Source organism: Nyctereutes procyonoides, unplaced genomic scaffold (genome assembly GCF_905146905.1).
Source record: "Nyctereutes procyonoides isolate TBG_1078 unplaced genomic scaffold, NYPRO_anot_genome, whole genome shotgun sequence".
Lineage (NCBI taxonomy): Eukaryota > Metazoa > Chordata > Mammalia > Carnivora > Canidae > Nyctereutes > Nyctereutes procyonoides.
Genome location: NW_026575146.1, coordinates 49,055,299 through 49,343,656, shown reverse-complemented (window position 1 = coordinate 49,343,656; position 288,358 = coordinate 49,055,299). Strand labels below are relative to the sequence as shown.

The 288,358-nt window shown below is 38.9% G+C and overlaps 1 pseudogene; it reads right to left on the bottom strand.

Annotated features, from left to right (window-relative positions):
* Nucleotides 1-171,387: 171,387 nt before the first annotated feature.
* LOC129500014 (glyceraldehyde-3-phosphate dehydrogenase-like) lies at nt 171,388-282,201 on the bottom strand (annotated as a pseudogene).
* Between the last annotated feature and the right edge of the window lie 6,157 nt (nt 282,202-288,358).

The following is a 288,358-nucleotide window of genomic DNA, read 5'->3' as shown; positions in this document are numbered from 1 at the left end:
TCACAAGGGAATATTAAAGTGTTGATACGTCCTAGTCAGAGGTCTGTGTGTATCAGGGGACCATTCTCTGGTGCGCTGGGTCCACTGTCCACCCTTCTTTGCCCTGCACTGGGCCCTGTGAGGCTGACCTGTCAGGATTGCATCACCTGACTTCCTTGCCCCATTGGCTTTGAGTTGGATGATCTAACGGGAGCCCCAGCAGGAGATCCATGGAGAAAGGAGAGTGAGGCAAAATGTTTCTCTGGTTGTCTCCCTGTGGGGTGGCCAGTGGGAGGCCACAGCTTCATTTGGTACCCCTTCCACACAGCCTTCTCTGTCTTTGGTTCCAGTAGCCCCATGGCTCCCTCATCCCCTTCAATCCTACCTAGGGAAGTGATGGTATACTGTCATCACCAGACATGGATGGCTACATTTTCTTTGTGGTTTTCTTATTCCTAATAAATAGGAAATAATCCCTTTATTAAATTTACTTCACATACCAATTTGAGAGTGCCATCTTTTTCCTGCCAAGATTCTGATAAAGCAGGCAAGCTTGGATTGCCACAGGCCTGCAAATGGGGGCAAACCTGAACTTCAGATGCCAGATAACTGTTGGGTAGAATGCCATTCAATTGCATTGACAACAGGGGTCCCTTTCTTTCATTACTTCCTTGATAGAGGTTGGTTTCTCTTAGTTCTGTCTTAAAATGTCGTATCACAAATGTCTGATTTTGTGGAGAAGTGCAAGTCATCTATTGAAAGGAGGTCACGAGTACTATTGCTTAATCTATAGGATGGTTTATTTGATGTATTTATGTGGAGATAAAAGATGAGGTACTACTTTTGTTATGATAAAAAATTAAATCCCTTTCTTTGTTTTTACACTCCTCTCCTTATTAATTTTCTATTGCTTAAACCTAAAGTAGGCGTCTATCATTCAGGGCACCAGATTTAGGTCAATATGCATACTCTAAAAAAAGTAAGAAGGGAAAGAAAAGTCCAGTCACTTTTCAACATTTATCAGTATGAAAACATTGTAATATTTTATAGTTTTTGGTGGCAGGGTCTTATGGATGAGCCTACACAAAGGCATATTGTTCTAGTTAAATGATCCATTTAAGTTGGCTTATTTTATTTCTTTGTATGATAATAACATATTTTAAAAGCCTCAGCATATGCTGTCATTTCTTTAAAAAGTAAAATATTGTGTGCCTCTGTGGTGCATTCATCTTAGACCTTTACTGCCACTCCACTCTTCCACATATGGTGTATATCTGGACATTAAAATATCAGAGAATGTTAGAATCAACATTACTGTGTTTTGAGAACACTGTGGGACACTGTGATCCTATGTGGTCTCTTCTGGTCTATACTCTTCCTTTGGGAATTGCTTCCTTCCCAGCTCTAACCAAATAGTTAATCAGGAGCCACTTTCTTCCATGACTTTGCCTCGCTCTGACCACAAGGCCAGACAGTGGCAATGACAAAAATCAGCCAATAGGAATTCTCCCCTGGAATGTTTGTGAAAGAGAGAGAGGAAGAGTTGGTTCCACTCTGCAGAGGGGAACCACAATTTGTAAAACTCAGGCTCCCTTTGTGACCACTTTCCCTCTGTGTGAGAAAAACCTGTTTTTGGCTGTTGAAACTAAAGTGGACACTCCAAGAGAGGATAAAGGGGCGTCCTCATCACATTCAAGTTCCTGGAAACCCAGCCACTTTATGCCTTGCTTAAGTTTTAGTTGTTCAAATATCTTTCAGTTCCATGAGGTGTATTCACAGTATTATTTGTATATGTTTCCCATTTGCCTAAATCAGTTTTATTATGGTCTCCATCAGTTATAATCAAAGGCAACCTCACTAAAACAAATGACTGCAAATATTCAATGTAAAGTCATTCAGCAAATAATTTCTGAGTGGTTATTTTGAGCCAAATCTTCCAAGAGAAGCAATACAGTATGAAATTTCATCCTTATTCTCTGTGAGTTTATGTCATAGTAGAAGAGATAAGAATGATAATAATAATAATGACCTTGATAATACAACCACCACAATGTTTTAAGCACTCACTGTGAGTCTACTAATTTTACATGCATGATTTCATTTAATGCTCAGCGTAACTCTATCAGTATGATATCACCTTTCACATTTTGGAGATGGTATAATTAAGGTTATGCAAGCTTGAGCCACATATGAAGCAATGAATATGAAGGCAGAATTTGAACTCAGGACTGTTGGACTTCCAGGTCTTTGCTCTTGCTTTTTATATCCTACTTCTTATATGTAGGTAAAAGTATGTGTGACTTAAAAAGAAGTTGAGAGAAGGCAGAGATGACATCCCTTTGTAAGGATCTAGAGCAGTTTGATGGAGAAGGTGTCTGGGTAGAAAACACAATCCTACACAGTCCTACATTCATGCTTAAATGTACTCACAATTGAGACTGGAGCAAGGATAAAAATAGGAAATGGTATCAATTCAAATCCATCTTGGGCTGTATCTTATACTTTCAGTGCTAGCTCTTTCCCTCCTTCAGGCTTGCCTTCCTAATGATTCTGCCAAGTTGTAAAGAATTAACCTGCAGTTCTAAAGATTTGCAGCTGGAAAGATTTCACTTCCCAAGAACCAAAGCCAAGAACATTTAGCAGTCTCAACTGAGCAAGTTCAGAAGTTAGTAAATTTGGAGTGAGTGTGTTCTTCCTGGACTGATGAGGTTTACGTGACTCATACTGGCTGTACCATGTTCCTATTAGACACTCTGTATGTTGGATCTCCTATTTCCTTTCCAGGCTCTTCCAAAGCAGGGCCTGATGACCCAGCACATTGGTGATCTTGATCTATCTGATGGAGACACATGTAGCCATTTTGATGTACAGTAAAGCTGATCACTGGAAATATCTCCAGGATTATAAACCCAGGAATAAAAATATTTTGGGTGCACTCTACCTCTCCCTTTCTAGGGTAGAAGCAACATAGTTATTAGTAACTCCACTCCTATTTACAAACTTTTTGGATAAAGATGGTCTACTGTGAATGCTCCATGATTCTTCCTTGTAGTTATATAGTACTCCTAGGCCAGTGAGTTCCCAGTGTTTTATAAAGAACCTCCTAAAGGACATTTGTTGAGTGCCTGCAGTGTGCCAGGCACAAAGTTAGTGACCTCATATATCACTCATTAAGTCCTAAAGTTCACAGTAACGCCATGTGAGACCAAAGATTCAGATAGGTCAAGTAGCGTGCTTAAGGCAACACATCCAGTAGATGGCAAAACTAAAATCTGAATTACTTTCATATGACACAAAGCCAGTGCCTTCACTGTGGCAAGCTGTTGGTAGGCAATACCATCTATTCTTTGGCTGGGGATACTCAAATCTGGAAGTTAAATTACTCGTAAGGTCACATTGCAAATCAGGGGTAGATCGTATCTATATCCAGTCAGAGTAGTGTGGTTGTACCAAAGCAGACTTCTAAATCGTATTGAATATCAAATTTTGGTCAGAAATAGAACGTGCTGAGGTGAGAAAAACATACCATTTGGGGAAAAATAAAGATAAACTTTTAAAAATGCCTGAGAGTTTTTATTTAAAATGAGGAGAGGGAGGAAGATTCACAGTTGGTCATCATCAAGCTGCTTCCAAATTAGCCATTTATTTTTGAAGGTATTAATGTTGAGCTCTAAAGTAAGTCAACACTGAGAGGCTTCAGAAATAACTGGTTGGGCAGATGATCTGTCGGCTGGCTTCTCAGATACTCTTTGGGACACAGACAATGACCTACCAGGAACTAGCAGAAGGGCAGTCTCCGACGCTATCTTTTTCTGAACCAGCCTGATGTGTTGAAAGACAAGAATCACCTACTGGTAATCACATAGTGGTGATCTGTCCATTTATGGCTTGTGGTTTTACTTTCCATTATTCTATGACTGAACTTAAAAGAACTGCATTTTTATATTCATTCGGTCAGGTGCCCAAGGCAAGCAATTAATGATATTTCCATTTCATAGCTAATGGTAGGAGAGTTCTCTCTTTGAAAGTAATGAAGAAGGAAAAAGCCCCAGCTAAGAAATGGCATGGGTAAGCAGCTTGAGACTGAGATGTAGTTAAAGATTCATGTAGTAAAAATTGTAAACATTTGAATATCACATCTAAGTTTTGTACTTTGCTTTGTGTCTCTGACTTTAGTCATGTGGGAGAATAACTTATTTGGCCTCAGATTTTCCTCATGTCAAGAAAACTTTATCTCTTTAGACTTAATAACCAAGAAATCAATGTCAGATCTTATCAGATCATGCTATGTGCCTCTGGGGTTAAAGCGACTCTTACAGTGTTCAGAGCAATATTGACAATCCCTTCCTAACCTGACTGCCACTGAAGTTTCCAGGGGAACCTTAGTGAACCTGGGGTTCTTTGTAACACTTTTAGGTAAGTAATTTGGTTCTAGTAAAGTCATGTGGATAAAAAAAAAAACCCATAGGATTGTAGACTTTGCTTTGGTAAAAATCTATAACAACTATTAGAGAACACAGTCTTTCTTTGCTCTATTAGTAAGTGTGGGTTCCTCAAGGTTGCAGTAACAAAGCAATTCCTAAATCTCTGTAGCTTCACCCAATAAAAGTTAATTTCTTGTCCAGATCTTTATCTGAGTCAGGTTGGATGGCTTCTCTCAAGTATTTGGCAACTAAGTATTGGTGACTCAAGTATTTGATCTTCTTCCATTAGGTGTCTGTAGTATCTGGAAATGTTCTGATTTCTGTTGTATGGATGGGAGGTGGTGCTTATGGTCATAAGGGAAATTTTGAAAGCCAAGCCTGAAAGTGGCATACCTCATTTCTATCACATCCCTCCGGCTGGAACTTAGTCACATACACAACCTAAATGCAAGAGAGCCAGGAAAATTAAAACACGCCAATAAGGGAAGTAGTTTTGTATTCCAGTGACTTCATTTTTTGAGAGCTGGGCTAAAAGAGGAGGGATAGAAGTAAACAGGAGAGGTCTTTTGCTTACATTGGTGAAGGATTATTATAGGAAGAAAGAAGGACAATGTTAAACTCAGTGATACCACAAATATTACTACTCAGAAAAAAATTCATGACTACTTTGGTCCATATTATGACCAGCTGGATTCTAAAATTAAAAAAAGAAAGTTTTCCATCTTGGCAAGTCAGTCAAAGTAAGGAATTATTGGATACTGTCACCATTAGTGTGTTTTTGAGGCTTTTGCATAGCAGATAATCCTCCCATCCTCCTGTCTGTTCATCCATCCATCAATCCATCCATCCATCCAATCATCTAATCAGTTAGAAAATCCCAGAAAACAAAACTTTGACAAATCTGTTATTTGCCATCCATACTGTATTTCCCCTTCATTATAGTAACAGAATCTCAAACATTTCTTTTCTGGAAGTATTTCTCTATCTTTTTCAGCTATGCTCCTTGCATTGCCCCACTCTTCTACTCGTGGCTGTAGTTAAATTAAGCCAGTTGTGGGGCTCATCACCTTTGCTACAGTGATTGATTTAGCAATGGCACATCATGTAATTTGATCAGTAAGAAATACTTGGAAACACTCATTCCTTTTTTTATTTCATGTTTTAAAATTCTAATTAGTTAATATACATGGTAAAATTGTTTTCAAATGTAGAATTTATAGATTCATCCCTGCATATAACACCCTGTGCTCATCACGTATAACCTCCTTAATGCCCATAAATGGAAAGACTCATTCTTAAAGTTGTTCCCTCTCATTTTTTGAAGGTGTGAACATATTGACAACTCATTCATCTCATGTTCTCCAACTTATTCCTGTTTAATTATTGGCAAACCCAGGAACTACAAGGTTAATTCATCTACTTCCCTGGACTCCAATTCCTTCATCTCTTCTCTTCTAGTCTATGTGAGATGCCACTTCCATGGTCTGATCCTAGACTTCGTCATTACCAATAAGTATAGCACTTCCATCATCTCTTTCAATCATTCCATTTTGCGATAACTCTTGCTATCATTCCAGCTTAATCCATCCTATAAACCCATTTCCAAAATTCATCAATTAAAGTCAGACCTAAAATTGAACATGCTATGTCACTGTTGCCCCTTACCATTGCCCTTGTGCACACATATAACTTTTCCCCAATGTCCATTTAAATTTCATGACATCACATTAAAATTTCTTCCTCACATATATTCTCATATACCTCTTTCCCCCTTCCCTTCCCTCCCTTGCATTTGCCTAGCAAGATCCCTAAGTGGATGAAGCCCAAGTTTGTCTACTTCCCGACTGCACTAAAGCAGCTGAGCATAGCTAAGGAAAAACACAACTGATTGATTTAGTTTCAAATCATGACCATAACCCCTTACTGGTGATCAGCTTTTTGGTAATTCCATCGGGTTTCCACTCTCTTAACTCTTCCATTCTCCTTGATAATTATTTCATACCTCCTCTTTATTGAAATTGCCAGAATTTTCTTGTCCTTATTTCTCTCTTCTCCACTATCACATCTACTCCCACCCCGCCTCGTTTGTTCATGTATGCTGCTTTCCTTCTCGTTGCTATGGATAAACCATCTATGGAAAACCAGCTCCTACACTGGATTATACCTCTCCCTCCAACCCCACCCCTGCCACTTGAAGATATCATTCCATTAATTCTCCTCTATCTCTTTTTGTTGTCAAATTTTCCCTCTCCTGAATCATTCACTAGCATAGAAACATCATGTTGTTATCTTATACCTTAAAAACAAACTTGCTTGACCCACATTTCTTTCCAGGGACTTCCCCATTTCTCTACTCCCCTTTTCACCAAAACCCCTAAAAGGGTTGTTTCTGTTTGCAATATCTCCTCTCCATGCTAGTTGTCGCCCAAAGGTCAATTCTCAGTCATCTTGCTTGACCCAATTTATCCCTCCTTATTCCTTAAAGAGCTTTATTTTTCTTTTAGGAAATTACTCATTTGGGATTTTTTTCCTCCCTTACTGGATATTCTTTCTTAGCTCCTTTGCTTATTTCACTTCATGCACCTGACCTCTATTAGAATATCCCTGAGTTTAGTCCCTGGACTTCTTTTTCCCATCCACACCATTCTGCTGGATGATCTCATCCAGTTTTGTGGCTTTAAATGGTATCTATTTGTTGAGGAATCTCAAACTTGTTTCAAGCCCCATATATCACTCTTGAGCTCTATACTTGACATCCTCCCTTGGATACCTATAAACATCTCAAACATTTATAAAGCCAAACCACTGGGTTGCATATCCATGAGCTTATCCACTGTAACCCTGCTCATTTAGGACTTACCCTAATTTCTGGAAGATAGAAACTCCCATCTTTCAATTCTTAAGGCCAAAAACCTTGGTGTCATTCTTAGCTATTCTCTTTCTTTTATACCCAGCATTCAATCTCTTATGAAATGCTGCCAACCCAACTACCAGTATATACGCAGAATCTGACCACTTCTCATCATCCCTACTTGACAGTGCTGGACCAAACCACCACTATTTCTCATGTGTAATCTCTTGACTGATCTCCTTGCTTGTACTCCCTCCCCTTCCTATGACTTATTCCCCACATGGAAACTAGAATGACTTTTACTACTGTAGTCAGACATTTCATCCTTCTACTTAAAACCTTTGAAATGGCCTCTTGTTTCACTCAAATAAAGCCAAAATTTGAAAATGGACTTTAAGAACCAATATGATCTTGCTCCTCATCAATTTCCTGACCTCATTTCCTGTCATTCTTCCTGTTGAACTTCTGCATGTATTATATGCCCTCTTTGCTATTCCTTGAACACAGCAATAATGCAGTTATCTCAGGACCTTTATACTTGTTGCTCCAGATCAACTGATTGATCTTTTTTTCTATTTGTCATTTATTCCTCCCACTTTCTCTCCATCCATTCATCTTTCTCCTTCCAACTTTTTTTCTCTCTCCATTTATCTATCAATCATTTTGTAGTCTTCTTTCAGTTCGATTGTCAAATATCTTATCAGAAAGGCCTTCCTTGGCAATCTCATTTGAAATAACAAACTGTATTTTTGTCTAAACTTTACTTTCTTCCTTCTTTTCCTGCCTTATTCTTCTCCATAGAAATTACCACTACTTGCTGTGTTGATTTTTAAATAGCAATTAACACTACTTGCTATGTTTTTTTCTTACCAGAATATAAACTCTTTGAGGGAAGGGACTTCGCTTCTTTGTTCTCTGCTGTTTTCTTTTCAGACACTAGAACATTAGCTGGAATGTAGTAAATGCTTAATACATATTTGTGGAATGAATGAATGAATGAATGAATAGATTCTTTCAAAAGAACTACATGGAGAGATATTGTTTCTTATCATTGGACATGAATAAAGAAGTTTATAGTCCTAGGAGATATGCCACTCTCTTGAGAATGCAAGGAAAGTTTTAGAAAATAAGCCTACAGCTTGAAAAGCAGAGAAGAAAGAAACTCTCTTTGGCCCCTTAAACACTAACTTATCCCTTCTTTCTTGATAAACTAATTCCAGTTTAATTGGGCATCCATTCCTATAGGAAAATAAACCAAACTGCAGCTCAGGAATAAATCCTAAATATACAGTACCTATTTTGGTATCCTCTTCCCCTTGCCAAATTATTAATATACAATGAACATGTTATCCAGTGTTTCCATGGAAGAGGAGGGGATGTTTGCATGGAAGAATTCTGGGAAAGGTTTTATCCATTCTTCAAAAAAGACACAAGGTGGTCACAAATACCCTTCATCAACTCTCTTGCAATATCTACATGTAATTGCTGGAAATTGTGGATGAGGATGACATGATGGAAAGACGAAAAAAAAACACTTTTTTTTTAGAGAAGTATGTTTATTTTTTAATTTTTCAAAAATTTTAATTAAATTGAATTCAGTTAACAAATACCATATTATTAGTTTTCAGGGTAGAATTTAATGATTCATCAATTGCATGTAACACCCAGTGCTCATTACATCAAGTGTCCTCCTTAATGTCCATCACCCATATATAATGCAATATTACTCAGACATCTAAAGGAATGGGATCTTGCAATTTGCAACATGGGTGGAACTAGAGTGTATTATGCTAAGCAAAATAAGTCAGTCAAATAAAGAGAAATACCATATGATTTCACTCATATGTGTAATTTAAGAAACAAAACAGATGAACATAGCAGAAAGGAAGGAAAAATAAAATGAAAACAGGGAGGGAGGCAAACCATAAGAACTACTATTTCTGATGATGGAATGAATCTACTGATTTAACCTATGCTAGAGATACCACCTCTTGAAATTTCTGGTTATGTAAAGTGATAATGGGGTTTTTTGGTATTGTTTTGGATCAGTTTGATTGGGGTTTTCATTACCTGTAGCCAAAAGTACCCTAATACATCAAACTATTTCTCAAATTATCAATTAGGTCAGCCAATAAATTCTTTTTACTATATAAGCTTATTTAAAATGGGTTTTCTTTCACTTGTGATCCACAGAGCAGCTGATGCTGTTATCCAAATGTCCCTTACTAAAACCATAACTGTCCCTAAAATTGTTTTTAGGTATATTTATTTCCCTGTACCATGATTTAGTGATAGGATGGTGAATCCATTTTTTAGTGATTTTGGCATATGTTCATGTAGTCACAGCCACCATGATATTACTTACCCTAGGGACACTCCAGTGATTATTTGAGTTTTATTTCTGTATAATTTGTGTTTGTTGTGTCAGGAATCAACATCCTTGCTCCTGGCCCTGTAGCTGCTGTGTTCAATAGGTAAAAAAATAGGCAGCAGTGGTAGACTCTACAAATGTCTCCCTTTAGACACAATTATTTTTTTTTGAAAGTTTTATTTATTTATTAGAGAGAAAGGAAGAGCAGGGGGAAGGGGAGGAAGAGAGGGAGAGGGAGAAGTAGACTCCCCACTGAGCAGGGAGCCCTACCTGGGGCTCGATTCCAGGACCCTGGGATCATGACCTGAGCTGAAGGCAGACTCTTTACCAACTGAACCACCTAGGCACCTCTAGACACAACTATTAAGATGGATCTAGAAATAAGGTTTTGTCCTGTGCTGAATTCTTATTTTGCATTGAGCTAGTGCATGGTATTGGCAGTCAGGACAGAATCAGATTATCACAAAAACCACAAAGGCACTTACCTAAGGAAGAAGACTGAACTGACTACCTTATTTTGGTTTTCTTTCTATATAGGTTAGAAAAATGTTCATCGGGTTTGACATTACAGGAGAGATTTGGGACCAGGAGATTTGGAACTTGAAATCTTAGCCTCTCTTCTTCACCTTACCAGAGTACTCTTGAAGTGGGACTGATGTTTCTAGATCTCTTAATCATTACCCAAACTGGACAGTTTTCACCAAACTGTGAAAAATGTAAATAATAAGGACAATACACTCTGTTTTCCCTAAATCTAACTTCTCCAATTTAAAATACTAATTTTTGTCTCTGAAACTACTTCCTTTTTCTTTTATGTATGCATGTTAAAAATATTTTTTTCTGTAGGAAACGATAATGATAATAAATGGGAGATAAGTTTCCACTTTTGCTTTTTGTTTACTTAGGTAAGTAAAGGGTTGGTGTGGTGGATTAAAAATGGTCAGAACTTCTTTGACATCTTGTCCACTGAGAAGTAGGGTTTGTTTACTTTCCCCTTGAACCTGGACAGGCCCACAACTCCTTGGCCAGTAGAACATCACAGACATGAAGTGATGCTAGTTTGGGGCCTACTTGAAGAGGACTGGAATCTTCCATCCTGGTCTCTTGCAGACCCGAACCATCATGTGAGAAGTTCAATTATCCTTCTAGGTAAACCATATGAAATGATTGTGAAAATACAGAGAGAAGGAGAAAGCCCAGCTGAGATCCATTAGATGGCCATCCTTGTCAAGAAGTTTGTGAGTAAAACCTTCATATGCTCTTTAAATCAGCCCTGTTTTCAGGTGAATATCATTGCATGATGCTAGTGGACACCACTAGAACAGGAGAATTGGCCAATTGAGCTCCTCCAGAATTTCTGACCCACAAAATCTTGAGATAAGATAGAATGGTACTTGATTTAAGCTATTACATTTTGAGATAATTTGGGACACAGTAATTGATAACCAGAACAGTTGACAAACCAGCTTTTGGGGAAAATTGTACTTATGCAGGGAATTGAAAATTCTTGGAAGTTTGTTTTTTGAGATCTTATTTACTTGAGAGAATGAGAAAGCACAAGCAAGGGAGCAGCAGGAGAAGAAGAAGCAGATTACCCTGTGAACAAGGAGCCTGATGTGGGGCTCAATCCCTGGGCTCCGGGATCATAAGCTGAGCTGAAGGCAGGCCCTTAACCAACTGAGGCACCCAGGTGCCCTGAAAATTCTTGGAAGTTTTTAATGATGATAACCTAGCTTTATAGAAAACAGATGCTATTTCTAAGTAAAAGAAATTTGTCAAAAACTATATGATCCCTAGATAAAAACTTAGCAAGAAAAGTACGAGGTCTAAATGAAGAAAGCTATAAAGTCTTACTGAAGGACTTAGACAAGATCTGGTAACTTGGAAAGAAATTTTATGTTCTTGCATAAGATAGCTTAATAAGACTTAACTATTTTTGTAAAATAAATAAGTTAGGTGAAATTTAATTAGGATACCTATGGATTTGTAGTTTTTGGAATTAGATAACAGCACCTTAAAAATTATTTGGGAGATTAAAAATGTTAGACTAGCCAAGAAAAGTATGAAAAAGAACGGTAAGGTAATACATGCCTCATTAAATTTCTGAATTTGGTTAAATTTGGTTAAAAGTAAAGTAAACACACATACTATAAATTCATAGAGTCAAAACATTGTAGTAATGGCGTAGATAAAAAAATCATTAAAACAGAGACCCTAAATATAGACCCTCATATACTTGAGAATTAGATTCATAACAATATCTACTGAAATGAAAAACACATACCAATCTTGGGAATAAAAGGACAAATATATGTAAGGCTATGTGTAGATATTATTTAGTGTTGCATTGTTTGCAGTGCTCAAGAAAATTGGAGAAAAAAATGAAATCCATTAGTAGAAGAAGAAATAAAATTTGCTGATCCATACCAGAGAATATTATATAGTCACTAAAAGGAGTGAGATTTTTAGTAGTCAACTTTCAAGGGATTTTCAGGATGTACCATCGACTAAGAAAAATAAGGGGAGGGAAACATATATATAATATGACCCAATTTTCGGGATCCCTGGGTGGCACAGCGGTTTGGCGCCTGCCTTTGGCCCAGGGCGCGATCCTGGAGACCCGGGATCGAATCCCACGTCGGGCTCCCGGTGCATGGAGCCTGCTTCTCCCTCTGCCTGTGTCTCTGCCTCTCTCTCTCTCTCTCTGTGACTATCATAAATAAATAAAAATAAAAAAAAATAAAAATAAACTCTTTTAAAAAAATAATATGACCCAGTTTTCATAAAACAACAACAATGAAAATGCCACTTCTCATTACCATCAGATTAATTATTTTATGAGCAAGAAGAAATATATGGAAAGTACATACAAATTGTTGATCTCATGTAGGAAATTAGGCAGTATGTCTGGGACTGTGAACTTTAATGGTAGCATTTCAGAAAACTTTTACTTTCTGTACTATTTGACCTTTTTAAAATTTAGTTATATTTATTCATTATCCATGTAATGTAAAAAACCAGAAAAGTCATGATTGTTTTATAAAGTCTTAAATTTTAATTCCAGTAGAGTTAACATGCAAGTGTTAGTTTCAGGTGTACAACATAGTGATTCAACAATTCTATACATTACTCAGCGCTCATCATGATAAGTGTATTCTTTAATCCCCTTCATCTATTTTACCCAACCCCCACCCACCTCCCTGCTGGTAACCATCTGTTTGTTCTCTGTGGTTAAGTTTGTTTCTTAGTTTGTCTCTCTTACTCTTTTTTTTCTCCTTCTTTTGTTTGTTTTGTTTCTTAAATTCCACATGAGTGAAATCATACAGTATTTGTCTTTCCCTGCCTGACTTGGTTCACTTAGCATTATGCTCTCTAGATCTATGTCATTGCAAAGGGCAAGATTTCATTTCTTCTTACGGCTGAATAATATTCCACTGTGTGTGTGTGTGTGTGTGTGTGTGTGTGTGTACACGCATCTTCTTTATCCATCCATCTATCAATGGACATGGGTTGCTTCCATAATTTGGCTATTGTAAGTGATGCTGCAGTAAAAATAGGGGTGCATGTACCCCTTCATATTAATGTTTTTGTATTTTGGGGGTAAATATCCACTAGTGAGATTATTGGATTGTAGGGTAGCAGAAAGATTATTTTAATACACTTAGTAAATACACATTTACTATCAACAGTACATGTGCATAACAAAAAAAATCTAGGAAATTTTCAGAAATAAAAAGTAATTTGACAAATAGGCTAATTTGTTTCAGAGGAATCAAATGAATCCTATTTTTAATTATTAAATATTCCCATTTGTCCCAAATAAAAACCAGTCCCCAAAGTTGATTAGATAAAACTTGGAATAGTGACTAGCATTTTAAATGTCACATGGACAATTTTGCGAGTGGCATGCCTTAACGGTTGTGCAATGCATCCTCATCTACCTACAGCAGCCTCGGCTCCAGGAATCTACACATCATTAGAAGTTTATAAATAATTCGATACTAAAACATCTCAAACGGGACTCTGCATGTTAAAAGCAAAAGAAATAAAAGAGAAAACTTAAATAAGCTTCTATAAGTGAATGGCAGGAAGAAATCATACTATTATATGATGAGCTAAGGAGTCTGTCCTAACCCGTAAGCATTAGTCACATGTGAATGACCCCTTGATCATTGTACTTGCTAAATAGATGATCCCAGAACTGCCAAGGAACTCACCTTTGGCTGCAAGGAAGGGAAGGCTCAGGTGTACGCACTGTCACAAAGATGTTCTCATTAAATGTGATTGATTGATTGATAGACTATCTCATTTCACAAACTTTATTTGAGAAAAGTTTGAGTTAAAAAGTCAGTAAAGTTGCTGTTAATAAGCATTGTACTGGGACCTTGGGAGGACAGGGTAAAGATAAATAGGACGTGGCCCCATAGCATAGAAAACAGAGTTACAAACAAGAATAATACAATTGTACTATTAAACCCAAATGGGTAACACTTTTTCTTTGAGAAGATGACTTTTGACATACTCCTGAAATCCTATAGAATAGCTTAAACATACCTCATCTTAACCATACACACTTGACTGATAATTAAATCAGTTTTATTTCTAGAGCTGGGCTTTCTTAGAGTCCATCCATTTGTCAGGTTCTATTACCTCCCAATAGGTGTTCAGTGATTTAAAGAAATGAATTGACAAGCTTCAGGCCACTTCTACGAGGACAAGCTGCCAGGACTTCCCGCACTGCAGCAAGAGCTTCAATGGACGGAAGAGAGTGAAGGGAGAATCGTCTCCACTGGAACATTCTGTCCTTGCAACTTTGTGTGTGTTGAGGGGGGAAGAAGTTATTTGTGTCTTTCCATTACAGGCATGGGAACAGGGAAAGCCTTCGGATTTTTGACCAATCTTCTATAAGAAGCCAAAATTTTCAGAGCAGGGTCAACATCTATCTGCAGCTTATATCCATTCCTATTTACTGTAACATATTCAGTTCCTCCTCACCTCCCACCCCGTATTAGTCAGGTGGGGCTGCAATAACAAAATACCACACTAGCTTTAACAACAGAAAATCCATTTTCTCACAATTCTGAGGCTAGAAAGTCCCAGATCAGGGTGCTGGCAGGGTCAGTTTCTCCTCGGGTCTCTTCCCTTGGCTTGTGGAGAGCCATCTGTTGCGGTGCCCATGTAACCTGTTCTCTGTGCAGCCGCATCACTGGTATTATCTTTCTTCTTAGAAGGACAAGGGTCTTATTGGATTAGAGCCCTACCTGTATGACTTCATTTCACCTTAATGACCTCCTTCGAGGCCCTGTATCAGATATAGTCAGATTCAGGGTTAAGGTTTCATCATATGAATTTGAGGGTGAGGGGAGACACAATTCAACCCATAACACCATCTGTCTCTGTATCTTTCCCTCTCAAGTCCTATCCTATTTCACTTCTTTTGTGGCTTGTGGTAATCCTCAATTTCTTTTTTCTGGGTGGAGAGGTGCTGGTTAGGTAAACACATTTTCTTGGAGTCCAAAATGGGTACATATATGGCCCCTAGTTGAGTTTTCCAGATTAATGCTGTGCATTAGGAAGGAAAACGAACTGAAACAGAGGGACAGCAGGAAGGTCCTCACTAGGGGGTGTTCAAAAGTTGCCTTTTTTTTCTTTTTACCCCCCTTTTTTATTGGAGGGGAAATTCCATTTTGACTTAAAGAGCTTTAATAGACTGTCATTGGCAAACAGTAATTGCTAACAAAATGTCTCTTTTTTGGCTTTTAATCAACGTTAATTCCTTTAGCTTTGCTTTCATTAACTTTGTTAAGATATTGTCATGGAAAAGAGATTTCTGAGAAGCAGTGCAAGTACATTAGAAAAAACTCGTAATACCCCCTAAAACAGAAATGGGCATTATAATTGTCAATGATGAGCCAAACATACTTCTAAACATTCTCAGTTATGTCGTGAATGCCACTGTCCTAAGAATTTCTTTTCTTTCTTTCTTTTTTATTTATGATAGTCAGAGAGAAAGAGAGAGAGAGAGAGAGAGAGAGAGGCAGAGACATAGGCAGAGGGAGAAGCAGGCTCCATGCACCGGGAGCCCGACGTGGGATTCGATCCCGGATCTCCAGGATTGCGCCCTGGGCCAAAGGCAGGCGCCAAACCGCTGTGCCACCCAGGGATCCCTGTCCTAACAATTTCTAAGAGCTGGACAGGGCAAGCAGATCTCCTAGTATTGCAGACAGCTAATGTTTGCTTTCACCAGGATTATATGAATTTATGATGATTCCATGTGCTTTTTTTTTGCTTACACATTTCCTGAAGGCTCAGATAAATATTTGCTCACTTATATCTTATTAGACTCATTGACATCTTTCCCTTCTTCTGATCTGTAGTTACATAGCAATTCAATATTTCTCCATCTCTCTCTCTTTTTTTTTTTTTTGCTTGTCCTTTACCATCACAAGCAGGAATTCAGAGATATGAAAAAACTGGATGTGTGCAGCATTGTTCCAACAACTGTTTCCCCCCAGAGCTCTCAGCTCAGCCGCCCGTAATTCCCTAGGAGTTCCATTGTTTTCAGTGTAAATCAGCTTGTTTGTATGTTTTGTTTTGTTTTAAACATAGAAACCTCGTTTATAGCTAGCTGGTTTTGCTAGATTGGAGAAATTACCCTCAGAAAGACTGGAGGGGACATAGGAAATTTATCTATTGGCTGAACTTTGTAAGTAGCAGTCCACAGCAGTAATTTACATTAAAGAAAAAGCAGCATGGGGCTGCCCTGGGATTTACAGGCACTTTTGTTAGAAAGGAAAATATCATACATCCAACCAAAATGGATTGAATGGTTCAGTGCACACAGCGTTCCTTTCATCGGTAAACACTTAGAAAAATCCAGCAAGTGAGAAATGAAACACTGATTTGGTTTAAAATTGAAACCTCTCGGATAAATTTAATACTTATCTCAAGTATCAAAGATTTTTATGTTCAAAATGTACTGCTTTGAGCTGGAGTAACAGGGGAGAATCCTGTACTACAGACTTGGCTAGCAGACATATCTGTGCTTCTAAAAGTTTGTAATTCAGTGGAAATAGGCAAGGAAATATTTGGAACATAAGAACTTGGAATTTATAAAGAACACATGTATTTGTATGTACTTACGTCTCTTCAGATAAGGCATGTTAGGGAGTCCCATAGCAGAGTGAAAGCTGTGTTACCTGATACTTGATACCCACAAAACTCTGGGAATTAGGTGTGCCTATTGAGGTGTTGAAACTCAGAATAAGCTAAAGAGAAAATTAAATGGAACAGAGTGGGTAGAGTTTGTAATAGCTAGGTGGTATTTAAAATTTGCTTTTTTTTTTTTTGTGGGGGGGGGATAATCAGTAGACTTTAGAACTCCAGGAGCCTTTGTAAACCATGGTGATTTACAAACAACAGTGTTAGCCATTGCCTGACTCTTAGTAGGTTTTTAACACTGTTAATTTCCTTCCCTACTTCCTTACATCTTAGAGGTCTTGATTTTGTTATTTATTTATTTATTTATTTATTTGTTTATTTATTTATTTATTTATTTAAAAGATTTTATTTTATTCATGAGGGACATAGAGAGAGAGGCAGAGACATAGGCAGAGGGAGAAGCAGGCTCCCTACAGGGAGCTTGATACAGGACTCTGCCTCAGGACCCCGGGATTATGACCTGAGCCAAAGGCAAACAGTCAACCACTGTGCCACCCAGGTGCCCCGAGGCCTTGATTTTAGAGAAGCTAGCAAGAAAGTAACACAAATTAGTGGAATTAACTTATCTTTTGTCTAATAGAACTTTTCTATTTGCCATATATTTTTGATATAAATGTATAATCACTGATTTTATACATACACGTATACACATACATAGGATGCTGTACATGTGTATATGTATGTGTTGATATGACATGAATGTGGGATTTTGATGACCTATATTTTTTATTGATGCCAAAGGAATTACATTTTAAAATAATGAATTCTAAATCTTCTAGGCGTGGGATCTAAGGAATTGGTTTAGCACGGGATATTACAGAGTCTCAGAATGTCATTCTAAAAGGGGACCTAGAGACCATCTGTCTAATCTCTCATCATTTTTCAGATAAAGAAACAAAGACTGATAAGGTGAATTGATTTACCTTAATTTGTCCATGTCAGTGTCCTCACTGGTGGCAAATCTTTACTGGAAACAATGAAAAGTCATTTAGAGCTAGTTCTAATGGATTTATCATTGATTATGTTAGGTAACAGTGTTGGAGGAAAAATTTTCATGCAGTCTGTAGCCACCACTGAGACAATGGCCTGCCTTGCCTTCTTTCTCTGTCTCAATCACCATGGAAGAAAGAGTGGCAAAAACCTTTAAAATAATATGTATGGATGACTAGAAGGAAATGTCCAATTTTCTAGGTTTATTTTGAAAGAGGACTCTCATTGGAATGTGCAAGTTCCAGTGTGTATGTGGATTTATTTTTTGTTTGCTTTAATTAGAGACCTCATTTGAGTTTCATCTCATGTAGGAAGATGGCCTCAGACCTTGGTCAAATACTCTATCAATGTTGACTTTTGTTGTGTGACAATTGTGCAACCAAGAACTCACAGATTAAAAACAAAACTTCTTTTTTTTTGAATTTGAGTAGTTGAGACACAATGTTACATTATTTTCAGGTGTAGAACATAGTGATTCAACTTCTCTACACGTTATGCCACGCTCAACAGGTGTAGATGCCATCTGTCACCATACAACATTATGACTATCTATGTCTCTATTTCCTATGCTGTGCCTTTTGTTCTTGTGACTTATTCATGCCATAACTGGAAGCCTGTACCTCCCACTCCTCTTCACCTATTTTGCATATCCCCTCCTCTGACAACCATCAGTTCTCTGCATTTATAGGTTTGAGTCTGTTTTTTAAAACTCTTTTCTTCTTTTGTAAAGGAGTAAAGAAATAAAATGTTGTTCTCTGATGATTTTTAACTATTTTTATAACATTCTTACCAAGCAACTCTGAGTTAGAGATCCAAAAATATGTTCAAATAATTTTCTCGGCTTATTTACAACAATTAGCTTTAAAAGTCTTCTTGGAATGTAATTTTCCAATTGCCTGCAAATCAAAACATATTTATAGGTAATTTGGAGAATGTGTAATACCTTCCTACAAATTTTATCTGGTAGGTCAGTAACATTAGTATTTCCACCTGTAAAAATCAATTCCACGAGTCTATCATAGTAAGTGTGTTTTGTCATTTGCCATTTCTAACTGAGCAGAGATAGATAACTGCATGCCCAATATTCATTTTCTCCTTCTCTTGGGCAATGTGCCCAGCTGGGGAAAACAATAAGAACAACCATGATATTTCCTTACCTGTGCCAATGAAACATAAGCTGAAGATTTCTAGAAAATGTCTTCAAAGGTTCATGTCCTTTTGTTCTTACTCTTTTCTTTCTTTCAGCTGCCTGGAATGTAGTTGTGATAACTGGAGTTCTGGCAGTTATCTTGGAACATGAGGTAACATTTAGGGTAGACGCCAGTGCCAAATACAGTAGATTAGCAAGAAAGGTGGAACTTAGGTCTCTGCTGTTAGCCCTAGAGAGCCTACTTTTAGGTTCCTTTTATATGAAAGAAAAATAAACCCATATGTTTCTACATCACCATCACCTTTGACTTCCTGTTCTATGGTATGGAATATAATCTCTTTTTATATTCTAAGCTCTATTTTGCCAGTTTTTTGCCAGCTTAAGAAAGTCTTATGGCTATCTGTTGCTTGTCATAAAAATATAATCATTTAACCCATTGTCTATTCTTCTATACTTTTGGCCTATTGTTGCAGCTGACTATTTTCAGTCTATTTGCCGTTTATTCATACTAAAGATGTTTTAATTCTCTATATTGGACATATTCAAATTTAGATGTGTTACAAAAAATTGACTTTGATGAAGAGGAAATATGGTGCCGGCTTATGGCTCACAAATATAGAACTTTCTAATTCTAAATTTTTCTTATGGCCGAGTATGTTGCACCTACCACAGGTGGGCCTCTGTTTTTGTATGTTTGTAGTCTGTTATTTCTATATGTAAAGATATAGTTAAAAATTTAAAAATAAGTGAGACAAAGTGGAAATAGTAATGGGAAAGAAAATTTAGGAAGGGCCTAGAAACCCCCACACTTTGGAAGGGTTAATTCATTTCAACAAAGGATGATGTAATGAGCATTTAAAAGCAATAGGAGTGAATTAATCTCTGAGAGAATAATGCATAACAGTGGCAATTCAATGTACTACCAGTCTCTAAGTCGCCAGAATTATGAAATCATACTGAGAACTTGGATTTAAATAAAGATAGATGGAGTGAGAGGACAGGGAGGAGCATGGGCTTCTCTTCAAGAGATGTTTCTATGACTTAAAAATGTTGTCACTATTCTCATTTATTTTCAATATATACAATATTCAGGAAGGTAATTCGTTCAATAAGAGTCACGTCTCCTATGTCCTTGTTTTTGATAAGAAAGATATTTTGTTATGAAATATAAGGGAAGTCCTCAAATCTTTATCTAACCTGCCCATGACCACAAGGAAGGCAATATTTCATCTGATACCCACATTGCAATGATGCGAAGAACTTACCTGCCAGTTTAGCTGGGAGTCCAGCATCTTTTCCCTCAGTTTCCTTTCCATGTTCTCAGGCCCCCTAGAGTGTTGTTGCTGTTGAATCAATTATTGTTGCATGCTAAGGATTTTAGTCACCAATATCGATTTGTGGGGATAGTAGGGGTTCCCACAGCAAACAATTTTCCAGCATGAGCTGGCTGTCCTAAAAGTTGTCAGAAATAACAGGAATAAAAGCAAAGGATCACCAAAGTAGTAATAAGTAAGATTTTATGGTGCACATGCCAAAAAGACAATTTGCGACTGAATGCACTCAAACCAAAACATAGAATATACTCTGGGGTATATTGTTATAAAGCAGCTTATATACTAAGAAGGCAGTTACTGTTTATTCTTTACAGTGATTGGTTATACCATTAGAATTTTCTTTAAAAACTTTTTTTTTATTAAGTTATCTCTGTACCCAACATGGGGCTCAAACTCATGACCCTGAGACCAAGAGTTGCATGGTCCACTGTGCCAGCCAGGTGCCCCTAAAATTTTCTTAAATCATATGGAATTGGTCTGTGGTTACTCCATATCAACCTTGGGAAACAGTTCAGGTTTTGCTTATGATTTCAAGACATAAGCAAGAAATGACCCAAGTCAATTTAGCCTTGCAAAGTGAGCTAAGTTAAACTTTGCTTGTATGACTAAACTGGTTTTGTCTGCTCAGGGGATGTTCAAGGGTGGTCTACATTTGCTTTTGCTTTTCACAGTTCCCCTTTTTGGTCATTCTCTCAGCAGGCTAGACCAATCATTATTCTTGGTCACCACTACTGATACAGGCAGGCTGAATAATCACGTATTTGCTGTTTCTCCTGTTGAGTCATCAAGCTGGAGGGCAGTGTAATCATCTTCATTATTGATGTGGTTATTGTTGATTTCGTTGGTTTCATCCAGTTGTCTGATCCTGATGGATACCATTTGGCATGCGAGTAGCTGCCAGCAGGCATTTAAAACCCTTGGGAGTATCCAGCACACTCCCGAGGCTCAGATGATGACTATGAGAAGAACAATAGCCAAGGACTGAAAAATGCTCCAGAGCAGAGATTCCCTGGAGCAAGATTTAACCAATTAAATAAATCAAATGGGTTCTGCTTTCTTAAAAAGTTATTTACATAGGCACAACATGATGTATTAATGATCACGTACCTTTGGGATTACTTGGGACAGAATGAATAGAAGGATGTTTTATTATAAGAGGTGATGTTGCAGGTGAGTTTTTACTATATGGTATCTCCATATGATGTGAACAGTCAGATAATTTAATGAGAGGCATTTCTATGGAAACGAAAGAACAACAGAAGTTAATAGTTGGAGCAAATTATAAATTTAGTTTCTGCGTTTGGAGAGCAGCCAGCTGAGAAGATTTGTGGATGTTAGGTTCTAAGCATCTTCAGATGGAGAGAGGGCAGGCAGCAGGAATTTGACAGATTGTCCTGGTTTGCAGAGTGAATGTCTCTGGTGATCTTACTGAGTGGCCACATAGTAACAGTCATGAACATTGTGGGCACTTGAGCTGTGGTGGTGATTTCTCCGCAATTTATGCTAAGTTGTCCAGCTTTAGTTGGCCTGACTTTGGGAAAACGGCAGTGTTGGTTTCCTTCCTAGTGGTTCCAAGTCAAAAGAGTGAGAAAAAATTGGGAATGTTAGTTTGGAGAGCTCTAGCCAAATATTGGAGAAATCTAGAAGAACTCAGGATGCAGTCCAGTTTTACAGGTATAAAACCAAACCTCAAAGACAATTGTGTCCTGTTGCAAGGAGAACAGATTTTTACTGAATTTATGCAAACACATATACTGTCAGGAAAAATAAAAATATTTAATAAGAGTTACTGAATTCCAGTAGGCTCAGGTAGAGAGAACCCGTAATTGTTTTATCTTTGTTCACAAAGGTATGTTTTTTCTTCAGGCTTTGTGAGCAAAAAAATTTTGCTTATCTCCTGGGGTGTTTACATTTCAAAAACATGATAAGATTTACAACTTCAAGGGACAGAAGGAAAAAAATGTGAATTTTCTCTTAGGCATTTTGTGGTGTTTGCTATTTAAAATTTTTCTTTGCATTGGGAGTTGTATGGTATGGCATGTTTCATCAATCACCGTAATATCCTCATCTTCATTTTCATTACTTAGAGATTTCAGCTCCTAGCATCCTAATCAGGCTTTGTCTTAAGCACCTGGGTTTTCATTCATAGTATCTTGGGCCCTCTTAGCCTTGCAAAATGGCAGAGTGAGGTCTCCAACATATTATTCTGTTCTCCCATCCTGTCTGCCAGCCACTAGGCTAGCAGAGTAGTGAACACCTGCATAACCTACTCTAATCCCTGCTCTTCTTCCTCATAGTAAATTTTTTAATGTGGCATAAAACATGCTTGTTCATAGGCCCACACATCTTTTGTCTCTCTGTAAAAAGTTAAAAAGCCAGAGGTAGACAAGCTGATACTTAGCATTTAATGCTTATCATATTTGGAAAATATTTAGATATTCAATGAGTATCTGTTATTTAGTTTAGCTTAGTATAAATCTTCATCTTATCTTTTATTTAAATTACTAGCTTTTAACAATTATGCTTGGATTAGACATCAAACAGCTAACCTTCATCTTATACTTTTCTTGACAAATTTTAAAGATACACCTGCTTTTATTAGAGCAACTAACTTAAACTAGATTTTATTTATCAAAGATTATCCCACAGTATGTGAACTTGAAAAAGATTTGAGTTAGTTTCTATATTCCTAAGAATATACTTGATATACGTAAATCCTTAATGTTCTTTAAGCCAGTTAAGTAGAGCTCTTTACAAATTAATCTTGGCAATACCATTTGGAGGTAGAAAAATATTACATATCTATAACATGCATGTGTACACATATATAAGCATACAGACAGACACAAATAGAGATCATCCAGCTTTTGTCTTAAACATTTTAGCTGTGTCTCAGGTACAATAATACAAAACTCAAAAGAATAGTTAGATCTAAATTGTGTTTCTGGCAGGTAGACTGAGATTACCTGCTCAGATGGCCAAAGATTTTTTACTAAAGATTTTATTTGCATGCTGTAAGAATCCTTTTAGAGCTGCATTTAGAGTCACTTTATCTTCTAGATGCTTCTGCATATCACAAAGATTGTATCCCATGGTCTTCAGAGATTTGGTATTCTCTCTTTTAAGGGTGCGCCTTAATGTGGGTTTATCAAGATTTTCTCAAAGTGGCTACTACAATTCCAAAAGGTGGCACATTTTCTTAAGCACAAGATCCTGGTCTACAGAGCAGGTGGGATGCATCTTTGCCTTTAGACTACCTAAGACGTTTTATTTTATTATTTTATTTTTTTAATTTTTTAAAAATTTTATTTATTTATTTATTTATTTATGATAGTCACACACAGAGAGAGAGAGAGAGAGAGAGAGAGAGAGAGAGAGAGAGGCAGAGACACAGGCAGAGGGAGAAGCAGGCTCCATGCACCGGGAGCCTGACGTGGGACTCGATCCCGGGTCTTCAGGATCATGCCCTGGGCCAAAGGCAGGCGCTAAACCACTGCGCCACCCAGGGTTCCCCTAAGACGTTTTAAACATGAGGGGCCTTGTTTCTTAACAGCTGTTTCAAAACATAGGAAATCATGTCTTCCCCTCCTTCAAACAGAATAGGTTGGCTTACAGAGAAGCTTCAACAATCAGAAACAGGATGCAAATGTGCACAATAAAATTGGCGAGCTCAGAACACAAGGACAGCAGAACTCCGATCTAAGAGAGACTTACCCTCAAACTCTAGGGTTAGCAAAAAGCAGTGAGCTCAGTAGGCTCTGTGGGTATCAGTACCTCATTGCTCACTACCCTGAGTCTTTGGTCATCTTTGTATCTCACTTCTGACAGTGAAATGTCAAACATTCAGAAATAGCAGAGGTAAAACCAATGAGTCACCAAAGTAGAAATGTCTTAAAGCTTATTGTGTAGACACCAGAACAACAGCAATAATAACAACAACATAATGGTTTATGAATATGTAAAACTCAAACCAAAACATGATGAAGCTCCAGGGTATATTGTTATAAGGCAGCCTATATAGTGATGAGGCAGTGACTGTTTATTTTCACAGTGATTGGTTATAATATTAGAATTTTCTTAAGTGATGGAAACTGGGTGGTGCAGTTGGTTGAACATCCGACTCTTGCTTTTGGCTGGGATCATGATGTCAGGGTCATGGGATCAAGCCCTGCATTGGGCTCACACTCAGCATGAAGTCTGTTTGAGACTCTCTCTCCCCATCTCCCTCTGCCCATCCCCCCCTAAAAATAAATGAATGAATCTTTTAAAAAAACAAATGAGAGGAAATTGATCAGTAGTTACCCTGTATCAACCTTGGGGATCAGTTCACGATTTGCTTATGATTTCCAGAGGCATGAACAAGAAATGACCAAGTCAAGTTGGCCTTGCAAGATAAACTTTGCTTATATGACTAAAGTAGCTTTGTCTTCTCAGGAAATTTTCAAGATTGATCTCTGTTTTCATTTTAACAAACTTAACACAATTATGACACTATTTTCTGGAGATAGTGTTAGATCCCACAGGTTAAGGGTTGAATCCTACAAGACTGCCCCCCTCACCCCTGGTTAAGATGCCAACACAAGTCCAGGTTGTCACTTGTGCTTCTGACTGATTAGCTAGAGAGAAGAGGTTCCAGCAGTTAGAATCCAGTTCCCCTGGGTTTGACCAATTTGCTAGAGTGGCTCACACAACTCAGAGAAACATTTTATTTCCTAAATTACTGGTTTATTATAAAAGGATATAAATCAGGAATAGGCAGATTGAAGTGTTTCATAGGGCAAGGTATGTGGGAAGGGACACAGATCTTTTATCCTGTCAAGATTTTCTATCTCCGTGCTCACCAACTTGAAAGTTCTCCAACCCCATCCTTTTGGTTTTTAATGGAGGTTTCATTAGGCACAACTGATTTAATTGTAGGCCATTGATAACTGGTACAACCAACAAGGCCCACTCCCCCCCTGATGGTTGGAGAGGGCTTTGAGGGTGAGTGGGGTGGGGGGGTGTGGGAGGTGGGGCAGAGGGGTGTGGAACTGAAAGCTCAAACCCTTTAATCACATAGCTGTTTCTTGTGGCAACCAATCCCCAGCCTTAATTGGGATCCAGAACTCACCTCTTTAGCATAACAAGACACTTTAATTGCTCTCATCACTTAGGAAATCCCAAGGGTTTTAGGAGCTATGTGCCAGGAACAGTGGAAGAAGACCAAATATAAACATATATATTTCTTATTATAAATCACAATATCACACATGCCAAATGACTCTTCCAGGTGTGAGAACTCACACCAGCCATTTGAGGTCAAACTTTGAAACCTTTGCAACTATGGAGAACTCCCTCTTTTGGTGGTTTCCATTTCTTCTAGAGCTGCTGCTTTAGTCCTCATAGCAGAGGCTAGTGTTGCTGACACTCATTCTGGAGTCTGGAAGGCCCCTGAAACGTTGATGTCATGTTGATTTTTAATTCATATAATGAGCATGCTCATAGTGATATAATATTATTTTCTGGATGTTAAAATTAAATGTAAAAAATAGTGATTTATAATTACATGTAAATTAAGACCTACTTTCAAAAACAGGTGAAAGAAAAGGAAGAAACAAGTGCTCATATGAAGATGTAGTAAACAAAAAACACAGGACTGAATCAAAGCTCAAGAGACTATGGAAACTAAAGAGTAGATCTAAAGCTTAGCCAAATGAAGCTGCATAGGTCTCTGGGTCTCAACCAATACACCTGCCTTCTAGTAACTTCCAGGAAGTTGAAAAATGCTTTTTTAAGTTGAGCAGAAGAAATAGAACAAAACCTTAATGATTACAAACTCTTGACAAACAAGTAGAGAGATGTGTAGGCAAGAATGGGTCCAACTTGCCCAACTTAGGTCACTCAGCAAAGGTTTCTAGAAATCAGATAATTTTAGGCAATCTTATTTCTACGAGGGGTATTAATAGATGATTGCTTTATTTGTGACTGCACATTGGATTGTATAGGTTTTCTTTGGCAAGTATTTATATCAACTGCCTACGATTCTAGATACTAGAAATAAGTGGTAATCATTCACATGAAATTCTTGCTCTCATTAAGCTGATATTCTAGTAAATGAGGGACAGAAAATAAAAATATAAAAATAATTTTAGATCATTATAAGTTTTGAAATCTATAAAACTAGGAGCATGAGCTTGAATAGAGCTTGAATAAAGGAGAATGAGCTTGAATAGAATCCATATGAAGAATACTTTATATGGCATGTTCAGGGAGAGCCTCCCTGAGGCAGTGATATTCAAGATGAGAGTAAAATTTAAGCAGGAGGCAACCATTCAGAGATTTAGCAGAGTAGCATTCCAGGTAGGAGGAGCAGCTAGTGCAGAGGACAGACATCAGAATAAACTTGACGTGATTGAAGGACAAGAAGGACAGTGTAATTAGATTATCATGAAGAGGGAGGAAGTTCTAGAAGAAGTTGGGGAGGTAGGCAGGGACCTGAGTTTTTAGGTATTTGTAGAGAGGACGTAAGTTTGAGTTTTATTGGAGTAAGGAGCCACTGGAGGGTTTTGTGCAGGAAAGTGATTTCTATTTCAAAATGATCACCCTGGCAACTATAAGAGGCATGGATGGTTGGAAGTATGGAAACAGAGAGATGAGTTTGAAGATTGTACTATTAACCCGAGTGAGAGAAGATGGTGGTTTGGAGTAGCGTTGCATCAGTGGAGATGTAGATCCTACCTGAACATGCTTGGTGTGAGTGAAATAAAACTGTACAAAAATGGCATTTAACCATACTAAGTGTGGTTCTGAGGTGGTGTTTACTGTCACAGTATATGAAAAATATAAGGATATTAAAAGAACTCCAAAGTTATAAACTATCAAAGAGGCACCAAACCTAGGAATAGTAGCATGAATATTGGCAATGAAGACTGAGAGCCTGGCATTTTGTCACCCAATTAATGTTTAGGGGAAAAACCCACATTTTTGTGTTTTTTTTCCTTGTCAGTCATGTACTTAATAGTCATAACTACTAAAGCTAAGAAAATTTCCTATGAATTTGCATAGGTCCAAAAAAGAAAAAGAACAAATAATTTAGCTGTCTTTCAGCTAAGAATTTTCTGGAAGAGTTTATTTGGTGTAGAAGAATTAATAAAGACTCACACATTCAGAATATATGAGCCATGTCAATCTGGTTGTAAACTTCTATCTTAGCTGAGGTTTTTCCTTTCTGGCTGATTTTGTCCACAGATCCTGTTCCACCTTCAAACAAAAGTGAACTTCTGCTGCGTCGTTTAATCTGAGGTCAAATAAGTTGGCATATTTAAAGGGAATAACATTGTCAACTCCCCCTAGATTTCCATAGAGAGAGGAAGATTGCCTAACTCAATTACCAACAACAGTCTCTTCCTGGTATTTCTCAGCATAAGGAAAACTTAGTTCTAATGCAGAGTATGTATTAGAAATGTAGATTAAATATTCTTTGGCATCAAAGTCATAGATTGTTCTAAAATGGCATTTACTTCTATTCACCTATCAATCCATCAGTCTTTACATTTTTTGAGTAATGCATTTATTCAGTACATTTATTTAAGAAACCACAAGCTTCCTTATTATATTTCCTTCCAAAGATTTCTAAGCTGGTAGCTACCAAGGTAAAAGAAGCCAATACAGGCATGATTTATGTTCCAAATCCTCAAATATTTATATTCCTTTCTTTGGGGAGAAACTGGGATATCAAATGTTTGTTTTCCTTACCTTCCAAATGTAGAAAAATTTGCCAGTCATATTCTCTTCAGTACAGTCACATTCTACAATGAATTTCAATTAATCAAATTAATAGCATAGGAGAAAAACCCACTAACATTTCTTGAATTCCTTCTTGTGTTAGGTATGTTCATATATATCTTTTCAAAAGTATTATTTTGACTTTCTATTTTAAAATAGTTTGAAGCCTAAAGAAAAGTTGCAAGAATAGTATAGAAAGCTCCCAAATACCTATCACCTGGATTCTAATTGATCAAATTGGCTTCATAATTTTCTTTCTCTATCATTCTTGTATTATTTTTTCATTCACTTTTATATAATTTTTCATGCAATCTTAATATAATTTTTCTCTCTTCATTCTTATATGTCTCTTTTGAACCTATTGAAAGTGAATTGCATGCCTAATATTTCTTAAGCCTTCAATTAGTTTAACCTCCAATAGATCTTTTCCGAAAACAAGTATATTAGCTTATATACCCATAGTATAGTTATCATATTTAAGAAACTTGACATTGATACATTTTGATCTAACCTATCATGCATATTCCCATTTTACCAACTGTCCCAATAATTTTTGTAGCATCTTTGTTTCTCCAGCCCAGGATCTAGTATTGATTTTGATGGCTGAGTCTCTTCTATCTTCGTTAGGCTTGTTTTTGTTCTTTGTCTGTTTTTGTTGATATTTGTTTTTGTTTTTCATTGCTGACATATTTTAAGAATATAAGCCAGCTATTTTAAAAAATGTTGGGTTTTGGGTTTTCTGTTTGTTTTTCAACACTACCCCCTGATTAGATTTGTCTATGTTCCTGGTCAGAATTCTGCAAAAGTACATGTGTCCTCATTAGGCTATCACATCTGAATGTATAGCATGTCCATCTGTCATCATTAGAGGTGCTTATTTGATCACCCAGCTGAGATACTGCTTGTTTATTTCCATTGTAAAGTTAATATTTTTCCACCTTGAAAATGATATGCAATCTCTGGGAAGACACTTGAGACCATGTAAATATAATGATCTTCATCAAACTACCCACCCCCTTGCCCTACCAATAGATTTAGCATCCAGTAATTATTATCATTTGATGCAATTTCAATTCCTATGGTTTACAGGATAATGACTTTCCATTTGGGGCACTCCTTCCACACTTTGTCCATTGGCATTTTATTGCAAGGAAGAGCCCTACCTTTGCCCCTAAGAATATTTATTCATTATCAGTTGGACTCATGGATTCCTGTTTTATTCAATGGATTCTAATCCATCACTATTCTTAATTTTTATGCTGAAATTTTTCTAGATTTGGCTTGTGGGAGCCTCTTGAGGCAAGCTCCTGTGTGTGTGTGTGTATGTGTGTGTGCAGGTGTGCACCAGGGAAGGGGAAGGAGTATCGTTGGTGGTGATTGTTTTTTTTGAAGTACATTTTTAAAAACTTTTAGTTTTAAAATAATTTTACACAAAAGCTGCAAAGATAACACAGATTTCTTGCCTACTCCTATCCATTTCCCACTGTTGTTAGCATCTTTTATCGCTATGATTCATTTGTAATGACTAAGGAACAAATGGTACGTTAATATGACCTAAACTCCACAAGGTATTCAAGTTGTACCACTTTTCCCTAATGTCCTTTTTGTATCCCCAAAATCCCATTAGGGGTACCACATTACACTGAGTCATCATGTCTCTCCTTAGCCTCTTTTGCTCTGTGACAACTTCTCAGACTTTCCTTGTTGTGATAAACTTGACAGTTTTGCAGAGTACTATCCTGTGCCCTTTTGTTTTTTCTTCCTGTGCCCTTTTGAAGTGACCAATTATTTATTTTGGAGGGGGGTACTTCTTAACTTTCTGGCACAAGATGTTTTGGGTTCATTTTATTACTCTCCTACTCCAATACTTCAATTTGCCATTTCTCCAAAAATTCCCTGTTCCCTTGAATAGAAGTGGTATTTAGAAACTAGTATGTGAGCACTGAGTAAGCTTGTTGAAACTGTGATGTCACTGATCCTAGGCCTTTACTGCAGTTAGGAGATATAGATTAGATATAATACAATCTTCCGTGTTGTTTTCTGAAAAATACTGAGCATATTTATAAGTTTTTGGTATTTCTCCTCCTTTACATTTTTCCCACTTCTCTATTTTTCACTTGATATGGCCTGAAAAAACTCTATAACAACTTGTAGAGACTTTCCTCATTCCCTTTTCTTCTTATAGCTGCATAATATATCAATATGTATAGGTATCATCATTTATTAATTCATTTCCTCTTTGGATATTTATGTACTTCCAATATTTTGCAATTACAAACAATGTTGCAATGAATATGTACATATGTATTTTCATACTTTTTGAGGTACATCTTCAGAGTAAATTCCAAGAAGTAGAATTATTGGTTCAAAAGGTAAACACATATGTAGTTTTATAGACATTGTGGAATATTCTCTATAGAAATTGTGCCATTTTTCATTTCTACCAACAGTGCATAAAAGTGCTTGTACCCATACCCTCGCCAATAGAATACATTGTCAGTATTCCTAAATTTTTGCCAATCTGGTAGGTGAGAAATGGCATCTAAGTATAGTATGAATTGAATATCTTTTCATATGTTTGAAAGCCATTTTAGTGTCTATGCATGTCTCTTACTCATAATTACATCATTTTTGGTCTTTTCCCCCTTAATTTTTATGTACTAGGGTATCATTTTTATGATACACATTTTAAATATCTTCTTTAAATTCATCTTTTTTCTTTTGACTCTGCTTGTAGTGTTTTTGTTGGTTTGTTTTGTTTGCCATGCATTAAAAAATTATGTAGTTAATTCATCAGTCTTTTATTCCATCTGCATTTTCAGTCATGGTTAGACTTTTTCTATACCAAAATTATAGACTCCATTTGCATTTTTTGCATTACTTATAGAGGTTTTTTTCATATAGATCTTAATTGATTCAGATTCTATTCTTGCATATGATGTGAAGAATGGATCTCATTTAAAATTTTATCTTTTTCAAATGGCTATCCTGTTGTCCCACCATAATTTTTTAAAGGTCTATGTTTGCCCCACAGCAAATGGTAATTTACCTTTATCCTGTGAGCTGTCATCTTTATTATATACTAGATTTCCATAAAATGTTAAGTCTACTTTCAGACCTTCTTTTCTAGTCTATTGGTTTGATCATCTCTCCATGCACCATTCCACTGTTTTAGTTATAGTGGCTTTATCACATTTTAGTATCTGGTGGGGCTAGTCCCCTCTCATAGCTCTTCTTTTTCAGCATTTTCATGATTATACTGTTGCATGCTTATTATTCAATATAAACTTAATTTAGTTGTTCAGCACTAAAAAGCAACTTCTTGGTATTTTAGCTCCAAAAAAACTGGAATCTTGATGATGTTGAGATGTACAAAAGAGAACAAAGTGGGAGGAAGGATATTTTATAATTTTCTTTACATAGATTTTGAACATTATTCAAGTTGATTTCTAAGTGTTTTGTTTATTTTTTAAGCTTATTTCCTTGCTAATGTAGATTGAGTTTCTCTTCCATCAGTTCTTGTATTTATATATTATTGGTGTATGTACAAGCTATTTTTTCATATTAATTTAAATCTTCAATCTTTTGAAGTAGTTTTATTATTGATTCTCTAGAGTTTTCCAGGTATATTATCATGCTGTCTGCAAATACACATAATTTATTTTCTGTCATAGCTCTAATTGTTTTTCTTTTCTGATTGCATTGACTAATAACACTAATATCACATTAAATCATCAAGGAATTAGTGTGCATTCTTGCCTTGTCCCTGACCTTGATAGAAATGCTTCCATTGTTTTGCCATTAAGTAAAATCCTTGATTTCCAATATATATGCATGTATGTAGGTGGATAGATAGATTTGTGTATGCATATATGTGTGTGTATGTATATAGAATTATTTTAAGAATAAGTTTATATCTGTTTTTATAACGTGAGGTTTTCTTCAGTTGTTTCTTGGAGCACAGCCTTCTCTCTCTGGCCTCAGTGTCCATATTTTCTTCCTTAGAATGTTGTAATTTAGGACTGCTGTTCAGTGTTTAATATAAATAGACAAAGGTGCAGAGTAGGAAACTTATAGATTTTTTTGAGTGTATGTCCCTAAGTATTCACCCTATTTATTGCTTTGGAATTTTCTCTAATTTCTTGTCTCCTTTTACTCTGGATTTGGATTACCCCCAAGCTTCTCTTACCCTCATATATTTTTTTTCCTCCTAAGCTATTTCTGTTTATCTTTATATCTGATCTTGGCTTTCTTCCAGGAGTTCCTTTCTCTTCCTCTTTTTTTTTGAAGAGTTATAGATTTATTTCATCATTTACAAATACTCTTTTGTTATTTCATGGGATTTAGGTGAAGAGGAAGGATCCACCTGTCATCTTGATTTGGTGTCCTGTTTACACCTCTGATGTGGGCTGATTAATTCATTCCTAATGCCCAGGAATTGCTGAGTATAGCACTGGAAGTCCTGTGTCCCAGTAAACCCCCTGTCCTTGGAAAACAAGAATAGTTGATCACCTTATTTCCATAAGACCATGAGAAAATTATTCTCACTTTCTATATCTGACTTACAGCTTTAACAGCATATTCTCCTATATACTCAGGAAGGGACAATTCAGATAACTAATGTGATGAGTGGTAAAACATTTTGGGTGTTGGTGGGGGAGGAGCAATGGAAAAATTCAGAAAATATAGATTTGCAAGAAGGATAATATAAGATTCAAAGCAGTTATATAAAATTATTGCCACTGGACACTTTAAGAAGGGCAATTTCACTTTTCATTCTCATCAAGTCACTGCAAAAGAAAAAAAGGTTCACTGGTGCCCCCACTCTATCCCCATACCTATCATACCCTCCACTTGAGTGTTTTGCTAGTTGGCAATGGGTCCACCATATTGCCATGTTATGTACCAAGGCACACATTTCTCTTACCAGTGTCAAATCAAGAGTCTTACAATCTTTTTGCACATATGAAACCTACAGCACCAAGAGAAAAACCTCATAATCATTTTTTGTGTCTTTAACTCACTAAAACTATGGAAAAGTTGTACTTACTAGGCAACTCAGAGTAATTAACGTAATTGTGGATCAAAACAGACAAAAGCAAGGAGAGCGTTACCACCAATATGCAAATCAGAAATTAACTCTTTTCCAGCCAGTATTTATTTTGCTCTACAGAATTAAGTAAATGGTCCGAATGTATGGCCGCCAGGTTTTCTAGACCAATCATGACTGAAAAATTCTGTTCTACTGTTGACATGACTTTCCTGTCCTATATTTTTTTATTTGAAAATATTGATACTGTGACTAATTGAAGGGCCAAAGGAGCACTGATGTGTGGTAATGGCACAAAGTGTGATGAGGGCAGGTTGCTACTTTGTGGAACATGTTGTCCCTCTTGACTCCCTATCTTCCTTTCTAGTTGCCTTGGCTATGTCACAATCATCCATCCCTTTTCTCCCTTCTACCATGACTTCTTATATGTGCAATTCAGATGATAAGACTTAAAACAACACAACAGTTCTTGCAGGTAATAATTGCTCTAAGAAGTAAAAAAACAAATGAACAAACAGAAATCATGATTTTAGGATTCCATAAGAAAGGACAGAATTGTATGTCTATTACAATATGCACTTTATACACTGCACCCAGGGCTGTCATATATGGTTGTATAGCTTGTAGATCATGGCAAGAATTTTGTCCTCATGAGGATTTGTAATAGTTTGATCATTTTGATCAGCTGAGTCAATTTTGGGTTGTTAGGAAAGTATTTCCAGGCTAAGGAGCCTGAAATGTGGCCAAGATGAAAGAGTGTATCAAATCAGAGAATGATGCCAGGAGAGACAGGAACTGCCCTGTGGAGGTGCAAACAGATATTGGAGGGTGGTTCAGGGTTTAGTATATGTAGGATGTTCATGAGGATGAAGTGTGCTGAGCTATAATGCTGGGAATGCAATTAATCAGATGTATACCTCTAGACTGGGATCATAGCTCAAATAACAATTTGTTAGCTCTTCTCATAATATTGGCTCTAAAATTAAATAGTTTGTGTGCCTTTTTCCTTGTGCTACTTAATATGAAGGAAATATTTGGTCCTGTGAAATCAGAGTCTAATAACAAAAAGATTACTTGGAATCTTTTTCCAGCTGCCTGTTTTGATTCATTATGTACTTTCGGTAAACTGCATATGCTGCATTCTTTCAATTTTTTTCAGTTGGTAATATTGCCTTTTCTACTTTTCACACCAACATATAAATGTAATCATTAAAATGATAAGTCATAATCAAAAGGTTTACAGTAGCTACTATACCAATAGGTTACAATAGAAACTAAGTGCTTAGGATACTACCAAGTTAGCAATTGAATTTATGCTTACACATCAAATCCTGAAGATATAAAAAGAGCTGATTAGAAGTGAAAATATATGGAAAAAGATATGTAAGGTCAAAGTTAATATAGAAGTGAAAAGATAATAATACTAAACACATAAGGAACTTACCATCTTCTAAACACTGAATACACATTGGCAAGTTTTCAAAATATCACTTAGTGAGGAGAATCTGGGTGGCTCAATTGGTTAAGGATCCCAACTCTTGGTTTTGTCTCAGGTCATGATCTCAGGGTCATGAGATCAAGCCCCACATTGTGCTCCTCACTGAGCGTGGAACTTGTTTAAGAGTCTCTCTCTCTCTCTCTTAAGATTCTACCCTTCCTTCCTCCCAACTTGTACTCTCCCTCTCTCCCTAAAATAATAAAAATACAAATATCACTTAATGAAAAAGAGTTAATTCAAAGAATGCCGATTAATAGAATCAATTTTTTTTAAATAAAATAAGATTACATAAGGGAGAAAAGAGAATCTCAGAGCACAACTACATGGAGAACAGACATGTCCTGGAATATTTCTGGAGTGCCTCCTCAAATAGGGACTAAGACAGAAGGCAAACAATTCAATACAATATGACCAATGCTGAGAAAAACTATAAGATGACAAAGTAGGGAGCAATTTCATACATGGGGGAGGAGGGAAAGCCTTACAGGGGAAATGACCCCTAGGAGGACAGTGAATGAACAGGGGACTTGGTCAGCCTGAATTTTATATAAAGAAACTAAGGAAATGGAATCTTTTGGGGCATTTCTTTGAAATGTAAATATTTTGAAACCATTTCCCTCTGAACTGCATTTCCAAATCAAACGACATTCTCCATTCTCCATTGTAAGACCTGCTGACTAGTGTCATGAAGGGCTGCTTGTTCATGTCTCTCCAGCTAATCTCTTGGAACTTGAGCACTTCCAAACTACCACCAGGTAAGTCACATGCTTATCAAAGTCAGTTCACTTTGTTCTTAAACTTCATATGGCAGTTATACTTAGCAAATGATATAATTTGATTAAATATTTATGCCAGTTGTACTTATGTAATTAGGACTTTAATTAAATATTAAATAAATCAATGAAATGTAAGTAAAAAAAGAAAAGTCATTATTCATTTTAAAACACAATTGAATGCTTTGGAAAGACTCCATAAAAGCCAGTCACAAAATAAAAGTATTCTGATGAATTAATTATGTATGGACAATAATTATATCATTTTGGGGAGAGGATTATAAAACTATAAAGATTCTGAATTCAGATTGTGCCAAAATTGTATGTAAATATCCATAGGTATTTCCAAAGTGTCTTATATTACTTTAAAGAAACTGATACAGGGACTCCTGGGTGGCTCAGTTGGTTAAGTGTCTGACTTTGGCTCAGGCCATGATCTTAGGGACCTGGGATCGAGCTCTGTGTTGGGCTTCCTCCTCAGCAGGGAGTCTGCTTGACCCTCCCCTTATCCTGCTACCCCTCCCCCTGCTCATGCTCTCTCTGTCTCTGTCTCTGTCTCTCTCTCTTTCTCTCAATTAAGTAAAATCTTAAAATAAAAAAGAAACTAATACAAAAGAGTAAGTAATTGATTGCTTATTGTAGACTATGAATCATGGCTGTGATTTATAGGAGAAATATTTGGAACTCCAAGCAGAGTTTTCATACTCAAAGTAAAGATCTTGATCCTATCAAAAGATTGCCAGTGATTGCAGATTTATATACTTTAAGTTCAAAGTAAGAAGTTTGTGGTATTTATGTATTTTTTGTTAATTTCCAATTTAAAACTCTTTTTGCCCCACTAACTAGTCCCAATGGTATTTGAAAAGAGACCTCATGTGGTACGATGAAAAAACACTTATTTCTCCTCCTTATCCATAAGTGTCACAGTTAGTGAATCACTGCACATAACAACTTGTAGAGGAGGGGTAGGTGTGTTTGCATCCGTGAGGAAAGATTTATAATTAAAAGTCTGCTGAAAATCTTAATTCTGTTTCTGTTGTTATCGTATTCAAGTCTTACTATTTTAACATGAACCTTCTAAAAGTTTCTTTTGGTTCAGTGATAATGCTGCCAGAATTCGAAAGGGCAAGGCCAGCTGCCTGGGTGTGTGAACTCTTCAGTTTCAGAAGCCGTGATATTTGGTTTAAAGTTTGCTATCACAATCTCAAAATTCTTGACACTTTTATCTTTGAATTTGTGTTCTGTGAGTAAAGTCTGGTGGGACAAGGAGCATGTGATCCAGATATATGTGATTCTCTCTCTCTCTCTCTCCCTCTCTCTGTCTATTTATCTATCTCAAAATTCCCTACTGTCCCATGCACATATAGTGTCTGCAATGCCCACGAGCACGGAATTTCAGTGGATCCATTATGCATGGGAGTTTAGCAAGCCTAAAAGTAAATACAAAATAAGTGCGCTATGTCTATGGCCAAGCGAGTACACTGGCAAACTTAGGAGGCCACTCTTTCCACTGGAACCAGAACTTGCTTTGAATATAGCAAGAAGGCAATGGCATTCTTAGGAACAAGAACTGCCAAGGAATCCTACGGTAGGTAGAATAATGCCTGTCCCCACACTATCCCCTCAACAAAGATGTCTATATCTTAATACCTGTAAGCTAGGATATCCTAGGTTACATGGAAAAGGGGGAATTAAGATTGCTAATCAGCTGACCTTAGATGGGACCATCACCCTGGATTATCCAATGATATCCAGAGTAATCACATGGGTCCTTATGAACAACAATAAAAGAGAAAAAAACCTGATAGGTGTCTGCAGGAGAAAGACTTACTCTGATCTTTCTGGCTTAGATGATGGAAGGAGGAGCCATGAGCCAAGGAATGAGGGGACCATTAAAACCTGGAAAAGGCAAAGGAAGCAATCCTTCCCTAGAGCCTCTGGAAGGAGTATGGTCCTGCTGACTGCTTGATTTTAGCCTAGTGAGACCCATTTCAGATTTCCGACCTCCAGAACTATAAGATACTAAATTTGTGTTGTTTAAAGTCAGTAAGTTTGTGGTAATTTAATAACAGTAGCTATAGAAAATGAATAAAACCCTATCATATCCCATCTCACTCATATTCCTTTCCTCTCTCAGACACCTGTTTGTGCTAAAAATGATGGCGCCAGAGGAGAGGGAGAGGCAGACACCCCCTAGTGCCCACTTCAGTCGTTCCTTACTTGACAGTAGCTGCTGGTACAGTGGTGATCAAAGGAACGTAAGCAAGTCAAGAAGCAAAATAAAAACGGTCGGGGGTAGGGGACGCCTGGGTGGCTCAGTCGTTGAGCATCTGCCTTCGCTGCCTTCGTCTCAGGTCGTGATCCTGGGGTCTTAGGATCGAGTCCTACATGGGGCTTCCCTCAGGGAGCCTGCTTCTCCCTCTGCCTGTCTCTACCTCTCTCTGTGTCTTTCATGAATAAATAAATAAAATCTAAAAAAAAAAAAAAAAAAAACGGGACATCTGTGAAGCATTGCCACTATTCTGGTAAGAACAAAATACATAGGCATATATAAGCTACCAAATACACGTGTGATTTCTGTGACTCCCTATGTGAGTTAAATGCTCATGGCCACACTTAAGACACAATCGCAAAATATAAAGACAAATGGCAAAATTCACACTAAAACAGCATTTTAAATATTTCTTTACTTAGAACAACGTGAAAAGCAAAGGTAAAGACACCACAAGAAGTTGACAGACCACAAAGAAAGGAAAATGTCTATATTTTTGTACCTTTGGTAACACTTTTTTCTGATGTTTGAATGAGGGTCTCCACATTCTCATTTTGCACAGGGCCCAGCAATTCATGCAGCTGGCCTTGGCCCCAGCAACAGGTGCAGTGCCTGGCATTCCATAAATACTCCACAAATATTTTATTTAAAAAACCAATGAGGAATAACACAATCATAAAGTACAAGCTGAATGAGTTTGGTCTTTCCAAAGCCAATCTGCTCAAGAGGCATTTTTACCCTAGACACACCCTCCACAGGAACATCAGGCTGACTCTGATGTGGCATCTAGCCTTTGGTAGATGTGTCTTTGTGTTTCTAGAAATGACCACCCTGTGACCCAATGCAATAACACCCCACCCTCCCAACTCCGATTCTATCACCTTCCTCTCAGGAGCACCCAGCTACCTCCCCTCCTATGACGGAGCCTGAGATAGGATGGATAGATAGGACGTTCCTAACAACTTGTTTAGGATCAGAAGAAAGAAAAACCCTGAATAAACCTTAAATCCAGAAGCCCAGAACTTTCTAGTAACCTTCATCCTCCTGAAGTCCCCTCTGCAGAGACTCAGGACAGCAATTTGTAGTCGTTTTTTTTTTTTTTTTTAAGATTTTATTTATTTATTCATGAAAGACACACAGAGAGAGGCAGAGACATAGGCAGAGGGATAAGTAGGCTCCCTGTGGGGAGTAGGATGCAGGACTCAATCCTAGGAGCCCGGGATCATGCCCTGAGCCCAAGGCAGATACTCAACCACTGAGCCACCCAGGCGTCCCTCCCTTTACCCATTAAGAATGTTTCCCCTCAGCCTCTTCTTGAGTGACTCATCCATTCACTTGTCTCCTTCTCAGGGACAGCCAGAGTCCTATCATGAGGTAGCATGAGAGGCCCTTATTATGTAATTTGTTACATTCTTTCCTAGGCCATGCCTAAGACTCTTCCATGTGTCTTCAGATGAAACTATTCTGGGCCCTTCCTGGGTAACAATTCAATCTCCCCAAGATCCTTGCTGCTCTGGCCTTCCTTTAAACTCAGATGGCCACAAGGACACATCTGCCCTTTGGCTGAGCTGTCCCTGATAATTCACCCCAGGGCCATACCTGGACCAGGGACACTTAAGCCCTATGGTCAGGCCCCATGGGTGTTGAACACAGCTTTTTAAAAAAGTGTTGTTCTGGTTGCTTGCCAGTCCTACTGGTTTTTACTGGTTGTAAAATGTTCAGGAAGATGGAAACTGGCAACAGGTCTGGGATGCAGGCAGGTCTTGGGAGAAGACCAAGGATCCCTGGGAATTTTAGATGATAGGCAATCAATTCCATGAACTCTATAACATCTTTTGCAATAAGAACTACTCAAGATGCTCACTTTCAGTGGGAGTGATGGACATAACTCATTCAGTGCTCCAGAGAAGTTTACTTCATGGGCCATAATCTGCAATGGAGAAGAAGGAGGATGAGTGAGAAGAGGATTGAAGCTGGTCTTGGACATTCCTGGCCTGGAGGTGGGTGTCAGCCAACCTGTAGAGTGGCTGTAGGGTGGGGCAAGCTCTGGGGAGGGACAGGGGAGGGATCCCTTAACCTGTATTAGGACTGAGGCTCATGAGAGGGGCCCTGAATAAGATAGGGGAGACTCTGCTGGGGAACGGCCACCACAGATGAGGACAGTGCTACACTCTGTGTAGATGAGGACACTCTGGAAGAGCTACTCTGTGTCTGAGGCACCTGGTGCCTATAGGCATGGGACACATGGCTGCTGTGGCCTGTGCACCTGCTCTTTTTTGCCTCCTTGTTCTTGAAGAGTGGGAAGACTGGTATCCTGTGTTTCAGTAAGTGACTCTAAGGCATTCCCAGACTTTGCTTGGTAGCCCGATTTCAGGAATTTTCGAGATGGTTCCTCCTGTTCTCTTCCCAAATCCCGAAGTCCCCTTTCTCGATGATTCTTATCTTCAGGTGCTCCTGGACCTCAAGGAGGAGGGAAAAGTCTAGTGGCCTCCACATGCTCCTTCGAAGGCCTCCCCTGTTAAGATCAGGTCAGGGACCAAGTGAGATTTGCTTGAGTAATGGGATCCAGAGTCTGAGTGTGCTTTTGGGCTAGAAAGGGAATGTCAGTTATTTCCTGGTTCATGTTATGTACTCAGAGCAGTGCAGGACATACAGTAGACACTTAGTCAGGAATGTCTCAACTCACCAGCAAAGGGACGAATCCTCAAACTCATAGAAATGATCTAGGACAGCAAATGATTAGTGGCTTAAGATACTTTTGTGGTGACCATCCCATTACCTGAGACTAAATTCTAGCTCCCCATATATACATTATTTTCAGAATAGTGCTATTCAAGTTTTCTTTATTTTTTTTATTTTTTAAAAGATTTTTACTTATTTATTTATGAGAGACACAGAGAAAGAGGCAGAGGGAGAACCAGGCTCCCTGCGGGGAGCCTCATGTGGGACTCAATCCCTGGACCTCGGGATCATATCCTGAGTAGAAGGCAGACCCTTAACCGCTGCCACCCAGGCATCCCCAAATTTCCTTTAAACGCTAATCCAGTCAAATTGTTTCTCCTCAGACACCTGTCGTTCAACTACTCAATTCTGCCTCTAGCCACATGAAGTAACAACTTTTTTTTAATTAGGTCCTTAAGTATTTTCTAGAATTTTTAATGTAAACATAAGCAAATTCAAATATATTTTCCAAGCCTCCCTCCTTTTATGGAAAGATTGTCACATTTATTGTTTTCATGCTGCTTTTTCCACTTGATAACATATATTAAAAATCTTTCCTTATTATTTTGTGTTCTCATTCCTTTTTACTAAGCTGCGTAGTGTTGATGGACATTTGTTTATCCCCCCATCTATTGTATGATAAACAATGCTGTGATGAATAACTTTGTATATACATCATGTCACAAGGGTGCAAGTTTCCTTGTAGCATAAATTCCCATAAATGGAATTACTGACTGAAAGGGTACATGCATTTATAATTTTTGTGGTTATTGCCAAAAGGCCTCCATATGGGTTGTACAAATTCATATTCACACCAGAAATATGTAAGTGCCCGGTTCCCCACAGCCTTGCCAACGGAGCAGAGCATCAAACTTTTTAGATTTTTGCCAGTGCAAGAGGTAAAATATTGTTTATTGTGTAATTGTTTATATATCAGTGTCATCCTCTCCCTTTCACTCCCCACTCCCCCCTGCGTCCCCCCACGTTCATTTTTAAAGATTTCTTCTAAGTGAATGAGAAGGAGGTTGCCTGCCTAAGAGTGCAGCGTCTCACTCTCTCAGGGGAAAAGACCAGCCGCATTGTGTGAGGCCCACTGTTCGGAGCCAAGGGGGTAAATGACACGATCCATCCAGACCTGAGCATTGTGTCCTACAAATCCAGGAAGAAATACAACACCCATCTGGTGGTGGGAACTGCAAGGAGAGTACCAGGTTGTAAATCGCTGGGAAAGGCCAGTCTCCCTCCTCAGTTCTGCAGCACTGTCCAGTAGCTTTGACGATAAATGTCTGATGTGAATCTGTTTCCATCAACAGAGCCATGCATTATAAAATGAGGTTAATCAATGTCATCCAAAAAGGCCATGTGTTATGGCAATTCGGGGTGCGGGCGGGGCGGGGGGTGGGGGGAGAAGCAGTGCGATAAGGCAAACCAGAACAGATTGGTGCCTTTTCAGACTGTGAGCATAATTTGCATCTGTAATTTTATTCAGCAACTCCCAGGTGGAGTATAAAGAGATTTCCGTTTTGTTTATCTTGTCATAGATCATGCTTTTGGTTAAATTAGCCTTGCAAAAAGTTTTCTTGACTATTTTGGTCCATCAACACCACCTTTTGGCTTACAAATGTGTAAGAAACTGCTGACATTTTACGAATGACACCTCCGTGTGATTACCCTCCACTTCCGACGGCATCCCACCATTCTGAAGGAAGGAGTGTTCATAATTTAAAATTAAATTAAGCGGCTTCCTATGGTAACCTTAGTCCCGAGTTCCCCCAGAGCATTCAAGCTCAAGCCCTATTGAAATTATAATAAAGGTTAGCCTGTATTAAGTGGTTAGTATCAGGCCATTTACTTGTGTAAAATTATGAATCTTCACAGTAATTTTATGAGACAGGAATGGATAGCATCTCCATTTTAAGGTGGGTAACTGAGGGCCCCAGGGTCAAATGACTTGCCCAGTGTTTCTACGAGAAGGGTAGAGTCTGGTTTTTAATGTAGATAGTCTTGTCCCAGAGGCTGGAAAGTTAGAGACAGAGAGAGAGAGAGAGAATTTCTTTAAGTAACTGCTGGACCTTATCCAAGGCTCATTTAGCGGACTCAAATCTCTTCCCTAACCCCCAAATTTTTAATAATTTTAGAATCACTAAAATAAGTGTAATGTTGAAAGTTATACCTTTAGTGTGACCACCACAAAACAGTTTTTAAAAGATTTTATTTATTAATTCATGAGAGACACAGAGGCAGAAAGACTAAGGCAGAGGGACAAGCAGGCTCCCCACAGGGAGCCTGATGCGGGACTCAATCCCAGGACCCCGGGTCATGACCTGAGCCAAAGGCAGACCCTTAACTGCTGAGCCACCCAGGTGCCCCAAAACATTTTTTTAAATCGTTTTTGCATGTCATCTTTCAGTCTTTGAACACATATTTTATGTAGTTGTAATTATAACAATCATAGTAACTTTATATGCTGCTTTTTTCAACTAATAGTACCTCATAAGTATTTTCCATGCTGTTACATAGTATTCATAATTTTTTTTAAATTTTTATTTATTTATGATAGTCACACACACAGAGAGAGAGGCAGAGACATAGGCAGAGGGAGAAGCAGGCTCCATGCACCGGGAGCCCGATGTGGGATTCGATCCCGGGTCTCCAGGACCGCGCCCTGGGCCAAAGGCAGGCGCCAAACCGCTGCGCCACCCAGGGATCCCTTCATAATTATTTTTAATGACTTTATAGTATTCTATTCAGTTAAACTACTAAATTGGATTAACTATTCTCCTATTGGATTCACAAGATCATTTAAATTCTACAGCCAGAGGTAATAATGGCAGTAAATATTTTAACATTTATAGCTTTATGCTACAATTTGAATTACTACCATAGGAGAAATTTCTAAAAGTGGATCAGAAAGCATAAATGGCCATCCATATTGCTGCTGCCATGGCTGTGAATGAGCCTTCCATTTTCCCTACAACCACACCAGCAATGGCAATTACCTACTTCAAAGTACGTGGGTTAATTTTGCAGATTTCAATACTATCTGAGTATGAGTTATTTATTTTTATTTCACTGATAATTAAAAGCATAGTTTATCTGAGAAATAATGAGGAATACATTAAACAAATAAACTTGTCTTCTACTTTACATCATTCAGGTTCCCCGCTCCCCATCCCCGACCTTAACATCTAAGTTAGGTCCTAAGAGTACTGCATGTGATCAGGGACAAAACAGTTTTCTTAGCTTTCTGCTGTCATTAGAAAGTAATGAAGCATGTTCTGACCTTGGCCCAATGCCCTTGAAGGACCTGGGTGATGTTTTTGTTGCCAAGATTTCAGTGCATCAGTGAGTGACATCTGCTGTTCAAAAAAATTGAGTAAGTGGGTAAGAACATGGTTCAAAGGTGAAACTAGAAACTCATTATATTTAACTCATTCTAATAAGAAAAGATGCAAACACAAGTCCAAATTGGCACTAAAGTGAATATCTACACTTTCCTCCATGAAAAACCATCTACATTGATTTTTTTTTTCCTTGTGCCATTAAAGGTCAGAATGAAAAATACTTCGCCCTTTAAGATTGTCCCATAAATAGGCTAGTTTTTGCTGAGAGTAAGAATTTTCCCATACAACCCTAATATCTTATTCATCTTCTCTCCTCTGCAAACACAAACAGCTTAAAGCTTTATGAACAAGCCCACTATAAAGAGAAGACCACACGGGGTGGGGGGGCCTTGACAATATAATTCACAGGGACAAAATGCCTTGATATATACTGTTTAGACTACGGGAATTATTGTATAAAGCTGATAGTTTTGTCATTTTGCTTAGCACACACATCACATTACCTGAATTCCCTTTTTTTTTTTTATAGGGCATAAATAAGATGTAAAGTGACACCACTGAACATTGCAAAGCCCATTCAGGGATTGCATTATATGAGAGGAAATGGACAGATGAGACCTGTATCAATGAACATTTTTCTTCTTCACACATCAAATAAAGACATCTCCAGAGCCGTTACTGTGGCATGCAATGCCATATTTTTTTGTAATTAATGAGTAAAGTGCAAGGTCCAGAGAGATTTCTTGGGAATCTGAGTGATTTGAGAACCCTTCTGTACCGTAACTCACCACCTTAAATTTTCATAAGCTTTTGACATTTCAAAAATAATATGTATGCTGGGGCCAAGAGTTGATTTTTTTCCTATATGAATTCTTGTGTTTGTGGGTTGTAGTTTGTTTTTTTTTAAGAGTAGAGTTAGCCTAGCCCAGAATTGCTTTTGCAGCAATAAAAGGCGATTTTATTGAAGATCAACTTTATTGCTACTGAACACAATGTATTTATTATCTACTTTTATTTTCTCTGAGGAAAATCTCAGAGAGAAAAGGAAATCTCTGCAAGTCTCTGCATTCCAAAAGTTTTCTTCAGCGCACTAATAGCACCACGGATATCACATCCACATCCATAAAGAATTTTGAGGGCAGCCCGGGTGGCTCAGTGGTTTAGCGCCGCCTTCAGCCCAGGGCGTGATCCTGGAGACCCAGGATCAAGTCCCACGTCCCAGCTCCCTGCATGGAGCCTGCTTCTCCCTCTGCCTGTTCTCTGCCTCTCTCTGTGTCTCTTATGAATAAATAAAAAAGCAATTAAAAAAAAGAATTTTGAGCTCTATAATTGCCCAGTTAGGGTGGGTAATATTAATTTCCTTTTCTAGATAAAGACAGTATCCTTCAGTGATGCAACAGGTTTGTCCAGTCACTAGATAGTAGAAGGACTTGAGATTCACTGTTGCCTATTCTTGGCACTACAGCACCATGGCTCCACTGGAAATAAAAGGGCTTCTGAGATCACAAACCAAATTTGGGATAGAGGGTTATGACCCATTTCTCTCCACATATCACTTGTTGCCTTGGAGTGGGTATGACTCCAGTGTCAGCTCTTCAAACTTCATTCTGTTCCTTTGTGGAAAGTTCCTGATCATTCTGAATCTTTCCGCTCTTTCTTCCCACATCGGGATAGCAGAAGGCTGATAAAAACTGTAGACTGAGTTCACGGGCAAGTTTTAATCACTGTTTTTGTATAACTGAAGGCAGGTGGCCAAGTGGGTAATACCATAATGGGTGAAAATCAGTAATTCCTAGGAAGAATTCCCAAGACAGAAGGGCCAAGAAAAATGGGAATTTGCTTATATCCTTGCTGGCTTAGGTCCATAGATTTGTATAAAATGAGCATACTTTAAAAGCTCCTTTTAATACTTTACCCACAGAACAGAATTCACCATAATCCAGCTCCCTTGTGGATCTGGTAAAGAGATTTATTTGCTGCATTGCCAAATGGAGTCCATTATAAGGCCACTTCATAGAATTTCACCCCTTTTCTATTTTCCCCACCCCCACTCACCTCTCACAATATCACAAGAAAATGTCTATGTGTAGAGGACAAGTAATTCAGGAAATTTCCCGAAGATATTTTTTGTTCATTATTCTTTGCATAAAATGTATCACAAAGGTCATGAGAAAATTGAAATGACAGTATCATATATTACCAACCTTCTGTGTACAATGTCTCACCTGTTTTCCGTGGGTCTCCTCTTTATTTTCTTCACACGGTTGAGTAAGGTGAAGGACAAAGGTGTGTCATTAGAGAAAACTTATCTTGGCAATTAGCAGTGGTAGAAAAGGAAATGTCAGGGAGAGAAGGAAAGTGCAGTAACATTTAACAACTAGCAGCAACTCTGGCAATATGATCCCAATTAAGCCCTTCAGGGTCTGTTATTCTTTGGTCCCACACAGCTAGTTCTGCCCAGGCAGAAAGAAGGGGGCAGGTTAGGTAATTATATGGATAATGTAAAAATTCTTTTCAGCTCCTGATTTCTTCCTTTTGGGAAAAAATAAAAAGAGAAAAGTTGGTCCTTAACTTTTCCTTTCCACTAACATCTGTATTGCTTGAGCGTGTGTGTGTGTGTATGTGTATATTCACATAAACTGGACATATCTTGTCCTATTGTTTCTATGATATTAGGTGTAGATGGATAGCGCATACATTTGTGATGACCAAGCTGAGCATATTATTATTATTATTATTATCATCATCATCATTTTTTTTTTAAGATGGAGAGGGAGAGCATGCACATGAGTCAGGGGAAGAGCAGAAGAAGGAGAGAATTGACCCAAGGCTCAATCCCACGACCCTGAGACAATGACCTGAGCTAAAATCAAGAGTCAGGGGCTTAATTGACTGAGCCATCCAGGGGCCCCAAGCTGAGCACATTATATACAAGTCCCCCTACTTATCATATGCATTTTCCTCCTAATAGTGGAAGGAGGGAGTCAGTGATGATACGTATCTATCAGTAGTTATCCAAGAGTCATAGCTAGAGCAGCTCCAGTTTTTTCTTTTTTTTCCCCCTTATGCTGTTAAGACAATAGCTCACCTTTCAAAGGTTGTGATTCTGAAGGTTTGATAAGATATATGATTAAAAGTCACTTGCCTTTTCCAATTGTTTTGAATAAATAAATGTTAACAGAGTTCATAGCTCCCTCACTACTTAAGCTTTCAGAGGCTTTGCACTATAACTGACAACCCTGGAACATTTTGAGAAGGGAAAAAACACCTTGTACTTTTTCAACAAAATAAAGGAGATGGACTCTATCTTCAGGCCATGGGAAATACATACAGTATTTAGAGTAATGAATTTACTTCACATGGGTGAAGGTATTATTTCCCTGTTCTTGTTTTTACTGATTTTTTAACCACTGAGATAAATGCATCTTTCAGCATTATCATTCAGCATGCCATAAATCATATTACATTATGTGTGACTGGTTGGAATTATTGAATAATAATCAAAGTAGACATGTCCAGAATGCCAGGTGGAAGTTTTCCAATCCTGCCTCCTATTTCCTGGAGCTTGTGTGGACTAGAAGAGGCAGCAGAAATGGAGGGAAAAAAGCAAGATAAGTAGGATCAATGAATAAATATCCAATGGGGTAGTGGCACATTCAAGGAATCATAATTTATATTTCTTATGAATTTTTTCAGTGTAGCAGAAATTAACCTAGAAATGGTCATATCCTTGAAAAGGTATAACCTTAGTCTATGAGGAAAACTGTCTTAGTTTCTCTCCTGTACATAGTCCATTATAATCTGCCACTAGGCATTGTGGTTGAGCTGAAAATTCAAATTAAACATCTATGAGAGATTTTCAGGTAATAGAACTTTTGAGGAGCCACTCTAAGTAGTGGTCTCTAATCTTTGACAGTTTGTTAAGTAACAATGGTAGTTGTTTAGGACAATTATGAATTTAGGCTACTTTGGTTTGATATAGGCTGTTGTCCAGACTGTTAAGCATTTGAGAAGACTTTCTGTGATTAACTCCTGACATGCCTTCTCTGGTGTGTACTAGAAGATGTGTGCTCACCATAAACAACAACCAAATAAGAAGCGTGGGGTTATTTTATTAGTAGCTGGATAAGTGTTCAGTATCCTCTCATTGCAGGGCTTTTCTGGCAAGCTGTGCCAGAACATGTGGCCCGTCCCAGGAGACTCACGGTCTGCTTTTCCAACCAGTGGTGTAGATAAGAATGGACAGTCTATCAAAGAACAGAATCTTCCATGCTTGCCTCATGGAAAACGAAAGCATATTATTGAGCACCTCCTCTGCTCTAGGGACTGGGGAGAAAGTGGCAAGCAAAAGAGGCATTGTACTTTACCTTTGTACACCTTATAATCTGGGCAGGGCACATAGAATGGAAGTATCCAGTAATGAGCAGGTTTTCTTCTGAGTATGCAAGATATCAGAGTTATATGGTAGTTTTCTGAAATTACCTGTGAGATATTTCATGCTCTCTTCTTTCTCTGGATTCGATATTAAGCATGATCTATGTCTGTGATTATCAAAATGATCCCTAGATCACAGCATCTGCATCACCTGCATCATCAACTCAATAGACATGCCAATTCTAGAGCCCTACTCAGAATCAGAAATGCTGGGTTGACATAAGGCAATCTGTCCTTAACAAGCCTTGCAGATGATTCTGAAGCATGCTAAAGCTTGAGAAACACTGTTTTAGCCTAGTGCTTTTCAAAATTAATGGGCACATGAAACTCCTGTGGATCCTGTTAAAATGAAGCCTGAGTCAGCAGAAGAGCCTAAAGTTTGGAGGATTTCTAACATGCTCTTAGGTGATGCCAATGTTGCAGGCCTTGGTGCCACACTTTGAATAGCAAGGGTTTGGGTGTCCTTGTTGCTATTGACGTGTAGTTTGGAGAGTTTTAGCCTGAAGAAGGAAATATTAATCTTCTTTCCTCTGGACACGTATAGACATTGAAATCTGTTTCTATTACATCATTTGTTATCTTCTACTGTAATTATTTGTTTGCATCTATTTTCCATTGGTCTTTCAGCTTGTTGAAGGCAGAAAGAATACCTTTGTTTGCTGCAATTCTAAGTGCCTAGCATATAGAAGACCCTTGATAATGGGTGATAGAGCAAGATTCTGATATCTATATCCATGTAGCCTGTCAACAAGAGATGTATTAAAACTCTTTGCAAGTAATTTCTATGTTATTTATTTGGCAACCTCCTGACAGTTGTTTACTGCCAGCTTATGATGGACTAGTTAAATCCAGAGGCTGAGATCCTTCAAGCACAGCTAAAGTAAGATGAACTTTTTGTCTTAAATGGCTATATGTCTAGTGGAGAGTGGGAGTGAAATAAAGCTGATTTTGGTCTGGCTTCTGGTGGACAGTAGCTAAGGGATTGTTATTAGCTTTACTTTTTGAGTTAAAGATTGTCAGTCCCCAGGGGAAAATCTGGTTCTAGTGTGGAAAGTTTAGCATTCTATCTTGAAAAGACTACTCTCATTTTACCCATGACAGAGGCTGGAATTCTTTTCTCCATCTGTTCAGAATAATATGGTGAATATCGTGGATTATCTCATTTGTGGCCTGTTTCTCCTTAGTCAATTATTGATAAGGATACTTTCTTTTTCTTTTTTTTTTTTTTTTTTTTTTTACTAGTCTGTGAAAATATCTACTATTATAGTCTAAAGAACTCTGGCTAGGGAGGTCACCTCTCCATTGTACCATCTTTCTCATGTGCTCAGAGGAATTCTAATAGTGTGAAGATGGACATCATTGAGGTGATGGCACTGGGACAAGGGTAGGGATATCTGGTAATATGCAGTTGAAGCAATTTTCTCTTCATCCAGTGGGAAACCTAGTGGAAGAATTAGATCACTTGTCTGGAGAAAGCAAGCTGCCCATTAAAAGGGGCCAGTTGGTAAGAATTTAGTGAAGAATATAAAGTAAAGCTAAGTGGTGTAAGCTTACCAATCCCGAGTTAAATGCAGGTTAAAGGCTTAAAAACACATCTTCACAGATACAGATAGATATTTACTGCAGTTACACATTTCAATATATCTAATAAAGATCTCTAACACTAAGAGCAGTACAAAGTACTATTTACCAAAAGACCTACATAAATGCATCTTTCTTCTACTTACTACAGAAAAACAGTAGGTCATATTGCATTTTCATTAGATGTTTAATTATCATAGACCCTCACAAAACATTTTATCTACAACTTCTAAATTCATTTCACTTGGGATCACAGGAGTTAGTCTACTGGAATGATTTTTAGTAAAGTCTGGCTTTAAATTAGGACCGTCTGGCTTTTACAGATCAAGTAGCAAGTAGGAAATCTATTGTGCCATCCAGACCACCAGGACTATAAATTGATTTGAAGCTCTGGTCCCATGGAATGTATTCCTTTCTGGGCAGCTATCCAGAGACAGCAGTTTTGTAGTCATTCTCTCTCATTCCCAAATATTTCTTTTTCAAGATTATATTTTAAAACAAAATTTTTCTATTAATGTAAAAGAATCATCGGACAAAACATTATTACAGTTGTCAAAGGATATCTTGCTCTTGGGGGAATTATCGGTCGGGATCTGAACCTGAAAAAAACATATCTAAAATCCCTCTTATCATCATTTTCCTATCTTTACCCTCAGAAAGGCAGCTGAGAACTGAAGGGGTAACCTTCCTTCTGGGGTTTCTAAGTAGGGTCTGGAGGCAGGAAGAATGATCTTCCTTGAAAAATGTGTTAATCATATGTCATCAGGAAATGGCAAATTAAAACAATAGATACCACTTCACCAGAGTGATCTAAATCTGAGACACTGACAGCGTCAATGCTGGCGAAGATGTGCTCTAAGAATAGTCTTTAAGGGGTGCCTGGGTGGCTCAACTGTTGAGCATCTGCCTTTGATTGAGTTTGTGATCCCTGGGTCCTGAGATCGAGTCCCCCACCGGGCTCCCCATAGAGAGCCAGCTTCTCCCTCTGCCTCTGTCTCTGCCTCTCTCTCTGTGTCTCTCATGAATAAATAAATAAAATTTTTAAAAATAGTCTTTAAAAAATAAATAAGCCCAGAATAAAAAGAAAATCTATGATAATTTGATTTATGGCCCAGAGAATTAAACACTTGTGTGATTATGAAACAAAAGAATAGTAACTGCAGATACTGGCTGGTCCTCACAGGGTCAGAGACCAGGGTGATTAAGTTTTAGCTCTTAAAAATGATGGATCATGAAGATTAATAGATAACTTGTTCTACCTTTTCCAGAACAGGGTACAGGCCAGCTTGCTAATTACTGGATGGGCAAAGAAATAGATGGCACTCAGTTCTGGAAAACATCATCCATCCAACCATTCACTCATTCTGAAAGTTTTTGTTGACTAAACAAGTGAAGGAATGCCAATTAGGTGGCAAAACCACATTCTGCAGCCGTTTAGAACACATCTCGAAGCAGCCTTTTCCATGTGAGAGCACCTTTGCAGAAAGCCTATCCAGCCATTAGGAAAAACCAGGAAAGCTAGCAGCTGCCTAAATTTGGGCAGGCTCTGATGATTTATTCTGATGCAATAAGCAATGGAATCTAAATGAGGTATGGGAGGCAAAGAAATAAGGAAAGTTTGGCATCTCTGCCTATCCGGAAGCCTCCTCTCATCGTTAGTGTGAGAAAAGGAAATGGTATTTTTATTTTCATTAAAATGCAACAAGCATCAAAGTCAGAAAATAGATCATTTTTCTCATGGCTAGAAGCATACGGAAGCAGATGAGTGGCTGCATTCTGCTGGGTGTTGCTGGGGGCTTTTCTAACACAGATCTACCACTCTGCTGTGAGCTCAAAGTTGCAGGGAAGAGGAGACGAGGTTGAAGACTAGGTTGGTCACTTTCCAAGCAGGACAAACACTCAGCTAGTTCTAAAAGATCCTCCCTCCCTTCCTTCTACAAATCTGTGCTGAATGTCTTCTATGTACCAGGGGCATTTATTAGCACTAGAGACAAGAAAGTGAGCAAAATGTGGCCACACTTAGGTTGCTCACAATCTAATGGAAGAGACAGATAGATACTCAAGCAACTGCACCAGTATTAGAGTACCACATGTAAGGGCTCTAAGAGCATTTTCAGAAAGGGCATTTATTCTGACTTGGGGAGTTCAGAGAAAGTTTTGTAGATGAGATGACACCTAGGTTGATATCCAAAGGGTGAATAACCCAGGTGACACCCCAGGAGTGTGGACAGAAGGGGGGGCAGGGGAGCAGGGTGGGAGCAGCAGATGATGGTATTGGAAGACCTCCCAGCATGTTCAGAAACCTAGAGGAAAAAGAGAACAGGGCACAATTGGGAAGCAGCAAGTAATGCAGTGAGGCTAATGCATGTTCTAGGATGAGGGGAATAAGGCTGAAGAGATAAGAAAATACCCTCATAAATCATACAAAAGTGTTTGAATTGCATCAAAGAGTCTCAAAGCCTCCACTCTGGACAAGTTTAGAACTTCTACATTATGTAGATTCTATGGGATAAAGACCACACCACACACACGGCACCTCTCAGTTACTTCAAGGCATTAAAGTGATCTGTTTATATTTCCGTTCACCCCGAATTGATTATCCATTTCTGAAGGGCAAAGAACAGCTTTTTAAATGTCTGTATTTCCCAATAGAAAATAACCTACTGGGGGCTGCTATGTCAAGGCTGGAACCCAGGCAAAGACGCATAGGCAAAAACTTTAGTCAACCCCAAAGAGGACAGCCACCCACCTTGCCACCATTCTGCAGTTCCCAAGCCTTTGGTAGATAATAACTACAGTAAGTGAACAGGCAGTAATTGGTTCTTTGGACAACACTGCACATTTTAAGGCATTTCTCTGCCCTTTTAATACATCAATTAAAATAATGATGCCAGTTACCAACACAATGTCAGTGCATCAATGCCAGCCTTTTTATGACAGGGTCAACATTTTCCACCAAATAGCAAAATTATGAATCAATCCCTTGCAAATGTTTTAAAAGGTAACTAGTTATGGTGACATGGTAGCTGCAAGTGGGGTGAACATCGCATACCATATAGAGAAGTTATCATTATGTTGTACACTTGAGGCTAATGTGATGTGTGTCAACTATACTCAAATTAAAAAAATTAAATTAATAAGGTAACTATGAGAGAACAATTATGATTTAGAGATATTTCAGTATCATAGAACAACCAGGTGGGGAAAGGAAGTAGGATACATAGCAACAGTCTTAAGAGAGCAGAAAGCTGTTTGTAGGAAGGGTCATTCATATGTTCATTCAGACAGTTATAAAACCTCCATTTGCACAGGTTATAGAGATTCAAAGATAAATAAGGCACTGATGCTGCCCACCAGGATCTCACAGGATTGAGAGGTGTGATGGTGGAGTGCGGAGGTGAGTCATAACAACACAATATGGTAAATACCATGATAAACACAGGCCAAAGGTGCTGAGAAGGTGTGGGGGAGGTAAGTGAAGGAGCCTGGAGTGTGTAGTGGGTGATGATGGCCCCTCCCAAAGGTATGTCCATCCAGGACTTGTAAATGTGATCTAATTTGGAAAAGAGGTCTTCACAGGTGTAATTGAGACTCTGGGATGAGATCATCTGGATTAGGGTAGGTCTTAATCCAATGACAGTCCCTAGAATGGACAGAAGACATGGACACAGGGAAAAAGGCCATGCGAAGATGGAGGCAGAGATTAGAGCTTTATTTCCAAAGCCAAAGAATGCCTACAGCCACCAGAAGCTAGAAGAGGCAAAGAAAGACTGTCCTCTGGAGCCTCCAGAGGAAGTGTGGCCATCTCTGTATCGTGATTTCAGATTTCTCGCCTCCAGAGCTCTAAGAGAATAAATTTCTGTTGCAATAAGCCACTCAGTTGTTGGTAATTTGCTACAGTTACCTAAGAAGCTAATACAGGGTGGAAACTGGGAGAAGTCAAGGAACACTTCTGGAAGAGATCATGCATGAATGACGTCCTAAAGGCAGAGCTAGAATGACCAGCTGGAGTGATCCAGGAGTGCAAATAGGAGGAAGATGGATGGGACTCCTTGGTGGCTCAGCAGTTGATCGTCTGCCTTTAGCTCAGGTCGTGATCCCGGGGGTCCTGGGATTGAGTCCCGTATCAGGCTCCCTAGCAAGGTGACTGCTTCTCCCTCTGTCTGTGTCTCTCATGAATAAATAAATAAATCTTAAAAAAAGGAGGAAGATGGGAAAGGGGTAGGAATGGAAGGGCAAGTGATAAGGTGTTCAAGGAAAGGTCTTGAAAAATTCAATGAGCCATCTTAAAAATGTACTTGTGTCTGATTATCTCATGGTTGAGTCGACATGGCCACAGCAGAAAGGGTTACACACAGACATATATCTCCAAAAAGTTTCTTTGGATAAATAGGTTTAGAAGAGAATGTAATGTATACCCTATCAGTAATTTAGAGATCCAAGGTCCACATAAGCATACTGACAACTCAGAGAAATTCTGCACTCTCTTTCCCCTAGAGTCTCAACCATCTTTGTCTTTGTGTGTCTGTGTGTGAAATACTAACAGCTCAAGCAAAACAGCACTTCCAGAGTACGTTTGGGAAACACTGATCATGTCTGGAGGAAGTTGGGAAAGACTCTCCACTCCTTCCTCACAGAAAACCATACTGACAGGGCTCTCTTTTCCTTTTCTTTCTTTCTTTCTTTCTTTATTTTTTATTTTTTGTAATTTAAAAATAGTTTTGTAATTATTTCTTTTTTTTGTAATTTAAAAATAGTTTTGTAATTATGTGATTTGGGGGGGTGGATAATCTTAATGCTGTAAGTTTTGGGGGGTGCCTGAATGGCTCAGTTGGTTAAGGATCTACCTTTGGCATAAGTCATGATCTCAGGGTCCTGAGATCAAACCCCACATGGGGCTGCCTGCTCAGCATGGGGAGGCACACGCAGGGGCCCCACATGGCGAGCCTGCTTCTCCTTTTCCCACTGCTGCTCCCCTGCTTCTGCTCTCTTTCTCTCTCTCTGTCAAATAAATATATAACATCTTTAAAAAATACTGTAAATTTTTGTAATTAACCTTATGATTTCAAGGGGATATTTCTGTGTAGTAGGCAAAACACTAATAATTTGCTTTTGGGAATTTACCCTTTAGGCTTGATTCTTCACTGACACCTTAGAAAGTGTGAAGAGCTGATCCTTTCTGCAAAATGGGTTTAGATCACGACTAGTATGTGTCCAGAGAAGAGGGAAAGGGTCAGCCTCAAGGTGATGATGCAGTGGATGGGCAGTGAGAATGCTGGTGAGAAGTCCTATGAGAATGACGCTTCTCCAAGTCTCCAGGATCTGGTGTGGCTCCCAAACACACAGGTATTTGCTCAGTGCAATTTGTCTTGTAGCTGTCTTTCCTCTGCCCTTTTATTTCTTCCTGTCCCTAAACTTCTGCTGCAGGCCCCTATAACATATCCGAGAGAACTATCTCCGTGATTAAGTCCTGGGAGCAAGACACATACCTGGGGCCTGGCCATCTGCCCTGGCTTTTCCTAAGATACTGCGTTTTTCCCTCAGGGTGGGCAGAGGAACATGAATGATTTACTTTCAGAGGATGACCTTTCCAGATAAGTTCTGTTTGGCCAAAGCAAATTGTAAGCATGCATTGATTAAGCTAGAGATAATTGAAAAAAAAAAAGTTTTATTTAAATAACAACAACAAGACCCCAACCCAATCAGTGCCTGAAACCTACACTTTATGATGGTAACTTAAGTGGAAATAAATGCTGCCTGGCACCTCAGAGCTACTCATGAGCACTCCCAGATTAGGGTCCCCAGTTTTGTTCACAATGGGGCTTCTGGAATCTTTTTTTTTTTTTTTTTAAGATTTTATTTAGTCATTTGAGACAGAGAGATACCGAGAAAAAGAAATAGAGAGCACAAGTAGGGGGAGCAGACTTCCTGCTGAGCAGTAAGCCTGACATTAGGGCTCCATCCCAGGACCCTGGGATCATGACTGGGGCTAAGGCAGACACTTAACCACCTGAGCCACCCAGGTGCCCTGAGCTTCTGGAATCTTAACCAAAAGCAATTTATGGAAAGAAATTTCTTCCGTGAGAAACATTCAAAGCTATTGCAATCTGATGTGTTCTCTCTCTTTCTCAATCTCTCTCTCTCTCTCTCTTTCTCTCTCTCTGGCACAGCTTTAGCTGTGTGCTTGTTTGTTTTATAGATTAGGCCTGATTTTAAAGTATCTGTAAATCTTTCCCTAAGTAAAGGACAGTTTGCTGATCTGTATGCAAATGATATACTTGCCTGCCTTAAAAATTTAAGATTGACTTTGAATTGACCCCATGCTTTATCCCTCAGTGGAGAAAAATGAAAGGATATTTATAATACCTATGGACATTGTGTACGATACCAATGGGAGTTTTCTTCAACAGTAGATGAATAACAGAAACATGGGCAGACTAAAATGGGGCAGATATACGCAAAAGGCCGATTGAAACTGATTTACATAGCTGGATATTAGTTACCAAAGCTCTCTGTGGCTTCTCCCTGGCAGATACCAAAAATACTATAATTTTCTACAAAAATAAAGAATATAAAACTGAAAGAAGCACACAGATAACAAACCAGTCGAGCCCACAAAAGTTTATAGTACAAATTTCATTTTCTTTCTTCTAAATATATCATAATTTTGAGGACACCATGAGCAATTTTTACAATGACATTTTTTTTCCCACCTGGGGGTAAGCCACAAAAATCTCACTCAGGTTAGAGGTGCACGTGCTTCAGAGTCCACACTGCACCGCACATCCATCTTTGCCATCAGTAGAGACTTTCTTTGTTTTGTTTTTTGCATCTTTTCCCCCCACATTGCCTTAAAAATTAAAATAGAGCAGAACATTGACCTGGGATGAAATATGGATTTTTTTACGCTTCCCTCAAACTCAAATTTTATTAAGCTTATTGAAAATAAGATCACTTCACTTAAAAATGCCAGAGAAACCCAAAGGATAAAATTGCAGATTAACATACCTATTCTTATCCTACAACAAACATATTTCATTCCAAACCTCAATGATTTCTTGGACACACTATTTCGGAGCTACATACTTTTAGTGTTTCGTTTGCATTTCCACAGTAGCATGGTAACTGTCCCATGCTCTCAAATGAGAGTGTTGAAATTCTCCCAAATGACTGCTGAAGTGGCCGGAGCCAGGGTCTTCATATCCTGAGGGTTGCATGTTAAATCTTTTCCCTAGAAGTTATGTATTCGTTGGCTCACAGTGGAGTGATAGAAAGTCTGAGGCTGAGCATCACAACAGGATGCAGACAGACTTCATTGAAGAACTGATGAAAGACAGTGCTCTCCTTTCTTTGCCCTTTGACTCCCTCCATGAGATCCTGCTAGCATCCCCTCCAGAGAGCTCTTTTCTGATCCTTCATTTGTCACGAAGCTCTGTGATGTCAGTTTCATTCACTGGTGGTGGGCTCTCAATGAGTGTGGTGTTATTGAATGAGTAAATGAATGAATGTATCATTTTTTATTCCAGTTTGGAGAGACTCATTGGAAAGAAAGATGAATGGGGGTAAAATGGGTTATTCGGTATGGACAGATCTTTTTGGCAATTTTTGGCAATTTTCTAAAAAAAAGAAAATGAATCATGCTTGCATCTCACAGGCCCAGTCTTTTCTTCATAGGGCAGGTGGGAAGAAAGTGGTGAAGTGAAGTTGACACTTGTGTTAGGAGAAGAATAATGATAGGTGGCAGGAGAGGGATAGATAGAACCTTCTGGTAGAAATCAAATACCTTCGTAATACCCTCCCACCTGTTCTGGCCTGATGTCATGATTGAGGGCAAAGGGTGATTCAGGAGGAAAATTTCTAGGGCATTATGGTGTATTCTATAGCAGGAAGGAAAGAAATCAAGGTGCCTAGTGGAAATTTTTTGCCATTCAGATCTAAGTCTTTCATCCCCACATCTTTGGTATTTTTTTATTGACTGTATACTCTGTGGCACATAAGCAATCTGAAAATGGTAGGCCATTCTGAACTGTGCACTTATTTTAAATTTGTATGTTTGTATCAAATTAAAAGGTTTATTTTTAGAGGGTTGTTAATAGAAATTGGGGAGCAACTTTTGAGTATCTTCAGTTTCCTGAAAGGACATTGGATTCTACATTAGATAAGCCACCAATATTGTCCACGCCATCTCTTTAACATTGCATGCTTCCTTTTGTACTTAAGTGTTTCTCACAATATATAGAACCAATGTAAATAAATTTTTGTGGGAGAAAAATTCTGGATTTGGCAAGCCTGTTGATTTCCTGCCAGCACTGCAGGGCAGGTCATAAAGCCACAGTCCTTGAGGTGGGAGCTCAGGCTTCCTGGTTCCTAGGTGAGCTAATTTGGACTAAAAATAGCCCTTCCTCTATCTTTCAGTGGGTTTTTCGGTGGTGAATGGGAGAGAATAGGAAATCAAAGGGGAACCAGGTTGCCCTCTGTGTAGGAAAGAACTTAGGATTCTTCTATCAATGCTGTGCTCAATAAAAGGAATAAAATTCCTTCATGCTTCCTTCTGGAATGATGATCACAATATGCTCTGTCTCATGGGTCACCATGTCCTTATTTGGAGAGGTGAAGAGCGAAATAATGTGTTCCCTTTCTTTGGGGAATTTCTACTGTATGGCATTTCTTTCATTAGGAAGTAAGAGACTTTGATCTCTATTAATGGAAATCTGGCATCATTATTCAGCTGCAGAAAAATTAAAAAGTTTTACCAAGGCTTTGTAGCTCTTCCTAAACAGAATCAGGCAGCCATCTTCTTACTCTGCCTGCATGGAGTGGCTGCAAGGAATGGAAATGCCAGGTTCAACCTAAGAGGGATCTAGAGCCTCTCACCGTGGTTCTACATCTCTTAACCTTCAAGAAAGAAAGGAAAAAGCACAACACAACAGCAGCCCCTGACATCCAGAAACTAGCTTGATGCTCACAGCCAGACCTCAGTATTGTTAGAAGTTGGCCCAGTGCTCACAGCTATACTGTGTCATTCTCCTGTTGGACATAAACAATCTCACTGAGTGCCAGTATCAGGCAAGATCACTTTCAGCCTATGATCAAATACAAACGCTCAGGACCTTGTAATTTTGTCAGGCACAGAGAAAAATATATTCACTGTGGAACCCACAAAATACCAAACATTCCCTCTCTTGGTTAATATGAGGAGCTACTACTTTTATACCAATTACAGCTTGATCTTCCTTCTAGTTTGCCCTCCCTATAGATAAGAGTTATTGAGAGAGCCGACTATACAATTGTCACCACTTTCAGACAGCCTTCAATCCTGAAAGAGCTCTTGCTTCCTTAGTCTCTCCTTTCAAATTATGAGTCCTTTCTAATAGTCTCTTATTGAGATACCCACAGTTCCACATGGTGTGTACTCTCCCTTGCTAATAACCCCCCTAGCTTACTCATCCCTAGGTGTGTTCTCGATGGACTTTGGCTGGAGTGAATTGACGTTCCACTGTTCCTGAAGTATGGTACTTCTGCATTTGTGGAATACTTCAGGACTTTGGGCAGAGCTTTTCACATAGCTAGTGCTCAAGACACGATTCAGATAGAAGATTGATGCAGGTCATATGTATATATATATATATATATATATATATATATATATATATATTTATATATATATCATTATATATATTATTATAATATTTTATATATACATCATATATATATAATTATAAATATTTATTTCCAGTGATATGTCTGGCTTCAAGAAAGTCTGTGTCAGGGGTGCCTAGGTGGTACAGTTGGTTGAGTGTCTAAGTCTTGGTTTGGTTCAGGAATTGATCTTGGAGTTGTGGGATTGAGCTCCACATTGGGCTCCATGCTCAACGTGAAGTCTGCTGGAGACCCTCTCTGCTCTAGGATCTCGTTTTCCCCTCCTGCTCATGCTCTCTCTCTTTATCTCTCTAAAATAGACAAATAAATCTTTAAAAAAGAAATAAAGAAAGAAAGAGTGTGTCAAAGGAGGGGATCCTGCTATTTGCAGCAACATGGATAGGCCTTGAGGATATTAGGCTAAATGAGATAAGTCAGACAAAGAAGGAAGGCACTGTATGATATCACTTATATGTGAAATCTAAAAGAGCTGAACTTGTAAAAACAGAGCGTAAAATAGTAATTACAAGCAGATGGGAGGGGGGATAGGAGAGATGTTGTTTAAGGGTATAATCATGCAGTGAATAGTAGATAAATCCTACAGATCTAATGTACAATGTAGTGCATATAAACAAATATACTCTATTATAACCATCAAACTTGCTAAGAAACTAAAATTTAATTATCCAACTACTAAAAAGAAATAATTATGTGACGTGATAGAGGTGCTAATGATTGCTACAATGGCAACCATACTGCCATTATATAAATGTATTTATTTTATATAAATTTATATAAACATGCTCTACAACTTAAATTTTCAGAATGCTATATGTCAAATATATATCAATACAAAAAAAGAAAGTCTGTATTGAGGATAGAAACAACATAATGAGAAATTGCTTATCTCTCTCATTCTTTTTTCTACTACATGGGAAATGTTTATCTTTTTTGTTGTTTCTCATAAGCTTATCACAATGGATTAGGAAAGTGCATTGCTTACTCAGCTGAGCCTTGGATGTATGGTCCACCTCTGTATCTAGGAATGATGGAGAAAGAGCTGAGAAGATGGCAACTGCCAGGCTAATGTTCATTTCACATTAACAACTTACTGAAGGGATTTGAGAGGCAGTGACTGAAAGCCTAGGCAAAGAGGGTTCATGGAAGCACAAGTCGTGGAAGCTGCATAGGTTAAAGGAATATGCCCATATTTGCTTGTATAGCACTGGTGGAGAGTAGAATTATAGAGCTGAATGGGCATTGATAAAATATATATATATATATATATATATATATATATATATATATATATATATATATATATGGCTTCACAGAAGATGTGGAATCTAAGAGCAAGGTTTTAATGATTACAGTATAATTAAATGGAGTTGGTGTTTGCCATTGAGAAATGACTACATACATAGTAAAACAGATTCTGTGGCAGCAAGAAGTGACCTAGTTTTCCTTTGCCGGATTGCTCACTCTGCTACTTTTCACTGCTTCTCTAGTTATCCTTGGGTCACAGCTAAAGAATGTATCCCCTGGGCAAGTCTTTCCTAATCCATTAAACTAGATTAGATTCCCTCTGTAATAAATTTCATATCCTTTCCCTTCCTTGCATAGCACTTATCACAGTTTTAATCTTAAATATATTTATGCAATTGCTTGCTTAGTATTGTCTTTCCTGTCAGACTGCAAGCTCCATGAGAGCAAGGTTTTCCCACCTAGCATCTTATCTGCTACATATAAATTGGATATTGATTGATAAATAAATTTATAAGCATAAATTCCCAATGGGGGGCTTTTAAACACTACTATACTCTCCTAATAAAGATTGTGCTGTCTTCTTAAAGGTAATGAAGGGTGAACAGGTATTCTTCGACATCAAAGGAGAGATATGAAGCCTACATCATACAACCTTACAATTTTGAGAATTGTTATTGAATAATTAGAGTTTCTGTTCTTGGCAACACCATAATGCCTCATGACACCTGAGTCCAAAGTTTGCATTTTCCATTTCAGGTCAGTTGAGCAAGAACCAAGTGAGTATCACTGACACAATAGCATACTCAGCTTCTCATGCACTAAAGGCTTTTTGTATTTGTTTGTAATCTCTATTCCTAGTGGCATAGTTCTTTGTAAAGAGTAAAAGTAAGGCATTTGTCCATGATGTGATTTTCAAACCATCTCTGGGGAAGTACAAGGTTTTGAATTTCCAAATTGTCAAAAAAATCTCTTTTAAAGCACAATAAACTACTAGAAAACTGAAATAAACAAAAAAAATACATAAAATAGATGCCTAAAATTTTTTAGGTGCAACAAACGAAATTACTTTGGTTGATAAAAAAAAGTTTCTAGACACTCTCAACTGTGTATTTTCTCTGTTTTTCAGGCAACTTTACTTGTTCTATAACTGATACCTTACTGTTTGTAATGGCAGACAAATCTCAAGACGTGTATGAAACTTCCAGAAAACTGATGTCTCTCTTGCCTGTAAAGGTAAGAAAATCATTTATATAAATATAAAAATATTTATACAATGCAATTTGAGAAGGTAACAGAATTGTTACAGTTTGGAGCTCCACATAGGTGTTTTTAAAATTTTCTATCAAATTATTAAATATTCAAAAATTCAATGAAAAATACTGAATAAACCTACAAAGGAGTGTGAAATGAATGGTCACATTTTATATTTGATCATGTTTTCAAAAGCCATATCCACTTTAAAAGGTAAAAGCATATTTCTTTTAAATCCAGGGCTTCCAGATCCACCGCCCTAGAATTTAAGTAAAAAGATATGCGTTGACCAAAGCACTATAACATATTGCTCTCTTATACTAAATATTAGATCATAAGGATCATAGATGTGATGGTATTGAATTGATTTTGTTAACTTGTGACCATTATGACAGGACACTTCATTTCATATCATTTGGTTTTACAGACAAAATATACCACTGGGATGAAATCAGATTTCCTCTGACAATCTATAGAGAAGGAAGGGTATGTTGGAGAACTACATTATCATAATTATGAGATTAAGAAAACCACACACACACAAACAGTGTCTAAGTTATCCAGCACTGGGAGACTGTAAAACTTGATTATTGCAAAGGTGGGTTGGCATATTAATTAAAAATAAGACTGACATTTGAAGCATATTTCAGATTTCATGGCAAATTTCATCATTCTAAATATAGTTTCAGATAATTATGACACATTTGGTGCTAAGCTATTTTAGAATTCAAAACACTTCCATCTTGGAATGGTTGCAGCAAATCAGGGTGTTTGATCAAGGCTGCAAGAAAAGAGAGCAGATTTAATATTCCAGGTCTCCTCATATTCTGCTTTTAGCTTTTATTTCCTGTGCAGGTTAAATTGGTAGAGTTATGCAAGGTGATGGCATTTTGAGTGCAAATGGATTTGACATTTTGAGTGTAAATAAGAATGGTTTGTCCTCTTGCAGTATAAGTCATTCCTCATCTGCAGTTAAAATAAAGTGAAAACGACAGAAATGTAGGGTTATTCATTTTCTTGCATACACACCAAGGGATTTTATATTCAGTTATTGCTATGAACATCATTTTACCCTTTTCTTTTCCGATGTATTGCTTCATTACAGGGATTGATAATGATATTTCTTCTGAATAACTATTATAGACATGTTTTCTCATCTATGGCTAGGAGCTAGGGATATATTTTACCTTTCCTTAAGGCAGTTCTTAGGTGGCACTCTTGTTCTTCTTAAGGTACATAAAGATTGGGAAACTTTATGATTTTTTTTTTTTTACTTTTTTTTTCTCATGGTCTTATCAGAGTAGAGAACAGAACCTGTGTCATACAACCCAATTTTCTCCTTAACCTTAAAATAAGACAGAAAGGTTGGGGGATAAAGCAGGAGCAAACTGAGAAAAGAAATTCTGGGCTGAGAAGAACCCTGAAATCTAGGAATGCTGCAATTATGCCACCGAGCCCTTCCCAAATCCTTGTACAGATATGGACAGTAAAGAGCAGAGAAGGTAATTGAGGTTTGCCATGCTAGCCAGTCATAGATCTGGTCCTACAAAATACGTCAAAACCAGATGAATTGAATGTGTCATTTTGCTATCCTGAACTTCATCTTCTCCATTTATAGAATTGAGATGTTAGATAAAATAATCCCCCAAGTCCCTTCCAGCACTAATGTTTCAAGAATTGAGTTGTGAGACATGCAGTCCTGGTTCTGCCTTTTTACTGCTGGAGTGATCAGGACAGGTTGCTCAACGTTGCTAAGCCTCAGTTTCCTTGGCTACAAGATAGGCATTGTAGAATTAAACATATTTGTTGAGTTTTTCTCTTGTGCTGGGCAATGAGAACACTGAGTAGACAAAGTAAAAATGGTTCCCTGCTCTTGTGGCATTTACATTCATCCATTATTTCATTCACTTATTTAAAAATTGTCACTGAGTTCTTATCATCTGCATCCAGTGTGGTTGTCTTGGGGGTACACCAGAAAATATGTATAGAGTGGGAGCAAGTGGTCAAAAAGTCCCAGCAAACAGCAATAAGTATTACATGTGAAACAAGCATGAAAATGAGAGATAACAAGTTAGGAGCTATGTCCCTTATAAGGAGCTCAGGGGAGGCTTTCTTATAAAAGTGATACTTGGGCAGCCCCTGTGGCACAGCAGTTTAGCGCCGCCTGCAGCCTGGGGTGTGATCCTGGAGACCCGGGATGGAGTCCCATGTCAGGCTTCCTGTATGGAGCCTGCTTCTTCTTCTGCCTGTGTCTCTGGCCCTCTCTCTGTCTCTATGAATAAATAAAATCTTTTAACAAATAAAATAAAATAAAAAATAAAAGTGATACTTATGCTAAATCTTAAGGACAAAAAGAAACTGTGGAGTAGAAAAGGAGGGCCTGAGTGCATTTGGATAATGTAAAGAAAGCCAATTGCTGTAGCGGTAGGATGAGATGACCACTGGAGAAATATTCAAAGGCCAGACATGCAAGGGCCTTAAGAGTTTAGTTATTCTGAGTTCAAGGAAAAGCTACTGAACTTGACGTGATTTATGTCTAGAACATCTCTCCAGCCATTTGATGAAGTATAGGTTGAGGGGGCAGGAGCAAAAGAGCCAACTGCAGTAATTAAGCCAAGAGATCATGACACATGACGTATAGTGGAAGCATGGAAAGTGGGGAGATCCAACTGACTGAGAAACATCTTTAAGGTAGAATAAACAGATTTTGCTAATGATCTGTATGTGGGAATTGAAGGAAATGGCAAAATTAAGGATAGCCCTTATGTTGGGGACATGGGTTTAGGGATGTGTATTGGTAGTTCCAGTTTGGACACACTATACTGAGATGTTAGTAAAGTGACAAAGAGGAGCTGTCAAGTTGTGAGTTTAGATCTTAAGGGAGGGGGCTGCTTGGAGAAAAGTAAATGTGGGCATCATTAGGAAAGGCCATAAGAACAAGTGAGATCATTAGAGACAGGTGAGGCAATAACATGGTGTAGTTTCAAGACCCAGGGAACTCCATGGCCGGGAAATCACAAGAGCAGGTCCCCCAGGAAAAGCCATCAGAACAAGTCAGATAGGGAAAAGGAAGTCGACACTGTGCTATTAAGTGGTACCAAAGTAGAGCAGTTCAAGAAGGACAGGAATCAATAGTGTTAGAGGTTGCCAAAGGAAGCGAGAGGGAAACATCATGAGAATAAGCAACAGGGTGTTTGCTGGTGATTGGAAACAAGCGAAGATTGACACTGGAGGAGAAAAACATTCTGGAATAGATGGAGTTATGCCATGGGAAATAAGGAAGTGGGAATAACACTTGTGAAAAGTTGAGCTAAGAAGAGAGCAAAAACTAGGCAATAACAGGATGGTGGGTGCTCAAGGGGGATTTCTTCTTCTTTTTAAAAGTGGAAGGTGTTATACAATGTTGGTATACTGATGTTAAATGGCCAGTGGGCATGCGGGAGAGTGTGCTGGTGTGGAAATTTATGTTATAAAACATGGAGGAGGGAACTGAGAGAAAGGAAGTCTGTGAGAAAGGGTGGGGTCTGGCGCACAGAACAGCTTACTTAGCACAGGTTGCGGCACACGGTGAATAGTAAATGGAGATGTCAATGGTGAAGGCTCTCAGGAGCTATTCGTCATTTCTGTGTTGGCTTAGCCTGGGAGGAATCTACAGTCCGAAAGAAGTCTCCTGGGAGTGGCCAACAGAGTTGGGATCACCAGTTTTGGGGTCTGGCCAACTGTAGCTTCCTGAAGGTAAAACAGCCAATTTAGGTGAAAACATTCTTGGCAAACGAGATTTAACCACAGAGCAAACCTGGACAGGGAAAAAGTTTGTAAAGGACTGCAAAAGAGTTCTCCTTCTATCTCCATCCCCATTCCACTCCTTCCCAAACACTCTGCCACTCAAAACCATTTCTTCTCTTGAGTGTGAAGGGGTGCAAACCCATGGTGAAAAATTTGGCAATACTTGACACAACTTCATATGCATTTTCCCTTTTTATAAAGCAACCCCTCCTTTGAGAATTTTAGCCAGCAGATACACTCCACAAACATGAAAAACCAAATCATATGAGGAAGATTAATCACTGTGGCATTATTTATATAAACAAAATATTGGAAACAACAAATGTCCATTCTTAAGAGATTAATTGAATAAATGATGGTACATTCACACCATTTGGTGCTCTGCAGCTGTGAGAAAGAATGAGGAAGATCTCTGTAAGCTGATAGAGTGATTTCCAGGATATATTGAAAAGTGAAATATACATATAGATTTTTTCTGGGTAAGAAGTTATACAAGAAATATAAACCAGAAACAAATGAAAATGATTATAAGAGGTGGGTGGGCATAGAGGATTAGAATTAGAATAGAAGTATGATCTTTTTGAGAATAACTTTTTATTTAGTTTTGACTTTTTAATTATGTAATTGTTTGAAATTTCTTAGAAATTAAGAAATGAAAGGAAGGAAGGAAGGGAAGGTTATTTGGGTATAGGACAGTATGAAGTTTGTAGAATATGACACAATGGTAATTTTCATCAATTCTGATTGTGGATTCTTTTTTCTTACAAATCATTCTCATAGCAAGTTCCCCAGGTCTGTCCCTAATTTTCTCAGTTTAAAAATACTGGATCAGTATTGTCCTGCAGTGTCCTAACCCCGTGAGCAATTTGGTTAGGTGCAAATTGCAGGCTGTCATTTATTGCCATATTTTACTATAAGTTAGTAGTGTCACTATCTTAAAACATACTATGTTAAGTAGCTCTCTTAAGTAGCATTTGGCATCCTAGGCCCAAGCCAAGCAATGAGATGATCCTTTCTGCCTCTGGTTTTCAGGGCAGCCTGAAGGAATGACCCTGGGAAAGGCTTCCAGCTATTACGGGGCATGTCATTCTCTTCATCTAGAAGACCAAACTATCTCCTTTTCGTGAGCACTGGAAATAGTCAGTCAACGTGACAGCCTCCTCGTTCATCCCAGAAGTAATTGTATCAACTTAACATAATGGCCTGGGAGGTGGGGGCCATGGGAGAGTAATAGGATTTAAACTCCAATTCTTCTCAGCAGCTGGCTAGGATTAGCAAATAGAGATAAATAGAAGCCCTTTGCTATTTTTATAAATCACAACTTTGATAAAGGTTTAGACTTGAAACATCTGAAATTTCTCCAGAGATGGCATATCAAAACTATTAGTAGAAAGGTACAGAAAACCTAGATTTGGTGAAGAAATCTGGCTCACTTTCTCTCTCAGACAGCATTTGGGGAAATGATCTTCATTAGGTTGTATTATTACTGATCACTCTGTCCTTCTTTTTGGGCATTTGTCAACAAATTGCTCTAATAAAAGTACTTGTAATAAATCCTATGTATCCTGTGGATTCATCACCTTATGAACACCATCCTTCTTGGAGATATGCAGTTTGGTAATTTATAATGACTGTAATTTAAACTGTAACCAGTAGAAGGAAGGAGACAGCCTCATTTTCTTAAAGTAATGACTTAAAGCTAGTATTCTGAAGACATGAGAGCTTCATGGCTCTGTGGTCTCTATCCTGTTTCTGTGTTTATTAGAGTATGCTCAAATTGGAGAGGGGATAGTTAAGTCTGAGAGCTATCTCAAATCAAGAACTGCTTAAGCAAATCTATTTATTCGTGTTGGAGAAGAAACAAAGGGGACACATGCTAAAAAAATACTCAAATATTGGAAGGGAATATCATTGAAGAGAAAGATCATATTCCAACAAGACTGAGCTGTAAGCATTGGTGTGGGAAGTTATACAGGGGCGGGCTTCAATTTAATAGAAAAATGGATTTTCTAACACTGTCCAACAATGAAACAGACTTCACAGAATTAAAACTATCCAAGTAGAGGCTAGAATACTTTCTGCTGAGGTTATAATTTGTTAATCTCCAGTATCTCTGATCAATTTTGAGCCAATTAATTCATTAATTTATTCCACATTCAATCAGGTATTAATGATTCTTAAGAAATTATTATATACTGCCCAGATAATTGTAGAAATGATGACAGTGGCAATAGATATGCTACCTAACCACACAGTCTGGTAGGGGGAGAGACGGTTACCAGATAATCATACAATGAATACATGGGACAAGTGTGGTAAAGGGAAGAATGTGGTCCTATGAGAGTATATGACAAAGGACACCTCCTAAACTTGGTGCTGGTGGGGTTGGGGGTTGTGAAGAAAAGCTTTCCTGCTGGTGTGCTGCCTGAGTATAAAGTTGGAAGGTGGGTAAGAGTAAGTCTGGTGTGATGGGAGGAGGGACAGGGGGAGAACAGGATGAAGAGATTCTCAGGATGAGGAAAAGCCTTTGAAAAACCCAGTGGAAGGAGAGATTATAGGTTGTGTTTTTAATCTTTCCTGTTGGGAAGAATGACCTAAAGCTCTTTTTAAGTGTACCACTCTTTAGTTTCTCTCCCTTGAGGTATTATCTAATGGGCTTGAAAATTTTAACTTATCAAATAACTTGAATGATTCTTGTCATCAGGGAAGTTCACATGACATTGGGGCCTAGAAGAAGGCCAGTGTGGCTGAAGCATGAAGGCTGACAGCTTTTGGGATGAGGGGCAGACTGTGTTGGTGTGTTGGTCATTATCCTGAGAACATTAAGGAAGTTTGTAGAGTTGGTAACTCAAAATTGAGGGGATCTTTTACAGCTTCTATTTTCTCCATGAAGGAACAAAGATGGCTGTTTATACATAGTAGGGTCAGGCTGTGCAGGCATCATCTTGATTTGGGGAAAAATTGTGGAGTGAGAGGGCCAGGCCAGTTGGCTAGGAGATATGGGTAGGGCTGATGGGCAGAGTTGAGGAATCATGTGAGGTTAGCGATTATGGATTTAGAGTGATAACAATTTGCTTTGTGGTGTTCTTCTCCAGCAATTCTCAGATGCTTAAGTGCGAAAGCCCAACAGCAGGGTTGATCCCAGGTTGGATGTGACAAAATGCAAAGGCTCAAAGGAGTCTGGGATATCAATGAGAGTGGTTTTGAAATAAGGGATTATAGAAATAAGGAATTATACAGAGGTTTTGAAATAAGGGATTATAGCATTATAATAAGGGATTATAAGGAAGGAAGTGAAGAAATTAACAGGCTGGAAAAATGCTCAGCAGAGAGGGGTCAATAGATCAGAGATTCTGATGAATCCAAAGTGGGAATCGTTGGGACTATGAGTTCATGGTCAAACTCATAGACCATGAGTCTATGCTCATGGTTATATGCTTAGATTCATGACATGAAGACAGATGGGTCTTACATAACATTGATATCCACAGTATGATGGGGTAGAGCTGGGTTTCTTAGGGTTGCGGGGAGGAAACGATTATTGGAGAAGAGGCAGTCAAATAAATGAGAGATAAAAATCTCCTTCCTGCCACTAGGTTACAAGAGAATTAAGAAAGGCGGAGGGGATTTTTGCTTCAAGACATGACTTGTTTGCTTTCATTCCACTAGGTAATGTGTGGGTAGCTATGGGTCAGGGAACTGGGTAGGTGATGAGGCTGGCTTAGGTCAAGACAGCAATATATCAGGCCTGGATGCCAACAGAAGCCAGGACGATGTAAATAGTAGACAACAAAACATGGCAAGTGGCCAGAAGTTGATAGAGATGGTAAGCAACTGGAAGATCCATAGACACTGAGAGAGAAAAATCAAAAGAAATATGGAAAAATAAGCCAAAAGCCAAGCAAGACTAGGGGAAAACAAGATGGCAGGAGGGCAGATGCAGCCCACCTACAGTGGAGGAATTACCCTGCTTTGGCTCTATCTGAGCTATGTTATTTCCTTGTGACCCTGAGACAAACCAATTCAGGACAAGTCTAGTCTGCAGATGATAGTAAATGAAAACACGCAGTTGATAGGAAAATGCCTGGTTGAAAGAAATGTTTGAAAACACATGGTCCTTGTCTTTGAAGATGGCCCTAGTATACTTTAGACTCTAAATCGGGATTTGCAGTCAAATGGAAGAATTTCTTCCTATTCTCTCTTCCCTGATGGTATCTTATTAGCCTCTATAGCCATTGGGAAATAGAATCCTAATGCTTCAAGAGTCCAGAAATAATATGTCTTCAAGGATCCACCAAGTGGGGACTAAAAATCAAATCAGCACACTTGTTCTATCCTTGCACAAAATGAGTGCATCCTAAACTGGAATGCTGCATGAATTTTAGGATGATTTCTCCTGAGAAAATGTGATGAAATAGTTAAGCAATATTTCATTTGACCAGTGAAGAGAGTAAAGCCTTCTGGTAGCCCTGATCTGGTTGTGCCTCGTACTATAGGCAAGAGTCCCTGGAGCCAATAGGGCAGGTCAGTCCAAAGATGCATCCCCCCTTCTAGACCATCCCCTGATATTTAGGGCTCTGGAATTTCTTTCTAAATGGCCTTGACCCTACTTTCAGAGCCTGGGTGGATCTATTCCTTTGGGCTTTGCTCCTAGGGACAAAATGGCACCCCTGGTGGGTGTAGCCTGACCTAAGTGGTGACTAAGGACAGCAGTTATGTGGAGGCTGAGGCTGGAACTTCTACACATGGCCTGGGTGTCCACATGCATGGGAGCAAGTATGAAAAGGAATTAGGGGAATAAGAAGGTGGGAAGAATGCCAAGGGCCTCAGATTGGGAGCCATGGTCTCAGAGCTCTAAGAATTCCAATCTCAGACCTTGCCCTTCAGGTTTTACAAAGTTCTATTTGTCACATTAGAAGAGCAGGGCATGTTTTATTTAGCAGTCTGTTAGCTGTATTTGTAGATCTTAAATATTGAGAGATTGGATGCATGGGCCTCCATTTGAACCCTTTCTAGGCTCCAAATATTTGGGGTAGATTTGGGCTAATGTGTACAATCACTCCAAGTTTTTATGGTGTTCCATTGTAACACTGTTGCCTCCCTATCTGTTTATGTATCTGTCTTTCCTCCTGGACATTTGCTTCTCAAATCATGTCTTATTTATCTTTGGATTCCCCAGCATGTAGCTGATTGCCTCTTAGAACATAGTAAGCACCCAATAAATATTTGTGGAATTAATCAACAAAGGATATGCAGTTATGGAAGTTCTCTGGCTAAGGCAATTTTCTGGTAAATCTTTTCTCTCTTCTCAGAATCCCAGGGTCTCTTTCTCTTGCTTAGTCCCTATGGACACTGTACAGTATATATTTCCTTCACATAGCTTAATATCCTGCCCTATGTTACATGTGAATCTGAGAGGTGCAGAAAATGTATTCCTAACCAATGTACTAGAACTCCTCCTACCAAGAGAAACTGTCTTCTTTTGGAAAGACAGCATGAAAATTGACTTTGTTCTACACAAGAAAGTGTAAGACCCATTGGCTAGAGCAAAAACATGATAAGGAAAGGAAATTATGTGGTACAAGAGAAATTGAAACATTTGAAGTTGTGGGGGGCAATCTGGTGAGGAGTGGGGAACAAGAGCCAGTAAGATGATGGACCCAAGATAATGTGACCCCTTTTGGCACCCACCTTCACCCATATGAGACGGTTAGTTCTCCAAAAGCATGTTTAGTGTGACACATACACACACACCCGCCCCTGAATCTGAAGAGAGAACTGCATTCTACGTTGGCATCAAATGGTATAGAAAAGAAGCAACATGCAAAAATGTAAAATTCCAGAGATCAGGATTACTCTGAGAATAAAATGTTAGCTCTCTTGAAAATTTACTGAACGCCCAGGGAGGGTTTTGAACTTCCATGGATTGTGGAAGGGGCAGGAGTTTGGGTCTTATCTAGACTGTGAAGTATATTAACCATGTCTTTTATTTTCTGAATTCTGATGCTTTGACATCCAAGGCCATGCTGATGCCTGAGGGACTGCCCCTCCAAGAGCTAGCCAATTCCTAAAGGTAGTGAACAATTTGCTCATAAGTGTAAACTACAATAAGGACTCTGGCCCACAATTCCCTCCTTCTCTCTGCCTCCTGTCCACCCTAGTTCTTTTCCATGTGCCCTCCCCATGTTATGATGTGTACACTGTTCTTGGGATCTATATAACAACTTCATTTTCAGTGTCAATTGTCTCTTGATCTGATGGCCTTTTCATACATAAATAATAATAAAGTATGGAGTAGCTGGTACTCTTAAACCTCCCCACTTCAGTCCTTCCCCCCCATCAATTCTGCTCCCCACTTCTCTCTGGTGCTTTGAGAGAGTTTGCTATGAATGCCACCCCTACCACCCCAGTCAAAACTGCTCCTAGCTTGCAAAGGGGATTCAAGAGAAATTTTTCTGTCTCAGAATACTCCTGGTTACCTAGGCTTCTTTTGAAATTATCAGTGCTTTTTACTTACAAAAACAATACACATTACAAGAAAATTTTAGTACAAAAATGTATAAGTGAATGAATTAAAATATACATATAAAAATGCAATATTTATTATTTTATCACTGTATTTTAGGGTCTCTTGTATGAGAGCCACTCTGGCTAACTTAAAAGGAAAAAAAATTGTTGGAAATAATTTTAAGGGATTAGACCTGTAAGTAGGGGACACAAAAGAAAGGCCATCAATGTACTAAAGCATAGCTCTTCCTTAGGGAAGAACTGAAGCAAAGGTTGAAGGTAAAGATCTTTGGAGAAGACAGGAATCAGTGATTCTGGGCATTGTGGTAACAGGAACCCAAGGAATCTCTTCAGGACTCCATCATAGGCATGCATCAGCTCTGTCCCTTTTCGGGCTTGTGTAAATATCATTTGAGATTGAAACTCTTAGGAAAGTATTCAGTTGCTTTAAGTTGAGCCATTAACCTGCCTCTTGACCAAGACACCTTGACTGAAAAAGGGGAAGGATGGTCTCCAGACAAAATATATTTCCACTACCAGAAGCAGAGAGAATGAATTTGTAAAAACAAAAAAACAAACAAACAAAAAACTCGAGACATGAAGTAACTCAATGTCAAAACCTTTCTTAACATGAAAAGTTATCCTGGATCATCCTCTCTGTTTAGCCTAAGCTGATTTTAAAGTATAGGGTTTTTAGTTGGCCTTTTGTTTTCTTTCTTTTTTTTTAAGATTTATTTATTTATGATAGACATAGAGAGAGAGAGAGGCAGAGACACAGGAGGAGGGAGAAGCAGGCTCCATGCCAGGAGCCTGACGTGGCACTCGATCCTGGGACTCCAGGATCCCGCCCTGGGCCAAAGGCAGGCGCTAAAACGCTGAGCCACCCAGGGATCCCCGGCCTTTTGTTTTTAATGCTTTGCTAACCTCAAAGTCTCTAATGTGGCCCACACTGCTTCAAAAGCATTGAAAATTGACATCTGCCCACAAAACCACATTCTAATTTTGAGCCAACCCCTTGAAATAAAAATAGGTTTGCATCTGGGCACAGGGCTGTTGATTTTGCATCCCAGGTACAGTTTGTTTGTTGTTTATTTATTTTTGTATATATTTTTAATTGGAGTTCAATTTGCCAACATATAGCATAACACCTAGTACTTATCCCATCAAGTGGTGCCCGTTACCCAGCCACCCCTCCCCACTGCCCACCTCACCTTCCACTACCCCTTGTTGGTTTCCCAGAGTTAGGAGTCTCTCAGGTTCTGTCTCCCTCTTTGATATTTCCCACTTATTTTCTCTCCTTTCCCCTTTAATCCCTTTCACTATTTTTTATATTCCCCAAATGAATGAGACCATATAATGTTTGTCCTTCTCCGATTGACTTACTTCACTCAGCATAATACCCTCCAGTTCCATCCACGTTGAAGCAAATGGTGGGTATTTGTCGTTTCTAATGGCTGAGTAATATTCCATTGTATACATAGACCACAGCTTCTTTATCCATTCATCTTTCGATGGACACCGAGGCTCCTTCCACAGTGTGGCTATTGTGGACATGGCTGCTAGAAACATCGGGGTGCAGGTGTCCCGGCGTTTCATTGCATCTGAATCTTTGGGGTAAATCCCCAGCAGTGCAATTGCTGTGTCATAGGGCAGGTATATTTTTAACTCTTTGAGGAACCTCCACACAGTTTTCCAGAGTGGCTGCACCAGTTCACATTCCCACCAACAGTGCAGGAGGGTTCCCCTTTCTCCACATTCTCTCCAACATTTGTGGTTTCCTGCTTTGTTAATTTTCCCCATTCTCACTGCTGTGAGGTGGTATCTCATTGTGGTTTTGATTTGTATTTCCCTGATGGCAAGTGATGCGAAACATTTTCTCATGTGCTTGTTGGCCATGTCTATGTCTTCTTTGGTGAAATTTCTGTTCATATCTTTTGCCCATTTCATGATTGGATTGTTTGTTTCTTTGCTGTTGAGTTTAATAAGTTCTTTCTAGATCTTGGATACTAGCCCTTTATCCGATATGTCATTTGTAAATATCTTCTCCCATTCTGTAGGTTGTCTTTTAGCTTTATTGACTGTTTCTTTTGCTGTGCAGAAGCTTTTTATCTTGATTAAGTCCCAATAGTTCATTTTTGCTTTTGTTTCCCTTGCCTTCATGTATGTATCTTGCAAGAAGTTGCTGTGGCTGAGTTCAAAAAGGGTGTTGCCTGTGTTCTCCTCTAGGATTTTGATGGATTCTTGCCTCACATTTAGATCTTTCATTCATTTTGAGTTTATCTTTGTGTATGGTGTAAGAGAATGGTCTAGTTTAATTCTTCTTCATGTGGATGTCCAATTTTCCCAGCACCATTTATTGGAGAGACTGTCCTTTTTCCAGTGGATAGTCTTCCCTGCTTTGTTGAATATTAGTTGACCATAGAGTTGAGGGCCCATTTCTGGGTTCTGTATTCTGTTCCATTGATCTATGTGTCTCTTTTTGTGCCAGTATCATACTGTCTTGATGACCACAGCTTTGTAGTACAACCTGAAATCTGGCATTGTGATGCCCCTGGCTCTGGTTTTCTTTTTAAACATTCCCCTGACTATTCGGGGTCTTTTCTGATTCCACACAAATCTTAAGATGATTTGTTCCAACTCTCTGAAGAAAGTCCATGGTATTTTGATAGGGATTGCATTAATTGTGTAAATTGCCCTGGGTAGTATTGACATTTTCACAATATTAATTCTTCCAATCCATGAGCATGGGATCTGTTTCCATCTCTTTGTGTCTTCCTCAATTTCTTTCAGAAGTGTTCTGTAGTTTTCAGGGTATAGAACCTTTACCTCTTTGGTTAGGTTTATTCCTAGGTACCTTATGCTTTTGGGTGCAATTGTAAATGGGACAGACTCCTTAATTTCTCTTTCTTCAGTTTCATTGTTAGTATATAGAAATGCCACTGATTTCTGGGCATTGATTTTTGTATCCTGCCACACTGCTGAATTGCTGTATGAGTTCTAGCAATCTTGGGGTGGAGTCTTCTGGGTTTTCTATGTACAGTATCATGTCATCTGCAAAGAGGGAGAATTTGACTTCTCTACCAATTTGAATGCCTTTTATTTCTTCTTGTTGCCTGATTGCCGAGGCTAGGACTTCCAGTACTATGTTGAATAGCAGTGGTGAGAGCGGACAATCCTGTCGTGTTCCTGATCTTAGGGGAAAGGCTCCCAGTGCTTCCCCACTGAGAATGGTATTTGCTGTGGGCTTTTTGTAGATGGCTTTTAAGATGCTGAGGAATGTTCCCTCTATCCCTACACTCTGAAGAGTTTTGATCAGGAATGGATGTTGTATTTTGTCAAATGCTTTCTCTGCATCTATTGAGAGGATCATATGGTTCTTGTTTTTTCTCTTATTGATATGATCTATCACGTTGATTGATTTACACGTGTTGAACCAGCCTTGCATCCCAGGGATAAATCAAATCCCACTTGGTCATGGTGAATAATCTTCTTAATGTGTTATTGGATCCTGTTGGCTAGTGTCTTGTTGAGAATTGTTGCATCTGTGTTCATCAGGGATATTGGTCTATAATTCTCCTTTTTGGTGGGGTCTTTGTCTGGTTTTGGAATCAAGGTGATGCCTAATAAAACGAGTTTGGAAGTATTCTGTCCCGTTCTATCTTTCATAATACGGCTTTAGTAGAATAGGTATTGTTTCTTCTTTAAACGTTTGATAGAATTCCCCTGGGAAGCCATCTGGCCCTGGACTTTTGTGTCTTTGGAGGTTTTTGATGACTGCTTCAATTTCATACCTGGCTACTGGCCTGTTCAGGTTTTCTATTTCTTCCTGTTCCAGTTTTGGTAGTTTGTGGTTTTCCAGAAATGCATCCATTTCTTCTAGATTGCCTAATTTATTGGCCTATAGCTGCTCATAATATGTTTTTAAAATCGTTTGTATTTCCTTGGTGTTGGTTGTGATCTCTCCTCTTTCATTCGTGATTTTATTAATTTGAGTCTTTTTTCTTTTTAATAAGGCTGGCTAATGGTTTACCTATCTTATTAATTCTTTCAAAGAACCAACTCCTGGTTTTGTAAATCTGTTCTATGATTCTTTTGGTCTTGATTCCATTGAGTTCTGCTCGAATCTTTATTAACTCTTTTCTTCTGCTTGGTGTAGGTTTTATTTGCTGTTCTTTCTCCAGTTCCTTTAGGTGCGAGGTTAGCTTGTGTATTTGAGTTTTTCCCAATTTTTTCAGGGATGCTTGTATTGTGATGTATTTCCCTCTTAGGACTGCTTTTGCTGTATCCCAAATATTTTGAACAGTTGTATCTTCATTTTTGTTTGTTTCTATGAATCTTTTTAATTCTTCTCTAATTTCCTGGTTGACCCCTTCATCTTTGAGCACGATGCTCTTTAACCTCCACATGTTTGAGTTTCTTCCAAATTTCTTCTTGTGATTGAGTTCATGTTTCAAAGAATTATGGTCTAAAAATATGCAGGGGACAATCCCAATCTTTTGGTACTGGTTGAACCTGATTTGTGACCCAGTATGTGGTCTATTGTGGAGAAAGTTCCATGTGCACTTGAGAAGAATGTGTATTCAGTTGCTTTCAGATGTAAAGTTCTATAAATATCTGTGAAATCCACCTGGTCCAGTGTATCATTTAAAGCTCTTGTTTCTTTGGAGATGTTATGCTTAGAATATCTGTCATTTGCAGAAAGTGTCATGTTGAAGTCTCCCAGTATTAGTGTACTATTATCTAAGTATGTCTTTACTTTGGTTATTAATTGATTGATGTACTTGGCAGCTCCTACATTAGGGGCATACATATCATGATTGTTAGGTCCTCTTGTTGGATAGATCCTTTTAGTATGATATAGTGTCCCTCTTCATCTTTTACTACAATCTTTGGGATAAACTTTAATTTATCTGATATGAGGATTGCTACCCCAGCTTTCTTTTGAGGATAATTTGAATGGTAAATGTTTCTCCAACCTTTTATTTTCAGGCTGTAGGTGTCTTTAGGTCTAAAATGTGTCTCTTTAGACAGCAAATAGGTGGGACTTGCTCTTTTTATCCAGTCTGAAACCCTGCATCTTTTGATGCAATCATTTAGCCCATTCATGTTCAGAATTACTATTGAAAGATATTGTCATCATAATACCTATTAAGTCCCTATTTTTTTGAGTATTTCTTTGAGCTTCCCCTTTCTTTTACAGAGTCCCCCTTAATATTTCTTGAAGAGCTGGTTTGGTGGTCACATATTCTTTTGGTTTCTGCCTATCTTGGAAGTTCTTTATCTCTCTTTCTATTCTGAATGAGAGCCTTGCTGGATAGAGTATTCTTGGCTGCATGTTCTTCTCATCTAGGACCCTGAATATATCCTGCCAGCCCTTTCTGGCCTGCCAGGTCTCTGTGGAGAGGTCTGCTGTTAATCTAGTATTTCTCCCCATAAAGGTTAGGGATCTCTTGTCTCTTGCTGCTTTAAGGATTTTCTCTTTATCTTTGGAATTTGCAAGTTTCACTATTAAATGTCGAGGTGTTGAATGGTTTTTATTGATTTTAGGGGGGGGTACATCTCTATCTCCTGGATCTGAATGCCTGTTTCCCTCCCCAAGTTAGGGAAGTTCTCAGCTATGATTTGTTCAAATATCCTTTCTGGCCCTCTGGCCCTCTAGGCACCCTCTGGGACCCCAATTATACATAGATTTTTCCTTCTGAGGCTGTCATTTATTTCCCTTAACCTTTCCTCATGGTCTTTTAATTGGTTTTCTCCTTTTTCCTCAGCTTCCTTCCTTGCCATCAACTTGTCTTCTGTGTCACTCACTCTTTCTTCTACCTCACTAACCCTCATCATTAGGACCCCCAGTTTGGATTGCATCTCATTTAATTGATTTTTGTTTTCAGCCAGATTAGATCTAAATTCTGCAGTCATGAAGTCTCTTGATTCCTTTATGCTTTTTTCCAGAGCCACCAGTAGCTTTATAATTGTGCTTCTGAATTGGCTTTCTGACATCGATTTGTAATCCAAATTCTGTAACTCTGTGGGAGACAGTACTGTTTCTGATTCTTTCTTTTGTGGTGAGTGCTTTCTAGTCATTTTGTTCAGTGCAGAGTGGCTGTATGAGCGGGCTGAGTCAAGAATATCAACCATGACCTAAGGAAATTTCACCCTAGATGATTCTGCTGAGGTCAGAGACCAGAAATTGAAAACAAAGATCAGAACGAAATAAAACAAAAGGACCACTAAGGTGAAAAACAAATTTTAAAACAAAGTAGTAAAAAATAAGAGGCCAGGAATCCTAAAGAAGAGGAAAAAAAAAAAAGAAAAGAAAAGAAAAGGAGAAGAAAAAAAAGAGGAGAGGGTTACTGGGAGATGGTAGTGGTGAAGAAGTTGTAGAGGGGGAGATTATAGTCTACCTGAGGGGTTCTAGAGGGTGATCCTCTTGTTTCTGAGTATATTAAGTTCTGTATGTTAGAAGATAATGAGTCCCAAATTTTTATAAACCAGAAATACTTGTAGATGGCCCCAACATTGACCACCAAAACATAAAGGAGATAAAAGAGGGCAGGGAGCAGAATGGGAATAAGAAATCTCACAGAAAGAACCAGCACAGTATACCATTTGGTTCTGGGTGCATACTGGTCATGTTTTAGAAGGTATTAACTTCCACCATTGTAGAACAAAATGAGGCAGAGAAAACAAAAAACACAAAACAAAACAAAACAAAAAAACATATCTTGTATATCTCCCAAAATAAAGTTGAGTATGTTGAAGGGAATCTAGAAGTGGAAAATATATCTAGGACCTGTAATTGTAGAACTATGACAGTCAAAAAGGAAGAAACTTATAAACGAAGAGGTGGTAAAATATTGTAGTTAAGGTGGGAAAGAGAAAAAAAAATCAGAAATTTTTAGTCTGATATAAAAATGAGTTGTACCTAAAAAGGGGGGAGGGAAGGAGGGGTGCCCTCTGGTTCTATATACTGTAAATCCCTCGACTTCCCCTGGAGCTTTCCAGAGCTGCTCGGTCAAGAACTTGCTCTTCCCCTGTCCTTCCAGCTGGTCTTCAGGGGAGGGGCCAGCTGTGCTGATTCTCAGGTGCGTGCACCTGGGGGAGCTGCCCCACCCCCTGCCAGGTGCCGGGCTCAGTGGGAGCTGTTTACCCCATGAGGCCCCCGCTCACCCGCGGGGTGCGGCACACTCTCCCCCCGGGGCGCCCCTCCTCTGTTAGTGACCCCGGGAACCTGGGGGCTCCACCCCCCCCTGCCGTCCTACCCGAGTTCCCTGCGGGCGCCTTTCTGTCCAGGAAGACTCCAGTGCAGATTTTTAAAATTCCTGCTTCTCCAGGGCTGGGCTTCCCTGTCCTGGGGGCTCTCACCGCCCCTCTTAGCCTGGCTCCTCGCCGGGCCCCTCCCCAACTGGAGCCTTTTTTTTTTTTTTTTTTTCCTCTGACTTCCTACCTTGTTAGAAGCAAAAATCCTCTCTGTAGTGTTCCAGCTGTTCTCTCTTTAAATCTCAGGTCGAATTCATAGGTTTTCAGAATGATTTGAAAGTAATCTAGGTAAGTTGTTGGGGACAGGTGACTTGGGGACCCTACTCCTCCGCCATCTTGCCCTCCCCCCCATCCCAGAGGTACAGTTGCCGAGAGCTTAATTTGCAAACTTTCACCTGCTGGCTATTTTTGTAATAATAACTCCTATTTGGGAAGCCCCTCCCATGCACTAGGCACATTACCTCCTTCCCTCTGTTCCTTATAGCCACCCCAGGAGCTAGGTGCTGCTGTCCTCTGGAGACAGAGAAACTGAGGATCAGCAAATGTTAACCAGTTTCCCAGAAAGTTCACAGAAAAGCTGAGCTGGGATGTGAAGTCAGGTGCATTTGCCCCTTAACCGGTGGCTCTTTCCATGTTTCTGTGCATGGGAAACCTAGACTCAGCAGTCACACTCAGGCTTCCTTTTATAAGCTTTCTCTTAGTGTTTATGGACATATCTGCCTCCAAATTTATATTGAAAACACCTCTGAAAGGACAGAGTGTTTTGTAATTATCGCTGTGTATCCCAAAGCAGTCATCATGTGCTTGACAAGAAGCAGATATTCTTTTTCTCTCTCGCTGTCATAGTCTCTCAGTCCTCTCTCTTTATAAACATGTGCATAGGCACACACATGCGCACACACACATGGAGATTGTTGGGGGGAAGTGAGCTGCTTTAGATAATATAAATGGCCATTGAGTCTTTCCACTTTATGATGAGCCAATTTCTAAAACTAGTTACTGTGCCATCTCTTCCTAGAGCAACTATCTAAATGAAAAGATTGAAAACCTGAATGGCTCCCCTAAAAAGCACAGAGAACCCAACTTAAAAATCTCTAAATTGACTGCAAATGTACCCTCAGTAGCTGATCTCCTTTGCTCAGGTTCAGGGGGAGAACAAATGAGACTACACAGTCTTGAAAGACAAACACTTATGAGTACAGAAAGTGCATTTCAAGGAGTTGGCAAAAAATTCTAATCTCTGCTAGTAGAATAGGTAGGTTTGTGCAAATTAAAAATGAGGTGAATGACCTTGGGCAGGAAGATAAGTGTTAGTAAGAGCCAAAAATTGAGAAAAAGCTGAAATGCTCATGACTACATTTGGTCTGGTACAGAGGTTGAAAAGAGCCAAGGAAGGCTGAGGAGGCAGGAGACAAAGAGGATCATTTGAGCAGTATTCAGGGGGGGAAATGCCTTAAATGTATTTGAATTCTGGGGCACCTGGGTGGCTCAGTCAATTGAGGCCCACCTCTTAATTTTGGCTCAGGTCATGATCTCAGGGTCATGAGGTTGAGCCTGTGTTGGGCTCTATGCTAAGGGGGGAGTCTGCTTGAGATTCTTTCTCCCTCTGCCCCTCCTCCCACTCGCAGGCTCTCTCTCTCCAATAAATAAATAAATCTTTTAAAAAATGTACTTGAATTCTAATTTACGATGCAACCTTTCACTTATCACCAAGGAGTCTGAAATAATTTTGTTCTTTTTTGATCCAAAGTTTACATAGGGAAATGGAAAATCAGAATTAAGGAATTTTTTTTGAATACTCAGACCCAAACCTTCTGATGGTAAGAATAAAGGTATTTGAATTTCGAATAGAGAAAGAGAGAGAGGGAGATTGAATTATCCAACTTTTTTTTCACGTTCCATTTAAATTTGCCCATAAAGATAGGTCATTGATAAATCCTATAGGAATAAGCTCACTTCAATACTTAAAAGAAAAATTGTTGAAGAGCCTTTATTTATCTAATGATAAGTTCATTAGATAAGTTGAGTTCGTGTATGGACTTAAATATATGAGCTTTTTAAAATCCATAATTTAAACACCCAGTTTTCCTGATTTATTGGGATGAGGATACTTTATCTAGATTTCTAAATATAGCTCCCAAACTGCCTTCTGTGTAAAAACTAACTGGGAGATTTTTTTAAAGTTGCAGATTATCAGGCCTTTCCCTCCTTCTCCGAGTCTAAATCATTTGGTTTGTGGTTTGATACTGGATGTTGCACTTTGAAAATAATCCCAGGTGCTTCAGATGTAGGATCCTCAAACTTTAAAAGAATATTGGAACTGGAGGGTATTATGCTGAGTGAAATAAGTCAATCGGAGAAAGACAAACATTATATGATCTCATTCATTTGGGGAATATAAATAATAGTGAAAGGGAATAGAGGGGAAAGGTGAAGAAATGGGTAGGAAATATCAGAAAGGGAGACAGAACATGGAAGACTCCTAACTCTGGGAAATGAACTAAGGGTGGTGGAGGGAGAGGAGGGCGGGAGGTGGGGGTGACTGGTTGGCGGGCACTGAGGGGGGCACTTGACGGGATGAGCACTGGGTGTTATTCTGTATGTTGGCAAATTGAACACCAATAAAAAATAAACTTATTATTAAAAAAAGAATATTGGTTTATGTCATAACACCAATAAAATAAGCAACAAAACATCCAGATGTTAAATATCTTTATAACGGATTGATATGTTTTCAAATTCATTTTTGACCTTTGTAATTTATGATTGTTGGATGGGCTGTTTTCATGGATATGGTATGATAAAGCAGAGGATGTCCTAGTATCTGGTTATGACTATCAGGGAGGGGTATTTGGATCTTATGACATAGTATTCATGGCTTGAATGGGTGTGAAGGACCCACAATTGGGATATTAAATATGGCCCACCTCAGTTGAAAGGAAGGAAAAGAAGATCCAACTATATCCCTCTCAATTGAGAACACATTTTCACTTAACAATGACATGGTCAAATGATTCTCAGTGTTGGTGGAAATATGTTTTCACTGGTTGACAGTGCTTCAATCTATTTGCAAACAAGTTCATCTAGTTATAAGGAAGGTATTTTTTTTTGCTTATATGAAGGTGATCACAAACATACAGGCTTATAGCTGAGAAACAATACCATCGGATGGACCAAATGAGTTCTCAGAAATGAGATAAAAGGTTTATAAGGTATAGTCTGAATAGAGTCTCTTTCATACTAAGAAAAATGGTTAAACCTTATAGGGATAAACCCAAACCACAGCACAATTTTCATATTTTGGAAGAGAAGAAAGCATTATGGATTTTCATTATTCTTACAATGGATTGACCCACTTTGTGTATTCTTCAAAATTTTCTCTAATGGGAATATTCCTTAACACTTGCATGGATTTTGTAAATAAAGTCAAGTTCACTATCAATCTGATCTAATCTTCTAAATTAAAGTAAAAAACAATACTTCATACTAATATACTGTATAATTTAATGTAAGTATTTTTACATTTGGTGTAACAGGTTCAAATTTAGTTCATGGTGGATAAAATCAATGAGGTATACAATTACAAATGGATAGATATACTGGTTAAGCATGGATCAAACTGGTTTAAACTGAAAACCTGGTACAACTCTATTAAAGTTAGAACTAACTTAAACCAGGTCTAACTAGTCCACAAAATTACACTTTTAACCACTCATTTACTTAACTACATCATTTCCCATGATTTTTCATTCAACTAACATCATCCTAAGTCTTGCCACCATTAAAAGTTGTATAGACTCTGAAGCTTCCATGTCAAGCAAATCATTCTTGGACACCACAACTTATTCTTCCAGTAGTTTCCTAACTTTAATAGTCTTGCCTGGATAATGCCTCTGCCCCATAACTCCACCTCCTCTTCTCTATCCTTCCCCCTGCTGTCTCTGTTTCCTCCTCACTCCGCTTGGATTCTATCCTTAATCCCTCACTGTAGTTATGTCCTTGAAACATCTTCAGCTCACTTCTCCTCACTCCCTTCCTATATGTTCATATAGCAAAATCTCAGTCTTGGTCAAACCCAGCTTACTTCTTTTTACTTCTGTACCTATACTAGAGAAGCAGAATATTTTGGGGGAAAATAACAATATGGCTGACAGGCATCACCTGAAATCCATGACTAGAAACCCAAAATGGGTACTGTTTGGCACTCCTGTTACAATGCCTTCATGGAGTATGGCAGGTCTTATGAATAGGCTTCTCTTCCCAGGGACAAAGCAGAAAGTTCTTTCCTTTTCTCCAGCCGCTGCTTTCTAGCCTAGTGGGTAGGATTTCTCTTCCTCACCCACTGACATCATCACAGGCATATTTTATGCTTTCTGACCACTCTCAGCCATAAACAGACACATTCTCAGATCAAAGGAAAAAGTGTAGTCCAGTCTAAATTACAACTCAAGCTTATTACTCAGTTCAAAGTGCCCCCTACTTCCCAGCTCAGGATGAGCCCATAGTTTAAAGATATTAAACTTTATAAGTGTGTATTTTCAATGTTTCTTCACTTTGCTCTCCCATTTCTCTACTCCCCTTCCCTCCTCCAAAACCAGGTTTCTTCTGGCTCCTGGTGGCTTAATATCAGGAAAGGATGAATGAATTGAAAATCCGGGAAGACCTTTTCACTTAGCTAATAATAGAAGTTGTTGCTTACCTGTCAATTGACCTCTGTCAGGTCAGGCATTCAAATTGCTGGCTCTTCAATTGTCTGTAGTGACTCCCTCCCCCAGCAGAAGGATAACCTGCCTCCTCAGTTTTAGCACCCCACCACCTCCATGACAAGAGGTAAGGAAATAACCTTTTAAACCTTGAGTTCACTGTGCCTTAAAGCAGAAAATTCTGTGAGCAAAAATGCTATATGAATATTCACACCTGACCCCTCTCGATAGTGATCACTCATCCTGCAGTAAGGAGAACAGCCCTTGGTCTGCTGGATCAGCACATTTCAAGTGACTCCACTACTGGGCTCTTGTGCTCTTATCATGAACGGGTGAAAGCAAGAAGCAAGTACCTGTCCAAAGCAGGTTCTGCTTTCTGCTCTCTATTTTTTTTTTCTTGAGACTCCCTCTGATGGCTCCCTAGGGGCCCTACAAACCTTCTACTGTCTGTGGGGAAGGCAGTAAAATTAACCTAAATTGATAAATTATAAAATCTTTTTCTCTAAATTACCTTCTAAACAACCCTCCTTTGTGAATTCTTTGACCGTGTTTATAGGCTGTACAACATGATGATTACTAGGCCATTTTGCTACTTTTTGTAAACCTTTCATACAAGTGTCTAGCAGAGCCTTCAATTTCAGCTTTTAGGCTCTAAAGTGAAATTCTGAAATAATGGGGAATATCCCATTGAAAATCTTTTTACATCTGTAATTTATTTCCTGTAGTCCTTGAGATGACTATTTTATGCCTTTTCCTTTCACTTTGTGTCTTATACTCATTTTCTTGTGTTCTCGCTTAGCTGTTGACTTTGTCTCCCACTTTGTTGAGAGAATAAATATCATGATAAGAAAACTAAATAGGCCAATGTAGCCATATTCTCTGCTTTCCTCTTTGTTTCCAGGAAGAGGTCTACCCTTTCAACTAGAGTTTATTGTGATGAAATTTCTGAGGCTATCAGATTAGAGGAGAAGAGTTTTTGTAAAATTTGTCTTGGAAAACAAGAATCAGAGCGAAAATAAAGGGGAGGGTAACAAACTGGAAACCCGGTCACCAAAATTTAGAGGACACGATAATTTATTTTTTAATTTTTAATTTTTTTAATAAAAGATAATTTAAACACAGATCTTTAAAAACACTATTCTATTATGCCAAGCCTTATTTTAGTTTTTATTTTCTTTTTTTTAATTTTTATTTATTTATGATAGTCACAGAGAGAGAGAGAGAAAGAGAGAGAGAGAGAGAGAGAGGCAGAGACATAGGCAGAGGGAGAAGCAGGCTCCATGCACCGGTAGCCTGACGTGGGATTTGATCCCGGGTCTCTAGGAATGCACCCTGGGCCAAAGGCAGGCACCAAACCGCTGCGCCACCCAGGGATCCCCTAGTTTTTATTTTCATAAACATTAACACAGGCATGTGTTTACTGATATCAGAAGATACAGAAAGACCCTTATCTGTTGTTACGCCTTGAGAATAACAAGGCATACTATTATAACTTTAATAACAGTAGCCCCCAACTCAACTAGTTGGAACAAAAAGGGAAATTTAATATGTCACATACAAATCATGTCGAGATATGGTTGTCTGAGAGCTCAGTGATGTCATTAAACTGAGGTTCTTTCCATGCCCTGCCATTCTGTGGATGTTGGTTTTTTTTCCCTTGGACTAGCTTCCTCTTGGTCTTGAGATAGTTATACCAGGCCAGGCATCAAATTCAGACCTGTCAGCTCTGAGAGAAAGAAGAGGAAAGCAGTCTCCCAAGAATCCTCCCTTCATATCTCATTGGGCAGAACCAGGTCCCATGACATCCACTGGCTAGCAGCATAGGATTACCATGATTCTTTGGACTAATCAGGATTTACCCCTTCGTTAGAGATAGGATCATGCTCCCTGAGGAGTAGAAATCTGAATTCTGTTTGCAAGGAAAGAGAAACATAAATGGAACTACTCTAGGTTTATAAGGCACGTAAGCATCAGTATCAAATTCCCTCATCCTCTCCCTGATTATTGCACTTATTCAGCCAATTCATTTGTTCAGCAGATATTTAGTGAGCATGTACAATAAGCCAGTCATTGTTCTGGGTACTGGGGACACAGTAGGAAACTTTTTCAATTTTTACTTCTTCTGGTGGTGACTCTTTATGCTAAATTATATGCTTGTGGTACAGTTTTTTGAAATGCCAAATGCAGCCATTGTCTATTGACTTCCTGCCATGAATCATGAGGATTTAGTTATTTTACATCATTACCAATTTCTCTTACCTTTGTCCATATTATATAGTCTTTCCATAAATTTTCAAACAGAATTTTTTTTTCAATGTGGGGCTCGATTGAACTCATGACCCTGAGATCAGGACCTGAGATCGAGAGTAGGATGCTTGACTGACTGACCCACCCAAGTGCCCCTCAAATAGGATTTTTAATCCTGTTTTTTTTGTTTGTTTGTTTCTTATTTAGGCCACAGACTGACACACACATTCTCTCTCCTGCTCAGCATTTAGCATTTATTGAATTCCTAATAGCAATTTGGTAACAGAAATATGAGATCTTTCTCATGTCTTCATCCCTTGGGAGTTTTTCAGTGCCATTTTTAGTTGCTTTTGATTTTCACCCTTTGGTACCTTGGGGTGGCATTTCTTTTCACATTGCTTCTTTCTCAATGAAGGAGAATCCAAAGAGTGAATGGCTTGTTATTTCATTTCCTTGAGAACCCACTAGCTAAAGCAGATGACAGAGGTCTGAGGGAAGGTTCTTCCTTTATGAACAGTAACTCTTGGCTCCCAAATTCATAAAGTAATTCATCCTTTTTCCATGATATTCAGCCTCTTGTACCCCTCAACCTCCATTGGCTATGTCTTCCTTTGAATATGGTCAATGTTAAGAATATTGACATTTTATACCTTTTCCCTTTACTTACCATTGTTGACTCTGAAATGGTGAAAATCAATAAATAATATGACTATATAAAGATTTTTGGCTGCAGATTCAAAGTGTGCCCAGATTACATGTTTTTCCTCTATGAGTTAATGTCACTACAAAGCAATTATCCTAGTCTGAAGTTTGGATCCTTTCACTTTTTCAAAATAAGTCACCCATGATCTTATTATGTTACCAAGTCATACCACGATGTTAATCACATTGTGTGATTTAGAACTTCCCCAAAACTGGTTTCATGAATGGATTCCAAGTCAGCCAGGTTCTTGATCCTTAATTAATTAATTAATTAGTTAATTAATTAATTAATTAATTTTGGTTCTTGATCTTTTAGCTCCCAGGTCAGCCAGGAGGACCCAAGGCTCAAGGCACACAGACAGGTTGGCTTCCAGGGGCATGTAGCCTCCTCCATTTACTTCAGTGTACCTGATATATATTATATATCACCATTTTTTATTCATGCCATGATATGAGAAAGGTTGAGAGACACTGGAAAACTTTCAACATTTTATTTCCTCCCACAAAGATCTCCTAGAATCTGAAGTTTGCTCTATTTCTGTTGCAAAGTTACCACCTCAGGACTTCCCTTCTGTGCTCTCCTGGATTAGATTTATCATTTTCCTGGATCTTATATTTTCTTCTTTCTGGGTTTGCTCTCTCATTTTTCCAGAGTGTAAAAGATGTTCTGAGGCAATTTCTAGTTGTGTGTGTGTGTGTGTGTGTGTGTGTTTGTCAGAGAAGGGGTAGTTTCCTACATATAACCAACAAACAATTCTCTGACACAGCTAGGTGTCCTACAATTCAACTCAATTCTGACACTGTCTACCCAGAGATATCATCAGTTGCCACATGTTAAGGGTTCAGCCCTACAAGTCGGGCCACCACCCCAATTTCAGAAGTCAATCACAAGCTTAGATTGTCACCTGTGCTTCTGACCAGATGGCCATAGATCAGAGGTTCCAACAACCTCCTCCTGGGATTGGACTAATTTGCCAGAATAGCTCCCAGAACTTGGAGAAATATTTCACTTGATAGATCAGCAGGTTATTATAAAAGGATACAACTCAGGAATAACTAAATGGAAGAGATGCACAGAGCAAGGTATGGGAGAAGAGTGTGGGGCTTCCATGCCCTCCCCAGGTGTGCCAGTCTCCCTAAATCTCAAAGTGCTCATCAATCTAGAAGTTGTCCAAACATCTCTTTTTGTATTTTATGGAGACTTCATTACACAGGCTTGAGCAGCCAATGATTTGACCTCCAGCCCCTCTCCCTCCCCTGGAAAGTCAGGACCAGGGACTAAAAGCTGCAACCCTCCAATCACATGGTCGGTTCTCCTGACAACCAGTCCCCATCCTTAAGCGCTTTCCAGAAGTCACCTCATTCACCTAACAGAAGTCACCTTTATGCTCTCATCTCTTAGGAAGTTTCAGGGCTTTTAGAAATGTGTGGCAGAAACAGGGACAAAGACCAAATACAGATTTCTTATTATAAATCACAATATCACAAGTATATCTTCAAATTACTTTCTAGAAAACATACTAGAAAGTAAGATTTCTGAATCTTCTATTTCTTTACTTTATTCTGCCTTCACAGAGGATTGATAGTTTGATTGAATATAGGCCTCTCAGAACACTGAGAGCACTGCTTAGTTTTCTAGCATTTAGTTGTTGATGAGTCATCTATCTTTTTTCTTTCTTTCTTCTCTTTCTTTCTTTCTTTCTTTCTTTCTTTCTTTCTTTCTTTCTTTCTTTCTTTCTTTCTTTCTTTCTTTTTCTTTCTTTCTTTATTTCTTCTTTCTTTCGTTGAGGGGGATTTGACCTGAAAGTTTCTAGGATCTTTTCTTTATTTTTAATCTTTTGAAATATCATGATGGGTTTGTTCCCATTCATTCCGTTAGGCACTCAAGAGGCTCATTCAGTATAGATATCCTTGTTCTTCTTTAGCTGTAGAAAATTCACTTCTGTTTCTTTGAAATTTTCCCTTCCATTTTCTCTATTCAGTCTTTTTAGAACTTACATCAGATAGATATTGGGACCCGTAGATAAATCCTTATTGTCATTTTACTTTACTCTCATATTTTTCTGTCTCTATCTTTTTGTTCTGTATTCTTAGAAATTTTCTCAATTTACTTTCTAAACATGGCTATTAAGACCCTCGAGCAATGTCTTTTTTATCTGAAATTTGGGGCTGTCCAAATATAATAGCTGGCTCCTTATCTGTTCAGCCTAAAGCAAAACTTCTAGCTGGCAAGACCCATTCACACACACACACAGCTTTTTCTAATATTTTGGAACTCCTTTTGAGCTATTTGTCAAAATTCACATGATATATTTTGAAAAATTATTTTTCATGATCTACAATCCAACAACACAGTTTTGTTTTTTCACCTTTTTTGAAAGCATACCTTGGAAGCTACCTGATAGTTTCACACAAATTTGTTACTTAGCCATTAGGGTCATTCACTTTCCCAGACCTATACCAGTGTTTTGGATTCATTTGGTGTCTTATGGGTTTTTATACCCTGGAGCAGTGCACATATTAAGATGCAGTGGACCATATGCCACTCTTTTGTAAAGTGGAAGAGGGCATTTGTAAATTGGATGGCTTGACTGTAATATGTTCCCACTCCATTCAATTTAGGAAGGAGAATATGTGAAGGGTGACGAGCCAATTTGATTCCCTTCAAACCATTCTATCCATTGGAAGGCTTTGTGAACTCCCAGGGGTAGCAGCAGTCCAGAACACTGGTGAACTATGGGATTTCAGTTCCTTTTAGGCCTTTGATTTTAAGAACCATTGATGTTTCCTTTGTCCTAAAAAGGACACAGAAGCTTCAAAAAACTTTAAAGAGGGTCTCAAAGTGTTTGGAAAATAAATGTAAACTGAAGAAGAGAAAGAGGTCTGTGGTTAGGAAGCCTGATTGACCATAAGGAGTCTGCATAAAAGTGAACCAAATAAAATCCAGTGTTCCAATCTGATTAAAAATGGAAATTGGAGATTTTAATCAGTGAGAAGGCTATTTTTGTGTTGATTGTCTTTTTATGCCAAAACAGCAGGCTGATGTCTTATCTGAAAATCTTAAAATCATAATAAATTATCATTAAATTGTAATAGTTTTTGGAAGATTCTGAATAAAGGTGGGCTGACAGATGATTGCTTTGGGACAGTGGCTTTCAATCTTTTTAAACACAACTCACAGTAATACAATTTACAGTTATATAATTGAAATGGGAGTTCTGTCAAAAAAGAAAAGAAAAGATTACAACTAGAATGTGAGATAGTCTCAGATATTTTGACTTCTCTCCTCCATTCTTCCCATCCATTAAAAACAATGCTGGTCAAGAATCATCAAATTTATTTCACAATCCATGAGGAATATCTCTAGTCTGGAAAACATTGCTCAAAGGTCCTCTGAGAAATAACCTTAGAGCTTTGTATTAAATCTTTATTTAAAGCAATCTTGTAAATAAAAGCACATTTATATTTATCTCTGCTTAGGAGAAACCAAGCCGTTTATACTCTGAGGACAAAGCCAAGATTCTTTTGGTGGCAGCCCACCCCAAATGCAAGCATAGTATCTAGGATGAAATAGCCTCTGGAATGCTACAGAACAACAGTAAATAAGAAAAAAAACCCAGCCTAATAGAGAATCAAAGGCCTCCTAAGCCAACCTTTTAATTGATGTAAACCTTCTGTGCTGGGATGATTGAAAGTAGGGGTGGAATGGAGTTGGAGGAGGCAGGGAGGTTGGGAAGGAACAAGATTTAGGAGAGTGGATGATGTAAGTGGAAAGTTACTGGATCTTCACACAAAATGATCTTCTCAATAGAGTGCTAGATTATCTATGTGTTCCACACATCTTGTAACTGATAGCTGTCCTCATTTGCCCTCTCTCTCTAAGAGGAGAAATATGCGGAATTAAACAAAGACATCAACTTCCTAAGAATGTGCTATTGGAGTTGGCTGGAGCCTATGAGGGTAATGAGAGAACAAACACATCATTAGGACGCAATCCAAGCAGCCCAAGTAAATGAACACAACAGAAGAGGTCTGGGAAGACTGCTGAAGACAAGAAATGGTTTTTAAAAGAATGGGAAAATATAAATATCCAAACTACCTATTACTCCAAAAAAAGACTTTGAAAGTTTTTTTTTTTAAAGTAAGGTGATAAAAAAGTTAAATGTAACAAAAAAAATCTCTGATTTACACAATGTTATCACTTCTAAACAAAGAATTAAATGAGCTTTATTACCCTGAAATGTTTCATGATTGAAAAAATAGCCAGAGTGCTTTAGGACTTTGAATACTTACAACCCCTGAAACTATGAAAAGAGAACTTATTGGTTGGATTAAAAATAAAAGAAATAAAGAAGAACATTGTGCTAATATCCATGGGAGAACTGAAGTGGCTCTAAATAGATTCCTAAAAGGAATTTCCTGGGGGAGTTTTTAGACCACCCAAAAGCAAAGTCCAATCCAGACCAATTAAGTTAGAGCTTCTGGGAATGGGACCCAGGCGTCAGCATTGCTTAAAGGTAATGAGCAGCCAAAATTGAGAACTATTGTTCTAGACCTTTCCTACTCTCCGTGTGGTCTATGAACCAGCAGCAACAGTAACATCTGGAAATTTCTTAAAAATACAGAGCTTCAAGCACTCACTTAGACCTGTAGAATCAGAATCTGCCACATAACAGGGTCCTCAGATAATTCTTGTGCATGTTAAATTTTGAAAATCAATGATTTTAAAGATACTATTAAATTCTGGCATCCACTGCTTCCTTAATATTTAACTGTTTCTTGTTTGATATTGATCACAGTATTTGGAATGAGCTAAGTCGCAGCACCTGCTTTGTTTTGCGGTCTCTGACTTCTCTAATTGCTCAGAGTTGGTGCTTTAATGCCTAAGATCTATTGTGCCAATTCCTGTCTTGATAATAATTATAAATATCCCTGGCCCTCTGCAAGTGGAATTTGAATGCTGCTAGGATGCTACACAGAATCTAGTGTTCTTTGCAGACATCCATATTCTGGACAAATTTTAGTATGTTAATCCTGTTTTTAAATTAAGCATGAATGTTAACACTAAGACCTTGTGCCTGGTTTCTGCCTCTCATGGTTTTCTCTTTTGGTTTCTATTGCTAGTCCTAATTAGAACCTACACCAAATCCAAAACAATGGTTGTGGGGGTAGTTGGACTTCCTTGCTTATGACATTTTCCCTTCAAAAAGGTGGCAAGTGTTCTGTATCCATACCCACACCGGGATGATGATGCCACCCAATTGGTTCTGTTAGTACTGGCTTTCCTTTATATATGTGTTTTCTTTGCTTTTTTTATTTCATCTGTCCACCAGGTTACTGGAATGGCTGATAGCCATTGAAATAACTTCTGGAGTAGAAATCATCCCATATTCCACTGCAGATGAGCTCTACAGCAGCAACTCTTCAGTTCCTGTCCCTGGAATGGGACTTTACAAAGTCCCTACTCTAGCCTTCCTTTCTTTCTAGCTATATTTGATTGTTTAACTCATAAAATTTCATGTCTTGTGCCCTACTGAGCTCTAACATTATTCATATGGTAGATGGTCAATGTATAGCCATCTCAAGTTCATAAGACTCGTGAAGAAATCTCAAAAGACTTCTTTCTGTATATAGGGACAAAGAAGCAAAAAGTGAAAGAATAAATGCATAAATAACCAAAGCTGAAAAGGCTTTTCCATTCTATTTCTGGTGAACCTCGGCTCATTCCTGGACATATTGTTGGATTGTCCTTGTGCAGACATACTCTGAGATCCTGGGGTATGTGTCTCTACGAGTGCTAGAAGTGGAAGCCTTAAAGGATTCTACTGTGACTTGCTCTTATGGTCTTAGAGTAGATTTGGGGACCTATATGACTCTGGCTCTTGAAGAAGAGTCAACTTCTGAAAGGGAAGATATGAAATTTCCCCCAAAAGGAACATAAAGATTCGTATGGCATTCAAATCACGAGAACAAGATATGTAGTTGGTTTGGAGTCAGGAGCTTTTAAACTGAACAGCTGTAACCCATTTGGGCAGTCATGCAAAACAGGAAGTTGGCAAACCAGATAGTCTTTTCAGACATTAAACACAAGATGCTTGGGGCCAAATCTTGTGATTAAGAAATCAAATGTTTTCTTTTTCCCCTTCCAACCTGTTCTCAGAGTGTGGAAAGTTATATGATTTTTCTTCTCTGACTCTCTGGTTTGGGTTATTGGGAACTGCCTGTCTCTTCGGCCACTGGAGGTCAACTCAATTCAATCCAGTCTAGTCCAATCCATTCCAATCCAATCTACCCTAATTCAATTTGACCTCATCCACCTTTTTTGGGAGGAGACCTATATGAACACCAAAAATTTAAGTGCATTGGAGGCTGATACACGACATCGTCCACAGCTCAGCTCATAAAATATCATGGCACCTGTGCAATATCTCTACCTCTTTGCTTCCACTGAGGACCTAAAAATATGGTTTCTAGATACTTTCCTGCATCCCTGATTCTGTTTTATAAATCCCGGATTCTATACACTACTGATTTTTCTAATCCACTCAGGCATGACCTGCTGTCTGTACCAACTAACTGTAACCAACGTTACCTGCTTTCCATCTCTTATCCTAACTCTTCCTCCTGGCACCTGCCTGTACTTCTGTCCTTCATTTCAACCTTTTAGACTTCATTTTCTCCTCCAACAGCTTGTCCTGGTAGAGACCGCTTCCTTTGGAAGGTTTTCCTTTCAAGTACACAAGCCAGAGATATGTATGAGCATCTGGTGTAAGCCTTTTGTTCAACTTCAGCCCCTAGTGAAATATGGAGACGGATATTCTGAGCAAAAGGCAAGATTAATGAGAACAAACATCAGAGAAATGCCTTCATGTCTAGAAAATATTAAGAACCTGCTTTGGTCACAGATGAACATTCGTGTATTTTGATTCCAACCTCTTTCTACCCCAGGTAGACCAGCCTCCCAAGAGCCCTGGCGGCAGGAAGTAGGAGGTTGCAAAGAAAAGTAGCTGCTGGTTACTGGCTTTCATGAGGAAAGGGGTAAAGTCAAAGACTCTAGTCAGCAGGCAAGCACCCAGGATGACTTTACTGATTGTTAAAATATGGGACTACTATCCTATTATTTGGTAAACAGTCATTGGCCCACCTCTTCCACCCACTTGTCTTCTTTGCCCTGGTGGCCTAACTACCTTCATAGGTTTCTCTCCTGCCTCCAGCACCTACAAGTCTAACATTTTGATTTGTGGGTCTTGGGCTCCATCCCTGATTAAATATGGTAAAACCATTTTTGGATGATTGCTCTTGACTTTTCTAGGAAATGAACACTTAGAGAATTTTAGGAAGAGAAAATAAATGAAAATTTATTCAGAAAGGGAGAAACCATTGAGGATCATCTTAGGAAGCACTGTGCTTATAACTTCGTCCTGAGTTAAATTCCTTAGGGGCTGCCTAGATTCATCCTACTTCTTTTTTTTTTTTTTTTTTACCCATTCACCTCACTAATTACCAGATTAGTACCTGATTGTCTATCTGATGACCTAGTCTCCTTATGCCTCTGTTCTTCATGCCTGTCCTCATTAGGCACCAGTTTAAAGTCCTTCCTCCATGTAGTGACCTTAGTTACTTTTCTGGACAGAAAATGATTGGTTCCAAATCTCATGAGCAGACTGTTCCCAAATGTTCACTCCACGCACCAGTTTCTTTGCTGCAGTCACCAGAGGCAATCAGTTATTACTGAAGCCCAGCACCTGCTACCATTACCCTCCTGAACAGTATCACAGTGGAACAGAGAGAGGGAGCTTTGGAATCAGGCCTGAATTTGAAATCCAACTTTTCTTTATTATCCAAGTTATTTGAGCAAGTGACTGAACTTTTATGAGGCTGTTTTTATTTTTTTAATCTATAAAGTAAAAGTAGATCTTACTTTATAAGGATGAGAAGAAGAATAAATGAAACGATACTGTCATACTGATCCACTTATTTTCTTGATGTTCCCAGCATCTCTTTAGGGAATCACCCTTCCTATTATTATTCTATGTGACTTGATAATAGGAATGGCCTCATTACCTAGGGGGCCAGAGTTCTGGGTATGAGTATATGACCCAAGTCTAGCCAATTAAAATCTTCTCTGAGAGCTTGATGGAAAAATTCCCAAATAGGTGTTTTCACTAGTACATTTTAAATAGGCCACTGGAAAAAAGAATTATTTTTTAATGATTTTTTTTTATCCAATGTGTTATGTGTTTTAAGAATAATGGTTATAATGGTGTGCTGCCACTTGTAACATAGAATTTGGATATGGATATAAATCCACAAGGTTACATATATATTTCATATCAACACATGATTTAGAGCACTGAATTAATTCTTGATAGATGATAGCTATATCAGATCATCCATAAATTAGCTTAAGAAAAAGTGGAATTTATTGGCTCATGTGTCGTGGGGCTAGGATGGGACATTGAAGTAAAGAACTAGTCTTGGAGATGCCAGTAACTCTGAGAGTGTCATCTCTTCTTCCCAAATGTCCATTTGTTTTGTGATCCCCACTGCAAATGAGTGATTAAATGGGGACAAAGCGACAGTCTTAAGTCTTCATAATCTCAATTTAGCAACTCCAGAAAAAAGAGAACATATTTTCCTCTCAGTGTTGGTGAAAATGTCTTGCCATGTCTTTGAAAGGCAAACTGAAAAAACCACAAATTCCTAAAACTCAGGTTGGTCTGGTTTGAGTCACTTGATCATTGCTGAGCTAATCTCTGCAACATGAATATATGCATGCATGTGAGTGTGCTGCACAGTGTAATTAATACATTCACTAAAACTATAGGAAAGAGACAGCAGTTCCCAAAGGATAGGAGGTACAATTACCAAAAGAATGGTGGGAAGGTAAGCTTGAGTAGACCAAAATAGTATCTGCTATTGACAGCATCATCATCATCCATCACCACCTTCATCACCTTCATTCTTGTATTATTATTTATTATTATTAGCCATCATGATCATCATTATTATTACTCCTGCAGGAAGTATACACAAAACAGTGATTGGCTGCTACATTGACTTTCAAGGCATGGGGACATTTGACAGCAAAGGGAAATGGGTTTCATAAAAGTTAGTGGTATTTGGCCCCTTTGACAGTAAAAATCATACTGCCATCTCTGACAATAGCATATATAATTGATATCTCCTTGTTATGAGGGAAAAACCATCATTCCTAACTTATGGCAAGCATTATTATCAATTTAAAAATAGTAGTGTTAGTTAAGTTTGAAGCTTTATGAAAAAATGTTTTAGATATGCAGAAATATCATGGGCCAAGTGCTCCTAGAGACAGTATCATCACCTAAAAGACACTCACATCCCATATAACACAGCCTGGTGCACTTTGTGGCTACTTAATGAATATGAATTCAATATGATTCTTGAACCAAGAGAGCAAAGGCAATATCTTTTAATAGTTCATTTTCTCTATGTCATATCTTCAGTAATAAGGTACCAGAAGGGATACTTCTGGCTGTGGTTGGTTAGCATTAATCCACATACCTTAGAAGGCATACAAAATATCTCTATTTCTCCATTTTTTGCAGCAATGTTTATTGGACTTTATCACATAATTGGCTTTATTAAAAATAAGGAAAAATAAGAGTCCCTCAGTAAAGGACATGAAAGTTGACATGAAAACCAATTCTCCTAGTATATTGTAGATTTGGAAATTCAATAAATGCAGATGTATACTTAGGCAAATTCACAAAGAATCTTATATAAATTAGAAAGTCATTTGGAGTTTTTATGACTCTTGGTGATAAACTGCATTGAATCAGCTTTTGAAAAAAAACAAAAATTGTATGCATTTGGGCCTTCATCATTTCATAGTAACATGCTATTCTTCTTACCAGGTGCCTACTACTTAATAACATTCATATTCCCTACTTTAAAAGATTTATTTTTTTCAAACTGGACAGAGAACTGGAAACATTACTAGACTTACATTTTATTTTATTTTTTTAAAGATTGTATTTATTTATTTGAGAGAGAGAACAAGAGAAAGAGAGCACAAAGGGGGGTTTCAGTGGGGAGGGAGGGGGCAGAGGAAGAGGGAGAAGCAGACTCCTGCTAAGTGGGGAGCCTGACATGGGGCTCAATCCTGGACCCTGGCATCATGACCTGAACTGAGCTGAAGGCAGAGCCACCCAGGCACCTCTACATTCTGATTTTAGAAACAGAGGAGACAGAATTTGCCCATTATACACCCTTCTTGTCTACCTTTGATATGCCTATCTTTGATTCCACCCTGTGGTAGGATCACTAGATTTAGCAAATAAAAATATAGTGTTCAGATAAATTTGAATTTCAGATAAACAATGAATTGTTTATATCCCATGCAATATTTGGAACAGACTTTTGCTAAAAATCATTTGTTGTTTATCTGAAATTCGAATTTAACTGGACATCTCATATTTTTAATTGCTAACTCTGGCAACCATATAGTAAAGGACATTACCGGATGCTTTCCTCCAAAACCATGTACCCTCGTATTCTTTTTAAATGTGTCTTCCTGCCAAAGTATGTGCAAAGCAAAAGATCCCAAACCCATTCATTCTAAGATATAAACCCATATGCAGTCCTTATGGTCCATCCTAGCTTGCTGGTATCCCCAGTAGGAACAGACATCTGACTGGAAACCAGACTTTAAGGGAGGACAATCTTTCTTGGCAGTCCCTTGAGGTTACATAGCACACCACACAATAAACCTTCTTCAAGAATGTCTTCTTTCCCGTGTCTCTCCAAAGTCCTAGTCTGTGAAGAATTTCTTCCCAATCTTGGTTTCTTTCTCCCTTGTTCCTCACAACCCCCGTCCCACCCCAGTGCTGTTATTATGTTCAGTTGTCTTATCTTCTCTGGGTATCTGCCATTGGTGTCCTCACACATATCCCAGCAGATCAGGAGAAAGGAGGAGGTAAAAGGGAGAAATTTTATGGGTACAGGTTTATATGAACGTACTACCCTCACCCTTTATACATACAGCAAACACTACTACAAATGAAATATATGTAATTATTTTATTGACTGGGAAGTTGGGTGAGATTTAAACTTCTAACTTTCCCTCCAAAACTAAGATGGTCTAGATTTCTTAAAATATACCACCCCACACCCCCAGCACTGTTTGCAATTATACTGTCCTTCAATGTCTTAAGTGATGACTTCTAACATAAAATAGGAACTAAGAAACCTCTCTTCCTTCTTTTTCACTTGCAAGGTCATACCAGAAACCCAGAAATTATTCCATGCAGACAGAATTCCACATGCTGCCTTCCCTCTGGATAAATGGAGCTTGTCTACAGTAATTTCTCTGCATTTCTGTACCCACGCGCTTATTATGACTGCCGTTGTCCAGCAATATTTTCCCCCACTCATCATCATAACAGCTTCTAAGTATTTGATGGGATTAAACAGAGCCAACCCAATTCTGTCATTTCAGCAGCCAAATTCATGAGTCCAGGCATCAGGATATTGTGATACAATATCCAGAAGCCCATTCTTGCTGGCTGTCATCTGTATGTTGTGTGGGTGGGCCAGCCTAGTTTTGAGTTTTGGAAGCAGATATACACCCTATATAGCAAAGCAGATGAACTGTGATATTAATAGTTGGATTCCTTTGCTCAAACTTGCCCCTGACTTTTTTTTTTTTTTAAGTTTTGTGCAATCTATGCCTGGTGGCAATCAAGCACAGGCTGCAAAGTATCTGTTTACCTTTTCATTTGCCTCAAATAAGTAATGATTATTTCTTAACGTGGAGAAAAAAAAATATTTGTTTATTTTATGTTCCCCACATTAAAATACCTACACCACACCCACACCACACAACCAAGTAAAGGCATGGAAAGCATTTGTTGGGATGGATGATAACAGCAATAATGATAATTAATATTGGCAATAGTATGGCCCATATTTTAAATTATTAGCCTAATGTATTTTAAAACAATTGTACTGGGGCACCTAGCTGGCTCAGTCAGTGGAGTGTGTGACTCTTGATCTTGGGGTTGTAAGTTAAAGCCCCACATTGGGTACAGAGATTACTTCAATTGAAATCTCAAAAAAAAAGTTGTATAGAGAAAAAAAATTTTAAATGTGATTTTAAAAAATATTGTACTGCTAATGGCTAGACTATCTCCATTTGGAGAATAAAAAGATTATTGACTGTGATTGAAAGTAGAAAGAAAGCTGTCTGCTTCTTTATATGCAACTTCCTACTTTGTAAATGATGTGGCTCGAACTCTGTATATGAAATAGGTAGCATCTACAGAGTAGGAAAACATCCAGTTGAAGAATTATTAATTTAGCCAAGCGATATTTAAAAACACAGGGTAATGTAAAAAAATGAATTCATTTTATTTCATGGAACTCTTCCACATTCTCAATCAACTATTTCCCCAAAATAGTTTTATAGTTTGATAGATTTATCACAATTGGCTCTTCCTATGGCTCCAAATTACCTCTTAGGCTGGAATATATATTTGCATGATGCAAAAATATTACTTGACTATGATGATTTTATCTTTCTGAAGTATTTTGGAAGATTGATCTGATAGAGTACTGAGCCATGTATGTATGGACTATATTGATATGGTTCACGTGTGTTTGAAAAAATGTTAAGCCAAAAATTTCAAAACCTGGACCCGAAAGAAAATGTGCACATGATTACAACTATATAAAAGTATTATACACATTAGCAAAGAATAAAAATGGATTTGGAAGGTCATAATCTAATGTTCATTGGGAGTGCATTATGTGTATAAAGTTTACAACAATGTTAAAAATAAAACAATTATAGGAGGAAAAGTGCCAAGACAACACTTATTTTTAAATAAAGTTTTGTACTATAAAAAACATGCATGTGTAGCCAGAAAAATTTATTACTTGGGAGGTATTAGGGATCTAGTGGTTTTCTTCTTTTTTTTTTTTAAAGCAACAGCACAAGATTAATATTTTAAATATTTACTTAGAAACAAAACACCAGTGGCCTCCAGGATACCATGTGCCAATTTTCCCCTCTGAACCATTTTTACAGACAACTTACAACCTCCCTAAATTATAGGTTTATGTGGAAAAATAAGGGGTTGTTGTATAATAAGGAAGCTGACAAATCTTTAACCATAACAGTACTAGTTATTGCTACTGTAATTTATGCATAGATACTGATTCTAATTAAGTAATAGCAGAGGTTGCCTTTGAATTTATGAGGCTATAATCAGTTCTCTTGTGCTCAATAAATGCCACAGCCACAGTCTGTGGTGTTAATTTCACACTACAGTGGGAACTAGTGGTTGTTGCCAAATATACCCATAAGTCACAGGCAATTTGGATTATTACTAGAGTGTGTGCTGCATCGAGAAATGAACTAGTTCATAATCACTTTTTAAAGTCATTATTGAGTGTTTGTGTATGATAGGTCTTCTGACATTGATGAGGCATAGTGCGATAACTTGTCTTTTCCCTGAAATCATCTCCAGATAAAATAAATATGCTGAATCCTCTGGAAAAGTAATAATATGAGAAGCTTCCCACTTCCTTAGCTCTCTAGCTATTTCTGGTACATGAGAACTGGAAACAGGACTTTTCCTATAAACTACCCGTATGTGGTGTTCCCCAAAGGAAAGTACCTGATATGGGGTCATTTCCCTTTGAGAATTCCATGAATTAATGTGATAGGATTTTCTAAATACCATGAACTTGCTGACAAAACTGTATTCTGTTCTCTTCCAATTTCCTGAAACTGGGTGTGAACTAGAGCATTCTCACTGTGAGGTTTAATGCTAGGCTCACTTTCCTGAAAATGTCACACAAAAAAATGATGAGACGTGAACAAAAAAGCTCCTATAAACAGTCTCTCTTTCTTCCTTTTACCTTCTCCCTTCTCCTATTTCAAAGGGGGTACTCTTGGCAGTTGGGTTTTAAGAAATTCTGCTCAGGACTGCAGCATATTCCACATCTGATTCTTAATCCACAGCACTGGAGTGGCTCCTTATGGTCCAATAGCAAATAGCTGGTGACAATAAGGGTCACCTTTGTGACCGAGTGCAGATTGCATTAATCCCAGAGACAGCATGTCAGGTTGCAGAGACCACAGATTTTGGTTTTGAGTGTATTCACAGCATTCTTCAGGAACCCATTAGGCTCCAGGGCAGTCAATGACAACATAATAGGAGGACTATGTTTTCTTCTTAAGGGGCAAGCACAGAAGGCAGATGGCTCCCCATGTGATGTTGTTTTTGGCTTGCCAAAAATCAAGATGCCAAGAGACACTGAAACTAGTCAAGGAGTTTCACTGCCTCATTGTATTCTTCCCAATAACATGACACCAAGTATCTGAAATTTCCTGTATTGCTTCCCATTATTTGCCAAGAGAAGAGTCTTCAAACAGCTGAAAGATCCTGAATCCTGGAGTGGAAGCTGCTCATTTGGTGACAGGCCATGCACGGAAAGGTGGTTTCTGAAACCAAAAGCCAATGCTCTGTGGAGGTAACAGGTATTATAGAGAATGTGTGTGTATGTGTGTGTGCGTGTGTGTGTTCTGACCCCTCTTATTAACATTAATTTGTGGTTTCATAGTGGCAAAAAATCGCAACATTTATTCACTTGATTCGTGACACAAAAAGACAAGTCTCTTTTCTATGATTGTATAGATAACACCTAACAAAGGCTCAGGCCCACAGCTTTAAGGACAGAAAGGCTTTAGGGAGAAAATGTGCAGTTGTTGTGCATTGTCCTCCTTCAATGCAATGTGTAGTTGCCTTGCTTTCTGGAAGGAAGATGGAGATCTATAATGAAGCTTGTTTAGTGACCGAAACAGAGTCACAGTCTATTCATGGTGGCCGTAGAGAGTTATAAACTCAGCTCCCCCAAGGGAGAACATTCCATGAGGAGCATTGTTACCTAACGGCTTCTGCAGCAGGCCCTACCTCTGCATCCACCACCACCTTTGTGCCAAGGCCACAGTCTTCCCAGGCAGCCCCCAGCCAATGAGTGTGGTGGGTGCACTAGCCAAGGGCCTGATATAGGCCAGTTCTGATGGGCAGCATGCACTCTCCTCAACCTGACCAAGGCTTTTACAGGGCCGCGCTGTGGTCTGTGGCTCCTCCTATTCAATCCACCCTCCTTTCCTCTCTCCTTTTCCAGCTGTCAGACCTACATTACTATCGGAAGGCTCTCCTACTCCTGCCACCTGGTCCTTTACCATTTGTGTAAAGGTACATTACAGACATTGCCAAATGTCCACTGATAGACCACATCCCCTGGATGAGGACCCGAGTGTAAGGTAAGAAAGGTCTCCTATAGAGAGCGAGGCATTGCTCCTCTGGGCTCCTGTGGCACTTAGTTTAATTAAAGCCCTATATAGACCTGATTGTCATTGTTTAGCTGTCAGGCTCTCACAGGGTACAGGGTCCTCCAAAGGAGCTGTGTCTTTCATATTCACTGCATTTCTCTGGCCTCCTTCTGGATCTGTGTAAAAGGTGCTCATTTAAATGTTGCATCAGGGAAGAGAGGGAGGGAGGGAGGCAAGGAGAGAGGACTGGAGAGGGAAAAAGGACAAGAGCAAGCAGGTAGGCAGCAAAGGGGGCAGGAAGAGTGACTCCATGCTCCCTCTTTACTCTGCTGGCCATAAAGGCTTGCAATATGTTTGTGCTTTGTGCCTGGTCCTTCCTAGCTCATCGCTTCCCATCTTAGCATTCCTGCATTCTTTCTTTCTATATTATTTGCCTGTTGAGGAACCCATTCATTTATTGTCTTCTGAATGTTCAAATCCTCTTTGAGTTTTGAATCGTCTCAGGGCCTTCCACACGGAGGCTGTTTCCAGGCAACAGCTGGCAGCCTGTGGTCCCTCCCCAGAAGTGGAGAGGAGTTAGCCATCTATAATGTGATCTCACAAACCAGGGCGCTGCTCCAGAGGGTGAGCACATTTTGTTTTGGATTAACAGAAGAAAAAAAAAAAAAAAAAAAATATATATATATATATATATATATATACTCTGAATAATGCATGGTCCAACATGGAAAGGTAGATAGAAATGCAATCAATGAACTTGGATGATGTCATAATCCACACAAGTAGCAGAAGAGCAGAACTCTAGCCCCCTCCTTGCTCAGTTCTTCTGAGGGTGAGCAGTGTTCCAAGGACTTCAGGAGGCCATTGCATTAATTTCTCTAACAGTAAAAGAGGCCTTGGAGATTTGGAAAGGGATTCATTTGTTTATTAAAATTATTTAAAACTCAGACTAGCAGGAATGAGAACGATGCTGGTAGGCATCACAAAATTATACTAGTGCCTGTTTTGGCTCATCTTGCTCTCAAAGCCTGCATTCTTGTAAATTGCAAGAGTGAGCAGATGTAGCCAGAGGCAAAGGGACTGCCCAGGCTTGGGCCAGGTGTTATGACCACTTAACCCACACGAGAAATCCTTCCTCTAAGTCTTCTTCTAAATCTGTCCTCCTGATAGAGGTTTTTGCTAAGCTCAAAAAAAATTTCTGTTTAAAGATTTTATTTATTTATTTGAGAGAGAAAAAGAAAGAAAGCATGAGGGTGGGGGGGGGGAGGGAGGGGCAGAAGGAGAAGCAGACTCCCTGCTGAGTGGGGCTCCATCCCAGGATCTTGGGATCATGACCTGAACCCTGTGCCGAAGGCAGCCACGTAACCAACTCACCACCCAGGTGTCCTCCAAAAAAAATGTTTTTTACTTCTACAGTTCTTAGTCATTTATATTTTTCATAGTCTACATTAACAGCTAAAATTATCCTTTGCCATGTATCTTTGACATTAAGGAACACTTTGCCACAGTCACCCAGATTGGAATTTTATGGAATCCTAAATTTGTAAGGGATGAATAAATTATTAAACTCAGTAGCTCCCAAATTTTAGTGAATAAAACATTCACTGAGGGAGCTTATTAAAAATTCAGATTCTGATAAGGCCCAGGAATTTGAAATTTTGGGGATGAGTTATAACTTCCATAGAGTAAAATTGCTCCCTTGAGGTGTGGAGTGTGATGAATTTTGGTAATTGTACACAGACACATAATCTCTACTACAATCACAGCATACAACTGTTGTTAACCTACCAAGTTTCTCTGTGCCTCTTTGCAATCCATCTCGTTTTCCTGCCCTTACCTGTATCTGCCGACCCCCACCCCCACCCCGCAAACCAGCAGGCTGCTTTCTTTTCTGCAATATTGCCTTTTCTGGAATTCCATAAAAATGCGATTATGCTTCATGCAGCCTTTTGTGTTTAACTTTTCTCCTTTAATGCAATGTTTTTGAGATTGCAATTTAAATAGTAATTCTAGATGATTCTGTGTAGGGCGTTCATGGCCATACTTTGAGAAGCACTCATCTGGTACAAACTTCTTGTTTCATAGGTGAGGAAACAGAGGTGTAAATGTCAGTGGCTTGTCTGAAGTGAAATATTACTGAGAAATCATTAGAACTTATGTCCTTGGAGAGCCTTCCTTGAATCATTTACTTTTCCTCTACCTTCCTAGGATGAGAGATTGCATCCCTGAAAAAGCACGTTAACGATCACATCCTAAAAGTACTCTCCTTATTTGGATTCACTTGACCAATGATACGAGGTCCAATGCATGATGCCAGGTGTTTCCTGAGATCCAACGAATGAATCTCCTTTCAATTTTCTCCTAGCTTATAGAAAATTATTTACAAGTCTTTGCTTGAATTAAGATATGTTTCCTGGAAGACAGATTATGATTTAGTAACAAAATAACTCTTCAACATTGTTGAGAATAGTACAACTGCTTTTGTACATAGTGAAATGCAATGGACAAGATTCCTAACTTCTCATAGTTGAGAATTCTTGGTTTTTAACTGGACCTCAAGTATCCTCAAGGTCCTTTAAAAAGAACTATCTGACTAAATAGACTTATTTTTTTCTCTGCCTAGTCCCATGCTTCTAAGTTGGAAACCTGTTGTTTTGATGGTGAGGGCTAGTTTTCTGGTTCCCAGGTGACTTTGAGGATATAATGAAATCCATGGAGCCTCCTGGGGGAAGGAGATGAAGGGACATGCAGGCAGGTGATATGGCAGCTAAGTGGAAGATCCAAGACCAGGCAAACCACAGTCAAGGAGCAAGCTGGAAAGGTCCTTGCAGGACTGGGTATAGCTCCAGGGGATGCTCTAAGAGTGTCAAAGCTCTGTAAGGGTGTCCCTGCTGATTGAGTCCTTTGACCTTTGGGGATTCCAGATCTACCCTACCAGAACCATGCACAGGCCTAATTTTACAGAATAGGAAACCAAACATCAGGGAAGACAAAAATTTGCTTATAGCCAGTACCTAGCATAGTCACATATGCAGAACCTAGCTTAGCCCCCTTGGGCTGGTATCTAGCTCAATACTATAACCCAGTTGTACTCTCTCATCTGTCCTATGTTCCACTGTTTTCTTTTTCTTTTTTTTCTTTTTTTTTTATATTTTATTTATTTATTCATGAGAGACACACAGAGAGAAGCAGAGACATAGGCAGAGGGAGAAGCAGGCTCCTTGTGGGGAGCCTGATGCAGGACTCAATCCCAGGACCCCGGGATCATGACCTGAGCCCAAGGCAGATGCTCAAACACTGAGCCACCCAGGCACCCTACTGTTTTCTCTAGAACTGAATGTAGGAGAGTGATGTTGGGTAGCACATCAGCTAATGACTGTTTGTAGGCAGAAGAAAAGACTTCAAAGCCTTCATCATTTGATCATTTATCCACAGGATGATTTTAAAGGGCTAATGATAGTTTATGAGGCTATTTCCATTTTTTGTTGCTTCTCTAAAAATTGGAAGTGCAACCAGTGCCATAAAAATAAAATGAGTTAATCTTCCTTCCAAAGCGGTAAAAGAAAGAGGAAGCAACCAGAATATATCCTTTCAAGTAAGTAGACAATTCTAAAGAAAATACTCTTGATTTTCATTTATGACTTTCCTCTGCTAGTCTTCAGTACTCTAGACTGGGCATTTATAATTTATTGATCCTGGACCAGAGTGCTCAGTCTTTGTCTTGCAGAGACCTGTGATCTCCTATCACACCCCCAGGTTGGAGGCAAGATGGATGATCTTGTAATGACTTGCTCCAGTAAAAATCTTCCGTAATCTCCTGGGAGCTAAAAATGTGACTGCTAAGAAAATAAACAAACTGAAGGTGTGAATTATTTTTGATTAGATAACACATTCACATATAAATTTGTACATTGCAATTAAAATGAAAAACTTGGAAGAATTTCTACACAAGACACAACACATACTAAATGTATTTTTGAAGTCCTCAAAATGATCAAGTTCATTTATGGTTCTTAGTCTCTTTCCGCTGAATCTCTCAGTGAGTAGCTGTGACTATGTTCTTCCCTCTACTTTGAATTCCTTTCCTTCTCTTTTTGCTTGTAAACTCTAAATGAGTTTTCAAAATTTAATTTATGTATCAACCACTATGACTTCCTGAGTATGGTGTATATGACTTCATTAAAACACGTAACTTGTTGTGTTATCACATTGGTTTTCCTTGTTAGACTGTGGGACTATTTTGCTCACCTTTGTGATCTTAGAACCTAGGTCAGTGCCCCACAAGCTATTGATACTCAGTACTGCTAGACCACAGAATGGATAAATGCTACCTCCAATTCTTTCTTGTCACTGGGTCTACCAAAATCACTTTCCTATATTCACTGATAGCTTTGGCATATTGCATCGTTTCTTCATTTCATTTCCTCTTCTCTTATTATCCTGAGAGGCTACCATGGGGTTGATACATCCAACATCCTTGACATGAAGTCAAATGGAATTTTCATTCTAATTCTACTTGATGAATTCATTCCCATGACTCGAGTGGAACCAAAATGAATGGTTCTTCATTTTGCCAAAATATCTCCCTTCCAAAGCAGCAAATTCCAATATGCTATTCTATGATCTCAATTTCATATCTTTCCATGTGTATTCTTTCATTCCCACTTACACTAGATTCCAAATATGTTAGGAATTCCAGTCCCCTTCTCTAACCTTTTTGGCCTATCTTCACCATGTCCAAATTTATGATTGGTCACTTCAATCCATTACTCACCCACAACCTTGCCTCTTTTTATCTTCTACTAATCTTATCCCAGAAATCTTTAGTCTAAACTTTACAACGTAATTATATTCCTCTTATATTAGGGTCATTGAACATTGTTGGAGAAAATAATGTAACCTGGCAAAATTATTGCATGTATAAGTGTTGGCATCCAATGTGCCTTCAGTGCTACTAAAAATTCTTGTTCTTGAGGAGCTATAGACTTTTAAAGTCTTAGCATGATGTTAACTTACTGTTTCAGACACCTTTTACACCTAATACCAGAACTTCCTGGCCTTACCTTTCTTGTGGGCCATGAACTGTTAGTTTTGCCCCAGACACCACGCAAAGATCTGCTCTGTATGGACTTAGAGAGTAATGCAGGTATGCCATCTTCACACGGGCACAGTAACTCATGTCCTGCCCCAGGGCTTCTCTGGAGACCTGCTAGGCATCCAGATATTTGTGAACGTAGTGCAGTGGGGGTTAACACTCTCTGGAGCAAAACTCTGACCAATGGAGATAGGAGCTACTGAAAAAATTCTTATCTGTTTATTCTCGTTCCTTCCCTGGACTGTCCCGCAATATTTCACAATATTTCACACTTCATATTTCCGAAGATGGACCTCTGGTGTCACTTAATCAGTTGCACTTGGTACCAAGCAACAACCATCTCAGTAATATACCTTCTCATACTTGTTCGTACTCCATTCCTGTCTTCCTTCCCTTCCCCCTCCATCCCACTTCCTTGGAATTGTGCTGCCACCACTTCCAGCCAAATGTTAGAAAAGATGCTATTGCCCTGGGCTCAGTGTGCTAGATAAACTGGCTAGTATACTTTCTATGCCCATATCACTTTCACTCTCAAAAGAAAACTTTCTTTGTATTTCATAGAGAGAATAGGGGATACTAGGGGTGAAATTTTTCAACTTTCTTTACACATGCAAACTTAATGATCTGTTCCCATGTCTGTCTCCAGTCTCAGAGAAAAGATATCATTTCTCCAACAGAAATCTAATTTCTTTCACTGTGCTTTGGAGCCTAGCCTAGAATCTCCTCCTTTCTTTAATTTTACCATCTCTTTTTCTAGAGATCCTTCTCTGTATGTTCTATCCTTACCCATTTACATGAAACCACCCAAGCAAAGGCCACCAAACATTTCATCATTACCTACTCTCATCGACAGCTTTTAATACTAATTTCCCTCAGGTTCTTTTTATTTATTTTATTTAGATCTTATTTTTAAGTTTTTATTTTATTTCCAGTTAGTTAACATACAGCGTAATATTAGTTTCAGGTATATAATATAGGGATTTAATATTTCCAAATATCACTGGTGCTCATCACACTTAATTCCCATCACCTATTTCACCCACCCCTCCCCAACCTACCTCCCCTCTGGTAACCTAAGTTTATTCTCTACAGTTATGAGTCTGTTTTGTGGTTTGTCTCTCTCTCTCTTTTTAACCTTGGCTCATTTGTTTTGTTTCTTAAATTCCACATGAGTGAAATCATATGGTGTCTGTTTTTCTCTTACCAACTTATTTCATTGGCATAATACTTTCTAGCTCCATCCATGTCATTGCAAATTGGCAAGATTTTATTCTTTTTATGGCTGAATAATATTCCATATAATGGAAAATTCCAATATAATGAGATATTCAGATATGTATATATATAGTATATGTATATATTATATATATGAAATATATAATGGAATATTAGTCATATATGTGTATATAATATATATATATATACACATCTCACGTCTTCTTTGTGTCTATACACACACACACACACACACACACACCTCATATCTTCATTCATTCTTTAGTTGATGGACATGAGCTGTTTCCATATTCTGGCTATTCTAAATAATGCTGCTATAAATATAGAGGTGCATGTATCCCTTTAAATTAGGGTTTTTGTATTTTTTGGATAAATACCTAGTAGTGCAATTGCTCAATCTAGGGTAGTTCTATTTTTAACTTTCTGAGGAACCTCCATACTGTTTCCCAGAGTGGCTGCACCAGTTTGTATTCCCACCAACAGTGCATGAGTATTCCTTTTTCTCCACCTCCTTGCCAACATTTGTTGCTTCTTGTGTTGTTGATTTTAGCCATTCTGATGAATGTGAGGTGATATTGCACTATAGTCTTGATTTGAATTTCCCTGATGATTGAATGATGTTGAGTGTCTTTTTGTGTGTCCATTGGCCATCTATATATGTTCTCTGGAGAAATGGCTGTTCATGTCTTCTACGCATTTTTAATTGAATTATTTGGGTTTTTTTGGAGTGTTAAGTTGTATAAGTTCTTTTTTTTATCTTGCATACTAACCCTTTATTGCATATGTCACTTATAAATACCTTCTCCCATTCTATAGATTGCCTTTCAGCTTTGTTTCCTTTGCTGTGCAGCTTTTTATTTTGATATAGTCTCAATCATTTATTTTTGGTTTGTTTCCTTTGCATCAGGGGACCTTTCTAGAAAAAAATTTGAGACACTCTTTTATTCCTTAAACTCTTTCCACCTTTAATTCCAAGACACTACTTTCCTAAATCCCAAACCTGATCTCTGGCTGTTCTTTCTCAGATACCTTTTCTGGCATTTTTTTCTCTGACCACGTTTAAAGCAGATTTGTGAAAGATTGCATTACCCTCTCCATCCTCCCCCATCTTCCATTGTCCTTCACTCTATAGACTTTTCCTATGGAATCACATCCATTGTTGTGGTTCTTACTAATACCAATATTTTGATGATTCTCAGTTCTCTTCTAACTCAAATGTGTGTGTTGAATACCAGGTCCATATTTCTAACATCATGATCAATGTCTGTCTTCATCTGTCAAATCGACTCAACATGGCAAAATTCTCACATATGTATTGTGTTCTTTCTACACACAGTGCTATTCTCTGCAAGATCCACATGTCAGAATCCTTTTCATCCTTTGAAACCTACTTTATTTTTTTAAAATATTTTATTATTATTTATTTATTCATGAGGGACACACACACACACAGAGAGAGAGGCAGAGACAGGCAGAGGGAGAAGCAGGCTCCATTCAGGGAGCCCAATGTGGAACTCGATCCTTAGACTCAGTCCTGGGACTCCAGGATCATGCCCTGGGCTGAAGGCAGGTGCTAAGCTGCTGAACCACCCAGGGAACCCCCCTGAAACCTACTTTAATGTTATCTTCAAACCTTGCCCAATTCCTTCAGGTACAGATGAGCACCCTGTCTTTTGCCTTCACTCTGGTGAATTTCTTCCAACAAACATTTATTGATAATTTACTTTATGTCAAGCCCCAGAGGAAGAGAAATTAAAGAAGCTCACACACCAGCAGAGAAGTACAAGCTCCTCTAAGAAAGGAGACACACAAGAGCATCTGGTAAGGCCATGGTTTTTACAGTGTGATTTGTGGACTCCTAGAGGTCCCTGATACTCTCTCAGGGGGTCCACAGGAGAAAAACTACTTTTATAATAATGTCAAGACATTGTTTGCTTATCTACTATATTGATATTTGTACTAATGATGGAAAGCAATCATGGATAAGTTTCATGGTGTGTGACAATGAACCAAGGGCACAGCACTAAATTAGTAGTTGTTGGATTCTTCTTTTCCATTTGCTCACAGTAAGAGAAAATGCCAATTTCATCTGAGGAAGTCCTTTTTGAATCAGAAAAAATTATTAATTTTAAATCTCAATCCTTGAGTATAAGTATTTTGAACAGCCTGTGTGAGAAAATGAGAAGTACACACAAGGTACTTCTACTGCATATTGAAATATGGCAGTTATCTTGAGGGAAAGCACTTGTGCAATATTTGAGTTGTAAGCTGGAGTGGCCACTTTCTGTGAAATGCCAATTTACCTGAATGCCTGGCTGATGAGCAAACTGTGGTTATTTAAACTTATGTAGGTATTTGGGAAATATTTTTTTTAAATGAGTGAGTGAGCTTGTCTCTTCTGGAAAACAACGGACTGTATTTCTTACTAATGATAAAATTCAAGCTTGCAAGTGAAAATTAGGATTTTGGAAAACGTATTAACCTTTAAGTTTGACAGATTCTTAATATTTCAGGATTTTTTTTTAGATTGGTGGTGATATTAACAATGTGATTTTTAAAAATATTATATGAGATGGGTCAACATTTGAAAGATATGAATAACTCAGTAAACCAGTGTTTTCCCAATGACCAATGCATGATGTTAGAAAATCATTCATGGGTAAAGATCCTTTCAGAATGAAAAACAGACAAGTAAATTTTTTTAATTTCATAGAGTAGAAAAGTTCATTGAAATGGTTTTAGATTCCACATTGCAACTAACCTTTAAAAAATGACAACTTGGCAAGTTTTGATAGAGTATTAACAAGAATACCCACAATTATCTGAAAAAGGTATTAAAATACTCCTCCCTCTTCCAACTACATATCCATGTGAGGCCAGATTTTCTTCATACTTTAAGTAAAACAACATATCTATGGCAGATTGAATGCAGAAGCAGATTTGGGAAACCAGCTGCCTTCTATTGTGCCAGACATTAAAAAGATTTGCAAAAGCATAAAACAACTCTATTTTTCTCACTAATTTTTTTTAGAAATATACTGTTAAGAAATAATTTTCAAAAAAAATAAGTAAAATCATGATTTTCATACATATGTGGAAATGAACAGAGGTTAAGGATCTTTTTCCACTTGTTAATTGACAAAGGAGCCAGACAGATATGACAAAGAGTAAAAATAAATAAATACATAATAAATAAATAAATAAATAAATAAATAAATAAATAAATAAAACTTTAACTCAAATTTATATGGAGCAAAGGTGTATTGAAATGAATTATAACTGGAGGCAAAAGAGGTTTTTCCAATCTAATCCTTATCAGGTCAGAATTTGCATGTCTACATCTATAATTTACAGAGTTACTAAATAGCTTAAAGAAAATGTTTAGAGTTTGATAACCCAGAAGAGTATCCTATAGACAATGCACAGGTTCACATTGAAATAAATTTTTCTTAATAAATTAATTTTTGTTAAAAAATGTTAGTTGTATTAAAAAATGGGCTTATTATTGTTATTTTAAAATGACATGATAAACCAATATTTAACAATTTTTCATTTTATATTTCTAATATGGCAAATGTACATAGATTTAACCCATACAAAGAAAAACTCTGGGGGACCTTAATACTTTTTAAGAGTATAAAGAGGTCCTTTGACCAAAAAATTTGAGAACCAATGAGGAAAGGACTTGAGAAATTAAAATTAGTTAACCCCCATGTCTGTATTAGGAATTCCTTAAAGGTAAACCATATCTGGTTTAACTTCTTCCAGGGAAAACTGGGCATGTTCTCTTCTCCTTACCCCCCTCCCAGTACCTGGATGCTGCTACAAGTAGGTCATTTGGGGCCACTGAAGGCTAACCACACCCATCATGCTTTGCACCTCTACAAAGGCTATTGGCAGAGCATATGTTACTCTGGTCATCTTTTGATCCAACTTTCCCTAATCCCTTCTATCCTAATCTTTTGCAAGGTCCCCCAGATTCATAAATGGATTTTCCTCTTTTCTTGACCTCATCATGAAATATTATTTCATGTCTGGTCTATGCTGAAAACTGACCTCCTCTGAAAGTTCTGCTTCCCTGCAAGCTTTATGGAGGGGTAGCTGATCTTTCTTCACATATCTTAGAGTTAGGGGCAGTGTGGGCATCCTCCTACTCCCCACTATTTCACAGAGACCATTAATCCACCCTTTTATGCACCGAACAAGTTTGTTTGAAGCTAATACCATCCACCTTCTCTCATTGCTATCAACCCGCTACCCCTCATTTGTTCAAAGTTAGTGAAGACTTAGGCATGCATCAACAGTCTTCTGATCTAATTTGTTAGCATTTTAGATGAAAAATCCTTCCTGTTTTGTGAACTTTTCAAGCTTAAAGGCCTCCACCCTATTTCCATGATCATATCCTAAAACTTGTCATCACCAGAAATGACATCCCTCTCACCAAATCTCACACTTTCCAGTCAGTTCCCTCAGTCTCTTATTCTCCCTGCACCTGTTCCTCAGTCTCTTTGCCATCTCTTCTCCTTGTTCCTTTATCTGTCTTTCTTACATCATTTTCGGTCTCATTATGACCATGGCGAAAATTTTCAGTCACTCTTTTGCCAAAGTCTTCGATTCTCAGTGTCCTCCTTTCATCTCATGAATACCCAGGAGACTCATAATTTTACAGATTTCCAACAAGGTGCCTTTTCCATGCCCACTCACAGAGTTCTAAGTGCTACACATGAAGGTTGGTGCCACTGCAATTTCCTGTTCTCTAATTTCATGCAGTCTCCAAGACCTGTAGTATCTGTATCTCAGATACATTTTCTGAGTCAATGCTCTCCAACTTCTTGCATGCCTCTCTAGCCTTCTCCACCACTACCTTTTCCTCCTGTGTGTCAGGAACGTCTTTACATCCTTCCTCCATACGTGCACAGTAAAAGGATGCCATCATGTGAGAACTCTCCATTTCCTGCCACTCCTACCCACAGTTGCATCCATATGTATCTCTGCTTCCTTTTCTTTGGCCATAGTGGAAGAGTTGGAAGGTGTTCTTACTGAGGTCAATCTCTGCCTGCTGGTTGGGGCAGACAGGAGCTGTGCCTAGGGTAGAAGGATGTAGCCAAATTGCCATGATCCCAGGTGGAAAAGCTCAGGAAATAAAGGCCCTAATCTCATTTATTTTCTGTCCTTTACTCTCACTGGTGCCTTCCATTGACTGAACACAGTTGGAAGCCAGAGGGCAAAGGAGCCCATCCATGCCATCTATACACTGTTGATCTCCCAGGATACAGAGCAGAGGAGAGAAGATGGAAAGTAGATCTAGAATGTCAAAAGAAAATATCCAGCCCATCTTCCTTTCTCGGGGCTGGGAATTGAGAAGGGCCTTCCAGCATTTGGCATTTCAGGGGAATGTGATCCTCGGGGCACACCCGGAGTTCCAACCAGTTAGTGTGTAGGGGGCAGGAGAGCAGAGAGGATTGAACTGGGACCCTTGTTCCACATTCTTCTGTACATAGGTTCTCTGGCTGGGAAAGAGTTTGACATTCCATCAACATTACCCCTAAAACGGAAGATGGGACCATCATACCATTCCCTTTGTCTGCCTGCCCAGAGCCCCTGTGATGGACATTCTGTGGGTGTGTCCCTCCTCCCTTTTCCTTAATCCATCTCGGGATATGGAGATGCTTGCACTGCCCCGGGTGAAGGAGTACCCCAGAGGATTTCACAAGGTTCAAGCAGCATTTCAGTAAAAAAAATTACTTACCTAAGGGTTTCTTTTTGAGGCTACTTGCTCCAGTCACCTACAGTGGACAGCTGGACTAAATGCATAATGGATGAGTTCGGAGAGAGGTAAGATAATGAAATTTGCTGCTTCTTTCTATTATAGCTAACTTAACTCCTCTAGCTCTTCCTTGCTCCCGATCACACTGAAGCAGCCCTAACTATTGCAGCAAGAGATTGCTTTTGACGTTAAGTGTATATGCTTCGATTAGTCATACAAATTAATCTGTATTCAGTCACTGTGCATAAGAAATGAAACCAGAAGGACTTCCAAGGTCTGTGCCTTGCCACAAAAAAATACATCCAAGCTATGTTAATGTCATACTTAACATACTGTGATAAGATGGAGAAGATGAGTATCTACCTCTTTGATTTAGATTTGAGGTTGGATTGGATAGCTCTGTGCCACAGCCTGCCAGGTCTAGATTGCAAGCAAATCCCCTTCTCTGAGATCAGAGCTGATAATAGGAAAGGAAGTCACCCAGTGAAGATGAGCTGAGCCGCTTACAAAAGACTTCCTCAGTGCTCCTGTTTATATAGGCAAATTACTCACCCAGGTGGCTCCTAGGCCACTGCACTCCCTCCCTGGCTTCCGCCTGTTCTTTTTGGGATTTATCACAACTAGAAATTTATTAAAAATGTACCCTCCGCTCTTCAGAGAACAAATATGAAAATCTGGTTTCTGAAGATATCAGAACCATTTATTTTTGAAGTTGGCAGCACCGGCTGTGAACATTGCTCCAAGATGGATCTCTTCTGTGGAAGGAGGAGTTATATATTTTTCAGGACAAGCTTTTCTCCTTTCATCCACAAGAAACAATAAAATATTAAATATGGTATGAAAAAATTAAAATATTTTGAAAGGAAAAGAGCAAGCAAATTCTACACCTTGGCGGGCAACCACTGCAGACAGCCTGTCTGATAATAGGGAAGAGAAAGTGGTCTGGGACCTGGGCTCTGTGATCACTGCATCTGCTCCCAGCTCCCCTACAGAGCTGGCTGCCCCTGAGCTAGGTGACTCCCCTCGCTGAAAAGGGGATGGAAGGGAGCCGATGGGGCATCTTTGAGGCAACTGTCCATGTCTGGCCATGACCCTCTTAAAGAGAACTAGTTGAAATGTGAAAAAGTCAGCCAGCTAGCTAGTCAGCTGCTTGTTTTTCACCAGTGGGAACAGATAGCTTGGTACTACAAAGACCTGGGTATGAATAGCAGCTCAAGCACTCTCCCACTATGTGAACTTGGAAAAATTACTCCTCTCCTCTGAGATCCATTTTGTCATCAGGAAAATGAAGATAATAATAACCACTATCTACCTGAAGGAATTGACTGCAATCATGAATATAAAGTGCCTGGCCTACCATCATCCCAGGAGCAAACACTTATATATACTTTTCCTGCGCCAGGTTTTCTCCCAAGCACTTTATGTATTAACTTATCTAATCCTAAAGTGACCATACAATATAGGTACTATTTTTATCACCCCTTGACAGATAAAGAAACCCAGGCACAGCAAAGACACACACCTGCTTGTAAGACAGAGTCAAGATTCAAACCCAGGCAGTCTGGTCCTGGCCCTCAATTTCTAGACTGGTCTTCTTCACTTTGGAAGAGTCTTACATGGTTTAGTGTTCATTTTCCCTGACCTGTAGTAACAGTGGGTTTGTTCTTTCCACAGAAATGAAAAGGAGCTTTGCTATTGTTATTTTTGCTTAGACATGGCTCCCATGAACTCAAGAGAACATCTTAGGACTCTGGATTTCTTTTTTGCAGTGAATGCCCTTTCTTTTCACGGTCTAAAAAATCCAACATGCTAAGGTTGACACTATTTAAGTCCACTGTGTTCCAACAGAGACCTGCTGACTTAGGTACAGTGATGGACGAACAACTGGCTGTTTAAGTACTTTCAATTTTCATCCGGTTGTCAGGGAAATTGTGAAGACATTGTCAAGCTGGAGAATCACAGATCATCAAGATGCAAACCCAGAGTTATGAGGCTGTCAATGTACTTAGACATCAATTGCCAATCAGCACCCTTTACTTAGCAAAAAAATGAGTCACTGTCACTTTTGTAGGTGACAACAAAGGGACACCATGTTCAAACAAGTTCTTGGCCTAAGACATATAGCAGTCCTGTTCAACATTAATTGATGTGTTTTTGTAAATGTGAATGGGATGGTCATCAGTACATAGTTATGAGTGATTGAGTGAATTAACTGGAAGCTGCCTGGGAAGTTAATTTTGTAAAGAAATTGAAATCAAATTTTAAATTCAGAGAGAAATTTACTTTTTTTGGAAAGTCATTTTGTGTCATGAAGCCATCTTACGGGATGGAAATATGTTCTGGTGAGTGCACCTATTCAACACATTCAAGTATTGGAATGACACACATGCATCCACATACATGTTTATATAAAAATGTATTATATGTACATTCATATATATAAAATCAGCAACAGTGACACAGAACATAATCCTGAGCCCGTGAAAGGCACTGGGGCTTGTGAATGAAGTTCCCACAGGTGCCACAGTTGTTTCATTTTCTGCAGTAGCTACCTGTGAGTTGTTGGCAATAATCCAACAGTAATCAGACACCATCTGTGATTGCCCTTCTGTCTGACATCAAAACCTTGCTGAATAAAAATACCCCTTTGCTCCCATCACCATTCCTCCCCTTGCCCCACCAAGCTCTCCCAACAGACCTCAGGGTTCCTCTCTAATCAATTCATTTCTACAAAAGAGGCACACACAGTCTAACAGCTTAACGGCAAGTTGAATTTTTCAAGTGTCTAAGTGTAAACCTTACAATCATGTATCAGTAGCAATATGAGTATGAACTAAAGCAGACAAATCTTAAATTCCTACACCAGGTTTATCAACAATTGAGTCCAGTAACAATTTTAAATTCTCCTAACTACAGCCGATGATGCAAATATCAGACCAGCACTAAAACCATGAGTCCAATACATTTGAAAAAATATGAAGGTGATTTCTACCCACATTTCAGTTCTCAGAAGGTCCTGTCTAGCTAATATGTGATTCGGTACAGTATTTACCTTTGGTGTCTTATTTACATAAGGAAAGGAAACAAATGAGATGGGGTTGGGACTTTATCAGAATGGCTGTGGAGTAGGAGAGCTTGGAATCGGTCTATTGGACTTGAAACTAATTTTAGGTCTAAGAATATATGCATTTGGCATTCAGTCCCTAAGAGATGTTTACAGATTCTTCTCTGCGACAAACACCTTTTCTTTTCTCTTCTTTCTTTTCTGTTTGTTTTTGTTTGTGTGTGTGTGTTTGTTTGTTTGTTTTGAGAGAGTGAGCAAGAGTGAGTGCCTGTGAGCAGAGAGGGGCAGAGGGGAAGAAAGAGAGTCCCAGGCAGACTCCTTGCCCTGTATGGAGTCCAGCACAGGGCTCAATCTCACAACCCTGAGATCATGACTTAAACTGAAATCAAGAGTCAGATGCTTAATCAACTGAGCCACCCAGGTGTTCCCACCACTTATTTTCTTTAAATGTTTAATCCCCACACATTTCCTGTTCAACTAAGGTATGAATCCTGTGTAAGGTAGAGGGAAAAGATATCACTGGGTGTGGGTGGTGATTCCTTTGCCTTTCCCCTGGCAGTAATGCAGCCAGTGTTCCCTGTTACTACTTTTAGACCCTTTTATTTTCTGGGCAGAGGCTGAGCGAAAGGAGAGAATTCACTCCAAACGTAGAATAAAATAGACAGGAAGAACTGAGAAGCTTTGAGCCCTCATTGACTATAAAGGGACAGAGCAAAGAAAAGTCAAAGACTTAAAAAAAAAAAAAAAGAAACAAAGACTTGTGTGAGGTGTTAGAGCTGAGTGGGTGTGGGAGGGACCTGTGGGAGGACCAAGGGGACCAGTCATGGCAGGGAAGAGGGAGTCGGCAGAGAGAAGCTTGGATTCATATAAATGGGGTAACAGAAACACAGAAAAGAGGAAATGACGGACAGGCACATGGAAACAGGGGGAAGATGATGGGAGTATAGATTTGGGAACCAATTGCAGGAAAGGGTCAGTTGATATCTTGATCAATTTTGTTTGATACTATCCTTAATCTTATCAGGTTTTTTGAAATAAATTAATTTACCTTAGGAAAAACTGAATGTGCATTCCAAAAAAATGTTCATTCCAATTCAAAATAGACTGAGCATACATGTTCACTGTTCTCCCTCTAGAAGCTACATTTAAGTGATAATGAAAGTCTTTGAGAGTAGAAGGAGAATGGGGAGGGAGAATTGTAATACATGACAAACTTCATGATATTTCTAGAAGATGGAAAGTAGTTGGAAGCCTCTAGACCAAAGTAACAGAGGGGGAAAAAATACACAGCCCAGAATGTGCTATGAGGGTCTTCAGTGGAGGGGGGCATCCACCTGTCTGGAAGGTCTAATGGCTTGGTCACAGGAATAATGAGAAAGAAGGGGTGGGCAGAAGATGTAAAACTGGAGAGAGTTGTATGAAGGTCAGTGCATGGCAAGCCCACTTGTTCCCTGACCCTAACAGAGCTGTATGCGGTATGGCCATTGCCTCTAGGATCTTTCTCTAGAGATACTAAATAAATAAATCAGGGAAAGCAAGGACCTCTCAGAAGTGTTGACATCTCAGGAAAAGATCTTCCACACTCCTTGAGCTACCAGGGAACTCCATGCCCACTTACATAACGTGGTCATTCAGCTTGCCCTGGCCGTATTTACACATAGGTCTTTCAGAAAGATGACCAGACAAGAAGAGGTCTATTCAGGAAACAAATCTTCTTACTGAGAGGAGGAGGAAACACACACCTTTATTATTAACTTGTATCCTCCAAGGAGGACCAAACACACGAGGAAAACAGTAGCATGAAAGACAAATACCACAGCTATTGGAGAAAATATACATAATTCAGAAAACAGGGGACTTTACAAAACCTTCGAATACCGTCAAAGAAATCTGAGAAGACACTGTATCCTAGAAAACAAATGACTGTGCAACAGGAACATAGAATAAGGAAGAGTGCCCAGGAATTCAGTATAATTGCTATGAGATAAAGTGGAGGAAATCTACAAAACATGGAGCAAAAAAGACAAAAATAAGATAAAGAAAGTGACAGGGAAGCTTCATTTAAGAAGTCTGTCTTCTGATTCATGAAGGTTCAAGAACATAAATCTTAATCACAAGAAAGAGTGAAAATTCTTTTAAAAATTAATAAAAAGACTGTCCCAAAGATAAAGACAGACACACATATTTAAATTGACAAGGCATACTGAAGGGCAAGTGGGATGAATGGAAAAGAAGGTTCCTACCTAGAGACATCCTCGTGGAATTTCAGAACAAGAGGTTTAAAGAAAAGTTCTTAAGGTTCCAGAGAGAATAAACTTGGACTTCAAAGGAATAATAATCAGACTAGTACAAGACTTCCTACCGTCACCTGCAGATGTTAGAAGACAATGAGGAAAAGCTTTCAAAGTACTGAAAGAAGATGATTTTCAACTTAGATATCTTTCTTAAAAAAAAAACTGATATAATTCCCATGGTGAGATGCATAAATCTTAAGTATAGAGGCTGCTGATTATATGTGTTACCATCATACAGATCAAGGTATAAACAGTTTCTGTCCACCCCAGAAAGTTCTGTTAAGCTCCTTCCCAGTCAATACAAATCACCTCCTCCCTCAAATAATCAGTATTTGATTTCTATCACCAGAGAGTTGTTTTCCCTTTTCCTGAAAGTTATATAAATTTAATCCTATAGTATAAACTTTTCATATCTAGCTTCTTTTAATCAATAGAACTGTTTTAATATTCATTCAAGTTGTTGGGTATAACAGAATTTCATTCTTTTCTATTTCTGAGAAGTATATTCCACTATGGTTTACTTATCCATTCTCCTTTTGGTGGGCATTGCATTGTTTCAGTTTGAAATTATTATAAATAAGGTACTACAAACATTCTTACACAAGTTCTTGTGAACTGTTTGACCATTTCTTTTGGGTTTATACCCAGGATTGGAATTGCTTGGTTGGTCATAGGTAGGTGTGTGTTTAAGTTTATTGAAACTGCATTATAGTATTTCAGAAAATTTTGCCCTCTCATCAGCCATATGTTCTGAAGTCCCAGTTGCTCTGCATCTTTGCCAATACTTGATAGTACCAATCTTTTTAATTTAAGCCACTTTGGTCAATGTACTGTGATATCTCACTGTGACTTTAATTGATTTTCCTGGACAAGCATCAGTATTGAGCAACTTCTCACATACTTCTTAGCCATTTGGTTATCTTCTTTTGTGAGGTTCCTATTTAGTATTGGCTCATTTTTTGTAAGGTGGATTATTTGTCTTTTTCTTATGGGTTTTTAGAAGTTCTTTATAAACTCTGGATACTGGTTTTTTTTTTCAGATATGTGTATTGCAATTATTTTTTCCTAGTGTGAAGCTTTACTTTTTCATTTCTTTATTTACCCTAGAATTCTATGTTTGGTCAAATTGTCCAGTATATAAAAAAAAAAAAAAGATGTTCATTAAATGTATATCTCAGGATCTCCTAAGATTCTTTCTTATAAAGTTATTTAAGGATAACCTCTAAGAAGACAAGGGTTAAAAATCAAGAAAGAGGAAGAGGTAAGATTTAAGAAACAGTAGACCCCATGAAGGCAGTGAAGAGATGAGGATAAAATCTATAATGGACTTATGCATCAACTACTCCTGACTGGAGGAGGAAAGTGCAGACTTCAGGGAGAGACATCTCTGAGGGAAAAGATGAACTCCATGTAGTGGACAGCATGATTGATAGTCTAGGTAAACCTGGAAAAAGTGAAAGTACATTATTTTTCTATCAACAAGAAAAAAGAAAGCAATTTTAGAAACTTCAGGAAAAACAAAAACATATGCAGGAAGTTTCTGTTCAGATATTATAACAAAGTAAAATATATAATGATTTTTTTGTGTGTGTGGCATGTCATGATTTTAAGCATTTAATTGACTTTGTGTTAAAACAGAATTCATTTGACTAAAAATATTAGAATATAAATATTCTCCTTTAGAATATATTTGCAAATGACATAGTCTATAAAGGGTTAGTATTCTAAATATAAAAAATATATTAAACTTGACACCCCCCACAATGAATAATCCAATTAAAAATGGGCAGAAGACATGAACAGACATTTCTCCCAAGAGCACAAATACATGGCAAACAGACACATGAAAAGATGCTCAGCATCACTTATCATCAGGAAAATGCAAATCAAAACTACAATGAACTATCACCTCATACCTGTTGGAATGGCTACAATCAACAACACAAGAAACAACAGCTGTTGGTGAAGATGTGGAGAAAAAGGAATACTCATGAATTATTGGTGGGATTGCAAGCTGGTATAGCCACTGTGGAAGACAGTATGGAAGTTCCTTAGAAAGTTAAAAATAGACCTACCCTATGATCCCCCAATTGAACTACTAGGTGTTTACCCAAAGAATACAAAAACATTATTAATCCAAAGAGAAAGGGATACATGCATTCTTGTGCTTATAGCATCATTATCTACAGTGCCAAATTATGGAAATAGCCCAAGTGTCCATTCAATGATGAATGGATAAATAAGATGTGGTACAAATATAATGAAATATTACTCAGCCATAAAAACTAATGAAATCTTGCCATTTGCAATGACATGGATGGAACTAGAGATTATTATGACAAGTGAAATAAATCAGTAAGAGAAAGACAAATACCATATGATTTCATTCATATGTGGAATTTCAGGAGCAAAGGGGAAAAGAAGAGAGCTAGGGAGACAAATCAAGAAATAGAACAGACTCTATAGAGAACAAACTGATGGTTACCAGAGGGGATGGGGGATGGGTGAAAGAGTAATGAGGATTGAGGAGTGCACTTGTGATGAGCACCAGGTGTAGTATGGAAGCATTGAATCACTCTATGTTACACCTGAAATGAGTATTACACTGTACATTAGCTAACTGGAATTTAAATAAAAACTTCAGAAAATGTTCTCCTTTAATTGGCTCAGGAATTATGCCATTAGATTTTTGAAAGAAAAAAAATATAATTCTAGCATATCACTTGGCTGTGTAGTCATTGGCATCTACCTAGTTATGATAACATAAATCCATTTATAGATTTTATTTTTCACTTTTGGAATCAGCCTACTTAAAGAATGGAAGACCTATTTATATTTGAAAAACATTAGAAACAATAAAAATCCTGATGGACAAAATGAAAGTACAGCTGTACAAGGAGAATAGTACAGTTATATTCTCATGTTAAATAAAAGAAAGACACAAACATGGTTGATGAAGCAGAAGTAGGAGAACATATTAGAATGTAAGCTCTGTGAGGGCAAGGAGCTTCTTTTCTTTTTTTTTTCTTTCTTCCTCCCCTTCCCCCCATTGGCTGGCACCATAATTTGCCCTTAGTACAAATTTATTGAGTGAAACACATATTGAAAGTTACAAATGTAACAATTAGGAAAACAGAATAGTCCCTGCCTCATACTTGATTTTCACCTTATTCCACTCCTTAAGAAGGCCAGGTTTGTGGTTTCTGACCCTGGCCTAACCTCTGGAAAGAATTTTTCCCAGTGTCTCTCAGTTCCAATCTCTGGAGCCCACTGTCCTATCTGGGCTTAGGTCCTCAGACATAGCCCAGCTCCATTCAGTCGCCCAGAATTCAGGCTGCTTGACAAGGGGAATTTGGGTAGATGTCACCGCCCTACTAAATTCTTAGTTTTCAGTGAGACAGTGGCAGGACTCAGGGGTTGGAAACATGCCTAGTGGCCAGCACCTGTACCAAAAATAGGGCCTGGTGTGTGTTCAGGATGTGAAGTATGCCCTTCTGAGGCATGATTGCCAGAAGGGGTCTATATAACTGGAACAAAGAAGAATTGGTGTAATTTGAAACCATACCTTTGAGTTGCTAAACTATTTGCTGTCGAGATATTAGGAAATTATCTAGAGTCTTAGCTTGGTCTGCCTTAACAAAATACCATAGACCAGGTGGCTTAAACAACATACACATTTCTCACTGTTGTGGATGCTGGGAAGTTTAAGATGAGGATGCCAGCATGGTTGGGTTCTGGCTTCTGCTCTGCACATTGCTACCTTCTCGCTGTGCTCCCACATAGTAGAGAGAGAGTGAGCTCTAGTCTCTTTCTCTTCTTATAATGGTACCAATCCCACCTACAGAGCCCCACCCTCATGACCTCATCTAAACTTAATTACTTCCCAAAGACCTCAGCTCCAAATACCATTGTGATGGAGATTAAGACTTCAACAAATGACCTGTGGGAGGACATGAATATTCACTCCATGACAGCTAGCAAATTTCAATGTGATTGTGTCCATTCTTTTCCTTTACATTTGAGACAAGTTTGCTGCCCTGATCATTATGAGACTTAAGGACTAGATACATATGGGCAGAACACTGGAATATGTTAGAAAAGAAATCAAATGTTTAAGAAAGAAATCGTGAGGGATGCCTGGGTGGCTCATTGGTTGAGCTTCTGCTTTGGCTCAGAGCATGATTCCAGGATCCTGAAATCAAGTCCTGCATCAGGGAGCCTGCTTCTCCCTCTGCCTATGTCTCTGTCTATCTCTTGTGTCTCTCATGAATAAATAAATACAATATTTTAAAAAAGGAAATTGTGATTTCTCCTCATTTTCAAAAAAAAATTCTTTTTAAGGGAATAGGAGGCTGGAGAGATTTGAAGACTTCATTGCATTCTGGATACTAATAAAGTTAGAATGAATAGATCAGAATCTACTTAAATCCCAGCCAAGCGGTCTTTCCAGTGTAATGCCATTTCCTCATGTTGCCAGTGATCAGCCATGGGTGGCCAGAGGTAAAGTGATTTGATTTCTATTGGCCAATTTAAAAAGGAATCATGATTTTTGCCATTTCCATCTAGAAAACGTTGAAAAATTACTCTAAAAATTTTAAAGAAAGGCCAAGCTGATGAACATCAATGAGAATGTGTCAAGATCATAATGAAGCAGGGTGAGAAAGCTACATTGTTGGAAGACACAATCCCATGAAAAATGAGGGGCAAGAGATACTCTCACATTGTAATTCATCAGGGATGGGTATTTGGGATGCATCTATATTTTTAAAAATATTTTTAAGGTGGAGAGTCATTTACTAACACACTACTACTTTAAGAATATCTAGTTGAATCCAGTAAAATAATCTATTTCATCAGATTGTTAAAAAAAATCCATTGGGGAGGTGGGGGGGGAGATGAGGTCATTTGATGATGGGAATTAAGGAGGGCACTTGATGTAATGAGCACTGGGTGTTACATGCAACTGATGAATCACTAAATTCAATCTCTGAAAGTAATAACACACTATATGTTAACTAAATTCAATTTAAATAAAAAATTGTTTTAAATTATCCATTTCACCAAATTCATTATCTTTTTATTTATTTTTAAAGATTTTATTTATTCATGAGAGACACAGAAAGAGGCAGAGACAGAGGGAGAACCAGGCTTCCTGTGGGAGCCGGATGCAGGACTCGATCCCAGGACCCCAGGATCAGGACCTGAGCCAAAAGCAGATGCTCAACCACTGAGCCACCCAGGCGTCCCTCATTACATTTTTAATGAAACCTCTTCAAGTGAACAAAGAACAAAGCCCACATAAGAAACGAAAGAAAAAGCTCTATGTAGGGTTTGCCATAGATACCTGAAGGCTCTGCAGGAAAAGGTGACCAGGGTTGTTCCTAGGAAGCGGAGCAGAATCACTGGGGGGGGGGGAAGGTTGGGAATACGACGTGTCAGCATTTGCCATATGCTCCTTTGAATTTTGTACCATGCGCATTAATTATTTCTCCCAAAACTTCACATGTACAATTTATTTTTAAAATTAAAAAAATGAATCGAGTCGAATTTTTTAAAGTTATGTTTGGGGAACACAGGAAGCTGTTTTGCTGCTACCAGGAGTCCAATGGCCTGAAAGGCCTGGGTGAAATTTCTAGAGCCATTTTGTGAGAGCAGCTCAGGAGAGCCCCGGGCCTACGCGGTCACCACGCTGCTGTGCTTTTGAACTGACTGTCGCCGGCCGGTGCGGCTTGCAGAACCCAGAGGAGAAGGCCGCACCTCCTCACTGGCAACGTGCTAACTTGAGAAGTTTTGTTCTCGGTCATGTTTTTTCAATAAAGAAACGGCTTCATGCCTCGCTGTCTTTTTTTCCTTTTTGTTTTGAAGTCCACACAAATGTCAAAATTGCATTTAAAGTGCCAACTATAAAGTTAACACGACCAGCAAAAGGGGAAACTGTCTGCTTCCCGAGACCTGCCTTTACTCTGATTTTTCAAGCATTAAGCATTTAATAAGCCCTCCGCATGCAGGATTTCATTTCCTTCAGACCAGACGCTACCTCACGGCTTCCACACACCCTCCCCTTGGCTCCCAGCGGCTGCCTGCCGTGGGTAACCTGCCCAGGGTGGTGTCCGGCCTCCCCCCAGGGAAGCTGGCATGTTTTTTAGGGACGAGATAGAGCCATTAAACTTCTCTAAAGTGGCACGGGTAGCTGCTCCTCTCTAAAGCCACCAAGTTGCATGTTTCTGCAATTATGGACAGTAGCCGGGTACCTGAGCAGAGACCAGCACAGCTGGAGGGACCACAGATGTTGAGGAATGCCGCTGGGGAGAATTTTGAAGCTTTGGGACTTGGCACTCCTGGAATATCAAATATTTTATTTTCCCTTTTCTGCTTTCTTGTTTTGGACTCCAAGCAACAAATACTAGTTTCTCCTCTAGGAACCAATACGGAATTTGGAGATGAACCTATAATCCTCTTGGACTTTTTTTTTTTTTTTTAATGAAGTATTGGGTGGAGTAGGATGAGTGTTTCCAAAGACTACTCATCAGGGAAGGTGGTAACTCAGCATTTTTGCAATCTACCATGAGAGCTTGAAAAGGCAAGGATCTAGATTATACTCCCAGGAATTACAGACTTTGCTCTAATTGCACACTGGGGCACATCTGTATGGGAGGGAGTCTCTTATTTATTCTTCTAGTTGTATCTCTCCTCGGTTTGGACGGGCCGTAACTGGACTATGTGCTGCCTGCGTCAGATCCAGGACCCATGTGGTCAAATGCACCAGCCGTGCAGTAGAGTCAGAGCTGTCGTTATGCCCCCAGGTGTACTGCTTCCCACTGTTTGGAGGGCAAGTGAAGGATAAGAAGAATTTGAAAGCCACAGAGTGTGTGTGGGCCCACCGGGCACTGTGGAGCAGGGGAGAAAATGTAGGGATAATGCTCTTCGTGTGGGCACCTGTGTACGTGGTGTTGGCCCTTGCCAAAATCAGGGTTGGAGTCCACTTGGGTGAGGCCTAATTTTGGTTCTTCAAATAAGCAGCCAAGTGAAAAGTTCAGGAAACAAAGCAACTTATCAGAGACCAAAGGGTTTCCTACTTGTCCTGGGTTGTTTAGTTCTCTGCTCTCAAGATTCGTTCCCTGTTACTGTCATCTTCCTTTTATTTTTGATCACCTAAGATGTGGACCAACCATCTATTGGGGGAAGAGAGGGTTTTGGCAACATATTCCTATCTGCCTCAAAGTTAGGGTGGGTGAGCATGGGGGCCTTATGTCCCCTTTTGCTTGCATTCCCTTTTGGGCTGGAGATTGTGGAGGATGGCAGTAATCTGCAGGGCTATGGACTCTTTTTAATGTGGCTTCCCTGGGTGGGTCTCTCTTTTCTTCAGCAACAACATTAAACAATAACAAAACCTGAATCTGAGCAGAGAAACTGTTTCCTGGGAATTTGCAAGCTTTTACCTGTTCCATTGATTGCAACAGTGTGAGATTTACCTAAGAAAAGTACACGCAGAACTCCCTGTGCCTTTAGTTCAGTGCAAGTGGTAACAGTTGCAATTTACTAATCCCACTTGTTTCTCAAAAGAGGAAAAAAAATCCCTAGTTTTACAGCCAGTACCCCATATTTCATGGAATATAATGTCACTGACTATAAGAACCACCATTAGTTTATAGATTGCTAAGGAAAAAAATGCTAATCAATTAGATTTACATACCATTTTTCTCTCAGAGTTTTTATTTTCTTCTTGGTGAAATCTGTTTTACAGCTACTTAGACATAGCTTATTGTGATATAGCACTCATGTGCATTTGTAGAAAGGAGAACATAAGCAAATTAAATTTGCTAAGGTAGTCCTAAAACTTCTTTATATTCAGATATTGTTTTTTTTTTCTGAAGACTTTTCTACCCAACACAGTAGATACTGTGATTTTCCACATACTGTTGTACCCTGTAGTATCAGAGATGTTGGTAATGTGGCATTTCTTCAAACCATCCTCCATCCTCCATCCTCTCCACAAATTCCTCCCAAACACCTGATACCCACCCTACTACTTTAGATGCACGGCGTACCGTGGCCGCTTTTCCTGACTGCCTCCTGGCTCACAGAAATTGGGTAATGCCTCCCCATTTCAAAGATGTAAAACATGGGGAACAAATCTGTGTCTTAGAACCAACACCTGGCCCAGTACATTGAGATGTATCAAAGGTCTCACAAGTACTACAGTACTTTGGGATGACTGTGTAATGACCTTTTATATGCCATGATACCCCAATCTAACTGTAGGTTTCACTCATCCACTCATCCATTCATCTCTGTGCCCAGTCACAGTCACACAACACAATAATGGAAGGCCTACTCTGTCCCAGGCACAGTGCTAGGTGCTCAGAGCAAAGATAGTTACTCTGGGGTCCTGGCCTTTATGAACTTTGCAACAAAATTGAGAAAAAGACTTGAATGCGGTGGTTAAAATATGGTATGATCAGTGAAACAATAGAGTCATATACTTTGTACTTGTTACAAAGAAAGTAACATAACAAAGATCTTTGTTTGGGAGGGCTGAATAGAAGAGCTGCACACCTGCTCTTAGGATGGATCAAGGACATTGCTGGTAGAGGAAACAGCTTGCATTTGTTTTGTTTTGTTAATTTTTAAATTAAATTCAATTTAGTTAACATATAGTATATTACTAATTTCAGAGGTAGAATTTAGTGATTCATCAGCTGTATGTAACACCCAGTGCTCCTGATATCAAGTGCCCTCCTTAATGCCCATCCCCCAGTTACCCCATCCCCCATCTAGCAATCTAGTTGCTAGAGTTACCTCCCCTCTGGCAACTCTGTTTCCTATAGTTAAGAGTATCTTATGGTTTGCCTCCCTCTCTGTTTTTATCTTATTTTACTTTTTCTTCCCTCTCCCTATGTTCATCTGTTTTGTTTCTTAAGTTCCCCATATAAGTGAAATCATATGGTATTTCTCTTTCTCTGCGTGATTTATTTCACTTAACATAATACTCTGTAGTTCCAGCCACGCCATTGCAAATGGCAAGATGGCATTCTTTTGGATGGCTAATATCTCATTGTATATTTACACCTTCTTTATCCACTCATCTGCCAATGGAAATCTGGGTTCTTTCCATATTTTAGCAGTTGTGGACCTCGCTGCTGTAAACAATGGGGTGCATGTGCCCCTTTGAATCACTGTTTGTATCCTTTGGATAAATATCTAGAATTTTCCTAAATTTTTGAGGAAATTTGCATTATTTCTAAGAGTGAGCCTCAGATGTGTCTTAGCACACCCTCATTCAAGCAGAGAGCACAGCCTAAATAGAACCACCGAGTCCATCTCTAACTGGTGCTGTTGGGTTGTTTACAATGTGAAGGCCTTTATGGACCTCCCCATTTGTGGAGGCAGGAGGCATGTTACTTTAATAGCAGACCAGTAGAGATCAGAGAGGAACTGGGAGATATGTGGGCCAGAGCCAATAGGGTTTTCCCAGCTCTGCAGGTGGCCCCAAAAGAAATGAACCCACAGTGCACGTGCCATTAAATCAGGGGTGTGGTGAACTTGGGGCTGACACTAAGGGAGTGATGATAATATTTCCTGGCAGAGACACTGCTATGCCTAGCCAGTGGCAGCATTGTCTTTGCTGTGAGACCCAGTCAGCAACTGCAAGGAAAATATGGACTCTTCCTTTGAACGATGAGAGTAGTCACACCACAGTGACAGAGGTTCCCACATGAGAAAACAGGAACACTCTCAACAGATCAGGGTAGAAGCCAGTCCTGGGGAGATCCTAGGAGGGCTTAGAAATGTTGTTCAGTGGTGCCACTGAAGTGGATACCTTGCCCCAGGCACACTGTCTTCATGCTGCGTGACTAATTCTAGACCTTTCCTCTGCATCTCACCTCTTAGAGGGTGAGAGACTTCTAAACGACTCCCCGGCCTACTCAGAATTGGCCTAGAGAATTCCTTGAGTAAACCTAGAGGGAATATGTCTTTATTGCTCACAGCTGGTGGGGAGACATATTTTGCAGAGAGGATTCAAGATTCCTGGGTGATAAATAACTGCTGACATTTATCCAGTTAGATGGTGGTGATGGTGGTGGCAATGGTGGTGATGGTGGTGATGGAGTCCTTAAGTGTCCATTTGGTACCTGATAGGAAGGGAGACTCCTCCCATAGACTTAACTTCAAAATTGCTTCTATTCTCTAGTCAGAGGCATACAGAAGGAACCATCAGTGGCTACAATTCAAATTCCTTTCCAGAAAGTTTCTCTCTCTCTCTCTCTCTCTCTCTCCACTCCCCCCCCCCTTTTTTTTTGGTCTGACTCTGACTTTCATTGGGTCATAACAGTTCATTAGTGGATGGGGTCATTGCATGGAGAATGGCTGAACACCGATGCATGACCAATGTTTTCTTCTGCTTCTGATGGCAGTTTTCCCAAGGCAGGTTCCTTGCTCACGCTTTTACTTCCTGCATTCTTCCCTGGGGCTTTCTGTTCTCAAACAGTAGGACTCCCTGGACAGTGCTCCTGACCCACCTTACAGAGGCAGGCTGCACCAAGGCTTTTCATTTCAAGGAATCCTGATAAGCAAGTATTATCTATGATATTTGACCATTTTTCCTTCAGTGTTAATACATTTAGCATAAAATCTGGAGATTGGAAGAAGTGAGAAATAGAATTTGAGCCCTAAAACACAGACTCAATCTTGAAACCCTAACACCAGCAGCATCATGATCAATGCTGGTACTCCATGAATGTTTGATTTTATGAGGAATTTAGATGCCTGTGTATCATCACTGCATTTCCTCATCTACAGAGCCCACTAATGGTCACATTCTCTCATCATTTAAGCCAAGGACCTCTTCCACCTTGTCCTAACAGCTAAGAGACACCATTAGCATATGCTAATTCAGTTTCCATGTGCAGCGGCCATGTTTCTAAACCAAGCCCCAGACTATTAGGAGTTATTTTCATTGACTAGAATCCAAGATAAATAGTGCATCTTCTGCCTTCTGACAGCAATTGTTTAGAAGAACGTTTTCTAGGCTAATGTGGCATGAAAATAAAATTACAGTCAAAGTTTTGCACACTAAGGAGGAGCAGACAGTGCTGATTTGAAAGGAAGCAATGAGTCACCTGCTGTTCGGAAAACAATTCCTAAAACATACTTGTAATATACCAGTGAAAGGGACATTCAGCTAAAGCATAACAGTTCCATCTGGCACAATGTAACATTATCTTCTATGATTAGTGTGCTTCCTACATGAAAGAAGTATCCTTTATATTCAAAATCATATAAAAATAAGATTATTTTTAAAAGGAAAAAGATACGGAGGTGTTTTTTTTCTCTGTGACATGTCTTCCCAAGAGTGCCAAAACTTTCCTTTCATTTAAAAAACATACCTCAAATTAAAGTTTGGGAGTCAGAAAGAAAGATTTCATTGGCTCTCATTTTCTACACAATACAAAGGTTTTGGACCAAATTGATGTTTCTAAAAAAACTTCAAATAGTCGAAGTCTCCCAAGCAAATACTTTTCTTATTTGTCTGAATCATAAAAAGTAACTGACAATTTAACTCAATTTTGGGCTTTTGACTTGCTGTTTGATGTTGAATAAATACAAAATTAATTAAGAGGAAAAAGGTCGGATCTGTGACATCATCTCTGAATATACAACTGGTTAATCTACTGTGTGTTTTGGAGAAGTCAATCAAATTCGTTAGGCCTTTGTTTCCTCATTTGTAAAATGAAGAGGGTGAACTAGAAAGCCCAGCTGGAGGTCCATCTTTGATTTATTTGTCTTTCTTTTCCTTCTTTTTCCATTTACCTTACTTGGGAAAAAATGTCTGTATGTTATAATACTGCCAACCAGTTGCAACTAGTGTATGTTTTCCTTTTATTCAGACATTTATTTCCATCTCTCTTATTTTATTGGCTCTTGTTTGTAGTAACAACCAAATGTAGATGAGATGCTTGCTTCCTGTGTGTGAAAGAGCTTACTTCATCCTGAGCCTCATTGCTATCTAACATATGGTGTGACTTTTAACAAGGAACCTGTACTTTAGCATGACATAAGGGCTGGTAAAATGACATTTGCACTACACTGTGGAGTGGAAACAAGGAGCTGTGTACCATGGAAAATCCTGTTATTTTCATCAGATGATGTTGTGCCAACAAGAAAACAACTGAGTTCTCACACTGTTTGGCCGAGTATGCTGATCTGAATGTCCATTCTTTGAAATACCATTTCTATATTTATAATTATTGATGAAATGCCTTCTCCGCATGTAGTTCTAGTTTGCACATTGTGGTAGCCATCTTCTAAGGGGTCTTCCCAGATGGGGGGGGGGCTTCCAGTCCAGTCCCCACCTCCTCCATTAAGCAGGGTTGACTAGTTGTAACCAACAGGATATTGTAGAAATGATGGTCTGTGACTTCTGAGGATAGGTAGTAAACCTGTAGAAGTAGAAGGTAGTAGAAGACATGGGGCTTCCACCTTACACTCTTGGGAATTATTCACCCAGGAGGAAGTCAGCCACCATGTCAGGCAAAAACATCAGCAGCTTTATGAAAAGTACACATGGTATGGAGTTGAGTCCTGCCAACAGCTGGCACCAACTGGTGATTGGATGAGCCATCGTGGAAGCATACCCTTCAACGCCAGTCAGTCCTTCAGATGACTGCTATCCCAATTGTGAGATCAGAGAGACCCTGATCCAGAACCACCCCAGCACCCAACTGAACCACTCTGGAATTTCTGAGCCACAGAAACTCTATGAAATAGATGTTTATAGTTGTTTTCAGGTGCCATTTTGGGGAGGAGGGATAACCTGTCATGCAGCTATAGATAACCAATATATAAATCAAAAGAAAAATGTGGTGGGTGTTATTTTTTGGTCACTTACTCAGGTGTGGGAAAGAAAAGACTGAGCCATATTTTTCCATAACCCAACTTAATCCCTATCTTAAATTTCATTGTGTCTGGTTATGAGAAAAAAATAACAATCCATTCTGGGATAATTCAGTAACTTCAGATTTTAACTCTGTTAATTCAAGATTTTTCCTCACTCTCCCATCTGCTTAACAGTGGCACCTGTGACTGGCAGATAGTGGCTTACCTTGTGTCATGGTACCAGGGGTGTGTTGGGGTATCTTTTCCCTGGTCTTTGTAATATATCCTCAGGGGTGTTCACTGAAATATTAATGAAAAACATAGGTGACTATAGGTGTATTACCAATAAGAAATATAAAAGTGGACTTTCCAGTACTCTTTCTAGGTCAAATGCTCTTCACTGTTTTATTAGTTCTAATATTTCATTAAAATCCAAGGGAATTGTACAGGGCACAGAACAAACCAATAAAGTCTCACTTAAAATTCTATGGCTTCTTGTGGAGTTAGAAGGGCAATGTTAATTTAAATGTGTAGACTCTTTCGAAAGTCCTTTCCTTTCCTGGGTGTCATGGGCTCTCCGTGAAGTTTTATTAATACCCCAAAGCTATTCTGGAAGGGCAGAAAGTGAAAGAAGCTACTTCAACATTAGTCGGTTCTTTAAAGTGAATGATCTTTCAGGGAGCTTTTTGCTGGATGCCTCAAGCTGCCTTCAATATTTTAAAACAATATTTTTTGGGTTTTTTTTTTTTTTTTACTTGCAACTCCCTGGATAATCATTGTTCTCCCCTTCAGTCAGATAGGAGTGAGTGTGTTGAATAAGTGACTGATAAAATATATCAGTGACAGAAATGTGGATCATTAGCACCTGGGACTGGAGATGCCATATAGTGAATCACGTCCTTGGACAGATACAGTGCAAGACTCTTAAAAATAAATTACCTATGACAATCGACCAGGACAAATACTGCCATGTGACATACCCCTTCACATGGTATACCTCAGAAATGAACAAAATCGACCCTTACATTACATCTCATTTGAAGCCTTTCTCTTTATCTCTCAGACTTTGTTTCAGTACCAGAATTTAAATGACTTTCATCATGTTCCATGTTCACTGATATCTGCGGGATTAGGTCATTTCATCAAAGTAACAGCCTCAGACACGTTCCTACCACACAGCTCCCCTTCTATTTTTATCATGGCACAAGCAATTCACTTGTTAGCCTCCATAATTCTCATATGAGCTGAAGGAAAAATAATACATCGAGGGGACATTAATGTGAAAAATTCTCTCCTTTCATAAGGGATAAAATTTCATGGTCCATTTGCTCTTTTGATTTTTCTTGCCACTTCCTAATTTCAGGGTCATTGTTACTTCTAAAAAAAAAAAAAAAATACCCGAGTCCTCAAACTGTATTTACCATGCAGCCTATAAGTGTATTTATTTTTCTGCCTTACATATTTTCTTTGTTTTTTTTTACTTATTTATCTATTTTGGAGTTGCTTTATCATTTTACAGTATTGAGTTTTGATTCATTGAGTACATTTTGGTATATGAAAGCAAGTTATAAAGGAATGTCATAACATAGTACAAAAAGTGATGACAAAGAGAACAATTATATCAAATCCTGAAATGATGATCAAATCAAAGAAAAGGTGAATACTGGTGTAATAGTAAGCATTATAACTAAGACCTTAAAATAAGATTATTCTTATTGTAGTTCAAGTATAAAAATCAATTTTAAAAGATAAATATAAGTTCTGATGTTTAAGGCAAGGTAGAAGGCAAGGAATCTAAGGAGGACAGTGAATGCAATTATTGTAGTAACAAATGACATACTGAATTGAGGGAGCCATCAATTATCTTGTCCCTTTAAATTTCCACTGCAGTATTAGGAATTCTTGGTAAAATGTATTCTTGGAGAGATAGGATATTCTATTTAAAGTCAGAAAATTCTACTCCATGAACAAGGACATCGCATTCCCCCCAAATAATTTCCAGTTGTATTTCAGAAACTTAGAAATATTATCCTGTTTTGAAAATATTTCTATTCTATCTTGACTATATAGATACTATTTGGATACATATGGACTGGCTGTAAGTATAATGCTCTTGAAGGACTCTGTAATCAGAGATTTTTCCTTATCTTCCTGACCAGAGTCTTAAAGTGGCATTTTTCTAACATATAAAGACACTCTGTCAACTTTATTACTTTCATCATCAATATCAAAAGTATCTGCTGAGTGGCTATTAACTTTTTGTCATCATATAAATCCTGTATTTAACGAAAAATACATACTCTGTAAAACACAGCCTGGTAGGTTTTATTTTTTTTAATATTTTATTTATTTATTCATGAGAGACAGAGAGAGACAGAGGCAGAGACACAGGCAGAGGGAGAAGCCGGCTCCATGCAGGGAGCCCGGCACGGGACTCAATTCCTGGTGTCCAGGATCACACCCTGGGCTGAAGGCGGTGCTAAACCGCTGAGCTACCAGGGCTGCCGGATAGGTTTTTTTATAATCATATTATTTCGTGTGCGTGTGTGAAAATAGATGTAAAGAACCTAAACAAAATAATAACAAAATAATATCAAGCAAATTCAGCAGCATATAAAAAAGCTATTACATCATAGATTTAAATGAATTGATCCAGGGAATGCCAAAAGAGGGGTTTCACATTAGAGAAATTATAAATGTAATTTACCACAGTAATGAATTACAGAAGAAAGACCACATACCAATCCGATGAGAGCAGAAAAATCACTTGATAAAATACAAAAGCTATTCAGGTTAAAAATACCTTAGTGATTTAGGAATAGAAGAAGAAAAGATTCTCAACTTAATATTATTTACAAATACCTAGGGAAAATTTCATTCTTAATGGAAAAATATTGGAAGTACTTCCTTTAAAATTAAGACCAAACAAGGATGCTCACTGTCACCACATACACTCAACATTTATTGAAGCCCAATCAGTTCCATAAGACAAGAAAAAAAAAATAAGGTATAAAGATTAGAAAGGGAGTAATAAAACACTCATTTTTTAAGATTAATGATTTATATTATTTATTAGAATAATCAAAAGAATAAAGTAAAATGGAACTATGTAAGACCAAGATACAAACATTAATTGCATTTTTTAAGTACCAGCTAAACTTTGTTATTTTAAAAACTACATAACATTTGAAATAGCAATGAAAACATAAAAAGATCCTTGGCAATTTAACAAAAATTATGCATAACTTGTTTGAAGAAATTATAAAACTTTATGGAAAGACATTAAAAGAAGACTTAAATTGGGAATTTGTCAGGTATACAAGTAGAAATTTCCAATATCAGGAGATTTTAATTCTTCCTAACCTGATTTATGGATTCAGTGCATTCCAGTGTAAACAAAAAAACAGAAACAAAAACAATTCCAATAGGATTTTTAGAGACACTTAAAAGGTTGGTTCTAAAAAGTATATCAAAGAACATAAAGCCAAGAATAGACAATAAGGCAGGGGGATTTGCCCCACCCCATATCAATACTTACTATAAAGCTTTACTAATTATGAGAGTGTGATGTTGGTGTAGCTTCTGTTACAGACAGAAGAAAAAGCCTAGAAAAGACACACACACACACACACACACACACACACACCAAGACTTGCTATACTATACTAATATTATTTGATAATGTTGCTAAGACAGTTATCTATGTGGAAAAGAATAAAATTATGTCCCTACCTCATGCCATGTACAAGATTATGTATATCCAAGATTCCAGATGGATTAAAGGCTTATATGTGAAAGGCAAAACTTTAAAGTATTTCAAAGAAAATATAGGAGAATATCTGTCTGACTTTGAAATAAAGGAAAAACTTCTTAAACCAAAAAGCACTAACATCAAAGAAAAGATTGATGTTTGCCTACATTAAAATTAAGAAGTTTAGGGTGCATGGGTGGCTCAGTTGGTTAGTGTCAGACTTATGATTTCAGCTCAGGCTATAATTTCATGAGTCATGAGATGGAGCCCTGCTTCTGGCTCTGCACTCAGTAGAGTCTGCCTAAGATCCTCCCTCTCCCCCTACTCCTCCCCACCCCACATTCACACACACACACACACACTCTCTCTCTCTCTCTCTCTCAAATAAATAAATCTTTTTGAAAAATTAAATTAAGAATATCTTTCAAATAGTATGATAAAAATGTGAAAAGGCTAAACAAAAAAAGTGAGAAAATATTTGTAATGAATAGAACCAATATATAAAAAGATCTATACATTTTTTAAAAAGGAAAATGAAAACAATTAAATAGAAAAATAGGTAAATGACAGAAGAAGCCTGAACGGCCAGCAAACATTTCAGGAGGTGCTCAACCTCATCAGTAACCCAAAAAAATGCAAAATAAGACCATGAAGAAAGTGCTGTTTTTCATCTACTAAATTTGCAAAAAGTAAGAAGTCTGAAATGCCAAATGTAAGCCGGAATATGGATAAACATATATTTTGTAGATTGCTGGTGGGAATGTGAATTAGTCAAGACTCTTTGCAAAACCGTTTGGGATTATCTTGCAAAAATAAATGTTTACATTGGCCTACAGTCCAGCTATTGAACTCATAGCTATGAGCCACTGGAGAAACTTGTATGTGTGCATCATGACAGAAATAAGAGTGATCATGGCAGCACTGTCTCTAAAAGAACAAACTGGAAACATAAATGCCTCTCCACAAGAGAATAGAATTAGGTCATATTCACACAATGGAATATTATGCAAACAGATGGATGGCTCTTAAAGACATAATAGTGCATGAAAAAAACAAGTTCTAGAAGGCTATATATTATAAATTCATTTCTATAAAACAAAAAACCCACATACCAAACTAAACAACATATAGTTTAGAGGGATGTATTTATGATTATATGGGAAAACTTCCTTATACAAAGCAAGAGAATGATAAACACAAAATTCAAGCCAGTGTGTATCTCCATAAGATAGACAATGGGCTGAGATAGTAAGAAGAGTATTGATAGGAGCAGTGATTCTGGAAAAATTCTGATCTTTGGTGAGGTAGAAAGTTTAGATGAGTTTATTTTATTACCATGTTTCCATGTGCCAAATATTACAATCCTAAAATTTAGAGGTCACACATTATAGCAAGGAAAAAAGACATAGAGAATTGTAACATTCAGATACCCTTGATGAAATTGTTTAAAAATGAAGAAAGACATTATTTTGCAATAAAAAGATATGAACAGACTAGAAGAGCCTTAAATGTAATTACCAAAAGAAAAAAGCCAATCTGAAAAGGCTACACACTGTATGAATCCAAGTATTTGACATTCCAGAAAAGGCAAAACCATGGGGACAGTAAAAAGTTCAGTGGTTACCAGGGGCTAGAGGTGAGAGAAGAAATAACAGGGCAGGGAAAAGAGGATTTTCAGGGTAGGGGAACTATTCTGTAATGATATAGAGTTATACTATATAAAATGTACATATAGTGGGACTATATTATATATAAAATATATGTGTATTTGAAACTATATATGTATTTGAAGCGATAATGGCAGATACATGTCATTATACATTTGTCTAAACCCATAGAATGTACGACACTAAGAGTGAACCCTAATGCAAACCATGGATCTGGATGATCATGGTGTGTCTGTACCCGTTCATCAGCTGTAACAAATGTACCACCCAGGAGAGGCTGATAATGGGGAGGTTTGTGGGTCTGTTAGGGCAGAGCATATATGGGAACCCTCCATACTTTCCACTCAATTTTGCTGGGAACCTCAAAATCCTCTGAACCATAAAGTTTATCAAAAAGGAAAAAAAAATATTTCTGAAGTAAAAAAAAGAGAGAGAGAGAGAGAGAGAGAGAGAATACCGAGTTACTCTTAGACATCTCAGCAGAATTCACTATCAGAGGCAGTGCAGCAATTGCCACACAGTCGTTTGAGAAAGAAAAGTTTGGCCCAGTCCTATTGCCACTCAAGTTCAAAGACAAGAGGAATTCTCAAATATGAAAGAAGTCTAGAAACAGCACTCATGAGTAGGAAAAAAAATCTACTGGATGCCCAAATCCAGCCAGCTAGAGATGGAGTAAAGACATCAGGTTTTGGGGGAACGGGTGCCTGGCTGGCTCAGTCAGAAGAGCATGCAACTCTTGATCTCAGGATTGTGAGCTCGAGCCCCACATGGGGTGTAGAGATTACCTAAATAACTACAACTTAAAAAAAAAAAAAAAGAATTCAGATATCTGGAAATCATTGTAAAGAGCACTGAATCCATTTAACATGGAACAAAGAATAACAAGTGGGAACACCATGGTCACTGAACAGGAAGCTACTGTTATAAACTCTGACCAATCTCCCCACCACCCCCAACAACCAAATGAAACTGAAAACACAACAAATGGCAGGTGTGGTTGGGGGCGGTGTGCAGCACCAATGTTCCTGCTATTTCGTAGCAGGGCATTGTCAGCAATGAACTACGCACACTGCGCCCCACCCCCACCCCTAACATCTCAGTGGTCTTCCTGATGCAAGTTCTTACTTAAAGGGATTTTTAAAAAATCAATATGGTGAAGAAAGATTTTTTATACAAATTAACAATTCTTTCCACATTACTTCATGTTCTTTTTATTCTGTTGAATCAAGGAAAATGAATCACTTCTCATTTTCAAAATTCCTGGTATAGGCTTATCTCATTTTTATCCACCAATTTCTTTCCTTTTCTCTTTTTTATACATCATCTGTGATTTCTTCGGTCTATGTAGATTGTTCACCCAGTAACGCTGGTTATTTGTGGTGTTAGTATTCGAAGTGATGTATTGCTTTCTTTTGTATACCTTTCTGTATTGTTTGAATTATTTACGGTATAGGTTTCATTTTTTAATATGACACTGAAGTAATTGCTTGATTATAATTTGTTTTTGCTAAATGGAACAGTAAGACATTTGAAGTTTTTCACTACAGTAGAATAGTGTTGTGGTAATGTGTAAAATTGCAATATCCTTGAAAGAAAAAAAAACATATCTACATTACATTTATATCCCTCATAACACCATGCACAGAGCAAATGCTCAATAAATGTTTCTTGAATATGATGTTATATTTTTTCCTTTAGATTTAGGAATAGGCAGAGAGAAAACACTCTAAGAAATCATTATGTAAACATTCTTCTGAGGAGATTCCCTTTAAATTTCATCTGCTGTGCCTCCTCAGAGCACGGCTTCAATTTGTCAGCAGGTAAACCCTGGATAATCATCTTTTGGATCTCCATGCAACCAATTATTTTACTTAATTGTTCATTAGTTGATTCAACTCATATTCTTTGAGAACCTACTCTGTATAAGTACCTTCCTGTGTTATGCATGTAACAATGAGTAAAAGAATGGCTTTATCCTCAAAGAGCTTACATTTTAGTAAGAGAAGATGGACAAGAAGTAAATAGACAAATATAGAACTCCTCCTACGGTGCTAATGCTATGAAAAAATAGTATAGGTAACAGGAGAAAATGACAGGGTAGGGGACAGAGGGTGGTCCTAGAAGGCCTGTCTGATAAGGTGACATTTGACCAGAGACATGAGTCACCTAGGGGAGTAAGGCATGCAGATGTCTTGGTGAGGATCCTTCCACACAAAGGTTGGTCAAGAGCAGAATACAAGGCTTGATCACAGGCCTGAGCAACAGAATGGTTTTAGATGTGTTTGGTTTGAGATGCCCTTTGGCCATCCAAACCTAAGGAGTGAGTAAACAATAGGGTGGATGAGGCTGGAAGCCAAAGTACATGTTGAGTTCTATGGGACTGGAGGTCAAAGCACATGTGTAATTACATTAAAAATATGTACAAAGTCAAATAAAATAGTCACCTAAATGCAACAGAGATTAAAATAATAGTGAATGTTGCTCCCTAACAAATCACCCACTGATTCTGAAATGCATTGCAAGCTGCCAGAGCAGTTTTCTTTCTAAGAAATAGACTCTTTCAATTTGTGTTTACAAGAAGAAAAGTTTCTTGTTCAGAGCTGCGGTGTGGTTGTTTTTCTGCCCATCATCTGAAACAACAAAGCAGGGGCTTGTCCGTGAGACTCTACTGAATGGAGGTAAGATCCTTTGCCTCATTGAATGCTGGGCCTTGATGATCTGGCTTTGCACAGCGCCCGGTGCCCTCACTTGTTTCCAGGCACAAAGGCTGTTCAGGTTGAAGAGCCACTGCATCACGGGAGCCAGTGCTTTGACGAGCAGGTTTGCTCCCGCAGTGGGCTTTCAATGGAGCCCGCAGACCAATGAGGAAATTCCGCCAATTAGCGAATGATGGTGGGCTGCAAGTCATGCCAGGATTCAGGAGCAGCTTCACCTACAGACCTCAACAGTCTATTCTCTCTTCCCTTTGCCTCAGAATCCTCACATGCCAGTGTTTCACGTTGACCTTAGCTTCCAGCAGCTCTCCCACAGCCCCAGCAAGGCCTCCCTGCTTCTCTCTGTCCCTCGGTTTAGCTCACACTGAGATTGGAGATCAGTGAATTTCAGTTAGACTCCACATTGTGAAACCTGGTTCAAATCTGCTTCTGCTTCTGCTTCTGCTTCTTCTTCTTCCTTTTTTTTAAAAGATTTTATTTATTTACTTGAGAGACAGAGATGAGAGATAGCATAAGGGATGGAGAGAGAGAGAATCAGACTCTCCACTGAGCCAGGAGCCTAATGCAGGGCTCGATCCCAGGACCCCAGGATCATGATCTGAACAGAAGGCAGATGCTGAACCGAATAAGCCACCCAGGCACCCCCCAAATCTGCTTCTAACAGCCACCCAAACTTGCAATCTCATGGACACCCAAGCAACATGGCACACTGAATTCAGAATGTGGGATATCTTAACTTTTTCTATTTAGAAAATAAACATCATTTACATATGCCTCATAAAGACCCAGGAATATATGTCTTACAGAATTGTCATCGCAAGGATGTGTAAGCATAGGAGATAAATGATAAGGAGACATTACACACTTGGAATTGAGGAGCTATACCTTTTGTCCCACATGCAGAATTTATAAATAAAACCCAAATATAAACTGAGGTATGAAAATCTCAAACTCAGTCCTCCCCATTCCATGGTCAGTGGCAGTCCCAAATCTTCCCCCATGATTTCATGAAATCTTCAATTCCTCCGGGTCCCCTCTGGCTCATATACCTGCACCCTCTGGTGTTGTCTCCCCCACCCCCGCCCCCAACCATATCCACTATAAAAAAAGACTCACTCCCACAAAGCATCTGGTGGGTTTGGTAGCTTTCCTAGAGAGTTCAAAGGAAATGAGGGAGGTGCACTACACACTTTTGGCCATCTTACCAGCTTTCTCTCTCCTCTCTTTCCCTTTTTCACCTTGAGGCCAAACTCAGTCTTTACTGTGTTCACAGCAAGGCTGGGTTCTAACAGAAAGTGTGGCCTCTCTGGACTGTCAGTATCTCCATTAGCTCAACATACAATAATATGTTTACCTTGTACTTTCTTTGAGTCACAGTGAATTTTCATATACTCAAGGTTCACTGAGATTTTGTGCTCATGGGTATTGCAATTGTCACATGCAAGTAGGGCCCAAGGGAGCATAGACACACATATTACACAAATACATGTTTTCTTGTCTTCTTGGACTCAACTTACAAAACACAGGTTCAAAGACAGTAAGTTATCAAGAGTTGCAAGATAGCATTAGCAGCACACCAACTAAGTATGTCAGGTGTCCTGTGTGACTGCACAAACTGCAGGCCCATGAAGCAGACCCTGGGAGGGGATCTTCCAGTCCAAGCTAACCCTTCAAATTTCTGTAGCCCTGGATGGTATCTAACAGAACCCTATGGGATACCAAACCAATAATACTCAACCAAGTCTCTCCCAAATATCTGACCCACAGGGACTGTGAGAGATGATAAATATTTATTATGCAGGAACAAAATAATTGACAAAAAAGTCTCAGTAAAATGCAGACTCAGTAGATTCTAATTTGGAGTCAGGCCTTAGCCCAGAAGTATGCACTTTTAACCATAATCCCAACCATCAGGGAAGAGCAAATCAAAACCACAGTGAGATACCACTTTGTACCTACTAGGCTGGTGATTTTGAAAAAGATGCTAATAACAAGTGTTAGCAAGAATGTGGAAGATTTAGATTCTTCACATACCGCTGCTGGAATTCAAAATGGTGCAGCCACTTTGGAAATAGTCTGGAAGTTCATCAGTGGGTTACATGTAGCGTTACCAGAGGAGCCAGTGACTCCATTCCTAGATAGGTACCCAACAGAATTGAAAATAATGTCTGGAAAAAATCTTGTACACAAATGTTCATGGCAGCCTTATTATTCATGAAAAGCCCCAAAGTGAAAACAACCCAAATGTCTAATGATTGATGAAAGGATAAAAAATTTGAGAGATCTAAACAATGGCATCTTATTTGGCAATTGGAAGAAATGCAGGGGTGCCTGGCTGGCTCAGTTAGTAGAGCATATGACTCTTGATATCAGAGTTGTGAGTTCGAGGCCCACCCTGAGGTAGAGGAAAGAAAGGGAGGAAGGGAGGAAGGAAGGAAGGAAGGAAGGAAGGAAGGAAGGAAGGAAGGAAGGAAGAATGAAAGAAAGGCATTACTAATCCATGCTGCAACATAGATCAACCTTGAAAACATTGTGCTGAAAGAACTCAGTCACAAAAGACTACATATTTTATGACTCCAGTTACATAAAATGTCCCAAATAAGCAAAATCATACAGATGGAAAGATTAGTGGTAGTTGTTGCTTGGAGCTGAGGAGGTTAGAGAGTGATCCTAATGGGTAGGGGCTTTTAGGAATGATGAAAATGTTGTAAATTGATCATATGATGGCCACACCACTCTGAAGATGCTAAGAATTACTGAGTTGTGCTCTTTAAAGAGGTAAAACGTACGGTACATGGATGGCCTCTCCATAAGGCTGTTATATAAAATAATAACCCCCAGATAATTCTAATGCCATCCATCCAATTATTACCCTTGAGAAAGGCCACTTTTAAAAGTGAGATCCGTTTAAACTAAAAAAGCTTACCTGTAATAGTCCTGGTTATGTTTTTCATGTTTACTACTCACACCTTGCTGAAGAGAGATGACAACACAAGACAAGTGAGGAAAAACTGGGGATGAGACAGTTCTTTAACTTCAGGACAAAATGACTTTTAAAACATCCAGCCTTCTTGGCAGAGAAGAAAAATGAGGACAGGAGCAGTAAGGATTGAAATGAACTCTTGAGAAGAGAACATGTGTGTCAGAACCAGAAAAGCATTGATAGTCCCTCTTCAGGGGCTGTAGAGAGGAACTTTCATTTCTCCATGAAGTGGCTTCTTGGCTTGTTTTAAGAGGCCCCGGCTGGGCCCTGCCACCAGGAGTGGCATTCATCTTGCTTTCTCTCTGAGGTTAGTGAGAGTCGCTTCTCGTAGCTGGGACAGGATGACAAAAGCCAGGATGTACCTTATAATTTCTGCAAGAGCTGTTTTCTGATATCGTGCCTCTGATGCCTTGCATTTCGCCTTGTCTGCGCAGAGCTTGCAGACACAGTAATTATTTAATTGCTCCTGTTCTATTTGTCACGTGCAGAATTTGAGCCCTTTGGGAGTCGAAGTCAAACCTGCAGGGAGAGAAAAGCAAGAGGCTCTCTCTTGCTCCAAAGAACTTCTGTCTTCATGTATGCATCATCCTCCCTTTCTCTTACAAAACGGGAATGATCAAACTATTGCTGTTTCCACTCTGTCTTCCTTAACCATAAGACCTGAACTGGTTTAAAAAAAAAAAAAAAAGTATAGTCTTTAGGGGCACCTGGGTGGCCCAGTCAGTTGAGAGTCTGCCCTTGGCTCAGGTCATGATCCCGGGGTCTTGGGACTGAGACCTGCATCAGGCTCCCTGCTCAGTGGGGAACCTGCTCCTTCCTCCCTCTCTGCTGCTCCCCCTGTTTGTGCTCTCTCTCTTTCTCTCAAATAAATAAATAAAATCTTCAAAAAAATGTATAGTATTTTAAACAAAATTGACTTCTAAAACAAAAAATTGAATTCTACACAATGTATACAGACACTTGAATATGTGTATATATGTACATATATATTTCTCATATAACTCATAAATTTGGAATGGAATAATTTGTTGGAACTTCAAAGATTTCTTTTTAAGCATCTAAGGGCACCCTAACCAGCAACTAGGGAGGGACCGTGCATTATTACATAGCACTGAGCTGGACGGTGGCATATTGCCTGAAACATGGCTTAGGTTCAGTAAATGCTGGAGTTTATAGAATTACCTTGGAAGCTTCCCTGTTTCTCCTTTGGCACCTCTCTCTTTGCTTCTATCTGACCCAAGTCACTATTCTCCAGGTGACTATGAGTATTACTTTGTGTGGCCTTGTCTGTAACATAACCCCCTCCATGGCAAGATGCTTTATAACAGAGCCTCACTACATTTCATTGAGTGTCGCGTGCCATGAGTTGCAAGGTAGGAAGATCATTTTTTTAGGAATGGCTAGAATTTACTGATTTTTCAAACTGTCTCGCTGGATGAGGGGGCATATCCATCCCCAGAGAGTTCAGTTAGGTCAGTTCCATTTAGCTATGGTGCCATTAATTTGAGGAAAATTCTTGGGTCCTTTGCAGTTGTGCTCCAGGAAGCTGGCGCTGGAGCCCATGTGAGAATCTAGTGGACAGAGAAGCCACAGACAGTAAAGAGCCCTAACAGTCAGGATGAGAATCCCAAGAACATGTTCTGTTAGTTTGTAGGGTCTGCTGATTGAATCAAGGACAATGCAGGGGGCTGTGGGGGTCCAGGTGGCCCAATATTATGGACCCCCAATTAATCTATGAACATTAGGTTCCTGTAAGCCTGCAGGAGAAACTTTATGCTTTTGTACCTTTGTACCTTTTGTACCTCTTGTACCTCTTGTTCCCCATGGGGAGGGGTTCCACAAATGGGTTTGTTCTAGTTGAGAAATACACAAACACAATGGAGAGCAAAGGACATTATGGTTAAGGGCTGAGATTGGATCTGTCAGCTGCCACCTTATCTCTCTGAGTCAGTTGATAAATGTGACCCTCTTAAGTCCTGTTCAGTTGGGAGAGGCCCTGTGAGTGCCTGATTTCCTTGGGCGGGGTTTAAATCTTTAGCAATGGGAAAAAAATCACCACCACTTCTTTAGTAGGATAATCATGTGGATTGCATTGGAATGTTTTCCTCTCTCTCTGTTTTAATTCAGGAAAACACACTGCAATTTTGCACTTAATTCTAGAGATATTCCATTTGAATGAACAGGATGAAGTCAACAGAGTTCATAATGGACAAAGATCTCTTCGATTTTAAAAGCACATCAAAGCAAGCGAAAACAGCAATAGAGCATGTTTTTATCACTGTAAGAGCACAGGTTCTGAGGGGGTAAAAAGATCATCTGGTCTTTGCTTGGATTTCTACATCATGCTTTGTACTGCGTGAGGCTGGCTTCAAAGTGTCCTTGCTTCTCTTCTCAGGATCCCTTGATCTCTAGCCTTTCACGGAGAGACATTGGAAGAATTTACCCAATCCTGACTGAGGGAGCAAATAGAGCTGGATCATTTAAGACACAGACTGAGCCTAGAGGGTCCAAATTGCTTGACCAAACCAAGTGGTTAGCCTGATGATGATGGTAATACTAACTTCATTACCAATTTCATTCCTTCTTTGGAGCGCTTTGTAAAGAACTGGGCTTTGAGGTCAGTCAATTGGGTTTAAATCCCCATTTTGCCCCTTCCGAGCTGTGGGACCACTGTCTGCTTACCTAACTTTTCTGAGATTCGATGGCTTCTCCTACAAAAAAGCTATACTAATATTGTGGCAATGAATCCCATGATATAAACTATAAGCTGGTATCATGGACTGAATTATGTCTCCCTAAAAGCCATTTGTTGATGTCACAACCTCCTACTCCAGAATGTAATCATTTTGGGAGATAAGGTCTTCAAAGGGGTGACTAAGTTAGGCAGCTCTGCTAGGACGATGGGATGTCCTTATAAGAAGAAAAAGAGACACCAAGGATGTGCACACATACAAAAGGCCAAGTGAGGACACGGCGACAAGGCAGCTAACTCTAAGCCAGGGAGAGAGGCCTCTGGAGAAATCAAACTGCCAACAGCTTCATCTTGGACAGCTAGCCTCCAGGATGGTGAGAAGATAAATCTCTGCTATTTAAGCCACCCTGCCTGGTCTATTTTATGACAACAGCCCTAGCAAATTAATACAACTTGCTAGAGCAACTGTGCCACTGTCCCTTCTAAATAAACAGTAGCAATCATTACCATTCACCAAATATTGATTGAACACCATGGTTGGGCAGGGGGAAGGGAATGATAAACACAGCCGCAGACTCTTTATCTAAAGAAGCTCCTCATCTGTAGGGAGAGAAATATAGTAGCAATTAATACATTATGGTATGATTAATACCATAATGGAAGAATGTTCTTCTCTTGTTCTATGATTTTCCTCCTTTACTACACAATTTCACTCATATCCTGGATTTTTACCAGAACATCCTACTGATCCTAATTTTCTCTTTTCTTGTCTATTCTTCTGTTCCACTCTACCTGTGCCAGTACTCATTTCCTTACTTTCATTATTCAGATCTTGTTGTTGTCATTGTTGTCGTGATTTTTTTTATCTTTAAAGATTTTATTTATTTATTCATGAGAGACACAGAGAGAGGCAGAGACATAGGCAGAGGGAGAAGCAGGTGACCCACAGGGAGCCCAATGCAGGACTTGATCCCAGGACCCTGGGATCATGCCCTGAACCAAAGGCAGATACTCAAACACTGAGCCACCCAGGTGCCCCCGTTGTTGTAATTTTTAGACTTATCACTAATTCTGTTACTCATTTCTTAGAGTCATCTGGCCAGATAATTCTAATTGTTCTGATTAACAATGAGCCTCTGTATGGATCCAGCTAAGCCATGGCTTTCCTGGCCCTTCAATTGCATCAGGTTTCCATGACAACACAAGTTTGCATCGCCGGTTTGGTTTTTAACTTCCATAGCTCTGAACACCAAGGTGTTCCCTCTCACTTTCTCCACTGCTCTGCTCCACTGCCATATTTTACTGTGGGTTGCTCTGTAATTTTCTCTGTGCGGTTCTAAACGAAAGGTGTTTTGAATATGCAGGTGACATTCTTTTTAAACATTAAATTAATTTGACCCAGTGTGGGTCATTTAGATGCTTGACAATGGCAGATAGGTGTGCGGGAATCCGCGGACTGAAATTACCCACTCTCCTGCTTTTGCACCCTCACATGGTCACATTCACATCCAAGGATAATTGATGGGTGTGTCACAACGTTCATTAAAATTATGGCCCATCTTGTCACTTGGGAAGGGTCTGTCACATATTTGGAGACAGGCCTCTATTTTTGGCCCCGTGTGCCTTTTCTATAAAAGAATTACTGTGCAATGAGAAGCCCAGAATGTTTCTCTCAGCTCAGAAACGTTTTTTCCCACCTCGCTCTCTTTCTAAACTGCAGTATCAACTTTTAATTATCTCTCATTCTAGAAAGCTGGGAATAATCTTAGTTCAGTGGTTCCCCCCATGAATTCTGTAGCATTTTTCCTCTTTGGAGTTTTTGCGTATACTCTGTGGAACTAGTGCCTGAAGGTATGGTGGAAATTAAAAAAATCAAAAGAGCAACTATCAATTTTGGGGGTGAGTAAAAGAACATAAGAGCTTTAAAAGAATAGCCAAGGCCTTGAAGCATGTGCACATTGTCAAGAAATTGCGAGAGATCCTACTGGATTCCTTAGAGTAGCGGCACAGATAGGGGTGTGCAAAGCTAGACAGTAGAGGGGGGCTGAAGAACTAAATCAAAGTTGACAAGAACAGGGGCCTGTCAGTGGTAAGTTCTCTTAGGCACGACTTCTGTGCTCCATGGCTTTTTGTCTTGATTGAGGAATTATGCTGTCTAGCCTATGGTATTGATCACATGTGACCCTCCCCTCTCTTTTGTCCTCATTCCAAGTGTACCATATTTCTCCAGCTCTCCCTCCCTCTCTCTCTTTGCTCTCTCCCTCTCTCTCTTTCCCACCATGCTGCTCAAGCCCCACATCCCCCACCACTGTATTCCTCCCATGGCTTCTTAGCTCTCCCTGAGTCAGTCTCTGCTGTTCCTCTATAATACCATTAAAGGAGATAATGCTTACAGCGCTTAAAATGGTACCTGGTACATAGTAAGTGCTCATAAAAGGTTGGTTACTATTATTTAACCCTCCAGCCTAACATTCAAAGACATTTCTTTGATGATGATCCACATAATTGTGAATCTTGGAGATTCCCTACTCCATACCAAACTCTTTGGCTAGGTGTCTGAGGTTCACTCTTAATTGGCCTCACTATAAATTATAAAAGTTTGGAGTGCCTGGGTGGTTCAGTGGGTTAGGTGCCTGACTTCACCTCAGGTCATTGGTCACAGGGTCCTGAGATTGAGCCCCACTGGGCTCCCTGCTCAGGGGGGGTCTGCTTCTCCCTCTCCCTCTTCCCCTTCACTTGCTTGTGCTCCCTCACACACACACTCTCTCTCAAATAAATAAATAAATAAATAAATAAATAAATAAATAAAATCTTTAACAAAAATTTAGAGGTTTTCTCTCAGTTTTGTAGCCTCTGACCCCATTAGGTTAATGTGTATTTCTGCTTAGGTGCTCCTCATCCCTTCCCTGGCACCAGTTCTGTAATCCTAGCTAACCTGTATGTGTCATCCTTGTCATTCCTCACACCTGCACTATGCAGTTGGTATAATCAGCCCCAATTTACAGATTAAGAAACTTAAAGTTAGAGATGTTAGGTAATTTGTTTTAAATGACACGGCCAAGGGGCACATGGGTGGCTCAGTTGGTTAAGCATTTCTTGGTGTCAGCTCAGGTCTTGATCTCAGGGTTATGAGTTCAGACTCTGTGTTGGGCTTCACACTGGGCATGTAGCCTAGTTTAAAAAAAAATGACATGGCCAAGACATGGCTCAGCCAGCACTTGGACCCAGATTGATGCAACCTTAAAGCCCATGATGTTCTGTCGAAGGACTCCATTCTCTTCTCCTCCTCATACCACTAACTGAAACACCCTTACTTTAACCTATATCCTCTTTGGACCTCCCCAACTTTTCTGGACTAGTTTTAGAGGCATCAGTCTTTCTCTCTGTTAACCCTCCAAGGCCAAGAAGTTAGGCTGTCTTAATTTTTTTCTCTGTTGGCCATTTGTTGTCCTTATCATCACCCTGTCCATCTCTATGGTGGAGGCTGGTATAGCGGTCTTTTAATCATCACAGCTGTCTGGATTAGCTCTTTGGGTAGAGAAGTCTATAAGAGGCACACAAACAAATGATTAGTACTGGCAGCACCTGGCTTTCAGCTGTATCATTTTTTCTGAATACTTGGCAAGGAGGTTCCTGCTACACTGGGTGGCTAAATCTAAGGAGAGAAATGCTACAGCACTGAATTAAAACTTTGCCCCTCGCAGTCTCACAAGAATCACCTATCCTGGCTCAGTATGAGGCACATGGCCAGATTGCTTGAAGGATAGAGCAAGTTACCCAAGAAACTGGAGAAAACTTCTATGGGATGCTGCTTTATGCTCCCACAACTATTACAGAAGGCTCCTGTTGAAAGTGAAAGGCCAGATCTAGGGCACAGAAATATCCACTCTTGTGCTGGTCTCAGTTCTTTCTAAAGCCTCAGTTCCATCCTTAGGTCTCCTACTTGCCCAAACGGAGCTTCTCCAGAGTCTCACCTCTATGTTAATGTCACACTAACTAGGATGTGCCAAAAAAACATAGCCTATGAGACAGGACTTTCTACATGAAGTTGGAAACTGCCACATCATCGGAACAAGAAAGCAAATGCAAACTTGTGGCCTGAAGGTAATGCACGCAACTGAACTTATTACAAACATTTTAGTGGCAGACAAGGCCAAGGGGCTGACCTTTGCACCCAAGTGCCACCCAAGTAGGGCTGTCTAGTTGGAGGTTCATTGAATTTGGTCCCGCAGGATCCTACAGCAGGCTGGGAGTCTTACTGCTACAAGTTACCAGTAACAAAGCTCAATGCTCTGCTTCCATCCTCAGGGGACAGAAGGAATTCCCACGCTGGCTTTGGCTTTCCAACCAGGGGGGTCAGGTGTGTCTTTGAAAAGAAGAGAGGAGGCCAAGAGTAAGCATTAAACTCTAGGTCACGCTCCTTGCAGAGTGCAGGTTCTGACTTGTGAAGATTAACTCCACTGTCATTTTAAACGGACTCAACCAGACAGGAAAAGAGAATTAGGATGGAAGCACTTAAATAGTCAAAAAATCAGGAGCTGTTGTATGAATTTTAAAGGGACCTTGAATTGCCTCAGATCCTCAGAGTATGGCTTGGCTTTCTGCTGCTATTGCCCCAGCCCTTCGGAAGATGAAGTGAATGCTCTGGGTAGATGGTATGTGTTCTAGTCTCTGAAAAGTTGGGTTTTATCTTTGTATCACATGCTGCTGTGCATGAGAATAAGGAAATCCATCTTGCTGTTGTAGCTACAAATCAATGAAAAGGTTTGAGTGCGCACCTCATCAAGAAAGATATTTATTATACCTGCTGCTTCTAACCAGTTACCCTGGGTGCTTACCTAATCCTCTTGTAATTCTTTCTGTTCTTAGCTTTTAATTTTTCTCTCTCCCTTTTGTAGGCTTACACTGGATCCCTCAAGTTCTTGGAATGTTTCTTTCTGTGTTTATTTCTGAAGGGCTCGTGAGTAGTGTGTAAAGTCAAGTATTAGAATACTAATGCTACTTATTCTATTTTTACTCACACATAATTTTCTTTTGGGCTGAGCCTTTGTATTTTGTTCATTTCTTTTCTCTCCAATTCTCAGCTAAACCTGTTAATCTCTTATGCGTGAAGAGATCTCCAGTGGGAGATTTAGGTTACCAACTTGAGAAGGACTAAAGCTTTTAAAGTTTCAGTACCGCCTCATAGCTGTGAGTAGTCCTAGTGGATTTGCCAAAAATCCCAAGGAATTTCATGGGTTGTATATTGTTTTTAGGACACCGACTTCAGGTGAAAATATACTTGATCATTTTAATTTACTAGCTTCAAACTACGCAATGAAGATTTCACTGTGACCCAGTAATGATTGTAGATGGGCTGTAAAATAGTGCATCGGGTCTTTACATTGGCATCCTTATGACTTTTTAGGTCACTAGCATCATCTTCTTTTCATTATTCTCCAAAACTGGTTCTTTCATTATTTATTTTTCATTAAAGAAGCACAGCAAGAAGTGAAGGTATTTTTATCAACATTCAATTTTGCCAAGGGTCATTTTTCCTCCTTCTGCACTTTTGGTTGCTCTTCACTTTAACTTTGAACACTACCCAACTGAAACGTAGGATTTTCCAGGCTAAGAACCCATAACTCAGGGCCAGTAGTACACATCTCCTAGTCAGGAGACAACTCAGCAAGAGATGAATGGTCCAGCAGAAGGACGATTACCACTGAACAAAGGAAGAGGGGGGAACAACGAGTCGCTATTACGGCAGCATTAGATATATTAAATGAGGCACGCTGTCCTACAAGCATAGATCTTCCCTGGCATTTCTCTTTGATGATTTATGATATGGTTGCATTGAGTGCCCTTGTGGCCTCATATGCAGCCAACATTAGTTTGATTTTCTTTTTTTTCGAGCTTCATTTCATTCCACAGAGCACAAAGAAAGCCAGAGAGGTTCCTGTTCAACGCACTGTACTCGATTTAGGCTAGGTCCCTTCTGGTTATAAGAGAAAAGGGAATTTGGATTGGCAGATTTTATCTGGTAGCAACAATGATAAACAACATGACACTGTTCTCACCTTTGCTGGAATACTCCTCCTCAACCCCCAATATCATGTGATATTTTCTCTCTCATGTGCTTTTCTCCAGCTCTAAAAATCAGAGTTGAACTAGGCATTGGAATAATTTTTTACTTCTTTATGTCTTCGAAGGAGCAAGATATTTTCAAATACATCATTGTATTATTTAAATTCCAATATCCCTAAGAGATAGATACAGTCACTGAATCCATTACAGAAACTTGCACACATCACATACTTAGTAACTGGCAAGATCAGAATTCCAGCCAGAGCATTCCGGATTAAAACTCAAAAGCCATATAATTTCCATTACATGATGCTGAATTCTTGCTGAGTTTTCTTATATAATACACATCATTACTAAGAAGAGGATAGCTTCCATGCCAATAACTCATCCTGGGCACTCTTCCTCTAAAAACTCAAACCCAAATTAGATTATATATATTTTTTCCCTCTGGCCCTTAAGTTCATTCTTTTCCGAAATGAAGGATTATAGCCAAGCATCAGGATAAAGGAGGTCATTTTAGGACAAAAAGGAAGGGACTGTGTTTATTTTAACCGATGTAGAAACATTTCATGTTCAATTACAAGTCACTTTTTAAGCCAAAGGGAAAAAAAAAAACAGTTATTGTTTTGATGGCCCTAGAGTGACATTATGAAAGAAATCATCAAATCACTTGACTCACAAAGAAAATGGCATCCTTTCACCAGATGGATGGTAGCAGCATATAATCAGAATTCTGAGATCAGATTTTGTCCCACTTTGGAATGAAATTATGGGTCTGAGTCACGTTTGTTTTTAGTTTCTTTCTTCTTTCTACTTCAAAGATTCTTCTAGTCAGTGGCTTAACATCTAAAGTTTATGAGCTTCTTTTTCATTGAGTAAAAGAGAACATTTTAATTTGTTTATTGACTCAGTACTAACCACTCCAATTAGTGTTATATTTAATAGTATAGCTGGATTTTCTCATGACTAGGTTGGATTCTTCTCCAGAGAAGCAGACCGGAGGCAAGCATTTGAGAAGAAGTAGTTTATTTGGGAGGTGATCCCAGAAAACACCAGTAGGGAAGTGGAGAAGTGAGACAGGGAAGGAAATAAAGCCAATAAAGCCTGTGTTTATGAAGCCAGTTACTACAGTGAGCAACTGTAACTGGTGCTACTTTATAAACCATTTGTTGCCAGTCAACAATAAGTCCAGACATTTATAGACTTTAAAAAAAGATTTTATTTATTTGGGGGCGGGGCAGGGGCAGAGGTTAGAGGGTGAGAGAGAATCTCAGGCAGATTCTGCACTGAGTGTGGAGCCCAATATGGGGTCCAATCCATGCCCCTGAGGTCATGACCTGACCTGAAATCAAGAGTTAGACATCTAACCAATCAGGTCATCCAGGCTCCCCCAATGTTTATAAAGTCTTACAGCAGGTATATTGCCATGACATACGCACTACTTTTTATTGTATTTTATGAAAACATTGGTTAGAAATGAACAAAAAACTGGTACCTCATAACTTATGGGTTGAAAAGCATCGGTAGAGAGCAGATGCTGCAGTTAGCGCCCCAGGCGAGTGAGCTGTGGTGTTTGTACACCCAGGGAAACCAGTCTTTCAGTGACATTCCTGTAAGCTTTAATGACTCATCTCTCCCAGTCTGCTGTGCATGTGGGCACAGTAGGCAAAGAAATGTGGGGGTTGGCTTTTGCAGGTTGAATAGGGCACCAACATCTGCTACATTTTTTTAATACCTAAAACAAGTAAGTTATTCTAGAAGTAATTGCATGGCTCCTACATGGAAGTGAAATGGACCCACAAGGCTAGTATTTATTGGATGTCCCTGACAAACATTCTTATTTTCTCCCCAACCTTGACATTTTCATACCACTTTCTGAGAAGACTCACACATTATTGATATATTTATAACATAACATCTTACTCCCTTCCCTACCACATATTTTCACCTTATTTGTAGGGATTACTTAGGATTTGAAGAGCAAGCTCCCAGGGGTTTCTGCTGCCAGTACGATGAAAGGAGGTCTTAAGAGAAGAGTCACACGACTATAGACATGGGCAAAATACAACAACAACAGCATCAACAGCAAAGACTCTGGAAAATGAAAAAAAGGCAGGCAAATTTTGGAGAGGAGTTAAGACTTGGAAAAAGGCATGGGTGAATTTTCTGGTTTTACGGACTTAGCCTACAGGCAGGTTGTAGCTGTGACCTGGTACAGGGAACCTAAGGTGAGGCTGTTTTTAGTCTGAATAAAACCAAGTCTACTCACTAAAACCAAATAATCAACATTCAGAAAAATATTGCCATATCCAGAGACCCCCCCCCCCGCAATATCACATCCATCCTGTCTAGGATATGGCTCAAAATGATTCAACAACAAACAAGCAAACAAACCAAGGAAACGTTAATCATAAACAGTAATTTACAGACATAAACTACAATATATATCAGGTGATGAAATTGTCAGGAAAGACTTTAAGTGAGCTCTTCTAATTATGTCCTCCAAGGCACAGGAAAATAGACTCGTCATAAGTGAAAAGACAAAAATACTCACTGTAGAAATAGAACATATGAAAAGAACCAAATGGAAATACTAGAACTGAAATAATAGAGTGTCTGAGATTTTTTTAAATAATGGACTTCATTGGCAGAATGGAGAACTTGAACACATACAAATAGAAATTAACCAAAATTCCCAAATTTGGTGAAGGACAAAATTTACACATTCAGGAAGTACAACAACCTATAAATATAATATATATATAAAGAAAATCATGTCTACTCACGTCATAGTAAATGGATTTTTAAAAAGGTTTTTATTAATATTAGAGTGTGCATGCTCACAAGCAGGGACAGGGATGGTCAGAGGGAGAGGGAGAAGCAGGCTCCCCATTGAGCAGGGAGCCCAACATGGAACTCCATCCTAAGACCCTGAGGTCATGACCTGAGCTGAAGGCAGCTGCTCAATCAACTGAGCCACCCAGGCGCCCCAGTAAATGGATTTTAAAAGCACAAAGAGAAAATCTTGAAAACATCCAGAGTAAAAATGACACATTATATATGAAAGAACAGCAATTCTAATGAGCTCAGACTACTCATCAGAAAATATAAGGACCAGAAGACTTAGTGAATGACATCTCCAAAGTGCTGAAAGGAAACAAAACAAAACAACACAAAACATGGCAATCCAGAGCTCAATAGCCAACAAAAAATTATTTTTCAATAAGGAAAGTAAAATAAAAACACTTTCAGATTAAAGGAATCTAAGAGAATTCATTGCTGACAGAACTTCAATATAAGAAATGCTAACAGAATTTCTTTAGTCTGAAGGGAAATGATACAAGAAGAAAACATTTATCTCTGGGAAGAAATAAAGAGTATCAGATGGCAATTTCTTAGTAAACATAAAATATATTTTCAATTTAATTTTAAAAAAATAAATAGGACTATTTAAAACAAAACGTCATAACATTACTTATGGTTTTAAAATGTATTTAAGTATTATATGTATGACCACTGTGGCATTAAGTTTGCCATGATTAAAAAAAAAAACTTACGTGATTTTTATTTTATGTAAAATAGTGCAATCTACTAACTTTCTGTAGACGTGAACATTAGGGATGTATACTATTATGGCCAGAAAAAAACAACAAAAAATGTAGAGTTACAATGACGATAAGTTAAAATGAATTTTTAAAATAATTCAAGTAATTCCATTTATTCATGCCATCAGGGTTCATTCATGTTGTTTCAATTGGCAGGCTTCCCCGCTTTCTTGTGGCTTCGTTCTTTCTTATAATCAGCTATAGGTTTCGAAAGGAAAATACGGTGTGTGTTAAAATTTTCTAAAAATTCCAAGGCAATATCAAATGCCTTGGAGATCAAAGAATATTTGCTTATTAATAATTTGGGGGATATTCTTCAATAAGTTAATTTAATTTTGTTTTAAGTATTAGTCCATAACCTATATTTACTAAGCATGTGTGGGGTTTTCTGTTGTTGTTTTTTTTGTTTGTTTTGGGTTTTTTTTGTGAAGTATCCCCTAGAGCTGAATTTATCCAAATACTACAGGTATTTCTTCTTTGTTACCTATACATTTTTAGTTTTACTTGAGCGGAATAGAGTTGAATAAATAGCTAATATTTTGAGCTGATAAAGTGGTTTGGAGAAAGCAGATTTCCTGTCTTTACATTCTAGATTTAAAAGATTCTTAATATAAGCCTTAAGGACCTTCTTGGACATCAACATGAGCCTGATAAAGTGAGTGTCTTTATTTAGTAACTGAAGCCCCATCATTTGGGTTTGAGCAAGTTACTTTTTGATCTACTATAGTTTATTTTTGGATTTAAAATTTGATATTAGATGTAAAGTTAAAACTGTATGTACAGCAAGCTAAATATTTTTACAAATATATAAAGTGGCAGCATAAGGAAGCACTGCTTTGTGATGAGCGATATCCAAATGTGGACCTTGTTACCATCTGGCAGCTGTCAAGAGCATGAGAGCAGGTGGTAGGATTTGAGATCTCAGTGACTTTGCGGATGAGTTCAAGTTCTAAAGTTAGATGATTGTTAATTTCCAAGTTCATTTGACTCCAACATGTTTTTTTGTTTTTTGTTTTTTACCATTATGGTATGAGTATTTCCCACCCCAAACACCTCTGCTCTTCATGTCTGGTGGCCTCCATCCCAGGGACATATGATCATCTGCCCCTAGTGCTTCTGTGTTCCTGCTCTGGCCCTGTGGTAGACAGGCAAATCCAGAAGTGATTAGCAGAAGCAGCAGGAAGCCAGGGACATAAGGGGTAAGCAGTGAATAAAATTGGCCTCTCTTACCTGTGAAATATATTGACTAAGGAAAATTATAGCAGAAAGGTTCTAACGGGAATGCCAGGACTTTGTACCCACATGTCAGTAATTAGTGAAATGGGAGTCATCTATCTCATGTGTGCTACCAGTCTGTCGCCTGCAAGGTTTTCTTCCACACTTTGATCTTTCCACCTTTTTACCGACACTTAGAGTTCTCACACTACTTCCAGTTGTCCAGCTTGATTCGTGGATAAAACTTATATCTCCCATGTCCTAGTCCCTTAGAAGTCTTATGTCTGGTGTTAGCTCCCATGACAAACTAATCCTAGCAAAGAGTATGTATAACGTGTTATCCTTTTTCAAGTAGCATGTTGCACCCAAGAAGGGGTCTCATTCTAGTCAGTCTGCTTGTGGGAGGACAGGCCACTGAAGGATTCATCTGGAAGCTCTCTCATGAATCTTGATTGTGTCAGGTAAGCAGTTGCCCATCCTGCCTACTTTCTGGTGTTAGAGGAGTTTACAGCTCCTCTTCCCACCTCTGCTTCTTTTGTCCTCTCTCAAGTAACAGGACTTCCTAGTACAGCATCTGGAAGGGGAAGGGAAAGATGTGACATGCCAAGGGTGCCATCTTCAGAGTGGGATTGACAGTAGGGGCAGTGGCAGAGGTGACCGTGAACCATTTGGGAATCCAAAGTGCTGTACAGTGTGCATCTAAAGTTTGTTGTTCGGCAAACTTGAGAATTTCCCGGGGGTGAAATCTGAAACTGGCTCCTTATGGGAACGACAGGGAGAGACCACCAAAAAAAAGAGGCAGACCACTACAGATTGGTAGGTGATGGTTTTAATATGCAGGGGAATTTACATATGAGGCTTATCTTGGGAGGCAGCAAGATGAGCAGATCTCCACAACTGCCTGTTGGAATCTTCAGTTTCTATGGAGGCCTTACCAAGGTTCATCACCTACACAGTCCCGGTGGAGTCAACATCACCTTACTCAATCAAGGCTGCAACCTTGGAAACGGTTCCCACTGGGGGAATGGCAGGCAGAACATATATTCCAAGGACAGGGGAAGGAGAAAAGAGCTTCCAATTGCCAGGGTCTAGCTCAAGGGTCACATGGCTGTCACGTTCTCTCAATGACCTCCTCTAATGGCAGGTAGGGGCAGAGCTCTGATTCAAGGTTAAATCTGTAAATTGCCAACTATAGTCCTCATAGTAGCAGCGCATCTCATTCTCTATGTTGATTTATTTTCTCTTCAAAAAAGGAAAAGTGTAAGAGGAGGCAAGAGGATACCCAAAGAGAATGAGACTGGGGAGGGTTCTCGGAAAAGCAGGAAGGGGACATAAACAAAAGAACCTCCTGGACATTCTTTTTTTTTTTTTTTTTTTTCAACAGACCAGTAGCCAGCATTCTTTTGAAGAGCTGAATTTCAGGCTGGTAAGTAATGTAGTAATGTTGACTTACAGCTGTACTAAATGGAAACAACATACCCTCATTTGGGTGCCCCAAATCCTCATCAGTGGTACAGCTGAGAGCAGGTGAAGACCTCTGTCATCTTGTCTATGTGTGTGAGGGGTAGCGAATGCCTCCACTACAGGGCAGCGGTCCTTAGGGCTTTGCGAGGACAGACTCTCGGGTGTAAACAGGTTGGATTGTTTCCCCCTTCCGTACTGAGCTAAAAATAAAACTACCTGACTTCCTCCAAGCATCTGTGACCAACTGCCTGCCATCTATTAGTGGGAATGACTGGGTAGGAATAATGACTAGTGCTTCCCATGTTTTGATCACAATGGCCTGGATTCAGATTTTCAAGTTGAGTATTGTGCTTCCCTCCAGAGAACTCTAAGCTTTCTCCTCCCCTCTTGGCTGTCTTCCTGGTATTTCAAGGGAAGAGAATAGAAGCACCAGGAGTGGGTTTATGCGGATGGCTGTCACTATGACTTCAGGATGCAAGTAATCTACTAGCACCCTGTGGTCACGTGGGAGGGGAAAAGAATGGGTTGGTGCTAAAGAACCACAGACGTTAGAAGCCCTTTCCCTTAGCGTGGCTGAGGAGGAAGTCCAGGACTAACTGGGCTTTTTGGTATGGATTCAGTCTGTACCAGGTCAATACAACTTTTGTCCAGGTGTTGCTAAGACATCAAAACTATTGACGGCCTTGAACCTGATGACATTGTTGGCAGAGCCTACATGTGAGATTCACCCAATTCACACTTAATTCCAAATCTGGTTTCCATCTGTTGCTCCCCCTTCCCTCCCATCTTCCTCACCTGCTCCCTTCCCATTGGTCTGCCTACCAACCCTCAGGCGTGTGGGAGCTAGTCCTGCCTCCAAGCATTTGCTCACATCACCACTCCCACCCAGACTGCCTCTTTCATTCTCTTTGTTTCTCCCTCCTTCTCTGTTATGTCCTCTGCTTCTCTCTGTTCTATTCTTTTTTTAGGGTTCAGGTCAATCTTCTCTTTCTGTGCCAAGCATTGCTTTCCCTGGCTCTCTTTGTTTCCCAGAATGAGGTCCACATTCTCACAGCATCAGCACCCTGTGAAAGCTTGTTAGAAATGCAAAGTCTCTGGCCCCACCCTAGCTGAATCTGTCTGCAGTTTAACAAGATTTCCGGATGTCTCCTGTGAACATTAATTTTGAGAGGCACTGTTTTAAAGTACCTACTACCTGGCTCATTTGTCATGTAGCAGCTGTCTCTCCAAACAGACCTTTGGGGCCCCTTGGTTCTAGCTCTTCTGTTTCCTGAGCCATGCTCACAGCCTGATGGGTGGTGGTCTTAAAGGCCCTGAATAAAGGGCAGTTAGGCACTGAGCTTGCCTCCAGGGATTTTAATACAATTGGATCACATTCTTTTAAATGATTTCAGATGCATCTTCCTACCTAAATTCTATTGCCCTGGGGTCTCTACACCAACTAAAGCAATGGGCTTTTGTGCTTTAGAAGAAAAGGGGATTCCTCTTTGGTTGGAAAATTGAAATATTTTCTGAGTGCATTGCAAGATGATCAGTTAGATTTTCTAAGTTCCTTTATGTTCCCATTAGCACGTGAGACCTAACTAGCTTAATCATCAAACCCTATTATAAACTAAAGGACAGAGAAGATTCCAGGTACCATGCAAAGCAAAGGAATTCTGCCAGTCCACTCCAGTCTCAATGGATTATGGGAAGAAGAAATTGGAAGTAGAGAAAGAGGTCCTGGAGCAAGAAGATATTTTAGATAAATCAATGGGAAATCTGGGGGCAGAGAAGCTTTTATTTCACTTCCCATTTGTGACTGCAGAAGCACAAAAAAAACCACACTGCCACTTTGACCTGCAGGATCAGAGACCAAATGGAGACCTACCACTCCTGTGCTAAGGAGGCTTCTGCTAAGTAAGTGAACATATCTGGTATGGAAGAAATAGACCATGAGGTACATGAGCAGTGGAGAATAAGAGGACATTCAGGGGCAAGGCTGAGGTATAAAAAAAACAACTAGAGATTTTAGTAGTCAAGAGCTGATGTGTCAGTCCATGGTCATCGAAGACTAAGGGTCCTTTTTACTTTTCTTCTTTACCATCCATTGCTTTTTCCATGGGGTCCAAGATGGCTGTTCCAGCCCTAGTCATCATATCTGCATTCCAGCCAGTGGGAAGAAAAATTGAGGAGGGGCATTGTGCACCCCTAAGGATATACCCAAATTAAGTAAGTGAGTGGGTTAATAAAAGGACTGTTGACGAGAGTGAGCAGAACCAGGAAGAAAGTAACTCCTTACCTCGAACTATCACGTGAGAGAGTTGTTACCACTAGTAGGCTTGAAGGGACAAGGAGAGGAGTGGTTATCTGAATGTACACAGTGAACTGTAGCTGTCATGGAGGGCCATCATACAGGAGGCTTGGCTTCTAGTGAAGGAATACACCATGCCAACTTACAGCCTGACCCAGACAGAAAAGAGATTTGTTTTGTTTTGTTTCTTTAAGATTTTATTAATTTATTCATGAGAGACAGAGAGAGAGGCAGAGACACAGGCAGAGGGAGAAGCAGGCTCCCTGTGAGGAGCCTGATATGGGACTCAATCCCAGGTCCCCAAGATCGCAACCTGAGCCAAAGGCAGATACTCAACCACTGAGCTACCCAGGTACCCCAAGAGTTTTTTTTTTTTTTTAATGACTTTAAATCAAACTACTTAGAATGTAAATCCCTACTTAGATATATCCTGGGGACAAAAGGAACTGCAAATATGTTATCAATTCATTTGATAATCTTAGAGTTAGTGTTATCCCAAACTCTTTCCCCTTCCATCCTTCGGAGTCTCTTCTTGTCACCTTGGCTAAGCCCAAACAGAGGTCAGAGATCAAAGGAGCCCATTGATTCATTCTATAAAATTCCACATTCCAGGGCAGAGAGCATGATGGAGAAGGGTGTAGAATTGATTTGGAGGGGTGAGCATAGCATATCCAGTGTGTTTCCTCTCATTTCCATAGAACACTGAGCTTTACATGTCACTGGCTTGAATTAAGTCACATGACACATGTGTGGTTTGTTTGTTTTTTATCTGGTTGTCTCTAATGATTGCTAAATGTTAGGGTTCTCATTACCAAGAAAGGTCAGAATGGATTCGGAGAAGCAATTATCGGTCTCGGAAATGTAGGTTATTTCCTAATATAGAACTATCATGGTACATTTGTCAATCTGCTGTTTTTAAAGAAATTGACATCTTTTGTTTATTTTTTCAAATATTTTATTTATTTGAGAGAGAGAGAGATTGAGAGAGAACATGAGCAGTGGTGATGGTGTGGGGAGAGGCGGAGGGAGAAGCAGACTCCTTGCTGAGCAAGATGTCTGACACCAGACTCAATCCTAGGACCCTGGGATCATGACCTGAGCCAAAGGCAAATGCTTAACCAACTGAACCATCCAGGTGCCCCCAAAATTAACGTCTTTTAATATGACGAATATTGTTATGTTGTTAAAACCTTGCATGCTTTCCATTGGCTACTAAAGTATCCTCCCTTTGGATCTACCTAGTACTTTTTTTTTAAGAGAAGGGAGAAAGAATTAAACCATTCCCAACTAAATGGGAAATATTCTTTGGTCTGCCCGAAAGAGACCTCCTTCCCTCTGGCCCCCTGGTCATCAGAACTACTCTTTAATGGACTACCAAGTTTGATGTCCCTGTGACCATCCATCATCTTTATTCCACTGGGGTTTGCATATGGTTTAATGTGTATGAAATGTAGAATTCCTCCCACATTCCAAGAGTTCTCTGCCCTCTGTGCTGGTCCACACATCCATTTAGCATTTCTCTTCTCCTCACACCATCAAAATACAGCCTGGTGCATGTCTTTTTCCTCTTCTACTCATATTCTCCATGCGTGTTGATGTTTGTGACCTGAAAGTCACGTTAACTTCCTACCTAAAGTATGAAGTATCAGCAGGAAGCTTATAGGAAGAAACTTCATGCTCTGTTGGTGAATTTGCCACTATGAGAAATAGGAACTGATGTTCCAGAGCCTGCTATTCAGAGTCATTGGTCTTGGGCACTTGACAATCATATGTGCTGTTGTGCTGGAAATTCATCCAGTGAAATAGTTCTCCAAAGACCTTCCCTGAAGAAGGTTTGATGTAATGAGATCTCAACAAGCATGAGGAATGTATTTAGCCATTTGATAAAAAATATTTCTCTATGTCCTTTTAAAAGATACAGTTAGTAGATAGTCAGGCTTAACAATTAATATCCTGTTAAAATTAAAACTGCCACAAACCAGAACATAAATCTTATCTTAAAAGGGCTTATGTATGCATACAGAAAAAAGGAAATGAGAAAGAGATTTGTTATAGGATAGAATGACACATTTAATATGCAGCCTTAAAGTTTGGTTCCACTGACAAAAAGTCAGATATGTCTGAAACTTTTTAGACAAATTTGGCTTGGTTCACAGGAGACACAGAAAACTCAGATCACTTATCTCTAGCTTCCCCAGTGTTTAAAGAGGAGCAAAATCAACAGCAAATGCCTCAATGGAGTGTGCGTGATGAAAATTAAGTCACATTTTCTTATGGTGACGAGTGTACGCACCTGAAATCAAACTGCCACACCACATCAAAGTCAAAAACCATAAACCTGCAAAAGTGAAAATAAATTGTTTGTCCTTTCTTATTTTCTCCCAGAGACTCTATAATAAGCCATTATTTTTCTTCAACCCATGTTCCCAATTTTTGTTCCTCATATTTTCATAAATTAATAGAGGAACGTATCAGCAAGCATCTAAACTAATTTGGTCTTACAGTTGCACAGAAGATAAATAGCCAGCCAACACAAGAGTGATTTGAAAGTCATCCCACCCCCTTTTTGTATTCCCCAATGAATCATTTGACAAGATGCCACCAAAGCAGCCAGTTTAAGAGAATAGTATTAGCGTGGACACAAAAGCAAGATGCTCCGTGATGACTATTAGCCAGTGTGTCTGCCTCTCACTCAGTGAATGCATCCATTTCTAACAGTTCCTAATTATACGTGACATGTTGATATGAGGTTTGTAAATGGAAAAGGTGAATTTGACTGACCTCCTTCTAATATCACACATATAATCAATTATATAGAAGCGTATTTCAACAATACTCCTGTTTTTGCCAAGAATAGAAAAGGAGGACTAGAAATAGAACGGGGGGCAGGGCACGATGGGACAACAAATGATAAAATGTCTTGAAACTGTAAAGGAAACCACATTGTAAATAAGTCAACAGCCCATCCAAGGCCATCAGGAGAGAATAGGGAAGATGGAGAGAGGCTATTTCTAACCTCCTTGGATCTACATGACTGGTAAAAACAAAACAAAACAGAACCAAAAATTATCTTAGAAACTAAGAAAATCATAAAAAAAAACACCAGTTAATAAATTACAGATCAGTGTCCTGACCATTGTGTTATAGGACATATTAAATTTCTACAAAAGTACCTGGCAGTGGCAGATGTGGCTGGGATGGGGAGGTGGTTGTTTGGATATTGCCAGTAGACCTCATTTGACAGCATTTAAGTGTGATGATTTAAACAGACTCTCAGGTTTATTTATTTTATTTTATTCAAGTTGAGTGTCAAATTCCAATTCATCGATGTTTCAAATACTGGACTGAAGGGATGCTGAGTCACACAAATTAAACTCACAGAGGCTGTTCATTAGAAACATAATGACGATTTAATAATTTACAAGAAATAGCATAACTCTCACAAGGGGCAGATTACTCCTTTTAACCTGGAGCACCCATTTTTTTCCTATTGAAAAACCATATGAAGAGGCAAATAAAATTCAAAAGGTTGTTTCATCAATATGGAACGTTAACTAAGGAATATGGAAGTTTAATGTCATTTGAAATTGAGAATTTATGGTATCCATACTCACAACAAAGATTAACTGCAAAGGTAAGTCTCTTTTTGCCAAGACACTGAGCTTCTTTGGACATTGCCTTAGTGGCGCTCTCTCTCTCTCTCTCTCTCTTTTTCTTTTCTGTCTCTCTTTTATGATTTGTGATGACTTCCTTCCCTGTGTTTTTAACTGATGTATTAATTCTTTAGATATCATAATAAGGTTAGATAGGTATTATTGTTGTTATTGTCATTATTGTTAGTTTGCTCTTTAGACTATTTTCATTTCTTTGAAGTATCCTAAAGCACCTCACTGCTCGAAGTGTGGTTTAGGAACCAGCAGCACTGATGGAATTTGAAAGCTGGTTGGAAACACAGAATCTTGGGCCCCACCCAGACCCACTAATCCAATTGTGCATTTTAATAAGCTCTTCAGGGACTTGGGTGCACATTAAAACTTAGGATGCACTTCCCTACTTCTTGCTCTCCCTCCCTAACTCTCCTTCCATCTCTCTTCCTATGTTTGCCTTTATAGTTGGATTCAATTTAATATTGAAGTTAATCTCAGATAGATCTCTTCTCTACACTGGCCCACTATGTTTTGAATTTCTATCTTAGAACTCAAAAGAATATCTTCATTTCCAATTTTGGAGGCCTTCTCAACTGTTGCATCCAGAGAAATAAGCTCTCTGAAAACTAGGCTTGAAATTGTTTCCCACAGCCCCAAGAGTATACTGAAGACAAGCGACATACTTGAGACATCCCTAAGAATATAGTTCCATATTTGAATGAATAAACCTAAGCTCCATTACCTTTGGGTTAGTCAGGATTCTACAAGTTGAAAGTTACAGAAAAGCAACTAAAAGGATTTAGACCAACAAGAGAATTGTTCCTTCTTATAATGGCAAGGATTGGAGTTTATTTCATTGATAAAGGACCAACAAGAGACCGAGGGCGTCATATCACCAGGCTCTTGCTCATCACCTCTCATACCAGCTCTACTATATCCCTCTGAGGATGGATGTCAGCATGTAGAAATTCAGTCCTTGGCTAGCTTGCAGTCTGATTTGCTTGATAACACGAGACAAATTCTGTTCTTGATACTTGAGAGACTGGGGTTCTAATACATGCCTGATCAAAATTAACCTGCTAATTCCATTACTGCTAGAACCAACTGTGGAAAGCCAAGGAAGCCAATTATTAAAGAGGTTATTAAGGAAAAGACAGAGGAAGGAGGTAAGATTGATGGATCTGGGCTCCATCCCAGTCCTTTATTCACCTTCAAGGATTGGAGGACCCACCTAGGATTGGAGGACCCACCTAGCACTGTGCACATGATTAGTGGTCACCCAGATAGACTGTCTCTTTTTCAATTAAGTGTTATCATCTTTATGCTACTTCAGTTTATAATCCATTCACTACTTAAATTTATTTTTCTGGTGGGAGTCAAATGCATATAGCTACTCTGGCCCTTCTAAATTGTTTACAATATATTTAAGATTGAAAGCAAATGGTTTCCCATAACTTCATTCTAATCATCATATCATAGAGCTTTCTGTATTGATGTTTGTGTGTAATTCCCATGATACAATTTTTACATATGTATGAAAACAAGAACAAACCACTTTGAGGGAGAAGCTTGTCAAGTTTAATCTTGTTTCATATTTGGAGTGATGTCTCATTCAGGGACCATGAACTTGACAGTGCTATTTCTTTATACAGAAAGCTTCAGAAAGAATCATATAATAAAAGCCTAAACTTTATGAATAAAATTAAAATCAATCATCCTTGGAAGGCATTATTCAAACTGATTACTAATCAGGGCAAGTATGGAAAATGGATCCCACGGTGGATAATGTTAATGTTTTTCTTTCTTTTCTCATTCCAGTCAAATATAGCTTGCTCTTAAAAGTATTTGTCTAAGATTCAAATCGAAGTTTACACTCTGTGGTTGAGGGAAGACATTGATTTGGGGAGCTATAACATTCCTTAATTTGTCGAAGTGATGTTCTGCTCAGCCATCTTTGTGTTTGTTTGTCCTGTAGTAGGATACAAATCCTTTGAGTTACAACTCAGAGATAGTGAAAAGTATCAGCTTTCCATCATGAGGATGAGGAGCTCTAGCCCTCCCTTGACTAAAGCAGATGGTAGGGAACTTTATCCATTTGAATAGCACTCTTTAAAAATGACTGGAAAAAAAATAAAAATAAAAAATAAATAAATAAAAATGACTGGAACTCTTAGACATTCTTGGAGACTGGCTATCCCACCAAAATAATACTGAAGATTACTTCCTGAGCATTTAAAATATGTATATTAATCAGGATATAAGCAAATAGATGGTACACTGAGTAATTTAAGCAAAATTTAATAATGGGATGTTTGTTCACAACCTCCATGGTAGCTTCCCAGTTATAATATGAAACTGATTCCAATATCCAGAGGGCAGGGAAAAAAATGAAGAAAAAGGAAGGGCATTCCAGACTGGTAAGTGACAGTTTTAAAAAGCAAGAGAACTTACATACCAGGGTTGTCTTAGATGGCCACACAATTTAGTTTCTCTAAATTGCTTTTGAATACATGGATTATGCTCTTTTACCTTCAAATTTGCTCTGAGATTGAACCACATAAATTATATCACATAAACATTTCTATCTCTTCTTGAAAAGACATCTCCATCTCTCTCTTCTTCTCACTTTTCTTTCCTCCTGACTTCTCCCCTTCTTCCTACCCAATTCATCAAGGTTTTCTTTTTAAGTAGTTTTTATGGATTTATAGTCTATATAATTGCTGGGATGTTATTCTACCCACACATTTAGACAATGGTGATGAAAGAAAAGGTGTTATCTCAGATACCTGGTCCTAAATTTTTGGCTTTTGAATATTATCTGCCATCTACTGTGTGCTGTGTATTACAGTCCTAATGAATTTTGCTAAATTTTTCCTGATTCTACCTCATTTTCCCTTCTATGAACCCACCTGCTCTAATGGCCTTATCTCATCCTGAACTTGTTTCCAGTGCAAGCCCCGGACTGGACAACATCAGCAGCTCTTCTTCTCCTTTAGTCTGCATGCTTGCATTACAGTTTGTATTCATTTCCTAGGGCTGCCTTAAGAATCACCACAAAACAGATGGGTTAAATAACAGAGATTCATTCTTTTACAGTTCTGAAGGCTAGAAGCCCAATAAAGGAGTCGGCGGGCCATGGTCCCTCTGATGCCTTTAGGGAAGAATCTTTCCTACCATTTCCTAGTTTCTGGTCAGTGCCAGCAATACTTGGTGTTCCTTGTCACTCCAACTTCTACTTCCATCCTCAGTGGCCTTCTTCCCTCTGTGTTCATCTCCTCTTTATCTCTGTGTATCTGATCTTTTTTCTTTTTCAAAGATTTCATTTATTTATTTGAGAGAGAGAGAGAGTGTGCAAGGTGAGGGAGGAGCAGAAGGAGACGGGCAAGAAGATTCTACACTAAGCACATAGCCTGATGCAGGGCTTGATCTTATAACCCTGAGATCACGGCCTGAGCTGAACTCAAGAGTTGGATGCTTACCCGACTGAGCCCCATCTATATCTGCTCTTATAAGGATACTAGTAATTGGATTTAGAGACACACTACACTATTTAATATCATTCAACAAGCACATCCTTTCCATTTACCCAGAGGCCCCATGCCAGCCCAAGACTGCCAATTCCATTGAGTCTATGGCCAAGAGTCGACACAGAAGTTAGATTTGCACACTGACCCTCTGGGTTACTGCTGTTAAAATGCAATGTTAGGCATTCAGCTCACTCTGACATTTCAGCTGTGCCTTTTCCAGAAAAACATTCATTGCATGGACTGTGGAGACATATTTTGGTGTGGGGCTGCAGCAATTTGATTTGGTTGCAATAATTGGGTTTAAAGCTCACTGAGATTATCTAGGTATTCATATAGGGCACATTAATTTTAAGGCACAATCCACTTTATCCTTTTATAAACACTTCAGAAAGCATGGACAGATTTCCTTGATAATGGTTTAAACACTTCTGTCCTACCAGTAAAGTAAGAACCTAGTTCTTGAGAGTCACTCTGACTTGTGGGCACCTTTCAGTGTTTATGGCTGCCTTGTAATGCAGACTTACAGAACTAGATTGAACTCTAACACAAAGCCAGAAAAAATAGCCAAAAGGGGACTATGTAGACCCTTGAATTGAAGGTGCAAGTAAAATCCAAATTTTTAAAATTAACTTACAAATCAAAACAGAAGAGCAAAGCCCTTAGCATTTATTTATATATGATTCTTATCCGGTATATTTGATTGTGAGCAGAGGTGTCTGCTTTCTTGAATTTCCTTGAGGTATCATTACAACTTGGCTTGGGTCCCATCTTGTTGATATTTTGTGTTGATGATTGCCTTGGAAAACCACTGGGAAGATTGAGATGCCCGATATAATTTGTGTGGAGTGGTAACTAAAACAAGTAATCTCTCAAGTTTAAGACAGGGATTGCAAAATATAATGTCTCCTAAGGGCCACCAAGCAGATAACAGAAATAAAAGAGGTGAGCTGGGTGAAGGCTTTGGTGCCAGAGAGCCCAGGCCCCTGCTGCTTGGAGCAGCTGCTCATCATTTTCAGTGACTGTCACCTCACCAGAATGTTATTTTCAGTACCAGTAGAGCCAGATATTAAAAATTCTTTAAGGAAAACAAACCACTTCAACTTCTCTGTAAAATTCCTGCTTTTAAAAATGTAGATGAGTGGTTAAAGTTTTCTTTAAAAACAAAGTCCAGGTAAGATCATCATCATCATCATCATCATCACCTATAAAACCTAGCTTCTGCAAACATCCACTGACTAAATTTTCATTCCAAGATTAAAGAGGAAATACCTTTCACTGGAGGAAAAGAAAAAACCCAAACAACTTTCTATCACTTGCTATTTATTAATAATAAATCTGTGTTTTAGACAAGGAGATTTAGTTTGTACTCAAAATTCTGTCCTTTACCAACTCAAAACCCTTGAGTGAGTCATTTTCACTCTTGGGACCTAATTTTCTCATATTGGACCAAATGATTGCTGAGTGGTTCTATTGTTCTCATTTAGTCTATGATTCTGTGATCAACCGCCTTGAAGGCAAACCCGGTATCCCTTCCCTCAATATCTTTCACGGTACTGGCAGGGAGTCAACACTCAGTAGGTGTTGCTCACTGCCAGTCTAAATGTGTGAGTGAATGAATCGGTACTAACTCCATTTTTAAGATGAGTAAATTGAATCCCAGAGAGGCTAAGCAATGTATCTAACTTCTCACTGTTAAAGAGGGCAGAGCCAAGATAAAGAGTCTTCATCATTCTGTCCATGAGGTAGTCAAAGGAAAAACTCTGAACACAGAACATGAGAGATGTGCCAAATGCAAATCCCCCTTAGATTAGATGAGATTCCCAGAAGTTCAGCTTGGTCCAGCTCCTTGCCACTGGTCACTTTTTCCATAGTTGTTTATTTATTATTATTAAGATATGATTTACATACAGTAAAATCACACTGTATTAGTGTATGGTTTGGCAAATTTTGAAAACATACATTTATATAGCCATAACCAAAATCAAAACAGACAACAGTTCCATCATATATTAGATGTACATGAAATCCTTCAACAGATTCATTATTTTTCAGATGTTTTCATCTCCACGGTTTTACTTTGAGTCATTTCTATGACTGTATCTTTAAATTCACAGATATTTTCTTCTTTACTATCTAGTATATTCCATCCTGTGTATGATTCATCTCAAATTTTGTGTTTTTATATGTAGAAAGTTTAATTTGTGAATTTTAAAAAAAGATCTTCTATAGCTCTCATCATACTTATGTTTTCCCTACTTTCTTGAAATATAAATTATAGCTGTAGTAACGGTTTTAATATACTTGGTACCAATTCCATCATCTTTGTTATTTATGGGTCAGTTTTGATAAGATAATTTTTCTTCTCATTATAGGTCACATTTTCTTGCTTCTTTGAATAACTGATAATTTTTGACTGGTTGCCACATGTTTTTAATTTTACTTTGCTGCGTGCTGAATATTCTTTTATTATTATTTTTATGTATATTTTTATTGGAGTTCGATTTGCCAACATATAGTATAACACCCAGTGTTCATCCCATCGAGTGCCCCCCTCAGTGCCCGTCCCCCAGTCACTCCATCTCCCCACCCACTACCCCTTATTCGTTTCCCAGAGTTAGGAGTCTCTCATAGTCTTTTATTTAAAAATATACCTCTGAACTTTGTGCTAGGATCCAGGTAAGTACTTGGAAATTTTTGAATCATTTTGAGGCTTGCCTTTTTATTTTTTTTGGAGGGGTGGGGATGCAGTATACTTTATGGATGATGCATGACAAGATAGAGCTTCCCAAGCCCCTCCCCTTCTTTAGGAGTTCTGGAATAGGAACTGTGTAGAGGTAAGGAGATTCTCAGTGTGTTGGGGAATGAGTTGGGGCACAGACTCCCCAGCAAATAAGAGCCTCTCTTTTCTTCTTGCTCTCACTGGGGCTGGTGGTCTGTGGGCTCTTACTCCTTGGAGGCCATGTGGACTATTAGGTCCACCATCTGGTTGCTCTAGCCAAATTCATTGTCATATCCAGAAATGGGCTTGACAAAGTGGTCACTGAAGGCAATGGCTGCCCCAGGATCAATGGTGGAAGAGTGGGTGTCACTTTAAAGTCACAGGAGATAACCTGGTCCTCACTGTAGCTCAAAATGTCCTTGAGGGGGCCCTCTGATGCCTGCTTTGTTACCTTCTTGATGTCATTGTGTTTGGAAGCTTTGCTCCAGGTGGCAGGTCAGATCCATGACTGGGATGGGGATGCAGGAGGCATGCCAGTGAGCTTCCCATTCAGCTCAGGGATAACCTTGTCTACAGCCAGTAGAAGCAGGGATAATGTTCTGGGTAGCCCTTCAGCAATCATGTTGAGGCTTGCTTTTTAAGCTTTATAGAATTGGAGCAGAGGAGCCCTTATAGTGGAGCAGATTTTGATGCACTACTAAGATAATAGCCTTCCAAGGACTCTGCCCATCATCCCATGTGCCACAGTGTTTGTCTACTCTGGTTGCAGGAACAGGATCTATCCCAGATCTGTTAAGCTCCTAGATGACTCCACCTACAAATTTTCTGGGAGTCTTTCCCCCCTGGCCTCACATAGTTTCCTCACAAACATAAACTGGTTAGTATGCAGATGTGCAGAGTCATATTCCACACTGTGCTCTCTGGTACCTTAGGTGCCTGGGCCTTCAGAAATGCCCTCTCCATCTCCCAACTCAGAGAGATCTCGAGAGTATACTTGAGTTTCTCCTTTCCATGCTGGGGCCTGGAAACCATCTCCAAGCAGCAAACTGGGATAATGGTACGGCTCCTCTTCCTTGTCTCCTCTCTGAGAGACACTGAGCTCCTCCATGTGTTGTCTAATATCTGAAAAACATTTTGCATATATTTTTCTGGCTATTTATTTTTTAATAGTGTGTGTCCTGGGAGGGGGTGGGGAATAAAAATCCAGTCCTCCTTATTCCATCTTGGCAGGAAGCAGGCCATCGGTCTCTTTGTAATTTTTCCCAGCCTCTTGTTCAGCTGCTCTTGAGGGGCCTCTTCAAATGTCTCTTCTTCCTTTCTTCCCTTCACAATGCCAGCTTCAGATTTCCTTTCTTCTCATGTCATCTCCAGTTCATAAATAAGTAGGCAATGGAAATAACTTTATTATTTTATTTATAGTCAATAGCCATGGGTAATTCACTTTTTCAATTGATCTACATTGCTTATAAAATTGCCACATCAGCCCCGACTTGAGTTTCATATTGATTTATGGAGTAAATGCTCAAGTCCACGAGCTACTGGCCTGTCTCGGGTACTTCTGTGCCCCCAGTGTTTGCACTTGCTTCTTGATGCCACCTGCTGTCCTGTTCATCTCTAGGGGCTTTATGTTGCTCACATTCATTTAGATTCATTCAAGAATTATCATGAAGCACGCACTAGTCCTGTGTTAGACCCTGGGAGCACAGAGGTGAGCAAATAAGCTATTGCTCCTGTCTCCATGAACTTGACTCTATAATAAAGGGAATAAACAGTAATCAAATATTCATATGCATATCTGTAAGACAACAAGTCTAAAGACTTGAAAATGCTGAGTAAAATTGTTTTTCTTTTTTTTCTCTAAAGATTTTATTTATTTATTCATGAGAGATACAGAGAGAGAGGCAGAGACATAGGCAGAGGGAGAAGCAGGCTCCCTGTGGGGAGTCAGATATGGAACTTGATCCCAGGACCCCAGGATCACACCCTGAGCTGAAAGCAGACGCTCAACTGCTGAGCCATCCAGGCATCCCTAAAATTGTTTTTCAAACACTTCTTTTTTTAAAACCATAGCTGAGGAACTAATAAAGACAAAAAAATGACAGGCTTGATATAAAAATGGTGGGATTGCTCTGAAAGAAGCTATTGTGGGCATCAAGGCCTAGATCCCCACTGTCCTAGAAGCTGCCTTTCAACAGGCTACAAGTGAGAAGGGGACAGGAAACACACCTGGAGTTCAAGGAGGAGCCCCAGGTTGGAAGCTTTACTGACAGTGGACCCTAAGAGGTGAGCCTACAGAGTGAACCAGCCAAACTCTACTTACTCTGAGCCTACAGAGTGAACCAGCCAAACCCTACTCCCACAAGGCTCCTTCAGTTTCACCCTTTGCTGGCTCCTCCAGCAGAGCAGGAAAACAGAAACAGGCTACTCTGAGATGCATTACTACAGAGACCAGTCACCTGATACTGGTGCTTGCATTTAAATGTGAAAACATAGATTCTCGGGCCAAAAATTTAATTTGAAATATTGCTGGCAGTTCATAGATAAAATAAGTGCAAATGACTGCTTAACATTGGGCAAGATGATGAAAGATGATGAACTTTGATCATAATATAAGTACATGGAGATAGTACTTTATAGTACCGACTTGGTAAAAATACCAAAGTGCCTCTTTTTCCACTGCTGGTGAGGCTGTGGAGAAATAGATATTCTCACGTACTGCTGCTGGTCTGACAAAATGCTTTGACCCAAATGGAGAATAGCTGGTAAAATTCACACCAATCCTATTCTGGGAAATCTATTCCAAAGATATGTCAGGAAAAAAAAAATACAAATTGATGTCAGCACACGATGAAAAATTGCAGCTCGATTTGTAATAGAAAAACACTAGAAACAACCCAAATGCTCATAGAGCACTAGATGAATAAATTATTATAGTATAGTACTAACAAGTTAATTGAATACCAAAAGGTTTTTGCTATATGCCGTTTATAAGAAACATAAGAGCTTAGGATTGAAAGTAAAATTATAGCAAAAGATACATAAAGTGAAACCCAACCACAAGAAAGGGATATAAAAACATTAATTAAAGCAAAATAGAATTTGGTCAACTCTTACAAGAGATACAGATCACAGCATATTAATAAATGGTTAATTTCACCAAGAAGATATAACATATCTAACAGTATACACATAATACTACAGCTTAGAAATATGTAAATGAAAACATACAGAACCCAAGGAGAAATTGACAAATCTACCAGCATAGAACATTTTTATTTTTTTTTATATTTTATTTATTTATTCATGAGAGACAGAGAAAGACAGAGAGAGACAGAGAGGGAGAGAGACAGAGAGGCAGAGACACAGGCAGAGGGAGAAGCAGGCTCCATGCAGGGATCCTGATGTGGGACTCAATCCCGGGTTTCCAGGATAACACCCTGGGCCGAAGGCAGCCCTAAACTGCTGAGCCACCCAGGCTGCCCAGCATAGAACATTTTTAACAGCAGGTGTAATAATTACTAGATCCAACAGAGAAAAATCATAAGGATTGTGGCAGAGACAGCTACTTTCCTTTGAATATGTAGGCTTATTTTTCCTCCTTCAAATAAGTACTTTGCTATCCAGAGTAAAGACTATATTGCCCTACTTCCCCAACACCCAAGTGCAGGTGTGTGAAATGAAAAAGAGTAGAAGCCGAAAGCACACCTTCAGGGTCATGCCTTTGAAAGGAAAGGGAGAGCCATCCAGGTCCATCTTTTTCTCCCTCCAGCTGGCTGGAAGGAAGATGTAACAGCAGGAGCTGGAGATGGACCATGAGACAGAGGCCAGGTGGTGAAGGAAGAGCAACAAAATATGAGTGTGGGCCCTGGACCCCATATACACCTCGGATTGCCTTTGTGAGAACTGTCGTGTAAGAGGAACACAAACTCTTGTCTGCTTTAAGCTGCTGTTATTTTGGGTCTTTGATACAACATCTATATCATAACAAATACAGATTTAGTCCCTGGAAGTGAAGCTGCAGGAACAGAATCTAGGTGACATTTGCTGGGAAGGCACACTGTGCAGGCTTGTGAGAATGAGCGCATGGCAGGCTGAAAATCTGGGGCCTGGGGCAAATCATTTGGTAAATCTGTCTCTTCAGATACTTTGGCAGGTTTTTCACATGCTGACACAGCCTTCCCCCTCAGTTCCTTTATTTTGAATGACTTCAAGGTAGCTGCCAATAAGTTGAAGCAGAGCAGGATTGGCAGAGCACAGAGATCATTAATAAAACTCCAGAACTGTAAAACTGCTTAGATTAGTGTTTTTCAACCTTGTTCACATCATGCGCTTGGAATATAATATAATATTTGTGTAGCCCATAGAGGCACGTGAATGAGGCTACTCAGAGCCAGTGGTGACCAGCCTGCATACTCCCATCATCCAAAACACAGGCTCAAGGGAACAATATACTGGATGTATTTGTCACCTATTTGTGCCCAAACAGGATGTCCAGCACACTGCCTAAATAGCTCTTGTTTTACATAAGATTTTTAGCTGTGGTCATTCCAACATGGGACTGATCAGAAGCAAACAACCTGAGAAGGTTGCTAAGGGAGTTTGGACAAAGAAGCCACAAATCTAGTCTGCAAATATCTATGCTTGTTGACTTCTTAAGGCAATTTCCAAGCTCCCACATCTGGACAAGGAGAGATTGCCTGCAATGCCATTGTCTCAGCAGGGGGACACATTTCCTAGTAGCCATTTCATCGTGCCACTGGACACATTCAAGACAATGCTCTATTGCTTCACCCTGGATGGTGAACATCATGGTTACCTTATGAGTAGCCTTTAAACTGTACCTTTATCATCTATTCTTTTTATATGTATGATATATTTCGCAATGAAAAAAAAATTTTCATTAAAATATTTGAAAGGGCTTCAAAAGCAGTTAAAGATTTCACTGGGGGTCCAGGGAGGTGTCATTGATTATTCCCGTTAGGCCTTCTGTATCTGTAACTGATATTCATCGTGGTCATCTATTGAGTACATGAAGGATTTCCAAATAAATACTTTTGCTCTTTCTTAACATACAGTACACTGGGTTAAGAAGAGGTCAGTTTGTCCTTGGAAGTGACACTGCTTCAGAAGCTCCCAAAGCTGAGTTGAGCACCATTTTTTGCCCCAAAGCACATGTTGAGGTCATGTGGCACCCACAGAGCGACAGGCATTGGAAGAACACCCCTCCCCTAATTTGGTTCCCAGCTTCTTTGGTTAGCTCCACTGGAGTCATCTCAAAAAAGAAGACTTTTAGTCCCTAAAAAAGATAAACAGTCAGAAGAAAGCACATGGGAAATCACTGAATCAAGCATCAAGGAAAGTAAACTTAGTTCACTCAGTGTCTCTGATCCAGTAATGACTCCTTTGTGGAAAAGTTTAAAATCCCCAAATCATTTCTCGTGCTGGTGTGGAATGTGGGGCTGTATGTTCCAGTTAGCTGGCCACAAAATTCTCTTATAGTAACATGGAAACACCTGCCCTCCGTAGGGGAAGTTGGTAGAAAAGTGTATTTACTGTGAGGGAACATATTGCTGGCCAATCTGTTGAAATGAAGAGCATGTCATTAAAACAATAAAAGAAAAAGAAAATTGTATTTTATGTGGCAATTCAATTAAATGTGGTTGTGTGTGTATTTATGTAGGCTTGGGGGAATTACTGGTGCAGAAAAATAAGATGATCTATCATTTATTAAGTGCCCACTCTGTGCCCAGAATGATGCTAGGCACTTTAGACACATTATCTGTCATTTTTACAAATACTCTATGGTGTAGGCTTTATTATCCTCATTTTACATAGGGAGGCTCAGTATCTCTCCTAGATATGAGAAACAACTCTGACTTGCAGCAAAAGTTATAGAAAGAGTTGCCAGCTCCCACCCATCCTGGAGAGAGCGCTCCAAGACCTCTCCTCTGATGGTGCTTTATGAACCTGAGTCAAAAGGTAGCATCTGCTTATTCCTAAGTGACTTATCCAGCATCTTCATTAGCTTAATGGGTTGGATTTCTCCCTCGTTCTTCCCGATGTACCCTGCTGTTGCTCTTCCCACATCCCTTTTTTTCTGTGTTTGGTCCTCCTCTGTTGGGTCTAACTTCTCCTTGTACCTTGGGCCCTAGTGCAGGCTCCTTGCCTCAGTTTCCATCTGTCATTACTTTGGATGGTCCTTCATCTTCCAGTTAGAGCTTTCTGGAAGTCCTTGTATCTGGCCCTCAAAAGGATGGGTCTAGTGCCAAGGTCTTTGCTCCTTCCTCTCATCTCATTCTGTATGCACAACCCATAACATCCCTAAAGATAAAGTCCAAACACATCAAGATGGTTTATATAGCAAAAGAGTCCATTTAGATATTACTTTATTGTCTTCGGTCAAGTCTACTCTGGAGGACTCAAAAGAATGAAAAGCTAAACATTCCTTTTATTCTTCTACTGGAAGGACAACCAAGTGTCTGTCTGTCTTTTGGACTGCATGCCCTAGTAATAGTAAGGATTAAAAATTCCTTTGTTTCTTGTGGGGCCTGAGTGGCTCATTCGGTTAAGCAGCTAACTCTTGATTTTGGCTCAGGTCATGATCTCAGGGTCCTGGGATCAAGCGCAGCATTGCGCTCTGCATTCAGGGCAGAGTCTGCTTTAGGACTTTAGGATTCTCTTTCCCTCTCCCTCTCCCTCTCCCTCGCCCTCTCTCAAATAACTAAATAAATCTTCAAAAAGATCCCTTTGTTTCTCCAGAATCTCATCAAAAATACCTTTGAACACCTTTGTTTGGAAGACATGGGTCTACGTAAGAAAGAATAGAAATAAGTACTTTGAGAAAAAAAAGGATTGTGACCTAATCCTAGAAAGAACCAATTCTTGGCTTCTGTGAAAGTGGAAATACAGTATGTTGTGGGTTTCATGAATGGCAGGGGCCAGAGCTCTGCTTATATTTACAGTCATGGGCATAGCAGGACCTCAGATACATATGTGTTCTAGAATGTTACACCCCAAGCCCTGCATCTCAGGATCTATGGAAAATGTGCCTGTCTCTGCAGTGTTCATCATGGATGGAGAGATGCTACTGACCTTCACATGGAGAGAAACCCAAGCCAGAGAGTCTTGAGAGCAGCAGCTAGGAGAGATGAAACATCAGAGGTCCCTCAATCAAACTTCCTGGAATACAAATACTCCAGAATTCATGCTCACAGGAGAAGAAAGATCACAGAAATGTGACTGAGAATAGATATCCCTCAATCCTTAGGAGATCAGGACTGAGCCATCTTTTAAAATTAGAAATATAGAGAACTATGACTTTTTTTCTTAGTTCGCTAGGGTTCTGGTCCAAATTTACCTCCTCAGTTTTACCTTTTAAATTTATGAAATTTTCTTTTACCTTACTCTGGTTAAGTTAATTTTTTCAATTTTTCAGGCACACCATGAGTTTCCTTGACTCCAAAAGCCTTGCATTTATCATTACATCCGCCTGAAATGCTTCTATCTCCTCCTTCCCACCCCCAACAGGTACAAGTGTACACACACACACACACATGCATACACTGACTCGATGTGCATTCATCCTTAGGTGGACAGAAATTTGGAATGGGACCATGTGACCCTTAGACTGATGGCCAGCCTGCCTTTTTGGTTCATTTGTGTAGCTGACTAGGGATTTATTCTTGCTTAATTCTACCACTGCTAAATGCAGTGTAGCAGACTTGCACAGAAAAAATAAAATTTGTGTGTAGCCCCGATTTGGAAAGGAATAAAAGTGCTAGCAGAGTTAAAAGAATCTTACACAGAAATATGTTTCCAATCAAAGCTGAGAAATACTGCAAACCAAAAGACTGTCACTTGCCTTTTATTATAAATCTGATACACTAGCAAAGGCCTTGAATTGCTCATCTCTGGTTACAAATCCATAAAATAGTCCTCTCTGAGGAGCTATTTCAACCTTTTTTTATATAACACTCATTATAAATTAATTCTCCCTGACAACTAACTAGGGAAATATTTTAATCTAGATAGACAAAAATCATCCTCTTCTAAGAAGCCTCTGTAAATTCTATGTTCTGTTACTAGAAATGATTTCATTAAGGTTCAGGAGTGATTTGCAAACTAATGTTGTTTTGATGTGTCTAATATACAATATAGTTGCTGGGTTTATCTACTGAATTAGTTCCTCTTGGCACAAATTACATTGGGAGTAATCTTGGGGAATGATAGTGAAATTGAACCTTGTTTCATGTTTTGATTACCTGTATTATTATTACTTTCTCCCCTGAAAGACTTGAAAAAACAATTAAATTTTCCTTGGGTATAGAATGAGAGCAAATATTATTCTGCTGTGCAGACACATAAGAGTGAAATAACACAAATGTTTCAAAGAAACCAAAGACAACATGGCCCGCGGGAGGTTTGTCTTCTTGTCAGAAGCCTATAGATTAGGTTTGCTACATTAAAATCAAATAATACATATTTCAGGCGAGGGGATATTGAGAGTAGAATTATATTTCTATGTTCTACACATAAAACACCAGCAAATAATTCAGTGGTTGCTGAGGAGTTGTTTCTTTGGGTAGGGATTTTGCCAGCATGTTTTGTAGCTTTGCAATTCTCTTGAGCAAAGTGATAAAGGTGATAAATGTCTATTTTGAATTAACTCGTGTTACAGTGAAGTGCCAGTTGATCCAAGCTCTTTCCGTCATGACAATTCAAATGTATCTCTTCCTTTTTATAAAAATCTGGGCAATCCCTTCTTGCAAAGCTACACCTGACAAGAAGTACACCTCCCTGGAGATAAAAGATGGATGGGAATCATTGATTTTTGAAATGTCGTTGTCAGATTTCACTGGACACTCTGCAGTCATTCAATTGCAAAGTGGCTCCGCCACCTCCTCTGCATTCTCAACATCAATTCTATTTCAGGCTGAGTCTTTGGAACTTACCAGAAAAGGAAAGACACGGATGCTTATATCTTCCTGAATCTATTTATGAAATAGGTTTGATTATAAATAGAATGTGAATGTTATACATTTCTGATAATACATTTAATTATAAAATGTTTAAGGGCTAGGAAGGAACCAAAAGATCATCCTTCCTTGATTGTAAGGAAACTCTGGCTGCAGGAGGTGACATGACTTGCCAGTTAGTCAGTAGAAGAGCCTAAATCAGAAGTTGACATAATATATGGTATGAAATCAGTGCTCTAGTTTTCATTGACTTTAATTGAATCGGAATCTATTATTTTAGATCTTAGCTCAGAATGTAACAAAGATGACTTATCACTTGAGAGTTGCTTTAGATGACCCAGAAAGTTATCCCTGTTCAGGAGAAGAGGTAGTGTTTCTTAAATTCATACTATATGCCCATCTTTAAGCTAAGTGCTTTACATGCAGATTTTAGGTAGCTCAATCAAATATATCTTTTATCCTATTTTTTTTATTCACATGAAGAATCCAACAATCGGGAAGATTAAGAAATCTGGCCAAAGTTACCAAGCTAGTGAACAAAAGAACTGGGATTCCGACTTGGGACAATCTAACTCCAAAGCTTTTTTTAAAAAAAACACCGTGCCATAATCAAGTATTTTTATTAGCCAAGTTAAATAATTGAGTGTTCACAGAATCGGTTTAAGTAATGCCTGTCATGAAAAACAGGTTTGATAATACGAAGAGAGTTGAACTAAAAAATGCCGAGAGTAGTCTGATTTAACTTCCAGTTCTAGCAACTTGGCAAACCAAGCTAATTTATAACTCTTATGTACCACTAGTTGGAGAGCTGTATGAATTTATTTTTAATGTGGTACCCTTGAGACACTTAAGAGATCATATATACATATGCAGGTGTGTGTGTGTGTGTGTGTGTGTGTGTGTGTGAGTGTGCGCACACTTATATTTGAAATTATGACAGAGATAGAACCCATTGAGAAATAACAAGACACTGGAAAAAATAATGAGCAGGTATGGAGAAAAATCAAACTAGAATTTCTAGAAATAAAAAACATAGTAGCTTAAGCTAAAACCCCAATCAACAGGCTAATTAGCTGATTAGACGTGGAGGAAGAGAGATCTGGGCAATTTTCCAGATAGTGGCTCAGAGATCTGAAGAGTTGAAATAAATGTAAGACAGTCCAAGCACCATGGAATATGTGGTGAGAAGGTTTGACATTATCTACTAGGAGTTAAGGAGAGAACAGAGAGAATGCCTATTGGCAATACCCAACATAGTATTCAATAACCGGGATTGAATACATTTCTAGAACAGATTTAAGACATATATTTTCAGGGGGACTGCACTCAAGTTCCTAGGAGCTCAAAGAATATAAATTCACCTTGTTTTAAGGAAAGTTTTGGTCAAAGTCTACGCCAGTATTCAAATCAATTGTTTTTTTATATGGCAATAAATGAAAGGCTCATAAGCCTAAGAAAAATCATTAGTGAAAATGTTTTTTTCAACAAGTCCATTTATCCTCTTTCAAAATAACAACTAATCATCAGATATTGATTGCTTTCATTGTTTCCAAATATTACCCTCGTTGTTTCATAGTCTTCTGCTGGGATTTGTATCATTTCATTGTTTCCTGCATCTATCCAGGCAGAACAGGAGGATATTCCCTTCCAGAATTGCTGTTTTAGGAGTAACAAAGCAAAAGATATATATCTGTGATAAATATTAGTGGACATAATGTCACTAAGTGTTTCCCTCAGCAAGACTACACATATTCCAGAAAGCCTGACCGATTCCAAAACAGTGACAAGCTGTATAACTTCTAAATGAGTCAGGTGGAAATGAGACGGAAGAGAACTCAAGCCAATAGAAAAAAGGAAAGAAAGCTAAGAAAAAACATTAGTCAAAGAAAATGCAAGATAATATGGAAGAAATAAATCCAAATATACCATTAATCACAGTAAATGTCAATGAGCTAAACTTGCCATCTCTAAGATAGTCTCAGCTGGCATTAAAAAAGTACTGCTATGTTCTATTTAAAAATTTTTTTTGCTATATTCTATTTAGAGAATACATTGTGAAGATATAAGATAACAAAAAAGAAATGCAAAAGGATATACAAAGGAAGATACTAAGCACAAGTTCTTATAGGGAGTGATGGTACACACCTTCAGATAGACCACAGCCTAAGGGCAAGGAGCACATGGACAGCAGCTAAAGCAGACAAAACATCAGAGTTGTCTCATCAACTTTTCTTGAATGTCAATACTTCACAATTCATGTGCAAGAGAGAACAGGATCAAAAAAAAAAAAAGACAGAGAACAGGATCACTCTATTATTCTTTTTCCAACTTAGTTTCTCAAGTTAGATGCTTAGCTCATTAGTTTTCAATCTTCAAACTTTGTATTTTCTGATAGATGTGTATATATATATTCATATGTATATGAATATATACACATACATACATAATAAATATATATATTTATATGTGCTCTAAGTTTCCCTCTAAGTACTACCAAATCCCATGAATATTAATATGTAGTGTTTTCATTGTCATTTACTTCTAAACATTCTAATTTCCATTCTATTTTTTTTTTCATTTGAGAAGTGAAAATTTCAACTTCCTAATATTTGGGTGTGGTTCTCTTCTCATTTCTGAATTATATTTTATATTAAGGTATAAATTACATATAGTGACAAAAGAGGCATAGTCCTTCATGAAATGTATATTCTAGTAGGGTGAAATAAGTAATATACAAGTTATAAAAATAAACAAGGCAATTTCAGATAATAATACATCTATGAAGCTGATAGAGATTAGAGATTCAATATATTAACATACAAAAAGACATGGAAAGGGGTGTCTGGGTGGCATAGCTGGTTAAGCTCAGGTCATGATCTCAGGGTCCTAGGGTGGAGCCTTGCATCCAGCTGTGTGTTCAGCAGGGAGTCTGCTTATCCTTCTTCTGTCCCTCCCCCTACTAGTGTTCTCTTTCATAAATAAATAAACAAATAAATAAATTTATAAAAAGGACATAGTGCAGTTAAGCAACTTAGCTATTATTTTTATGTATTGCAAAATTATTGAACCAAATGTCTGTTTATAATGTTGCACCAATTGTAGTGACTCAATTCCAGCAGGAGCACATAACTACAAGCAGCTGAGAGCTTTCCCTTGCTCCATCGGTGACTAGAAGGCTGGAAGTGCTAGGGACTTAAGACTGCTGGGCTCAGCCCTGCATCACTGATAGATGAGAGAGAGTCAAGATGCTGGCTTTCTTGCTCCTTCGGTGAGAACAGGGTGGAAAGCATGTTCCTTAGTGTCTCCAGTAATGCCCCAGTGGGACCAAACCCCAATGGCTCATAGTGGAAACTTGCTCTATAACACACATGTTCTTGACTCTCTTCCCTTTCCCGTCTCACTTCTGCGTCCTTTAATGGTGCTCCTAAGACTTCAACCCAAAACACCAATTAATAGCTTGAAAGAGTCTAGTGTTCTGAAAGGAACAGAGTTTGAAGATGGGCTTCTTAAGCCATCGGGCTGCTGTCATAGTTTCACAATTTACTTTGCTTTTTACCAGAGATTAGAGGAATTTATTCATATTCACAAAATGAAGAATGACAGGCAAGGCAAGAAACATATTTTATCCCAGCAGAGGGTTTATGGTTCTTCATTTTACTTTTGGAAAACCCGAAACATTTTTTAAAAATAGATGTCTGTTGTCTATAAGCCACCAGTCTATGGTATTCTGTTACAGGAGCCCATACAGACCAAGACAAGGGGTTTTGTCCCAGGATCCATGGGTGTCCAAGGGGTTAGCGGTTGGAATTGAGTCGTTCAACTTGCAGATTCGATAGGCAGGTAGCGCTGCCTATTTAGGAGAGAGAGATAGGAGATCTAGGGAGATAGACATCTATATACCTACATATATTTTTTGCAACCTCTAGTCAAAATTTAACATTTCCTTCGATTGTGAAATGTAGGCAACAAACCACACAGTAGAATTGGCAGCACCTGGGACTTTATAACCTGTAAATATTATTGATGTTTCTTTTTATCACATTACAATTGTTGTGTCTTGAAATAGTTTCAGTCATCACAACTTCAAAATTATGGTAGCTCTTATTCCTGCTAAGAGCTCTTTTTATCTAATAAGTTTTATATATATATAAAGTAATATATGTATCTGTTTGAATATTTTTATGTAATTGGGGTTTTTTGAGAGTGCACATGCACAGGAATGGGGTGCAGGAGGTGTGAGGGGGAGAAGAGGGAGAGAGAGAATCTTAAGCAGGCTTCACACCCAGTGGGTAGCCCCACTCAGTGCTCCATCTTACCACCTTTAGATCATGACCTGAGTCAAAATCAAGAGTCTGATGCTTAACTGACTGAGCCACCCAGGCAACCTATAGTTATTTTTAAATATGTATTTGATATTTTTTGGAGTCCTCAGTATTTTATTTATGCATTTAAAATATTTTTTTTCTGAGTAGGGATCCATAGGCATGCCCAGACTGCCCCGAAATTGAAGGCATAGAAAAGAATAATAACACCTAATGGGCACTATTGTTAGCCATTTCCCAGATTAGGAGATGGATACACAGGAAGCCTAAGCAATTTGCCCAAAGTCAAAGAGCTGATAATGAGCAGAGCTAGGATAGCTATCCAGGTAATCTGGTTCCAGAGCTCATGACCTTAACCAAAATCTCTCTGAGATATATATATATTTTTACATTCATTCATTCATTCATTCATTCATTCATTCATTCATGAGAGACACAGAGAGGGGCAGAGACACAGGCAGAGGGAGAAGCAGGCTCCCTGCGGGGAGCCCAGTGCGGGACCCTGGGATCACACCCTGAGCCTAAGGGAAATGCTCAACTGCTGAGCCCCCCAGGTGTCCTTCCCTCTGAGATTCTATCAGAGCTCCTCTACTAGTTTACCGAGGACCTGTGGTCTCTGGGCAAGGACACCCTGGCCCCAGGCCCCACACCTGGCATAACAGCCGCATGTGCACAGTTGAACCTTCCATTGGCTTCACCTGTACCACTCTGCTCTTCTGCTTTTGTGTACTCCTGAGCCCCTCTCCACCGCTCTCTCTGTTCTTCAGCCATGCTCTGCTTCTCCATCTGACAGATCTTTCTTTTCCTTCAAGTCTTCGGACTTCTGTTTCCTGTTGCCACCTTGCAGAGGGCTTCCAGGATTAAGTACCAAGGTAAGTTCTGTTTTTCTTTTATATTTTACATGTCAGTCCTTTGTTGATTCCTAGCATTGTGAGTATTTTCTCCCAGTTTTTGGTTAATCTTTTCACCTTCTTTAACATAATCATTTGATGAGCAAAATTGTTAGTTTTAATGAGCCAAATTAATCCATCTTTTCCTTCATAGTTTGTGCTTTTTGTTTCTTAAGAAATCATTCTCTTCCTCCAAAGTAACAGAGATAATATGTGTGTAGTTCTTCCTAAAGTTTTTTTTTTTTTTTTTTTTTTTTTAATAATTAAATAATTTTAATGCAGGTCATGTGAAGAAAACCCCCATAAGCTGATTGCCCAATCACTTGGAGAGACAGGACCAATTCATCTGCAGAACGAAATAGCAAATATTGCTGTAAGGAACATGTAAGAAAAATTTGAATAGTAACACTAGACTCTCATTTCTCCAAAATCTGAAATGGTTTAGCTACTAATATTTTCCCCTCGTGTAGGATTCATCAGACGCCTCCAAGAAGTTGTGATTCAGTTATTTAGTTTCAATTTTCAGTGTGATGACCTTGTGTTACTTGTGTCCTTTAAGTACAGATTAAGAGTCAGAGCCTTTCTCCTGCCTTCTTTTCTTTAATTACTGTGATGCCACTAAAAATATGTTCACCTCTTGGGCCAAGAAACTTAGTATCTGAGTGACAGTGATTTCCACGGAGCAAGCAGTGTTCTGCTGAGTTCACTCAGCATAATACCCTCCAGTTCCATCCACGTTGAAGCAAATGGTGGGTATTTGTTGTTTCTAATGGCTGAGGAATATTCCATTGTATACATAAACCACATCTTCTTTATCCATTCCTAAAGTTTTTTACCTTTTGCCACTCACAGCTAAGCCCTTGATTCATCTGAAATCAGCTTCAGTGAGAATTGCCAAGTAGGGATTCAATTTATTTTCTATATAAATCTGAAACATTTCCTGAAAATTCCTTTGCTTTAGAATATTTAAATTACAGGATATTCTATTTCCTAGCAATAAAACAGGGGGTGTTTAATAGCGAGATAAATCCTGATACTCTGGGAAGAACATGTAATGAGTTGTGGTATAAAGGAATGTAGAAAGCACGTTTTTAGTTTATATTTTCACCAAGTATTTTCTAAAGAAGTTTCAACTGGCCAGTTAAGTACTTCAATTAAAAAGGAAAAGATGAGATATATGAAGTTGGAGCATTCTCTCCCTGCTTTGGATGCTATTACTTGAGGCAGTCTCACCTTGGCCTTATGTTCAACAACTTGGCATTTAAATTCCAGAAAATGAAACTTCTAGGAAACAAAAGATCAGAAGGAATGCATGTGCATGCCTGCCTGTGTGTTTATATTGGGATTTCTGCGTTTACATAGTATGAAGTAAGGGAGAAAATGCAGAAAGGGCTGTGTGGCACTTCATGCTGAAAAGCAGACCTCCCCCCACATCCCTGTACAATCAAAGGTGATAGGAAGAGTCCTGGTAACCATGCATGCTGGGATTGTGGCTTTTATAAACTCCATTAGTTCAGCAGGTCACCCCAATTAACCATGTCAGGTATAGGGAAAAGAAGGGGCGATGGAAGGAAGTGGGCAACTGGTAGAAATTCCTGCTGGGGGATCTGCACGTACAGCCTTAATAATTTGTGGGTAATTCTTGGCACACAGCAAGACATGTTAGGGCCTGGACTGTGGACTCAGGAATCACTACAGATGAATAAAAGGTCACAGCTGAGCATCTAGAAAGATAACTAGCTCCTAGGAGTAACTGATTATAGCTGTAACCTCCCTACTGAAGAATCAATAGCACCAGTATTTTATTCCCTTAATTGGGCTTTAATCTGAAGATGGCACAGCGAGACTTTACATTTCAAAAGAAACACAGAGGGGGGGATATCCCCTTTTTATACTTCTATAGAATGAAACAGGATGATTGCCACTCGTTCTCTTATTAGGACTCCCTAGGTACTGTGCCTGGGTCTAATTCCTAATAATACTGTAGGATAATAGTTAAGAGCTCAGACCCTGGGATCCAAATCCCGCACCCACCGTTTGTTACTTGTTTATTCTTAACCAGTGACTATCTCTATGCCTAAATTCTTTTATCTATAAAAATGGGGAGAGGGAGAAAAAAATAGGATCTACCTCGTGGAATTCTTCTAAGGGTTAGATGAGTTAATACGTGTTAAATGCATGATCAGAGCCTGATTAGTAATATTATAGAATTGCCAGATCCCACTCCTGCAAATTTCCTCTAGCATCTACGTAATCTCACAGTGCTTGCTGCTGTAGCAGACTGAGTTAAGAAAGAAAATGCTAACTGCTTTTCTTTCCCCTCCAGGAAAGGGACTGGACCTTTTGTTTCTCCAGAATGTCCTCAGAGGGGGAGTGTGGGGAAATTGTGCTCTTGTATTCAATTCTTTGATTTTTCTCCCAATGAGTAGTTTACTTCTCCACCCCATCAAATTGGCCATGTGATGCGTTTTGGAAGATACATTGTGATATATGCAACTTCCAAAGAAACCTGAAGGGTCATTTCATGGCGAGATGGTATTGCTCTTCTCATGAAGCCAGTTAGGGCCAGCCCCAACCACTTGGGTAAAGAAGCTAGGCATGACAGCCATCTCCAACATGCAGCTGACAAGAAACATGGGCAAGAAACAAACTTCTGTGTTGTGAGCCCCCTGAGAGTTTGTTCCCACAGTGTAACTTGCTGCCTGAAACAAGGGATATGGGGAAGAATGTCATTTAGGTAGAAGCAGACACCACCAGTCTGGGGAAAGAGAGAAATTATCCAAACCAGGAAAATGGTGTTTTCTCAGGAACCCACACTGACTCCTATCCTGCCATTTCTCTGCCTAGAATAGAAGATTGACCTGAGAAAAACAGCTCAATGCATCGAAGTAGGAAGAAATGTTAGCCTTATGAGCTTCTAGCCTTCTCAACTTGAGCACCCATCCTGAACGGATCAACCACGTTGAATTGTCTAGCTAATCACATCAGGAGGACCATCATAGATCTAAAGCTATTGGGCTCTCCCTGAAGGATCTAGACTGCATAAGCCTCCCGCTCCGGGGCTTTGGCCTAACCCTAATGGAAACAAGATTAGAAATTTGATTTAGAAAAGTGAACTGACGTGGTGTGTCTTGCATGCATTGGTGGTGGTCATGAGTTCACACTGGCCGTATTTGCGTGGTTCCAGAGATACCACTTCTGTTTTAGGATCTTCTTTGGAAAAAGATGAGCATTTTTTTTAAAAAACGTTAGCAAGTATATTTACTGGATATTTAAGCAATATCTCAGGGACCATGATGGCATGGGCCCTGTGGTGATGAATTTCTAACATGGCAATTTATTACTTTTGATTAATATAGTTATTATTTTATTGCTGATATCTGTATCTCATCCATTTTCTGGAGAAATCTTTGAATTACTGACCTATGTCCACCCAACTTTCCCAGCCCTTGGGGCTTACCTTTTAACTTCTGAATTGTTTTTTACATTCTACCAGGTTCTTTTCCTATTAAAATAATTCTAAATTCATTTATTCTGTAGAAACCATTAAACTATTGGTTGTATATATGAATATATTCCTAAATTGGTAAAAATTGTATGTTAATAGCAGAGTGCCACAGCGGAGAAATCACATTGACAAGAGCCAGTTCACATCAGCACAAAAACACACTATTATGTTTTTCATCTTTTATCTCTCTAATCTTTTTTTTAAAATACGTTTTTTGACACTGCTTCTGCTGAAAGCCACTCTACCATTTCGTTAACTTTCCTTTACATCAAAATACCTTTAAAAATTTGTTTATTCCTACTGTCTCCCATTCTCTTATTTCTCACTCCCACTTCATCAGGTTTTTACCTTTCACCTAACTCCACTTAAATCGCTCTTACCAAAAGTCCCTGATGGGGGGCATCTTGGTGGTTCAGTCGGTTAAGTGTCTGACTGAATTACAGGTCATGATCTCAGGGTCATGAGATCAAGCCCCACATTGGGCTCGGCACTAAATGTGGAGCCTGCTTTAGATTCTCTTTCTCTGGGATTCCTGGGTGGCTCGGCAATTGAGCATCTGCCTTTGGCTCAGGTCCTGATCCCAGGGTCTGGGATCGAGTCCCACATCAGGTTCCCTTCGAGGGGCCTGCTTCTCCCTTTGTCTGTGTCTCTGCCTGTGTGTGTGTCTCATGAATAAATAAAATCTTTAAAAAAAAAATTCTCTCTCTCCCTCTGCTCTCCCCTCCTCTCCCCCTCCCCATGTGCAAAAAAAAAAAAAAAAAAGTCATTGGTGGTCTCCAGGTTGTTTGATCTGCTAATGACCTCTCAGCCTCATCCAGTTTGAGTATTAACAGCACCTGACATCTGATTACCCCTTTTACCTGGGTCCTTAAAAACCCATTTCCTTGATTTTCCTCTTTTTCCTCCTCTCTTGCCACTAGAATGCTGCAGGCCTCAGCCTATGGGGCTCTCCTCTCCCCTTTTGGAGGATCTCATCCAGTTTTAGAATTTCAGATAACCTCTTTATGCTGATGACTCCAAAATACTCATCCTCAGCCTGGATCTTCTGCTTTAGACCTGTATAATTTAGGTCCCTTCTTAGGATGTTCGATTAGAACTCTTATACACATCTCTAATTTATCCGAAATCAAAATTCAAGTCTTTACCCATAAAATTGCTATACCTATAATCATTCCCAACTCAGAAAATGGAAATACTCTTCTTCCAGTAGCTAAGAACAAATCTCAAAGCTTCCTTTGTCTCCCTTCTATTTCAACCTGTAGCTAATCCATCAGGAAATTCAGATGGCTCTACCTTTAAAATATATCAAGAATCCAACTGCTTTCCATCACCATGGTTGTCCACCGACAACTGTCTTTGGCTTAGACAATCACTATTGCTTTCTAACTGATCTTCCTGCTTTCACTTTTGCCCTTTCCTGTAGTCATCATCCACAAAGCAGCCTTAGTTGTAGTCCTACTAAACTAAGAACAAATGATCTCATCCTTTTACTCAAAATTGCATAGTGGCTCCTTGTTTCAGAATTTAATCCAAGGTCTTAACGATATACAGCAAGTCTGGCCTATGCTCCCTGATCTCTGACTATATCAGTGTCCCACACTCCCTTATTCACTCTGCTTACTCCCCTCCTGCCTTTTCTTCACTACTTTCCAAACGCATCAGACACATTTGTGCCTCAGGGCCTTTGCACTGACTTCTCCTGATGCCTGGAATGCTTTCCCACTGAATATCTGCCTGGCTTACTCCACATTTCCCTCAGGTAGTTCCCCAAATGTCTTCTTCTCACTGAGGTTCACTGATCCTCATAAATCCAGGCCCCTCATAAATCTAACCGTGTAGCTCTCTCTGGCACTCCTGGTTTCCCTTACCCCTTTTCTTTATTTAGCCAAAGTGTTTATCCCATTCTGACATACCATACCCTGTCTCAATTACCATGTTTGTTTCTTATTGTTTGTGTTCCCTTCTGGGAATAGGAAGCCAGGAAAGTCTGTCGATTTTGTTCAGTGAGGATCTAGCATAGTACTTAGTACATGTCAGATGCTCAGTATTTGTTGAGTGAATTAATAGGGATGAATGGAGTACAGTACAGTGTGTTGGTGGTCATAGGCCAAAGCAAAGCAGCATTCCAATTGGACCCCAAAAAGTGGGGCCTTATTGTTCGGTTCAGCACTTGCATGATGCTGATGCAGACACTTCCATAAATTTTGCACGTGAGGTGCCTTGGTAACCCCACCTAATCCTGGACTTGGCCACATGTGATAAAGTCTGTTCTTTAATCAAAAATATCTGAGTAGAGAAGAATAAACACCAATGTGTATCTGAGTGAATTTAAAATTTTATCCCCTGTAAATACAAGTACATCATTTTTTTTTCTTTTTTTCATAAAGTGCTTTACTGATCATAACAGAAACAGGGAAACAAAACCATTTTCTTTTGAAGAATGCAGGGCCTTCAGGAAGAGAAAGCTAGAATTGTCATAATTTTTAAAGGTTATCTGAGTGCACTACAGAAAAGGTTGGGAAATTGTACATTAATTTTGGGAAGACATTGTACTATGATTATTTACTTGCTAAAAGTTAGACTTTTACGTTTAATTCAGTTCCATTCAATTATTAGCATTTTCCTTCTCAAAGATGCAAAGGTCAGTTAGTTATCAGGGAAACTCTTCCCAGGTGTTAATATTCAAAAGGTTGGCTGAGTGCCAGCAGGATGCAGGCCCGTCATTCATGCATCCACAGACCCTATGCCAAACCTGTAGCAGCATAAACTCTTTTATATGCAGATCATACTACTGCTGTCTGCTTGGGTTTAGAAGGTGAATTCACAGAAAAGGCCCCCAGAAGAATTTATTATGTGGCCTAGTACCTCAACCATATCTAAAATGCTGTTCTCTACTTCTTAGTGTAAAGAATTCCAAGGAGTAAAGGGAAGACTTTAGGTTTTTTCCTCCTTTGTTTGCTTGTTTTCTGTAGTGGCAACACAGCAGAGATCTGGAACCTCAGGAAGGAGCAAGCTACTCTTTACCAAATTAAAAATTCTTCTGACAGCTTTAATGTGTGTGGTTTTATCATTTTGCTTTTTATTTAGGTCACCAGCTGAAATTGGCATTTAAAATGCCATAGCAGCATTATAATTAATATTAATTATAATGGTAATTACCCAAGAGCCAGGAGTGGTGTGGGAGGAAGTACAGTGGTCCCTCTTCAGGACACTCTCCTTAAAAGCAACCTGTCACATTCCTCCCCGGTGGCCGCAGTTCAATTTAATTCAACACTTAGCGGAAGTGGACACCTCTAATGGGCAGAGCTCTGGATTCCTTTTTCAACCCCAGTCCCTCATTAGGAGGCAACCCAAGCAGCCCAAGAATACATCTTTCTCTCCATGTCTCCTGGCCCCACCTTCAACCATGCATGGATTATTTCTGTCCTTTGCAAATGACAAACCAGATCTGTAGGCTCTGAAGAGACCGTGGGCTGTTGATTTTTCTTCAAGTGTCTTCGTGGAGAGGATACCACAGAAAAAAAATACAGCAGGAACATATGTTTGTGAATGCTTTTTATATCCCAAATTGGGAAAAGGAGGAGGGCACTTAGGGATTGCAATTTACATCTGAATTATTTATTTATACATTAAACAAAAGACTCCCTGGAAGGAGTCCAACTCACACATCAGGCCAAGATGGTGAAACCAATGCTAGCACACCTTTCCTTTCTGCAGACTGTCAGGCCAGTGGGTTTGCCTCCTATCTGATCTCAGGTAAAGCCTGATTCCATGAGTTTAAGTGGGACCTAATCTTACCCCTGTGCCTAAGACACAGATCTGCAGTAAATTTGCCTTGATAGAGATTGGTTTGGCCACTTGCTAACTTCATGACTGAAGACACATGGCTTCATGACTCTAAATCTCAGTTTTCTCATCTATAAAATAGGGGGAATGATAACTCTATTTCCTATGGTTTGTCTAGGGACCAAATCTATATGGGGAATCTGGTTTAGTGCTTGGCATTAAAGATTTCTATATATATCAGCTATTATAATTTCTTATTGGTACCATGGCGTAGCTACCTTCCAGGTAATTTTCATAGAAAAAAATCCAAAATTCTGATATGTGCAGATTTCCTTGATCTCTGCTCAGTTTGGGAGGACCTAAAGCCAAGATCTAGGTGTTAGTGATTTATTCGGGGGGGGGAGGTGATCTCAGAAAACAGTCGGGGAGGGAGACGAGTCTAAAAGCAGTTCAAAACAAAACTTTATTATATAGTATACAGTTAAGTTTAGTATAGATTATGGAATAAAATCTGTTTCTCTGGAGAACCTTCACTAATACACCACCCTAACTGGGGGACCAAGGTTAATATCACTAGTCATAAGACATACTGATGTCATAAAACCCTTGACCTGAAGCATCAGGAAGGACACGATACCAGTTCTGAGGTATTCTTGCCCAAAAAAAAAATGCATAACCTCCTTCCAATGACAAGAAAACATCAGACAAACTCAAGCTGACTTTCTTTGAACTTCCAAACTCTAATAGCTCTGAGCCAGAAAACCAAGGTTTCCTTTTGAGGAAACCTGAATCCCAACGTTCAGGATCTCTTATCTTGGCCCAGGTATCATGTCTTCTGAGTTCTGCCAAAAGGATCTCAGTCTGAGATGAACCCTTTCAAGCGAATCTCTAGAGTGGTGGATCTCAGGACAGCCTCCATGCTAATGCCTCTCTTTCCCCTGCACTGCACTCAGTTTTGGGAGACTTTGGTCAAAGTAGGTCTGGAGTCTTCATTCTACACTTACTGATCATCAACTGTTTAGTTCAAACTCCATTTAGCTCCTTCCCTGGAGACCTAGTCAGCACACCAGGTAAATAAGTGGGAAGGGATCCAGACCTAGAGTCAGAGCCTACAACAATATGGGCCCTGTTATTAAATCCAACTATTTCAACTGAATTTTTGCCTTCTGGGGGATGAGTTTTAGTTGCAGGTGGGATGGTCTGTGTTTAGATTTAAAAACTACGCTACTCTCATAGCATCTTCCATTTGATCAACAGTTATTAGGAGGGTGAACCTTATCTCTCATCACAGCACAGAATTCCAGCAACACCTCTAAACTGTGTGGTTCCAGCCTGGAGATTGAGACACATCTCTAAAGCTACCTGCTGAACAGCTTACTTGGCTATGGTACAAGCCCCTCAAAATCACTATCAGTCTCCTAAAACATGCTTTTTTCCTATGTTCCCTACTCCAGGAATTAGAAATGGAGTAATCACTGACTCAGTTACCCAGGCAGAAGTTTCTTTGGAGTGGCCCCCTCCCTTGGACCTGTGTACATTCACTCACCAAGTCCTGGTGTTTCTGCTGCATATTTCTACTGCTCTCCATCTCCACTGCTACTGTCCTAGTCCACATCTCACCTGAACTAGGAGAACAGCTTCTTAATGAAACTAGACCTTCCTTCCTTCCGTCATCCTTCATTTAATAGCCATTATGGTGTGTCTCACACACAAACCTGATAGAATCTCTCCTGCTTGCATGCAGCCTCTCAATGCCCACAATTCCAAGGATCTGGCATTGCTCATCTTCTAAGCCTCATTTGATTCCACTCTTTCCCCGACAACCTGCCATCCAATTCTACTGAATCTCTTTCAGTTTATTGAATGATTCAGGCTCTGTTTCACTTAGAGCATGTTGCACAAATATCTCCTTTTCCTGAAACATTTCCCTTTGACCAACTTCTGTTCATTTTTGGTTCTCCATTTAGATGATACTTGAAGTCTGACCTTCAGATTTGAGTAGAGTCCCTTCCTGTGTACTCACAGCTGCTTCACCTCCAGTTATCACTGTACTTTTCTATAACCCCCAGTGGATTACTGGGGTAATCCTGGACGGAGGCGTGTCTGAGTTGGCATCACTTTGATGATGAGCTTATAGTACAGTGCCTCCTGCGTGGTAAGAGTTCAACAAATAGTCACTGAATGAATGAATACATGAATTGTGGAGAGCCATTGTCCATAACTCATGACTCCCTTATGTTCATCATTACCAAATATACATCCAGGCAGTCAACAACAGTATCAAGTCAAGTGCTGATTATGGAAACAGTTTCTGAGCTTAGTTCTAGGGGGCTTGACTGTTATGTAGCTGTCTTCCTCACTTTTTTCTCTTGCTTGGTAGTTTCTAAATTAAAGGTATCAGTGCTTTGTGGTACCTGGGTGGCTCAGTCATACTCATCAAAATCATCATCTGATTTTGGCTCAGGTCATGTTCTCATAATCTTAGATTGAGCCCTGTGTGGGACTCCACACTCAGTGGGGAGTCTGCTTGAGATTCTCTCTCTCATATGCTCTCTTTCTCAAAATCTTTTTAAAAAAGGTATCACTGCCTTTTTAAGTATACATAATCATTATTAATAAAGAAAATTATTAATCTATCCACCCCAAACAATACTTTTCTCTAGACTTGTTTTCCCATCCATCACTGTGATCACACTATATTGTTTTTAAAAGCATAAAAGTGCTATTCATAAACAACATTTTAATGTATTCATCATATTCTATTATTTACCCTGAAACCGTGAGCTGAAATCATTCATCTTTTGATTCAATTGTTTAATTTTCCCAGCACCATTTATTGAAGAGACTGTCTTTCTTCTAGTGGATCGTCTTTCCTCCTTTATCGTATATTAGTTGAGCATAAAGTTCAGGGTCCACTTCTGGGTTCTCTGTTCTGTTCCATTGATCTATATGTCTGTTTTTGTGCCAGTACCACACTGTCTTGATGAACACAGCTTTGTAGTACAACCTGAAATCTGGCATTGTGATGCCCCCAGATATGGTTTTCTTTTTTTAAAATTCCCCTGGCTGTTTGGGGTCTTTTCTGATTCCACACAAATCTTAAAATAATTTGTTCTAAGTCTCTGAAGAAAGTCCATGGTATTTTGATAGGGATTGCATTATACGTGTAAATTGCCCTGGGTAACATTGACATTTTCACAATATTAATTCTGCCAATCCATGAGCATGGAATATTTTTCCAACTCTTTGTGTCTTCCTCAATTTCTTTCAGAAGTGTTCTGTAGTTTTTAGGGTATATTTTGAGAACCATTTGAATGGTAAATGGTTCTCCAACCTTTTATTTTCAGGTTGTAGGTGTCCTTCTGTCTAAAATGAGTCTCTTGTAGACAGCAAATAGATGGGTCCTGTTTTTTTATCCAGTCTGAAACTCTGCGCCTTTTGATGGGGTCATTAAGCCCATTCATGTTCAGAGTTACTTGAACTTCTTCTTAAAGGGGAGTTTTAAGAGTCCCCCTTAAAATTTCTTGCAGAGCTGGTTTGGAGGTCACATATTCTTTCAGTTCCTGCCTGTCTTGGAAGCTCTTTATCTCTCCTTCCATTTTGAATGAGAGCCTTGCTGGATAAAGTATTCTTGGTTGCATGTTCTTCTCATTTAGGACCCTGAATATATCCTGCCAGCCCTTTCTGGCCTGCCAGGTCTCTGTGGAGAGGTCTGCTGTTACCCTAATATTCCTCCCCATGAAAGTCAGGGACTTCTTGTCTCTTGCTGCTTTAAGGATCTTCTCTTTATCTTTGGAATTTGCAAGCTTCACTATTAGATGTCGAGGTGTTGAACGGTTTTTATTGATTTTAGGGGGGATCTCTCTATTTCCTGGATCTGAATGCCTGTTTCCCTTCCCAGATTGGGAAAGTTTTCAGCTAGGATTTGTTCAAATACATATTCTGGCCCTCTGTCCCTTTCGGCGCCCTCGGGAACCCCAATTAAACGTAGGTTTTTCTTCCTTAGAGTGTCATTTATTTGCCTTAATCTGTCTTCATGGTTCTTTAATTGTTTATCTCTTTTTTCCTCAGTTTCCCTCTTTGCCATTAACTTGTCTTCTATGTCACTCACTCGTTCTTCCACCTCGTTAACCCTCGTCGTTAGGACTTCTAGTTTGGATTGCATCTCATTCAATTGATTTTTAATTTCTGCCTGATTGGATCTAAATTCTGCAGTCATGAAGTCTCGTGAGGCCTTAATGCTTTTTTCTAGAGCCACCAGTAGCTGTAGAATAGTGCTTCTGAATTGGCTTTCTGACATTGAAGTGTAATCCAGATTTTGTAACTCTGTGGGAGAGAGGGCTGTTTCTGATTCTTTCTTTTGAAGTGAGGTTTTCCTTCTAGTCATTTTGCTCAGTGCAGAGTGGCCAAAAACAAGTTGTATTGGAACACGGGGGAGTATCACTGGTCCCTCTAGCTGGTCTTCTGGGGGAGGGGCCTGTTGCGCTGATTCTCAGGTGTTAGCACTTGGGGGAGCTGCTCTGCCCCTGCCTGCTGCAGGGCTCAGCGGGGGTTGTTTACCCGTCAGGAGGAACAGTTGCAGTTGCTATGGCAACTCTGGAAGCCTGGATTCAGCCTCCGCAGGAACTACGGGGCTCGGGGGCTCTCGGCTCTCCGTCCGCAGGGCCTGGAGGCTCCGGGGCGGGGCCGCTGATCTGCTCAGCTCGGGGCAGGAGCGTCCTTGCTGTCCTGGGCCCTCCCGGCCTCTGCCTGTCCCGGGGGGAGGCCGGATCCTGGGCTGTGTCCCGGCGCCCTGTGCTCCGGGGCCTGTGTTGTTGGATTTGCGCTCCCGCCCCGCAGCTCCTCAATTGTTTAAACTATCTTTAGGAACATGAAAGAAAATTTAACTGCAATTAATATGAGCCTGAATTTTCAAAGAAAACTATTCTGCAATGTATTGCTCTCAGCTAGGATATTTAATGAATTAATAGTTTTCCAGAATTGCTGACCAAAGAATCCTCTGGCATTTTTTAAGAAATCAGAGTCTTGGGTCCCACCTTCTTCACTGCTGTAGAATTCCCCAAGAGGGATGTGGGATCTGTTGTGCCTTTATTTATCTCATGAGATTCCAGAGCAGTAGAATAGACACTGGGATGGGGGTTCCAGGGTCCAGAAGTCTAGTCCTCTCTAGCTCATCCTGAACTCTGACACTGTAGGAAAGCTGTTCATATCTCCAGGCCTCAAGTTTTCTTGATTGCTGATTCTGTTTCCTATGCTATCTACTCCACGGGAATGTTGACCAAATCCAAGGCAAAAATAAATAGAGATGGCTGCTTTTAAATTTACACAGCTCTACAGTGACATAAGGCATGATTAATATCAGATAAAGAGCACAAATCTATCATTTCTGTTTGTACAGTTTCATCAACAGCATCACACTCTTCTTATTCCTTTTTCAGTTATGAAGTTAAACCAATTGTAAATGCCTTTGAGTGAAATTTTAAATCAAACAGTGGTAACAACTCAGTCTAGGCAAAGCTTTCTATTTTGATAAAGTCTCAGTTTTCTCTGTCTTCTGAAAATAACATTTTGGCAAATCACTAGAATCTGCAGGAAGACTGACACCTCAGAAGGCAGGCAAGGGCCAGAAAATGGTAAGAGGCAGGCTGCAGGCAGTCAGGAAATTCTGTGCTGCTCAGTTTGGATCTGATTCTTTCCCGAAATCTATCAAACTGCTTTTGTAGTTTTTTGAAAGATTAGCCACTTTAACTTAAAAATGATATTTGAGGACACTGAAAGTACTAAAAGTGTTTAATTATTTGAGTAGTGTTTACAAGTTTTTCATACTTTCCATTTCCTATACCAACCCAGATTGGTAAATAGAGTCAATCTGATATCTGTTTTACTTATCACTCTGTTTCTCAAGTATTTGTACATGAGAACTTGCTATGGGATCAGAGAGCCCAATTGATTCAGTATTTAATCGTGTTTTTTGAGTAAAACATTAAATATTTCTATATTTCCTATTATAAAACACAGATGGAGAGAGGGAGGGAGGGAGGGAGGGAGGGAGGGAGGGAGGGAGGGAGAGATGGTGCCTTATGACCTCAGATGACCCTGGGTTCTCATGGAGGGAGCAATGCATGCATCGTCGTGGAAAGAACATAGGATTGGAAGTCAGCTAGACAATGATTGAAAGGTGAAATCTGCCCTTGCTAACTGCAGTCATTTCAAGCAAGAATGTCCCAGCCATCAGTATCCATCTTCTCATCTGTAGGATGGGAATACTAGCGCCTTGTTGGTAGAGTTGGGAGAGACAGTGTAGGTGAAGAGCTGGCATTGAAGTAGGTGTTCACAACAGATTAGTTTAGTTCTTATCACTGGAGCTGATGTTTCATGCCTTTCATGGGTCCTCTGACCTTACTAACTGTCCCTACGTGACAACTTGTGTTCTATTTTGCTGATGTGCTGACAAGATAGTGTGTTTCCCCCGCGCCCCCCCCCCTTTCATATTTCAAGCTTTTGTTTGGGATCCCAGGCTATTGTTCATCTGGGATTGCATTTCCATTCTGTTTACAGGGGAAGGGAAAGAATTATAAAATAGGTTAAAGGATCAAAAATTATAACAAAAGTCTGCACGTCACAGCCAAGAAGCAAATATCAATTGATGTAACCCAGTAGAGTGAGTCTGGCACTCAGAAATCCATTCATTTTTTTCACTCACTGTTTTCACATGAGTTGAGGGTCTGCCAGGTGTGGGATACTGTTCCAAATGTTTTAAATACTGGATGCCATTTCTAGCACTACACTTCCTTCGTTTTCGACATAATACTCCCTTTAGTTTTGTTTGGGTTGTTCCTTACATCTAGTGCCATTGTTGCCTTGGCCAGAATTACCTTGCATCTCCCCTCTTTCTTCTGCCTCTGTTTCCATCCTATTTGGGCCCCCTTTCTAGGCTATGACTTACATAATGACCTCTGTGAAGGCTTTCCGTCTGCCCCAAACCCACTTGGTCAGTCCTTCCTCTGCATGCCTCAGTTCCCAAATATGTGAAATGGAGGTAATAATTGTAACTGTCACATAGTATTGTCATCAAGATTTAATACTACAGCACATGTAAATCATTTAGCAGAGTACATGTGCCTTATTTAAACACATGGTTGTTATATTATTAATATTTTATCATTACCCCTGGCATCATTGTTGACATTGTTATTGCTTCTGGATGCCTATGGTATTTTGCTTGTGCTTTATATTTGGTGTTTGCTTTATTTTGGCTGATACTGGAGGAAACTACAGGTGTGTCTCCTCTAAGGCAGTGTGCAGTGCTTGCAGAGATCAAGGCTCTTTCCTACCTGCAGCCTCAGAGCCCTGTCCAGTACCTGGTGAAGAACAGGCACTTATTAGATACTTACTGGGGGGAGAAAAAAAAAGATTCTTTGTTTCTATACAATTTTTTAAAAAGGTGTCCTTGTTTGTGTAAATTTAGCAGTTCTCACCAGGAAAGTTGTCTTGACCATACAATGTGATTAAAAGAGGATTTTCCTTGTCTTTTTTTTTTTTTAATCAAATGTTTAATGGTAAATTGGCTTTTCTTCTTGCAAGGTAGTCCCCAGAGACCAAAGATTTACAGGAAAAAAATGTGTGATTGTGCAGACTGGAAATAGCTGGACTCTCAGCCCCTGAACTGCATCTTACCTTGGGAGTTAGGAAGGCACCTGGGGAAGCTCACTCAGGCATTGAGGTCCCTTGAGAACCAAGCAGCTCCGTGCTGTCAAACTCGGGCCTTCATGCTGGGCTGAACAGTCTTAGAAAAAAAATTGCTTGCCTGGATTCATTTTATTAAAACATCTCAGGCTTTGGAGTTTAAGTTATTTTTAAAGAGACAGCATCATGGTTAGGGGAATATTTCATGCACTAGATTGTATTTTTCTCTGCAAGCCTGACTTGAAGGGTTAGCAATTACAGTTTTAACATATTTAGTAGTAAAGGCCTGAGCCATTCTGTGTTGGCCACTTCTCTTCTGTTTGAAGATTAAGGGAGTCAGAAAAATCTGGCTCTAGCTGGAAGGGATTGTCTGTTCAGGCTTCCAGTGAAGGGCTCGCTCTCCTGGGGTTTTCTGGAGACTGATCGCCTACTGTTTGTATCTTAGGACTCAGGATTCTTATGTTTGGAAAACTTCCCTACAGATACTACTAAGGAGAAGGGCATTTTGAAGTTATGCCCTAAAGACGAACTCTTTTGAAACCTGAATGGAAAAAATTGCAATCTCAAACTTTCAAGTGTTACGAGAAGTTGGAGACTTAGATTTGCTTTTGGGGTCAAATAATTCTTTCTACAAAGTCTATTTCTATAGACTTTTGGTAGTGAAAAGGAAAAGCAAAGCAAAAAAAAAAAGTCTAATCCCATTAAAATATCAAATTTATCTTATTTGCAAAATTTAACATCTAGATATCACTTAGGTCTTTTTTTCATAAATGTAGCCTAGAGATTGCATTTCACTTGAAATTTGCTTTTGAAAGATGTTTGAGTATGCACGCACATGTGAGAGAGAGAGAGTGTTTTTGTGTTTTTACTGAAGCATATACCCACAAATAATTAGGATTGAAACCATAAAATAATAGGAAGAATTCTGGGACATAATTTCATCTTATGCCCATGGAAGAAGCATAAAGACACTGGACTTTGCTGACATTCAGTGGAATCACATATTAAAGTTGTACACCTTAGCAGCATTATTCTAAACCAAATTTCCTAGATATTGATAAATGTCCTGATACTAGTTGTTTGTGATGTGACAGAAAGTCCTCAAAGGCCTCTAGGGCAAGGCTATGGGTAACTACCAAGGAAGGGGGCGGGGTGCTGGTTTACTTTTTAATGAAAGTGGTGAGCATCTCCAAAGCCTATATCATCTCAGAAGGGGAGGGATCTGGGATGCACAGTGAGTACTCAGCAGACCTGAAGCAGTGATCCTGGGCTAGAACTTTTCTCTCTTTCTTCCCTTTTCCTCTCCCTCCTTCCCCTCCCTTCTCTGCTCTCTCTCTTTCTCTGTTTCAAAAGCATGTGGCAGACTTTCTTTACATGGAAGCAACCTCAGTGCTGGACTGTGAAGCATGACCAAGAAGGGTCATATCTAGTATCTGGGCTTGATTATCTATGAGATGTCATTCTTCCATTATGCTCAAGTTTTCACTAAAGTTTTAGCTTGGTTTGGGCAGCATAGTGTGGCCATGCTTAGCATGTTGATAAAGATGAAACCAGCTCCCCTACCCCCACCCCCACTCCTGCTCCTTAATCCCATCTTTTCAAGACCATTGTTGCAAGCTGCTGCTCAAGGAAGAATTGAAGTTTTGATAATCCATGAGATGACTGGAGCCAAAACAAGAAGTGATCCATAGCAGAGGAGAGAACAGTGACCTGAAACCATTCAGCAATCCAGGCATACCTGTTTGCCAACCAGGTGGCAAGAAATCCCTACCAAATGATTAAGAGAGTTTAGCTTGGTTTAGTCATTGAATATATTACCTTAGATGTATTACCAGCCTGTCAAAGAACTCTGCCTGCTTACTTTTGTTTATGATTAACCAGACAAGAGATAGTTTCTTTTATATGCATCTTAGACAAAATCAGCTCTCAGTAATTTTTAATAGATTTATCATTGTGTTTCTAGGAATATGGTAGGATTTTGTGCACTAGAATGATAGCATAGATAAGTATCACTCCTGTTGTTTTGGAAAATGACTAAATACTGTAGTTGAAAACAAAAAGACTGAGTGCCTCATAATAATTTCAGATAATTCCTCAAGTTTTGGCAATGAGACCTCACCCCACAGGTTTTATTGAGAGATGCCATTTTGGCAGCATGGGCAATGCCGCCACCGCTACCACCACCACCGCAGCCAACATCATGGTCAATGTGTGGCATGACTGAGAAGGTAAAACAATGTTTGGTGTTGTGGCAGCGTCCCCTTTCTTCTTCTTCCCATGGGATATGAGGGAATTTTCAAAACTGCCACTTCAGCCTCCTTGAAGATAAGAGGAAGGACTTCCAAGAAAACTACTTTTGAAGTTTGATAGTTGCTTCTGGAAAAGGGTACACCTTACTTCATAGTGGTGTGTCTTATTAACTGCTGGGCCTGGTGACCTCTCCCAGAGCAGTAGGAAAACCACTAGGGGATGTGGGATGGTGGTGTGGACAACAGTGTTCCCTGTCTCCCTGGGTTTATGGGCTGCTGTAACAAAATACTACAGACTTGGTGGCTTAAAGAACAGAAACTTATTTTCTCACACTTCTAGGGTCTGGAAGTCCAATGTCAAAGGTGTTGGCAAGGTTGGTCTCTCTTGATGCCTCTCTCCTTGGCTTGCAGATGGCTATGTCCTTACTCTGTCCTCACATGTCTTTCCTCTATGCACACATAATCCAGTTGTCTCTTCCTCTTCTTATAAGGACACCATCGTGTTGGATTAAAGCCCCACTCTACTGACCTCATTTAACCTTAATTACATCTTTAAAGGTTCTATCTCCAAAAACAGTCATGTTGGGGGTTAGGGCTTCAATATATGAATTTTAAGGAAAAAAGATTTAATCCATAACGTCACACCTTTCAAAGTTATATTTTCAAGAAGTATAAAAGATGAATCTTTCCTCATGCTTTCCAAAATTAGAGCTATAGAAGACTGATGAGCCTGGAGGCTCTAGACCACTCAGAATCTTCATAGCATAAAAAGGGGAGATTCAGGCATCAGAGGACAATAGTATAAGTGTACCAGCTGGACAACAAAGCTCTCAGAAGACCCCCACCCCCCAATCCCTAAGACGACTATTTGAGAATAGGTCCTTAGTGATCAAGATTTATTAAAAGAAATTACTAATTCTTATGTTTGTAGACAGTGAACTAGAATAACAATGATGATCATCAGAAAAGGAACATCAGTCTTGCCAGTACAGGCATGTAGGGACTTTAAATTTTTTTTTTTTTTTTTTACCCTTTTCACTCTTCTCCCTACCTATGCATCAAAGAGTAGGCACCAGGAATGGTGAAGGTGAGAGCAGAATTATGTAACCTTAGGAATAATTGAGTATGCCCAGCTGAATAAAATCTTTCATTAATAGCTCAGCAGAAAAATGTATCTTAAATTGCAAATGTAATGTGTGAGTATAAAATTTTGAGGCAGGAGCCATAAATGACATGGAAATCAGCATTATTACCATAGATAGAGCAGGAATTGGCAAACTATAACATACAAGCCAAATCCAGCCTATCACCTACTTGTATGGTCTGTCAGCCATGAATAGTTTTCTCCCCACTTTTAGATATAAAATGAAAAAGGGCAAATAGGATGTTCCATGTCTAGAATGGTAGCATGAAGGGCTCATGGACCTGTTCCTCAGAAGAGAACCATAACTGGTAAAAAAATATATATAATATTTATAAATATTAAATATATTAAGATATATAAATATATAATATATAAAATATATTTAAAATATATTTTTATTTATATATACATAAACAAAAAAATCTTTAAAGTTGCTGGAAATTATCCTAAGGGCATGGACCAAATGAATGAACATTTGTTCAAGAAAATTTACCTAAATCTCAGTTAAAACAGCAGGAATCTACAGCACTTGAGCCATTATCCACTCCCTCCTTTGTTACCCCCCAGTTCAGCCTAATGGACATTTCACTCTGAGTAACTATGACCAAGAAGACAGACTCCCTGGCTCCTCATTAACCAAGGGATACAATATCTTTCCAGAAGGTACAAGCCACTGGAATTGCTCAGTTCTTCTGGATCCAGGTTGCATGTACTAAATTCCTAAGAAATGGGGACAAGAGGTCAGGGTGCTCTTTCTCCACCAGTCTCTCTGCACACAAGGCTGAGGCTCTGTCACAGGCATAATAAGCTATTTCACCCATAAGCCAGAGGTCCCACGCTGTAAGAGACAAGCTCCCATCACCACCCGGAACCCTGTTTCCAAAGCAAGAGTGTTATTTCTTCTCCCCAGCTCTGAAACAGTGGTTCTGAGACTTGTGCAAGGAAAGAAGCAACCCATAAGAACAGAGGACTCTGAAGCTCTCCTCGAAGGAGCTGGCTTTATTTGAAACAGACTGTGAGAAAGTTCAAGCATAAGGATACTCTTGAAAACAGTGGAGATCTTGGTGATACAGGACTAAGAGGAGGCTGAAAGCTCTGTTACAGCCACAGGTTAAACCATAAGACTAGTTTACCAGAGAGAATCAAGGAAGAATATAGCTAAGAAAAACCCTCCTAGAATTGGAGCAAACTTCAAAGTCTGATATCAACATCTGTTGCTACAAGGGATCCTGAATTTAATTGGATCAGACTATGGAGCAGTTTACGCCAGGGCAAGGTCAAAGACAATAGGATGGCCAGCTGGTAATTAGTGAAGTCTAATGGCTGGGCATGATACCAGACCGGCCTGACAGCTTACCAGTGAAATCAAGAGAAGAGACCATCAAAAAGAATTTTTAAAAGGCCCCAAAATAAAAGCCCTAAAATAACTATCATCCCATATTGACTGTACACAGACCCAAGGCTATGCTGTCTAAGGAGCAACATCAGCAGCTTCACACTGGGCAGAGGGGGGGTGGTGGTGAGGAACAGACTTCTCTACAATAGCCTAGCAAAATCACTAAAATAATAAGCTAATGAGAAAAACAAGCCCTTGGCGGGGAGGATTAGTATCAAAAGTCACTGTAATATATTACCGTAAATGTCCAGTTTTCAACAAAAGGATTATTAGACTGAAAAGAACCAGGATAAATATGAGAAGCAAAGAATAAAATTACATTTTATTTGCTTTGATAATATCCTTTTTCCTTGATGTAACTGAATGGGTAAGTCCATGTTTTCCCAAGAATCTTTATGAGTACTGATTATTTTATTCATTGGGATTTGCAGGAGGGTAGGCAAGAGGAAAAAATGTTCCAAATTTGGCATTTAGGTGAAATAATTCATTTCAAGAAAGACTGTGTGTTTGAAAGGATGACTGACCTCATGTGGAAGCTGAAGTTAACCGCCTTCTGTCTTTTCATCTTTGGAATATGTCCTACTAATTGCGATGTGACTATCCCTCTTTTTCAGTGACTTTTTGGATATCATGAAATCAGAGTACCATTCATTTATCAATGAGGATCCAATAAGGGTTTTATTTGGCATATCTGTAGTTTCTGGTCACAGATCTCTTCTTGTGACCAGAGGAGGTTCTGAGGCCATTTGAATGTGCCATCTACTCATGCTTCCATCTCAGTTCTCTATTGGGGTAGAGCTGGGGCTTGGTGGTAAAGGGTGGAAGAAGGAGAAGGAAAGGGAGAGGATTAAGTCATCTTGCAAAAGTACAGATTACGAAGGGCTCTATGGCCAACATCAAATGCCAGATTATAAGGGAGGAGGAGGACACTTACTTGGACTTGTCTAAAGTCTCAGATCCTCTTTTTTAAAATTTTATTTATTCATGAGAGACACGGAGAGAGAGAGAGAGAGAGAGAGAAAGAGAAAGAGAAAGAGAGAGAGAGAGAGAGAGGCAGGCAGAGCTATAGGCAGAAGGAGAAGCAGGTCCCCTGCAGGGAGCCTGATGTGGGACTCAATCCCAGGACTCAGGGATCATGACCTGAGCCAAAGACAGATGTTCAACCACCAAGCCACCCCTTAAGTCTCAGAGTCTTAATCATAACATCTTGTAGAGGAGACATAGTGGTAACAAAGGCATCATTATAATAAACAGAGGCATACTAATAATTACATTTTCAAGGTCATGCTGCCAACCAAATAAAGAATTGGAAATGGACTTCAGACATCCGCCCACCTCCACAGACTATAATATCCTTTTTTTTATTTACCTCAAACTACCGTTCCCACCACTATGATGAATGAAGAAAGCAATAGAAACATGGAAAGGATCATCAGAGGTTAAAAAACCCAAGGAGGACACACAAGATAAAAATCCTTCCCAGTGCAGCTGTGACAACAAGCCATCTCTGCAAGTCAGTCTATAAAGTGGCTGTGATAATTCAGAGAAATTATTTAGCACTCAGGAGAACATTGCCACAGAATGATGGAGGGGTCTGGCAGGAGAAATTGTCAAAAGACTGGCATCAATCACGGTTAAGTGTGGCGTCGCGGCTGATTACGTGTACCCTGCAGCGAGCCTGCCAAAACAGATCTCTGCCACGCGGTGACACGCTGATGGGCGTCTGTGAGAATGATTGATGGGGTGGCCCCGCCGGCATCTGGGACTGGAAGGAGTGGATTGATGTTGCTGAGTGCTTTGAATGCAGAATAATTCCTTGTGATCCAGGCATTAATTCCTTGAAGCTGAATGTACACAATGAGAGGGAGGAGACATCCTGGGGCCTGACTTTTCTGTGTGAGCTTGTCCTCCTTATTTGCTAGAGACACCGAGCATTGGAATGGCCCAGGATTGGTCTAAAGCATCCCAAGAATCTGCAAAGGAAAACCTTTAGAATTTTTCTCATCAAGGCCTCGAAAATATTTATTGTTTTCTTCATACTTGAAACTCAAGAATACTAGCAACTACCACAGTTTTAGCATCATTTGTATATATATTTACATATTATTTCAGATCAAACACCTAATAAGCCTAAGAGATTATATAACAGTCCAATGAGCAGCAATGATTTAGTTTGAAACCCATTGTTTAGAACAATTAGGCTTTCCCAAAATGAGAAAACTCAGAAATAATGGTTGAGTTATAATAGAGTTCAGTTATAATAATAGTTCAATTATAATTGCTTGCTACCAAACTCCAGTCACTTCAGTTTTCCCATCGCAGGGCCAACCCTGCTTAGACCTGTCCTTGCATGTGTGAGCAAGAAAAATATGTAGCTGTTACTCACTTATTAGCTGTTCATCAGGTTTATTGGTCTAGATCACTACTGTCCAAAAGAAATAGAATGGAAGTCACAAATGCTAGTCATTTAATGTAATTTGACATTTTCTAGTAGTTGTATCTTAATAAATTTAGAAAAATATGGAATTTCTTTTAATAGTCTTTCTCTAACCCAATACATCTCAAGTTTATTTCAACCTGTGATTGGCATAAAAAGCAGTTACTCAACTTGTTTGTGCTAAGGTTCTGTACAAAGACAATCGATTTGGAACAGCCATATTTCAAGTGGTCAATAGCCATGTGCACTTAATGGGTACCATATTGGACAGCATCTTGATACTATATAGCTCTTGATGCTGAATGACTTGGTTGGCTTAACTGACCCAATTTCCTGTCTTCAGGTCAAACCTCTACTTTATCAAATCCTATGTTTATCAACTGATTTCTTTCTTTATACATTTTCTCAAAAAATTTGAGGGGAGCTGACACACCTCCAAATATCTATATCATTGACCTGTTCTTAGGTTATGATAATCTCAAACTTCTGAATCCCTGACTTCAACTTAAAGTTGGGACCCCTTTTCCTTCTGGCTCCAACCATGTAGACATTGCCCCAATGATTCTGCATGGCCCTGAGAAAACTGTAAGCTTTCTTTGTCAATTATCCTTTTTTGGTAATGTTCTCAAAGCGTAAGTAAGTGACTGAATAAATTCTTGTAAATTGAGCTTTTACCCCCAGCACCCAGACCAAGGAATCTTTTTAACATCCTGGAAGCCCCCTTCACCTTCCTCTGGTCACTGCCCCTCCAAGGTAACCACTGTCCTGACTTCTAACACCACAGACTAATTTTACCTGCATTTGATATTACATATGTGAACTCTTCTAGGGCTTACTCTTCTATCTGCTTTCTTTCAGTCACATCATATGTGTGAGATTCATACATGTTGCAGGTAGTTTTAGTGCTTTCGTTCTCATTGATGTAAAGTATTCCATTGCATGACAATATCAGAGCTTATCCATCTCCTCTACTGTTGACGGATATTTGGATTGTTCTGGTTTCTGACTACTACAAGTCAGACTGCTAGGAAGATTTCTTCACATGTCTTTTGGTAGAAAAAAGTGTGTATGTGTGCACGGATGTGCGCATGCGTGCATATGCATGTATAGAGTTGCTAGATCATAGTACATGGTGCCTATGGTAGGTAGAATGATGGCCCCCTGGAGATACCAGTTCCCGATTCCTGGAATCTATAAATTTTACCTATAATGAAAAAGGATCTTTGCAGATGTGATTAAGTTAAGGATCTTGAGATGTGGAGATTATTCTGCAGGTCCTAAATGCAATCACACATCTCCTTATCAGAGGGAGACCTCGTTCACACAGGGGAGAAGAGATATGAAGACAACAGAGATTGACATCATGCAACCACAAGGGGAAGGACCTGAGCAGTCCCCCAGCTAGAAGAGGCAAGGAATTCATTCTCTTCCAGAGCCTCCAGAGGGAGCACAGTCCTGCCAGCACCCTCAATTTCAGCCCAGTAGTACTGCTTTCAGACTTGTGGCCTTCAGAACTGCGAGATAAGTCATTTCTACTCTTTCCAACCACGAAGTTTGTGAGAATTTTTCTCAGGACCCTAATAGTGTTAATTAGTTTTCCCAATTATTGGTTATCTGCTTAAAAGAAAAGAAAAATCCTTAGTTTTCTAATTACCAACAATATTAAAATGCAAAGAATGAAATTTATAGAGCAAGGCTTAAGAGAAAACAGTTTACCTTTACTACCACCCTGTTTTTAAAAAATCAATGAGAGGGCTCAGAAGAAAAACATACTCTAAAGATAATTCGCTGAAGGATGGAGATGAAAATTTTCGTAAACTGCCTACCTTCCTCCATACAAAGTCACAAGAAATGGACTCTATTAAAAGCCAGCAAACAAAGCAAAACAAGGCTGATTAGGTGGAAACAAGAGGGATTAAATTCAGAAGAATTGCAAAATAATCCAAATTGAAATGTGGTGAGTAAAATAGCCAAGTGGCTATCTGGGAATGTTCAACCATCTTTTACAATTTTTTAATGTAAATATAAAACCATTCTAAAATTAAACAGTTAAAAAATCAGGGGGATTGTAAACACAAAATTTAAAATCATGCTATAAAATCTGGCAGGAAGTATGGAGGTTGGGATTGCTGGTGAGTGTGCCTCCAAAGGTATCCGTGCTGTTCAGCTCTTAACGATGGATGTCAAATTATGAGTATCCATTTTATCATGTTCAAAAATGTATATAATCATTAAATATATTTATGTGCTAAAAGCTATAAATAACTTTAAAGGAGTATAAAATTGTAAAGCATAATAAGAACACACAGTTGATTCAGTGAAGACCAGATCTGATGCCATAGAAGCAAAATGTGAATAAGTTTCTGTAAAAAAGTAAAAATAATTTTAAAAATATGAACCATCTCACATAGAGAAAATGCAGAGCTGGAGCCTAGAATGAATGCAGTAGCAGAACGAAATCTTCCCTGTGTTGAGTGAAGGGCAATGTATTGAACAAGCTCACTCCAGGCCAAACTAATTAAGAGACATTTCTAGATTCAGCCTGGAAAAAACTCTTGAGATACAAAGATACAGACAAAATACCTTACTGGTATTCAGGCTGAATGAAAAAAAAAAAAGAAAAAGACATTTCTTACAAAGAAATAATAATCAATTTACCACGAACTTCTTGGCAAAGTTACATTCCAGAAAATAATGGAATAACACCTGGAGTTCTAGGAGAAATGCTATGGACCAAAAATTACATGATAAGAAAAATGCCATTCTTTACAAAGACAACAGAAAGACATTCCCAGATGATAAAAAGCTCCCCAGATAGGCTGCCCACATACCTATCTTGGAAAAAAAAAAATTTACGTTATACTGTGATCAATTGACATGAGGTAAAATCAAGAACTCTGAAAATTGGGAAGTCATAATATAAAAGGGCTGAGCAATGTTGATCTTTAAAAATGTCTAGTGTTGTAAAGCTCCTTTAAAAACAATTATCTCAGGAAAAGTTATATAATGTGTAAAAACAATTTTATAACTATTACCTAGATCTTACAACCAAAATATAACCATATACATGTATCTATACCAGTGACTCCTAGTAAGACTCCCTCCTGCCAGCCCTGAGAGCACCATTGCCTAGAGCCCACTCATCCCTCCCCACCAGGACTCACAGCCTTAGAAACACCACCTGCCTCACAGACCCTCAGAAATAACCTTATTATGTTCTGTTCTTTACCTAAGTCACTTTAAGAAGCTCAGGGCATTAAGGTTATCTTTTTTCACCTGGATACTAATCCCTGTATAGCTCTGTAAATTCCTTGGACTGATTCAATCTTCCATTCTCAATTCCACAAAACCTTCCAATGTCTATCAATCCCTATATATTCATCCAGCTTTTTCCGTAATGATTTTTTACTTCTTTATTGTAACACCTGATTCTCTCCTGAAGACACTGCTCCCTATCATCCCTACTAAAGAGTAGATATTTTCTCTTCCACACCTGTCAGGGTAGATACCCTCTTCAGTATTCATCCTTTGAAGATTTTATCACTCACTAACTGTCCCTCTCTCCAGAGTCAGTCTTGTCATAATCATTGATGGTATGGATATCAGTATCTATGCAGAGCAGCTCCATAGACCTTCCTTTAAGGTTATAAATGATCTGTCTCTTCCTTGTCTGATATGGTAACCACTAGACACACATGTGCTATTGAACACTTCAAATGTGATGAGTGCAACAGAGGAACTGAAGTTTTATTTAATTTTGATTAGTTTAAATAACCATGAGTGCTAGTGGCTGTCACTTTGGGCAGCACGGATGTCAATGATAATTTCAGTAATAACTAGTACTCTCGGTTCTTTGGCATCTGTTCTTCCAAGTAGCTTGTCCTCCACACTACTTCAGGCACCTACTTTCAAACTCTAGAACATGTCATTATCAATAACTGCACCTCTTCCAAAAACTTGACATGAAATGTCCCATTCACCAACCACCACTGTCTCTCTTTACAGCTTACTTCTCTGGTACATTCATTCCAACAATGGCACACATTCACTCGGGTGTATATCTCCAGTTCCCTTGCCTCTTGCCATTTTACTGATGAGCCAAAACACTGCCTTTAATTAAATTCAGATTCTCAGCCTATTCCCATCAGCATGCTGGTGACTAAATGTAGCTGATGAAAAACACAACCATGTGACCTGTCTCACTTTCACTCCATGTCCACCAACCTCAAAAGGGCTCTTACCTCTCTTGTAATATTCCCATATTTCTGTAGTCCATTCTCTCTCTCCGAGACTGTGTCACACCCTCTCCCAGCTCCACCGACTTTTGACACCTCCTCTCATTGTTTTGATTCCCCTTGTACTGAGAAAATAGAAGTCATGAACACAGAATTTCTAGAGTACTTCCACCAACACCTCTCCCAGCCCCACCCAGCTGTCCCCAGATAGTCTGACTCTGTATCTAAGTTCCAGTGTGCTGTGGATTCCAATCACCCATAGCAATTATCCCCCAGATCTCCTGCATCATTAATATTTCCCTCTCTTCTAGATATTCTCCAGAGGAGGCAAACAAGCTGGAACACCTCTCAAATAAATAAAAGCTTTCTTTGGCTCCTATTTCCCTTCAGCTATGATCCTGTTTCTCTGTTCTTTACAGGAAGACACCACGATAGAATGGGTTACAAGTGCTATCTTCCTTTGGTCTTTCCAATTCCCTCTTGAATCTATGTTCACCAGGTCTTTGTCCATACTGCATTAACTTGAAGAGCTCAGGGAAAGGTATACAGTAGCCCCCATGTAGCAAAATTTGACTATAACACCCTAGTTCTCCTTATTCTTCACCCATCAGCAGCATTAACATAGCCATCCTACCTTCCTTCTAAGCACTTCACTTGGCTTCTAGGATTCCTCTCATTCTTGGTTCTCCTGCTATAAACACTGGTGTCTTAGTCTCCTTGCTGGTCCCTCTTCATCTCCTCCACCTCTAAACAGAAATGCAGCAGAGTTCACTCTTCTGATCTATCTATATTTATCTATTCACACACACTTACAGTAGCACACCAACGTGGTATCATGACTTTAAATATTATCCTGGTGTTGATGAATCCCCAAGTTTATTTTTCTAGCACAGAAGTTTCCCTTGAAGTCCAGATTTGCATTTCCATGGCCCACATATCAGATTGCCTGTTCAACATCTTCACAAGGATGCCTAACAGCCTGTCATTCTGTAATGCACTGAAAATCACTCCTCCCATGGTATGTACTATTTCAATCAATGGCAATCCTTTCCTGTCAGTTGTTCAGGCCAAAACCCTGAGAGGAAGTTTTGAATCCTGTCTCTTTCTCCACCTAATTTCCAAACCTCAGCAGATCCTATTTGCTGCTTTGCTTTCAAAGTTTATCTGGAATCTAAGCAGTTCTTACCATCTTGGCCACTACCCTTCTTTATCTAGATCACTGTAATAATGCCTTCCTGTCATTCTTGCCTTCTGAAATTTGCTTATAAACGTAATTATATTTTTCTTTTTTTTCCTTTCCTTTCCTTTCCTTTCCTTTCCTTTCCTTTCCTTTCCTTTCCTTTCCTTTCCTTTCTTCTTTCCATCCCCTTTATTTTACCCATTTTCCTACCCACCCCACCCCCCTTTGGCAATGACCAGTTCATTCTCCTATGTTTTTTGACTCTTTTTTCCCCTTGTTTATTTGACATAATTATACTTTTAAAACAAAAGTCAGGGATCCCTGGGTGGCGCAGCGGTTTGCCGCCTGCCTTTGGCTCAGGGCGCGATCCTGGAGACCCGGGATCGAATCCCATATCGGGCTCCCGGTGCATGGAGCCTGCTTCTCCCTCTGCCTGTGTCTCTGCCTCTCTCTCTCTCTCTGTGACTATCATAAATAAATTAATTTAAAAAAATAAAAAATAAATAAAAAAATAAAACAAAAGTCAGAGTAAAGGTCTTTGGAATGACCTTGAAGGCCCCACTCCTATCATAGGTTCTGTGACTTCATATCCTATAAATATCCCCCTAGCCTTAATCTTTACCAGCTACCTTGCCTCCTAGCTGTTCTTCAACAAAAATCCCTAGCCGCAGAATCTTTTTTCATAATTCTTTTTCCCAAGATACCCACATGGTTTGCTGCCTTTCTTCCTTCAGATCTATGCTTAAATGTTGCTTTATCATAGAGCCTTCCCTAACCACCTTCTAAATCATTTCAGCAACTCTGACCCCCTTGACACTCAATATCCCTTTTCTGCTTTATCTTCCTTCATAACACATATTACAGTCCAAGCTAACTCTAAATCTAGATTGTATCTATATCTGAGAGAGGGAAAGAGGGAAAGAGAAAGAAGTATATAGTTCTGAACACTAATTTTTTTCATACTCTATTTCCTGACATTTATTGGCAATCAATAAATGTGTCTTGAATTGATGAAGGAAAAGAAGCAATTAATGAAGGAAAGAAGGAAAGAGAAAAGGGAAATAAAAAAGCAAACTATGCTGAGATGTGGTGGGAGGAACAGGTGATATGGGGAGATGGAACAGTAAGCTAAACTTCTTAATGACTTTCACTTTGATGATAGCATTTATACTTGATTCCTACAATGAAAAGTTATTTTTAAATTGTATTTTAAAAATATTGTTACAGTGCACCTGGGTGGTGCAGTCAGTTGATTTAGGCTCAGATCATGATCTCAGGGTCATGAGATAGAGCCCCACATAGGGCTCCACACTCAGCAGAGAATCTGCTTGAGATTCTCTCTCCCTCTTCTCCCCACTGCTGACCTGTGGTTTCTTTCTCTCTAAAGTAAATAAATAAATCTTTAAAACATTTAAAAAGATAAATTAAAATACTATTGTGTTCCTAATACTAATATAACATTATTTATCAAACTATAATAAAAAGTAATAGTAACCACTAGTAGAATCTAAGAATACATATTTTTTTCACTGAAAAATATGGAAGCAAAAGAATAAAAAAGCTCCTGTAACAAAACAATTTTAATGATATAAACTCTTTATGAAGCCAAAATGATCTCTGATCAAGTAAATCCCATGATTGTTATTTAATGAAGACATACACAAAATTCAGCTATGGAAATAGGATGGATAGAGGTCTATCAGTCAAATATAATTTTAAAAAGCAGACTTTTACAATATTAATATTGAACAAAATTGAATTTAAAATAAAAGCATTAAATAGGCCAGGGAAAGTTCCTTTATGATGATAAATGACATGGTATCAGTTCTGTGATTAGGTTACTGAAGATGAGGGCTTCTGTCTTGCTGGTATTCCTTTTCTCTCTCCATCTCCAGCTCTCACACATTCTCTTTGATGATGCAAGCTGCTACATTATAAGATGGTCTGTGGAGAAGCCCAGATGGCAAGGACCTCCAAGAAGTCTCTGACCAATAGCCTACAAAGAACTGATCCTCCCTATTCAGGCCTTAAGATAATTGAGCCTTGGGGAAGACCCAGAGCCAAAGACTAAGTCACACTCAAATGCATAGACTCTATGAGATAAAAATGTTGGCCTTTTAAGCCATTATATTTTGGGCTGATTTGTTACACAGCAATAAATAATACAAGGGTCAGAAAGAAAAGACTACTTGAAATGAATAACAATGAGCATATCCTATATCAAAACCTATAGAATAGTATTATACTCTATGTTAACTAAATGGAATTTAAATTAAAACTTGAAAAAGATAAAATTTCAACTTAGGATATTAAAAAAAAATACTCGTGGAATCTAACAGTAACTGCCCAGGGAAGTGTTTGTAGTCTTTTTTTTTTTTTTCTAAAACATGATAGAATGAATGAAAATAAGGGATTTCTGAGTTTAATGCTTTAAAAGATGAAAAAGTAGACCTAAACAGGTAAACCATTTCCAAAGCTATTTGAGAGAAAAAAAGATGTATGTATATAGCATTAAGAATAAAAAAAGAGGGGGTGCCTGAGTGTCTTGGTTGGCTAAATGCCTGCTTTCGGATCAGGTCATGATCTCAGGGCCCTGGGATTGAGTCCCATATTGGCTTCCCTGCTCAGTGGGGAGTCTGCTTTTCCCTCTATCCCTTCCCCTATCCCCCTGCTCGTACTCTCTCTCTCTCTCTCTCTCTCTCTCTCATGCTCTTTCTCAAATAAATAAATAAAATCTTAAAAAAATATATAAAAGAGAACTTACAGTCACTGGGTGGTCTTAGCTGACATTGGAAGGTCCTTCTGACTATTCCTCTCCAACATAAAGAAATAGGGAAAAAGTATAGAAATCAGATGCACATGTCAAAGACCAAATCCCTCAATGTTATAAATAAAGAGGAGACAAGGCCAAGGCTATGAGTGGTAGTCAAAGCCAAATGGGTCACAGGGACAACAGAACCAAATACACAGACCAAATTCCTGAGGTTTTGATGCCTGTCTGGACACAAGAGTCTAGTTTTCAGGCTGAGTCCTCAATAGGAGGAAAATACTGAACTTCTGCATAAAATGGAAAGTGCAAAAGGCCATCCTTTCTATGAAAGTAAAGTATTTGCTCCACATGCTAGTCAATGGGTATGGCATGGAAACCTGTCATCCAATCGAACTAGAAAAAGAATCCCATACAAGGGATTGGAACTGTCTAGTCTTCTTTAAAAAAAAAAGGGGGGGGGAGAGGGGGTGTAGGAACAAGTTTGCACACTACACAATGGGAGGAAACTCCAAATTAAGAAATATACCTGTAATTGGTCCAGAGAGGGAAACTTTTTGGACCCCAGAGAAGGCAAACTCAAATGTCCCATAGTGATACCTACATAAATGAAGATTCCCTGGTCTATGCTAAGAAACAACCCTATTCTCTAGCGTGAAGGGGATCTCACAGTCAAAACTTTCAAAAGAACAGCAGTAAACTATTTACTATAGTTGAAAGTTTATGAACAATATGGATAAATCTAGACCTTAGTAACTATAAAAGAACACTCTTTAAAAGGTTTATATATGTTTATATATTATATATAATTGTACCCTGAGGTTTCTATTTCCTCCTTTATTTCTCTATTTTAAAAGTGTGTGTGTGTGTGTATGAAATTAAGAATATACTGAATATTTGCAAATGACATATCTGATAAAGGGTTAGTATCCAAAGTATATTAAGAACTTACACAACTCAACACCTAAAAAACAATCCAATTAAAAAATGAGCAAAAGACATGAACAGACATTCCTCCAAAGAAGACACACAAGTGACCAACAAACACATGAAAAGATGCTCAACATCACTGATCATCAGGGAAATTCAAAGCAAAACTACAATGAGATATCACCTCATACCTGTCAGAATGGCTAAAGTCAACAACATGAGAAACAATGGGTGATGGTAAAGATGCTGAGAAAGGGAACCCTCATGAACTGCTGGTGGAAGTGCAAACTGCTGCAGCCACTTTAGGAAACAGTATGGAGTTTCCTCAATATGCTAAAAATAGAACTGCCTTATGATCCAGCAATTATATTACTGAGTATTTATCCAAAAAGTACAAAAACTAATTCAAAGAGATATATGCCCAGCCCCATGTTTATTGCAGCATCATTTACAATGTGCTGCCAAGATATGGAAGCAGCCCATGGCCAATCAATGAATGGATAAAGAAGATGTGGTATATGTGGTGTGTGTGTAAGTGTGTGTGTGTGTGTGTGTATACATAAATATGTATGTGTATATATATATGTCTGTATATGCATATATGTATATACATGCATATGCTTGTATGTATACAAGCATACCTATGTATGCTTATGTATGTATATGCTTGTAAATATACATACAAGCATATGTATGTATATACATATATATATATACATACATATATATATACATATATATATATATATATATATGAAATATCTTTAAAGAAGTCTCTGTATAGGGCTTGAACTAATGACCTGAGATCAAGAGTCAGATGCCAAACTGACTGAGTCACCTAGGTGCCCCTGTATGGAATATTATTCAGCCACAAAAAATGAAATCTTGCCATTTTGCAACAACAATGGAGCTAGAGGATATAATGCTGAGCAAAATAAGGCAGAGAAAGACAAATACCATATGATTTTACTCCTCTGTGGAATTTAAGAAACAAAACAAATGAACAAAGGAAAAAAATGGAGACAAACCAAAAAACAGACTCTTTTTTTAAAATTTTTTTTTATTTATTTATGATAGTCACACAGAGAGAGAGAGAGGCAGAGACACAGGCAGAGGGAGAAGCAGGCTCCATGCACCGGGAGCCCGACGTGGGATTCGATCCTGGGTCTCTAGGATCGTGCCCTGGGCCAAAGGCAGGTGCCAAACCGCTGCGCCACCCAGGGATCCCAAAAAACAGACTCTTAACCGTAGAGAATAAACATATGGCTACCAGAGCGAAGGTGGATGGGGAGGATGGGTGAAATAGATCATGGGGATTAAGTCCTGTGATGAGCTTCGGGTGTTGTATGGGAGTGGTAAAGTACCATACTGCACACCTGAAACAAATATTATACTGTATGTTAATTATATTGGAATTAAAATGTTTATCAATCAAGTTATATATAGCTTATATATAAAATATTCAGAAAGGAAGGAAGAAATAAAAACTACAAGGGAATTTTCTCTTTTTTTTTAATTGATAGAATTTCTGGAAACGAAGACCAAAGACTTTGGAAAAAAAGAAACACTCATTATATGGGTTGAACAGGAGATTAGACTGCTGAAGAGAGTATTAATGAAACATTGATGATTAGAAATCACCAAGAAATCAAAAGAGATGGAAATTATCAAAGAAAATAGAGCAAATAATAAGAAGCTTACTGTAAACCTAAGAGAATTCCCAGAAAGGGAAACAAATGGAGAGGCAATAGTGAAGAGATAATACATGACTACAAGCAAATGAACTCAAAGAGGATGATTTTTAGACAGAAATCCACAGCAAATCCAGAGAGGAAACACCAGATCCAAATCCTGACAAAAACTTGGGAGGATAAAATGCAAAGAGAAGACTCATGATCTGAACAAGTAAAATTATGAGAGGACAGCAGTCTTTTCATCAGTAAAAATAGAAGAAGTCAAAGCAAGGATATCTTCACAATGATGAGTGGAAAATCCTCAATTATTTTATATTTCCACTACCAGTGTATGAATGGTTCCAATTTCTCCATATCCTGTCCAACACCTATCTTGCTTTTAAAAATATTAACAATATAGCTATCCTAGTGGGCACTAAGAAGTATATGATGGTCATTTTGATTCCTGTATCCCTAATGGCATGATGTAGAGTATCTTTTCATGTGCTTGTTGGCCAATTGTCTTCTTTGGATAAATGTATATTCAATTTATTGCCCATTTTTAAGCTGAATTCTCTGTTTTAAGATGTATTTATTTTAGAGACAGAGAGTAAGGGGGGCAAAGGCCAAGTGAGAGAGAGAACCTCATGCAGACTCCCTGCTGAGCACAGACCCTGAAGCAGGGCTCCATCTCCCAGCCTTGAGATCATGACTTGAGCTGAAATCAAGAATCAGATGCTTAACCCACTGAGCCACCCAGGCACCCCAAACTGAATTATCTTTTTATTACTGACTTGTTACAGTTCTTGTATTTTGTATACAAGTCCCTTATCAGATTTATGGCTTGCATTTATTTTCTCCCATTCTGCGTTTTTATTACTTTCTGCACAGCATCCTTCAAAGCACAGAATTTTTAAGGTTCAGATGAAATACAATGTATCAATGTTTTGCTGCTTGTGCTTTTAGTATTGTATTTGCAAAACGGTGCCTAACCCAACGTCACAACAATTTACTCCCATATTTTACTCTAAGAGTTTATAGTTTTAGCTTTTACATTTAGATGTCTGGCCCACTTTGAGTTAATTTTTGTATCCGGTGTTAGTGGTCCAGCTTCAGTCTTTTGCTTGTGGATATCCACTTGTCCCCACACTGATTGCTGAAAAGACTATTCCTTCCCCTATTGAATTGTTTGGTCACCCACATCAAAAATCAATTGGCTGTAAAAGGTGAGGGTTTATTCTGGATTCTCAATTCTATTCCATTGATCTATAGATCTGTCCTTACATCAGTACAACACTGTCTTAATTACTGTTGCTTAGTAGTAAGTTTTGGAATTGGGAAGTATGAGTTTTCCAACTTCGTTCTTTTTAAAATTGTTTTGTCTATTCTCATTCCCTTACATTTCCATGTGAATTTTAGAATTCGCTATTTCAATTTCTGCGAAGAAAAAAAAAGTCAGTTGGGAGTGTGATAGGAATTGCATCAAATCTGTAGATCATTGTGGGGAATGGTGCCATCTGAAGAATACTAAAATTCCCAATTACTGAACATGGAATGTCTCCCCTTATATGAAGGCTTTTCTTAAGATTTCAGGGCACAAGTCTTGTGCTTTTTATTGTTGTTTATTCCTAAGTATTTTATTATTTTTGATGGCTTTGTAAATGACATTTTCTTAATTTCATTTTTAGATTTTTAGATCATTCACTGTGCATAGAAATTGTTTTTTAATATTCTGTATCCTACAATCTTGTTTATTGTAATAGTTTTTAGGGGATTTCTTAAGATTTTTCTTAATAAAAAAAATCATGTCATTTGCAAATAGAGGTAACTTTACTTCTTTTCCAATCTTGAAGCTTTATTTCTTTTATCTGCTCAATTGTTCTGACTAGAACCTCCAATACAATGTTGAATAAAAGTAGGGAGAGCAAATGTCCTTGTCTTGTTCCTGATCACAGGGGGAAAGCATTCCATTTTTCACCATTAAATATAATTGTTGTTTGTGACTTTTTTCATATATAATCTTCATGATTTTTATCAGGTTCAGGAAGTTATTTTCTATTTCTATTTTGGATTTTCTCAAATGCTTTTTTCCACATCTATGTTTATTTTTTCCTTGGTTCTAATCAGGTTTTATTAAATTACTTGCTGTTGTTACATTAAATGACTTTTTACATTGAGCTAATCTTACATTCCTGAGATAAATCTCATTTGGTAATGGTGTATGATCCTTTCTATATGTTGCTAGATTCTGACTGAGATTTAGTCAGTTTTCTTGAGTGAATATTTCCTAGTTTGCTGTATGTACTAAGATAATTTATAAGGACTTTAAATTTTTGTGTTTTGTAATTTTCACTGAATTGTTTGTTTTACTGGGGAGAGGGTCCATCAAACTCTTAGTTTGTCTGTCTGTCATTCTGAAAGATTCCATTTCGTTCTTTTTTATTGTTATCTAGTATTCAGTTGTATGATATACTAAAACATTATCATTCTACTTTATGGATATTTGATTTGTTTCCAATTATTGCGATTACTATAAATTTTCTGTTCATTTCTACTGAAATAAATGTACAAAAATTCTTTAGGGTATAAATATACATATTTACCCTTATAGGATATTTGCATCTTCAGTTTTATGGAGTAAAGTCATATCACTCAATTATAAGTGATTGTCATGAGAGTTCTTGACATTACCTTCCCAACACTGAGGATTGTGAAACTTCTTAAATTTTACCAACATGGTCGGTGTAAAATGGCATTGTACTACAATTTTTGTTTTATCTGTTTGAATGCTGATGAGGTTAAGCATTTCTTTAAGCATTTAATTAAATCTTTTACTTCTGTTTTTATATCTATACCACACACTTTATATTTCTATTGGATAATTGGAATTTATTGATTTGTGCTTTCCATGTTGGAAGTCTTAAATCCTTCTCTATACCAAAGTCAAAAATGTATCCTCATACATTTGTTTCTATAAGATGAACTTTAAAATTTGATTTTTCACATTAAAATCCTTAAGCCATGTAGAATTAATTTTGGGGCATGGTGTGAGTTAGAGATTCAACTTCTTTTTTGTTTACTGTTGTTTTGCATTTCTCCTTACGGATAATTTTCTCGGTACAATGTATTAAATAATCATTTTTATTTTTTACCCATTGATCTGTAATACTGGCTTTGTGATATAGTGAGTTTACACGTATACCTAGATCTGTTTCTAGACCCTCTTATCATACCTGATTGGTCTGTCTATCCTTGAACCAATATGACACTGTATAAGTTATTATAACTTGGTAATAAAGTCTTTATAAGATGGTAGGACAAGTTTCTCTGCTTGGGTATTCCTCAAAATTGATTTGGCTATTCAGATGAGATTTTTATAAATTATATAATCATGCTGACAAGTTCTAAGAAAAATACTTTTAAATTATGACTGGAATTACATTCATTCTGTATATTGAGTTTGGGATAATCATGTCTTCCTATGCATTAATATGATTTTCCCTATCTATACATTTAAAAATATAATTTGGTGAAGGCTTTTGATTTTACTTTTTAGTTTTTGGAAATATTTTAAGTTTCCTCCTAAGTTTTTGTACTTTTGATCTTTTTCTAAGCTGTATTTTTTAAAGTCCATTTTCTAACTCTTTGTTAGAATTTAGGAATGTCATTGATTTTTACATATTGATCTTTTATCTATTAACTTTGCTAAACTCACTTATTGGTACTATTAATCAGTCTGTTTTGGTTTTCTGTGCAAATAATTATGCCAGCAAGATTAATTATAGGTTTACTTTTTTTCTTTTCCAATCCTTATGCCTTTTATTTCTTCCTCTCTCCCTTGTACTCATATGGACTAAAAGTAGTAATAGTGGACATCTTTCCTTTATTCCTGATTTTAAGGAGAATTCTTTTATTTTTTCATCATCAAGTGTGATCTTTGCTGTGAAATATTCATAGAATTTCTTTTTCAATTTAGAAAGTTCCCCTCTGTTCCCAGTTTTCCGACTGACCATTAGCAAAGGATAAAATGGTGGTTTTCAGAAGAGTTTTCTCCTTTAATCTGTCAGGGTGGTGAATTACATAACTTTTCTAACATTGAACTAATCGTTCATTCCTGAAAAAACACCAGGTCAATCATGACTTATTATCATATAATTTCTTTCTGGATTATATTTGCTGGTATTGTTATTTTATCCACATTCCTGAGTGTGATTACCTGAAATTTTGATTTCTTGCATTGCAAATTTATGCCAGCCTCACAAAATTAGAGAATTTTCCCTTTGCCCTATTCTCTAGAAGCATTTGTGTATATTTTCAATTTTTGGCCCTACAAGATTTGTTAAAACTTGCCAATATAATTTTCTAAGAAGACTTGACATTTTTGAGTCTGTTCTTTTAATGATCAGAGCAACATTTACATTTTAGATTTCTTTTTGATCCTTTATGGAAGGTGTATTTTCCCTTTGTCCGTCATGCCACAATGTATAACTTTATTTCTATAAAATTGTTCGTAATATTATTTTTTTATTTTTAAAAATTCTCTTCTCTATGCAGTTGTGACCCTTTTCATTCTTATTATCCTTGTTATCCTGTACTCCCGTCTTTTCTTGATTACTCTTGCTGGGTGTTAGCCAATCTTACTGTACTTTTCAAAGTTCTGGTCTTTGAATTCAAAGATCTGTTAGCTCTCTTGATCTCTAGTCTCCCTTCTCTACTTCATTAATTTATACTCATATTATCTTCTTTCTTCTATATTTTTTGTGTTGGTTTTGTTGTTCTCACTTCTTAAGTTGGCTTGTTAATTTTTAGCCTCTCTTGTTTTGTAATATAAGCGTTTAAGACTATCAATTTCTTTCTAAGTTCCACTTTAGTAACATCTTTCAAATTGTTTGTAAGCAGGATTTTCAATATAATTTGTTTTTTTTTTTTAAGATTTTATTTATTCACAAGAGACAGAAAGAGAGAGGCAGAGACACAGGCAGAGGGAGAAGCAGGCTCCCTGCGGGGAGCCCTATGCAGGACTCGATCCCAGGATCACAACCTGAGCCAAAGGCAGTTGCTCAACCACTGTGCCACCCAGGCGTCCCTCAGTATCATTCAGTTTTAAGAATTTTTATCTTCCATTGTGATTTACTTAAAATTTTTTATTTCTAATTATAAGAGGTGTTTAAAATTAGTTATTTTGATTCTTACTGGATATCTTTTAGATTCAGAGAGAGCTATTCTCCCATCACTCATCGAGGACAACCCTCTAGGAAATACACATCCTTTGCACTTAAAGCCCACGGGTCTTCCCTTGGCTTTTTCTAGACTGGATAAAAATCTGTCTCTCTTGCCTGGCTTTTCTCCTTTCTTGAATCTCAGTCTTGAGAGCATCTGTAACCACAAGTCTGAGGTCCCCATAGGTTTGAGCCTTTTCCACAATCTTTTATCTGACCTCTACTGCCCAGTGTCGCCATCACAGTCAAAGGCTATGCCAGAGCTCTGGCTAAGAATCCCTGGGCTTCATCCTGATGAACTTCCACCTTGGTTAATGGTTTGTACCTCTGATCTTTCTATCCTTTGAAAAGTTTTTCATCCAGCTATATTTTGCCCATTCTTCTCCATGACTCCCTGTCTTGGTTCCTGATTAACTCAGCCTCTCTAATTTCTTTCACTCTAGTTTGATATATAAAATTAGAAATGCCTATCTGCGCCCACCCCCGCCCCGTACACTTTGCACTTCAACTTATTTTTCATGGCTATTCACCAGCTACATACTTTCTGTGTCTTTATCTTTAGCCTTGATCCTAGGTTTCTATCATTTATTCCTTGCAATTCTCCATACCTTCATTCTTCTATTCTTATTCTTTCCTTTTATTTTTATTCCTTTATTCTGCATGGAAACTAAGTGCTAGAATCTTAATTTTTTTCATAATTCTAGTTTATTCTATTAGCATGTGCTAAGCACCACTTTAGCACTTTAAAAATAGTAACTCAGCTAATAGTTATTACTACCCCCAGGTTATAGTTACTATTCCTATCATCCCCATTTTATAACTGCAGTAACTGAGGCAGGGAAGGGTGAATAGATCGTTCAAGGAGAGATTGCTCGTTAAGGTAGCCCTAGGATTTGGATGCAAGTGGCCTGATTCTAATAACTCTGCTCTCAAATGCTATTCCATGGTGCCATTGTGAAGCTCTTTATTCCTACTACTCAGTGTTGTTTTCTCCCTCCCTCCTCTGAGCTCCCACTGAAACTTACTTGTTCTGCTACCATGGCACTTGAAGTAGACTGACTTTCCTATAATTTAATGTACATCTTCTATGCAAGGTTATATGCTCCCCAATGGTAGAGAATGTCCTCATTTTTTCTGTTCCCAGAACCTAGTGTCACTATCAGGTTGTACACAGAATAACCATTCAATAAGTTGAATAAAGGAAGATGTTTCATCAAGAGGCCCCTCAGAAGGCAGCAATAGTACAGGGGATAAAACCCAGGACTTTGATTCAGGAAAATAGTTAAAAATCTGGCTCTAGGGGCACTTCAGTGGCTCAGTCAGTTAAGTGTCTGACTCTTGATTTCAGCTTAGGTCATGATCTCAGGGTTGAGGGGTTGAGACCCACATCAGGCTCTGAGCTTACTCAAGTCTGTCTCTAAGATAAATGGGTAAAATCTTTAAAGACAGCCTGGCTCTGATATTTGATAGCTTATGTAAAGCTATGTGACTTGGGCAAGACACCTTACCTCCTTACCTTTGATTCTCTTAACAAAAATAGAAATAAAATCATCTCCTTCGTGTAACCTCAGTGTTTGACTCAACATAAGTTTTACATGAATTATATTCTTCATCTCTTATTCTTTCCTTTCCTTAAACTATAGGTCCATGAGTCACTCCAACATTCTTCCTTCACTTATTCTGTAAGCACAGAGCTTGTCACTTAGACTCATTTCTTCATCTCTTCCCCTTGGAACTTCATTACATGTGCCAGAGTCCATAAGCATCCCAGGAGCAGTGATTATTTCTGTATTGACCATTGATTGTTGTTCTGGACTCTGCCCCTCACTTTAGTTAGGAGAGGAACTAGGATCTCTTTCTCTTTTGGTGGATAGTTAGCGTTGACCAAAGGAGAAACTTGCATGAGATTTGGGAGACAAAGCAGTGGTCATCATTCTCAGAGAACCTTCTTTTGCAATCACCATTGTGGAAGAATGCTGAGAAACCCAGCAGGTCCCAGCTTGTCCTAACTCTCCCCTGTTCCTCATCCAGTAGTTCCTGGCCATACTGGCAAAGTGGCCATCCCAGCCCCAGATGCTTGACTCAAGGGCAGCAGTGCTCCCCTTCTTAGTCACTTTTGAGGAACAGGATACGTTCCACTTCCTCAAAGCTCCATCTTGGCCACACATGCCAAACTCTAGGTGAATTCAGTTTCTAATATTCCAACTGCTCCTTGCAGATTTTTGCTTCACCAGTTCCTCTCACATTTGAACAAGGTGTAGATACCCATGCAGTATCTCTAGCTTGTCATATGCGTGTGAGGGAGGGTAGATAGGAAGGGGGTGATACCTGGCATAGAGTAGGTGCCCCCCCAAAATATTTGTTTGATCCTTAAGATCATGGACTACATCTTAGGACTGTATTCAATATCTTTTACATTACTGGATTAGTTTATGTTAATTTTCTAAATGGCACATGGAAGAACCAGAAATGACAATGAACCCTGATAAAGAGATCAAAGGGACAAACTAACATAATCAATAGAGTTATATGACATGGGCAAGCCCCAAGAAAAGATAACGAAAATCTACAGATTCAAATAAGAACACAGGAAAAATAATCACTCCATAGTTAACACAGAATACAATTAAGGCAAGCAAAAACATTATAAAGAGATTCTTTCATATTAATGTTTTCTGAATAATGTAGAAATAAAGTTTCCATGGGTGTCATATATAGGTAGATTACATGTCAAAAGGGTCAAACTATGTCCCCTGTTTCTTATGTTGTTCTACCAGTAGATCACTTGGAAGAAAGACACCTGCAATAGGAGAATTCAGTACATTGATTCATAATTATACATGTTATAAATCTTCTGCAAATTCTATTTTAAGACTTCACTGAAGTCTTTCCTCTCTCTCTTCTTCATCTTCTTCTTCTTTTTTTTTAAATTGCAATGGTACCCACCCAGACGTTTGATCCCTGAACAAGTGTGATGTGTTCAGGAGGTACATTTAATTAAATGAGGATTTAACAGGAGCACTGGTGTGTGACTTTTCTTTTTGAACTACACAGAAAAAGGAAAGCCAAAACCTATGGTAATGTGACATTTAAGTTGCAAATTCAAACCGAAAAAAAAAAAAAAGGAAATGCTAAAGTTATGGTTGTCATAGTAATTCCAGCTAAACCACAGTACAAATAGTGTATTTCCCAAAACTCGTTTACACTACAGAGTCTTATATATCACCTATTATATCATATATTTTAATGTTACGTAGTGCATGATTCCTACTAACATATGCATTGAAATGAAAACAAAACAAGCTCTCTTTTTTTTGTTTACATATTTTGCTATGGTTCATCTACTAGAAGCTGAATCTGAAGACGGTTCCTAAATACATACTAAAATTTACAATTCTGGGTATAGTTTATTTACTATGTCTTCCTTTCCCACCACCAGAACTTGGCGTTTGGAGTAACATAGTCAACAATAAATGAGACGATCTCATCTGAATTCATCCGTATTCATTCACATCAAAACCCTCTGACTTGAAACATTAAAAAATAGACAGTTGCTGAAATCTGTAATTCCAGTTGTCTCTTTCATCATTTCTACATACCACATTACATATTGCATACCAGGTACTTTCAAGCCCCTTCCAGCCTGGATATTCTATGATTCTCCTAAGTTATAGACTTCTTTATCGAAAAATACCCCATTGCTTCTCCAATTGTTGTTCTACTTTCCCCCTGATGAATACTTTTTGAAATCTCATTTATTTTTGTAAGACAAGACAAAATTGAAACATCCCCTGGGCAACAAATAATAGCATGCATATCCTACCTTTTCTTCCCTCTGCTAAAAGTTGTGTTTGTCTTAGGGCAAAAGCTGATAGAAAAGCCTAGATTTTATGAATAGCTTGAAGGCATATTATTATAGTTCACACCTTCCGAGCTTCAAATCATCTCAGCCAATAAAGTATATAACCCTAAATACACAATTTGGGGTACATTCTATCAAACAGACCTAAGTGAGCAAGGGAAAAGATCTTTCCATTTCTCTGTTACTTTAAAGCATCATTCCAATTAAACATTTCCCTCTTCTAACAAGAGATAGATAGCAGGGCCGGGTGCTCTTAGCTTACACCAGTTCCAGCCAGCCTGCAGTTGACCTTGGCATCCTGTTTTTTCATATCACTTATCTTGGTGGATTGTAGTCCTGTTTTTATTCATCTCTCCTCCATATAGAACTCAGGGTTCAGAACTTACCCTGTCCCTCTGTTTTGCATATCACTGCACCCTGGCCCACTTCACAAAGTGAAGTACCACATAGTAAGCAAGTGTATACGTATTTGTAGAATTAATTCACTAATGATTTAGAACAGGAGAAGCCTCTGTCTCCCTAGCATAGATGCCATATTGAGTTCACATTGAGAACTTCATAAATTTTTGGTGAAGATAAGGGGAAGGCAAGTGGGAAAGAAAGCCTCTAGCAGCTGTCTGAGATGAGCAAAAAAAAAAAATTTTAAGACATCCAAGGGAGGGGACACCTGGGTGGCTCAGTGATTGAGCGTCTGCCTTCAGCTCAGGTGGTGATTTCAGGTCCCAGGATTGAGTCCCGCATCGCGCTCCTTGCAGGGAACATGCTTCTCCCTCTGCCTATGTCTCTGCCTCTCTCTGTGTTTCACATGAATAAATAAATAAAATCTTAAAAAAAAAAAAAAAGACATCCAAGGGAGGAATGCGGCTCTAGAAGAAATCACAGACATTAGTGACCACCAGAGTATTTGCTATATTAAAAATGTAGTATATTTGGCCCTGGTTTCTGAGACACTGCCCTATACCCTGAGAGTCATGGCAATGTCTAAATCCAATGTTTGTGCAGTGTTTTGCATGTCTCAGCTCATATTTGGCGAGATGTTAGGAAATGCCATTTGTCGTGTCCAGGTGTTTGGCAACATTAGGGCCATTTTGTTTTCATCTGCCCTGTGTTCTCTCCTAGTGACACATTCCACAAATTGAAAGAGCATGCCAGGAAGAGAATATACTGAGTTATCATTGTCCCCAAATACCCTGGACCAGAAGTCACCATTTCACAAAATAAGGGATCTGCAAGTGTTTGCAAATCAGGAGATAACACCTTAGGAAATCATTTCTGCTTAGTGGAGGGCCATGGAATCAAGCTAGGAGGTGGGGATAGGTGGAAAGATTATTCTTCCTTCTTTCAGAGAAATGCACATGGAACCTTAGCTTCATTTTAAGTTTGTTATAAACACATTAGATATTTCTTGTATTCCTCAGCGCTTCCTTGTTCTTCATGAATATTAACTCATTTGGTCCATATAATGGCATTACACATGTCTGTAATACTGCTCTTTGCTTGACGTATCCATCTCCCCTCCCCACTTCTACTAAATAATACCCTGGTGTGGGGGAGGTGGTAATGTGACCGGCCAAATTAGTGAAATCCCCAGCCTCCATTGCATGGCCATGTGATGAGGTTCTATCCAATGAGATATAAACAGGACTTTGGAGATGGACTGGCATTAACAAATAATACCGTGGAACAACCCAAGAGAAAACCTCTATGCTTTACTGCTTTCTCTTTCCCCTTCATTCTGCCTGGAATATGAGTACCTGTAGATACAGAAACTACCTTGAAACCAAGAGATTAAAAGTCACATATTTGCACCTTAAGGATGATGACACAAAACTAAGGAAAAAGTCTAGAAGATGGATGGTCTCTTGGAACCATTTCTCCAGCCCTGGACTGTGTACTCCTGACTTTTTGTTACTCTAGAAAAATAAACACTACTTGAATAAGCCACTGAACTCACATTTGTTGAGTGTAGATGAACTCAAATCCCCAGTAACAGAGGTAGGTACTATTTAAATCCCTGTGTTTCTAGTGCAGGAATGAGGCACAGAGATTTAGCAGCTTGCCAAGATCTCTCAGACAGGAGGTGGAGAGACTAACCTAGGAGCCTAGGCCAGTGGCTCCTGGACCCTTGCTTCCAGCATCCTGTCCTAAGCTTTTCCTCTGCTTGATTGCTACAGATCCCCAGGGCCTTTGTATATTCTTCAAACCCTCCACCAGTCACCCCACTTCCCTGGTTCCAACGTAGAGAAAGATGAGAAGGTCATTGTTCATGACAGTCCTCACAGCATCCCAACTTAAGATAAAGGAAGCTATTTCAGAAAGAAATCAGTTGTGATAGTTCTTAGAGACACATGAAAGCTTTAAACAAAGTCCTGAACTAACGGGCTGCATATCTGTTTTGCAGTGGGCTTGGACAAAATAAACTACAAGAATGAAAATGCCTTTCACTTCCAAGGGCTAAATCACTGTCACTAAGATGGTGTAGTTCTCAGGCAGTGCCTGGAGATCCAGGGTTTAGCTGTCAATCTCCAACCATCATGCTCTCAAATCTTTTCTCTCCTAGCAAAATTTTAAGAGGAGATGCAGAGGTTCTGTCTCTTGATATAAATTGTTTTAGTTGCTTATTAAATTTGGAAATGTACAACATTGAAAAGCAAAACGAATGCAAATTTTCTGCTGGCAGCCTTTCTTCCAAGAAAGTCCATAGCCCAGACAGTGGTAACTTTATAAAACAGAACATGGGAGGGGGACAACAAAGTGCTTAAAATCTGGAAATAGGTTTAATCCACCCACTGAGTTTAAGAAGCATTCCAGAGCATAGTCATTTGGCTATTTGAATGACAGCCTTTACAATGCAAATTACTCTTCTATTCAAATAGAAAATCTCTGAGCACTGGGATGAAGTTGCAGGTGCTTTTGTCAGAAACACCTTAGAGCAGCTTTTCCCAGAGGGTCCAATGGTCAAATTTAAGAAACACTGGATTTGACAATGTGCATTAGCATATTAGAGTCTTTGCTGGTTTCTGCACCACAGGCACAGGTTGAGCATTATTCAATACATCTAAATACATTTGGGGGAAATATTAATCTATACGGAAATTGGGAACATCATATCTTTACCTTATCAGGTAGATGATTACATTAACATTTTGATAATCCTCCTCCCCACTCACCCCTATTCATAAAGTCTTTAGCTGTGCAGGAACATTGAATCAATTACAGTCAATTCGTGGTTTTTGCAGATTCCTTATTTGCGAGTCTGCCTACTTGCTGGAACTTACCTGTAACCATCAAATCAATACTCAGGCACTTTTGTGGTCATTTGTAGACATGCACAAGGAAGAAAGAAATTGTCCCCCAATGTGCAGGTTATCAGCTGAGACAGAACGATGCAACACTTTCCCTTCTTGTTTTAGTTCTCGTACTAAAAACAAATGTCCTTTTTTTGCAATATACTTAGCACCACATCTTTTGCATTGTTGTGCTGTTGATGATTTAGTTTAAAATGGCTCCCAAGTATGGTGCTGAAGCGCTGTCTACTATTCTCAGGGAAGAAGCCTGTGATGTGTCTTACAGAGAATGTATGTGGTGTGCTCCATTCAGGCATTAGTTATAGTGCTTTTGGCCCATGTAATACATAGGTATATATATTATATATATACATAGGTATATATATAATAGTAATGAATCAATAATTAATACCCTAACTCTGTATTTCTCCTGTGAGCAATAGTTCAGGATTCATTAACTCAGTGTTTATGACAGCTTCATAGAGCATATCTACCAAAAACAACTGGAGTCGATCGTATCAGGTTCCTAGTTATAACTTTATATGTGATACTCCTCAGCTTCAGGACATTTTTATTTAAGAAGAACAGTGATGGAAACAAAACTAGAATTACATCACTAATGAGTAATCACTCCAGGTGGGCACCATTTTAAGTTCTTTGCCTGTATTACTTCACTGAATCCCTAGGACAACTTGGGAGGTAGGAACGCTTGAGTATCTGAATTGTGCTTGAAGAAACGAAGTACAGAGAGACTAAGCAACCTGGCCATGGTCACACAGTAAATAGCAGAGTTAGGATTTAAACCTGGGCTGACTCCAAAGCCATGCTTATAAGCATGATATTATGAAGTCTGTATAGAGCAAAGTAGTCAACAGGGTGCATTTTGGTTAAGAACTTGAACAAAATAACCAAAAACATACTGTGCAAAATGGTAAATGCCCACCTGAGGATGGTAAATAACGCTGGAGTTGTTTCCACTGAAGAGATTCCAGTGGCAAGCAATGGCATCTTGGGGCTGTTAACAGAAGTTGGATGATACTCTGGTTCTGGGCCACAGTTTTTCCTTTGGGGTTTGGATAGTTCAGTGTACCTCCATTTAGGGCAAATTTAGATCACACAAGCCTTGGAGCAAGAGAAAACCCTGTGGATCAAGACCCACTGGCAAACTCTTCTTAATCACAATGAGTGTTCTCCTGTGTTCACCTCACCTACTCAGAGCCCTAATGGGAGCCATGCAGTAGTCACAGCAGGAGTATAAAGAGGAAGAAGGGAAAACATGTTTTGTAGAGAGGGTGTGGAGAGAGGTGGATAATTGTGGAGAAAGAAAAAATGAAAACCATAACAATGAACAGGGAACCCATTTAAGTAAAGCTTCTTATGGCCTACGTAGAAGCTATTTCTCTCCTCAACCCACCTAATACATTTCTGTCCTTTCTTCAAAATTTAACTAGAATTGACATGCTAGTTGGTCTTCATGAGCCATTGCCCACTCAGATCTATCATTCTCCCCTCTCTCTGCTTTGTTGGTCTGCAGTTGGGGGAAGAAAGAACTCAGGCATTTCTTCCCCATTCCCAGAGTGACAAAATCATCCCAGTTTGCCTGGGACTTTTCTGGTTTTGGCAGAGTTCCACATCCTGGGAAACTGCTCAATGCCAGGCATACCTGGTATAGTTGGTCACCCTACTTACTTCTCCCTGCTCCAGCATTATGCCTCTGTGGTAACGGGGTCCTTCCATGACTCACTTCCTGCCAGGACACCCTCCTCCACACCTCCATGTTTCCAGTCTCACTAGGTTCTAGTTATTTTATTTCCTTACCTCATCCTGGCCCCAGAGCCATGCTCCCTATTGTCTTTTCCCTAAACCCTGTCCACACATCCATCAGCTGTCCTTTCTATGAGAGTCTCCATGTGAACAATCTGGAGTGAATTCTGCTCCTGCCATCACACTGAGTGAGGACTGCTCTCAAGACCTAATTCAGAAGTGACCTCTCCTCTTCCTCTCCTCTCCTTCTCCTCCTAGAGGCTCTTAGTATTGGATACACCCTAGTGTTCTGCATTGACTCAGCAATGCTTATTGCATAGTCATTCCTTTGTGGACAGAGACTGCCCAATACACCTCTGTGGGCCTCATAACACTTAGCACAGAGCCGGACACTTAGGGCCCAGTCATTCGGCTCACTTGTTGATGAGTAGTACATGGCTGATAATGGGGATGAATGACCCCACAGTGGGGCTTGCCATAAAGACCATATTGGCTGCTCTTTGACTCCTGCACAACTCTTTATTTTGCAGTTTTGACTAGGTTGACATGTTTTCCTCCAAATCTTAGATATGGTCCAATAAAGAGGAATTGAAGTTTGAAAGACTATATTTATTGTAGTGGGTAATGATCCCCCAAAGAGGTCACACTCTAATCCCCAGCACCTATGAAAATGTTACACTTCATGGCAAAGGAAAATTAAGGTTCCAATGAGTTGACCTTGAGATGGGGAGATTATTGTGGATAATCAAGGTGAGCCAATGTTATCATAAATTCCTTAAAAGTGAAAGAGGGAGAAGGCAGGAGGCAATATCAGAGGCTGAGAGAGACTAGGAGATGGTGTCCTTCTGGCTTTGAAGATGGAGGGGGGACCAACAGCCAAAGAATGTGGAGAACTTTCTAGAAACCAGGTAAGGTAAAGCAACCCATTCTTCCCTATAGCTTCAGAAAGAACACAGTTTGGCTGATGTCTTGTTTTTAGCCCACTGAAACCCACTTTGGACCTATGACATCCAGAACTGGAAGATAATTAATTTTAATTATTTCAGGTCACTAAGTTTATGGTAATTTGTTATAGCAGCAATGGGAAACTGATAAAGTCAGGAACCAAAAAGGAATTGTGTTCTGTTAATGCTTTGATTTCATAGCCAAATCTTACAGAATTAAGAAAAAAAAAACTTTCCCCATCATTTGAATCATGTCTTTAACTCTGAAGCAGGCATAACCAGTAATTATTTTATTTTTTTACAAGATTTATCTATTTATTTGAGAGAGAGAACAGAGAGAAAGAGAGTACAAGAGGAGAGGTAGAGCAAGAGGGAGACAAGAATAGTTCTGTTGAGCAGGGAGCCAGACTCTGGGCTCAGACATGGTGCTCAACCCCAGGACCCTGAGATCATGACTGCTTAACTGACTAAAGCAGCCCAAGTGCCCCAATAATAGAAATTTATATAAGTCTAAATTCATAGTCTTTAAAAAACACAGTTGAGAAATATCTGATGACCATTATTGTTAGATCATCGGCTTTGTAGGAAATTGTCAACTCTTCCGTATTTTTTGACCCATACATGGTTGCCTAGTGTCCCTCTTACAGATTTTTCCTCTTTAGCTTCTCTGGCTGTTTGTTGGTTGGTTTGTTTTCCTATGGCTCATCCCCAGTTAACTTGTTGATTGGATCATTAACTATTCAATTCTCCCGGGTCCACAGGATAAAGTCCAAGCTCTGGAAACTTATATTTCATCTAATCACATTCAGCTGAAGTCAATAACACACATTACCCACCCCTACTCACCTCCCCTCTCCAAAGAAGTTTTGTCTTAGGCTTTCTGGCCAGAGACGTTGCTAACCATCCTCCAACAAAGACCCAAATGTCAAAAGTACTGAGGTTGAGAAACCCGGTCTAGGTAATTAGCTAGTTTCTCTATTACTTATTTATTCATCAGTTTAAAACCAAACATTTGCTAAATTTCTATTATCCTTAGACTTCATAAAATTAGATTCAAGATACTTAGTCTTGTTGGTGAAGCAGTTATGTTAACAGTTACAGTCACTAAAAAACAAAAAGAGTGATGTAGTCACTAAACTATAAGCTCTACAAGGTCAAGGAAACACATGCTGATGTATCCCTAGCACCTCATAAATTCTCAATATTTGCTATCTGAAATAAGTATTCAATATAGAGAGATAGTCAGAAAAATCCATGGGAACTTAGAACAAATAATTTCTATCTTAAACTTACAGGGTCAGAATAAGCATCCTGAACAAGATTGTCCAGGCAAAGGGGTGGGACAGAGTGGTGAAGGGGGAGCATATTAATATTTATCAAGCATATTTTTAAATTTATACATAAATTTATCAAGCATATCTATCGATATCTTAATCGGAAAAATGTATGTGCATTGAATTCTTATGAATTTCAAATTCCAACAAATAGCTTCATAAGTAAAGAAAGTATCATAATTATTGGGTAATACACAATATTTTTGTGGTGGTAAAATTTGCTGCCATGTCCCAGATCTGCTTTGTATGTAGAATTTAATTTTTACCTGTATCCAGAACTGTAAATTTTAAAACTGAAAAGAAACACGAACAAAGACTCTGTGGCCTGTGAGACTGTATTAGGCAGTGCAAATAATGCCTTTATCTTGAGTTCCCAAAGGAGAGGAGACAGAATAGTTTATTTGAGGAAATAATGGGTAGAAATTTTCCAAATTTGGTGAAAACTAAACCTACCAATCAAGAAGTTAGTGAGCCTTAAGCAGGATAAACACAAAGAAAAATATACTAAGTAGTATTAAAGTCAAATTGTGGCAAGCTAGTAATTCTGAGTATTGAGTATCCCATTTTACTTGCTAGTCATCCATTTTCTTTCATCTGTAAAATGGGTATAATACCCAACTTTTTTTTTTTTTCAAATATTAGAAGCAAGGTATGTAAAGCAAACCCCCCTGACATGGGGGTTTTAAACAAAGGCTCAGGAATGGCCTATGTCCAAAACTCAGCTCTGCCACTGAGGGATCTTTGGCAGGTTACTGAAATGTTCTGTTTCTTGGTTTCCTCACCAGTAAAATGGTATTATAATCATCCTATGTATACCTCACAGGAATGTGAGGGTTAAATGAAATTATGAATCTGAGATAAAACAATGTCTGAAAATGGCTAGCACTAAATGAATGTCAGCCACGTTCTAGCACTGAAGTCATATCCTCATCCCTGAGCTGTGCTTGCTGCATCCCTGATGCATGGACCATGCTCCAGGCTCCTTGAGTAGAGAATGTGCTGTGCTTCAGTAGAGGGAAAAAAAAAAGGTCAAGCATCTCCCTGGGGTATAAACTTGCAAGGCCAGGCAGATTCTAGTTTTCCTTAAGATCTGTAAGACAATCTATTTTTGCAACCAGCAATTTTTTTAATCGAATTGTCTTTTAATAAAAGTTCTTTTTCTTCTTCAAAGTGTACAGAAGAAAGTTAAAAACTATCAAGTAATATTAATGCTGAAATAATGGATAAAACACCATCCCATGGAACTGATAGTCATCACTTTTGTCCTTGCCAGCTCTCAGGAGCTCCCGAAATGTAGGTGTGCTTTGAGTTCTCTGTTGGTATTCATCCATTGGGAATGTCTCATGTAAACAAACACACGGATAAAAGAGGATCACCATCCCTCTTTGCACAAGAAAAAAATGACAGCTAATTCACACAAAGGGATATCTGTCCATCATCCTGTCACCAAGATCCACCTTGCTTTGTTGAATCTGGCATCTTAGTAAAGCCCTTTTCTCTTAAAGACTAGAGTCTAATTCAGTAAGACCTTGTTTAGGGTGTTATTTTGAACTTATCATTTCATATCATCATGGGGCAAAGGGGTTTGGATCAGTATCTCTCTCCCCACTGATTTTACTGACAACATTGAGAGTCTCATCTCAGAGGAATGGAAGTAAGTGCATTTATTGACAACATCTAAATAAGAGAAGATTAGTGGTTTTGCCGAGGAAATGAAGACAACTTGACTTTTAAAAAAGCCTTTTGGAAACTGACTGCTTATAACTACGTACACTTCACACTTGGAGTTATTCCAGTTATCTCTCCAAAGTATAGGCAAACTGTCTTAGTCAACATTCTTTTGATGGCAAGTAATTGACAGCAACTCAAATGTACTTGCGGAAAAGGAATGCATCTATTGGGAAGTTAGTGAGTTCTCCTGCAGAATCCAGAAGAGACTGGGCCCTTCTGGTAACTACAACCAGAAGTAGAAAATGAACAGGAATCCAACCTTCCTCTTTTCTCAATTTTTTATCTCTTTTCTCTAAGCATGTCTTTGTTGTCTCTTTACTGGGCAGTTTTTCACCATCTCCTTGTACATGGCAGAAGGGGCTGCATTTCCAGCTCCCTTGGATTCACTTGCAGTCGGGTCCCCAGGCAGAAATTAATGAGTTACTTCTGAATCCCAACTCCAAGTTACTAGGGGTCAAGCCTACCCATGATGCTAAGATCAGATGTCTTCCAGTGGTCTTTATAAGCATGGTCAATGTGGGGACGTAGTTTGCAGGGGACAGAATTGTGTGGCACAAGCATGGGTGTCTGGACTTCATTTCTGTAATGAGTAGGGGGGTAGTTCTTAGCAAAGGGAGATATTTAACAGATATCCCCCCAAACATAAAAAGAATTGGCTTTTTTATGTAATAATATTTTACATAATAAAAAGATAATGTTTTCTCTGCAAAGAATTCAGCTCCTTTAGGGGTGCCTGGTTGGCTCAGTTGGTTGAGTGTCCAGCTTGATTTTTAGCTCAGGTTATGATCTCCAGGTTGTGGGATCGAGTGCCACATTGGGCTCCATGCTCAGCAGGTAGTCTGCTTGAGATTCTCTCCCTCTCTCTCTGCCCCCTCACTTCCACTCATGCACACACTTTCTCTAAATAAATAAAAGAATTCAACTCTTTTTTTCTCCCAGAATGACAGTGTATAAGGGAGAAGCTCAGCCTGATAGAGGCCTTGGTGTGTGGACAGGTGATGTGAAAGAGTACAGATCTAAGATCCTTAGGAAAGCACAACTTGTTCTGTCAGGGTATCCTAACTGTCCTTTACAATGGCCCAATAGCAGAGGTTTTATTTTTTTTTAAATAAAATTCTTTCTGCAGTTACTGGAAATTTGAGCCCAAACCTAAATATTAGCAAGGATAAAATTTTATCTAGAACTTTGTACTGTTTATTTTTTAAAGCATTAAAATTTATAGCTGAGCCGAAGTTGGTTTAAAGTGTAATAAAACATGGGTTATTCCCTTGAGATAATACCTTGGGAATATACAAAGAAGTTGATAAAGCCTGAAGGCATTTTCCATCTTGATGTGTTGACTTAATGATGAATTTAAACTTTCCCCACAGTATTTCTCAGAATGTCATTATGTATTTCTTGGAATTATGCATCATCTGCCTCTCTCTCAGATTTTTATCCTAAACTCATTCAGAATGGACTGGCTTTTCAGTTTCCTTGTAACTTCCCATTTTCCATAGAATCTATGATGATTCCCAGTCTCTCCTTCATGTAAATAACATTTATGTAATTTGTGTAATATCACTTATGTAAAAAAAAAAGTCCATACATTTTAGAGGCATCGACTGAAGTGTAGTGGGATATATTGTCTGATACCGAGGTCGTCTTTTTAAATACTTCAGCAAACAAAAACAAAAATGAGAAAGAGAGGTATAGATGAAGCTAATGTCAGGTTTAAATAATAGGTATATAGAGGTGTATTCCACAATTTCCTCTGCTTTTGTCGACATTGAAAAGTTTTAACAATAGTAAAATATTTAATTGTTAAAAAACATGATCTAGTTCAGTCATTTTTCTGCTGTTAGAATTCCTCCATGATACTACTGGCCATGTGTTGTTGAGCTTCTGTTTGAAAATCACCAGATGAGGGGATTCATTATTTTCTAAAGCAGCCCATTCCATGTTGGGACAACTGTGACTATTTTGCACCATGTGAACATTTACTGAGCTGACGCATCTATTACCCCAAACTTTTATTACCAACACTGGAAAAAAATGGTCAAGGTAAACTTTTTTAGAGCTATTGGAATTAACCAAAGGCTTGTAACAACCCAGAAATAGTTTGCTCAGGAAACACAATTGAATATCAGTAAGAACAACAGGAGTGTGACATTTTAACTTGCTTGATTCTCCTTTCCCCGCAATGGTTTCATAACAGCCTTAAAAACCAATAATTCCACAAGTAGCCCAGCAGCATCTGGAGGTGACAGAAAGGTGTTGAAAATCCTCCAAAGCCCTACTTCCAGAGATTTGGCATTATTGGCTCTTCCCTGGAAAACTACACTTGAGTGGCTTGTCTTTATTTGACTGACCTGACTCAGAATTCTGACCATTAACAACAGAACAGACTTTCCCCTACTGGTGTCAACTGTTTATGGTTCAGCTGCCTGAGGTAGGGATTACAGTTGAGGCAAATAGCAAGCTGACTAAAAACATTTAAGAAGCTGGAAAATGAGATGTCTATAAAGAGGTTTTGAAAATATCCCACATATTCCCAGGAATCTAGAAGACCCTACCCATGTGTAGGGCTGTGCACATGTGCCCAGAGTTGCATGCATACTTAGGAAGGACCTGAGAAGGCCTTAAACATTTATGTTTATGGCTGGTCTTGGAACTCTTCAGGCAGTATGTGAAGGGTGAGGCAGAATAGTCAACTCCCTGAGGACTGAAAGGTACTTCAATAGACAGACACACAGAACTCCTCAGCTATGGCTGGGAAATTTACAGGTTGCAGGCATTTAAGAAAATCTCTTAATCTCCAAATATTAGCTGTCCATTAAGGCAAAGATTTCAGCAACCACAGAGCACAAAGAACAGAGACTTTACAGAACTATTCCAGGAAAGTCACTACACAATAACAACAGCTGCAATAATGGTAACAAACCCCAGGGGAAATAGGAGAATCCATTTCTGGAATTGCCACATATATTGTTGAAAGCAACAAGCTTTCAACAACAAATTTAGACTAGTATGGCACCTACTAGTGCCATACTAGGATTGGGAGAGCGGTCAAGAGAAAAGCATCCCTGAGGAGGTCCAGTAGTTGGACTTATTAGTCAAAGACGCTAAGCTACCTATTAGAAATATGTTCAAACAAAACTGTAATAGAAAAAAAAATAACAGAAGAATTCTATCTCCTCAAATAGAAAATATCAATAAAGGGATAGAAATTACTTTCTATGGCAGCCTAGATGGCTCAGCGGTTTAGTGCTGACTTCAGCCCAGGGCATGATCCTGGAGACCCAAGATTGAGTTCCACATTGGGCTCCCTGCATGGAGCCTGCTTCTCCCTCTGCCTGTGTCTCTGCCTCTCTCTCTCTCTCTCTGTATGTCGAATGAATGAATGAATGAATGAATGAATGAATCTTTTTTAAAAAATATTTTCTAAAAAGAACCAAATAGCAATTCTGGAATTGAGAAGTATAATAACTTAAATGAAAAATACCACTAGAGGGACTCAGGAGAAGACTTGAGTGAGGGAAAAAAAAGAAATAATCAGCGACCTAAAGATAAATCCATTGAGATTATCCAGTCTGAGGCACAGCAAAGTATGAAGAAAACTGAACATAGCCTCAAATCTTGTAAACCCTATCACAGACATAATGGGTGTTCCAGGAATAAGGAGAGAGAAAACAAGGGATAATATTGGAAGAAAGAATGGCTGAAAACTCCTAGAATTTGGTGGTAAGTACTAATCTACACGCCCAGGAATCCTAGCACATTCTAAGGAGGATAAATCCAAAGGGAGTCACATCTAGATACATAATCAAACTGTCAAAACTCAAAGACATAGAATCTTGAAAGCAGCAGTAGAGAAACAATTCATCATGTATAAAGGATCTTCAATAGGGTTATGACAATAGTCAATAATGAATAGAACATTTATGCAGAAGATTGACAAGGAAATAGAAGACTAGAACAACACTATAAAGCAACTAGACCTAATAGATATCTATAGAACACTCCACCCAGTAACACCAGAATACACACTCTTCTCAGAATGCACATGGAGCATTCTTGGAGATAGTCCCTGTGCTAGACCATAAAACAAGTCTCATTAAATTTAAAAGGATTGATATAGTTTTTAATAAGTTTTTCTCCAACCACAATGGAGAAAATAAATCATTAATAGAAGGAAATTTGATACTTTCAAAACTATTTGGATATTAACACCTTATTGAATTACAGGTTTAAAGAAATCACAAGGGAAACTAGAAAATACTTTGAAATGAATCAAAACTAAAACTCAACAAAAGTTATAGGACCCCACTAAAATAGTGTTTAGAGGGAAATTTATAGCTGTTAAGCACCTATATTTTTTAAAAGATATCCAATCAATAACTTAGTAGCTTTCTATTTTACTTTAGAAAAGAAGCAAAGAACAATCTAAACACAAATTCACTAGAAGGAAGGAAATAATATAGATCAGAGGGGAAATATATGAAACAGGAAGTAAAACATAGAGAAGATAAGCCAAAAGTTGGTCTTTGGAAAGGTAAACACAGTAAAACTCTCATTAGTCTCATCCAGCAAAAAGAAAGAAATTCATATTACCAAAGTTAACAGTGGAAGAAAGGACATTCATAAGTAATAATATTAAAAAAAAGGACTACAAGAGAATACTGTTATATTAATCACTATTCTCCAGAGAAACAGGACGTAGATGATGATAGATAGATAAGTGAATGACTGAGTGAACAAGCATGAACTCATGCACACTAGTGATGTATTTCTGGTCCAAATTCCAGCAGGTTCATGATCTAGATATAGCTGATGTTTCGGTTCAAGCCTGAATGTCCAAAGTAAGCAAATCCATAGAGATGGAAAGTGGGCTCCAGGGTCTGAAGAGGGAGAGTTTGGGGAAAACAGGGAGGGACTACAAATCATTTTCTTTTGGAATTGATGAAAACATGCCAGAACTAAATGATGCTGATGGTTGTACAATTTTGTGAATATACTAAAACCATTTAATTGTACACTTTACAAGGGTGAATTTTATGGTTTATTTATCTCACTACACAAATTTTTGAAAGAAAGCATTACTTTAGGCACTCTGAAATTTACAGAAGAAATATAATATTTAAGTGCATATATTTAATGTATTGGATGACTGAGTAATTTATATATGTAATTATATATACATATATACACTAATATATACTTATAGACACTATATATATTTATATATAAACATGTGTATTGCCAAAGTCTTGATTGACTAAGATCTTGAATTATTTCAGATAAAAATCATTTTAAGATGCAAGGAATAAAGGATCCATATGGCAATCTTACTCTCATCTAAGACTGGTCTTCAATGTTGATTTCCTGTTAATGACACTGTATATACCTTAATACCATCTTCAAGATACTAGTGCATGGCTCTAAAGAAATTAGAAGAGTAATGAAAATACTACATTTTAGAGGCTAAACAACTTGAATAAGATATATGAGTACAAGCTCCAGTTCTACACTTTCCTTTGAATTGGGACCCAGAGAACTCCCTGTTCAACTCCTGTTATTCTGTTGGGTGACTGAATGTTTCACTTACACTATGTTGCAATTCGGGGTCCCCAAACTCAACAGGATAGAAGGAATAGTATCAAAGAATAGATAATCTAAATTAAAATAGGAGAAGATGAATGTCTGGGTGGCTCAGCCGGTTAAGCATCTGCTTTTGGCTCAGGTCATGATCCCAGGGTCCTGGGATTGAGCTTCACATCAAGCTCCCTGCTTGGCAGGGAGTCTGCTTCTCCCTCTCCCTCTGATCCTCCTCCCTCCATGCTCTCTTTCTCTCTTTTGCTCACTCTCTCTCTCAAGTAAATAAATAATTTTTTAAATGGGAGAAGAGACTAGAGTAATCAGATTTCAAGAAATTCACAGCTTTGGTTTTATGAACTTTTTAAGAACAATGAAAGAACCAACTCTAGAGCCATGTAGCTGGAAGAGCTTTCCTGGACCATCTCTTTCTCCTAAAATTATGGGGAAATATATCTCACTTAAATTTATTATTAAAAAAGTAAATAAATAAAACATGTTTTTAGACAAAGCACACCAGAAAGTATGTCTACTAAACTAATGAAAACTACAACTTAGTTGTTAAGACAGTAGATCTTAAAAGTTCTCATCACACACAAAAAAATTGTAACTGTGTGGTGATAGGTATTAACTTGTGATAATCATTTTGCAATATATACATATATAAAATAATTATGTTGTATGCCTAAAATAATACAATGTTACCTGTCAATTATATCTCATTTAAAAATCACTTAAAAAAACTCCTGTAACCTAATGTTTCAAATCCAGTGAGAAAGAGAAATATAAACTTTGAGCAATAAACATAAATCAAAAATAGAAAACACTCAGAAATGAGGTAGAGGAAGATAGAGATTTTGAAGGGAAACAGGCAGAGTTAAGGAAATAGAGGTAAAAGGAAAAATTATTTTATGAATACATATTAAGTTAGAAGGAATACACAAGAAAATAATATAACAATCCCTTAAGAGAAAAAGAAATTGGGGATAAAGGATACATTGAAAAAAAAAATAAAACTAAGGGATTAAAAACAAAAATTCACAAGAAAGCAATAGAGAAGCCAGACAAAGAAGATCCAGCTTAATTATAACAGCAACCTCCAAAGACGAAGTCTAAAGCAACAGAAAGAAACAAAGGCTTAATATTTTATAGTTCAAGGAAACTTTCTTGAAGTAAAAAATGACTTGAAATGACATATTAAATGGGACTCTGCATGCCAGAGAAAAGCTAGCCTAAAGTGGCAAAGATTAGTACATATTCTCATAAAACTACTAGACTTCAAAGAAAAAAAATATGTAAATCCTTTGGGCACCCAGCAAGTCAAAGTACCATTTATAATGGGAAGGAAATAATACATAGTATCATAAGACTTTTCAGGAAAAACTCTTAATATTACCAAAGAGTAATATACTTAAGATACTTAAGGAGAGAACAAGTAAGTTATATTTTTTATATCCAGCCAAACTGACCCTTATGTTTAAAGACATAGACCAGCTACTAAAACATGCAGGAACTCCAGGAATATTATTCGACATACCCTCCTACAACACCTTCTAGAGAACAAGCTTCAGACCAAAGGACCATTGACCCAAGGACTAGTGACTCTGCTCTGTGTGTAAGACGTGAAGCAATCCACAATTCAGGCATGTCCATCAAGAGAGGAAGGCTCTCTTGCTGCTTTGATTGTAGATTTTCACAGTTTTACCCACTTAAAAGACCTCAGCAAAGCTCACCATCACCCCCCAACCATCCTCCCTTCCTACAATGAACTGGAAATTAGAATGGAGAGTGTCCTTGCAGCCTCCCACTTGTGCTCCTTGAGGTCTAAAGCATCCCTTCCTATCTCTCCGGTGATCACTTTTTCCACTGAAAATTTAACAGATAAGCTTTCTCCAGTGAATTGCCACCTAGCTCACTGAGATCAAAATTGAAAGCTGCAACAACAGTATTGTATCTTGAACTTAATATGCCTGAAGCAGAATTATTGATTTCTACCCCTTTCAAACCTGCTCCTTCCTCAGTTTTCTCCATCTCAGTAAATGTCACCACAAAGCATCTAAATGCTTCAGCTAAAAACCTACACGATGTCCTTATTTCTCCCTTTCTCTCATCTCTGACATCCAACTCATCATGGACTCTTATTGACACTGACTACCAAATATCCCTGTCATCTATCTGCTTCTCCCAGTGCCCACAGCCATTGTCTGAGTCCAAGCTGATACTTTGTCTGCAAAGCCTCCTAGCCTGACTAGTCTTCTTGATTGTACAATAGCCTCACTGTGGTACCCTCTCCTGAGCTTCTAGATAAGTCTCAACAGCCGGTAGCATTTTACCTCACAGACCTATATCCCCAGAAGCATTCTATATGTATAAAATAAAATCCAGGGCACCTGGGTAGCTCAATAGGTTAGGTGTCTGCCTTCAGCTCAGATCATGATCCCAGGATCCTGGGATTGAGTCTTGCATCAAGCTCTCCACTCAGTGGGGGAGGCTGCTTCTCCCTCTTTCCTTGCCCCTGCTCCTTGCCTTTGCTCGTTCTCTCTCTCTCTCTCTCTCTCTCTCACACACACACACAAATAAATAAAATCTTAAAAAATAATAAAATCCAGTCCACTTACAGAGCCCCATTTCCTTAGACCCCTGCTCTCCTCTCCTGCAATTTCCCAAAATTAGATTAATTGATTATATAATTGTAGGTTTCTGGGCTTTCTGTTCTGTTCCACTGGCTTATGTGCCTATTTTTGTATCTGTACCATGCTTTTTTAATTACTACAGTTTTGTAGTATATCTTGAAATCTGGGATTGTGATATCTCAAGTCTTGTTTTCTTTTTCTTTCATTTTTTAAGCTGGCTCAATGCTGAGCAGGGCTCACGTTCAATGTGGAGCTTGAATTCAAGTTCGAAAATCTGGGTGGAGATCAAATTAGATGCTTAATGGAGTGAGCCATCCAGGCACCCTTTGTTTTTATTTTTCAAGATTGCTTTGGCTCTTTGGGGTCTTTTGTGGTTTCATGACTTTTTTTCTAGTTCTTTGAAAAGTATTGTTGGTATTTTGAAAGGGATTGCATTAAATCTATAGATTGCTTTGGGTATTTTTTTAATCTTTACAAAATCTCTGTGAAATTGGTATTACTATCATCCCCATTTTAAACATTCAGGACACTGAGATTCAGAGAAATGAAGTAACCAGTCCAAGGTGACACATTTCCTAAGTGGAGGCGTCTTGTTCAAGACCACCAGCATCTCCATCTGACTCAGTCCCCCAGATGTGCTGTGAGAATCCCAGTCCTGTACCTTATCCTGGATCTGGTCTTCTTCCTCTGGAAATTGATCTCTTTGACCTGGTATCTTTATAACTTTTTCCCGTGGTTGTTGCTTTGTGTAACATCTCAACTCTTAATTGCCAAGGGTCTGAACTAACTCTCTAATTTGTATACAACAATCCTCCTCCACCCCTAGTTCCAAGTTTCACTGAAAGCAACTATCCATGGGCTCTGAAGACTTGCCAAATGGGCTGGTTGTTTTCCATTCAGTCATTCAACAAAAATCTGGGATGCTGTGCTCCCACAATGCATATTAGAAAGTGCGTTCATATAGAAAATAAAGTCAGCTCTACACTCATGGACAAATATTTTGAGTCTCTGCAAACAAGTGGCAATATAAATGCAAGACTATTATCTTCTCCAGGAACTGAATTTGCCAAAGGAACACTACTCCTGGGACAGTGGAGGTGAGAGCAGCCATGTGAATAGAGCTCTTTACAATGTGGGCCAGTTGGAGGGAAATCATGATTATCCTTCTCAAATTTTTAACACTCTTCTACCCTATTGCCCTCCAGTCTTTTTAATGAGGCATTTGTGTATATGTGCAGGTATGTGTCTGTGTTTTCTTTTTACATTTAAAGGAAATGGCTGTGTACAATTGTATTTGTTATAAGTAGGAAAGTCAGCTGGCAAGTGATTAAGAGCTCCACAATGAGTCATAAATACTACATTTCTCATGAGGCATTTGGCACTCTGCAATGTTGTTTCCCAGATAATGTTCACATTACCTAAGGTCCTATCAGCTTATGAGCCATAGGTTAAGACCACAGTAGTGGTTGATCCCTAGGTCCTGGCAGATTATAACCTCTTATCTTCCAAGGGACAAGCACTCAGAGGACCCCCCCCCCTTATTATATCTAGCTGACAGTCTGAAAAGAGAGAGGTGTGGTTCACATGTAATTTCCCTGCTGCCTGTACCTTGCTGTCCTGTGATCTAGCCCTACTTTTGTCATCACTCTGACCTGTTTCCTAATCATTTGGCTCGGAATGCTTCCTTGACTCTCCTCGGACTCCTTATGTGGAATCCTTGACCTAACCTTTGTATGCCCCCTTGCCCTGGCAATGTGTATGCTCACCGCTGTTGCACCTGGAGCCCTGCCTGGTTATGAATCTCTGTCACCAAATTTCACCTGCCATGGTTCTTCATGCTACCCAAACAAACCCTTCTTGGCTGTCCACATTATATCCCTGATCTGTTTTTCACCTCTGCTACTCACATCTCCAGCTGAAAGGAGAAACCGTTTACTGTCTCCTGTGCCACTGTTTGAAAAGTGTGTGTGTGTGTGTGTGTGCATGTGTGGCAGGAAGGTGGTTCTTTCAGAACAGTTACTTGAGCACCCTAATGTTGAATTCTAGTTGTTTTATTTTGCATCCTTCTCTGACCCTAAACACTTAGGACCCCCTCAAAGCGCTGGGTCAAGATGGTTCAAATATAACATTATTACATACCTTGAATATTTATTCTCCTTAGCTTATGCCCTGTTGCTGAGTCTGGTGTAACCTGTAATCTACGAGCCATTCACCTTCTCCAGAACATCCAACACATCTATCTATGTCCAAACTCTAATCACAAAGAGTATCCAAATATTTTCCTATGCTCCAGGGAGATATCACAGCATTTAACACAATGTCACTCTCCTTTGCCAACTTGTGACCAGGCAAATTGAAAATGCATGGAACAGAAAAGTGATTTTGACAGCAGAGAAAAGTAAGGCTAGATAATGGAGTGGGGTAGCCAGTACTAAGAGTCTAGGCAAGAAGGTAACTCAGTGTTCACTCCACTAGGCCAATGAGGATATTGGAAGAAATTAAAGCAAATGTAAAACTGAAGGGCCAGGCCATAGGAGATCAAAATCTTGGAAAGCCAAGAGAAAGTATGGCTCAAGTGCAGAGCAAAATGGAGGTTCAAAGCCAGCTCACACAGTTGGCATGGAGGATATATTATAAAAGACAAGAAAATCCACATGCAATGAGAGTAGCAGCAGCAGGGAAGGGCCTGGGGACCAAGGCAGCCAGCTTTCTCAGACTGAACTGTCTGTATTCTCTTGCTCCATTGAAAGCTAATCTCAAGGAAACCTGGCCTGAAGACCTGAGGGGAATGATATCAGCAGATAGCAAAGGGCAGGAAAAAGGCAGTTATTCCTTTAAAGAAGGAATTCCTGCCTCCTAAAAGAAGTAATTCCTTTAAAATAACCCGGACATCAAGGAAGATAGACAGCTCTGTGTGTGTGAATATATATTACCGAAACCCAGAAGCTCATGAGCAGGTTAGATTCAGGAGATTCCTAAATCCAGGGGCTCCCTAGATTCTTCCTGAATCCACTTATCTGTATATCCAAAAGGACAATATACATGTAACCACTGTCACTATCTGTTGTTAGTGGACAGAGTAGATATAATTTTTCTCTGGGTTGTCTCCATAAAATACCAAAGTTGAAAATCCCTAAATATACAAGCCTCTTTATGAACAAAAGCAGAGTGTGGAGGGACAAAAGCCTTGCATGAAAAAATGAATGATTTGGGTACTTGGGTCTTCCTCTCCTCTCTAAAGCCACCATTGTTCAACCTCTGAGTGTCAATTAAATGCAACAAGCATGTTCTGAGGGCCCACACACTGAGCCAGGCACTGTGCTAAGCAGTGGGAGAGAGAAGGAAAAAAGTCAATTTCTACTTTCAAGGTGCTTCCAATCTAGTAGGTGAATCAGTCAAATAATTGCAAATAATTATGTCTTCCATGTTACAGGTACCCCAACAGGATGTAAGAGTCATAAAAGATTATTTGGTTTGCCATTTTTTTAAAAAAGACTTTATTAATTTATTCATGAGAGACACAGAGACAGAGGTAGAGACCTAGAAGGAGGGAGAAGCAGGCTCCCTGTGGGAGCCCAACTGGGGACTCAGTCCCAGGACTCCAGGATCACGCCCTGAGCCAAAAGCAGACCCTCAACCACTGAGCCACTCAGGCGTCCCTGGTTTGCCAATTTGAGAGAAGGTTAGAAAGAGTATTTGGGGGGGGGTTGCCTGGGTGGCTCAGTTGGTTAAGTATCTGCCTTTGGCTCGGATCATGATCCTGGAGTCCTGGGATCGAGCCCTACATGGGGCTCCCTGCTCAGCAGGGAAGCCTGCTTCTCCCTCTGCTCCTCACCCCACCTGTGAGCGCGCTCTCTCTCTCAAATAAATAAATAAAATCTTAAAAAAAGAAAAGAAAAAGGAAGCATTTGGAACAATACATGAGAAATCCATAGAACAGAGAGTTTGGGATAAAGATAGCTGATTTGATTATGTGCATTCAGTTTCATTTCCTCCTAAAACCTTCTTAAATGGCCCAAGAGAGATTTTTAAGGCATATACCCACGAGAACAAAAGAGAATGGAGGAGGAGACATCATTCACAGAACTTTGGAATCTGGAAAGCAGATAAATATAGCTAAGAATGCTAAATCCTAAACTGACAGTGGGGAAGCTAAAAAGAAAATGGATTTCTTTCATAGGACCTACCGAAGGCTCTGGAACTGATTGCCCCAACTACCTCTGGAGCTAAGCATGGTTTGGTGGTACAGAAAGCCAGAGAAAAGCGTGTTTAAGGAGGGAGAGCCTCTGATCCCTTCTACTACTCTATACAGTCAAATATTACCCCTCTCCCATCCTCTTCCTAGTGAGCATCAACCAGAGTTTCAAACTGGGAGATAACAAGCATAGTCAAGGGTGAAGGTTCAGTAGAGAAGAAGGAGAAATAAATGATTATTGACACACTGAACACTGAAAAACCCAAACTTCTTCTTTCAGTTAATTTCCAGAATGCTATCACACTGCTTGAGTTGGTCCTGCAGGATGTTGGAGAGCTTCTCTGTAAAATCTCTCTGGCCTAAAGGAAAAACCTAGAGATAATGACATGATATCTCTCCAGCTATATCCCCAGGTAGGGAGGTCCATACTCTACTAGCTTCACATTCATGCTTAGAGAGTTCAGCACAAATACTAATACATGGATATTCATGGCAACATTATTCATAATAGCTAAAAAATGGAAACCATCCAGATATCTAACAACTAATGAGTAGATGAATAAAATGTGGTATATCCATACACTGGAATATTGTTCAGCAATAAACAAGAATGCAGTAGTAATGCATGGAACAACATGAGTAAACCCTGAAAATATTATGCAAAATGAGAGAAGCCAGTCACTAAAGGCTACATACTGTATAATTCCATGTATAGAAAATGTTCAGAACAGGTAAATTGGTAGAAACAGAAAGTACATTTGTGGTTTGTAGGAATTGGAGGGAGATGGGAATGGGGAGTGGACTGCTAATGGGTAAAAGGGTTTATTTCTGGGGAAATGTAAATGTTCTATTGTTTAATACTGATGATAATACTAAAAGGTACTGAAGGATATATTATGGCATGTGAATTATATATCAACAAACCTGTTGTAAATACATATGCAGGCACTCCACACACATGCACAAAACCAAAATTTGCCAGATAATCTGAGAAAGGGTCTAACATAGGATTTCCCATTAGATATATAATGCAGGCCACAAATGCACCTTATAATTTTCTGGTAGCCACAATAAAATAAGTAAAAATTATTTTAAATATATTTTATGTATCTCAATGTATTTCTAATATTATTATAACATGTATAAATTATAAAAATATTAATGAGATATTTTTCATCCTTTTCTGCATTCTGAGTTCTCAAAGTCCAGACTATTTTTACATGTACAGCACATTGCAGTTTGGACTCTGTCCCTTTTCCATTATTCAATAATCCATGTGTGTACAGGCTACCATTGTAGAGAACATGAGTCTACCATGAATGATATAGACCAAAACGAACAAACAGAAAGAGAACAAAAAAACCTTAGAAAAAGCAGAAACTACAGGAAGACAAAAATGCTTAGAAATAAACTACTATGGGGTGCCTGGGTGGCTCAGTTAGGCAAGAATCTGGCTCTCCATTTCAGTTTAGACCATGATCTCAAGGTCAGGAAATGGAGCTACCATTGGATTCATGCTCAGCATGGAGTCTCCTTGGGATTCTCTCTCCCTTTCCTTTTGCCTCTCCCCCCCTGCTCTTACAGACCTTTCTCTCTAAATAAATAAGTAAGTAAGTAAGTAAGTAAAATCTTAAAAAGAGAAACTGACATTAAGCTCAGGGGGATAAGGGATTTGGGTTCATTAAATAAAAAATACTATTTAAAGAAAAGAAGACAAAACAAAGACTATTGGAAGTTTTAAATATGATAGAATTTAAATAGAAATGTTTAAAGATAAAATTAATGAAAACTCTTGTAGAGCAGAAGAACAGAGCTAAAACATTAGAAAAAGTAAAAAAAAAAAAAGAAAGAAAGAAAACACATCATGGAGAAGGGAGAGAATAATCAAAGAATAATTTAAAAATATTTCCCAGAACTGAAGAATTAGAGTATCCTGACCGAAAGGAAATAATAATTATTTATAAATATATAACATACAAATGTATATATGCATGTGCATATAAATACATATGTAAAACATATTAAAGATTTTTTGAACTGATTTAATTTCCTATGACCTTCAGTTAAGTCTTCATGTGATCAAAATCTTTCTGGAATGAGTTATTACAATTATTTTAAAATATTTGATCTAAACAACATTTTTAGTTTACAAGTTTTAATAAGTAAATATATAAGAAGTCAAGTTTTAATGCTAATGCTCTCCAATGAGATAAATTGGGTTACTTTTTCTTAATTTGTGTATCTGTGGATAAAAATGGCTTATTGCCAAAATGAAATAAGAGTTGCCATTGATTCTGTATCCATTGTTTTTAAAGATTTTATTTATTTAATCATGAGAGACACAGAGAGAGATGCAGAGACATAGGCAGAGGGAGCAGCAGGCTCCATGCAGGGAGCCCAATGCAGGGCTTGATCCCAGGACTCCAGGATCATGTTCTGAGCCAAAGGCAGATGCTCAATCACTGAGCCACCCAGGTGTCCCTGTATCCATTTTTTTTTTTTTACTGTGTCCATGTATTCTATCATCAAAGTGGGGTTTTTAAAAAATGATGTATCAGTTAACAATAGAATTGACTCCTTTAATTTTGTGGAATATAAAAAACTAGAAATCTGAATTGCAAAGAATAAAATTTACAAATTAAACATTTGAGTTGGCCATTCACTTTCTATATTTCAGAAAACCCAGTCTTCATCCAAATATGGGAAATTATTATTAAATTATAGTTGTCACTCTTCTAATTAAAGCTATCTTGTTTAACTATAGAGAGAATTGAGAAAAATCAAGACATTGTGGCTTTGCACACTTTTGCAATTGTGTTATTTTTTGATAAAATACTTTTATTTAATCATGAGCTTTAAATATACATCCATCAAAACCCTGGGATTACAGATGTTGTTCAGGTTATGGGAATTCTCTGCCATGTAACTTATTTAAGAAAGCTGACTTTTATTTTCTACCCATCAGCCACATAAGGCCTATATTCCATCAGGAAAAGGGTGATCCTGTTTTTTAGTTGCAGTAAGCCTAGTATTAGGTTCTTCAGGGAATGCTTTTTAACATACAATGAATAACAGACCACATCCTGCAAAATACATTACTAAAATTATTCAAGGTTAAATCTTTATAGATCCAATGTAATTAATTTATATATTCTATAATAAGTTTTTACAATTATCAATATCCTATTACTCATTTTCTACTTAGTGAAAAAATATTGCTAAAATTGCATTCTTTATGAGGCAAGAAATATGATAAAAAGGCGTAGAATTTAGTAAATGTATTTTGATGCTTGGCTTTTAGGAGTAATTAAATAAGAATTAAATTTTGTAAATTGGAAATAATGCCATTTATTTATTAGTCACTACAGCCAGACTTATATACTTAATAAGAGACATATATTGCTAAAAATTGATGATTGGCTAGCATCTACTTTTTGTTAATAGGTAATAGAAATACTAAGAATTTGGGGGAGTAGAGTAAAATAAAGATTTACTATATTCAAAGTAAACATCTCAAAACATACTTTTGATAAAATAGTAATACTAAAATAACAGAACTGAATTTTAAAGAAATTACATAAAACTTTCATTCAAGTTTTACCCACTGTCTCTTGAAAATTTATATAGTGCTAGGAAATACTCATTGTACTGACGAGAATCAGTGACACCAGACTGTACTGCCTCAGCTATTGGAAGGCATCTTTGTTTTCCGCTAATTATATGTTACAAGGAAAAGTATGGAGAAGAGCTGAAATAATTTTGATTTCAATATTTTTTAAGCTGTTTTCAGTGTTCAGAACTTTCCACCACTTTGCTTTGCTCCTATGTGACCTTCCATCAGAGCTACACAGTCTTCCAAGAAGAAGCTTCACCCATAAGAGCAATATGTACAAGACTGGAGTCCTACCAGCTAACAATGCCTTGATTGGTAGTAAATGGATCCTCCTTCTTAATACTCTTAAGTTTCCACCCCAGGGAATGTTTGTGGATCAATGAGGAGAAATGCTTTTGTGTCAAATGGGAAAAGAGGTCCTGAGAACTCAGACGCAATTTCAGCTACTAAAATTTTAGGAAGTTGAAGGTCTAAAAGTGAACATCTAAATCTGGGCCTGCACAGCCCTTGGGTGCCCCAATTTGAGACCTGCCGGCCTAGTCCAGTTTCCCATTGTGGTGTCTAAGTCCAGGTAATTGTTCTCTGTGTAGCTTTGGCTGTTTGTATGACACGTGACACACAGGGGTCCCCTCACTACTTAACCTACCAGAGGTTTTCTCCAAGAAATCTCTAGTCCAGAGGACCTCTTGCAGCCTTGACCCCCTGGAAATGGCAGTGAGTAGTTATGGCTTTTGGGCTTGGGCTAATCAGTCTTCAGAGGCCTGCTCAAGTCATCTCTGCTAAAGTACAGGAAAGGGTAGGGCCTTTCAAGCTCCTTTGGTCACAGTCACTTCCTGATTAGCACATGAGCTGAAAAATGACCCATTGTGAAAAGCCAGGATCATGCTTCCTGTGTAACACAATTAGCAAGCCCTCCAAGAAGGTCATTGTGGCATCCTAACCCCATCTTGATCACTTCTGTGAACTTCATTTACAACCTCAGAAAACCTATTTTACAAGATGTTAGTATAGGTGGTTTTAATTATTTTGCAACCTTCATCATAATTTTCAAACAGTTTAATACAAAATGTTCTATTTTTTATTCTTCAACTTTAAGAAGGAACATTAAGCATTGTTTCCATTCATTCATTCAACAGATATTTAGTAAATACTTGTGTGCCAGTCACTCATGTAAGGAATGACTTACTAAGTAAGGCATAGTAAAGAATGACTCACTCAAAGGTGAAAAGAAGATAAGATTGTAATCTATAGAGATGGAGAATAGATCAGTGGTTGCCAACGGACAGGGATGAGGGTGAGGGGGGTGCATGCCACTATAAAAGGGTAGCACAAGGGAGTCCTCTGTGGTAATAGGACAGTTCTGCAGCCAAAGGTAGTTATAATACAAAGGTCAGGGGTGCCTAGGTGGCTCAGTGATTGAGCATCTGCCTTTGGCTCAGGTCATGATCCCCAGGTCCTGGGATCAAGTCCCACATCAGGTTCCCTGGGTGGAGCCTGCTTCTCCCTCTGCCTACATCTCTGCCTCTCTCTCTGTGTCCCTCATGAATAAATAAATACAATCTTTATAAATCAATCAGTCAAACAAACAAAGGTCAGCAAGTTTTTTCTGTAAAGGACCAGACAGTAAACATTTTAAGGAAGTTATATTTAGAAAAACAATATTAGTGACGGAAATTGTTTACTCTTTAAAAAAAATTGAGGAACTTTATATAGCCATGGACAGAACCATTAGCTGTGAATCTACTACCATGCTAGAATAGAACTGGTTGGTCCTAGTAACAGAGCAAAGTAATGTATAAGTCTATGAGAAATGTGAAGGAGGAGAAAGAAGAGAACCAAAAGAGTCCAACAGGAGTGAACTCTGAATAGACTGATAAAATTGGAAGAGAAATTATTTACATTTGGGATGGCAAACTATGGCTCATGGGGCAATCTAGCCCACTGCTTGCTTTTGTAAGTAAAATTTTATTGGAACATAGCCACATCCAGTCATTTGCATATAGTCAATGGCTGTATTAGCAACACAACTGCAGGGTTAAGTAGTTGTAAACTAAGATCACACAGTATTAGGCAGCCCAGGTGGCTCAGTGGTTTAGCGCCGCCTTCAGCCCACGGCCTGATCCTGGAGTCCCAGGATATGGAGTCCCACCTCAGGCTCCCTGCATGGAGCCTGCTTCTTCCTCTGCCTGTGTCTCTTCCTCTCTCTGTGTGTGTCTCTCATGAATAAATAAATAAAATATATTTTTTAAATCATATGGTCTACAGAGCTTGAAGTATGATCTGGTTCTTTAAGAAAATGTTTGCTGACCCCTGTTTTACACTGACCTATGACTCTGTGGCTTTCTGTCATTATATGTCATTATCATGTCATTATACGTGCTTATATGTCCTCTCAGATATCATAAGCATAACATGGGAGTTATATTGAGTTCATTCACACAATAGAGTTTACTGCAGCTGTTAAAGTTTTATATAAATTCTATCTGAAATAGAGAATGTAAAAATTAATATGATGCAATTGAAGAAAAGTAATTTGAAGAAGAGTAAATGTAGCCAAAAGCCATATAAAATATAAATACTTCTGTATGCTTATAAAATAAAATACACACTTTTTATACTTACAGAATAGAGGCCATTGATATGGGTGAAGCTATCGGGCATTTTCACTCTGATTTTTACCTTTCTATATTATTTTAATTTTGTGCAGAGTGTGTCGTTTGGTGATCAGAGAAAAAAAGTTCCTGAGAAAATAAACATCAAATATTGCCAGTCTGGGGGAGGGAGATGACTCAAAAGATGGGTGTAAAGAGGCAGGCAGCATAATAAGGTAATGCTAAATTCTGAAAGTCATGCATTGGGTGCATGGAATGTTTCAAAGCAGGTGGGCATGTTGGAATGGAAAGTAAAGGAAAGAGTGGGAGAAGACTCTAGGTTATTAGGTTGGAGGAAGAAAAGAATCATTAGGTGACCTAATAGACCCAATGAAAATAAAAAAAAAAAAAAACAAATTTCAACACATACGAGATTTTAAAATATTTTGACATATTAGGTAATTGCTGTATAATATTGAATGTGAGTAAAATTTGACATCTTTAATCATAAATTTTTGAAATAAAAAGATGGCAGCTTATTCATTTGTCTTCTTTTGTTTTAATTAACTAAGTTGGCTTCCAAGACAATATGTATATTTGATTTAAATAGTAATTTCTTATTCTTTTGACTAAATTATTCTCTTCAGTACCTTTCTAAGGAGAATTTCTTGAAATGCCCCCAACAGATTATGGGTATTGTCAAGAGAATTATTTCTCAAACCACTGTTGACTTTTATGTGTGTTGCGTTCATATTCATTACCAATCATTGCATTGTTTCTATAAGAATAGTTGTTCTATTTTTTTTATTGACCTATGAGGTTGACATTGACTTCAAAATTATTTAATAAATTAGTACTGTAAGTCAGAATTTCAATTGGTTACATTGATGGTAGGCATATCAATAGGAAGCTCACCATGTAACAACTTTTGATTTGTTCTAACAGCTTATAAACTTGCACATGTTTCCATGGCAATAAATTAAGAGAACAAAAGTACTGAACTGACCTATAATATATACAGAAAGAGACTATTATTTAAGAGAAATAGAATTATTCTAATCCAGGTAAATTTCTTGAGATTAGATTTTTAATATTTATTTTCAGCCACACCCCAATATAGCTTTAAGATTGGTAAACTGTAAGCTTTAAAACTCAAGACAGTCAAATATAGACACATTAATCACTTAGAATTTCTTTTAATTTAAAGAGAGACTGGCTGAAATTTCATATAACATTTTATAAGAAGAAACATTGAAGAGAGGAATGCCTGGGTGGCTCAGTGGTTGTGTCTGCCTGCGTCAGCTCAGGGCATGATCCCGGGGTCCTGGGATCAAGTCCGCATCAGGCTTCCCACACAGAGCCTGCCTCTCCCTCTGCCTATGTCTCTGCCTCTCTCTGTGTCTCTCATGAATAAGTAAATAAAATCTAAAAAAAAAAACAAAAAAAACTTTTATAGTGGCAGGCACCCCCCTCACCCTCATCCCTGTCCCTTGGCAACCACTGATCTATTTTCCATCTCTGTAGTTTACAATCTTATCTTCTTTTCACCTTTGCATCCGCATTCCTTACTATGAGTGCCTGGCACCCAAGTATTTACTAAATATGTGTTGAATGAATGAATGAATGGAAACAATGCTCAATGTTCCTTCTTAAAGTAGAAAAATAAATAGAATATCTTGTATTAACAAACTTCTAATTGTTTGAAAATTATGATGAAGGTTGCAAAATAATTAAAACCAGCTATACTAACATCTTGTAAAAGAAAGAAAATTAAATGACCAAGAAGTCAGAATAGATTTTCTAGTTACTATTTTAGGCAAAATATGTGATTTTCTGAAATTCAGTTTCCTTATTTGAAGACACCTGAAGGATATATTCTCCATTCTTTGTCAAGTGCGTGAGGGGCAAGATAATTATGTTTGGAAGCGCTATACAAATGCCAGACTTTCTTGACTATCTACATTGATTGTGCTGAGAGATAGTCAAAATAGAATCATACAATAGAAAATTCCATACCTATTTTCTAAAATATAGAATAATAAAATTTCAGAGCTAGAAACCACCTTGGATATCCTGTAGTATTTTCTCTTCACTGTTTGAAAATGCTCCTCCATTCTTTGCTTCCAAGTCTCCACCCTGTCCTGATTTTCCCCTGTTCTGATACTCCTTCTCAGGCTCCTTTGCCTGCACATCCTCTAGGGTCAGGCTTTTTAACATTATAATTCATCCAGATTCACTCCTGGTCCCTCTTCTATTACATTATACCTTTTCCCAAGCCCTGTCACCTATCCTCATAGTTTCTGTCTCCATCTGCACACAGATATTTTCTCAGATTACATCTCAAAACCACATTTTCCCCAGCACCAACCCAACTAGCTAATTACCTACCTAATTATCCCATCGGACGTTTCCAAAAGTTCAATGATTTTCAATTTCCAAAATTGATGTCATAGTCTTCTATCCCATCTATCCCCCAGATTTGATCCTCTTCTGACATGCTTATCTTAGCACATTTCAAGCCTGGGTTACCAGCTGTACAAATCAGAACCTTAAGTATTATCTTGGTCACTTCTCTCTCCATTATTTCCCATACCTAAGAATGTACTTTTAGCCCTATACATTTTGCCTTTAAAAACTATCTCGGATCTGTTTACCCCTCTCCATCTCTACCCAGTTCCACATGACTCTCCTTTTTGCCTGAACCACTGTAAGAGCCACCCAACTCTTCTCTGGCTCCACTTTTAACCAGTCTTCCCACTGTGTCCAAAATGATACTCGTGATCTATAGTGATTTTCATGTCAACCCCCTCTTAAAATCCTTCCCCAGCCACTTTGGCTAACGACAAAAATCCTCTCCAGTAGGTTCTATGTCATTTATCCCATCTACCTGTGGAGTGCCACACAATTTCCTTTTCTCTCTAACAATCCACCCATCAGCCATTTCTTTTGAAATGCCAATCTTGGGGCCTCTGAGTGGCTCAGTTGGTTAAGTATCTGACTCTTGATTTCAGTTCAGGTCATGAGTTCAGAGTCGTGAGATCCAGCCCCACTATTGGGCTCCATGCTGGGTGTGGAGTCTGCTTAAGATTCTCTTTCCCTTTGCCCTTCCCCCACTTACACTCTCTGAAAGAAAGAAAAAGAAAGAAAGAGAGAGAGACAGAGATAGAGAAAGAAAGAAATGTCATTCTTTTTCCTGCCTTTGGGCCTGTGAATAGACTTTCTCTTTGCCTGATACTGTTGTAGCTCACCAGTTCACCCAGAAAACTCTTATTTAGCCAGCAGATTCAAACCAAATGTAATTTCCTTGTGGAAGTCTTCCTGAAGCTACTGACTAGATCATATTCTCTTTTACATGCTCGATTTGTCCTTCAGAGTACTCATCACAGGTTGTATTATGTGTTTAGTGTATGTACAAGATGCATGATTTTTCTTTTTTTATATCTGTAGTTACTGGACTGAAATATCATACAGAACCATGTCTGTGTTGTGTCCAGTGTAAACATAATTCTTGGTACTCCAGAAGTACTTCTTGAATGAGTGAAAGAGCACTTAGTTCATAATGAATCTAAACTTCCCTGGCCATCTTCTTCCCTGATGATCATTCCATATATGGTTAAACAAGATCACCATGGCAGGACATTTCACTTTTGAACACTAATAATTAAAGTATTTTTGAAGTAATAAAACCTATCTCCCCAACTTCTACCAAATATTATAGTTCTTCCCAGCAGGATAGGACTAAACAAGCTTACTCTCTTCCTATCCTTCTCCCTGAGATATTTGACAATATTTACTGTAAATTATTTGTTTCAGATGAGATCTCCATTATTTTTTCATTATTCCTTTTTGGACATGATTCCTGGGCTTCCCATAACTCTGATTGGCTTCATCTCTGGAGTGCTTAAGAGAATAGACTCCTGAATCAGATTTATGTTTGAATCTTGGTGCTGTCCTTTGCTAACTAATGAAACTTTAGCAAATTTCATAACTTGTCTGTGTTTCCATTTCTTCACTTGTAAAATGGAAATAATAATAGTATTTACCTCATAGGACTGCAGGGAGGAATAAATGAATTATTATATGCAAAGCTCTTAGACTGGTGCCTGGCAAGGCATAAGCAGTCTTCAGATACATAACATTAATAATAGCTACACACTATATAGTATGACACTATATAGTGTCAGCTATTAGCTGACTCAGTATTCAATTGGGGAAGCAGATAGGAGCTATGGGATACAGAAACTGACTTAAGAATTACCTGATTATGGGAGGATCCAGGAAATGAAGGTCAAAGGGAGCAATTGGGAAATTAGAGGAGTCACCCCATCTATCTAAAAAGGCCCAGATCACCTGACTGCTAAAAGGAGTGTCACAAAGAGGTAGCTGTGGAAACACCTATGGGAGTGGATGGTGGATCAGCATTCCAGCCTCCGGTAATGGGCTGGGGCCACCATTGCTCAGCAGGGGCAGTAGTCAGGAAGAAGAGCCAGATGCAGAGCAGGAAATGATGATAACCGGTGATCTCTAACCACATCTAACATCACAACCTTCAGAAAGCAATGGCTACACCTTGACTTGTACTATCTAAATCTAGGGGCATCTTTTTTGGATAACTCTGACTCAGAACCATATAGTGAAGAGAATGCTGGAAAATGAGTTCCATCATACTGCCGTTGCCAATAAATGACACCACACAGTAAGTGGAATTGCTGTAGTTTTACAACTTCCCTTCTAAATCTTCCAACAACAGTGGAACCCATGTAGGATATCATAGCAGAGCTACAAGTGGAACTCCTAGAGCCACCAAAATGTACATGTTTCAGGGTGGAGTGGGGTGGTCAGTCATGCCATAGTCGTTTTACATAGAACTTTCTAACATTGAAAATCTATGGCTTTCTTTACATAAACTGCCACTGAAACTCTACTGAGATCCACTGTTTGTATATTTGCTTTTTTCATAATTTACTCTCATCCAAATTACAGAATATAAATGGGGAATTGTGGTTCCACCTGTCCCAGTTGAAGTCATTTTGTTTTTTATTTATTTATTTATATTATTTATATTTTGAAGTCATTTTGTATCTTGATTCTGAGATGTAAATATTAGCTCGCCGTCCTATACTTGTTTCATATGCAAACTAACACACATGTACTGCGGGATTGGGGAATGGAAGGAGCACGGCACTGATTAAAACACATCTCTATAGCATTTCTTAAACCAATGTTCTGTGGAACATTAATTCATAAGACACTTAGGCCAAATACTGTATGCAAAGCTTTCTTCTTCATACCTCACTAACTTAGGGAAGCAGTGGGTTTAACAAAATATACAGATTGCTTTGCTTCTGATGATCCCAGAGTCTATTCAGCTAATGCATATTACATGTATGCATTATATATATAAATGAGGCTACTATTTGCCCCTTCTTCCACAGAAGAACCTTGAATGTCTAAGTAAATTGAGCAATCTCCTCCCACAACCAGTGTTGTATACCAAGGACCTAGGGAAGTGGCAATATTAGTCAAGTAAAGGAAAAAAAAGCATCTTAGTACTATAATTTATAAAACTAAGTGACCACTTATGTGGATGTATTATTCTAAATGAAAAGGTAAATTCCTATGGCCTGCTTTCTCCACCCTTGGACAAAGGAGAGGCTGGAATTCTATCTTTAAATCCTCTTTAATCTCTGCTTTAATGGTTGCCCACTTTACCCACTTACTTACTTCCTAGGATTTTGAGGATCCTTAAGTAAAATAATCTATATAAAGTGGTGAGCAGAGTTTGTGGAAGGGAATAAGTGCTCCATAAAGGAGAGCTATTTTCATGACCAATTGTTTTAATTTTCCTAATTACCTTTAAGCATCTTAAGGGCAGGGACTAAGTCTTATGTTTCTTTGTATCCTCCTAACAATTAGCACAGTGTCTGGCTCATAGTTGCCTTAATAGATATTTATTGAAGAAATGAAGTTGCTTATTTCTCAATTTGCATTGTATGCCCTTATATCCCTTGAATCCCATTTGGCTGAAGAGACAATTGCAGTTTGAAACAAACATCCGTTATCCTCAATCCAAATCCCTCTAAAAACCAACCCAAAGTATGCTAAAGCATTTGAAAACCCCTCTTAGTTATGGGTACTATCTTGGAAGACCAATTCCAAGACTCAATCAGACAACTGCTTGGAGAACAGTCTCTTTGTCTGCATTGCCATATCAACTGGAGGTTAGTGCCTTGCTGGAGTTTCAGTGAATCCTATCAATCTTAGCTTCAACTGCAGCCTTTTCTGAAGAGGGCTGCTTCTCCTTACTGTCAAATGATGCCTTGACAAGGAGAGGGTCATCCTTACTGGCATCAGATAGCAGTGAAGGTCACAATCCTACTCTGGAGCCCAGAGCATGCCTAATGCTGTCTAGCATTGTTGTCAAGCAGGAATTATGGGAACTGGAACAATGGGTGAGAAGTTTGATCCTTTAAGGGAGGCTAGAGGGGTCTCTTCAAGACAGTGCTGTCCAATAGAACATTTTACCACAAAATAAATGCTATCTGTGCTGCCCAGTGGGGTAGCCATTACCCACACATGCCCATTAAGCCTTTAAAATGTGACTGTCACAATGGAGGAATTGAATTTTTTATTTTATTCGGTATCAACTAACTTCAATTTAATTTTTTTAAAAGATTTTATTTATTCATGAGAGACACACACAGAGAGGCAGAACATAGGCAGTGGGAGAAGCAGACTCCCTGCAGGGAGCCCAGTTCAGGATTTGATCCCAGGGCCCTGGGATCACAACCTGAGCCAAAGGCAGACGCTAAACCACTGAGCCACCTGGGCACTCAACTAACTTCAATTTAAATTTTAATAGCCTTTTCCGATTGACTACTTTCACTCAGCATAATACCCTCCAGTTCCATTCACGTCGAAGCAAATAGTGGGTATTTGTCGTTTCTAATGGCTGAGTGATATTCCATTGTATACATAGACCATATCTTCTTTATCCATTCATCCTTTGATGGACACCTTTGGAAAGGGTAGTGGAAAGGGAGGTGGGCGGGGGTTGGGGTGACTGGGTGATGGGCACTGAGGGGGGCACTTGGCAGGATGAGCACTGGGTGTTATGCTAAAAGTTGGCAAATTGAACTCCAATTAAAAAAAACACATAAATTTTAATAGCCACATGAGGCTTTGGCTACTACTTTGACCCAGCAACCCAGAGCTATGGGGTATAGACCTTGAAGGATAAACAAACCTTGCTTGCTGCTCTATGCAAAATCCTCAGTTTCTTAATCTGAAAAATGAAAGTGATGAAACTAATCTGTTGTGTCATAGGATTTCTGAAGATCAAATGAGACAACAAATAGAAAAAGGAAAACCCTCTGATAAAAATGATAGAAAAAATTTGATGGCAATAAAAATAAAATTCTCTGCCAATGCAAGGCAATACAGTAAGCTACACCATAGGTAGGTAGGTGACAGCTACATAGATAAAAGACATGTACATAGAGAGAGCCTAAATGGTGATTTGCTATTTTACAAATTCAGACTTCTTGCTTCCTGCAAACCTTCATTTATATAGGTGGCGGGGGAGGTCAGGGTCATGTTCTTCTGAAGTGGCCCCTCCCAACATGTTCTGAGAGAAGGAGCTGACTCTGAAGTTGGAAACTCTCTAAAATTAGAAAGAGAGGTAGTGTGTTCTGTTGTTCGACATGAGATCTGATTGCCCATTTCTGGGAATTAAGAAAAAACCTTTTCAAAATCTCATGCAACCATGTTCCAATGAATGAGAAAAGAAAGGCAGAAGGGAGCATGGTGTGCGGGGAGCCTGGCCTGGGGCTGGCATGTGAGGTGCAGGTCTTCAAGCATGAATGTGAGATATTTGGTGTGGCATCAAATAAATGGCAGAATGGAGGCCAAAATGGGGGTGAGAGGCAGGTGACCATGTGAGAAAAGTAGAATAAGTGAGAACAAAAGCAGGAAATCTCATGCCAGAAAATGTAAGTGTGCTTGTTCATTTCAATGAGTACCTATTAGGGACTTGGACTACCTAGTCAGAAAACAGAGATCTGTGTCCTACTCACATCTCAACAATCTGGGGCAATTCAGATGATCTATGGCATTTTATCTAGAGCATCCAGAGAGTATGGTAGTGAAAAGGCATACGTGACTACTGAGCACTCAAAATGTGTCTGGTTTGAAATGAGATGAGCCACAAGTATAAAATGTACACCAGATCTCAAAGGCATAGTACAAAATATAATGTAAAATACACCATCAATAGTTCCTAATATTGACTACATGTTGCAATAATATTTTTGGTATATAGAGATAAATAAGCCATAAAATTTTACCCATTTATTTTTACAGTTTTTTAATATGGCTACTGGAAAATTTACAATTATATACATAGCTCACATTATATTTTTATTAAGTAGTACTGATTTGGAGTCAACCCAGCAGAGTTTAACTCATACTCTTCCTGGGAACGTTGGCATACTATCTGGGTGCTGATTTACTTCTGAGAGGATAGACAAACCCCCAAAAATGTCTGTAAGAGAGGTTGACCAGTAGAGCCTTTTGGAGAAAGAAGTTTAATGATTGCCCTCAAAATACCCACTTTTCCTAAAAGAGCTGCTTCTTGCTGGAAGGAGACACTAGATATCCTCTCAGCAGCAACAGACTTTTGTCTTTTCCTCTTGACTAAATTCTCTATAATATCTGAAATGGAATCTTTCCTAATGTCCCTTCCACCAAGGCTAGGAAGTTTCTTTGATCCATTAGAACTTGTGTGCATAATATATAATATATATAACATATAATATTTATACCTGAAATATACATATATATATATATGTTTACCCACACAACTCACACAAATTTCATAACCTCATATTGTAGACCATCTGTAAGAAAAGCATTTAAACTTTAGAGAACATCTTATACTTTTTCTTTCTTGTTTGTCTAAGAATCTCTGTACAATTTTGTCTCCTATCAGAAGGCTCGAACTCCAGCAAAATGTCTTGTGACTGAAGATCATTAGGTAAGAGAAAGGATTTACGGAACACTTGGTTTCTGCAGAGATCTTCATGGGTTCACTTTGTTCTGGCAGCATTCCACGTTCATATACATCCATAAAATGTACATGAGTGGAGAGAACTACTAACAAAGACAATTTTGCAGGGGGGCAATGATCCTGGCATTCTTAGGATCTTTACTCATTTGTGCCCACGGAATCAAAGCTTCCTTTATCAGGAGCTACTACCATAGCTTTCTTCTTTAACCATGGGATTCTTTGAGGTCTAAAGAAATAGTTCAACAACTAAGTTAATCATTTTGGAATGCAGCACTTTATTTGTACATGTCCACATACTTGTGCGTTATGTCCAAAGAAGGACACATCCATTCCCACTCCTAACTTGTGGCAACATGGACTGTGTGTCAGGTCGGGCTTTATCTAGAAATGTGTCTTCTAAATTCAAATGAGGTATGAAAAAATATTTCCAGTTTTTTATCTTTGGAGGCAAGACTTTTCAAACTCAGATGCTACAAATATTCTTATTCCCAATAACTCATTAATGTTTACCACTTCAAGTTTTCCAGGCTAGGGTATAAAATTTCCAGAAAGAGAACCACTGTAGATAATTAGTTACCTACTGCTGTAGATTGAATTGTGACTCCCTCCTCCCCTGCCCAACACCCCTTCAGTGTGGAATCCCTAATACTCAGTGTGATGATACTTGGGGATGGGGCCTTTGAAGTATAATTAGAGTTAAATGAGGGCATGAGAGTGGGGCCCTCCTGATGGCATAAATACCCTTTTAAAGAAAGATAGGAGAGAGCTTGCTCACCACACACTCACAAAGAAGAGGCCATGGAATCACAGAGCAAGATGCCAGCCAACTGGAAGTTAGGAAGAGAGTCCACACTAGGAACCGAATCAGCTAGAACCCTGATCTTAGACTTCCCAGCCTCCCAAACTGGGAGAAAATAAATTTTTATTGTTTAAACCACCCAGTCCATAGTATTTTGTTATGGCAGCCTGCCATAGATAGACTTGTATCTACCCTACTCCCCCTATTTTACTTGTCTCTCTCTCCATAAATATCTCTGCACTGTATCAGAAATAGATTCCCATTGCAAAGCTTAGTAACCAAAGGAATTCCAAGAATATTCAACCCAATGGCTGTATCTGGCTCTAATGATACTTGTCACCCTTTCTCCTAAAATCAAACTGCTAAATAAAAAATAAAGCCTTGAATGAGTACATTAGCTTACTTTTTCTGCTATAACACATTACCACAAACTTAGTAGCTTGAAACAACCCGAATGTATTCTCCGACAGCTCAGAAGTCCAATATTAGTCTTATAAGAATAAAATCAAGGTGCCCGCAGGGTTGTATCCTTCTGGAAGCTCCAAAGGAGACCCTGTTCCTTGCCTCTCCAGTTTCCAGAGACTGCCAGCTCTCCATAGTGTCACGCGTTGCTCCTGGGCTTGCAGCCACATCACTAGGCTCTTCCTCTCATCATCATGTCTATTCTATAGTCACATCTCCTCTGCCTGCTTTTGTAAGGATGCCAGTGATTACCTGAATCATCTAGAATATCTCTCCATTTTAAGATCCTTAATCACACATGCAAAATTCCTCTTGCCATATAAGGTAACATCTTGATTCAGACTCCCACAAATAAACACCACCACAGAAATATCACCTATTTAATTGGTGTTACATATAATTTCTAACTCTCCATTTAGCGTTACCACTGTTGATTCATTTCTCCATGTGCTATTGAGAAGGTGGCAATTTGACAGAGTTTGGAGCTTGTGACATATGAACAGTTTCCAGAGCAAACGACATTTTTCTGGGAGTAATCTCATTTCCTCATGTACTATAGAGTTTAATTTTTCAACAGCAGGGCAAGGTGGCAAAAGCGGTCTTTCTTTCTCTTGTGAAATGCATCCAATTATCCTCATTTGTGGGTGAAATGATTTTCTGTTAATAAAAAAGCACAAATTATTTTAATATATTGGATAATTTTGCAAGTTGAGAAATGTCACACCATTCAAGAGGTTTCAGATATTCTTTGACTCGGGCAAACTAGTGGGTGACTAGGAAGGAAGCCTGAGATCATCCACATATAAAGTATCCACATGGATTTAAACGTAATAGGTAAACAATAAATACTTCCTTCATAGGAAGTAGGGGGGAAGGGTAGAGTTGAAAGTTTTCTAATGAGCCTGACCTCCTTATTTTATATATAAAGAAACTAAGGCCTGGAAAGTTGATCTAAGATCATGGAGCTATAAAGACCCATTAGGTATTTCTTAATCTTCAAAGGTATGAAATATGTCTGAGTGTGGAACTAGAGAACACATTATTTCCTGTTTAGATTGGAGATTTTCCCATAATACCAACCCCCAGCCCCAGCCCCAACCACCTGCCCCACTGTGGGTGCCTTCTTATACATAAGCTCTCACATTCACTTACACTGTCCTGCAGAAGCACCAGAGTCCTGCAGAGAAGAGGGTGGGCTGCAGACAAAAAGGGAGTATAGGGACAGGCAGCCAGGCTGAGTCTACTGCAAGACCTGGCCAGCAAGTAAGATCAAATGGGGACTTTGTGAATTGACTTCCTCCTTTTTAAAAATTATTATTATTACTTTTGTAAAGATTTTATTTATTTGAGAGAGAGAAAGAGAGAGAGAGAGACTGAGAGAGAGAGAGAGAGAGAGAGGCAGAGGGAGAACTAGACTCCCTGCTGAGCAAAGAGCCTCACACAGGGCTCAACCTCAGGACCCCAAGATCATGACCTGAACGAAAGGCAGATAAGTAACCAACTGAGCCACGTAGATGCCCTGACCTACTATTTCTATTATTTCTATTTCTATTTCTATTCTATTTATATTAAATATATTTTATTTTAATTTAAATTCAATTAACCAACATATAGTACATCATTAGTTTCAGATATAGAGTTCAGTATTTCATCAGTTGCGTGGAACACCCAGTGCTCATCACATTAAGTGCCCTCCTTAATGCCCATCACCCAATTATCTCATCCCTCCAACCCCTCCCCTCTAGCAACCTCCAGTTTGTTTCCTAGAATTAAGAGTCATGGTTTGTCTCCCTCTCTGATGACTTCCCATTCAGTTTTCCCTCCCTTCCCCTATGATCTTCTGTGCTGTTTCTTATATTCCACTCATGAGTGAAGCCATATGATAATTGTCTTTCTCTGATTGACTTATTTCATTCAGCATAATACCCTCCAGTTCCATCCACGTCAATGTAAATGGTAAATCTGCATTGTTTATGCTGGCCTACTCCTTTTGATGAGATCAGGGAAGCCTCTCAATATAGTGGACCCAGGCCACATAAGTAGTTTGCAACAGTACTATCACAAGCAGAGAGACAGACTATTTCCCAAACCAGTGCTTTGCAGAGGCCATATCCATTTCTCAAGGCTTATGGGTTTGCTAATAAATGAATATCTCAAAAGCAGAATCACAGAAATTGTGTGATTTCCACTAGGTTGATATCAAAGTATTAACATTAAAAAAGGTTATAAGGTTCTCCTCAAAATAAATATAGGATGTGTGTGTGTGTGTGTATATATATATATATATATATATAATTATATGTATGTTATATAAGATCCATAATATATTATATATCATGTGTATTATTATATGTGTGATATATAATAATATAACAATAGAGCAAGTTTTTCATATGTATTAAGTATTTGTTGGCTCAAGCCAGTGTTGTCGGGGAAAGAGTCACACATTATTTTTAGTGCAATTTATTTTATTTCCTTTATCTTTTTAAAGATCTATTTATTTATTTATTTATTTATTTATTTATTTATTTGAGGGGGGCTGCAGAGAGAATCTTCAGCAGAGTCTGCGCTGGGCACAGAGCCTGATGTGGAGCTCAATCTCACCACCCTGAGATCATGACCTGAGCCAAACCAAAAGTCAGACCTTTAACTGACTACACCACCCAGGTCCCCCAAGAGTCACACATTTTAAATTATGTGGTGACAGGCTTCTGGTCATACCATCACTGTGTCTCTGTGACAGTGTGTATAATTTTGTGTGTTGTCAATATTTTGCTATGTGCCATGAGAGGCCGTAGTTATAATCAGATCCATAAAATTTTTGAAAACACGACACAGTATGCAGAAAAAAAAGTCTTAAAGAGAAGCACATCAAGCTGTTTACCATGGGTGACCTCTAAGAAAAGAAATGGGACCCGGGGGTGGGGGGCACACCTGTTACATTCTCTCTTTCATATTTGCTGATTTTCTTTTCTACAGTGGGTATAATCCTATATCCCATCTATAATTTTTAAAAAATTTAAGTTGTCTCATCAAAAACCATCTTATCTCATATATAGTCAAAAGTATGACAGAACTTAAGTCTCCCCAGGAAGGAATAATTCAGGAGATTGATATGCTGAGTACGCCAAGGAAGGAAATAAAAGGTCATCACTGCACCATACCAAAGACAAGGCAGACAATTGTACCACATTTTCTTTATTGAAAGATCCCATACATAATATTCAGATGAAGTTCATTTCTACCTTTTACTAGATCCAGATTCCCAAATAAATAAGTGAAAATATTTTAAAACACAACAATTTCTGAACAGTGTGGGATTGACAAGGGTATGGGGGGATTTGGAAGTCCTGGGCTCTAATGCCAATGTTCCTGCTTACTAGCTACAAGGCTCTTATTGGAGAGCTGCTCCGGAATGCAAACTAATGCTGTTGGTGAGGATAGAACAAGTCACTCAACTCATCCGTGGATGGAAACATCACAATCCAATTGTCAGTCCTATAATCACCGCAGTCAATTGAGTTTTGACAATTTCCAGATCATAAGCATTCTAACTAATAGGAAAAACCTGGGGCTAGAGGGGTGGGAAAGCGGGATGAGATGAAGATGGAGGTGAGGGACATCTAGGCTCAGCAGTGCTTTATGAATTTCAGCAAAACCACACCTTCCCTGCTTTCCTCACAGATGTGTAAGGGGAAATGAATGGGATCATGTGGATAAATCGCACTGCAAATTCAGAAGCATTCTGTAAATACGTTTAAAAAAATTAGGGGCACCTGGATGGCTCAGTGGTTGAGCATCTGCCTTTGGCTCCAGTCATGATCCCAGAGTCCTGAGATCAAGACCCACATTGGGTTCCCCTCTGCTTCTCCTTCTGCCTATGTCTGCCTCTCTCTCTGTGTCTCTCATGATTAAATAAATAAAATCTTTAAAAAAGTTAATGTTAACCTTATTTCCTACTTTCTATAGTTCTAATTGTTTTCAATCATGTTATTCTCTGTAGAGCTTTTGTAACCTATTCACATGCTTTTCTGGATCAAGATAACATTTTTCTGAAGATATTATTTTTTATTCCCCAAATCCCACCACCAAGTATGATAAGCTGTTATCTGGTGAAATGGGAAAAAGAACACAGTTTAGGACCTGAAAGGAAGGCCTTGGCTTCAAATCCTCATGTTGTCAGGTTAGGTGGCTCTGGGCAGCTTACCCTAAACCACAGCACCCATGAAAGAGTAAAGATTAAAGATAAAGATTGTAAAGATTAAATGGAACACTGTAAAGATTAAATGGAACAATAAGCAAAGGTGTAGTAGGTGCCTGGGAAAGGTTTGCTTCCACCCCTGTTCAAGAATCTGATAACTTAGGAAATTTCTGAGACAATCACAGGAAAATAAAGCACGTGTTCCAATGGCGGCTTCACAGCGTGGGCCTTGCATTCCAGAGCAGCGCTCAAGATGAAGAATCACTTAAAAATGATGAACAAGAGCTATTATAGGGCATAGCACTGACAGCTTCCAAAACTTTTCCCATTTGGACAAGCACTGTATCTTCTTGAGTTTAATTATGCACAATTTTGGCTCTCCTCTAAAATACAATAAGCAAATATTGGCTTCATTCTTTTTGAAGGACAAAGTCATACATCTCTATGGGAACTAAGAAAGAATTAAAGAGAAGAAAAAAACAAAAGAAATTAGGAGCTTGTCTCTTTTCCAACCCTAAACCATATTGAACAAGATTCGGTAGTCTGGTCAATAATATTGTAATAACATTGTATGGTGACAGATGGTGATGGTATGTATCATGACGAGCATTGCATATCATATAGAATCACATATTCACTATGATGCACACCTGAAACTAATATAACACTGTTGGTCAACTATACTTCAATTAAAAAAAAAAAAAAAACTCAAAAACGAATGAATGAGACTAGTAGGCATTGCTCACTGGTATATTTCATCTCAAATCTCTTAGCATCTTTAGAAGGAAAGGATGATTCAAGGTGATCTGGAGAGTATGAAATAGTCCAGGAAATGGGGTCAAGAGACCTGGGTTCTGGAAATCAACATATGATGTGATGCTGGACCACATGTTTCTCAACCAGCCATGACAGTCGATAAGCCTCCAATTTGTAGATTCAAAAATATATAGGTCCTGTTCTCACTATCCCCTTTTAAAATTCCTTTTTTGGTGGTGCTTTTTCATCTCTTCTCTTGATTACACCCAAGGCAGTCTTATACTGTGGTTTAAGCTTTGGCTGAGGCAGAATTTACCATCTGGGAGCCTTGGAAGATTAGGTAATCCCTCTTAGCCTTGGTTTTATCACCTCTAATAAAGTAAAAATAATACTACAGAGTTCACAGAGGTACTGTAAAGTTTAATAAGTCAATTAATATGAAGCCCTACATAGTGCACAGCAAATAGTAAACAAACATTAGCTATTATTTACCATTAATATTACTTCTCCAAAATATTCCTTGGGATTTCTCTTTTCTTATGATTTTACATACAGCCTGACTCACCCTGTTTAGAAATACAGTCATTTTTTTGTTTCTAAATTTAAAATAAAATATCTTTAAATGCGTATTTGTTAGGTTGGGTTTCAGGAAATGTGTCTGCTACATATGTCGCATTTGCCACCTTATTTGCTGAATTTTGACAAAGTAAGACAGTGCTCTCTGAGCTATAGAGATTAGACAGGTGATCAATTCTGTAGTATTTCAACATTCTTGTTGTAATCTTGGTTTTTTTCAGTGGCGTGAAGTGAATAAAGGTGGTTGTTTTTCTTCCATAAAACAGGATTGCTTGACAAATGGTCAATGACTTTAGCTTTCCCGCTCTAAAATATTTGGGCATACTGTTGCTATAATATACTTCAGCTGGGTAGGTTCTTGACCCTAAGCCATGCAAAATTGGCTTTGTTCTGGTTGGAATGGGCTTCTCCCAAAGAAACAACCAAACAGGAAGGTAGCCTATGTTTCTCACGCTCCCAGGTTACTTATTTGGGGGTAGGGAGTGAGGGTGTGTAGAGGACCCTCTACACACAGCCCTATTTGGCTTGTCTTTCTTTGTGAGAATTGGCAGAAGACGAAAGAGGAGATGCATGGTTTCTTTCCACTCATTAACCAAAGACTGATCCTAAATGGAGAAGGATGTGTTCCGAGATCCATTGTGTCCCCCAACTACCAACCATTAGGGAAATGTCTAACTGAGACTATTCCAGCCCCTCCAACCTAGTTCCTACCTCCTTCATGAAGCCTTCCTTGTCTCACACTCAATTTCATCCTTATTTATAGTCTTTGATAGTTGGCTTTACTGATCTCACTAAATAGTAAGCTTGGGTGAAAAGGAGCTTGTCTCTCTCCATTGTGACAAGCATGGTCCAGAATATACAATAAGTGCTCAAAACTGATCTACCCTGACATCACAGCCTATTAACCTGTGCTTTCTCAACCCAACTCATATATCCCACCAGTGGTGTCTCAGCTTTTGTCCCGACTATAAACACCGTAAGGTAATTAGGGGCTGGCTCATTCAACATTATACCCTCACAACCCAGAACAGTGCTTGACACAGTATCGTGCAATAGTCATCAATTCTATTCCATTTGAATAGAATTCTCAAGGTTGCCTTTGCCAAAAGCTCTCCTTCCTAAGCTTATCAGAAGGGTAAGAGCTCAAGCGAGCTCTTGAGTCAGGAGTCCTCAGACCACAGAGTCAAATTCTGCCTGCTACAGGTTTTTTGTAAATAAATATTCACAGAAACACAGTCATGCCCATGAGTTTATGTAGTGTCTATAGCTAGTCTCCAGCTACAAAGACAAAGTGGAGTAGTTGCAACCACATGGCTTATAAAGCCAAAAATGTTTACTGTCTGGCTCTTTATAGAACAAGCTTGCCAACCCCTGCTTGAGTCAAAACTATAGAACCTTTTAGTGGTGCATCAGTATTGAAAAGGGTAAGGAAGAGAAACTCTGAAAATTCCCAGGTACAGAAAATAATAATATTTAATGATAATTTTATAATAATAACGCTTTTTGGTATATATGGCCATATATACTTATATACATATGTAAATGCATATTTACAAAACTCTTTTACATACATAATCTCATTTGATTCTCTTAACCTCTATATGAGCTACACAGGGCAATTATGTCCCCATTTTATACATGAAGAAATAAATGAGGTGTTCTAGGGGGTAAAATATTTTTTAAAAATCGATGCCCGAGGGATCCCTGGGTGGCGCAGAGGTTTGACACCTGCCTTTGGCCTAGGGTGCGATCCTGGAGATCCGGGATCGAATCCCATGTCGGGCTCCCGGTGCATGGAGCCTGCTTCTCCCTCTGCCTATGTCTCCGCCTCTCTCTCTCTCTCTGTGACTATCATAAATAAAAAGAAATAAAAAAATTAAAAAAAAATCGATGCCCGATTGGGTCTTTCTGCAATACCCAACAACAACAACAAAATAATAGCAATAGCGCCTTCCAGCTTTATTCCTTCTTTACCATTCAGCTGGTATTGGAAGATCTCCAATGCTGGGCTCTGAAGATGGTTGCTCCATCCATTCCCATGCTGGGGCACTCTCGTCCTATAGAGTTTACTTCATTAAATCTTTGTGGGCCCCATCTGGGGCCGGATAGCCCTTGTTCCAAAATACATTTGCAGAATGAACAAAGGGTCATGAAGTCCCTTGTTTCCCCTGGAAATTTCTCAGTCTCAATGTTTTCCTCTTGGGAGAGTGAATATTGGCATTTCTTTCATGTTTTTCCAAAGGTACCCCAATTCAATATTTTATTGCAGAATGTTTATAGCTTATGGTGGCTTCTTCGCCTTCTGTAAGGTATACAGAAGGTGTCATGCATCCATTTCTGTTTGTGAAAATAGGACTGGAGCCAGAACAAAGTAAGGACAGATGTTATCACAATGTCCTCCCAGGTAAATTGTGAAAGTCTGAATGATCCCATTTCAGGAACTGTCAGCACCATGGTTCCTAGTGGTACCTAAGCCAGGAAGGGTGGGTGGTTAGCAGAATAAATATACATATTTATATATCTGATATTGTACAGGGCAAGGGATTCCTAACTGTTCCCTAGAACATGAGGTCTATTTTGCAGGGGGAATTAGACTTTTGAAGTTTCTGTGAAGCTATAGCTGCTTCAAGACTCTATTTGCAGCAAGTCTTTCTTTCTTTCCTTTCTATTCTTCCTCTCCTTTCCTGTCTTCTTCCTTTCCTCTTTTAAGTTCAAGTATACTCTGTCATCACCCCCCATCGCCTGTGAATTTGTGACTACGTTGAGGAGAACTTAGTATAAGAAGACAGATCAGAAAGTTAACGACCTTGGATTCTAGTTTGGGATGTGGTTTTAAAAAGCAGTGCGGTGTTCAGCAGGTCACAGATTCTTTCTTGGCCTCAACTTCCTCTGTTTCAAAACAATGGGGCTGTCCTAGAGGATCTTTCAGGTCCTTTGCTATGTTAAATGCAATCCGAATCATACCAAAAGTAATAGAACATGTGCTGCCACCTTTGGGTAGAAGACATAACTTTAACTGCACCAGACACAACTTTGAAACCAAAGACATTTTATGGAAACACCCCTGACCTGCAGTCTCTATCCCAATTAATATTTCTTCCATGCAATTATGATTTGTACTGGCCTCCCTTTAATGCAGAATTTCAGGCATAAACCAATACAAATTTGATTTTGATATCATATGTCTTTACATATATTAGAAGTTTTCAGCCTGAATAATGGTCTGTGGATTTTTTTTTTCATATTACAAAATTTCCATAGTTTCAGAAAGCTTGAGGTACACTAGTTTATGATACATTCTAATTACATAATTGATTAGCGAGTAATTGACCAACCCCAGAAATTCACTGTAGAGAACAAAATGTTGGCATTGGAATACAATTAATCTGGATTTAAGATTTTTGTCATTCTACTTTATAACTGTGCTCTTCGGCAAGTCACTTAACTCTTCTGTGCCTTCCCTTTGTCATTGAGGGGATTAAAAAATAATGCTGTAAAATCCTTTAGCAAAGTAGCTGACACTTAGTCAGTATACAGGAGATACTAGCAAACGGCCGTTGATGTTGAAATCAAAATGGGCTTTGAAGCCAGAAGATTGGTTTCAATCTCTCGCTGTTCCACTTACAGTTTCGTGACCTGGCATGGTTCATTGAACCTTTCTGAGCTTATTTCCTCCTCTGAATAGTGAGAATCAAGACCTTCTGGAGTTATTTGAGGTTTACATAATAGTACTTTGGACTGAAATGTATTGCCCTATCTAAAATGTGTATGCTGAAGCCCTAACCCCCAATGGGAATATATTTGGAGATAGGGTCTTTAGGAGGTAATTAAAGTTAAGTTATAAAGGTGAGGCCCTGATCCAATAAGATTAGTGTCCACATAAGAAAAGACACTAGAAAGCACTCATACTCTGTCATCCCCCACCCCTGCTTTTGCCCTTCACCTCTCTCCTCTTTTTCAGTTTCTCCTGTGCATCTGATGTACTGAGGAAGGACCAGTGTAGGCAGATTGAGGGAAATCATCCATAACAGGAGAGCGCTCACTAAACACCAACCCTGCTGGCACCTTAGTCTTTGACTTCCAGTCTCCTGAACTGTGAGAAAATATATTTCTTCTGTTTAAGCTGCCCCAGCTATGCTATTTTGTTACAGTGGCCTGTGCAGGCTAATACAGATATTGTAATTAAATGTGCAAAATCTCCCACCCGGTCTTTGAAAATGTTCCCTTTTACTTTTTTCTTCTCCCCTACATGATTAAAAAGAACATTAAAATTATTATCGTTAGCATTTTAACTCAATTCTGGGGTACCTTAGAATTAACCCAAAATAATTTCCTCGCCACCAGAAACATACTTTTGCTTGCAAACTTTCTTTGAAGTGCTGAGGTGACCTGGGACTAGACCCATTGTACTGGACTTCCCATTTGGAAATAACAATCATGGAAGAATGAGAGATCTGGGCAAGGCAAAGGGAGTTGGGCACAGTCACTGCAGCCACCTGCAGTTGGCACTTGGGAAACAGCCAAGTGGTGGAAATAGTCAATGGCACAACTAGTCAGTGGCGCCCATACTGAGGCATAGAAGCAAGCTATTGCTGTGAATAATAGGCATTTCTTTGTTCCTGACCCTAGAGTCACATGTCTTCAAATGCATTCATACAACCGGAGGAAGCTCACTTGTTAGCTTGCAAGCAGGGAGAATCACAAACCGTTCACAGCTGTGGACTCTTGTGTCATCCCTAAACACCCAACATCTGCTTATCTTGTAAAGTTTAGTTCAAATATGTCTCCTTTATAAAGACATCCTGATTCATTTTTGTTCCTATCTGTACAACAGGATAATGACAGCACTTACCTGTTTGGTTTGTTCAGGTTAAGGGAGGCAGTCTGTGTAAACTATAAGTGCTCTAAGTTACTTTCTAACTTTGTATGCTTCTAAATCATGTAGGTATATTCTTTCAACGTGTAGCTTTACTGGGAATAATAACTCCAGTTGATTAATCTAAATGGCCCTCCAATGTCTGGCACAAAGAAAGCATCAACTTTTTCAAGTAATTAATTTATTAAAAAACATGTGTTGATCACTTACTATGTCCCTGGCACTGTACTATATGTGAGTAATATATCAGGGAACAGGAACACTAAATAGAAAGCAGAGTGCACAGAATACTAAGGCAGAAGTCAGGATTCGGGGACTTGAATTTGGGAAAAGCACATGCTTATATAATTTGAATCAAAATGGGAAATTGATGTATCATATAAGGCTTAGGGTTATTACATTTAATGCTTAACTTTTTCAAAACAATCTTTTTTTTTCACTGTTGGGTATAGATGAAAAAGTAGGCTATGTAACACTTGAGTGTTTTGGGTTTTTTTAATTGAGACTCAATTAGGTTGATTTAGGTGACCTGCAACTTTCTCATTTATTCAAAAATTCTGTGCATTTGCCATCTTCCTTCTCCAAGCCAGTCTCCCACACACCGTCTTCAGCTCTTTGCACATGGAGCATGAAATCAGCTTTCTCCAGAAGACAAGTCTTCTGGTTAGCTTTGACTGGTGGACCCCACCCCTCACCAGGTTTTGGCATCTGACACTGGTAGGAAAAGTCTCAGCATTGTACATGTAGGAAGGGTGGGGGCACCCCAATGACCTCACCCTTTCATTGAATGAATAGGTCTTTTCCAGATAACAACCACTCTGAAACATGCCAGCCGGAAGGGAAAGGCCAATTTCCGAAAATCAGCAGCCCCATTGCCCATACATTCAATCAGGGACCTCAGTGCCCTGAGAAAATCCTTTGGCTCAACCATGGCTTCAGCTGCTTTATACTTTGTCATCTCCTTGAGAGATGTCTGAAAAGACAGAAACATAGCCATAATTATAGCCATATTGGCAACAACAAAAATGAGCACAGATAGGTGTCAAAGGAGATGATGATGATGATTTTGATCTTCCTTGACATGGCTCTGTATTAGAGACAACAGCAATCCTCATATTTTGCCTTTGCTTCTCCTTGCTGGGATGTTTTGCCAATTTAATTTCCTTTCTGTGTTTATTTTTTACTAACTCAATCAGCATAAAACCTAAGCAACAGTAAGCATAAGATTCTGTAAATGCAAAGTAGTCTAACAGCTCTCCAGGGAGCCACTCTCCTTCTAATATCACATGACCCAAAGGAAGGTGATGGTGGTCTAAGTGTGAGAATCCTTGTTTGTTTTCACATCCTGTGAACTGTCCTCACAATCACTTCCAAGATTACATTTCCAAACAAAGTCGCCTTTCCAAACAAGCCTGGCAGATAGATGGACTTGAAAATTATTATGGAAATCAAAATGAAATGTATTCATTAGATTTTAAGGAAATATAGTATATCAGGGTTTATAGCACATGTGGTTCTAGACTTCAGACAGATATTAGGGTGAGAAGTTGTTACCCTCACATTCAAAAACAATTTGCTCTACCTTTAAACCAACTGGATAAGATAGGACTGCAGGGTTCTGGTGCCAGCATTCTAGAAGAGTTGCATTTTCTATCTCAATGTACAGTTGGGTACATATAATTAGTCAGTAGCAAGGAGCTTCCTGCAGTCACCAGCTCTGTTTGTTTTCCAAAAATAAATGCATAACTTTCTATGAGCAAAAAGAATGTGCTCTAGTGAAACATCTTTTTATTGACGGAGATCTGCAAATGGATGCAGAAGTAATACAGGCAGCATAGGGAGGCATTCTAATGTAAAATAAGTTTTATGTTATTAAAATCATCCATTTCTCCAGCTACGTAATGAATATTCATTGATTCCATATCCTTTCTGGTATTTGGGATTGGTTTCTGAAGAAGTTGCTGTTGAAGGAATAGAGTCTCTTCCAAATCCAAAAGTTTCAGAATCAAAATGCAGCTCTCTGAAGGGGTTTCCCCACAGTGAGAGGTAGTGAGGGGGTTAGGGGGCAAAGAGTGAGAGGTCCACCTATGAGTCTTTCTGGGCCCTACCCAATCCCAGTGGGTTTACTTGAAGGTGTCCCTCCAGGCTGATAAGAGGTCAAGTTTGAGTTCAACATCTTTCCACCCCAAAGGATCCCTGCTTACCTGATGTTTATTTCTGCACTTCTTAGTATTGGGACCAAAGCCTCTCTTATCAATTGGAGATTGGTGGAAAAAATGCACAATTGCTTCATAGTGGCCTGGGTTTTACTTTAAATCCAAATCAATTTGTCAATAGACCAGTGAGAAAGACTTCTTGATCTCTTGGTCAGATCTTCCTCAGAGGCACTGGTGTTTCTGAAGCTAAAACACTGTGTTTCACCACCAAACCACCTACATGACATTGTACCCTGAGCTCCACCTCTCTGAATTTCCATTTTCCTATCTACTAAAACATCTGTCCACCCCATGATGTCAGGGATGAATAATGAGTAAGAAAGTACTTTGGTGGCTGTCAAGTGTGGTGCAACCTCAGGGACAAACCCCAGTGGTGGTGATTACAAATAGCAAGTGGTGCCACACACTCTGCCCCTAGACTGTATGCTCAGACAAGGTGAGTTTGTGTCTCCAACTTCTCACCTCATTAGAACCTAAGCTCCAGGTGGGGCACCTGGGTGGCTCAGTTAGTTAGGTGCCCCAGGTAATGATCTCAGCTCAGGTAATGATCTCAGAGTTGTGTGACTGAGCCCCATGTTGGGCTAGGGATGGAGCCTGCTTAAGATTCTCTCTCTCCATCTCCCTCTGCCCCTCCCTCCCTTCTGAAAAGTTAATTAATTTTTAAGAAAAAGAACTTAAGCTCCAGGAGCGCCAGTTCTTTTTTTTTTAAGATTTTTTTTTTAAATTTATTCATGAGAGACAGAGAGAGAGAGAGAGGCAGAGACACAGGCAGAGGGAGAAGCAGCCTCCATGCAAGGAGCCTGACATGGGACTCGATCCTGGGTCTCCAGGATCAGGCCCTGGGCTGAAGGCGACACTAAACTGCTGAGCCACTCGGACTGTCCCAAGCCACTTCTTTATGTTGTTGCTGTATCTATCACCAGGCACCCAAGAAGTATTTGTTTAATGAATAAAAAAGGGTGAATTAACAGTTCATGCATACTGCCAAGCTGTTTTCCTGCTTGCTTATTATTTAATAATAACAGCATAAGGTGCTTCATTTGCCAAAATCTTTACCAAAATTCAGCGGAAAAGCTTTATGCTAACTCTTCAGAGTGTACTTTTGAAAAATTATTGTTTGTTATGCTATGTTTTCACTGGAGTAGAGACATTATATAATAGCTTATAAACTTTGAAAAGCCAGAAATTGTGCAGTTAAGTCTTAAGTTCTTATTCTGTGGGTGAGAAAACTGGCCTCTGGTGTGGTAATGGCGGCCTCCTTAGGCTGGCAAAGGCATGCTTTGCCTCTAGGTGACACTACCTCCCCCTTCTCTCAGTGGACAGGCTGGGTGCCTGAATGCCCCCTGCCATTCTGACTTTTGCTGAATAAGGAAGGCTTTCTCTGTTGAGTCACTTAAGTGGGTGTTGTCATGTCACCCTCTAGTGGCTTCTGTCAAAGCTCCAAGAATAGGGAAGCAGAGGAAGTACATAGGGATTGGGGTCATAGGGCTGGAAACTTGCCTAGTGAGGGGAAAGACATTAAGGTAGAAGTACTGGGACACCTGGGTGGCTCAGCAGTTGAGCATCTGCCTTCGGCTCAGGGTATGATCCCAGAGTCCTGGGATCGAGTCCTACAACAGGCTCACTGCATGGAGGCTGCTTCTTCCTCTGCCTGTGTCTGTGCCTCGCTCTGTGTGTCTCTCATGAATAAATAAATAAAATCTTTAAAAAAATAAAAATGTAGGAAGTACTCACATAGCCTGGGAAACCAACTGAGTAGTCGTTATTTGTTTAGGAAATATCAGGCACCTACTATGTGCATGACTCTGGGGGTACCAGGATGATTACCACCAAGTTGATGTTGGGGTAGAAAGATAATATCGTCAAGGGGACAGAATGAATTAAAAGATGGGAATTTACTTTAGCTTGATTTTCTCACCTCCAACCAGTGTGCAACTCTAACCAGGTCCTGAAGGTATAACTATAACACATGAGTACTATTTTATCACTCATATAAGCCTTATGTATATAATTTAAATAAATACTATTTTATCACTGATATCAGCCTATAGATATATATATAATTATATAGGTATAGGAAATTATATATATATATAATTTCCAAATGGATATCTCTACCATAGTTAATATGTCCAAAACCAATTTCCTCTCCAATCCCCCTTTCTTCCTTTATGTTCTATCTCCAGAATACTCCCAGTGGTAGACCCAGGGACCTAAAAGTCAGCGTAGACTTGCCCTCACTCAGCCTTCAGTCCCAATATCCAACCAGTCACCGAATTCCATTGCTTCCACCTCTGCTCCTTCTCACCACCTCTGGTTTTCTCCTCCTTCCCTCTTCTTTCTCAGCTTCAGGGTTCAAAGGGACTCCTAACTCCCATCTCCCTGCTTTAGGATTTTTTTCTCAATGCATCCTCCACATGTTGTCAGAGAAATCATTCCAAAGTGCCTATATAATAATATCACTTCTCTTTTCAAAGCCCATTGGTGGCTCACCCTGAATTTCAGGTTAACTTTGAAAGGCACTAATTTAGCAAGCAGGGCCTTTCATGGTCTGGCCCTTGACTGCCTATCATAATTTACCTGCTATCTCTTCCTCTCATTCCCACCACTATCTACCCAGAGCACATACATGCTGTTTGTTCTTTGACCTGTCCAAATTTATTTAGTTCAGTTCTCTGAATAAAGCCTGCTCTTTTATATTGCTTGAACTTAGCACATGCAGTTCCTCTGCCCCAAATATTCTCTGATCCCTTTGGGTAATTAAAGATCGCTTACCCTTGCAAGTCCAATCAGTCTGGTCTTTGAGGAGTGTTCTTGGGCAAATAGTCTTATGGAGATGCCTTTCCTCTGGTCTCTGGTAATACTATGCTTCTAGGCCCTGGAACTGATCACACTGTCCTGGTCTGTTCCCCAGGAGTTCCTTGAAGGAATGAACAACATTTTAGCCAGTTTTCTTTTTTTTTAATATTTATTTATTTACTTATGATAGACATAGAGAGAGAGAGAGAGAGAGGCAGAGACACAGGAGGAGGGAGAAGCAGGCTCCATGCCAGGAGCCCGACGTGGGACTCGATCCCGGGACTCCAGGATCGCGCCCTGGGCCAAAGGCAGGCGCCAAACCGCTGAGCCACCCAGGGATTCCCCTTTTTTAAAAAAAAAATATTTATTTTTTAGCCAGTTTTCAATCACTAGGCCTGGTACAATGTTTGGAACAGAGTGAGTTCTCATTAAATATTTGTGAAATTAATAAATTTTAAAATGAACAAATATACAACAAATAGAAGTTTTCTATTTGAGCAAGTTAACATTAAAATCTAAAGAACGTTGGTTTTGACAATGTACTATGATTGTCTACACGTTCTCATTGGAGAAACTGGATAGAAGGTATACAGGTACCCATTGTACTATTTTTATAACTTCTTATGAATCTTGAAATATTCCAAATAAAAAAGAATTTAAAAAATAAGGAAAATAACAACTCCGTGTAGCACTTAACTTCCTATGAATTATTCAAAAATCAACATGCTTTAAAAAATTAAAATTAGTTGTTCTATTTTCTCCTAAAGAAGAATGGATAGCATCTCCTGAGAGTCTCTTAGGAAAACCTAGAAGGCATTTTGGTCATTGTCACCTACTGCTCCCCTCCTCTAGCTAGCCAGAGGCTTTGGTAATTTTTTTGTCCAGAGACAGCCCATGACACAAAAAGACTTTTCTCTCCTGTCATCTGAAGACAAGAACAAAAAATGTGTGAGCTTTTCCAACAGAACATGGTTGTGTGCTGTGTAAGCCATTGACTGCAACATTAACTTTGATGCTTTCTAGAGGAGGAGCATAGGCACGTTTTGTACTTATCACCCAGCTCCCTGTCCCAAGGGCTACATTGGGGCTCCTGGTACACCACTGCTCTCAGATTATCAAAAGGTTTTGGGATAAAAGAGGAGACCCTGGAAGCAGGGAAAGTAGGTTAGACTGGCAGCAGGTTGGATGACATTTTCACATGGTTATGTACTGGATTCCATCAGCACTGTCTGAGTCAGCTCAGACTGCTATAACAAACACCAGAGAGTGGGTAGCTTAGACAACAAACATTTATTTCTCACCAATCTGGAGGTTGGGACATTCAAGATCAAGGTGACTGCAGATTCAGTGTCTCCTGAGGACCTGCTTCCTGGTTTGTAGATGGCCGCCTTCTTGCTGTAGCCATACATGGTGAGAGAGATCATCCCTTTCCTGCCTTCTTACTAATCCCTTTCATGAGGGTTCCACCCTCACAACCCAGTTACCTCCCAATGGCCCCACCTCCAATGATTGTTGCATTGAGGATTAGGACTTCAGCACATGAATTTGGGAGGGACACAACATGTAGTCCTCAGCAATGAGCCTTCCTGCTTCTGCAATGACACATGAAAACTACCCTGGGAGACACACAGTGCAGAGCAAAGCAGAAGGCAATCCTGAGAACGGAAGCGTGATGAGAACTGTTTAAGGGAAGCATGCTTTTCCAGGAACATTTTGCTCATCTTCTCTAAGTCCTACAAGATCTTTAGGTTACTGACCTCATCTCAGAGCCCCTTCCTGGTGTCCCGGCATCCACTGTGCACAAAGAGACTGGGTGCACGCCCCTCCCTCCATGTGCTCCACCAGCTCCATGCATTTTCTCTTCTGATAGGATCTACAACACATATGAATGATAGTTACTGGGTCATCTGTCTTCTGGTTCATCTGTGATTATACTTTTGAGGGCAAGGACTACCTGTTGAATGGCCAGTGGTCTCGAGCACATAAATATCTGCTGAGAAAACAAAGTCTTGTGGGCACAGGTAAGATTCAAGGAACCAGGCTCTTCTAAATCAACAATTCTATCTGTGACCCTGAATTTTCCTGTTGATTTTATATTTTCCACTGAACTAAAAATGAACTGTTTTTGCTGGCAATATGAAATCCAACGTGTGCATTAAATCAATGGAATGTTTAGCTAAAACAAAATGAAAACAAGTATCACAATGACCCCAGGAGATTTTGATAATTCTGTGTTATTTCACAGGAAGAACACTTACCTATTGGCAGTGTGCAATGAGTTGCTAACCAACGTCCTCACCTGATGGCCTTGGACAATTATTAGGCATTCTTCCACCTGGGATGGTTCCACTGTTCAGTACAGAGTAGATAACCTCTGGTACTCTTTGGAATTCATAATTTCCCAAGTTGAGCATAACCTGCATCACTAGTACGTGCTTTATCTCCCTCTTGAAGATGAAAGCTGCTTCTGTGATGTGCTCCTACACAGAGCAGATGTTCCAGTTGACTTTATATAAACAAGCAATTCCCCCAAATCAAGACCTGTTCCCACCACTACAGTTAATTCATCTCTCCGTTAATCAACAAATGTTTCTCGAAGATCAGGCGCTGTTCCAAGCATTGAGAAGACACAGCAGTGAACAAAACAGAGAGTCCTGCCTTCAAGGAGCTGACATGATTCAAGGAGTATGATTGTCCTGGATGATAAACGTACAAATAAAATGATCAGAAATATCCAAGGTACTAGAGAAAGGATTTCCTGCTTGAAGGAAATAACAGTTGGGGCTTTTCTTTATTGAGCGGACTGGCTCAAGGCCAGAGAAAGCACTAGTTGTAAGGATTATTATTGGAAAGAATTTGTTGTAATTAGGTAAACCAAGTACTATTAACTTTGAGCTACAGGGATAAGGAAATAGAGAACTTTCTTTGAAATGGCATTGGCAGCTATGGGATTTTGCCTGTGGGCTGCAATGGGATTTAACATAAAACTGTATTATTTGGCACAAAAGAAAGTTTCCTCTCTCCCCTGTTTGTCTCCAAGGAGCAATATGAGTTATTTAATATATGTAATGAAGTAAAAACTTCACTAGTTGAAAGAAAATTAGGGCACATTTGTTTTTCTGTGTCAGTCTGACTAAAGTAACTCATTAGTGGTCAATCCCATCATAGAACCAGATACACAAGTGTGAGAGCTTGCTATAGCGTCAAAGATTGAGCTGGGTGTTCACTGTCAAGTCCCTCTACCTCCTGGTGCCATCTGGACAATTTTTGCCTTGTCTGTGCACTGCCTATGCTATCACTTACTTAAGTGGGATTCTTCTTTAAGTCACATTTTTTACATAAATTTTACTTAAAGCAAATCTGATGTCACCATGAATGTAAAAACCAATATCATTGCCGTAAATAGAACACTGTTATAAAGATCAATATAATAAATCAAGGGATACCATTATATTCTAGCTAGACAGTGTTGTCTGCTAAAGGCTCTGCTTTTTGAAGTCTTCCTTTACATTGTTAAAATGAGAAATTTGCAACTGTTAGATGGGCTTCAGAAATAGTCCAGCCTAAGATGGAGGGATCTTTCTGGAGGCCACTAGAAGGAATGCCTGAGAACTGAAAAGGAATAACTTTTCTTTCTCTGTGATTCAGTGTTATCATATCCATGCATAAACTAAAACAGGATCTCCATTCTAGGAGTGGAAGACCCTTCGTACTTTGGGAACTGTTGAACTAGATGAACTTGAGAGAGCCTTCTTGCACAATTCTTGGAGGGACACCCTCTAGTCAAAGGCAGGGTAGAAAGATGTCATTGACAGCCTATCAAAAATCATCCAATCAGCTGTCTCCTCTCCCTGCCTCACTAAAATTTCACATCCCATTTCTGTCCTCTACCTTGTGAAGGCAGATAAACTGGAAAACTCTCTTTAACAAGCCAGCAAGATAAAGGAATAGTGAAAGAAAATAAAAGGAATATCAGTTACCGACTAGGGTCTGGGTGATCCAGGACAGATGACAGAAACAGGTCTGCTGCTGAGCATGGAGTTCACATGATACCTCACATTCAGGTATTTGAAAACATCTCTTGTGGAGGCAGTATGTTGAAACTTGATAGAATATTTCACTTTTCAAGTAGATGTTTGGAATTCTATAAATAGCCCCCCACCCCTCCATCACCTTCTGTACCAGTTTACCCCTGGCCAGAATTCTTTGCTGTCACATACACACCTTGAGTCCCCTGTTTATTCTCAGGCAGATACAACTCTATCATAGGAGCAGGACACCCCTAGGATTACCAGACTGTAAAGAAGGAAAGAAGCACTGAACAGGCCTCAAATTCTTCACAAAACCGAGCAGGAAAGTTAGAACCATTCTTTTTTATTATATTTGTAAAAGCTCTCAATCTGTGTTTGTGTTGAGTGCCCGTCAGTCTTTAAAAAGTCTCCTTTTTGCTTTGTTCAAGCAGAGAATTAGTCATGATTTAATCTAAGTTCCAAAAATTAATGAATCTTTTCATCTGTTTTGTTTATGAAAGACCATTTAGTTTGGGATGCTCAAATATTATGGTTTGCCTAAATCATTCCATTAAGACAATACTTAGAATTTCGAGGATTTCAGAAAGAGAACTCCCTCTTGTGGCAAGAGCAGTTTTTGCAGCCAATCCTAGAGCTTCCGAGTTCTTTGATGCTAAATAGCTGGAAGATCTCAGGAACCTTCTCACTCTACCCATGAAGTCACTGAAATCCAGTGACTTGTCAGTGTTTCTGTCTGGTTGGTGACTGAGTCAGGTCCAGTATCCAAGTCCCCTGTCTCCTAGTCAAGAGCTTCTTCTCTCTCTTTTAGAAGTTTAAGAAATATCCTCACTGGTATGGTTTCTTCCCCTAAACTCTTCACTTCTTGCTGCCTCTGGACAGAGCTGGTGGAGATGCAGTCCTTGGTTTGGGTGGGCAACATTCTACTCCATGTGATGGCAGTTTCTTGGTGAACTTTCTCTATGAGGCAATTAACCATTTCTCAGAGATGAGCTACAAGCTACGTCCTTTACGCCTGACACTGGTTTGGACCATAAGACTCTTTTGCTCTCTTTGGGAAGAGCTACCATTGTCACCACTCAGATGCCACTGCTTATCTGGTCCTCTTCCATAGGTTTATGGCTTGTTGTGGCAATGGATAGGGCCAAACAGCACTGAGGGATACAGGAGGACACACCCACAACCCAGCTTCCTATAAGGGATAAAATTTGTAAGCACCAGAAATATGATGGAACTCTCTAGAACCCTACTACTCAAAATGTGTCCTGTGGACCAGAGCATCAGTATCACTTGGGAGTCTTCTAGAACTACAGAATCATCCCATGCTTAAAAGCACATTTTCATTTACTAGGCCAAAATTCTGTCTTTCTCACAAGCTCTCAGGTGATGGCAATGCTGCGGGCTCATAAACCACATACTGATAAGCAAGAGCCAGAGTACATTGTTACCCACCAAGTTGTAAAACACACGTCACAGCCCTGTTTGTTCTGTGACTGGGTACAACTTGAAAGTCACTTATCAAAGTAAAGAAAATTACAACCCCCTGGGTCTCATAAACTAGCGAGGAAAGCCATCCCCAACACAGCCTAATCCATACAGATTCTAGTCACCAGTGCAGAGAAAGACATTAATTCTTGGATCCCCGAATAACACTTCTTATCCTGCCCATGCTCCTTGTCTCTGAGTCTATCATATAACCTCAGACCTACAAATCAAAGAGTTTCTACTTAGAATAAGGTCCAAATCTGACAGATCTATGCACTCAGCCACTGCTATCTCCTGTGAATACCTTGTTAGGCTTCCAGGAACCATGAGATCTATTGCTAACAGGCCTTCCCAGTAAAAGCTTCCAACGGGGCTCTGCCTGCATTGACCATGAGGCAAAGAAAAACCAGGAAGTGAGGATCTGGAAAAAGAACAAAGCAGCATCAGAGAGCCTTAAGGGATGCCCACTGGGGAAAGAGGAAGCTGAACAGTCCAAAAAATACCCTGATATCACACAATGATTCTGGTGCTGTGGGAGAAAAATCACATCTGTAGTTGTTCACAATTACTTATCTTTGACTGACTTGTAGCATATAGATAAGTATTTCTCAGGCTTACAATATTTTGCATATGTTAATTATGGATCATAGCCTTGAGTTTCCCATCTATTAGAACCAGTGGAAATGATGAGACTTGAGGAAAAGCAGCTGTAATCTAGTTCTGAGTTGATTTTGTAAATGATCACTTGGAGCAAAGCAAATACCAAGACTTCCTGTCCTCACTGGATGCAGATGGGTGCCCCCCCCTCCCCCCGTCAGAGCAGCCTTCCAGCGAGGTCAGATGTGCTGGAGAACAGCCTCCCGGATGAAGCTTCGCAGGGAGCTGGTTCTCTGGGGAGGACGATGCAGGACCATGGCCATAAGGGAGTTGGAAAGAGCAGAGGCCCTTCAGAAAAGAATTCAGTAGATGGAAAGTTGACCTGCAAAGTGGATACGCCAGAGGCTCAGCCAATCCCATGCAGAGCACTGCAGCAGGGATGGCCCTTCAGAGAGATCCCAGATTGGAGCAAGGGGACAATGCATTTTTACCTGCAGAGATTGGATATGGACCGCCCCTGGGGAGGGGTGCACACTTGGATGAGGCAGCTTCCTTGAGTTGCGGCAATTCCTAGGAAGGAATCAGGTGTAAAGGGAGACTAGAGGAGCCAACAGTCTTGGCAAGGACGCTCAGGTCCTGGAGGGGTTGGGGTGGGGGAATAACCTGAGCAGCACACTGCAGGATCCACTTCAGTGACCAACTGCAAAATTTCCTCTTCTCATTCCTCAATTTTACTGAAGTCTTGGGGCTGCTGTCTTGTAGCTTTTGGGGGATTGGCCCAACAACGTAGAATTATCTGAGGCAACGTTTCAAAATGCCTACACCTGATTCCAGTTCTCTGATTGGACTGATTTCAATGTGCAGAGGACAGAGAAGAGCCCTCTCCACCTAATAGATTAGACAGTTATTCTTAAATGTGAAGGGCGATAATGTCTCTTCACACGTACGTGCAGTGGCTCAGGATTGCATTTGGCTGGCAAGACTGTGAGCTGCAAATTCCAGCCACCGCTGCTCCAAAGGGATTAATTAGAGATGTCTAAGGTGTTTAGGGGAATGAAACGGCCAACATAAACACAAAACGCTGCCACCTCAGCCGTGGTGCCATCCCCCAGCACTTTGCAGATGAGTTTTATTGGCTAGATTTTAAACGTTTGAAGCTTATAGTTTGTTTCTTTTTCGTTCTGTAGCTTGGAGTTTGTTTCTCTTTCTTCTTATTTTTGGTTCAATGTCTGCCTTTGGGTCCTTGTATAAAGGAGACTTTTATCCATCCCACCAGTTTTGGCTGAAGTACAGTGGTAGTTAGCCTTTCACAGCAGAACAAACTATAGTGGGACCTCGTTCAAATCATATTTTCCCAAATATAACAGTTATGTGCTGTAAAAATAAAATTCCATCAATGTATGCCCTCCTTTAAAATACTAACTTTATAAAGTCAGTGTTCTTAGGGTGTGCTTTT